The sequence below is a fragment of the Hypanus sabinus genome, chromosome 11, assembly GCF_030144855.1.
Source record: "Hypanus sabinus isolate sHypSab1 chromosome 11, sHypSab1.hap1, whole genome shotgun sequence".
Taxonomy (NCBI): domain Eukaryota; kingdom Metazoa; phylum Chordata; class Chondrichthyes; order Myliobatiformes; family Dasyatidae; genus Hypanus; species Hypanus sabinus.
The window spans coordinates 77,263,499-77,551,856 of record NC_082716.1 but is presented as its reverse complement, the minus strand read 5'-3'; the positions used below and the strand labels follow the sequence as shown (position 1 = coordinate 77,551,856).

General features: G+C 41.4%; 4 protein-coding genes and 1 long non-coding RNA gene across 9 annotated transcripts; 2 read left to right on the top strand and 3 right to left on the bottom strand.

The window, feature by feature from the left end:
• Window positions 1-118,500: 118,500 nt before the first annotated feature.
• On the bottom strand, window positions 118,501-161,293 carry uck2a (uridine-cytidine kinase 2a). Of its 4 annotated transcripts, none has more exons than XM_059984774.1 (8): window positions 161,274-161,293; window positions 143,171-143,330; window positions 142,982-143,078; window positions 139,760-139,902; window positions 136,273-136,370; window positions 128,027-128,080; window positions 123,837-123,885; window positions 118,501-121,316 (listed from the first exon to the last, which is right to left on the bottom strand). In XM_059984774.1, the coding sequence occupies exons 1-8, from the start codon at window positions 161,274-161,276 to the stop codon at window positions 121,180-121,182; spliced, it is 741 nt and encodes a 246-aa protein (XP_059840757.1). In that variant the 5' UTR covers window positions 161,277-161,293; the 3' UTR covers window positions 118,501-121,179. The 4 variants fall into 4 exon arrangements, with proteins under 4 accessions (XP_059840757.1, XP_059840755.1, XP_059840758.1 ...); XM_059984772.1 differs by lacking the exon at window positions 161,274-161,293 and adding an exon at window positions 160,732-161,050; XM_059984775.1 differs by lacking the exon at window positions 161,274-161,293 and adding an exon at window positions 160,459-160,479.
• Window positions 161,294-162,038: 745 nt separating this feature from the next.
• Window positions 162,039-165,692, bottom strand: LOC132402142 (uncharacterized). The gene is made up of 2 exons (XR_009514814.1): window positions 164,972-165,692; window positions 162,039-162,381 (listed from the first exon to the last, which is right to left on the bottom strand). It is a non-coding gene; the product is annotated as an uncharacterized LOC132402142 (long non-coding RNA).
• A 184-nt stretch (window positions 165,693-165,876) lies between these two features.
• Window positions 165,877-195,721, top strand: tmco1 (transmembrane and coiled-coil domains 1). The gene is made up of 7 exons (XM_059984776.1): window positions 165,877-166,058; window positions 170,049-170,126; window positions 172,528-172,587; window positions 175,602-175,648; window positions 177,234-177,301; window positions 192,757-192,901; window positions 195,194-195,721. The coding sequence occupies exons 1-7, from the start codon at window positions 165,989-165,991 to the stop codon at window positions 195,290-195,292; spliced, it is 567 nt and encodes a 188-aa protein (XP_059840759.1). The 5' UTR covers window positions 165,877-165,988; the 3' UTR covers window positions 195,293-195,721.
• A 6,819-nt stretch (window positions 195,722-202,540) lies between these two features.
• Window positions 202,541-241,699, top strand: LOC132402136 (4-trimethylaminobutyraldehyde dehydrogenase-like). Its single transcript, XM_059984760.1, has 11 exons — window positions 202,541-202,930; window positions 214,458-214,603; window positions 225,575-225,704; window positions 228,060-228,194; window positions 230,932-231,128; window positions 232,940-233,080; window positions 235,039-235,227; window positions 237,238-237,325; window positions 239,054-239,195; window positions 240,517-240,629; window positions 240,719-241,699. Exons 1-11 carry the CDS (start codon window positions 202,765-202,767, stop codon window positions 240,811-240,813), a joined length of 1,542 nt encoding a protein of 513 aa, XP_059840743.1. The 5' UTR covers window positions 202,541-202,764; the 3' UTR covers window positions 240,814-241,699.
• A 186-nt stretch (window positions 241,700-241,885) lies between these two features.
• On the bottom strand, window positions 241,886-264,595 carry mgst3a (microsomal glutathione S-transferase 3a). Of its 2 annotated transcripts, none has more exons than XM_059984771.1 (6): window positions 264,488-264,595; window positions 249,814-249,940; window positions 246,911-246,984; window positions 244,711-244,768; window positions 242,561-242,633; window positions 241,886-242,148 (listed from the first exon to the last, which is right to left on the bottom strand). In XM_059984771.1, the coding sequence occupies exons 2-6, from the start codon at window positions 249,928-249,930 to the stop codon at window positions 242,039-242,041; spliced, it is 432 nt and encodes a 143-aa protein (XP_059840754.1). In that variant the 5' UTR covers window positions 249,931-249,940; window positions 264,488-264,595; the 3' UTR covers window positions 241,886-242,038. The 2 variants fall into 2 exon arrangements, with proteins under 2 accessions (XP_059840754.1, XP_059840753.1); XM_059984770.1 differs by lacking the exon at window positions 264,488-264,595 and adding an exon at window positions 250,020-250,253.
• Window positions 264,596-288,358: the final 23,763 nt, after the last annotated feature.

The following is a 288,358-nucleotide window of genomic DNA, read 5'->3' as shown; positions in this document are numbered from 1 at the left end:
TCTCTTCCAATTCACCCACGAGTACCATTAGCAAATAGCAGCAATACAAATCTCGTTAAGGGTTCCTCCACCATTGATATCCTAGGAGTCATTATTGATCAGAAATTCAGCTGGCCAGTCATATAAATATAATGGCTACAAGAGCCGGTCAGGGGCTGGTTATCCTACAATGAATGACTCACCTCTTGAGTCAAATATTTTTTGCCATTACCTATGCACATGATGGAATGCTCTCTTATTGCCTGGATGAGTGCAATGTCAGTAACACTCAAGAATAATCATTCAGGTTGAGTACCCCTCGTCTGAAGTGCTTGGGGCCTGAAGTGTTTCGGATTTAGGATTTCGGAATATGCAATGAGATAGCTTGGGACTGCTATTGCTTCCGACTCTGAACTTAAATGCTACAGGTAAGCAGTCTTCGCCTTACACTTGTTACACGTATGTACCGATACAGTAGTTCAGCAAGATAGACTTTCATCAGCGAAGCTCTTGGCAAACTCATCAACAAATTTCTCTGCTGCTTCGTGTTCAGCAGAGGCTTCATCACCACAAATCTTTGAAATATAATACTCTTTCTTTTCTTAAGTTTCTGCAACCTACGTGCTGAGTATTCACAATTGCCTTCACGTTTCAGCCTTTGCCTGTCTCATAATCAGTATACTGTTAAGTGGCATGTATTCACTCTGACGTTGATGAACCCACTTTTTCAATACACGATCAAGATCTTCATTTGTCACTTTATGCAGTGTTTTCCTTCTTTTTATTAACTTCTGTTCATTACATACTGTATGTGAGGTCACTTCTCAGAACTATCTGTTGTGCACAGAGACCTTGTGGAATTTTTCATTTATGACGTCATGTCAGTGTTGAAAAAAAATCTGGATTTTGGAATTACGTATCAGAATCAGAATCAGACTTTAATCGCCAAGTACCTGTGCACATACAAGGAATTAACTTCCAGTAGATGTTGTCTCTCTGCTCATAACAATAATAATGATAAATATAAATGAAAATATAGATTATACACACAGGTAGTGCAATCCAAGTAATAGTTAGCCGACAGTTAACCGGCAGTTAACTGTTCAGCAAAGTGACCGCAGTAGGGAAAAAACTTCTCCAGTGCCTATTAGTCTTAGTCTGGAGGGATCTGAAGCGCCTACCAGTTCAACCATTATAAGGGGTATTCAACCTGTAGTAATAATAATAATAATAATGAAATCTACCTCAAAGGGTAAAAGAGAGTTGAGGGTAGATGTAGGACCAATAGAAAATGATGCTGGAAGTACTGTAATGAGAGACACAGAGCTGGCAGAGGAACTGAATGCTTATTTTGCATCAGTCTTCACAATGGAAGATGTCTGCAGTATACCGGACATTCAAGAGTGTCAGGGAAGTGAAGTTTGTGCAGTGAAAATTATGACTGAGAAGCTGCTCAGGAAGCTTACTAGTTTGAGGGTGGATAAATCTCCTGGACCTGATGGAATGCACCCTTGGATTCTGAAGGAAGTAGCTGGAGAGATTGTGGAGGCATTAACGATGATCTTTCAAGAATCGATAGATTGTGGCATTGTACTGGATGACTAGAAAATTGCAAATGTTACTCCACTATTCAAGAAGGGTGGGAGGCAGCAGAAAGGAAACTATAGACCTGCTAGCCTGACATCAGTGGCTGGAAAGTTGTTGGTTTGATAGTTAGGGATGAGATAACGGAGTACCTGGAGGCACATGACAAGATTGGCTGAAGCCAACATGGTTCGTTGAAAGGAAAGTCCGGCCTGACAAACCTACTGCAACTTTTTAAGGAAATTACAAGCAGGGTAGACAAAGGAGATGTAGTAGACGTGGTGTACTTGGATTTTCAGAAGGCCTTTGACAAGGTGCTGCATAGGAGGCTGCTTAGCAAAATAAGAGCCTGTGGAATTACAGGGAAGTTATTAGCATGGGTGGAGCATTGGTTGATCAGCAGGAAGCAGAGGGTGGGAATAAAGGGATTCTATTCTGGCTGTGGGTGGTGTTGAGGAAACAGAGAGCCTGCAGAGTGACTGAGATCATTTAGGGGAATGGGCAAAGAAGTGGAAAATGAAATACAATGTTCTAAAATGTGTGGTCATGCACTTTGGTGGAAGAAATAAACAGGCAGACTATTATTAAGATGGAGAGAGAATTCAAAATGCAAAGATGCAAAGGGACTTGGGAGTCCTTGTGCAGGATTCCTAAAGATTAAGTCGGTGGTGAAGAAGGCGAATGTAATGTTGGGATTCATTTCAAAGGTACAGAATATAAGAGCAGGGATGTGATGTTGAGGCTCTATAAGGCACTCAGAAGACCACACTTGGAGTATTGTGTGCAATTTTGTGCTCCTATTTTATATTTTACATTATATTTCTATTACTATTTTATTTTAGAAAGGATACACTGACATTGGAGAGGGTTCAGAGAAGATTCTCGAGAATGATTCCAGGAGTCAAAGGGTTATCGTATGAGGAATGTCTGGCAGCTCTTGGGCTGTATTCCCTGGAGTTCAGGAGAATGAGGGGGGATCTCATAGAAACATTCTGAATGTTAAAAGGCTTGAACAGATTAGATATGGCAAAGTTATTTCCCATGGTAGGGGGTTCTAGGACAAGGGGGCATGACTTCAGGATTGAAGGACGTCCATTTAGAACAGAGATGCGGACAAATTGCTTTAGTCAGAGGGTGGTAAATCTGTGGAATATGTTGCCATAACTGACTGTGGAGGTGGTCATTGGGTGTATTTAAGGCAGAGATAGATAGGTTCTTGATTAGCCAGGGCATCAAAGGGTATGGGGTGAAGGCAGGGGAGTGGAGATGACTGGAAGAATTGCAGCAGCCCATGATTGAATGGCAGAGCAGACTCAATGGGCCGAATGGCCTACTTCTGCTTCTATATCTTCTGGTCTTAAGTGGTAAATGTCATTCACCAAATTCTTGCTTTAAAATACATACTGACAAAAGAATTCATGCCTTACTATAAATACAAGCTTGATCCAGGTTTAGAGTCAGAGTACCACAAATTATATAATGACTGATCTGTTATTACGGACAGCATAATCCATATAACTGTCTGGATACAATAATACAGGGTAAACAAGCAACAACAACTTACTTAATATATAAGCCATTCCAAACACACATAACATACAGAAATTAATAGGTGATAAACACCAGAAATATGCTGAATTATAAGAGGAAATTGAAAGACAGGGTATACATTGTCCTGATAGTCATATCTACAACTGGCATCATCCCAAAGTCACTACACAGTTGCATTGAACAAATAGGGCTACACAGCAACATTTAGGAAAGCCACAATACTAAACACTACTAGAATAATCCAAAAGTTCCTAGCAATGGAGAAATAAGTATGCTTGGCTGTGCCCGCACCGTAGGTTTTACCAATTTGAACTGAGAAAAAATGTTAAAAAATTTTTATAATGATAGTATCTTTATTTATAGAGCACTTTTCATATATACAGTATGATGTAGTTTGAAGTGTTTTACAGTGGGATAAAAGTAAAAACTTGAAAAAGACTATAAAAGAATCAACCATTTAATTTACTGCAACACACACAAAAAGCTGGAGGAACTCAGCGTCTCTGGAAAAGAGGACAGTCATCGTTTCAGGCTGACACCCTTCAGCAGGACTGGAGAAAAAAGATGAGGGGTAGAGTTAAAAAGCTGGGGGGGATGATAGGTGAAACTGGACAGGGGAAGGGTGAAGTAAAGAGCTGAGAAGTTGACTGGTGAAAGAGAAAAGGGGGAGGAGCACTACTGGGAGGTGATGGGCAGGTGAAGAGGTAAGGTGAGAGAGGGAGAAGGGGATGGGGAACGATGAAGGAGGGAGTGGCATTACCGAAAATTCGAGAACATCACCTCCCTCTGGTGCTTCTGCCCCCTTTTCTTTCTTTTGTGCCTTTCTGGCTTCTCCTATCAGAATTCCTCTTCTCCAGCACTAAATCTCTTTCACCAATCAGTTTCCCAGCTCTTTACTTCACCCCTCGCCCTCCTAGTTTCACCTATCATCTCATGTTTCTCCCTCCCCTTCTCTCCCCATCTTTTAACTCTACCTCTCATCTTTTTTTTCTGCAGTCCTGCTGAAGGGTCTCAGTCTGAAACGACGACTGTACTCTTCTCCGTAGATGCTGCCTGGCCTGCTGAGTTCCTCAAGCATTTTGTGTGACTTCCAGCATCTTCAGACTTTCTCTTGTTCGTCTTTTAATTTACTGAGCAGTTTAAGCCACATGGGCTAGATAAGCTAGCCAGCTCAGAGAACTTAAGCTGCGTGCAGCAACAAGAAACTGTTTTTTAACTGTACCGGTAATTTTTTTCTTAGTCTTGGTTCCAGGCATCAAAAAGTACAAAAAAATGATAGTAGTGTCGGACAGAGAGACATCCGAAATCTCACAGATAAAAACTCTTCGTTGAAGTGCTCTCCTTGTTTACAGATGCAACCAACCTGCTGATTGTTTCCCGCAGTTTGTGATTTAGCCAGAGGAGGTGGCTGGCTGGCTAATATCATTCCTTTGTAACAGGGATAATTTTTGTATCTATAGACTGGTGAGCATTGTGTCAATGGTCAGGAAATTATTGGAGAAACTCCCAAGACAGAGAATTTATATGCATTTGGAAAAGCAGGGTTGATCAGGCATAGATTTACGTGGGGAAAATACTGACTCATTAGCATTATTGAGTGCTTTGAGGAGGAAACTCAGATGAAAGCATTGTCCATTTTAACTTAAGTGAGGTACTTGACAAGGTCTTGATGGTTAAGGCATGTGGGATCCAAAATGTGCTGGCTAATTGATCCAAAGTTGGTTTGAGTTTAGAAGGCAGAGGGTGGTGGCAGAAGACTGCTTTACTCGTTGGAAGTCTGTGACCAGTTGTACGTAGCAGGGTTCAGTGCAGGGCCCCTTGTAGTATGTGATGCACATTAACCACTTAGATATCAGTGCAGGAGATATGATCAGAAGGTTTGTGGATGACATAACAAATCAAAAATGAAGATCAGAACAAAATCTGCAGATGCAGGAAACAGTGAAATAAAAACAGAAAATATTAGAAATGTTCAGGTCAGATTGTTCAGGAGGAAACAGAGCTACTACTTTGGGTCAAACACCTTTCATCAGAGCTGAAAAAAAAGTGAAACAAAACTTTATTAAGTTGGTGGCTGGCGTGTCTCTTAACCAGGATGTCCATGGGGATAAGCTGTATACAAAGCTATCTGGTCAATGAATAAATGGCAGCACTGAGAACAAGAGGTAAAAGAATATGGTTACAAAATGCAGAGCACAATGACTTACCCAACAGCTCAGGCTTGTCCTTCATTCCCAGAGGAGAAAAAGGAAAAAGTCGGTAAACAATATCAAAGACTGGTGCAGATAGAAATCAAGTTACCTGAAGTTGTGGTACTCAATGTGAAGACCGAAAGGCATCAATGTGCCCAGATAAAGAAGTAGAGGATCCTCAAGCTCATATTGTACACCATTGTAACAGTGTAGGTCTGAGATCGGCACGTCAGAGTGGGAGTGGGATGGGGTATTAAAATGCCAGGCAACTGGAATCTCAGCATTGTCCCTGCAGACTGAATGGAGGTGCCCTGCAAACCTACTTTTGGTTTCTCAGATATAGAGTAGACAACAGAGTGATGACACAGAATGTAGTCCGCTAGAGATACAAGGAGTGCAAGTGACTCGCAGTGCACCTGGAAAAGCTGTTTAGGTCTCTGGGTGGTGGGGAAGAGAAGTGTTGTATTAAAACCATGAAACACAGGAGTAGAAGTAGGCCATTCACGCTGCTGACCTTGGTCCGCCATGGCTGATCTATATTCCCCCTCAACCCCATTCTCCTGCCTTTTCCCTATAGCCTTTGACACGCTGATTAATCAAGGACCTGCTTTAAATATACCCAATGACCTGGCCTCCACAGTCATAAGTGGCAATGAATTCCACAGGTACACCACCCTCTGGCTAAAAAAAAAGCCTTCTTATCTCTGTTCCAAAGGGATGCCCTTCTATTCTGAGTCTGTGCTGTCTGGTCCTGGACTCAACCAACAGAGGAAACATCCTCTCCATGTCCACTATATGTAGGCCTTTCAGTATTCAATAGGCTTCAATGAGATCCTCTTCATTCTGCTAAACTCCAGTGTGTGCAGGCCCAGAGTCATCAAATGCTCCTCACATTAACCCTTTCATTCCCAGGGTCATTCTCGTGCGCCTCCACTGGGCCCGCTCCAATGCAAGCACATCCCTTCTTAGATAAGGGGCCCAAAACTGCTGACAATATTCGGTGTGGTCTGACAAATGCCTTATAAAGACAGAATAATTTTATCTTGCCTTTGTATTCTAGTCTTCTCAAAATGAATGCTAACATTGCAGTTGTCTTCCTTGCCACTGACTCAATATGCAAGTTAACCTTTAAGGGATCCTTTATGAGGAATCTCAAGTCCATTTGTATTTCTGATTTCTGAATTTGCTCCTTGTTTAGAATAAAGTCCACACCTTTATTCTTTCTGTTAAAGTGCATGAACATGCACTTCTCTCTACTGTACTGCATCTGCCACTTCTTTGTCCATTCTTCTAATCTGTCTAAGTCCTTTTGCAGACTCCTTGCTTCCTCAACACTATCTGCCCCTCCACCTATCCTTGTATCCATCAATCCCATCATCCAAATCATTGACATAACATGAAAAGAAGCTGTCCCAACACTGACCTCTCTGGGACACTACTAGCCACTGGCAGCCAACCAGAAAGGGCCACCTTCATTCCTACTCTTTGCCTTCTGCCAATCTTCTATCCATGCTAGCCTGTAATACCAGGGCTCTCTTCATGTTTAGCAGCCTCATGTGTGGCACTTTGTCAAAGACCTCCTGAAAATCCACGTAAACAACATCTACTGATTTCTTTTGTCTACCCTGTCTGTCATTTCCTCAAAGAATTTCAACAGGTTTATCAAGCAACATTTCCTATCAAGGAAAGCATGCTTACTTTGGCCTATTCTACTACGTGCTTCCAAGTAGGCCTAAATAATGGACTCCAACATCTTTCAAAACACTGAAGTCAGGCCAACTGGCCTATAATTTTCTGTCTTTTGCCTTCCTCCCTTCTTAAAGAGCGAAGTGACATTTGCATGCAGTTGTAAGTATAAGTTCTGTAAGAAGGTAGGATGATCGGTGGGAACAGAAAAATGGACAAGGGAGTCATGAAGAGAAGGGCCATGCAAAATGCTGCAGGGGGAGGACAGAGCAAGGTGTGTTTAGTTGTGGAATTTCTTCAAAAAGGGCAGAAACTGCAGAGAATGGTCTGTTGAATGCTGACATTGGTTGGTAGAAAGGTGAGGAGCAGAGGAATTCTATCTTTGTTCAATTCCAGAGGAACAGAGGTGAGATGCAGTCAAGAGTTTTATTACAAAGGTAGAATGGAAGGCATGGATCAGTAAGAAGAAAAGTATTTCAGAGGCACCTGTACAGAAAGTTACATCACTGCAGCAATAATGTTGGAGACAGAAGAACTTGGAGAATGGAATAAAGTCCTTATAGAGGCAGTGTGAAATGAAGAATAGATGACATAGAGTGGGAGTCAGTAAGCTTCTCGCAACACTTTCAACAAAGAAGCTACAATTGTTCAAGAAGTTACAGTAGCTCACCATCTCCTCCTTCTCAATTAAGAGTAGGCAGTAAATTTTGGTCTAGCCAGTGACACCAAGGCCCTGATAATGAATTTTATAAAGCACTCATACAGTTGCAACACGTGTATTTTCAGAGTGGCAGAAATCCTTATGTGTGCCTATGTAAACATTACAAAATGCTGTAATGTTTGTGTTACTGGACTAAGAGCCAGGGTTTGGAACCATTTATCCAGAGACATGAGTTCAAATCCCACCCTGGTGGCTGTGGAGTTTAAAGTCAAGTAATTAACTTAACCTGGAATTAAAGTTGGACTCAGCAACTGTGGAACAGCTGAGTCATTGAACACAAGACCTATTCACCGCTTCAGCAAGGAAGTTCATTATCTTTCCCTGCTCTGGCTTATGTGTGACTCCAGACCTAGTAATATTGTGGCTAACCTCCTCCGGAACAACAGATGTGGCCAGGGTGCTGGTGGTGGAGGCAGATGTGACAGAGGTGTTTAAGCGGCTCTCATATAGACATAAACATGCATATGCAGGCAACAAAGGGATATGATTCATGTGCAGCCAGAAGGGATTTGGTGTCATTAATTTAATTAATTCAGCACAATATGATGGGCCAAAGATCCTGTTCCTCTGCTGTCTATGTTCTATGTTCTATTGACATCCACACTGAGAATCAATAAATAATGTAAACACCTACACGTTCCTGAATAAGGGTGAGGGGAAAAGAACTAAGGGGATTGCCCTTACCCCTAGTCACCCACTATAGCAATCACTTGAACAACACACACAAAATGGTAGAGGAACCCAGAGGGTCAGGTAACGTCAGGCCAAGACCCTCCATCAGGATTGGAAAGGAAAAGGGCAGAAGCCAGACTTAAAAGGTGGAGTTAGAGGGAGGAGCTCAAGGTGGCAGATAATCGGAGAGTCCACGTGAGGGAGAAGGTAAGTGGGTGGAAGATTACTTGAGTGTGTATACGTCATACAGTTTCCTGGGGTAGAGGAAGAATTTTCAAGGATGAGGAGAAACTCCTTTATTTCTCTTGTGATTCAGATGGACTCTAGGTTCCTTCAGGGGTCCCAAAGCAACAGGATGCTAGAGCCTGAAGAACTTCACAAATCTGCATACCCCCAATGTTACTGCTCTTTATTGTCCCCTCCACTTAAATAGCGAGCATCTGCAATGTCCTGCGAACCACTGTGGGATGCATACTTGGAAATAATGATATAAATTAGCCACTGCTGCTGGGAAAATTCTTGACACCAGATCAAAGATATCATGACCTTTGTTTCCATAGATTGAGCAGATCAGACATGGTCACAGTTGGATCTCTCTTCGATCTGTTGGTTCTGTTGAATTGCTCCCTGCATATTTTTGAGAGTCGGGGTCATGGATAGGCAGTCTTCTCTTCTATTGTGGAGTTTTCTAACAAGCCTGTGCACCTTTTCCTCTTATTCCTGGTCATGTTATACACCATCCAGGACCTGCTCAGAAGCACTCAGCAATGAGGTGCACACTCAGTGCTCGTCTTCACTCCCCACAACAACTGCTACCAGTCACCTTTGCCACTTGGAAACGTCCACGATAATCCGCGACCAAATCCCCAACAGAGCTGGCAGGTGACTGATCACATCCCTCCCCTTTAAGTAACCTGTATCCTCAGAGTGGCCCATCGAGCTTCCCATTCAGAAACTCTTGGACATTTTCACAGGAAGGTTTCAAATGCGCCCTGTAGTCCAACTTCTGTCATCTGCTGATTTTCCATGACTTTTGCATATTAGTCTGTTAAGTGCATGGGTGTGTCAGGCAGAGTTAAGGATGCTGCACAACTCACTTACCCGAAAGGCTTGACGCAAACACTTTAACTCTGTTTATTAATCACATGATCCTGGCAAAGGTTACACGTTTTAATAGAATGTCTAAGCCATGAACCACCATCAGAAATTGCACAGAAATTAAATGGTGCAGGAAACAATGTATTAATGTAGTGTCATGTCAACACTTGATATTTCAAAGTACTTCATAATCAATTACACCTTTGTACAACTTAGAAATGATTGTAATAGGAAGTGCAGCAGTCAAAAAGCTTTACGGGTGTTTATCTCAGGAATGGAATTAATTAAAGAACTTTTCCATCAACTCCCTCACAATGACAAATCTAATGAGTAAACTTTCCCACTTACATTAATCACGTTTAAGGACAGCAAATTTCCTGTGCAAAGAAATTTCAACTAGAACATTATCCATACTCATCCTTTTAAACTCCAATGAGTACAGGCCTTGAGCCAAAAAAATGCTCCTGATACGTCAACCTGGAATCATCCTCATGAACCTCCTCTAGACCATCTCCAATGCTGACACATCTTTACTTAGATGAGGGGCCCAAAGCTGCTCACAATACAAGTGAGGTCTGACCAATACCTTATAAATCATCAGCATTACACCCTTGCTTTTATATTCTTGTCCTCTAGAAATGAATTCTATTTGTATTTCTTACAACTGGATCAAAGTGCAAGTTGACCTTTATAGAATCCTGCATAAGGACTTTCAAGTCCCTTGCACCTCAGGTTTCTGAATTTTCTCCCTGTTTAGAATTCAACAATGCCTTTCTTTCTTCTACCAAAATGCCTGACCATACACTTCCCTGCACTACCAACTGCCACTTCTTTGCCCGTTCTCCCAATCTGTCCAAGTTCTCCTGGAGTGCTTCCTCAACATATCTGCCCATCTATCTGTGTATCATCCAAAACGTGGCCACAAAACCATCAATTCCATCATCCAAATCATTGACAGATAATGTGAAATGAAGCAGTCCCAACACCAACTCCTGTGGAATACCACTAGGCACCAGCAGCTAACCAGAAAAGACCCCCTTTATTCTCTGCCAGTCAGCCAATTTTCTATCCATACTAGTGTCTTTCCTGTAGTATCATAGGCTCTTATCTTGTTTAGCAGCCTACTGTGTGGCACCTTATCAAAGGTCTTCTGAAATTCATCTTGGATGATAAAAGAAGTGATTACAATCCCTTGGGTGTGACTGGAAATCAGTAAAGGTGTCTTTCATTGATGTTATTTGAAAACTTGCTGGAAATGAAGATGTGATCTATGTCAAAATCATTTAATGCAGAAATATTGCCCTTCATACATATTGCTGCCATTGCAAACTCACTTAATGACTAGAAAAAGTTCTGTAAAATTTGAGATGGTTTTCACCAAGCAGTAAAAGCATATACTTCTATCACACAGGAAAATTTTCAGTGATGGCTCCCACTGCTCCTATTATAAGGATGCAATTCTGTCTTTTTATTACTCTTTGGGGCTGATTTTAATTTTTATTATTAGGTGTCGAATGAATAATAGCAAATTAGCATCCTGTTTTATATCCCAGTTCTAATTTTCATTTCTGTTGATGAGCAGAAAGAAACGTGGGAGCTTACTGAGGACAGTCACCTACCTGGCAATGAGTGTTAATGGTTTTAATTATTCTGTAGGTACAGTACGGTAACAGCTCCCTCAAGCTTAATGAGCCTATGCCACCCAATTACACCTTTGCAACCAATTCATGTTACTAAACTGTACGTCCCTGGAATGTGGGAGGAATCTGGAACACCCAGGGGAGTCCCACATGGACAAAGGAAAACATACAAACTCCTGACAGACAAGCATGGAATTGAGCCTGGGTCTGGGTCTCTGGCCCTGTAGTAGTGTTATGCTAGCCACTACACTACTGTGCTCAATGATGGACCACCATCCCGTTACGGCCTATTTGGGAAGAAGCAGTAGTCTTTCAGTTCCACATTAATTTGTCCATTTAAATCTTTCTTGATTAATTGACCTAATGTATTGGAAACAGGTGTTCTCTATTGCCTTTATCCAGCGTTTATTGCATACAAAGATCCCAACTCAGTTACCTCCTAAGCATTCCCACTTTTTGTCCCTTGCCCATTCTCCTGCTCTAATCAGTCACAGCATTGCCTCAAGATGTAAAAGGAAACCAATAAGTTATGGTATTGAATTTGGGTAAGAAAATAACAGCCTCAATCAGTGCATGTTAGTTCAACAAATAACCAATGGAATTTCTCCATGGGCCAGAATAGGATCAAAGGGTGAAAGGTCTCCTTCTTTGTCTTAGGAAGATATGGATGTGAAATAAGGAATTAAAATGTGGCACCATGATTGACATGACCATACCAGTAAAAAACTTAAGTTGTTTTGACCCTTGTGCTGCCTTCAGACCTTGAAAGGTCACTTTGGTTTGTAGATTAGATTCAAAGCATGGTGAATAGGATGATGACAGAAATGCATTGTTCAAGCACAAGTTCCTCCATTGATTCAGCAATATGTTTCACTTCTGTTGTGAGTGATGACTGCTAATTTGGAGCGATAGGTCTCGTCTGGCACCACGTCTCCTAACGCTTGTTGATTGTTTTCAGTGTAATCCTTCGGCAGCCTCCATTTGAATTCAATTCAAAATGCAAACGCTGCAAGTGGCAGTAATGGCAACGTTGACAGACTTGACATCAACTACTCTTTGCAGGTAGGCACCAAACTAGTTCTTGAAGCACTGTTTTCACAACATTAAGCTTCTAGCTGACAAAAAATGTATCACACTTGCACTTCTCCTTGGCATTGCTGAGGTGATTCTGAGAGGGAGAAGCAGAGAGGATGATGAAAAATTATTTGTTTCTTGGCACATAGTCTCGGCAGATGGCCACTCAGGAGGGATGTTTCTTTAGGCAGAGAGCCATAGATTACTGGAATCCTCTACATCGAGAGGGCAGTGCATGTTTAGTTGCTGAGTGAGTTCAAGATTGACAGATGCCTGGATACCAAGGTGATATGGTGATCAAGTGGGAAAAGGGACTTCTGGGGTTGTCCTGGATAGACTGTTGCACACCTGCCTGATCTGCAAAGACAGGTTTATACCCCAGCAGTAAATTCTACTCCAGTGATGGTCCAGTTGGCAGTCCTATTGACTAGGAGATTGCTCCAGTCTTCCAACTGAGTTTGGGATTTTGCAGTACTTGCAGGTATCCTGTCCTTAGGATAACTCTGGGATTTGGAATATCTGCTCTATAGGGCTTCCTACGTTGCTTGGATTGATAGGGGAGCATCTGAATGAAATGTCAGAGAACACATTGCAACAAGACTATCGAAGCACTTTGGGATCTGCATGATGTGATCTGGCGATTGTATTGCCAACGGATCTGATTATGTGCTCGAGGGAAGAGTATGATGGTGGTTAAGTTGGTCACAGACTACTTCTTCTTAGGCAGTCCCCCGTTTTGGAGGATGGCACACTTCCACTAGAGTTCTGTGGGTTCTGATGCAGCTGATGGGGGAAGTGCAGGTTGGGCAGGAAGTGCCTGATAGAGCACTTCCTGCCCGTAACTAATGAGAGGGGTTTGTGTGTTACCATGCTCCTTACACTACCTAAGCTTCTACATGCTCCTAAATCATCACCTCAAGGTTGTTATCAGAATGTTCTTTCCCCACTTCAAGTATTCATGGGCCATGGATTTTCAGGAGTGAAAGTTTTGAGCATCAGCTTGAATAGTGTTCTGTCTTCCGGGTAACCCCCTCCCACATCAGAGTTCAAGCTGAGTTTCAGGAGACTGGTGTTGGGCGTGTGACCGATACTGCCTGCCAGAGGGTGTTGGCTGAGAGAGGCAAGGGCCTCGATGCAGCACTGTTGGACCAGGAAGTGATAGTGAGATTGGTTCACTTTTTCCCAGGGTTCAGGGAAACAAGAACTAGAGGACATCCTGTGGGTTTAGGATTAGAGAGGAAAGATAGAAACCTGGGGGCGGGGGGCTTTCTTTTCACTCAGAGGGTATGGAACAAGCTGTTTGAAGAAGCTGATTGAGGTAGGTACATTTACAATGTTGAATGGGTTCATGCTAGGAAAGGTCCAGAGAGATATGAAACAAGCACACCAGCTTAGATGGGAATTTTTAATCTGGACCAGTCCAACTAAAGGGGCTGTTCCATGCTGTATGACTCTATGAGTATCCTTCCGGTGAATTTGGAGGGTTTTGTGAAGATAGTATTGGTGATAGTTTTCCAGTGCCTTGAGATGCCTTCTATATCTCGGCCTGGTCTCAGAAACATTCAGAAGGACAATGATCACTTCTGAATAAATCATGTCGAAGGGCTTGTTTCCATACTGTATGTCTGTGAATTACACTACATAGGAACAGACCGCTCAGCCCACTGCGTTTATGATCCAACTATCAAGTATGTGTCTGTACTATTCCCATTTACCAGCACTTGGTCCGCATCCTAGTAGGCCTCAATAATTCGAGTATTTGTTCATGTGACTCTTAAATGTTGGAGAGTTCCTGATTCCACCACCTTCTCGGGAAGTGTATTCCGGATCACAGCCCCGCTTGTAATATCCTGTGGTCTATTGATGAGTCATGGTGTACGATGGCTTTCAGCTACATCAAGCTTGCGAACTTGGCAAAACACTTTGACCTCAAAAAGCTTTGATGCTTACAATTGTTATATCTTTTCCAAGCCACTGTGTAATGATCAGTCATGAATCCATCTTAGAAAATCTGTACAGGAAATGATTTGCTTTTAACCCTTGGCTGTCATACACTGTGGTGTAGATTAATAGAGCATAGAACATAAAGGATTCCAGCACTGCATATGGCTTCTGGCCCACAATGTTGTGCTAGCCATTTCGCCTTCTCTAATATCAATCTATCCCCTCCCTCCTCTATCAATATGATCTTTGAGATCATTGTGTCAGGCAATAAACTATACAAAATCCAATCGCTGAATGGAGACAAGATGTGCTTAACAGCAAAGCTCAAGCAATCTGCTTTTCTAGAAATAGACTATCTAAAACTGTCCACTGCAGCAAGTTGTCTAAAGAGGCTACTTCAATAGAATGTTTTACAAACTTCAACAAACAATTTTCAAGAGGGCCACAATTTTGATGTGATTTGAAGGCTTACTTGCTTTAACGACCTGGAGAGCTGTACTGGCTGGGCCTTGTGCTTCGGCTCTTGGTAGGTGAAAGGGTAGAGGCCAGACTTAGAGTGGTCTGCTGGTCCTCCAGGCTTGGACGTTCAGCTCAGGGCTAACAACTCTGACTGTTCAAACAAGATTGCTACAGAAAGACATAGGAGCAGAATTAGGCCATTCAGCCCATCGAGTCTGCTCCACCATTTGATCATGGCTGATTTATTTTCCCTCTCACTCTGTTACCTTCTCCCCATAACTTTTGATGCTCTCGGTAACCAAGGATTTATCAACCTCCGCTTTAAACGTACTCAGTGCAGCCTGAGGCGGTAACTTCCAGTGCCGGGTACAGCGAAGGCTCCCTGAACAATCAACACCCTGAGCCTGTTGCAGGAGACGTGGGCTCAAGAACCATTGGGTCTCTGGGCCGGCTGCTGTGACGGGGCTGGTGTGGGAGACAGGCAGGAGAGGGAAGATCTGGGGTTACTGAAACTTCTGTGTCATAGAGCAATACAGCACTCATGCAGGCTCTTCAGCCCATCTAGGCAATGCTGAGCCCATTGCCACCCAGTTTCCTGTCCCATATAACTTTGGCTGCAGACTGCACTGCAGGTCGTGCGTAATGGGCACCTTGCTTCTGGACGCATCAGGCTGTGTGTAGAGCTGAAGTACGTGCACAATAAGTGTGCTGAGAATCTGTCTGTCTCTGGTGTTGTGAGGGGTGGGCCTGGTCCCATTGCAACATCCAAGCCAGCTGGACTTAACCAGTCTTTCATGGAAAAGTTCTTCCAGGTGAACACCTTGGACCACAAATCCATCAGGCACGGGATACCCTGCAGATGCTGCCGGATAAAGCCTTGATGCTTGCTGTGGGGTGGTTCACAAGCAAACTGTCCAAACTATCTGGGAGAAGGCCTCATGACCAGATCCTGCCAACAAGCACCAAAGTCTCACTCTGCTGGCATTGAGAGAAACCCTACCAGTTACATCCGTCCTGTAAGGTCAGAATGTCACTTTCAACTCACACTGCCTTCTAGTTAGGTGTGGTTAGGTGGAAACAGTCACCCGTCTCTTTGCAGACTGTGGAATTGCTGAGTCGATGTGGAGAAGGATGCAACAGTCTTGTCTGGTTCCTTCTGTGAAACTGCGCAACAGAAGACACTCTGGTCTATTGGCTGTTCCTAGGGGCGCATAGAAAGCCCAACAACAAGTGCTGCTGGACGATTATCAGTATGGTGAAAGATTCGCCCTGGTCTGCCCAAAACTACTTGGTCTTCCAGCATGGTGAGGTGTCTATTAGGACCTGCTGTGGCCTGGCACATTCCAGACTAAGAGAGTACATGCACTGAGGCTTGGCACAGGGAAAGCAAATTTCTGTGAGGAAAAGCCATACTCCGAGTTCCTCCTTCTACTGTGCTGATTCTGGCAAGGAATCCACTCAAACAACATCGGGGTGTATCACCTGAGTGGCAATAGTTCTATATAAAAAGAAATGGTGCTAAGTTTCTTTTTGAAATTGAAAGAGGTATTATGTTATTCTTTATTGCCCTGTTGTCTGCAGAATTTCACTGTCTGCAAAGTGGCCGCTGTACCTTCATTGCAATGCTGAAGTGGCAGACTCAAGGCTACAGTAGCAGTAGGCCCTCAGTCGATCGGAGTCGACCTTGGAGGCTGTGCCTTAACTGTCTATGCAAGCCAGGGCGGTACGATATGAAGAGCAAGCTGTTGTCCACGCAGCAGGCTCCCCCTCTCCATACAGCTGATGAGTCCAAGGGAATAACAGAGACTAAAACAGCTTGGCATCAGCGTCATCGCAGGAGTTGTCAGCCAGCGTTGAACGCAGTGTAGGACTCACTGCCTAAGGGACTCCAGCTCCGGATTTTTTCATGACTGGGTAGAGCTGCAAGGTAGCAGAGGTTTGAGATTAGAGTTTTCTTTCTTCTTGCTGAGATGGTAACCAGGGCCGACCAGCCCCGTCTGTGTGAAATGCCTGGTTTTAGGGCACCAGTAACTTGCATTTGTCCCTTCTCCAGTCAGTAGAAATGCTTCAGCCGGGCTAAGTAGCTAGGCCCCAGGTGAAGCTGGACTTGGTTGTCAGAGGCTATTTGAGATGCACGTTTGAGGTTATGGAAGGTTCAATATAATGCAAGTTATTTCATTCTTTACTAAAAAAAGGAGGGTAGTTGTAATATTTACAGTTTTCTCAAGGATGAAAAGATGCTTTCCTAATCTTATGATCCTACCTTAAGTCTATGAGAAACATGAAATGAAATCCTCTTGTGGGATGATGACACTGACTGAAAAAAATCCAGGATTTGTTCCGATTCTTTTTCATCTTTATCTGATTCATGTTCACTTAATTTGTTCCTTCAGCTTATTGAAAAAAAAATTGCCTGCATTTCCAATTGAAGACAAGTATTGAAATTGTTGTTATTCATTTGCTGAATGTGGAAATTGAAAGAAAAGGTTTAAAGTGGCAGTGAGCAGCTTCTTGAGCAGCTGTTGTCTGTGTTCTGAAAGATTTCCCGCAGAGCTGGGAGAGAAAAAGAACTGCAGATACTGGAAACTGAAACAGCAACTGAAAATGCAGGAAGAACCCAGGCAGTCCTTATGTTCTTGAAGGGAGAAATGGGAGGTGGTGATGTCTACCAACAACCATTGCCACAGACTGGGAGATGATCAAAAGAGAATTTGCAAGGAATCTTGAAAATGCTGTTTGAAACTCTGAGTGTCAGTCAAGCAAGTGGTTTTATGAAACCTGGGTTTGTGCTATATATGTATTTTAAGGGACCTTAGGGAATTAGTCTGAGAGTCATTCATTTGTCCTAATCTTGGAGCCAGAGCCTGTGATCAAGATTATGTGCCATATGAAGAAATATTAGGTTACAAAGAAGGATAACAGTGGCTATATTTCATTAGGAGTCTGAGGAAATCTGGCACGTCACCAAAGGCACCCCCAAATTTCTGCAGGTGTACAGTGGGAATATTCTAACTGGTTGTATCACTGTCTGTTATCGGGCGGGATGGTGGGGGCAGTGCATAGGATCAACAGAAGCTGCAGAAATTTGTGAACTCCGTCAGCTCCATCGGAAGCGCTCGCCTCCCCAGTGTCCAGGACATCTTCAGGGAGTGATTCCTCAAAAAGGCAGCTTCCATCATTAAGGACCCCCATCACCAAGGACGTGCTCTCTTCTCATTGTTACCATCAGGGGAGGAGATACAGGAGCCTGAAGGCACACACTCAATGATTCAGGAACAGCTTCTTCCTCTCTGATATCTGGCTTCTCAATGGATGTTGAACCTCACTTTTTTCCCCTCATTTTGACCCAAAGGGGATAGTACACTCATTTAGGGATTCTGTTTTATTGATATTTCATGTTCTTGTTATTTATTGCTATTTACTTAGATCTGCATTTGCATAGTTCCCAGTTTACAGCTACTAAGTTTGCCTGCAGGAAAAGAATCTCAGAGTTGTATGTGGTGACATGCATGCATTCTGATAATACATTTTACTTTGAATATATATATTTAAAAAGTTAAATTATATATCTATACTAACTGTAATTTACAGTTTTATTATTATGTATCACAATCTACTGCTGTCACATGACAACAAATTTCATAACATATGTCAATGATATTAAACTGATTCTGATTCCAAAGTAGCCCTTCTCATTATAAAACATTTGCTACAAATGTCTTTTTATCACAGGAAATTCTTTGCTTGCTAATAATAAATTTAAGCCTCAGGGCACGCATGCAATTTAGATACATTGTCCCTGCGCTGGTGCCATTACTGGAACCCTGCATGGTCGCAGCCTGAGCTATTGACTGCAAAAGCAGTATGTTAGTCACATAGTCCTCTGCTATGAGTCTGGTATAAAATAACCCAACTTAACACTCACAAATTGCAACAAGTCAACATCAGTGCAAAGACGACAGTTTGCTCAGTGCAATATTGGACAAATAAATCAATGAGAGATTTGAATCCAACCAAATTTAAACCTGGAAATCCAAGTATTAACATCAGTGAATTGCTTCTTGGCCTAGTATTAGCAGGGGTAGCTTAAAAATGGGATATTTTTAAGTAAAGCGGAAAATATATTGGAAATTCGAGTCAATTTAAAAAAACTTTTGGAGTGATGGAGCAACATCATGATGGTAAAAGTTAACACAAGCTAGCAGCCAGAAGTACCCAAAGTTAGATGCAAACAATGTACGGTATCTAAACAAACCTAAAGACGTTGAAATTAATGAATATCTAAAATCAGTAGGTTGCGGAGGCTGGTGATAACATTTAATCAGGAAACAAATGTAAGACCATTAAAGATACTTTGTAAACCATTCAGGATAAAAATGTTTTTCAAGATCAAAAAGAATAGACTAATCAAGCATGACCTTAAAGAATCCTGCACGCAGATTAAAAGTGAAATAAAATGAAAAAGCTTATAGAAATCCTTGCAAGAAGAAAGGAAATGGCCCAACTGGGATCAACAGAAGGAATTGCAGAAACACACATAAAGTTGAACAAAAAGCCAAAGAGAGATCTGGGGAAATAAAAGGATGACGCACAGCATAAGGAACAGCAATACTATAATGAGCAGATGGAAATATGAAAAATGCTAAAAGCACAAAATAATAATGCTCTCTATGATTATCTCCTTTTAGGCCTCAATACAATAGATCGGAGAAATGTTCTTTCCAAAGTAATATATCGAATGTAAAAATAATGGCATCTCTGACGCAGGACCAAAAAATTAAAGTAAATTAAATGTTATTTTAAAATCGTAAGGTGCAGTGGTGGTGCAAGACTGTTCTTGGGTCTGAAGTCCAGCCCCATTCCCAGTACAGGTAGAAGTCAACACAGTGGTGAGCAGATGATTGAGTGCAATCAAGAAAATGAACTGGACATCAGGTTCCCATTGTAGAAAACTTCTTCCTTGTCTAACATGTGACAACATGGGAGTGAGGCCAAACCCCAAGAGGAGCGGGGAGATCACACTAGATATTTGCAATAAAAGCCGCAGGAAAACAAATGAAATAGAATCATTGCACCGTCAGAGGATATTTGCCCAAAGGCAATTCTCCTGAGAACTCCCGATAATCCTGGATGTTATTTCTTTTAAGAGCTGATCCAGTCAGCATCTGAAAGCCCTGGCAGTTGTGCGTCCACCTTCTTTGCAGGAACCAAATTCAGATTATACTCACCCTGTGGAAATAAAATCTTTTCACTGCATTTCTATCCTCAGTCAATTATTTTGAACCTTTGAACCTAATTCCCTTGATGTTTAACACATCTGCTAATGGAAACAGCTTTTCTCTATCCGATCTCCTTACAATTTTTTTGCTTAAATGTGAACAATCCCAGCTTCTTCAGCCTAAGCTTGTAAATGCAATTCCCTACCTTGAAACAGATCATGTAAACTCTTCTGCAGATGCTGTAGGGATTCACATCCTTCATAAAATGTGGTGATTGGAAATGGATGTAATATTATCTCAATAAATAATAGATAAATAAATACTAGTTAAGGCCCATCTGGTATTTATAAAGGTCCTGTACTCTCCCTGTTTTAGTACTACATCTATGAAATTCTAGATCCCATATACTTTAGGAAAGTTTGCAGCTTCCGGGTGAGATTAAGGAACAAGCATGTTCTCTCTTTCTTGATGTAAAGCCGATTGATGTTTGTGCTCTGATCATGTGATTTTAAAAAAATGATTTATATTTTTTTATAACATTACAAGTAGGGCTGGTACTCACAATTCCAGTTTTAACTGGACTCAAGTACCTGAGCTGGGATTTGACAACATGATTTAAAGGGAAAGATTGAATAGGTTGAGACTTTATTCTCTGGAGTGCAGGAGAATGAGGGGAGATCTGTTAGAAGAGGGATTCCCAACCTTTTTCATGCCATGGGTGCTTACCGTTAACTGAGGGGTCTCTGGACCCCAGGTTGGGAATGTTGTAGATGTATACAAAATTATGAGGGGTCTCTTTCCAGCTACCTTATAATTCTCACGGGCTCTGCTGATATTTGCTTCAAATATAGAGAATGGCTGGTACAATGTTGCGGGCATCATTGAGTCGTGGCTGAAAGAGGATCATAGATGGGAGCTTAACATCCAATTGTACTGAAAGGACAGTCAGGTAGGGGAAGGGTGGGTGTGGGTAAAAAATGAAATTAAACACTTTGAAAGACGTGACTCAGGATTGGAAGATGTAGGATCCTTATGGGTAGAGTTAAGAAGATAAAGGGGTAAAAAGACCCTGATGGGAGTTATATACAGGCCTCTGAACAGTAACCAGGATATGGGGTGCAAGTTGCAACAGGAGATAGAAACGGCATGTAAAAAGGACAATGTTACAATACTGAAGGAGGATTTCAATATGCAGATAAATTGAGAAAATTAGGTTGGTGCTGAATCCCAAGTGATGGAATTTGTTGAATGCCTACAAGAGCAGTTTGAGGCTGAGGTCACTAGGGAAAAGGCAATTCTGGTTTGGGTATTGTGTAATGAACCAGTTTTGATTAGGGAGGTTATGGTAAGGGAACCCGTAGGAGACAGGGATCATAATATAATAGAATTCACCCCGCAGTTTGAGGGGGAGAAGATAAAGTCAGATGGATCAGTATTACAGTGGAATAAAGGGAATTACACAGGCACAAGAAAGGAGCTGGCCAAAGTTGATTGGAAGGCATGCTAGTAGAGATGGCAGCAGAGCAGCAGTGGTTGGAATTTCTGGGAGCAATTTGTATGGCGCAGGACATATACATCCAAAAAATGAAGCATTTTAAAGGGAGGATGAGGCTACTACAGCTGACAGAAAGAAGTCAAAGAAAATATAGAAGAAAAAGAGAGGGAATATAATATAGCAAAAATTAGTGGGAAGTAGAGGATTGGGAAGCTCTTAAAACCCACAGAAAGAGATTAAAGATGTCATAAGGAGAGTGAAGAAGAAATATGAAGGTAAGCTAGCCAATAAAATAAAAGAAGATGCCAAACGTTTATTCGGATACATAAATAGTAAACAAGAAGTGGGAGTATATATTGCACCGCTGGGAAATGATGCTAGATAGCTAGTAATGGGAGACAGAAATGGCGGACAAATTTAATAAATACTTTGCATCAGTCTTCACTGTGGAAGACTCTCGCAGTACGCTGGAAATTTGAGATTGTCATGCAGAAGATACGAGTGTTGCTGCAGTTACCGAAGAGACAGTGCTTCAGAAGCTGAAAGGTCTGAAGGTCGATAAGTAACCTGCACGAATGGATTATACCCCAAGGTTCTGAAAGAAGATTATAGAGAGAGTATGGAGGCATTATTAATGATCTTTTAAGAATCACTAGATTCTGGCATGGTTCCAGAGGTCACAAAAACTGGAAATATCACTCTACTGTTTAAGAAGGGAGGGAAGCAGGAGAAAGGAAATTATAGTCTGGTTAACCTGACTTCAGTAGTTGGGAGTCCATTATTAAGAATGATGTTTCGGGGTACTCTGAGGCATATAATAAAATAGCCCACAGTCAGCATGGTTTCCTTAAGAGGAGGTCTTGCCTGACATATTAGTTGGCATTCTTTAAAGAAATAACAAGCAGGATAGGCAAAAGGGAATTGATGTATGCTGCTTTTCCTGATTTTCAGAAGGCCTTAGACAAGGTACCTCTCATGAGGCTGCTAAACAACATAAGAGACCATGGTATTGCCGAAAAGATACTAGCATGGATAGAAGATTGGCTGACAGGCAGGAGGCAAAGAGTGGAAATAAAGGGTGCAGGCTTTCCTGGATAGCTGCTGGAGACTAGTGGTATTCCACAGGGGTTGATGTTGGCACCGCTCATTTTCATGCTATATGTCAATGATTTGGTTGATGGAACTGATGGTTTTCTGGGCAGGTTTGCAGACAATACAAAAATGGCGGGGAGGGGCTGGCAGTGTTGAAGAAACTGGGAGACTGGAGAAAGACTTAGACAGATTGGGAAATAGGTAACCAGGTGGCAGATGGAATATAGTGTAGGGAAGTGCATGGTCATGTACTTTTGTATAGGAATAAACGGGGAGAAAGTTAATAAATCAGAGGTGCAAAGGGGCTTGGAATCCTCATGCAAGATTCCCAGAGGCCACAGCCTGAGAATACAGGGACGTCCATTTACAACAGAGACAGAGGAATCTCTTTAGCCTGGGTTAGTCAATCTGTGAAATTCATTGCTATAAGCAGCTGTGGAGGCTGTCATTGAGAATATTAAAGCAGAGGCTGATAGGTTCTTGATTAGTCAGGGCATCAAAGGTTAGGTAGAAGTCAGGAGAAGGGGATTGAGAGGGTTAATCAATCAGCCACGATGGAATGGTGGAGCGCACTCAATGTGCCAAATGGCCTAAATCTGCTCTTATGTTTCATGGTCTAAACTTTATTTCCTTCTTCATCTTGTTTCACTACTATAACCATATAACCATATAACAATTACAGCACGGAAACAGGCCATCTTGGCCCTTCTAGTCCATGCCGAATGCTTACTCTCACCTAGTCCCACTGACCCGCACTCAGCTCATAACCCTCCATTCCTTTCCTGTCCATATACCTATCCAATTTTACTTTCAATGACAATATTGACCCTACTTCTACCACTTCTGCTGGAAGCTCGTTCCACACAGCTACCACTCTCAGAGTAAAGAAGTTCCCCCCATGTTACCCCTAAACTCTTGCCCCCTAACTCTCAACTCATGTCTTCTTGTTTGAATCTCCCCTATTCCCAATGGAAAAAGCCTATCCATGTCAACTCTATCTATTCCCCTCATAATTTTAAATACCTCTATCAAGTCCCCCCCCCCCCCAACCTTCTACGCTCCAAAGAATAAAGACCTAACTTGTTCAACTTTTCTCTGTAACTCAGGTGCTGAAACCCAGGTAACATTCTAATAAATCTTCTCTGTACTCTCTCTATTTTGTTGACATCTTTCCTATAATTCTGTGACCAGGACTGTACACAATACTCCAAATTTGGCCTCACCAATGCCTTGTACAATTTTAACATTACATCCCAACCTCTATACTCAATGCTCTGATTTATAAAGGCCAGCATAACAAAAGCTTTCTTCACCACCCTATCCACATGAGATTCCACCTTCAGGGAACTATGCACCATTATTCCTAGATTACTCTGTTCTACTGCATTCCTCAATGCCCTACCATTTACCATGTATGTCTTATTTTGATTAGTCCTACCAAAATGTAGCACCTCACACTTATCAGCATAAAACTCCATCTGCCATCTTTCAGCCCACTCTTCTAACTGGCCTAAATCTCTCTGCAAGCTTTGAAAACCTACTTCATTATCCACAACGCCAACTATCTTAGTATCATCTGCACACTTACTAATCTAATTTACCACCCCATCATCCAGATCATTAATGTATATGACAAACAACATTGGACCCAGTACAGATCCCTGAGGCACACCACTAGTCATTGGCCTCCAACCTGACAAACAGTTATCCACCACTACTCTCTGGCATCTCCCATCCAACCACTGGTGAATCCTTTTTACTACTTCAATATTAATACCTAACGATTGAACCTTCCTAACTAACATTCCGTGTGAAACCTTATCAAAGGCCTTACTGGAGTCCGTATAGACAACATGCACTGCTTTACCCTCGTCAACTTTCCTAGTAACCTCTTCAAAAAATTCAATAAGATTTGTCAAACATGACCTTCCACGCACAAATCCATATTGACTGTTCCTAATCAGATCCTGTCTATCCAGATAATTATATATACTATCTCTAAGAATACTTTCCATTAATTTACCCATCACTGATGTCAAACTTACAGGCCTATAATTGCTAGGTTTACTCTTAGAACCTTATTTAAACAATGGAACCACATGAACAATATGCCAATCCTCCGGCACCATTCCAGTTTCTAATGACATTTGAAATATTTCTGTCAGAGCCCCTGCTCTTTCTACACTAACTTCCCTCAAGGTCATAGGGAATATCTGGTCAGGACCTGGAAATTTATCCACTTTTATATTCCTTAAAAGCGCCAGTACTTCCTTCTCTTTAATTATCATAGTTTCCATAACTTCCCTACTTGTTTCCCTTACCTTACACAATTCAATATCCTTCTCCTTAGTGAATACCGAAGAAAAGAAATTGTTCAAAATCTCTCCCATCTCTTTTGGCTCTACACATAGCTGTCCACTCTGATTCTCTAAGTGACCAATTTTATCCCTCACTATCCTTTTGCTATTAATATAACTGTAGAAAACCTTTGGATTTATTTTCACCTTACTTGCCAAAGCAACCGTGTATCTTCTTTTAGCTTTTCTAATTTCTTTCTTAAGATTCTTTTTACATTCTTTATATTCTTCAAGCACCTCATTTACTCCATGCTGCCTATATTTATTGTAGATATCTCTCTTTTTCTGAACCAAGTTTCCAATATCCCTTGAAAACTATGGCTCTCTGAAACTTTTAACCTTTCCTTTCAACCTAATGGGAACATAAAGATGCATTACCCTCAAAATTTCACCTTTAAATGACCTCCATTTCTCTGTTACATACTTCCCATAAAACAAATTGTCCCAATCCACTCCTTCTGAATCCTTTCGCATCTCCTCAAAGTTAGCTTTTCTCCAATCAAAAATCTCAACCTTGGGTCCAGTCCTATCCTTCTCCATAATTGTATTGAAACTAATGGCATTGTGATCACTGGACCCTTCTCACTAATCTTCTCAACCTTGATTCTTTCATTCTACCATCCTTTCCCTGCCTCGATGGGATAAAACTGTCCAGAACACAATGCAATTATTCCCTAAATAGACTCCATATTTGCATTGTTCATTTCCCTCAGTTCATCTGTTCCTAATTTACGCTCCCAAGTTCCTGCTTAATAGCATCGTAATTAGCCCTCACTCAAATAAATACTTTCCTATGTTTTCTGCTCTAACCTTTGTTCAAGGCTGTGACAAAGGTCATAGCATTGTGGCCAGTCTCTGAAATACCCACCCACTGAGATATCTGTCACCTGACTAGGTTTTCTAACCTAGTACTATATACAGTATGGCCTCTCCTTGAGCCAAAGTGAAGTCACCCACGACAACAAGCCTGTTACTTTTGCATCTTCTGATCTGCTTCCAGCTGTCTTTGCTGACTCACTTGTGTCTCCACAGATACTTCCTGACTTTTTGAATGTTTCCAGTATTTTCTGCTTTTATTTAAAATTTGAATGGTTCATCTACTGACTTAAAGTGTTATGGCAAGTGATGCACCATCAATAACTCTGAGACATGGGTTAAGGTAGGCTTTTATTGGCTGGAAGAAAGCACAAGCAGCAAGTGACCACCACACAACATCCTGGAGACTGAGGAAGGGTCTGTGGTTCCAATCGCCTTTATACCGGGGCCTGTGGGAGGAGCCACAGGAGCAGTCAGCGGGGGGGGGGGGGGGGGGGTGTCCAGACAGGTATATGTAGTTACCACAGCAAGATAAACTCTTGGTGGTTAATGTGATAACGAAGTGTTAGGACCCATCACCTCCCATCCTTACAGTGACTTGAAAAGCATTGTAAGCCTCCCTGAAGTGCCTCCACAACCCTTGGGCTTGATCCATCCATGCTCTATCTGAAAGAGGACAAACAAAATCAATCAAAATCAAGCCCATTGCAGTTTCCAAAGATGCATCAACAACACCGGGAACAAATGCTATAGCCTATCCTCTGTTGTGCTGCAGTCTATTACAAAGAAGGGAAAAGAATAAAGAAAATACAGCTTTAAATTGGAGCTTGTCCATCAGAAGGTGAAATCAAGAGTGTCTTCTTTCAAGAAACAGAAATGATAGATAGAGATGTAGCCCATCCTGCTTTTAAGCAGACACTTACTATTTATTAGGTGATATACTTTGGGACAGGATCTGCATTCCTCACCAAAGTGCCACATGCCGACAAATTAAGCTCATACTGTCAATACTGTGGGCAGGTTTCAATCTCTCATTTTGGGAAGAGTCTTCAGGTAATTGCCAGGATGGGTGTGAGATACTCTGATTATGCTACGTTATAGCTGAGCATTTCCACACTGAGACCTCTCGCCTGCTGTCAAGCTGTTCTTTGTTGATCATTTACTTGAACTGAGAGATGCAGAAGGAAGAGAATTGAATGAACTGTCTGCAAAGTGGAGGCTGGGGATTTGTAAAATATGAGACAATTTTGTTGCACTGTCCGCTTCGATTCCAAAGATGAAATTGTAACAATATTGGTCCTTGCTGATGCTGGCACCATAGAGCAGCTAATTCCATTTGACAATGGACTATCATGGGATTAAACTAACCCTGCTCCCTCTGTCAAATGTCCACACCTTACTGATCAGGACAATGGTAATAGGAAGGATTAGCCTGGCATTATGGACCTCTTAACTCAGGGCTATATCTACAGGGTTCCATTGATATTTTAACAGAACTACCACAGAGTTATAAACAGAAGAGATCCTGCAGATGTCGGGAATCCAGAGCAGCACAATGCTGGATGAACTCAGTAGGTCGGGTTACATCTATGTAAATAAATAAACAGTTGATGTTTCAGGACAAGACCCTTCAGAAGGACTAGAAAGGAAGGGGGAAGTTGCCAGAATGAGAAGGTGGGGGAAAGACAAGCTAGAATGTGACAGGTGAAGCCCACTGTGTGGGGGTAGGGGATGGAGTACTTTAAGAAGCTGGGACTACATTTCCTGTGCTACTAGGTATAGGTATGTATCTTATTAAATCATAATGTAAAGAGGAATCACAAAGATGCACCAACAGACTTTCCAAACACATTGTCCAGAAATGGTGCATCTTCCCCAAGTGTTAATAGTTGGCATAACAAGCATTGCAATAATATCCACCTTCATGAACAGGCTCCAAGAAACATCAGATTCAGGTTTTGTATCACTGCCATATGTCATGAAATATGCTGTCTTTGTGGCAGCAGCGCAAAGCACTACATAATAATAGAGAATAAAACATGAGTTACAGATCATAAGGCATAAGAGCAGAATTAGGCGATTTGGCCCATCAAGTCTGCTCTGACATTCAATCATGACTGATCCTTTCTATCTCCCTCCTCAGCCCCACTCCTGGCCTTCTTCCTGTAACCTTTGATGCTGTTGCCAATTAAGGACCTATCAACCTCTGCTTTAAAAACACCTAATGACCTGGGCTCCACAGCCGCCTGTGGTAATGTATTCCACAAATTCACCACCCTCTGCCTAAAGAAATTTCTCCGCATCTCTGATTTAAATGGACGCTCCTCTATCCTGAGGCTGTGCCCTCTTTGTCCTAGACTCCCCCACCACGGGAAACATCCTTTCCACATCTACTCTGTCTTGGCCTTTCAGCATTCAAAAGGTTTTGATGAGATCCCCTTCATCCTTCTAAATTACAGCAAGTACAGGCCCAGAGCCATTCATCGTTCCTCATATGATAACTCTTTCATTCCTGGAATCATCCTTGTGAACCTCCTCCAGTGCCAGCACATCTTTTTTTTCACATGAAGAGATCAAAACTGTTCACAATATTCAAGGTGAGGCCTCACCAGTGCCTCATAAAGCCTCAGCATCACATCCTACTGCTTGTATTCTCGACCTCTTGAGACGAAAACTGACAGTGCATTTGCCTTCCTCACCACTGACACAACCTGCAAGTTAACCTTTCGTGTGTTCTGCACTGGAACTCCCAAGTCCCTTGGTATTTCAGATTTTTGGATTTTCTCCCCATTTAGAAAATAGTCTGCACATTTATTTCTTCTACCAAAGTGCAAGACCATGTATTTTCCTACATAGTATTTCATTTACCACTTTTTTTGCCCATTCTCCTAATCTGTCTAAGTCCTTCTACAGCTTTCCTTTTTCCTTAACACTGCCTGTCTCTCCACTAATCTTTGTATCATCTGCAAACTTAGCAACAAAGTAATCTATTCCATCATCTAAATCATTCATATACAGCATAAAAGGAAGCGATCCCAACACTGACTACTGCAGAACACTACTGCTCACTGACAGCCAACCAGAAAAGGATGCTTTTATTGCCACTCGCTGCCTCTTACCAACCAGCCAATGCTCTAACCATAATACCATGATACCCATGATTCCCGTAATACCATGGCTCTTAACTTGGTAAGCAGCCTTCGTGTGGCACCTTGTCAAAGGCCTTCAGAAAGTCCAAATATGACAGTGATTACATCCCTTTTATCTATCCTACTTGTAATCTCCTCAAAGAATTTCCAAAGGTTTGTCAGGCAAGATTTTCCATTAAAGAAACCATGCTGACTTTGTACTATCTTGTCCTGTGTCACCAAGTACTCCATAACCTTAGCCTTAACAATTGACTCCAACATTTTCCCAACCACTGAGGTCAGGCTAAATTGTCTATAGTTTCCTTTCTGCTGCCTTCCCCCTTTCTTAAAGAGTGAAGTGACATTTGCAATTTTCCAGTCCTCTGGCACCATGCCAGAGTCCAATGATTCTTAAAAGATCATTACTAATGTCTCTGCAATCTCTACTGCTACCTCTTTCAGAACACTAGGGTGTAGTTCATCTGGTCTGGGTGACTTATGTACCTTTAGATCTTTCAGCTTTTTGAGCACCTTCTCCTTTGTAATAATAACTGTACTCTCTTCTCTTCCCTCATGCCCTTCAACATCTGACACACTGCTAGTGTCTTCCACAGAGAAGACTGATGCAAAATACTCTGTCCCCCATTATTATTTCTCTGTCCTCAGTTTCTAGCAGTCCTATATCTACTCTCATCTCTCTTTCATCTCTTATAAATTTGTAAAAGCTTTTACTATTCACTTTAAAATTGTTTGCAAGCTTACTTTCATGTTTCATCTTTTCTCTCCTAATGGTTCTTTTAATTGCTTTCTGTAGGTTTTTAAAAGCTTCTTAATTCTCTATCTTCCCACTAATTTTTGCTTTGTTGTATGCCCTCTCTACGTCAGACTTTACATTCTCCCTATCAAATATCAAGTCGAACTCAACCATATTGTGATCACTGCCTCCTAAGAGTTCCTTTACCTTAAGTTCCCTAATCGCCTCCAGTTCATTATGTAACAGCAATCCAGTTTAGCTGATCCCCTAGTAGACCCAATGACAAACTGCACTAAAAAGCCATCTCTAGGCATTTATGTAAAAGTGCAACAGGATCATACACCTTACTTCTTATTCTCCATGCACTGAGATATAACACTTTGAGTTCTGTACTTGCTACTCTTTTTCTAATGCACTGATTCTCACCCTGCTGGCCGCAAGTTTGTCCTATCTGCCCTTGTCTGCCATTCCTGACAGTCTGACTGCACACTATCTTTGTTTTTCACTAGTAAGTTTATAAAAAATAATAGTTAAATTAAATAAGTAGTGCAAAAATAAAAATAAAGTAAGTAGTGAGGTAATGTTCATGTCCATTCAGAAATCGGATGGCTGAGGGGAAGAAGCTGTTCCTGAATTATTGATTGTTTGCCTTCAGGCTCCTGTACCTCCTTCCTGATGGTAGTAGTGAGAACCTGGCATGTCCTGGGTGATGGGGGTCCGTAATGATGGACGCTGCCTTTCGAGTGATCGCTCCTTGAAGATGTCCTGAATACTATGGACTATCAGATATGTCCATGCATTCCTTGAGGCATGTCATGTGCCTTCTGGATGTGACTGTGTGTGATGTTACAAATAGGATGAGGGATATCTTAATTTGATCTTACAGTGGTTCACTAGTCATTAGTATGGTAGCATGGTGTTGTGTTATGGTCAGGTATTCAGAGGTCTAGATCTGACAATATGCTGAAATCCTACCACAGGAGCTGATAATTTGAAATCAGTTAATGATTCTGGAAGGCTGGGTCGAGCAAATGTGTTAACAGTAATGCCCTGCAGGAAAGGATATCTGGCATTCTTGCCTTACCTGATTCTAGACCAAGAGGTTGGCCTGCTTTAGGGAAAATTTGGGGTGATCATTGAATTTTTGACTGAGTCACTGGTGGCCTAATCCCACCTATGCTGGCAGAGATGTGGATGGCAGCTGTAAGCCTGCCGTCCTTCTTGACCAATCACATTCTGAGGTGCCCAATTGTCTTTAGATTTGACACCACATAATTGGTTGCTCTTAAGCTATTTCTGGACAGTGGTTGACTGATGATGTCATCAACTCATTCAAACGCAAGTACCACAATATTCAGCATTCAAGTATGGGGATGGCTCTGACAGTGTTACACATCATTGATAGTAGAATGACTTAGGGAACCAATCACTGACATGGCTTGTTTGGCAAAATAATATGTGAATGATAATGATATCTTGTCCTTAAATTTGTATTCTTGTTTTTCCCTGGGTTACTCTTGCTATCAGGATCACGCACTCTTTCCCCAATTTCTCTCAAATTTACGGCCATTTTGATTCAAAAACATTTCCGTTTTATTTTGTTAATTTGGGTTTTGTTAAAGTGCTCCTGTAAAGTACTTTATGGGATAACATTCTGAATTGTCATTCACTACCTGGCAATAAAGTCTTATCCTGTTTTTTTTTTCTCTCTGACGGCTCTGCTCGGGGTAGGTGAGAAGGTGAAGAGAGATGGTATCAGAAGGTAAGAGTGAAAGTCGCTGCAGCTTCAAGGGAGAGTAAATGGTAGGTGATTTGCAGGTTGTATCCTCCTACCAGAGGGCACAGAGCACAGAGGGTCACAGCCTGGCAATTCTCTGAGCAGCAATATACAACGACGCATCACTTCTCCAGCAAGGCTGTCACAGAAGTGTTTTATTTCCCACAGCAAATTCGGTGGCCAACAGCTATAACGCTGCCTGCTGCAGTCAAGGTCATCACGTGCCTGAGCCAATTTGTCTCTGACTCCGACCAGGCTTCCAGAGGGAATATCAGTAACAGCAGACAGTCTGCACTCCATGCTTGCGAGGAGCAGGTGACTGACGCCAAACATTTTCTGCATACCTCCCAGTTATGCAGGGCGTTGGCGCAGAGGTCTGCTCTGGTATAAAATTAAAATCAAATCCAAACTCAACCCAACTGAGGCCCAGTTTGAGCCTGGCCACTTACAATGATTTTCATTCCTGACCAGATTTGAACCCATTGTATATAGTTGGGACATTATGGGCTTACCTTGAGAAACCAGGCTCAGTTTCTAGGATATGCTAGTATGTATTTTTTAAAATCGTTGTATCATAGTTTGATGTATATATTTTTTAGAATTGTATTTGCACACTGATTGTCTGCCCTATTTGCTACAGTCTTTCATTGATTCAATTATGGTTATTGGATCTATTGAATACTATATGTCCACAAGAAAATGAATCTCCTGGTTGTATTTGGTGACATATATGTTCTGTGATAATAAATCAACATATACAGGTTTTCTGATGACACCACTGTTATGGGCTGTATCAAAGGTGGTGATGAATCAGCATACAGGAGGGAGATTGAAAATTTGGCTGAATGGTGTCATAATAACAACCTCTCACTCAATGTCAATAAGACAGGGGAACTGATTGTAGACTTTGGGAGAGGGAAGCCAGAGGTCCATGAGCCAGTAATCATCAGAGGGTCAGTAAATTTAAATTCCTGGGTGTCACAATCCGAGAGGACCTGTCCTGGACCCATCATATAAATATAATTAATATAACACAACTACAGCTGTGAAGATCCCTGCCACACCTGAGGACCCTGTGATCTCTGTCTCAGAGGCTGATGTTAGACTGTCTTTAAAGAGAATGAACCCTCGCAAAGCAGAAGGTCCCGATGGAATACCTGGTAAGTTTCTGAAAACCTGTGTCAACCAACTAGCGGGAGTATTCAAGGACATTTTCAACCTCCCATTGCTACGGCAGAAGCTCCCACTTGCTTCAAAAAAGCAACAATTATACCAGTGCCAAAGAAGAATAATGTGGGCTGCCGTAACAACTATCGCCCTGTAGCACTCACACCGACAGTGATGAAATGCTTTGAGTGGTTGGTTATGACTAGACTGAACTCCTGCCTCAGCAAGGACCTACATCCACTGCAATTTGCCTATCGTCACAATAGGTCAATGGCAGATGCAATCTCAATGGCTCTCCACACAGCTTTAGACCACCAGGACAACACAAACACCTACATCAGGATGCTGTTCATTAACTATAACTCAGCATTTAATATCATAATTCCCGCAATACTGATTGAGAAGTTGCAGAACCTGGGCCTCTGTACCTCCCTCTGCAATTGGATCCTCGACTTCCTAACTAGAAGATCACAATCTGTGCGGACTGGTGATAACATATCCTCCTCACTGATGATCAACACTGGCACACCTCAGGGGTGTGTGCTTAGCCCACTGCTCTACTCTCTGTATACAGATGATTGTGTGGCTAGGCAAAGCTCAAATACCATCTATAGATTTGCTGACGATACAACCATTGTTGGTAGAATCTCAGATGGAGACAAGAGGGGGTACAAGAGTGAAATATGCCAACTAGTGGAGTGGTGTCACAGCAACAACTTGGCACTCAAAGTCAGTAAGACAAAAATGCTGATTATGGACTTCAGGAAGGGTAAGATGAAGGAACACATACCAATCCTCATAGGGGGATCAGAAGTGGAGACAGTGAGCAGCTTCAAGTTCCTGGGTGTCAAGATCTCTGAGGATCTAACCTGGTCCCAACATAAAGAAGGCAAGACAGCAGCTATACTTTATTAGGAGTTTGAAGAGATTTGACATGTCAACAAATACACTCAAAAACTTATATAGTTGTACTGTGGAGAGCATTCTGACAGGCTACATCACTGTCTGGTATGGAGGGGCTAGTAACCAGGACTGAAAGAAGCTGCAGGAGGTTGTAAATCTAGTCAGCTCCATCTTGGGCACTAGCCTACAAAGTACCCAGGACATCTTTAGGGAGCGGTGAGTGAGAAAGTCAGCGTCCATTATTAAGGACCTCCAGCACCCAGGGCATGCCCTTTTCTCACTGTTACCATCAGGTAGGAGATACAGAAGCCTGAAAGCACACACTCAGTGATTCAGAAACAGCTTCTTCCCCTCTGCCATTTGATTCCTAAATGGACATTGACTCTTTGGACACTACCTCCCTTTTTTTAATATACAGTATTTCTGTTTTTTGCACATTTAAAAAAAACTATTCAATATACATAATTGATTTACTTGTTTATTTATTATTATGATTTATTTTGTTTATTATTATTATGTTTTTCTCTCTCTGCTATAATATGTATTGCATTGAACTGCTGCTGCTAAGTTAACAAATTTCACGTCACATGCCGGTGATAATAAACCTGATTCTGATTCTGATCATTGCAAAGGAAGCATGACAGCGTCTCCACTTCCTCGGGACTGCAGAAATTTGGCATGTCATCAAAAACCTTGGAAAACTTCTGTCGCTGTGTGCTGGAAAGTGTGCTGACTGGTGTTCCCTGGTATGGGAACACCAATGCCTTTGAGTGAAAAAATCCTACAAATGGTAGTAGATACGGCCAGGTACATCACAGGTAAAACCCTCCCAACCATTGAGCACATTTACATGAAACATTGCCGTAGAAAAGCAGCATCCATCACCAAAGATCCCCACCACCCAGGCTGTGCTCTTTTTTGCTGCTACCATCAGGTAGAAGGTACAAGAGCCTTAGTTCTTGCACCACCAGGTTCAAGTGCAGATACTGCCCCTCAACCATCAGGTTCTTGAACAAAATGGAATAACTACACTCATTCTTCTTCTGGTTTTCCCACAACCAATAGTCTCACATTAAGGACTCTTTATCTTATTATCTCATGCTCGTTATTTATTGCTATTTATTATATTTCCATTTGCACAGTTGGTTGTCCATCGATCCTGCTTACAGTTACTGTTCTATAGATTTGTTAAGTATGCCCACAGGAAAAGAATCTCAGGGCTGTATGTAGTGACATGTATGTAGTGACATGTATGTAGTGACATGTATGTAGTGACATGTATGTAGTGACATGTATGTAGTGACATGTATGTAGTGACATGTATGTAGTGACATGTATGTAGTGACATGTATGTACTCTACAATAAATTTTGCTTTGAACTTCGTACTTTAGCACCTCAGGCCACCTGGGCCCTGTTCTAACTGACCTGTGCCATCCTACAACCTGCTTTGTCTCCATCTGTCTTCACAGATTACATGGGCTCTACTCCTTTTATATACAGATATCAGGCCCTTCGATTTTAAGGCAGTTTTCCTCTGTACTCTTGAACATTGATGAAGAGTTTGATGAGAAGGACTGTCACCTCCACCCTTCGTCAACAGTCTTTTTACAGTAAGAACCTACATCATGAGGACTAATAAATTCCTCAGGAATTCTTGGTGTATTTTGAAAAGAAATTACATTGCAGCAGCAGCCTCCGGCTGTCATATAGTCAAAGGGCCATATAGCATAGAAACAGGTCCTTTGGCTCAATTGATTCTTGCTAATCGAAATTCCCATCTAATCTAATCCCATTTAGCCATAAACACAAAGTACACTGCAGATGCTGGGGTCAAAGCAACATGTACAACAAGCTGGAGGAACTTAGCAGGTCGGGCAGCATCCATGGAAAAGAACAGTCAACCGGGGGCAGGGGCCCTATAAGGAAGGTGGGGGGAGGGTGGGAATGGACCGCTTCGTCAAGCACCTCCGCTCCATCTGCCACAACAGACAGGGTCTCCTGTTTGCCACCCACTTCAACTCTGCTTCACATTCACATTCCGATATGTCCACATATGGCCTCCCCTACTGCCATGATGAGGCCAAACTCAGGTTGGAGGAGCAATACCTCATATACCGTCTGGGTAGTCTCCATCCCCTTGGCATGAACACTGAATTCTCCAACTTCTTGTAATTCCCTCCCCTTCCTTCCCTCATCCCAGTTTCACTCTGCCTCCTCCTCTGGCTGCCTATCACCTCCCTCATGATTCCGCCTCCTTCTACAACCCATAGTGCTTTCCCATTACATTCCTTCTTCACCGTTCCTGCCTATCCCCTCCCTGCTTCCCCTCCCCCACCCCTTCCCTCTTATTGGTTTTTTCACCTGGCACCTACCAGCCTTCTCCTCCCCCCCTCCCCCCACCTTCTTTATAGGGCCCCTGCCCTCTCCCTCTTCAGTCCTGACGAAGGGTCTCGGCCCGAAACATTGACTGTTCTTTTCCACGGATGCTGCCCGGCGTGCTGAGTTCCTCTAGCTTGTTGTATGTGTCCCATTTAGCCATGTTTGGTCCAAATTCCTGAAAACCTTTCCTATCCATATACATGTCCATGTACCTTTTAAATGTGGTTAACGTAGCAGTCATAACCACTTTCTCTGCAGCTCAGTTCATACACAGACCACTTGCTCCTCTGGTTCCTATTACATCTGTCCTGTCTTACCTCAGACTTATGCCCTCTAGTTCTTGATTGCAAACACCAGGAAAAGGACAGTGCGCATTGGTCTCTCAAGGTTTTATATTGGATCAGCCTTCATTCTGCTATGCTCCAATGAAAAAAGTCCCAACCTGCTCAAACTCTCCACATAACTTAATTCCTCAAGTTCCTTGTAAATCTCCTCTGCATTATTTCCATCTTAATAGCATCTTGCCCATAGCAGGGTGACCAAAACTGAACAGAATTTTCCAAATGGCACCTCACCAATGTACATCCTAATCACACAACGAGACATAAGAGAAACCACAGATGCTAGAATAGGGAGCAACAAGCAAGTTCCTGAGTGAACTCAGGCAGCAGCTGTGGAGGGAAATTGACCTTATTTTTCAGGTTTCGACCTTTTGCCTGGACTAACCTGCCCAGTTCCCCCAGTGTCTTGTGCGTTGCCTGAGGCAAATTGCCCTGGTGGTGCTGAGTGTAGCAATCTTTAGAGTTACTTAGTATTGCACCCAGTGTCTGACCACAGGGCTCTCATCCCACTCTGCACCTCTCTGTATCTTGATCTCAGGATGTATTCTTCCCACCATGGCCTGCCCCACGAGACCCTAGACCCACTCTCCACCTCCTTTATATCCTGCACCTGCTTCCTCACAATTCCATGTTATGCCTTCCCTATTCTAGGCCCCTTACACTTCGTAATGGAACTATATGACCCTGCACCCTGCACCAACTGTGTCCCATTCCAATCCCTCCTCCATACTTGCCCCACACCACACCTGCCTTTGCAGTTAACCTGCCTCACACTATGACAGCTGTTACACTCTACAGGAGTAATGGTTCAGAGGGGAAGATTCTCTTCACACAGATGCATTTGGAGTTTGGGTCACACTGCTTGGCAGAGTAGTGGAGGCAAGGATTCTTCCAATATTTAGATGAACTCTTGACTTGCAGGACTTTCTAGGATACAGACAGAGTGCAGGTAAGTGGTGTTAGTCAGATCTGTTTGTCACATGTACATCGAAGCATACAGTAAAAATGCATCAGTTATATCACCACACATTCAGGTGGCAACATAGCCTGCCCACAGCGTTTGGGAGAGCAACACAAGCAGCATCGACCACAACAACAACAAAAGCAGAACAAGACCACAGCAAAACAAACCCATTTCCCCACCCCACCCATACACAGATAGGCCTCTAACCCCAGGATTGGCTGCCTCTAGGCCTCCAGTTCTTGGCTTCGGACTCTCAGACATTGGTCCTCTAACTTTAGACTTCACCGATCCTGGGTTTGACCTTTGATCCTAGTCCCTAGGACTCGCTGAGCATGGGTTTGACTCCCCAGGACGCAACTTCCCACTTGCATGGACATCCAACCCTGGTGACCAAGGCCTTCATAGATCCTTCAGGCCATTACCTCCAGTCTTGTTGACTCGCCGTTTGGACCCTAGGACTCTTGGGCCTTGACATCAAAAACTTCAAATGGACCTCTGACCCCAGTGGCATGCAGGGGTCACCAAAACCTAACACCTACGTTTTTCCAGATGTTTGGGGATTCTCCTTCTTGACATGGCAGCAACCATTCATAAGAAGCAGGAGCAACATAGAATATTTTCACCTTTCAAGGAGAAGACTGTGCACAATATGGATTACCATATCAGTTGCCAGGAACAATGGTGGCTCCTGAAAGTAAGTAAAATGGAATATTTAAGGGATGCATTGTCCTAAATTGCTTTGTGTATTTATATATTCAGACACACAGACAACTCATACACTCATGTGCACACTCTATTACAAGTTCTTCACTTTTATGCACTAACTTAAACCAATGTTCTATATCCTCCAAGTTCTTGGCTATCCCAGCAATCAAAAAAAATGCCAACTTTGAAGGACGGACCAAGGATATTCTTTACAACATACTTTTTATGCTGATAATACATAACACTAAACCCTGAGAGAACAAAAGGCTGCTTTGTATTCACACAATAACCAATCATTTCAATAAAAATAGCCGCAGCATAAAGAATATAACTTTTCTTCCTTACAGACTGCTTGCAGCAATGACTGAACGGATTTGATTTTAATAAAAATCAGCCTGTACCGTGACAAGACTGGTGCTTTGATCTGAGGCTGTCACTTTGAAGCAGTGTTTACAGGGATTAGTTGGTCACTAAATCACAGCTTGAAACTCTCAGGCTATTTTTCTGTTGTGCCCCATGCATCCACTTGCACTGTCCAGCTCCCCTCTTTTGGCATCTAACACAGTCTTTGTTGGCAGTACTACTCCTCACACCCAACATTGTTAATTCACATCTTTCCTCTGCTGGAAAGAGGCTGATATCCCTCAACATAACAACCAGTTGATCAGGTCTTATGTGTACCCTGTCCTCACAGTTCAGAAAACTTCAAATAGATAACGATGAAAGACCAAACCAGGTTCCTCACAGGCTACTTCTGCAGGCAAACCAGCTTCCATTCCTGCACAGATGACAGCCAGGCTTCAGAACTTATTTACACAAGCATCTGAACATACTCAAGAATGAAGGCAGCTTATTTCAGCTGAAGTCTTCTGCACTGGCTTATTCTTTTAATATATCTTGACCTAATTATAAACAAGTTAGAAACAGAAAGGAATCCATGAAGTAACTTTAACTGAGTACTGTGCGGAGGTCTTAGGCACCCTAATTTTTACTATATGGTTTTAGATGACACGGCCTCCACAGAACCCTGAGCTCAATATCATCAAAGCTCTCTGGGATTACCTGGAGGGACAGAGGTAAGCGAGACAGCCAAAGTCTGCAGAAGAACTGTGACTATTTCCACAGATGCTTGGAGCAACTCACCAGCAGATTTTCTTATAAAACTGCACGGCAGTGTACCTAAGAGAATGGATGCAGTTTTAAAGGGTGGTTGCATCAAAGATTGATTAGAATTCATTTTTTTACTGTTTACTGTTCTTTATAGTTTTTTTATATTTAGCAACTTTTCATTTCATTATTTTGAAAGTATCTTCACTTTACAGAATTTTTTCACTTGTACCTATGAGTTTTGCACAGTACTGTATGTGATGATATATAATTCAGCTTATGGATAATAGGTGTGTGTGTGTGTGTGTGTGTGTGTGTGTGTGTGTGTGTGTATGTGTGTGCAACTGTCTTGTGTGTGTATCTGTGGGTGCATGTCTTTATATTTGTACATGTCCATTTGCACATTGGCATCTGTGTGTATTTTTGTATGTATATATGAGTGCAAGCACGTGTGTGTGAAGTGTTCATGTGTGTATGTTTGGATGGATGCATCTATGTGTGTGCGTGTGTGTCTGTGTGCGTACATCAATGCATTGCAGGCCAATGTGGTGTGGGTGCAGAGAGTCAGCTTCCTACATATTGCCAGACATTTCTGCACCATTGTTTTGGTGTTCTTCTCACTTTCAGCCTGCAGCCCTGGCAGGCAGCGATACGAAGGAGAGAGCCAAGTGAGGAAATCTTTCCCTGGTTTTACACAGCCTGTACAAAAGTGTTTCCTCTTTTGTGCACTAATACCATAGAAATAAGGCATCAGGCTAAAGTTCCAGCCGAACCCAGGGGAGGTTTTGTCTCACAGACATTGTAGTGTGGCATTCATAAAGAAAACATCCAGTTGCAGGCAAAGCCCCATTGTCTGGAGGGTATCTTGGGGCAGAGTTAAATCCTGGCAGAAAGATGGACTGCGAATTCCCTGGGTAAAGTTTTGCATAAATCTGTAATCAAACTAATGTCTGTATTCTTTTAGATATACCTGGGGAGATCCTGATGCTTCGATCTGCTAGAGTTTCCAGGATTGCAGTCTGGAGATGCTTCAGTCTCATTGTATAACAGTGGTTCCCAAAGTAGGTGATATCAACCCCCCCCTCCACCAACCCCAAGGGTGATAAAGATAAAGGGGATGGTGATGGGTTGCTTGGTAACTGAGGGATTACGGGCTTAATTTAAGAAATGAATTTCTTATTTTAAGCATTTGATCTTTAGTGCCTCATAATTGACTGCAATAATCACATTATCAACCTATCACTTGCTCACACATCGTTCTCTTAGACTTAGCTTGAAGCACATCATAGTTGTTGAAAAGCAATGTGACACTTCTGTATTCGGCATATCATGAGAAATCTAGACTGAAAAAGTCGTGTTATTTCTGGGCCCTACCCATGCATTTTGCCATTCACTACTATAGTACAGTGTTAACTAATATGATTCACATGCACTAATCATACAGTGATACTGTTCCTGTTTTTTCAAGTGAGGCAATGAAACCACCCAGGCTCCTTGAACATTTGAAGAGAATATATTCTCTCTTGATCCAAAACCCAGATTGGTTAATAAATCCATTCCTGAACACTTGTAATGAGGAATTAACAGGAAGGATGGAGGAAGAACTGATCTCACTATAACGTGTCTTTGAGCTGGTTCAAAACTTGTACCAGGACTTTTGGTTGTAGAATGAAATCTCTGAATGCTAACCTGAACTGTGGAAAAATGTTCTTTCTTGCCTTTCCAACATCATTGTTGGCGGAGCAAATTTCAATGCAGTCACCCATTTTCTTTCAAAGCAACAAAACAGATTGTAACTTACTGAATGTGGGGATCTGAGACTCTTTGTGAGTGACATTCAGCCTGACGTTAAGAAATTGATATCACTGCACCAAGGCCACCCATCTCACTGAAAGGTGAAAAGGCAATGAAATAGTGAATAGTTGGATTACTAATGTACACTCTAAAATTGTTGGAAATTAGTTTTACTGTAATAAAATTAAGAAATAATTTTATTTGTCACTTTAAATAGATTTAAATAATTTTTCCAATTATTTGTCAGTGCTTTGAATTTGCAGATCCAATTTCCTTTCACTGTGTGTTGTAAATCAAAACAATTAATTGTTTTAATGTAAAGGTTGGAAAGGGAGAGGAGGTTGCTAGGGATGTGCCCTGGGAGATAAGGGAGTAGTAACCCAAAAAATATTGGAACTACTGCTATAGAGCATTAACACAAAATTGGAGATAGCTGCTACAAGTGTTAGCGCAGTTGGAATACCAACACCGTCCATCTCCAAATGTGGGAGTTGGGCTAACCGCTGCATTACAAGCTGGAGGCTGACTGGTCCAGAGGGCATCGGAAGCGCTGAAAATATTGGGACACTGAACGTGTCGCGAAGAGGGCCCGTATATAAGAAAAAGGTACAAAACTATTTGCTTCCACTGCTTTCAACTTTAGTGAGTGTGGTGGAGACTGCTATGGTGGAATGGGACTCCTGAGTCACACCAGATGATGAGAGAATCATGGAATCATAGTGAATAGAATCAGGTACTTCAGCCCAGGAGGCCAGTGTGGCTCATCAAGTTAACATCTACATTTTTCCCATTTAGCAGCACGTGGTTCATAGCTTTCCATATCTTGGTGGTTACGTATTCCATCAAAATGATCTCTTAAACTTTTATGAGACTCTTTGTCTCCACCATTCCCTCAGGTAGTGTGCTCCAGATTTCAACTACACTCCAGGTGAAAATATACCTCCTCAGATCCCCTGCAAACTCTTACCCTTTATGGTAAACTTATCAAACCCTCAGGTTTTAGACATATCTGCTATGTGAAAAAGTTTCCTAGTATTTATCCTGTCTATATTCCACATCAGGTCACCCCCACCCTTACCCTCCTCCCATCCCAGAATAACCAGCCTCCTCTACAACAAGAAAAACCCAGCTCAGTTAGTCACTGTTAGACAGAGAGTCGATCGCCAAGACATTGACAAAGGAAACCAAGCTTACCCAGTTACTTGATAGACAGAAAGCTAAACACCAGGGCACTGATCAAGGCTGTTGTATATTTTAATATTTAAATTGACAGGCCTTAACTTTGATGATTTTTCTCAGAGCTTTATTGAGAAAATTAACCATTGGTTAAACATGCTTACAAAACAAGGAATAACTCTTGTTTGTATACGTAGGAAATAGGATGAGGTCCCTTATGCCTTCTCTGCCACTCAGTAAGATATTAGTTTACCTGTTTGGCCTTGGCTGCCCTTTCCTGTTTCCATAACTCCAGACTTATAGACACAATGAGGCAAGGAGGAAAAATTGCCTCTAAAACTTTTAATTACACAGTATTTCATGGTCAATAACTAAACTTTTGAAATACAGTTGTTGGTGTAGATTTTGACTATTTTGCTAGTGCAAACACAGGGAAGATCATGTCAGCTTGACTTACATCACACCGAAATCAATAGAAGTAAAAATGGAGCAGACTATAAAATGAACTGCCTCACTTTCATCTGTGTTTTATTGTCACACAAGATTAGACAACTTCAAAGATTTTGCTCAAGTTTGCAGCATACCTGCGCCAAATTTCAATGGGGCCTCCTCTGACCTTCTACTAAGGTCATACGTTGCAGTTAGGAGAAACTAGACAATATTTTACTTTTAAAGTGGATTTAAATGAAATATTCCATTTAAATAAAAATGTTCTTGCTGTGAAAAGTGACACTGTGCTTCAGGATCTCACGGTGTGGGGGAAAGATCAGAAGCTCTTCCAGTTTGTTCTGCCCCAATGGTCTGAAAACAAAGGCGGTCTTGCCTTTCTAATTATTGGCATAATTGAGTATGGTTACAGAGCTCCCTGCCGACTGCTCCGTAGGGTGTCAGAGAAAAGTGTCCGTAGGTATATCATGCTTATAGGCAATAGAAATGCTTTTGTGTGTCATTGCTGCATTCAGGAGGTAATGTATGGCAGCTTCCTCACTAACTGAACTTCACAAGCAGTGAAGCAGACTGCATGAGAAGTTCAGCAAGAATCCAACGAATCTTTTTGGAAAATTAATATTCTATAGAGCAAATTTTGCTGTGGGTGGCCAGTGTATCTGTGTCTTTGTGTGTGTGTACATTTTGCATATGCTTTGGAGCATGTGTGCATGTGTACGCATATCTTGGGTGCATGTGGACACGTTACTGCTCATGTGATGCACTTACATGCTTTGAATATGAGCTCGTATTTCCTCATGCATACGTGTGTGCACGCATATACATTGTTTCTGTGTGCATACATACAGTTTAAAATAATTTATGTGTGTATATGTGCACATGTTTTCTGCATGTGTAAGTTACTCTGTGTGTATGTTCATGAGTGCATGCATATGCTGCCACTATGTGTGAGCATGTGCATGCTTGTGTGTGTGTATATACCCCTCTGGGGAACTAGCATCTTGTCTCGGGGGAGAAACTTGTGTAATCCTGAGAACCTGAGAGAGATGCTGTCTGGAGCTTAGCTCCTGGTAGGTGGTAAGGCCGGGGTGGGGGGGGGGGGTGGGGGTATCCAGATGAAGTGAGGTCTAACCAATACCTCGGTGGTGGAGCAGGTGGAAGATGGTGGGAAATTAGAGACCCTGGCATCTCAGAACTATGAGGACCACCACAACGGCTGCAGCAGAAGAGGACCCCCATTCGTCTTGGTCTCCATGCCACTGGATTTTGGCCCTTTCCCTGTCAAAGACTATGTAGTGGCTGCTTGTGCATCAGAACCCCCGCCTTAAAAGACCTCTCACACAGGCATTTCTCGTGGTCAGGTAATCTGATTGACCACTTGAACAACACCCTGTGGTGATGACAGGACAGTGAAGTCTGGGGGCTCCCAGCCACAACCTGGCACACAGGCAGCGGGTGTTACATACAGTCGTCTTGCTCTTGAACTGAGGCAGACTGGACCCATGACCAAGCAGCCCTATTCGGGACCCGCTCTGCTCACCCCACATGGGGAAGGGGCTAGAAAAGGTGCCCTAAAAATAGCCTGCCTCCTCACTCCTGCTTGGATTACCACATCCAGTGGGCTCACCAAACTGCGGTCTGAAACAAAAGCATATGAATTTTGGAGCCTGGAATATACGGATACTTATGGACAGTGAAACCAGCGATTGTCCTGAAAGATGTACTGCCATCATCTCAAGAGAGCTGAGAAGGTTCCAAGTTCACCTTGCCACCCTCTCTGAAATGTGATTGACTGAGGAAGGACAATTGGAGAAGGAGAAGGGTGAATGCACCTTTTTCTGGAAATGGACATCAGCAGATTAATCGAGAATCCATGGAGCTGGATACGCCATAAAGAACAGGATCATCAGTCACCTCTCCGAATTGCCAGTTAACATCAATGAACGCCTCATGACCATGCGCTGTAAGCTCATTAACAAACAAATGGCTTCAGCTGTGAGTGCCTACACTCCAACCCTAGACTCACCAGGTGATGTAAAGGAGACCTCCGACAATGACTGAGACTGCATACTATCAGATATTCCCAAGGAAAATGAAGTCATTCTTCTTGGAGACTTCAATGCTAGAGTTGGCAGGGACAGTGACTCCTGGAAAAGCACAATTGGGAAGGAAGGTGTGGCTAACATCGACACAATGGAGTGCTTTTACTCTCCACGTGTGCTGACCATCACCAACACCCTGTTCTGCAGGAGAAATAGGGTGAAAAATTTCACCCCGGTCAAAGACTTGCAGCTTACAAATTATGTCATTGTTCAGAGGAGAGATCACAGAGATGTAAAGAATACAAGAGCCATGATCGGTGCTGATGATGGCTGGACAGACCATTGGCTTATTGGCTCACAAATGACCATCAAAAACAAGCAGAAGAGTCGAGTGCAGAAGAAGCGGATTTGGCCCAGGTTCAACAAGAGCCTAAAAGATACACCGCTGCTCTTCCTTGAAGACTCCCAAAGCAGCATCCACTGGACCACACTGAATACCACCATCCTTGATACTTGTAAAAACATCCTTGGATACAAGACCAGGAAAAACAAAGATTGGTTTGATGACAATAACAATGAAATAGTTGAGCTAAGCAACAACAAAAGAAACATTTCCTGTGCCTAGCAGAAGGACATCAACTGCAAGGCAAAGAGAGAAGCCCACTCCAAAGCTAAGGCTGTAGTCCAGTATTGCGTAAGGGAAATAAAGAATCAGTGATGGACTGAGAGTGACCTAGAAATAGAGCCGCTTGCTGATTCTGGTGCTATCAGGGATTTCTTTATTGCCTCCAAGGCAGAATATGTCCCAAACATCATGGCCCAAACCTCCTCCACTCCAAAGATGGGCAAAGGCTGCTAAAGGACAATGATGCCATCAATTCTCAATGGAAAGAACACTTTTAGGAGTTACTTAATCGTAACACCACTGTTGACATTGAACTCTTCAACCAGCTCCCCCATGCAGGAGGACATGTAAGTCTCCTCGTATCAAAGAGGTACAGACAGCTTGAGGAACAACAAGGCCACTGGGCCTGATGGAATTCCAGCAGAAATCCTCAAGGAAGGTGGCACAGAAGTCTTAAATCATATTCATGACCTCCCTGTCAAGATCTGGGACCAGGAGAAGATTCCACCTGCACTTAGGGATGCCCTGATTGTCACACTCTGCAAAACAGGTGACAAAGCTGACTGCAGGAATTATAGAGGCATCTCCCTCCTTTCTACAACAGGAAAGATACTCACTCAAATTTGATGTGACCGGCTTTCACCTCTGGCAGTAGCTCTCCTGCCTGAGTCTCAGTGTGGCTTCCGTCCAGCCAGAGGAATATCTGAAATGATATTTACAGCATGTCAATTGCAGGTGAAAGCCCAAACAGAATCTTCCACTTTATATGGCCTTCATAGACCTTACAAAAGCATTTGACTCTGTAAATTATGCGGCCTTTTAGCAGGTACTGTCCAAAATTGGATGCCCAGAGAAATACCTCAGGGTCCTGCAACTCTTACACAATAATGTGAGTATAACAGTCATCAGCAACATTGGCTCTGAAATAGCACCTTTTAAGGTTGAGACGAGGGTCACACTGGGGTGCATGATAGCCCCAACTCTGTTTGTCATTTTCATTGCAACCATTCTTCACCTCACAGTCCAAGATCTCCATAAGGGGTTCAGATGGGAGGGGCTCTTTATCCTTAACAGGTTCAAGGAAAAGATGAAGGTGTCAACAACTTTCATCATGGAGCTCCAATATGCAGATGACAGCCCCATCTTGCTCACTCTGAGGAAGATCTGCAGTGCATAGTGGAAGTTTTTTTTCCAGAGCGTATAAGTTCCAGGGATTTGAACTAAACATCAAGTCCTGCACCCACCTGCTCCAGATCAAGCTCCTGAACCTTCAACCATCCAAGCTGACAACACCTCTTTGGAGAACACTGATCATTTCCTATATTTTGACAGCCTTCTTTCTTCAAGAGCCAATTTTGACCTTGAAATAAATTGCAGAAAAGGCTGTGCGAGTGGAGCTTTTGCCAGGCTGAGAAAGAGGGTTTTTGAAGATCGGGATATCAAGACCAACAGTAAGCTTCTGGTTTATATAGCTAGATGGAGCAGAGTTATGGACAACCTACAGTAGGCACATAAAATCCCTAGAATTTTACCTTCAAAGATGCCTCCAAAAGATTCTGTGATTTAATTGGAAGAACAAGCGCACTAACTCCAGCATCCTGGAGGAAGCTAACATTAACTCCGTGACTCAATACCAATTGTGATGGGTCAGCCACATCACCCGTATGCCCGACACCCACCTCCCTGAGCAACTTCTATTCAGCCAACTCAAGGATGCAGAACGCACTCCTGGAAGGCAGAAAAAAGCAGTTCAAGGACAATATCAAGACCTACCTGAGGAAATGCCACATCAACCTGAATGGATGGGAGAAATTAGCACAGGATAGGGAAAGCTGGAGAAGAACTGTCTATGAGGAGACTGCACACCTTCACTGTGCCGCTGAGACTAAGTGGCTTCAACGTTAGGAGAGGCTGGGAAAGGCCTAACCAGCTCCTCAATGAGATACAGCAGCCAACACTGCAATAGGACTTGTGGATCAAGGATCAGCCTCTTCAGTCATCTCAAGACCCACATGACCAGATCAACCACCAGGAGAAGAATCATACTCGATGACCAGTGATCGCTGATGATGATGAAAATGTATGTACAGGTTTCTGTGAGTGTGTGTGCATCTCCATTCATGTAAGCACATTTTTATGAGTGCCTTCATAAATTATCCCTTAAATTATACCTTCTAAAATCTATTATTTCACATATCAAAACAATTGTAAAACGTAAATGGATGTCATAAGCACAAGTGACGGGAAATAGCTACACATCTCACCAACCTCACCAATCTTAGTAAACAAAATGAGCTTTTTTAAAGACGTTGTACTCAGCAGGAGACATCGCAGATTCAATGTCATTTCACACCCCCGTGGAGTCTCACGATTTCAGGATGTTGCTTGGCTTACATCCGTTTTCAAGATCTATCAGAAAATACATTTATAGCAATGTTTTTTCAGCAAATTTGTCTAAACTCTTTCCTTTTGCTTTGCTTGCAAACTTAAACCAAATCCACAGAGTAGATGCAGTCAAATGAAGGGATCTGGCTGACCAGTCCTTCCTTAACAAACATTTTAAAGGAATGAGCAGGAAAAGGCCGCTGGTACAGTGTATTAAGACTGCCTCAGATATTTGTAAACATCAGGGCAAAGCACTTCATTGTCCAAACCCCTTCTACTGTCGAAAGACATGTACAGTACCTTGCAAAATATACACACAAATATATAGCCAGTTTGCCTAAGACTTTTGCACAGTACTGTCTTTGTCAACATGGAGTAGAGAGCGAGTTTGTAAATCTCAGGGGAGCAAAGGATGCTGTGAAGTGGCGCAGGTGCAGACATACGCAGCCCTGAGACACCAGGCAAGGTTATTTGATTTCAAACAATTGGCTTATTGATCCTTAGAGAATATCTCTCTGGTGCTTCCCGTTCCTTCCCCTTCTCCCAACCATGATTCCCCTCTCTTTGCCTCCTTCCCACTCTCAGTCCACAACAGAGGCCCACATCAGAATCATGTTTATCATCACTCACCTACGTCATGAAATTTGAATTTTTTTTCGCAGCAGCAGTACAGTGCAAAACATAAAATTACTACAGTACTATGCAAAGGTCCTAGGCTCCCTAGTTATATATATATATATGCGTGCTTAAGACTTCAGCATAGTACTGTAGTTTTCTGGGAGAGGAGAAAGGAAACCAGACAAAAGCAATAAAACCCAGTAGCACCTACAGCAAAAACTTCTACTCTAAGTCTTAATGTAGCAAATGTTTTAAGGCAGAACCACAATCAAATATGAAATTGATACTAAGATCCATACGAGTCATTTGGTCTGAGATACTGTAGAACAGAATAGTTCATTGTCACATACACCCGGGTGCAATGGAAGTCCTCGCTTGCACGGTTTACAGAATAAGAAGTACGTGTGGCAACAAATACAACAATGAATACAGCGTCAAGTGCGAAACAACAGAATGCTGCGAAGATTGTAGTCATCACAACATGGCAGAGTCAAAAACACGAGAAATTCTGCCGATGCTGGAAATCCAAAGCAACACACACAAAATGCTGGAGGAACTCAGCAGGTCAGACAGTGTCTACGGAGATGAATAAACAGTTTCAGGGCGAGCCCCTTCATCAGTGCTGGAAAGGAAAGGGGGAAGATGCCAGAATAAAAAGGCAGAATCAAGATACAGTTTGAGAGTGAATACCTAGGTCTGGAACAAAGTATCTCTAATAAGGACAATTACATAGAAGCAACTGGTGGCCTCAGGGACAGGTCAGTGGATGGGTAAAGGCAGATGTTTAAACTGTGGTCCATAATGCTCCGTAGGTGTTGATCCCACTTAGGCAGAGAGAGAAGTGATTAAAGATAATAGGGTATATCAAAGGAGGAAAGGGAGGAGGCAAAGAGCTTTTGGTAGGGAATTCCTGAGCATGGAGTCTTGACAGCTTAAACCATGGCCAACAATGGTGGTGGGATTAAAACTGGAGATGTGTAAAAAGCCAGAGCTGAGGAAATGCATGGGTCTTAGCGAGAGAGAACTTTACAGAGACTCTAGCAAGTGCAGAGCTTTAAAAACGTAGAAGAGAATTTTTATAATCAATATGTGGCTTAACTAGAGATTGGTGTAGGATGCTGAGTGCATGAGCAGCAGAGAGTTCTGGATAGTCTCAAGTTTCCAAAACATAGGACTATGGAGGCTCATTCATGAATAGCCATGCTTGGTGGGAATGCTGCCTCAATGAGGGCTTCGCCACTAAATGATCTGAGGATGAGTTGCAATTGGGCAGTGGGACTGAGGTGGAACTGGCAGTGGTGTGAATATGGAATCCATTTTGGGATTAGATATGGTATTAAAGTTATGAATGTTTTGGTTCAGGTTTAACTAGCTACTGGGGATTTCGATGGAGCTGATGAAGGGAATCTGCGACAGGCCAGCAGATAGTGATTCTTACCTACTTGAAGGAAATTTCAGCCCTCCCACTTAGAACAATCTGGCAATTCAAAGGTAGCAGAAAGCTGGAGAATGGTGATGGTAAACTCACTCTGAATATTACTACCATACATACCGAGAATAACATTGATTTTTAGTGGTGTTACTGGGATGAGAAATAGGAAGATCTAAAGAATAGAAACTTGGTAAACACCAAGAGAGGCCATTGATAGTGACCCTCTGAAAATGACTGGATAGGTGAAATTGTAACCTGGAGAGTGCAGCAGGACAAGGGAAAGGCTCTGAAAGGATACAGATCATCTTGGAAGAGCAAGGAGGGATATCCAAGAGATTCTGCAGATGCTGGAAAGCCAGAGCAACGCAACATGCTGGAGGAACTCAACAGGTCAGAAGGCATTTATGGAGGGGAATAAGTAGTCGGCATTTCAGGCTGAGACCCTTCATCATCACTGGAATGGCGGGGGAAGAAGCCAAAATTAACAATTCCCTTTGAACAACTACCCGTGTCAACATCACACAGAAAGTATTGCTTCAAAACTGTGGCAGGTTTGGAGACCAGATTGGGGGAAACACAAGAGTTTCCAGGTGAGACCCACGTGAATTTGGGAGGCTCCGAGTCATGATTAAGAATGGAATAATAATGAGCACGGTTTGAAGGGTAGGCAGTTGTCTCTGCTTTGAGGAAGCTGTATATCAGTGCATTTGAAGGAAGACCAATAATTGAAAAGAGATATAATATGGGGGTAACATGGCGGTGTAGGTCGTAAAGTTGAGTGGTCAGTGAGAATATGGTTGAGGGAGCAGTAAATACATAAGACCATAAGACATAGGAGCAGAATTGGGCTATGTGGCCGATCGAGTCTGCTCTGCCATTCAATCATGGCTGATCCTTTTTTTCTATCTCCTCCTCGACCCCAGTTCCCGGGCTTCTCCCTGTAACCTTTGTTGCCATGTCCAGTCAAGAACCTATCAATCTCTGCCTTAAATACACCCAATGAGCTGGCCTCTACAGCTGTATGTGGCAACAAATCCCACAAATTCCCTCTGGCTAAATAAATTTCTCCACACCTCTGTTTTGAAAGGGCGCCCCTCTATCCTGAGGCTGTGCCCTTTTGTCCTAGACTCTCCCACCATGGGAAACATCCTTTCCACATCTACTCTGTCTAGGCCTTTCAACATTCAAAAAGTTTCAATGAGATTCCCCCCTCATTTTTCTGAATTTCAGCGAAATCAAAGTGAATAAGCAGTGAGTATGAGAGAGAACAAAGAGTCTCGGCCTGAAACGTCGACAGTGCTTCTCCTGATAGATGCTGCCTGGCCTGCTGTGTTCCACCAGCATTTTGCGTGTGTTGCTTGAATTTCCAGCATCTGCAGATTTCCTCATGTTTGCATTTTCAAATTCACTACTGTGAAGCCTCTGGCAGTGATGCCTATGCTGAAGTTTAAATCTTCTCTTCGACGGGAGTTCAGTGAAACCCTCTCTCACTGCTCCACATCTATAATTTCTTCGGCCCTTCATCTTTTTCCTTTTGCCAATCACCTTTCCAGCTCTCAGTTTCACCCCTCCCCCTCCTGTCTTCTCCTATCAATTCGGATTGCCCCCTCCCCCTCTTACTTTCAAATCTCTTACTATCTTTTCTTTCAGTTAGCCCTGATGAAGGGTCTCGGCCTGAAATGTCAACTGTGCTTCTCCCTATAGATGCTGCCTGGTCTGCTGCGTTCCACCAGCACTTTGTGTGTGTTGTTTGGGGAAATGTTACAGTTTTGGTCTGATTAATAAGGGGCAGGAAGGAAAATATTGTAGGTCTCAAGAAATCCATGTGTTCCCCATTGCTGTATTGGAGATGTGGATAGAGGAAACGGTTTGCCATGGGGAAAAGATGCAGCAAGTTACCTCTGCAGTGCAAGCTGATTATAGAAGAGTCAACTACTTTGCAAGTCAGACCAAAACCCAGTGATGACACCCTGATTCTGTATTATCAGGAGGAGTGGATAAAGACGTGGGCACATGGTGAGAAAAGCAGATCTAGAAGAGGAGGGCTGCAGTCCAGAGTGGCACATAATATGTACATACTAATACATTCACAGATAAAGAATTTTATAGGCTTGATTTGTGGTCATCAATTAGATTTATAATCCTGGGGGGAAGAAACAACAATGAAGTCCAAAGGAAAGGTTGGAGAACTTGTGCTGACATAAAGCTGATCTAAATTACATGAAACATCAACAACTTGCATTGAATATTGGAGATGTAATTATTTGGAAATACTGGTAGAGCTTCTAAGCCTTTTGACTGAGATCAAGTGTAGTGTAACAGTAGTAGGCGCTGCCTCACAACTGCCGAGATCTACAATCGAGACTGTGCTGCCAGTGAGGAGTTTGCATGCTGTCCCTGTAGCTACATGTTCTCTTCAGGCGCCCTGGTTGGTGGGTGATGGATCAGTGGGGTGAGGATGAGAATGAAGAGAGAATAAAACGGGAGCAGTGTAGGGTTGATATTATTAGCTGTGTGATGGTGGACATGGAACTGGTATTAGAGCTGGTTTAGTATTGCCACGTGCACCAAAATAAAGTGAACAACTCCCACTGCTGTTCTGCAAGGGGCTTGTATACTCTTCTCGTTTCCTCCGGGTCCTCTGGTTTCCCCACTGTCCAAAGACATACCAGCTGGTAGGTGAATTGGTCATTGTAAATTGTCCTGTGATTAGGCTAGTGTTAACTTGAGGGTTGTTTAGGCAGAAAGTCCCACGCTGTATCTCAATAAATATAAAGAATTTGCCCTGTGTATTGTACATAAAGATCAAATCATGACACACTCCATTGAGATAGAACAAGGTACACAATAACAATGCAGAATAAAGCATAACAGCGACAGAGAAAGTGCAGTGGAGGCCAACAAGGTACAAGATCATAACAAAGTAGATTGTGAGGTCAAAGGTCTGTCTTTCTGATACCAGAGGAAGGAATAGGCAAATGCACTGATCAAATGTAAAATAGGATAAGAGTGACTCATGACCATTAAAGAGGGCTGGAGCAGTTTGTCTATTGGCTTATTTCTGTGCGGTAAGTTCCTGCATTCATAATAGATATACACAAACAGAACATGAGCATTATTTCACCCCAGGGGTTTATAATTCATACCTAACAAATCATCAGCCACCCAGCCTCCTAATACTCTTCCTCAGGTGCTGCCATAAAGCTTTGTTATTACCCACTGAATTTAATTTACAAGCAGTGCTGTTCGCTGATTCAATATGCAGATGGTGTCTGTGACATGCTGCTACTGGGAAGCAGATTTGCAGATTTGGTAAGTGGGATAGAACACACTGATTTGCGAGTAAACACGTTAACTATTTATTTACAAGACAAGCAGTGAAACACTCAGCCAAACGTCTAAGTCAAACGAGTACTTTTCTAAGCCCCTTAAGTTACAAGACCTCGACCCTTCAAGCTGAACTCAGTTACCGATTCTTATCTAAACGGAGTGCCTGAAGTAGAGGACAAAACAGACACTAAACATACACACACACAGGCTAATAGATAACTAGAATGAGGCATGGCCATTGGTGCAACAGCATACCCCCCCCACCTTTTACCATTTCTATTGCACCCTTGTCTACCTGGTCCATGGTGACCCAAAAGGAAAAAGAGACCATGTGATCATCGTGCGCTAGATTTAAACAGCACCACCCTGTGATCTCATCATCTAATTGGAAGGTTGTGGGAGGGGCTGCAATACTCCTTACCCAGACCAGTCTCTGCCTCCATGGGGAGTCACTTTTGATGAACAAGTAAGGTAGGACACTTACTATTACATTCAGCCCCTTGAAAGTCACAACGCCGCAACATTTATCCTATGAAGTCTGGCTGGTGGCATAGTGGCATCAGTGCAGGACTTCAGGGCGAAGGCTCCCGAGTTCGAATCCAGCCGGCTCCCTTGCACGCTTTCCACCCGAGCTGGGTTGAGCGTCGAGCTAGCAACTCGGCTTCGTAAAAACAAGAAAGCCTGCTAAAAAAACACTGTCACAACAGCATCCCGACGACTTCACTCATGTTAAAGGCTTTCTTCCTTTTTCTTCTTGTACAACCTCGTGGATGCCCCACTGTACAACTAGTACCCAGAATTACCAGCTCACCCGTTACTCCCCAGTGTACTACAGTAGTCCACCAGCCTCCCAAATGCCTCAAATACCAACCCCTACCCCCACTCGGGGGGTAGTAGATGCTATAGAACTGACCCCTTACTTCCCTGGTCTTATTTACTGACTGCTGGATATGATCAGCCGGGTGAGTAATGGTTCAGTCTCATTGGGGATGTAGGTGAAGCATTCCTGACTATTCACAACACTGGTTCCACCTTTCTCCATGAACAGGTAGTCTAAGGCCATGACAACCATTCGAAGAGCCATAATTTCAGTCGACTATCACGTCCGTGCATCCTCCATGTGTTTGAGCACTGCCGCCTTCTCATTGGCCAGAGCCTCCATCACAGAACCCATGCGTATGAGTTCCTGGGACAGCCTGACTGTACCAAGCGAGGGAAGGGCTATCATCCAGAACCTTTCAGCCTCAGTGCCAGACCTCTTATTGTGCTGACCCTCATCGGCAGAGTGCTCATTCAGGCTATTAATGTGTAAATGTACGGTACCACATCCCCAAATAGCAGCAGTTGTAGGCCCAACCACATCATATCCAATACACACCGTTTAGTGATCAGGGAGTGCCACCTTCATGACAATATTCGGTGCTGATACAGTCGTCCTAGGATACAGCTCTGTCTTACACTCGCTGTGCCCCACTGACTGATTGGAGCTGTGCTCATCGTACTACCTGCACCAACACTCCTTCCCCTGTCCTGTGGCAGAGTGATAACTCTCGGAGTCGGGACCTGGGATTAGACAAATCATACAAAGGGAAGTGCCAGCCCTTAAAACACTTTTTCCACTGGGGGTGACAAGTATTTTAATGCCATTCTTGCCGTGTTGTCAATCAAATAATACATTTACAATATTACCAAATATTACTAAAACATTGAAAACTACTGCAGTACACTGGGGAGTAACTGGTGAGCTGGTAATTCTGAGTACTAGTTGTACAGTGGGGCATCCACGAGGTTGTACAGTGCAGTGGGGTTTAAATCTAGCATGCAGTGACCGTGCTGTCTCTTTTTCCATCTGTTTAAAAATATTACTAGAGGAAAACACTTCAGCAAAGTGGACTTAGGGGAGGCCTGCCTACAGATGAAAATAGAAGAAGAGTCCGAAGTTTTTCTGACCATGAACACTTACAAAGGGCTTTATTGCTACAATAGGCTTATTTTTGGAATAAAACCTGCACCTCAACTCTGGCAGAAAGCTATGGACCAAGTGCTACAAAGCATTTCAGTGTTACCCGGACGACATTATTGTTACCAGCATGGAAGACAAGGAACATCTCCGAACTCCAAAGTCAGTGTTAACAGATTAGAAGATTATGTGCTCAGAATATGACAAAACAAGTGTGATATTATTTAAACCAAGCACCACTTATTGTGGTCACACCATTGATGCACAAGTATTACACAAGCAGGCTGAGAAATTTCAAGCACTGACGGATGCCGCAAGATCAAAGAACATATCACAGTTGTTGTCCTGTTTAGAATTTGTGAATTACTATAAGAGGTTCCTTCCAAACCTGGCTACCGTGCCCTACCCTTTGAATGCATTACCTCAGGTCGGGAAGAAATGGCAATGGACAAAGCAGTGTGAGGTGGCTTTCCGGAAAGCAAAGGAAATAGTTAGGATGAGGTCAAACACCCATCCAATACAGAGTTAACAAGCACAAAGGTTCAAAGGTTCATTTATTATCAAACTGTACAACTCTGAAATTCTTCTTCTCTGGGTAGCCATGAAAACAAGAAACAAAAGTAAGGGAGGACACTCATCAACCCCAAAATCCCACTCCCAGAACAAAAAAATGAGAAAGATTGAGCAAAAAAACACAGAAAACAAAACACTATAAGTCTGAAAATGTCCAAGTCCACATCCAAAATGCAGAAAGCCTGAGTAACGCTCTCAGGGCACAATGGCAGGCTGTCCCCACTCTGTAGCAGAGTGATCAAAAGGCAGACAGCCAGAGCTCACTCTTTGCACTTGCCTCAATGTTTCAATCTCCCTCATCCTTTAATCAGTGCACAATGGAAGCTTTAATCGGTGAAACTGAGTCAAACTGCCTCGCGGCCCATCCTGCAGGCTGCCCACTTTGAGATTCGCACACACTGTCTCTGTCTCCCAGAATCCTCCTGCAGACTGCAAAGTGCTGAGGCACCCAAACGAAAATCACAGGCTCCAGCAGATCCAGAATCACATCCACGAAGAAAAACAAACATAAAAGACATAAAAGAATTGAAATATGTGGTTTCATGATCTATCCAGAAGATGTCGACCAAAGGAATATTATTTGCAGGCGCCATCTTGACCTCTCCTCAAGTCAGAATTTGCGCACGTGTGCATGCACACACACACACACAACAAAAACACAACACATGCACACACACACACACACACACACACACACACACACACAACAAAAACACAACACATGCACACACACACACACACACACACAACAAAAACACAACACATGCACACACACGTACACACACTCACACACACAACACACACACACTCACACGCATGGACACACACACACACTCACACATACACACACTCACACACATGCACACATGCACACATACACACAACACACACACAACACACAAACACACACACACTCACACACACACAACACACACACTCACGCACACACAAATAAACTCACGCAAGCCACACCTCATGCAACATTTTTCAAACTCAAGCCATTCATGGGGATGTGGATGCAGGGCAAACGACCCCTCCCTCTTCGGCCTGGCTCTGTGCTTTCCCCATGGTATAGTGCAGTTGTAGCACCTCCATCTCATTCTTGGGACTTGCTGTCTCCTGCTCTCTCTGGGTGATCACCATGTGCTGGTGCTTCACAATGACTGCCAGCAGCCAGAAAGCATCCCTGAGGCTCTCCTACCTCTTGGCGAACCCTACCTTATTAAGCACGAACAATACATGGTGCCTGATTTTTACCCTGTTGACATCCAAGTTGTCTGACCAGTCTTCAAGCATCATGTAGTCCGCCAGTAGGTTAGTGGGAGTCCCAAGTTCCGCACTATTGTCAATCCACCCCTGGGACTCAACGAGGCTCACGCGGGGTGGTGGTGGGGGGGGGGGGGTGATTCTCTCTCTTATTCATCTTTTAAAGATCCTCATCTTCTGTTCAATCACCGAATCCTGCTGACTACACCAAACACTACAGAGAAGCAGGTTCATGGCTTTGGTGTATGGGATAAACGACACTGATTGTGAGTAAGCACGTTAACTACTCATTTAGAGGACAAACAGTGAAACACTCAACCAAATATAAGTCAAACAAATACTTATCTAAACCACCTGAGTTACAAGATCACAACACTAAACATTCAATGGCCATTCAAGCTAAACTCAGTTACAGATTCTTAACCTAACTGAGAGCCTGAAGTGGCAGGACCAAACAGACGCTAAACATACACACTGAGTACTGGCAAGTACTGAGCACATGGGCATTCTGTGCTGCAGCATACCCCACACGGCCTACCATTTCTTTGGCACCATCATCGACCTGGTCTATAGTGACCCCACAGCGAAATTGGAGGCTGAATGGTTAAGGCATGAGCTGTGGTGTCATCAGCTGAAAAGAAGATAGTGGGAGGGGCTCTGCATGCTCCTTGCAGGGTTCCAGTCCTCACCTCCCACGGGGGGGAGCGGCTTCGATGAGCAGGTGAGCTGAGACACTACTTCAACACATGCCAGGCAATACGTGCCGGGTCTACTCTGCCTGTGAGCTTGAGCTCTCCCTCATTTGAAAAGTGGCACGATTCACAACGTAACACTCCAGCTTAATTAAACCTTCAAAATTCTGAAAGCCTACCTGGAATCCAATGATACTGCAAGGTATTTAGAATTGTTCAGATCGGTTTCGTTTCATAAATCATGTGGTAGTTTGACATAGCCTCAGGCTCCAGCTACAAACCAATCAGACAAGAGTATATTTGAAACATCATTCTTGACAGATTTTTATTTTAAATAAGAATCACTCCAGTTTTGCTCTTTAGGGACTTGCTTATGTCTGTGCTGGATTAGAATAATGTTTTATCTATAGAATGGGGACAGTGTATTGCAGAGTCATGACAAAGTTCTGAAAATATTGTTCAGTGATTTGGAGGCAGCTTCAAAGTCAAGAAGAGAATGCGGGTGCTGGATTTCTCTACTACTTTGCAGTCAGAGATGCTGCAGAACTGATATTCCCTCAGGGGTGTCTTCAACTGATTGCTCACTGATCCTTGCCAGAGAGTTGTAGGTTCATGTTATATGACTAAATCTGGCTCCTGTGTTATACACAGACTTTAAACAGAATTTGTTTAATTCAGAGTCAGAATCAATATGAGGTTTAAGATCACTGGCATAATTTGTGAAATCTGTTTGTTTTGCAGCAGCAGCACAGTTCAACCCGTAACATAAACTATAAATTACAATAAGAAAAATATATGTAAAAAATAACTTAAGTGATGCAAAAAGTGAGGAGATAAAAATATTGAGATAGTGTACATGATTAGTCACGGTGTGAAAGGCTATGGGGAGAAGGCATAATGCAATGGTGAAACAGTCTTAAAGGGCCAAATGGTCTAATTCTGCTCCTTTTATCTAATGGTTCATTGTCCATTCAGAACTCTGGTGGTGGAGGGGTAGAAGCAGTTGCTAAAATATTGTGTGTGTCTTCACACTTCTGTACCTCCTACTTGATGGTAGCAATGAGAAAAGGCCATGTTCTGGGTGATGGGGTCCTTAATGATGGATGCTGCCTGTTTGAGGAATCATGTTTGAATGTCCTCAATGTTGATGAGGATGCCCTTGTTGGAGCCGGCAGAGGTTGCAGCTTTCTACAGCTTTTTCCAAGTCCTGTGCAGTGGTCCCTCCACACCAGACAGTGATGCAACCAGTTAGAATGCTCTCCACAGTATATCAGTAGAAAATTGCTGGCTGACTTGTGATTGCTTTGATGCGTTGGGCCTAGGATAGGTCTTCAGAGATGTTGACCCCCATGAACTTGAAACTGCTCGCCCTTTCTACTGTAGATCCTTCAATGAGGACTGGTGTGTGTTCCATCAACCTCCCCTTCCAGAAGTCCACAATCAGTTCCTTGGTCTTACTGACATTGTGTCTTCTGTACACTTCCTTATCACCATTTGAAATTATGCCAACAATAGTTGAGTCTTGGCAAATTTATAGATGGTGTTTGAACTGTGCCTAGTCACACAATAGTGTGTGTAGAGAGAGTAGAGCAGTGGGCTAAGCACACATCGTTGAGATGCACACACAAAATGCTGGAGGAACTCAGCAGGCCAGGAAGCATCTATGGAAAAAAGTACAATTGATATTTTGGGCTGAAACTCTTCGGCAGGAGGTGCGCTGGTGTTGATTATCAGTGAGGAGAAGTTATTACCGATTTACAATGATTGTAATCTCCCAATTAAGAAGTCAAGGATCCAGTTGCAGGAGGAGTCACAGAGGCCGAGGTTTTGGAGCTTGTTGATTAGTACTCTGGATATGATGGTGTTGTACGTTGTGTTGTACCGTTTGTAATTAATAAATAGCAAGCCTGGAATCAATCTACGGTATTGCTATTGTTTAGGTAGTCCAAGGCCAAGTGGAGAGCCAGTGAGGTTGCATCCAATGTAGACCTATTGTGGTGATAGGCAAATTACAACAGGTCCAGGTCCTTGCTTTGATAGGAGTTGATTCTGGCCATGACCAATTTTTCAAAGCACATCATCACAGTAGATGTGGTGAGCAATGGTCATTGAGGCAGCTCACCCTGCTCTCCTTGAGCACTGAAAGATTGAAGATATCCTGAAACACTCCCACCAGTTGGTTGGCACAGGTTTTCAGTGCCCTACCAGATACACCATCAGGGCCTGACATCTTGTGAAGGTTCACCCTCTTGAAAGATATTCTGACTTCAGCCTTCGAGACAGAGATCACAGGGTCACCAGATGCTGCAGGCATTTGCACAGGCATTTGCAGATTCATTCTCCCTTGCAAAGCATGCATAAACGGCCTTGAGCTCATCTGGGACCGAAACATCACAACCATTCATGATGTTAGGTTTCACCTTGAAGGAAGTAATGGCCTGCAAGTCTTGCCAGAGCTGACGTACATCCGATTCCATCTCTAACCTTAATCTGAACCATTTTCTCGCCCTTAAAGTACCCTTAGAAATTCAGATTTCATATGCCACCTCTTAACAAGACTAATAGCAAGAGGGGCGGGGGAGTGAGGTGGAATAGTGCTGGTAAAGAAAAATAAATTTTACAAGGGTTTAGGCTGTGCAGTGACATGGAGTGTTAAATATCAAAAGAGCAGATGGAATTAGGATTGAATTGTTTAGATCCTGGCTCAGCTCCTGCGCAAATCAGGATATCATTAGGGGCAGTACTGAATTCCCAATGGGAGCATGAGTGTGAGCAAGACACTGGATAGGAGCATAAGGCCTGGTGTCAGAGCTATCAGGCTGGATAAGGTTCCAGCACAGTCTCAGTATGGTGATTTAGCATTACACGGAAGCATAAGAAGGGGAACAGATGTTTAGTCTGCCTCTCCTATAATAAGTGGAAATTACTACCTCTGAACATTAGTGCAGCTTATATTTACAAAATCAGAATAGCTCCCAGAGCAGATGCACCAAGTGCTGGCTGTGCCCTTGCTCGGTTTGAATTACAATTACAGGGAGCGAGAGAAGTCGCAGAAGCACATTTGCTTATTTTTGGACATGTTGGAGGAAGACTGCTGTTTTGAAAACTATTTAGCTTGCAATTCCTATTTGGCAGGTCTTTGCCCCAGCTGATGAGGCACAGCAGAAGGCTCACAAATGGATAATCAGATAAAGATTGTTTTGTTTAAAAGGAAGATTAGATTCACCTAGATCAGGAGAAACAGGTGTGCCACCTGGATCTTTGAAATGTGTGTGAAGCTTTCATTCATAAATGACAACAATAATTTGCAATTATTTGTCTTTTATTCATCTATGCTAGGTGGCTGTCACTGGGAAGGCTGCCATTATGTGTCCAATCCTAATTTCCCTTGATCTGAGTGACTTACCAGGCAATTGAAAGGGTCATACACATTGATATGGCTTTGGGACTGTCACAAGATACATCAAGGTTAGACAGCACAGACTGAATGAACTTAGAGATGATGCCAGTAAACCATTGTGACGCTCTGTGGGCTGCTTACAGAACTTCTAAATATACCTCTTCTGAATTACTCTCACTGCAATCTGCAGCATGTAATTTCCCTTTGAGCAACATACTTTTAAATTGACTTAATGAAAAATAGATTCTGTGATCTTCTGAAGGACAGTGGACTTAACTAACAAGCAGGTAGGTACTGCACCTTTAAGTGGATGAAGGTTTGTCGCCATGGCTGGAAACGAGGTGGGTGGCAGGGGGGTGGGTTTGGTGGCTGTCCAAGCCAGGCAGAAACACAATGAGATATCTTCTATCCAGCACCTTGCTAACAAATGTGGAGCCGTAGTTGCTGGAGGACAAAATTGAGGACGTGAGTGCTATATCGGAGGAAACGAGAGATTGTTGTATCCTATGTTTCACTGAGACATGGCTAACTTACAATCACATCTGAAGGCTTCTTGATTCACAGGATGAACTGAGCTGCTGATTTGGAATAGGCAAAAGGTGGAGGTGTGTGTTTCATGGTAAGCTCTCAGTGGTGCTCTGGTATAGCAGAGTTTTTTGAACTTGTTTTCCCCCCGACCTTAGCATGTAATGAACAAACGTAGTCTGTTCTATTTAACTATGGAGTTCTCATCCATGATCCTCCCTGGAGTTTACATACAACCAGCAGACAACTATAATCAAGTGTTTGAGATACTGTCTCCAAACAAGAAACAATTCATCCAGATGCATTTCAAATCATAGTCATGGTCTTCAACCAGGCATGCTTGAAGAAAACCTTACCCAATTACCATCAACATTTAGCCTGTAGCACCAGAGATCCCAACACACTAGACCACTGTAATACTAAGATAAGGAATGCCTACCATTCCACGCCTGGACTACATTTTGGGAAGTCTGATCACTTGGCTTTCCTCTCCTACCAGCATACAGGCATAGGCTAAAGAGCAAGACTCCAGAGGTTAGGACAATAAAGGGGTGGTTGTGGGATTGCTTCCAGTGGTGGACTGGGCCATATCAAAGGACTCATCTGTGGGTCTGAGTAAATACACCATGGTTGTCAGGGATTTTATAAAAGCAGTTGTAGATAAGTGTGTCCCCAAAAAATAATTCAAGTCTTCCCCAATGAAAAGACCTGGATGAACCATGAGATCCACAATTTGCAGAGGGCCAAGTCAGAGGCATTCAAGTACGGTGACTAAGAAAATTACAAGAGGTAACAGGATCTTATTACAAGGTTACAAGATCTCAGAAAAGCCATTGCTTGGGTGAAGTGTCAATTCCAGACTAAACTTGAATCAATGAAGGAAGTTCAACAGTTGTGACAGGGCTTGAACGTTATCACCTCTTAAAATCAGGTGACAAAGGCGGCAACAGAGGTTCTCTTCCAGATGAGCTCAATGCCTTGACCCTGCGTTGTGCAGCTGGATCCTGTCAGATCGCTGGCAGGTAGTAAGTGTGGGCTCCCTCACCTCCACCCCTTTGATTCTCAACATGGGAGCCCCTCAGGGCTGTGTACTGTCCCTTCCTTTACTCCCAGTATACCATGACTGTGTCACCACCCACAGCTCTAATCTGCTAATTAATTTAAACACTACATTGATTGGCCTAATCTCAAACAACAACGAGATGGCCTACAGGGAAGAAATCATCTCTCTGACACAATAGTGTCAAGAAAACAACCTCTCCCTCAATGTCACAAAAACAAAGGAGCTGGTTATGGATTACAGGAGGAATGGAGATGGGCTAACCCCTTTTGACATCAATGGATCTGGGATTGAGACAATAAAAAGCTTTAAATTCCTCAGCATCTACTTCACTGAGGACCTCACATGGTCTGTGTACACCGTGTGGTGAAAAAGGCACAACAGTACCTCTTTCACCTCAGACAGTTGAGTAAGTTTAGTATGGGCCCCCAAATCCTAAGAACTTTGTACAGGGACACAATTGAGAGCATCCTGACTGGCTGCATCACTGCCTGCATCACTACATGGGAACTGTACCTCCCTTAATCCCAGGGCTCTGCAGAGAGTGGTGCAGACAGCCCAGCGCATCTGTAGCTGTGAACTTCCCATGATTCAGGACATTTACAAATACCAGTGTGAGAAAATGGCCTGAAGGATCATTAGGGAACCAAGTCATCCCAACTACAATCTATTCCAGCTGCTACCATCCGAGCAATGGTACCGCAGCATAAAAGCCAAAAGGCTCCGAGACAGGTTCTTCCACCAGGCCAACAGCGTGAGTTAATCAGTCTGATGTGACTGTATTTCTATGTTACATTGACTGTTCTATTTATTATAAATTACTATGATTGACTTCTGCCAAGTCAAAGGTGATGATGAATCAGCATAAAAGGAAGATTGAAAACCTAGTTGAGTGTCAACCACTCACTCAGTGTCAGCAAGAACAAAGAGCTGATTATTCACCTCAGGAGGAGGAAACCAAAGGTTTATGGGCTAGTCCTCATCAGTGGATGAAAGGTGAAAAGGGTCAGCAGTTTTAAATTCCTCAGTGTTATCATGTTGGAGGACCTGTCCTGGGCCCAGCACATAAATGCGTCTTGGAACAGGACCCCCTCTCCTACGGCTGGCCCCTGACTGTCCTTGGCTGCTCGGAAAGACAGTGATGGTAATTGTGGATGAGAGTTGGATCCAAGATATCTCTTTCAGGCACCCAACATCTTTCCTCAGGTCCGAGTCCTTCCCAGTCCATGAGGTATTGCCAAACAACCCAAACAGTATGTGAGTCCAAAAGCCTCCTCAGCATGAAGACCTGTTCCCCATCGATAAACCTGTGGGGCTGATGGTGCTGGGACTAAGGGGCTGATGCAGACAGATTTTAACAGAGATATGGAAGGTGGGATTGGTCTTTGGGGTATTGGGGCTACAAGGTGTAAGCCACCGGGTTTACTTTCCTCGGGATTTTGAAGGGTCCAATGAACTTGGGCACCAACTTTCTAAACACTGCCCGGAGTGGACAGCCAGACCTGTTGCCCAAGCTTCAAAGAGGGTCCCTGTCTTTTCTCTTGGTTCGCCTTGGTTTCTGCCTTCTGGGTAGAGGCCAGCAAAATCTCTCTTGCCCTAATCCATTTTTGCCTGCAGCGTTGGACAGATCTTTCGGCACAGGGACTCCAATTTCGGCCCCCTGTTCTGGAAAGAGAGGCAGAGGATAACCAAAATGGCGCTCGAACAGTGATATGCTGTGTGCAGGCTGCTGTAAGGTGTTGTGGGTGATCAAATGGGCACACCACTCATCAGGTCTTTCTGAGGCCCGGCATCTTAGGGTACATTCTAAATCCTGGTTGGTCAAATCCCTGAGGAGATACTTGCTGTTGCCCTAATCTGCTTACAGAACGCCCTCCAGAAAAGTGGTGTGAATTGTGGACCACAATCCGAGACAACGTCCACTGGGAATCCGTGGATCCTGAAGGCCTGGTCCAGGAAAATTTCCGCCATCTTCACTACACATGGTAGCTTCTCCAAGGCAATGAACTTGCAGGTTTTCAAAAATCGATCAACAATTACCATGTTGACAGTCTCCCCCTTGGATGGGGGAAGACCTGTGACAAAGTCCATGCAGATGTGTGCCTAAGGTCTTTCTGGAACAGGTAGGGGGTGAAGGAGCCCTTGAGGTCGGTGCATTGAATGTGGCTTTCCATTTATCACCATCTTTTATATGGACCAGATTGCATGCACTCTGCAGGTCTAGCTTTGTGGGTACTCTCACTCGATGCTCCAAGGAGGCCATATTCATGAGTTGAAGGGGGTAACGATTCATGGCCATTATGCAGCTTAATTCCCTATAATCAATGCATGACTGCAGGCTCCCATCTTTCTTTCGTACAAAGATGAAGCCTGTGCTGACTGGTGATGTGGAGGGCTGAATGTACCCATGGCAAGAAACCTCCTTTATATACCTTTCCATCTGGCTTCTCTCTGGGCCTGAGAGGGCATACAATCGATAAGTACCAGGCTGCACAGTCGTAGAGCCAGTGCGGTGGAAGAGTTAAGGCTTTTCCTTAGCTGAAGACCTCCTCCACGTCCTTGTAGATGGAAGGGATTTCAACTAGTTTAGACATTGCTATCTCCTCTGGACCTTCCTTTGAGGATGACTCCTGAGGATTCTTAGATGGCAGGGGTGATTCGACATATCTCAGAGTCCCCTCCCTAAGCTCACAAAGCTCATTCATAGAAACTGTGGCCAAGTCAGAGACCAAATCCCCATCTGTATCCGCAGGTGACAGCAGTAAGGCATTACAGATGGTCCTTGTAACCCCCACCCTGCCCCCGGGAATAGGCTTCAAGGATCTGCAATAGGTGTCTTTCCTTTCCTCAAGACCTGGAAGATGGATTCCTTGGACTTAGCTGCAAGTCTTCCTGACTGCCCAGGTATCTCCTTGGTCTTTTCCTGAAGTAGAGATTTCCTCTCCCTAGTTCCTGTGGAATCCTGACTCAAACAGTTCTGTAGGGCAGAACCGGCTTGTCTGTCCTTGAGGGCAGGACTAGGTCTCCACAAGGCCTCAGGTTACCTGAGCCTGAAGGCTGCCCCCTTATTGGTTATTGTTCTCAGGAGGTCTGGATGTTGGAACACCATATCGCAAACAAACCCTCTTACGATGACTGGACCAAGCAACGATTCTCCCCTCCCTCCGGTCCACGGGTGGATTATGCAGGGACAGCTAAAAGTACCCAAGGATCAGGGGTATGAGTGGAGAGTCAATAATGTAGAACTAATGTCTTCCATATGATCCCCTATCCTCATCTCCAATTCCAAAGTCTGTTGCTGGATCTGCCAAGAACCCAGCAGGCAGCCATCCAAGGCAATTGCAGGCAAGGACTGGCTCATCTCTCGCAGTGGAATGTTGAGCCGATGGGCAGTTCCAAAGTCCAGAAAATTACCCACTGCCCCAGAGTCCACAAAATCTTTTAGCTGCCTTGGGTTCATTCCCCGGGTGAACCCAGTTTTCAGTACAAAGCCAGAATCCATGGGATTGGGTGTAGTGACTGCTACCATCATGGTCCTCCTGACAATGGGCGGTCTTAGCAGTTTTCCTGATGGTTTCAGCCTGGGATATTCAGCCCATAGGCGACCTGATTCCCTGCAGTAAAAGCAACTACCTTGACTCTGGTGCTGGGACTTCTCTTTGGCAGAGAGTCTAGTGCAACCAATCTACCTGAGCTCGACAGGATCTTGAGCAGGAGATGGGCTGGTCATAGTCTAAGGTTGGGGAGCGGAATGTGGTGGCCCAGGCCAGGGAGCTTCCAGTCAGAAGGAAGGATTCCCTTCCACGCCATAAAGGGATCCGGAACGGCTGGAGCTCATATGCTAATGAGCACTGAACAAGGAAGCTGCAGCAATAACCCTGGTCACTGTCGAATCTCTCTGGGGTTGGAAGATGTATTGGCTCTGCAGAATGATCAACTGGCTCTTCCGAGTGTCTCTGACTTCCTTCCAGCAAATGTTGACAAATGGTTACCTGGAAGTCGTGTATCTCCAGAGTCTGTTGGGAAATCCTCTTGTTGAGTTTGGCCACAGCAGATGAAAGACTTTTATACCTTGCTGGGTCCATACTGGCTCAATCATGCAGTGACTAGAGACCTTGGCAAGGATGGTTTGGACAGAAATGCTAGAGTATCCAAAGCAAGGATCAAGTTACAGTATCAAACTGGATCAAGAACTGAGCACAAAACTAAAACTAGACAATATCATTAGTAGGCTTACAAATGAGCACCAAACCTCAGTTTAGGTACTCTTTAAATACTCAATTCTTGGTGTCCAAAACCTGATTGCCAATTAGCGGGAGCATGCTGAAACCTTAAAGGGGCCACAACAGCTATCCATTCTCAGGAGAGTTAGAGCATCTAAATCCCAGAAGCTGGTGCAGTTGGGGGCGTTTCATAACAAATGGGATAATTTCACTCAACTTCATTTGCCCCATCATTAAAATGATCCTCCAACCTATGGACTCACTTTCAAGGACTCTTCATCTCATTTTCTCGATATCTATTGCTTATTTATTTACTATCATTTATCTCTTTTCGTACTTCCACAGTTTGTTGTCTTTTGCACACTGGTTGAACACCCAATTTGGTGTAGTCTTTCATTGTCTCTATTATGGTTATTAGTCTATTATGGATTTATTGTGTATTCCCACAAGAAAATGAATCTCAGGGTTGTATATGGAGACCTATATGTACTTTGATAATATATTTACTTTGAACTTTGAATGCATTGGCAATGAGGTACTATGGCAAGACAAGGATGTGACTTTTAAAGGACACCTTGATATTGGAGAAATGGTCTGAAGCAGCTAATGAAGCAGCTAATTTTTCTTGCTAAATCACTGATAACATTACTTCACATTACTTCAAGTATTGGGGATGTAGTGCAGTGTCATTATATTTCAAAGGAGTTGGCATAGAAGCAGAACTCAGTGCCGTGTCCTACCCCATGTCTTTTTTTCTTCTTTAAATAACATACATCAAAATTTCTTGTGAACTTATTTCTGATGTTTAACAAATTTGTTTCATGAAGACGTAGAAGCTAGTTGCTGTGGCAACTCCCTACTTTAAATATGTAATGAGATTCTGCAAAACCTTACATCTGAACTGCACTGGCCACTCTCAGAATTTCCCTCATGATGGGTGACGATATGAAAGGTTTTTGGGGACGTAGAGTTTCAGAGTCTCGTGCTGAGAAATTAAGAATCTCACGGAGTGATGTGCCAAATTAGGAGAAGTCAGGTGTTCCCAGGACGGTGAAATTGTAATTATTAGGGAAGATTGGATAAGCTGGGGCTGATTTCTTTGGAGCAGAAGAGGCTCAAAGGAGCCTTGATGGAAGTGTATAAAATCATGGACATCCTGGATAAATTCCTACACTTCAATTAATCAGAGAATGATAGAAAACTTACCACCCAGGAGGCCAATTAAATCTGTGGTGCATGTGCCAGTACTGTTTAAATGTGATGAGGGATGTACCTATTACATTCTCTCAGTAAGTGAGTTCCATTCCTCTCTATCATCTGGGTGAAATATTTTCCCTCATCTCTTTACTATTCTATCATTTGTTTTGAATGTTTCTCACTTTCCTCCTAAGTATGATTGGTCCCTCTTAGTTACTTTGAGCCCTTCACAATGTTCTCCACAATTAAGTCTCCCTGCTAATGTACTGACATAACATATCCAATATTTCCTTGTTGCTTCAATTTTCTCATTCTCAGCACCAACCCATGAGCATCGGAAATCTTCACAACCTAAAAGGTTAACCCTGTTATTTCTCTCATTAGACAGACTACCTCTCCCACTGAGATTTTACCTAGCATTTTCTGTTTAATCATTTCAGATTTCCAGAAGTATTTTGCTTTTTATTCCTTGCAGAGACCAAAATAGAAATCCTAAAACACGGATTCTGTAAAAAAAAATGCACTTTGCAACCTTTCTTTTCATGGTCTTTCTTATTATCAACAACTCAGTGATCGAACCCAACACAGTCAATTTTCCATCCAGCTGCTGCTAAAACTGTAATTGGCAAACTGCAGTGAAATGATTGCAATGGCTAAAGTAGAGATTCACTAGAATGATGTCTGGGGTGAGATGTTTCAATTACAAGAGTAGATTGGACAGACTGGGTTTGCTTTTCTTGGAGCAGAGGACAGGCATTGTGGGAGGACCTGACTGAGGGTGTAGAAAATTATGTGAGGTGTACATAAGTTACAGTAATAGTAAAAACTTTTTTTCATGATAGAGGACTTAAATTAAGGGCTAACTGGTAAAGGTTTAGAGGGGATAAGAGGAAGAGACTTTGAGACAGGGTGATTTAAATCTGGAGTGCACTGCCTGACCCGATGGTGCAAGCAGGTTATTTAAGAAGTTATTTGAATCACCTAGGATTCGAAGGCTACAGGCCAAATGCTGGTGAATAGGATTAGCATAGATTTGTGGACATGAACAGGCTAGGCCAAAGGGCCTGCTTCTGGGTTGTATGAATCTATGATTTATACCAATTTTCATATTAAAATCTTGAACTGGATAGTCTAAAGGAAACATTCTTTCAGGATGATAGACACTATACCCTGCTATAAATTTTGTTCACACAAAATGCCCAAGCTAACATCATAAATCACCTGAGTTTGGGTGGAGAGGGAAATCATATCGGAGAACAAGAGTACAGACAGAATCAATGGCAGATACTAAGTGATGTAACCTTCTGACATCTAATATAACGTAGTAATGAATGTGAGACAGTGATAGTCCCTATTTACTGGAGGAATGCAGACTGACTTGGCCATGGTACATATTTGATATTACTGCAGTTATTTATCCAGCATGCCTTGGATGCAATGAAATAATATATTAGGGATATTGGAGCATTGGTGCTGGGATTTTTTCCACAGCTTAATGCTGGAAGCTTTCCGAAGTATCATCTCATTATTATGTGCCATGTCATTTGACATGGGCAACCATGGTCTCATGACTATGATTGTTTTTGGCAAATATTTTCTACAGAAGTGGTATGCCATTGCCTTCTTCTGGGCAGTGTCTTTACAAGATGGGTGACCCCAGCCAATGTCAATATTCTTCAGAGATTGTCTGCCTGGTGTCAGTGGTCTCATAACCAGGACTTGTGATAAGCACCGACTGCTCATATGACCATCCTCCACCTGTTCCCATGGCTTCACGTGACTCTGATCGGGGAGTTAAGCAGGTGCTGCACCCTCCTCTAGGGTGACCTGCAGCCTGGTGGAGGGAGGGGGCATCTTACACCTCCTTTGATGTAGACATATCAACACCCTGCCAATAGAGAATTCAATAAGAACATCATTGCCTTGCTTCCTTAATTAATTTCCTTGGTTATCTACCAATCATAGTGTTTATTCTCATTAATTCTCAGTGTGAGTGAGGTATCCTGGATCATAAATCGCAATAGATCCTGAAACTGATTCCTTTTACTGTGCAGTGAACTCCAGATTCCAATCACACTCTGTGTCAAAGACCACTTCTACCTGAGCGGATAGTGCGGGTAGGACAGACCACGAGTACCTAAACTTCTCATGAATACCTTATTTGTTACCAATTTTGATCCCTTCACCATGTTTTATTCTTCATACTCTCCTGAAAATGTTAACCCCTGCTGGTGTTTATTTCTATCAGCCTTGCCCCAGGCTGGGTAATTGACTGCAAAAGTCTTTAATCAGACAACTAATCAAAATATGTCTGAATCCTTCTCCAGATTTTCCAATGTGGAAGGCTAAAAATTACAGTGAAAAGAGCAAGTTGAGACTTTGGGACACATGAAGAGTCAAGGAGTCTCGCCTGCCAATATCTTAATAATGATAGCTCTGTTGTACCAATCACTGTTGCCCTTCCCTTTCTTTTCAATTTGAGCACTGGCTTCCCTTTTACATGCCTCAATTAATTTTCCATCTGGGGATTTTGCAGTCTGGATTTTCATCCTTTTATGTGTGATTCTGACTGCCAGTTGCTTTTAGCTATCTTGTTTCAAATTCTAATGTTCCATCTTCTTCTTTAATATGTGAGCTTGCATGGGGAGCAGTGACTGAGCAAACTTCTCATCTGGTGGAGTGGGGGTGGAGGGGCAGGGAGTGAATTTCATTGCATTTTTACATCATTTGACACTTTTCCAAGAGTAGCCTTATACTCTACACTTGCCAGCCAGGCTTAATTTCAGGGCTCGGGGAAAAGGGTGGGGAGGAATAACCTTCACCTTTCTTCCCTCACTAGTGCCGGCTGCAGTGGTGACTTAATCCTTTTCAGAAAGCACTTTGATTTTAATAACAACTTGTCTTTATCAGGCTTCTTTAACTTAGTAACTAAGTCCATCAAAGGGATGTAAAACAAAACAGTGAACCATTTAATATTTGGGTAGACAACCAAAACATTGTTCAAAGGACGAGCTTCTAAGGAGGGCTTTAAAGGCAAAAGGAGATGAGGAGTATTGCGGACGTTTGAGGAGAGAATTCCACCGCTTAGAGCATTGCCACTTAGAGCAAAGGCGGAACAATTAAGATTCAGGATGGTCATGAGGCCATAATAAGAGGATAGTTACTTCAGTGGTTTTCAGGGCTGAAGGATGATACAGAGTGAGGAAGAGGTGTGGCACGACGTGAAGAATGAGAATTTTAAAACTGAGCTTTTGCTTAATCGGGAACTATTCTGTGCCGGCAAACAAAGGTATAATGAGCCATGGGCTGCATTAGGAACAAACGTTTTAGCATCTCAGACTTATGAAGAATAGACCATGGGGGAGGTCTATTGGAATATGGAATAGTGTGGTCTTAATGTAATCTTTAACCCAGCCAATGCACAGACAATTATATTCACTAATGGGATAGATGCTTGTGGGTAGGATCATAAATTATGGTTGAGTTTCCTTTTCCAGCTCAAGTTACATTAACTGTACACCAACGCTACTGCTGCTGTAACTAAGATCACTAGGACAGCAACCACTTGGAACGACAAAGGAGTTCTTGTGGCCTCCATGGTGTCAATTGGGATCTATTCTTTTAGATCAATTTTGCTATGGAGAACTGAAAAACAACACCCTAAAAGCGTTTCTTGGAGAGCTGTATTTCTTTTCAACCCTGAGTCAGAGTCAAGCAGCTTGAAAACAACCTCCTCAGCTTGCAGTCCTGTGGTGAACTACATATACCTGTCTGGACACCCCCCCCCCCCCCCCCCCGCTGACTGCTCCTGTGGCTCCTCCCACAGACCCCTGTATAAAGGCGATTGGGGGCACTGCTCCTCCCTCAGTCTCCAGGATGTTGTGTGATGGTCTCTTGCTGCTGATAATGCTCTCTTCCAGCTAATAAAAGCCTATCTCAACTCACGTCTCCGAGAGTTATTGATGGTGCATCAAGCCCATAAGGACCAGCAAGTGCCCATTGTTTTGGAATTCTAAATCAATGACAAACAGGTTATTTCTGAAAGGTTTGGACATTCATGAGCTGTCAGCTAGTGCAGTTGCTCTTGTTCAGAGATACCTTCCAAAAATTGTGGGAGACGACGTGTAAAATGCATCTGAGGAACGACTAATCTGTTTTCTAGGTTCCCGAATGCTGATGGGCTATTTGAGAGAAGTTTTTGTGAGTTGTTCCTGTATCCTGTCAGTCACAAGTTTAAGCAATGAAGAGTGCTGAGTGAAGGGGGGAAAAAATACATTAAAGGGTTTCCTGTAGCTCATGTGAACAAAAGAATCAATAGTAGAAGAACAGAATAGGGAAGTGAGCACTGCTCCTGAGCCATTGTGCTCGTGTTCTCCATGAGGTCAAACTACAAATCTGATTTTAAGTTTTCCAGTACCACTGGTAGGGAAAAATAATTGGCCAGTCTTTTAGCTTGTCCTTGCTACCCATTTGCCCTAAGCTGGAAGAGCCCACATGAAACTTTTTGAATAAGGCAAGATTACTCATAACTGTCTTTGGACTATTGTGTAGCATATCAACTACCTAGGCTTGTGCAAATAGAGGCCACCAGGGATTGCAATGAAGAACTACCATGTTCCAGAAAGCAACTCCATAGTGAAATTCAGTGGATTCTGGTTAATTGGGCCATCCGTTAATCGGGGAAGCAGCATACCCGGGACAACTCTTAAAGAACAAAAAACTAAGTTAGGAAATATCTGGGATTCCCCTCATTTATTTGGGACACCATGCAGCTTAATTGGGACAAGAAACTGTTGCCAAAGTTTCTAACTATTGTCAGCTGCGTGCACTTGTGTGGCTGTTAAGCACTACTCTGTGCTTAGACCGAACAGTTTTTTTTAAAGTAGTGCCAGCTGAGTTTGTTTGTGTTCAAAAAGCAGTGATTTTTGTCATTGATAGCCGGCACGAAATAAGCATTAAGACAATTTGGAATTGTTTTTCTCACTGCAGTTTCAAGGCTTAGAGATTCCAGAAATGGCCGGAGTTGAAAGTGAAACGATTTCACTATTTCAGCAAGCGAGGAATTATGAAGAATTTGAAGGTATTGTCAATCATCCTGAAGGTTGGAATGCAAATGAAGATTTGGATGATGCAATTTTCGACGTGTTGTATGAAGGCAGTTCACTATCGACACTAGGTGTCTGTGGTGATTTTGCTCATTCAGAGTCAATCAAAAGAACACATCTGCATACACCAGATGAATTCCTAACTAATGGAACTAGAGCTTTATAGTACTGTAGTAGTATTAGTAGTTTTCTAATTTGTCCTGCATTTCATTTAAATGTGTAATTTGTTACTTAGTTAAATGGTAGGTTTTTTAATACATTTTAAACTATTTCCAACAAGCTTCAAGAATTGGTGCAGCCACTTAATTGGGCCAAAATGTAGAGGTCCCGATATGTCTCAATTAAGCAGAATCCTCTGTCTTTACTTTACTCGGAGGTAAAACATGGAACAAGCCCTTCCGGCCCAACAATCTGCACCGCACAGCAAACCATCTATTGAACCCGAGCCTAACCACAGGACAATTTACAATGATCAATTAACCTTCTGACCCAGTATGCCTTTGGGTTGTGGGAGGAAACCGAAGCGCCCGGAGGAAACTCACACTGTCACGGGACGAATGTAAATGCTCCTTATAGACCGGGCTGAAGTTGAATTCCAACCGGAGACACTCCAAGCTGTAATAGTGTCGCGCCAACTGCTAAGCTACTGTGGCATCCTAGGTGGTCAGTACAGACTGAGAGCAGACTTCGTAAAACAGCAGGACCTAAGGATACACATACTTAGTTCCCTGAAACAAGTGACACAATTAGCTAAGTTAGAGAAGAAGGCATGCGGCATGCTTGCCTTCGTCAGTTGGGAGAGTGCACACAAGAGCTGGGATGCCACGTTACAGCTGTATAGGATGCTAGGACTGCACCTGCCAAATAGTGAGAAGATCCAGTCACCATACCATGGATAACATGTGCTTAAGGTAGACGGGGTGCAGAAAAGATTCACAAGACCGACAAGGGAACTGGACAACTTGAATAGTAATAAGAGAATGGTGGATAGCAACACATACAAAATGCTGGCCAGGCATCATCTAGTTGACATTTTGGGCCGAGAACTGGAGAAAAAAAGATGAGGAGTCAAGAGTAAGAAGGTGGGGGGGGGGAGGGGAGGGAGAAACACAAGGTGATAGGTGAAACTGGGAGGGGGAGGAGTGAAGTAAAGAGCTGGGAAGTTGATTGGTGAAAGAGATACCGGGCTGGAGAAGGAGGAATCTGATTGGTAGCCTGGTTCTGCTTTCTCTGAAGCAAAGGAGACTGCGGGATCATCTTACGGGAGTTTATAAAATCATGACAATCATAGATACGATGGATTGTCACAGTCTTTTTGTCAAGGGAGGGAAATCTAGAGGCATAGGGTTAAAGTGAACGGGGAAAGATTTAAAGGGGACAAGAAAAGCAAGTTATCCACAGAGGTTGATGAGTACATGGAATGAGCTGCCTGAGGAAGAGCTAGAGGCAGGTACAATTATAATGTCTCAAAGATATTTGGTCAGGTATATAAATGGATAGGATTGGTGACCTGATGCATTCCAAGCATTGGCTTGACAAAGCAAATCAAGTCGCTTCACTTTTGTGCTTCTCACCTGATCCAGCACTAATGTCTCAGGACATATTAAAGTGGGTGCCTCTCATCTTTTCCTTCTGCTTGGCTTAATGGTTTGTGGTTAACTCTCATCATTTACAGCAAACAAAGTTACCTCTAGATCACATAAGAAGCAATACCCAATGTTTTCGCTCTTCTCACATTAACCCAACCTTCTGGAGAAAGCAACACAAGCCATCAGTTTAATGTCAAGTTTAAGAAGACTGATGCCTATTGTAGTGCTCAGGAATAACAACGCAGATGACATGTTCAGCTTCTGTTGTGCTGGTGACCTGATTGTATTTGCAAAGGTGCAGCAAGGTACAACTAAAAAAGAGGTAGTCTTAAAATTCCTTTCTAAGTTCCCGGATTGTCTTATGTAAACCAAACACTCAGTTTTATTCCTTTTGTTAGCAATCTAAGATAAATGAATCTAGTGCAGACTGAAGTTACGCTTCACTCCTGGTGCCCACTGTGGGTTAGGGCAGGAGCCTTCAACTCTTAACTGTACACCAAGGAAGTTGTTTGTGGTTGTTGAAAGGCATCACTTCAGGAGTTCCTCAGGTATGTGTTATAGAGTAATGGAGCCACACAAGAAATCAGACCTTTCAACCCAGTTCATTTGATTCTCCCCACTTATCCATTAACTTCCCTCCAGATTCCATCACCCAGCTACACAGTAACATCAACTCATGTTGGCCAATTGACCAACCAACCTGCACATCTTTGAGACGTGGGAGGAAACCAGAGCACCCTGGGAAATGACGGCAGTCACAGGAAGAACATACACTCTCCATGCTGTGAGCAACTGAGGTGTGGATTGAACCCAGGTGACTGGAGCAGTGAGGGAGCAGCTCTACTAACTGTGTCACTCTGCCTCTGTGCTCAGTCTTCTTCAGCTGCCTGGTTAATGTCCTTCTCTCCATCTTAAGGATAGAAATGAGGAAGCATTTGGAGTTCCATTTCCCACTCCTCAGAAAATGAAGCAGCCTATGCCTCCACGCGGTTACCAATTGTTTCTAACTTGCATCTGGGCAATATATCATTGGGCAGCTCAATTAACAATATTGGACTGAGCTGCCAAGAAATATCCGTGTCACACAAGAAACGATCATAACCATCTACAGACCAGGAGCTAAATCTAAGTACCTCTCTTAACAGTAATATTCAATAGCATGACTGTTGCAGAACCTTGAACACCTTTTAGATCATAGAAAAAACACTGGAAACTATCAGCAGGTCAGGCAGCATCAGCTGAAAGAAAAACAGAGGCAACATTTCAGGTGAGTTCAAACAAAAGGTTATTGATGTGAAATGGCTCTGTTTATCTTTCCACAGATGATCAAACGAGATTCCAGTGGCCCAATCAAAGGCAGGAGCAGGCCACAGTGACGAGGTTTCTCGCAGGTCGGCAACACTTCTTTAAAAGTACAGAAATGACAAGTGGGTGGCTATTGTTGGGAGTAGGCCCTTGGTGGGAGTAGGAGAGTCAGGCTTTGGCTCAAAAGAGGCGTTGGCTCTGGGTAAGTTTCTGTTAACGTTCCTTTTTTTTCTCTCTTACTGTACCTAGTGTAGTAAATGTCCATTGTGTGTTCTTCATGCTGGATGTTGGAGTCCTGGGACACCCAGAGTGCACCCAGCCACAGCTCTTTGAAGACCATGTTTGGGATCTGGAGCAGCAGCTGGATGACCTTCGGCTTGTATGGGAGAGTGAGGAGATAATCGATCGGAGTTGCTGGGAAATAGTCAGTCCTAAGTTGCAGGAGGTGAGTAGACGGGTGACAGTCAGGAGAAATGAAAAAGTGAGAAGGCAGTTAGAGCAGGGCACCCCTGTGGTCATTCACCTCAATAATAAGTATATTGTTTTGGATATTGTCATGGGGATGACCTCCCAGGGGAATGCCACAGAGATTGGATTACTGGCACTGAGCATGGGTCCATTGTGCAGAAGGGAAAGAGGGAGACGAGTGGAGTGATAGTGATAGTGGACTCAATAGTCAGGGGAACCGACAGGAGATTCTATGGACGTGAATGGGACACCGAATGCCTCCCAGGTGCCAGGGTCAGGGACATCTCAGATCAGGTCCACAGCACTTTGGAGAGGGAGGGAGAGCAGCCAGATGTCAGCCATATTGGTACCAATGACATAGGAAGGAAAAGCAAAGCAGTCATGAAGGAAGAATGGAGAACTAAGTAGAAAGCTGAGAAGCAGGACCTCCAGGGTAGTAATTTCTGGATTGCTACCCGTGCCATGTGCCAGTGAGGGTAGAAACAGGATAATTTGGCAGATAAGCGCATGGCCGAGAAGCTGATGGAGGGAGCAGGGCTTCAGTTCTTGGATCATTGGATCTCTTCTGAGGGAGGTGTGACCTGTTCAGAAGTGACGGGTTGCACCTGAACCTGAGGGGGACCAATAATCTTGCGGGCAGGTTTGTTAGAGCTGTTGGGGAGCATTTAAACTAATTGGGCTGAAGGGTGGGAATCAGAGAGAAAGGATTCGGGATAGGACAGATGGTAAAAAAGCAAAGATAGCGTGCAGTCAGACTGTGAGGAAGGGCAGACAAATGATAGGAGAAATTGCAGCCAGCAGGATGAGTATCAGTGCATTAGGGACTTCAGAATTAAAAAGCTTAGCAAATGCAGTACTCAAAGTGTTATACCTCAATGCACGAAGTATAAAAGATAAGGTGGATGATCTCGTTGCACTATCACAGATTGCCAGGTATGATGTTGTGGCCATCACTGAATTGTGGCTGAAGGGTGGTTATAGTTGGGAGCTGAATGTCCAAGGTTGCACGTTGTATCAGAGGGATAGGAAGGTAGCCAGAGGGGGTGGTGTGGATCTACTGGTAAAGAATGGCATCAAATCTGCAGAAAGATGTGACGTAAAATCGGAAGATGTTAAATCCTTGTGGGTTGAGTTAAGAAACTGCAAGCTAAAAGGACCCTGTTATACACAGGCCTCCCAACAGAAGCTGGGATGTGGACCACAGGTTACACAGGAAATAGAAAAGGTATGTCAAAATGACAATGTTATGATAGTCATAGGAGATTTCAACATGCAAATCAATTAGGAAAATCAGGTTGGTAATGGATCTCAAAAGAATGAGCTTGTTGAACGCCTAGGAGATGGCTTTTTAGAGCAGTTTGTTGTTGAGCCTACTGGGGGATTAGCTATACTGGATTGGGTGTTATTTAATGAACCAGAGCTGATTAGGGAGCTTAAGGTAAAAGAACACTAAGAGGCAGTGATCACAATATGATTAAATTCAACTTGAAATTTGATAGGGAGGAATTAAAGTCTGACATAGCAATATTTCAGTGGAGTAACGGAAATTACAGTGGTGTGAGAGAGGAGCTGGCCAAAGTAGATTGGAAGGAGCTGCTGCAGGGATGACAGCAGAGCAGCAATGGTGTGAGTTTCTGGGAAAAATGTGGAAGGTGCAGGATAGATGTACATATTCCAAAAACAAAGAAATACTCAAATGGCAAAATAGTCACACTGTGGCCGACAAGGGAAGTCAAAGCTAATGTAAAAGCAAAAGAGAGGGCATATGACAACACAAAAATTAGTGGGAAGACGGAAGATTGAGGAGCTTTTAAAAACCAGCAGAGAGCAACTAAAAGGAACATTAGGAGGGAAAAGATGAAATATGGAAGTAAGCTAACAAACAATAATAAAGTGGATAGGTTTTCTCAAGTCTGTTAAAAATAAAAGAGATGAGAGTGGATATAGAACTGCTAGAAAATGAAGTCGGAGAAATAATAACAAGGGCCAAGGAGATGGCAGATGAACTAAATTAGTATTTTACATCACTCTTCTCTGTGGAAGATGCCAGCAGTGGGCCAGATGTTGAAGGATGTGACGGAAGAGAAGTGAATGCAATTACTATTACAAGAGAGAAGGTGCTCAAAAAGTTGAAAGACCGGTGAGTACAAAAGTCACCCAGACCAAATGAACTGCACCCTAGGATTCTGAAAGAGGTAGAGGTAGAGATTGTGGAGGCATTAGATTTTTGCTCTTGCAAAAATCATTAGACTCTGGCATGGTGCCAAAGGGCTGGAAAATTGCAAATGTTACACCACTCTTTAAGAAAGGAGGAAGGCAGCAGAAAGGAAATTATAGAGCAGTTAACCTGACCTTAGTGGTTAGGAAGATTTTGGAGTCAATTGTTATGGATGAGGTTATGGAGTACTTGCTGGCACTGGACAAGATAGGACAACGTTAGCATGGTTTCCTTAAGGGAAAATCTTGCCTGACAAACCTGTTAGAATTCTTTGAGGAGATTACAAGTAGGATAGATAAAAGGGATGCAGTGCATGTTGTATATTTGGACTTTCAGAAGGCCTTTGACAAGGTGTGACAAATGAGGCTGGTTACTGAGTTAAGAGCCCATGGTATTACAGGAAAGTTACTGTCATGGCTAGAGCATTTGCTGATTGCTAGGAAGCAATGAGTGGGAACAAGAGGATCCTTTTCTGATAGGCTACCAGTGACTATTGGTGTTCAGCAGGAGTTGGTGTTGGGACCGCTTCTTTTTATGCTGTATATCAATGATCTAGATGATGGAATTGATGGCTTTGTTACTAAATTTGCAGATGATATGAAGATTGGTGGGGGGGGGGGGCGCGGTCAGGTAGCACTGACAAAACAGAAAGGCTGCAAAAGGACTTAGACAGATTAGGAGAATGGGCAACAAAATGGCAAATGAATACAATGTTGGAAAATACATGGCCATGATCTTTGGTAGAAGATATAAGTGTACAGATAATTTTCTAAATGGGGAAAAAATCCAAAACTCTGAGATGCAAAGGACTTGGGAGTCCTTGTGCAGAACACAATGAAAGGTTAACTTGCAGGTTGAGCTTGTGGTGAGGATATTGGCATTCATGTTAAGAGGTCTAGAATACAAGAACAAGGATGTGATGCTGAGGCTTTATAAGGCACTAGTGAGGCCTTGCCTTGAGAATTTTGAACGATTTTGGGCTCCTCATCGAAGAAAAGATGTGCTGGCATTGGAAAGTGTTCAGAGGAGGTTCACAAGGATGATTCTGGGAATGAAAGGGTTATTATACGAGGAACAGAGCTCTGGCTCTGACCTCGCTGGAATTTAAAAGGATGATAGTGGTGGGTGAGGAGGGATGCTCATTGAAACCTTTTGAATGTTGAAAACATTCTAGACAGAGTCAATGTATAAAGGATGTTTTCCATGGTGGGTAAGTCTAGGCCAAGTGAGCATTACCTCAGCATAGAGGGATATCCATTTAAAATAGAGGTGCGACAAAATTTCTTTAGCCAGAGTGTGGTGAATTTGTGGAATTTATCACCACAAGTAGCTTTGGAGGTCAGGTTGTTGCGTGTATTTAAGGCAGAGGTTGATAGGTTCTTGATTGGACATGGCATCAGAGGTTATGGGGAGAAGGTCAAGGAGTGGAGCTGAGGAGAGGAAAAAAAGGGATCAGCCATGAATGAATAGCAGAGCAGACTCGATGGGCCAAATGGCTTAATTCTGCTCCTATGCCTTATGGTCATATGGTCTTAAGATGGCGCCAGCAACCAGCTCAACTAACAATGACGTCCTGCAAACAGTTCACAAAACTACTTCTTTTAAATATACCCTACTCATAATCTGTGCGCAATTGGAGACTATAATTAGCATTTTTGATAATGTGTGTTTTGGGCCATCTTTGCAACCTGCTGTTTTTGCTGTCTCCATGGGAATTCAGCATGGTAGAGAGCAAGGCTGAGAATGGAATATGCGACCTAATGGTGGAGAAGGAGCCCATGACCGGCTCCATAACTCGCCAATCTGGCCAATTAAAGTGCCATTCAAGATTGAAATCAACGAGGATGAGAATGGAAGGTGAGTGGGTGTTCAGTGCTGTCTGCCTGCCTTTGACCGGTGCTCCTCTCCCTCTCAGTTGCTGCTGCCAGTGGAAGGTGCAGGAGTCTTTGGTCTTGGACAAGGCTTGATCAGTTCGGTCTGTGAATTGGACTCATGGTTAGAAGTCTTTGCAGTCCATGTTATATATGTTTCTGGTTTCTGGTTACACCTTTCGTTATTGCTATTTTGTGTGATTTTGTTCGAGATACTTTGGCACAGAATGGCGTTTGTTCAATGAACAACACAGTGCCGACATGAACTAAACTGAATTGCACTGAACATTCCTAGACTGTTTCAAGGACTTTGAGGTTTGACATTTAATATTCTGTGTGTTATTTGCTTGTTTTTTGCCACAATTTGTCCTTTTGTCCTTTTTTTGTGCCTTGGGTGTTTGACGTTCTCTTGGAGCAGGTTCCATGGTGTTTCTTTATTTCGTTGCTGCCTGTGGGAAACAAATCTCAGGGTTGTATACTACATACACATTTTGAATCTTTGGATCATGTCAAGTCCAATCAACTCAGGCTTTTGGCTATGGGCATAAGTACAATGAGATACAAGTACAATGAAAAACATGTTTGCTGCAACATCGAGGCACGTCCATATAAATATTACACAGAATATAAAAATTATACTTCAATTTTCCATAAAATAATATTCAGTGAAAAGAAAGACGGTGCAAAAGTAAACCTTGGTGCAAAAAGAACTAGGCACAATTGAAGAGAAGGTAAAGATAAGAATTCAAAAGGTACCGGACTTGTATGGTTACAGCATTTTCTGTTTTTGTATTGGTTTCTGCATCCCGCACCTTTTGATTTGATTTTCATCCTGTGATCAACATTGATCAGAAACTTAAACGGACAAGCCATTTAGCCATAGGTTATATATAGGGGAATATTGTAGCTAATTGATTGCTTAAACTTTCATTCCCATCACCAGCAGTACATTACAATGAGCCAATGTCCTGAATTGATTTAGGCCACAAGGTGAAGGTGCTCTACCCTAAACTGTTTGGTAGGAGATTCCAGAATTTGGACCTGGTGACCATGAAGAAGTGATAGGATAGTTACAACTCACAGCAGTAGCTTAATGGATGTGAAGTCCTGTTAGGCGTGGTGTTTATATGAACCTGCTACACTTTTCCTTTGCTGTGGAAGGGAGTGTGTGCTTGGGAGGTGCCTCTGGAGAACCTTGCTGTGTTGCGGTCGTGCATTTGTATCTCTGCCATTGCTTGTTGCTGCAGCTTTGAAATACTACAATTCCTTACTGAACCACACTGGGGGCATACCTTTAACACAGAGCCCTGCTTTGTTCAACATGGTAACCACAACTCAGAAGGCTTCATTACACATTAGATTTGTCAGGGTTGCCTGCATTGTGTAGAAGGAGTAAAAAATGCTATTAACCTCTCTAGATCTAACTAAGATGCTTACTTTATCAACCACTATACTTACTTTATTCAATATTTAATCTCATATTAGAACATACTTTCTGTTGCATTAATATGTAATGTTATTTGGCTATTAGTGTTTTATCAATCATTTCACTGAATGATTCCTTCTTGAAGGATAAAGCACTAGTGATCCTCATCAATATGCCAATATCTCATTACAGCACTGATTTACAGTGAAGATAGCAATGGAGGGAGATCCCAATTTCTCTGGTCTCATTTAGCACCCCTATTATTGATCACTATTGATACTAGGAAGTGAAAATCTATACTTAAGGATGTGACTTCTCTCCTTCTCTTTCACTGCATTGAATGTTTGAGTGTGCCTCCTCCACCATCATGGTGTGCTGGACTATTAGCACATCAAACTTGGTTTGAAGTATTACCATTAATCAATTTCAATCCCTTACAAAATTAGCCATTCAGAATTAAGAATTAGATAACTTATTTGTGAAGAAAATTGCAGGGGAAAGTTTTATTGATGAGGCTCAACATTACAGGGAATTTTGTCCACTTTTCTAATGCAGTGAAAAGATCCTGATTACGTAGCATCTCCGCTTTCCATCAGAAAAAATACAGTACATCACTTGTTAGTATAATCCTATGGATGACACTTCCACCTTTGTGGTTAATATCATCTCAAAGATAGGGACTGATTTCCCTGCTGTGACGTATGGCTTTGCTGCATTTAACCATGGCCATTGACCAGTACTGACACTCTGCAAGCTGGAATGAGTTTTATGCAACTGAAGCAAGTAGGGGTTGGCTAATATTCCAGGATACATCAGCATTTTTCACTCAGATATGTTGTTATATTTTCTCCAGGCAATACATTTTACATAATGGCTTGACTTCAAATAATTTTAAGAAGATATTTTGAAAAGGAGATGAGGTCATAATTTGTACTCAGCTTTAAATATAAAGCAGAATTTAGAAGAATGTGTGTGTGTGTGTGTGTGTGGGGGGGTGTTTATTCACATGGAAATTAGGAATATACACTCAGTGATCACTTTATTAGGTACACATGTGCATTTGTTCATTAATGAAAATATCTAATCAGCCAATCATGTGACAGCAACTCAATGCATAAAAGCATGCAGACATGGTCAGAAGGTTCAGTTGTTGTTCAGACCAAACATCAGAATGGGGAAGAATTGTGATCTAAATGACTTTGACTGTGGAATGATTGTTGGTGCCAGAAGGGGTGATTTGAGTATCTCAGAAACTGCTGATCTCCTGTGATTTTCATGCACAACAGTCTACAGAGTTTACAGAGAATGGTTCGATAAACAAAAAGCATTCAGTGAGGAGCAATTCTGTGGATGAAAACACTTTATTAATAAGCAAGGTTGGTGGAGAATGCCAAGACCTGTTCAAGATGACAGGATGGTGACATTAACTGAAATAACCAAGCTTTACAACAATGGTGTGCAGAAGAGCATCACTGAATGCACAACACTTCGAATCTTGAAGGGAATGGGTTGCAGCAGCAGAAGATCACACAGTGTTCCAAGGTGTACCTAATAAAGTGGCCACTAAGTGCATATTATATTACATTTGCCTTATTTTCAATCAACTTTTAGTAACTCCCAGGAATTCTCCACCTCAGAGAGTTCTTTGGCCCTCTCGAAATATATAAGGTAAGTTTCCGAAAGATCCAATCACAAACAAGAGAAAATCTGCAGATGCTGGTTTTCCAATCACAAATATCTGCACTCCACTCATCAGAAAAAGCAGGATCACCCAGTGGCTACCCATTTTAATTCCACTTACCATTCCCATTCCAACATGCCTGTCCATGGCCTCCTCTGCTGTCATGATGAGGCCACACTCAGGTCGGAGGAGCAACACTTTGTATTATGTCTAGGTAACCTCCAATTTGATGGCATGAACATTGATTTCTCGAATTTCAGGTAATGCCCCCTCCCCCCCTTCAGCATTCCCCATTCCCATTTCCCTCTCTCACATTATCTCCTTACCTGCCTATCACCTCCCTCTGGTGCTCCTCCCCCTTTTCTTTCTCCCATGGCCTTCTGTCATCTCCTATCAGTTTTCCCTTTTCCAGCCCTGTATCTCTTTCACCAATCAACTTCCCAGCTCTTTACTTCACCCCTCCCCCTCCTGGTTTCACCTATCACCTTGTGCTTCATCCTCCCCCTCCTCCCACCTTCTTCCTCTGATTCCTCATCTTCTTTTCCAAGTCCTGATGAAGGGTCTTGACCTGAACCATTGAATGTACTCTTTTTCTATAGATACATTGTTGACTAAACATTCTTTTTTTGTTAAATAATTCATTTCTGGTCACACATAAAAGTAAGTAAATTGTGTACATCATCACACTACCACGTGATATGTCCGTGCTTCACTTAATGTGAACATGGAGACGGACTCTCATTTCAGACTCCCATGTCTTGCTTTGAAAACTTTGAGGTTACAAAACATAATATTGCCATCATGGTACTTTTAAAATGAACCTGAGATAACTACCCACCTGTTGAAATGCATTGAGTCATTCAATCTAAAAAAAAACACAGTGAGGAGAGGTGAGTAAACAGCGCAGCCCAGCTTGTACAGAGGCAGTCGAGTTAAAAAAAAGGCTGAAAACAGAAGAATTCATGGGTTCTTAAAGAATGAGTACCAGGTAATAAACATTATTTAAATAAAGCAGAAATGGCTGAAAACATTTTAGAAATTGATGTGTTTGATTACAGAAAAGATAACTGGAATGTTTATACTGAGCTAACTGAACACTATTTTGAAGTAAATGAAATAGCCAATGAGAAAAAGAAACATTTTTTGCTGAGTGAATATGGCTTAAAGGCATACAGTTTGCTTCAATGTAACTACTCCAACCAAACCATCTGAAATGAGCTTCAACAGGTTGTCAGAGAAAATGTATACAACATACATCCTGAAATTTATGTTTCTCTGTATGCCCCAAAGAATGAATGACAGCTAAACGTTAGAACTCCAAAGCCCTCCCCACCTCCCCCATCCCACACACAAACAGCAATGATCCCCACTACCAGCACCCTCTACCGAGCACTCAAGCATGTAGGCTTGCAGTTCCCCAAAAACTACTCATTCACCTGGTAATTTGACATACCACAGTCTGTCTGTCTGTCTGTCTCTCTCTCTCCCTCTCCCTCTCTCTCTCCCCCCCCCCCCCAATAAGGGGAAAAAAACAACTAACAAACCACCCTGGGCTTCTCTGTGGTGACGACAGGAGAACCAGCATTGTGGTGGTATGATTAGCTGAAACAGCTACAACTGGATTAGTGATTCATTTACTATTTGCATGCCACATCCCCTGCAATGAGGCCAAATGAAAGTGAATTAAGGAAGGTACTGGATGATGCCACAGCAGTGTTCAAGGACGGCATTGGAAAACTCAAACATATCAATGGTAAAATAGTGTTAAATGAAAATGCTGCACCTACGTTTTGCAAAGCCTGTCTGGTTCCTTATACCATCCATGATAAAGTATCCAAAATCTCAAGACAGTGTTAAAAAGATTAGAAGGTTATGGGCTCAGAGCATGCTAAAACAAATGTGAAATCGTTAAACCAAACCTCAATTACTGTGGTCACACTATTGATGCAGAAGGATTACGCAAGTGTGCTGAGAGATATCCAGTAGTGTTGGATGAATGTCACAGTTGTGATGCTTCTTAGGACTTGACAACTACAAGACAGCTTCCTGCCAAAACTAGCTACTGTGCTTTAGCCCTTGTACACATTGCTACAGATCGGGAACAGTAATGGAAAAGCAGGGTGAGGTGGCTTTCAAAAAGGTAAAGGAGGTGGTGACATCGGACACTGGACTCACACATTATGATCCACTTCATCCAGTAAAGCTTGCCGGTGATGCCTCTCCTTATGGTATACAGTAGGTGCAGTCATGTCCCATGTTATGAGTGATGGAAGCAAACACCCCTTCGCCTTTGCATCACGTTATCTTAACCCTGCAGAGCAAAATTATGCTCAGATTGACAAAGAAGCCTTGAGTCTGGTTTGAGGAGTAAAACATTTTAAGCAGTACTTGTATAGGGGAGAGATTACCATTGCTACTGATCATCAACCTCTAGTGCCCATTTTCAGTTCATAGAAGAGGGTTCTAGTGTCGACAGCAGCACAAATACGGAGATGGACCCTGTTTGTTGGAGGACACAATTACAAGACTGAATTCAAAACGATAACTAATCATGGAAATGCTGATTTACCCTTTGAAAAGGAAATACTGGGGACTCCAGTTCCCCAGTTGTCAGCATAAGATGAACTTGTCCTTGTTGGAGGTTGCCTTATGTGGGGATTGAGAATTGTTGTACTCACCAAGCTGAGAGCTAGAGTGTTGGAGGGGCTACAAGCCAGTCATCTGGGCGTGGTTAAAATGAAAACATTGGCGTGAAGCTTCGTCTGGTGCTGGGATAGAGCAGGGTGAACCATCTCCCCATACACTGTACTGGATGCCAGCACGTCCAGAAGGTGCCAGGAGCAGCGCCTCTGCATTCCAGGGAATGGCCTGAAGAATTTGTGTAAATTTTGCCAAATCATTCATTGGCACAAATGTCTTAGTAGTAATGGAAGCAGCTACAAATTGGCCAGAATCATGAAACTCACCCCCCCCCCGCTCCCCCACCTTTTGCCTTCTGCAATTCAGCAGACTGGTCCACCTCAGTGTATTGATAAGCTCTCAGGTATTTCCAACATATCCAGCATGCCCAGAGTGAGTCATGTCTCCATGAAACACAAAACACAGCAATTCCTCATTTCCCTCTGACACAGTAATCTTGCCCTTAGGCCCTTAACCTTGTTCTCCAGTGACTGTACGTTTGCTAACTAGATGCTGGGTTGAGGAAGTTTCACTCCTTGGCATTTCAGCCTGGCTTGGAGTACTCCCCTCCTCCCTTTCTTCTGCCATAGCAATATTCCTTCATCTACTTAAAGATGCCGTACCTGCATGTTTGAGAGGTAAATCCTCCGAGACCTTCAGAAGATCGTGAAATTGCTAGTTCATTAAGGGTTCAAATGTACGTTGCTTGAAGGGCAATTACGGGCTACAGATTGCAGTGAGAGTCATTCGGAAGAGGTATATTTAGAAGTTTTGGAAGCAGCCCACAACACTTCGCCATGATTCACCAGCGCCATCTTGATGACAGTTTTCAAAAATAATCTTGGTACAATTTTCAAAAATAGAAGTTTGCTTTTGAAGCCCGTTATTTATTTTGCAGCATTTTGCATACTATGGGAAGAGGTCATTGCTAATTTTGAAACAGAGATTCAAACAGACTATAATCTGTGAAACAGTAATGAAGACTGCTCAATACTCTTAAACCACTGATGTTTCACTGAAATGATATAATAGGACCTTTTATCTACTTACTTATGACACCTACACTGCACCTTCTCTGTAACACTTTATTCTGCATTCTGTTATCACTTGAACTACCTCAATGCAATGTTGTAATGAAATGCTCAGCACAAATCCATGCAAAACAAATGCTTTCACTGTACTTTGGTAAATGTGATAATAATAAACAAATTCTTTTTGGTTTCCAGTTATTCCCACCACATGCTGCAGGGTGTTCCCACAGCATTTTAAAGATCATTTGTTGCTTGTGTTTACAAGTGCTGTTCTAATCTTTTAAATATACTTCTTAATATACGGCAAATCTTTGTTGATTTTATTGAAGACTCTTTTTGCACTATCCATCACACACACCAAAACATTATTCTCATCCTAAGCCTGTTCATTTCCATTTCCATTTACAGATGGTATTTCTCTCCGTATCCACAAACGTACTTGCAGTTTTTATCCCCTCATCCTAGTCAAGTCTGCAATTAAAAAAAAATCAATGACTGTGCATTTCAATATGGTTTTGTTGTGTGGTGGCTCCCAATACTCTTTCATTTGGCTTAGTCCCTGGGGATCTACCCTGACCATTCACTGCCATAAACTGGGATTTCTTTTCTCTTGTAGCCAATGAGAGAGAGAGAGAGAGAGATAATGAGGACAAAAAGAGACTTGTCATGGAAAAAGATATGGAGAGAGTTTAGAAGTTAAAGAGATTGTCAAGGATCTAAACATAACGTAAGAGAAAATCATGAAAAAGAGGATAGGGAAGCAGACGTGTAGGAGCTTGAAGGGGAGACAAGTGCACGTGTGTGAAAGAGAGAGCGAAAGCGAGAGAGAGAGAAAGAAGAAATGGGAGTGACTGAGGGAGATAGAGGTATCAATGGAAGGCCATGATTTATGAAAAAGAGAGTGACGGACTGTAAAAAGCAAGACAAAAGTACTGGAAGATTGCAGTAACAGAATTAAAAGATCAGAGTGAGAAGGAGATTGGTCTTGAGTAACAGTAGGGGGAAATTACAGCTCTAACAATAACCCTAGACACGTTTCTTGGATATCATCTGCCTCAGGAAATGCACTGACACATAGATGACAAGGTGCTCAGTAGGGACTTCTCACAGATGTCTATATGTAGGATCCAGTGCGTTCACGCAAAGCAGGGCTCAAATTCCCCCACAGACTGAGGACCTATTGACAGTTTAATTCATCTCCCATCCATGCCCTTGGCTGCCTCAGCATGTGGTCATTTTGCTTCAAGCTGCAAAATCAATACTGCATGATTTAGCTAAATTGGGTAAAGCAAGCAATAAAATCATTAATGTCGCTGAAGGAACCACTAATGACGGCAAATGAAGCCCAGCAGTAGTGTTTGTCTGATCATACTCAGGAGAATGAGGGCTAAGAGCCAAAGTGTAAAGATGTCATCCAAGATGAATAGAAAGGATAAGATGAATGAAAAATCTGTGATTAAATAATGCCAAATTTGGACTTCCTTGCATATATTTCTTCATGCATAATAAAGCAGAGCTACTTCAATATTCATGATTCTCTATTTTCATAGAATATGAATAAACCATGAATAGACGATTCTTCCCGGAGTGAAAGATACCATAAACTTGCTTCTATTTTTTGCTGAAAGGAGGTTCACCCGTGATGGAAGAGATAATGAAATCATTAAAAGAGGTGACAGACAAATCAGTGGATATATTTAATCATGCAACATGTAGCACAATTAATATTTTTAAACAGTAATTTTTGATGCTAGGTATGTCAAAATCGCAGAAAGAGAACAAAATGGGAAAACGTGTTGTGCAGCTTGTGAGGATCCTGGACATGTTTTCCAATGTGAATTCCAAACAGGCAGACACAGCCCTTGAAACCTGCAGCAGTCCCTGTACCCTGCCCAACCAGACCTTCCAACAACTAGTATCAGGATTTGAAGGAGGCAGCTGCTTAATCTAGAATTGGGATCTGACATATCTTGATTTTCCAAAGATCTGTGAAGCCCCCCCCCCCTCCTTCTTTTTTGAGCAGAGTGAAAGCACTTCTGCTAAATAAGGAATAAAACTAATAGGTTTTCATGGAAGTTAGAGCTCCACTCCCTCAGTGACTACATTTGCCAATGATTAAACACTCCAGCTTCCTCCCATTCCTTTCAAGGATGTATTTCCAGCTTATCTCCAAGGGAGAGCTGTCACATCTTGCCCATTCCTCTCCCTTCAGACCTAGAACCCCCCAACATCAATTCCACCATCACAGCACCGGAGCTGTGGTTAAGTTACCTGGCCAGTGTTCAAAATGCATGGACTCACAATCCTATCATCTGAATTCAACTCCTACCATATAAGGAGCGGAGTTTGAATTCAGTTCACAATTTGGAAACAATGGGTCTGAATAATGATGACCACATACACACAAAAAATTGCCAGTTTATCTGTGGGTGCATGTCCACAGATCCCTGAAAGTTGCCTCACAGGTAGTCAGGGTAGTTAAGAAAGCTTATGGGCTGTTAGCTTTCATAAGTCGAGGGATAGAGTTTAAGAGTCACGGGGTAATGTTGCAGCTCTATAAAACTCTGGTTAGGCCACACTTGGAGTACTGTGTCCAGTTCTGGTCGCCTCAGTATAGGAAGGATGTGGAAGCATTGTGAAGGGTACAGAGGAGAGTTACCAGGATGTGCCTAGTTTAGAGAGTGCGCATTATGATCAGAGATTAAGAGAGCTAGGACTTTACTCTCTGGAGAGAAGGAGGATGAGAGGAGACATGATAGAGGTGTACAAGATATTAAGAGGAATAGATAGAGTGGGCAGCCAGCACCTCTTCCCCAGGGCACCACTGCTCAATACAAGAGGGCATGGCTTTAAGGTAAGGGGTGGAAAGTTCAAGGGGGATATTAGAAGAAGATTTCTCACTCAGAGAGTGATTGGTGCATGGAATGCACAGCTTGAGTCAGTGGTGGAGGCAGATACACTAGTGAAATTTAAGAGACTACTAGACAGGTATATGGAGGAATTTAAGGTGGAGTGTTATATGGGAGGCAGGATTTAAGGGTCAGCACAGCACAGCACAGCACAGCACAGCACAGCACAGCATTGTGTGCTGTATTGTTCTATGTTCTATGATACAGCAGCTCTGCAGACTGTGCCACTCTGGCGATCCTGAGGGATTAATTATTTTAAAAATGCAGGGTGTAGCCCGCCAGTGTTGGGAGAAAGGCTATCAGAAAGTGTAGACACAAGGGACTGCAGATGCAGGAACCTAGATTAACGCATAAAATGCTGGAGAAGCACTATGAGGAAGTGTAGTTGTTTTGCTAACTCAGCGGCAATAGACCGGGACCTGGGTTGAAATAATATTCTTAAACCTGAATGTTGGCATTTTGAAATGCTTGCTTTTTTCACTGTAGGATTCCTCGTCCCAACAAAATAAGCTACTTCAAGACAGAACTCCAGCCAGGCATGAAGTTCAGATTGAAGACACAAGAGACTGCAGAAGTGGCACACTGAAGCGGAAAGAAAGAAATGAACCTGGAGCAAATCAGCAGGTTCGGCAGCAACGAGGAGGCGAAGGGAGAGTCAGCATTCCAGGTCACAACTGATCCAGGATCTTGAACAGAAACATGGACTATCCCTTTTCCTCCACCAGTTTGTTCTTCTGAAGTACAGAATCATTGGTGAGTCCACATAGGCACCTTTAGTCCCAATACAGCAAATATTACATCAGCCAAACTGGAAGAAAATCATCCACAAGATCCATGACCATCAACTGGCTATAAAGCAGCCTTAACTCTCCCCAGTCTCTACCCATGAAGAACGAGAGGGGCACAAATTCAATTGGGCATCCAGGAAAGTCATGGCACTGTGTGCAAGAAAGTTCCTAGAAACGTGGCTTTCTGCAATTACCCAAGGTAATTTCTAAGGGAGGGACATGTTCGGCACAGCTTCGTGGGCTGAAGAGCCTGTATTGTGCTGTAGGTTTTCTATGTTCATAACTTTTTTTCTTCTTTTTCCAAAAATACTTTATTCAGAAATATTACAAAATAAAGTTATTTACATAGAAAAAAAACATTTGTTAAATCTGAGTCCTTATACAATAAATAAAGTCATTTACAATAATTTATGTGTTGACTCTCTGTTCCTATTCAAATTAAAGATGTTTACAATAAAACATTCATTGACTCTCAAACTTTAGACAAGGATTAAACTTATTTACAATAAAATAAAATTATTAATGATAAACATCCAGGCGTTGACTCTCATTCCTTTGCTGAAGTTCCTTTACGGTCTATACATTTCCAGCCTCACCCTCAGTCCTATTTATAAGCCAATGCAGGCAAAATTCCAGACCACAAAGTGAAGAGTTCGCTACGCAACCAATCAGAGATGAGCCCCCCCCCCCCCCCACGTCACAATTGGGTTTACATAACAACAACCAATCAGCTGATTGGTGAGTATATAAAGGCCAAGCAACCAGAGGATACACCACAAATGAACAGCACACTGATGATGATGTCTCCTTGTAGTGTGACAAAACACTTGCAAATGGATTACCAAGATTAGAGAACAACTCAACCCAACCATCAACCACCCAAGCTACACATTTCCCAAGTTATTTCTATCTTCAGTCTCAGTAAGCTGGGTTAATGTTTATCAGTAAATAGCATTCATAGCATAGAAATACTATTTCACTTAACTGGTTTATGCCAACTTACATGAGCCTTTGTTCCCCTCTTCAATTGCATCTGCCTGTATACCCTCCCACTCCTTCACTTCCATGTTTAGTGAACTTATCCTTCACTGCATCCATGGTAGTTACCCGAACTACAACATATTATGTGAAAGGACGAGTTCCACATTCCAGCCATTTTTTGGGTAAAGATATTCCCAGTTTGGATTGATTAGTTGAATGTCATAAATGTATTGATATATTGAGAGTCACTGCAATTAAAAACTTTCTGGTAATGGATATGTCACAGTGAAACACTGTTGTCATGTTGTTTAGTAATGGTATTTTACAATCAGAGGTTAGATTTGAGCCATGTTCAAACACTTCAAACAATAATCTCTGCTTTCCTTCACTTGTGCTAAAGAGACTCATATTGGCTGCAATGTTATATAATTCTGCACTACCTGTGTTGTGTATGATGCTTCCTTGCATAGCTAGTTCATCTATAATTGTGACAGAGTGCTTTTCTTTGGTTAAAGAGAACCAAACTGGAATTTTCTTCTGCCGCTGGGGCATTGATTGCAGTCCATCTTCTGCAGTAATATCTCTGCTGTTATGACACTTTACTGGATGGAAAATTCCTTTTAGCGTTTAAGATTAAGCAATGCCATTTTCCTTTCTATAAATTGTGGATAAGCCCTGGAAGTCATTTTTGTTACACGTAGGATAAATGCTACTGCTCTAATGATTACAAAAGACAAAAGCAGCAGAAATGAGCGACAGGCAGAATGAACTGACGTCAGTCAAAAAGCTGATTAACCTTCACCTGAATAAAGTCATAGAAGGCTGGTTTTTAAGAGGTTTATTCTTCATGTATTTGTCAAAAATATATCTCAATCCTTGTATTTAAAATGTCTTTATAGCATTTGCAGATTTCCAAGTCAAGTTTTTACTGAATTACACCTTTGCTATCCAACAATCTCTCTCGTGCAGTGAATTGTGGGGCAGTGAGATTGTTGTTAGCAAGGCCAGCATTTATTGCCCTTCACTAATTATCCTTGAGGAAGAGGTGGTGAATCCTTCTGGTGAGGGGATTCTCACAGCGCTGTTGGGTAAGGAATCCTAGCACGTAGCAATGAAAAGGAATGGTGCTATACCTCCAAGATTGGGAGTTGGAGGCCTGGGTAGACACCTGCGTTCAGATGTGCCTGCCACTTTTGTTTTCGTTGGTGATAGATGTCACAAATTAGGAGGTGCTCTCGGAATAGATCAGGTAACTAATTGCAAGGCAACTGCAAATAGCGTGCATTGAAACCTTTGTGTATGTCTACGCACGTGTGTGGTAAGGGAACAAATATTGAGAATGGGAGAACAATGGGAGCCATCATGTTCTGGATGATGTTAATTTTTTTGAGTGCTTTGGGAGCTATCTTCTGGGCCAAGTGGCTAACATTCAACCATTCTGCCGATATGATGGCGGAAAGACTTTGGATTGATTGATTTATCATTTTATTTCCATCTCTCCTTATCTATTTATTTATTTGTTTGTCTGCTTGTTTGTTTGTTTATCTATTTATTCATTAGGGTACAACATGGAATAGGCCCTTCCGGCCCTTTGAGCCAGGCCACCCAGCAATCTCCCAATTTAATCCAAGCCTAATCCTGGGACAATTTACAATGACCTATCAACTGGTACACCTTTGGACTGTGGGAGGAAACCCATGCAGTCACAGGGAGAACATACAAACTCTTTACAGGCAGTGTTGGGAATTCTCAGGAGGTAAGTCACTGGTCACTAACTGCTCTTAAATGGCTGAGCTACTTGATTTTTCAGTTACTGGTGACTCACATCCCCCCCCCCCCCAAGAATGTGAGTGGCTTGTCTGTGGAAATAACATTGCATGTCAAACATAGGTTATCAGACTTCTACTTAACATGGACAATTATTACTGTGGTGCAAATATTTCTTATCACTTTCCAGCCGGTGTCTGCTTTTGCTTTTGCAACAACTCAGGTCGTTGCAAAATTGAATGTTAACCATTGTGTAATCATCAGTGAAGTTTCCCCCTTCTGCCCATGGGATGGAAGGAAGGTCCTTGAGGAGCAGCTGAAGCTGGTTGGAACTAGGACACTGCTCTGAAGGAGACTTGAACTGAAGTATTCACTCTGGAAAAGGGCAATTGTAGGGATGACTTATAACAGACTGAAAAGCTTGAGCATGTAGACATTAAGAAAGAGGATGTGCTGGAGCTTTTGGAAAGTATCAAGTTGGATAAGTCACCAGGACCGGATGAGATGTACCCCAGGCTACTGTGGGAGGCAAGGGAGGAGATTGCTGAGCTTCTGTCAATGATCTTTGTATGATCAATGGATATGGGAGAGGTTCTGGAAGATTGGAGGGTTGCAGATGTTGTTCCCTTACTCAAGAAAGGGAGTAGAGATAGCCCTGGAAAATATAGACCAGCAAGTTTTACTTCAGTAGTTAGCAGGTTGATGGAGAAGATCCTGAGAGGCAGGATTTGTGAACATTTGGAGAGGCATAATATGATTAGGAATAGTCATCATGGCTTTGTGAAAGGCAGGTTGTGCCTTACAAGCTTGAGTTTTTTGAGGATGTGACTAAACACATTGATGAAGGTAGAGCAGTAGATGTAGTGTATATGGATTTCAGCAAGGCATTTGATAAGGTACCTCATACAAGGTTCATTGAGAAAGTAAGGAGGCATGGGATCCAAGGGGACCTTGCTTTGTGGATCCAGAAATGGCTTGCTCATATTCTGCATGGAGGTTGGTGACCAGTGGTGTGCCTCAGGGATCTGTACTGGGACCATTACTCTTTGTGATTTTTATAAATGACCTGGATGAGGAAGTGGAAGGATGGGTTAATAAATTTGCTGATGACACAAAGGTTGGGGGTGTTGTGGATATTGTGGAGGGCAGTCAGAGGTTACAGCAGGACATTAATAGGATGCAAAACTGGGCTGAGAAGTGGCAGATGGAGTTCAACCCAGATAAGTGTGAGGTGGTTCATTTTGGTAGGTCAAATAGGCAGAATACAGTATTAATGGTAAGACTCTTGGCAGTGTGGAAGATCATGGGATCTTAGGGTCCGAGTACATAGGACACTCAAAGCTGCCACGCAGGTTGACTCTGTGGTTAAGAAGGCATATGGTGCATTGGCCTTCATCAATCATGGAATTGAATTTAAGAGCCGAGAGGTAATGTTGCAGTTATATAGGACCCTGGTCAGACCCCACTTGGAGTACTATGCTCAGTTCTGGTCACCTTACTACAGGAAGGATGTGAAAACTATAGAAAAGGTGCAGAAGAGATCTACAAGGATGTTGCCTGGATTGGGGAGCATGCCTTATGAGAATAGGTTGAGTGAACTTGGCCTTTTCTCCTTGGAGTGGCGGAGGATGAGAGGTGACCTGATAGAATGTACAAAATGATGAGAGGCATTGATCGTGTGGATAGTCAGAGGCTTTTTTCCAGGGCTGAAATGGCTAACACGAGAGGACACAGTTTTAAGGCACTTGGAAGTAGGTACAGAGGAGATTTCAGGGGTAAGTTTTTTACACAGTGGTGAGTGCGTGGAATGGGCTGCCGGCAACAGTGGTGGAGGTGGTTACAATAAGGTCTTTTAAGAGACCCTTGGATAGGTACATGGAGCTTAGGAAAATAGAGGACTATGGGTAACCCTAGGTAATTTCTAAATTAAGTTCATGTTTGGCAAGGCATTGTGGGCTGAAGGGCTGTAGATCTTCTATGTTTCTATGATGTCATTAAGTTGTGATATTGACCAACAACTAATATAGGTGAAGAAAGAGGAATTTACTTTTATTTAAACAATTGAACGTCATGTAAAAGCTCTACCCTTAAGATTAGTCAGCTCCAGGCAAGTGGAAAGCACACTAAATTTTGATTAAGCACCTTTTGTGTATTTAATACTTCACTAATACTTGAGTTATTTTGTAAATATATTGTTTGATTAGGCATTCTTTGTTGTTTATATATTGCATGATGGATTGTATGTAAAAGTACGTAAATGGCATGTGTCATTATGCCATCGTGCCATATGTGCACACCTTGCTAAAAGTAAAAACAAACTGCGTACACATTTATCCCGGTCTCCCTGTGTTTTTCTTTCGATTAGTTTTAGGTTTTGGAGTTAAAATGCATAACAGCACATACTTTTTGTAAGCACATATGCCTTACAAGATGGCTGAAATTCACCAATGACATCTTCATTTTGGAGAAATTGCACAACCTTGCTGCATTTTTCATCGTAATGAAACCCAAATCAATATTATTGAGACCAAGAATTCTCAAGCTCTGGGCCATGGGTCAAATTTGACCTGTGCCAAACTCCTCCTGCCATGGCCCACTTTGGAAGGAGAGGTGCTGATCTTCCACCACACGCAAGATCCAAGGAAGTCAGTACACCTGAACGGGTCATCCCACTTAGGGGCCTGACCGCTGAAAGTGGAAGTAAAGGCCATTGTTTTGTTTCGAGTAGAAACTCAATAAGTTGGTCCGCTAGCTGATCTGGGAGGTATCAAGCTGCTGCTTAAGTAGATTATTCAGAAAATTGACATGTTGACTTGGTGTTGGGACTGATCGGGAGTTGAAAATAGATATGTGGAAGAATATGATTGCATTCACCTTGAAGCTGTGGCCATGGTGCGGTCATGTAGCACCAAACTGGGCCTCAGCTTCCTGTGAGATGTCAGTAGGTTGACAAGTTCTTGATTAGCAAGGGCATCAAAGGTAATGGGGTGAAGTCAGGTGAATGAGGTTGAGAGGATAATAAATCACCCACGATGGGATGACAGAACAGACTCGATGGGCCAAATGGACTAATTTTGCTCCTCTGTCTTATGGCCATGGATCTTATCTGTTTTGTAGGCACGGTAGGACTTCGTTGAAGCTACATCCGGCAGTCTTCGCACATCATTTCACATGCACTCAAGCATGAACAAGAATTTCACTCTTGGTGCCACTGGGAAATCGCTGACTGGCTGGGCATCCCTGATGCAGACTGTGCTTCAGTATTGCACAGAACTGGACAGCCGGTTCAGGGTCATGTAATTACTGTCATTTGGGGAAGGCGCCTCCTGAGCTAAGCAGCAGGGGAATAGGACAGCCAGTGGATGTTCAGAGAGTTAATGCAATTGAATGTCATTTTTCCATCCGTACACAGACTTTGTGATTGTAACAAGCTCAGTTTATGCATTGCTCCAGGGTGATTTGTGTGTGGAAATCGCTATCACAGGAAGCAGTAGAGGTGAAAAGCAGAGATGATTTTAAAGGGACAATAGTAGAGAAAGGAATTGAAAGAAACACAGTGATCAATGAAGTGAGATGAGATTAATCTTGTGTATAGTACAGTATAGGCAATTAGGGCCAAATGGCCTGTTTCTGTATGTTAATTTTACGATTCAATTTTTGTTCTCGACAGGCACAGCACTGCCATCTGCTGGTGTGTCCGGTCATTGTCTATTCTGCACTAAACTTAAGTATCCTATTTATTTTAACAGCAATCCTATTTACGTTCTGGGTGGCGGCAAGGTGGAGATACATCTCTGCCAAAGGAGGTGTGAGGAGTTCTTTCCCTCTGCTGGCCTTCATGTCACCCTTGGGCAGGGTGTAGCACCTGCTTAGCCCCCTGAACAGGGTCGCTTGGAGCCATTGGAACAGGTGGTGCATATAATAAATCCTGGTTATACGACCACTGATGCCAGGCAGACAATCTCTGAAGAGTATTGATAATGGCTGGGGTCACCTGTATTTTGAAGACACTGTCCAGAAGAAGGCAACGGCAAACCACTTCTGTATTAAAATTTGCCAAGAACAATCATGGTCATAAGACCATGTTCGCTTACGTCATATGACACGGCACATAATGTTGATGTTAACTAGCAATTTTCCTTGGATAAAATGTTTTTGAAAATACAGAAACCTTCCCCTAAATTTTAGAAAGACAGGAGCCTTTCATTCCCATCACGACCAGTTCTATTGACGGTGCTGCGGTGGACCTGGGCATTTTAGGCCAGTGTACATTTGGAAATCAGTGCTGTGTCTTTAAGACTGTGTTACCAAGGGACAGAACGTAGATAAAAGCTGTCTGCACCTGAAATCAGAAGAATTGCAACCGTGGAGTCATAAGGCTTAGGAGCAGGAATAGGCCATTCGATCCATCGGATCTGCTCTGCCATTCACATGGGTTTCCACTGGTCTCCTCCCACAGTTTAAAGATGCACAGTCAGGGTTCGTAAGTTGTGGGCACGCTATGTTGGTGCTGGAAGCGCTGTGACATTTAGGGGCTGCCCAGCACCATCCTTGTTGATTGGATTTGACACTAACAATGTACTTCACTGCGTGTTTCAATGTACATGTGAGAAATAAAGGTGACCTTTAATTTCGCTAACATCATTTTGTGAAGTGAAGAACAAACAAAAATGAGCTGATTTTCTGCTTGTAGAACTCCATCAGGACGTGGGGAACTCCCCCCAAGCCATTATAGGCAAATATACCTGGTAATCACTCCATTTTCTGGTGGTGCAAAGCTTTTTTTTAACCAGCTGACAGTGCTCACTTCTCCCTAATTTACACTTACCCCAGCCACAAGGATAGCCCCAGTAATCTGGCAATTACAGCAACTGGCAACATGCTTCTGCCCCGTTTGCTGTTGGAATCCACCCTTCAGAACAAATTTCTCATCAGTAGGAGTTGACGTAAATAACCCTGACCTTCCCTGGATTCTCCTCCCAAGTATCGTTGTGCAAAATAAAAGTGTTATTTGTCTATGAAACCACTGAAACCGTGATTGTGGGATGGAGGGAAGTCCCTGCTGACTAAACAGAATAAACCATTGACAATCCTTGGCCATTGGAAGAAGATTGCACCAGTGACCAGCACAACCAAAGGCGATATCCTTCAGACGGTCGTGCAACTACTTCGTTGACTTCTTCTACATCTTCTTTTCCTTTCAAATGTGGTTCTGCTACTGTTGGAACCTGTGATCTACATTTTGGTGATGTGGTGCTTTGCTATCTCCAAGGGGCCCTGGTGAGGTTTTCAGCAAAGTGTGTGGCCTTGAGATGGCTGGAGCCCATGATCGACTCCATCTCTCGCCGATCTCGCTGCGTAAAATGTCGAGGAAGACTGGAATCAGTGAGGGCGAGAGAAGAAGACTGGGGGTGGGGAGAGTTTAGCACTGTCTACCTGCGTGTGCCTAGTGTCTTCTTCTTGCTTGCTGCTCTTGGAGGAAGGAGCTCACATGCGTTGGTCTCTCTCCCTCTCTCCCTCTCACCTGCTACTCCAGGAGGAAGGTGTCTGCATATGAATAGTCTCTCTCCCCTTTTGCTCAATGCTGCCAGAAGATGAAGCTTGAGTCCAGGGTCTTGGACAAGGCTCCAGTGTGGTTTGTGGTTTGGACTCTAGCTCATGTTATGACGTGTTTCTGGTTTCGGGCCGCTCCTTTTTCTGTTGCAATTTTGTGTGATTTTTGTGTGGGTTTGATGTTTTCTTTGAAAGGGTTCCATCGTTTTCTTTGTTTTGTGGCTGTCTGTGGGAAGGCGAATCTCACGGTTGAAAACTGCTTACATACTATGTTAATAAATGTATTTTGATTGTAGTGAAACTGACCCATCTATGTCTTCAACTGGAGTTGGGGCCATCTCCTTTGGCAAGGTGTTATGTAAAGGCACAAGATGGGCTAACAGGTGATAGTGAAAATAGAGGTTTTGACACATCAAACTCATCATTCTTTCTCCTGCTCCCTCTCTCATTACTCAACAACCCTTCTGATGTCCCTGTCCATTGCAGTGCAGCAGACAGTGAATTCAAATTGATCTGGAACATGTCTACATCTGTTTTGAGGAGTACCAGCATGACACATATAGACTGTCCATAATTCAGGGGCATAGAGAGGATCTGCAAATGCAAGGGACAGGGTTTATTCAGCTATAAGAGCAAATGGAAGTCATGTTCATTCAAGTTCAAGTTTATTGTTGACATAGGCATCCATACCCAGAGTATAAATGCAAGGAAATATTACATTTGCAACAGCAGCAAAGTGCAAGGGCAAACATAAGCTAACATGAACTTAAATTAACATAAGCTCTACACTTGCAAAATAAACAACAAAATAGACATGACAAATGTAGAATGAATAGGCCAAGTTAGCAGAAGCGTTTTTCAGGAGGATGGTGGCACTGGGGAAGAAGCTGTTGAGCTTCAGGCTCCTGTACCTGGAGGCAGTATTGAGAAGAGGGCGTGGCCATGTTGCTGGGGTCCTCATCAATGGGTGCCACCTTTCTGAGACATCACTTCTTGTTGATGACCCTGAAGGGGGAGAGAGCTGTATACATGATGGAACTGATAGAAGTGCTTTTGTACGAAAGGGAAATGAGGTACAACTCATTCATTTTGTTGTTGTTCATTCTCAGATGGTGAGGATGCTATCTTTGCACATAGAATATTCAGTACGGCAGCAACAAGCAAGGAATGGACTTGCTTGTATTCTCCATTGAGTAAGGGTTTACCTCGAAGGACCATGAACTGGTCGTTTGCAACAGTCCAGCAGTTTTCAGTTAAAAGGAAAACATAAGAAATCTGGAATTAAATCTGGACACATGCAGCAGGTCAGGCAACATCTGCAGAAAGAGAAGCAGACCCATTAATTCAGGCCAGTGACTTGTCTTCAGAATTCCAATGTTACGTCGTCTGCTGCTAATTCACACACAGACAAATATATCAACTTTAATATTAACTCAAAGACTTGCTTAAAAAAAGAGGGAAGGTAGGAAATGTGGGGAGAAAAGGCAGGGCATGGACTTAGTGAGGATTTTTTGATTTGTGACCTTGTGTTAGGGTCCGGTCTGGAGCCCGCCTTCCGGGTCTTGCTCCGGTCCACGGACTCCGGACTCCGGACTCCGGGCCTTGCAGCCAGCCCTCCTGTCACCTGGAGCCATTGGATCATCTTGGCTTAAGGAGGTACACCTGTCACCTATTAGGGGGCAGGTGTTTATAAGGGGCTCGGGGACTGAGCCTAGTTTGGGGGGTTGTTCTGCTTGCTCCTCTTGTGTGCGCTGTTTGCTTGTTTCTCCCTATTTACTGGTGTATCTTGGTTGTCCTGCTGCTCACCCTGGACCCAGCTCCTGTCTGTTCCCTTGCCTCTGTTGGGTAAGTCAGGCTGTTACCCCTTGGCTGGTTCTGTCCCTCCCTGTCTCTTGCCTCTGTTGGGTAAGCCAGGCTGTCTGCTGTTGCCTGGTGGGGGGGACTTGGTCCCCTTCCTACCCCTCATCTCAGATGGGTTGTGCCCTGTACCTGCCCATGTGTCTGTGCCTTACCCAGGCCTGGGAGGTGGTCCTGCCCATGATGTGGCCTGCCCCAGGGGGATCCTGCTCTGCCTCACCTGAACTCTGAAATCCTGCTCTGCCTGCCTGATGTTGGGGATCCAGCCCTGCCTGCATTACCCCTTACATGCCATGGCATCCCCATCCTGTCCTACCCCTAGTACTTCAGTGCCTGTGTCCTGTGTTTGGGTCTGTTCCATGTCTGCTCATGACACCTTGACTAGAAGCTGCCAAGATTTAGCCCTAAGGATACCTGGAAGGTTCTCCTGGAAGTCTAAGGATCTGTTGTATGAAAATGTGTCTGATGTAAGATAGGTATACAGATTGGAAACCACAGGGATTTGTGTTAAGTGCTGGATTTCAAGGCCAGGGGGAGTTGTCAGAACATTGGACTCTAATGCAAGAGTGTGGTGGATTAAGGTGTAAATTTTTATTTAATGTTATTTTTCTGTAATTTAAGTTTCTTTATGCTTGCTTGTGTATTTGTATAATCACCTGTTGGTACATTTTAGTAGACTGTTAAGTTTCTTTGTAAGCCTGAGATGTCATGGCAGCATAAATCAAAACTGATTTTGTTGTTCATAGATTGTTTCTCTGAGGAAACTCCTTATCCAACCAACTTCAACTTGTTTTCAGTATTACAGGAGAACATGAGGTCTCTGGTCATTTGTTACTTTCCTTTCTTGCTTTACTTTTTGTTACTTCCAAGAAGATACAGCTTGACCTGTACTTTAATAACATCTAGTAAAATGTCTGTAACCATAAGATTTTGTACCTCATCCTTGACTTCCAAAGCACTTTCGGAATGATGTCATCTCCAGATCCAGCAACTTGGCTTTGTTGGCAGGATAGCTGAGAAGATTAGGGACATGGGAGAATCCCAGATAAAGTGGAAAGCTTCAATGCATACATCTAACAGGAGTTGAGACATCCTCCTTACACTCCTGATCACCAAAGCAGCACCTAGTTCTTACTTCAATACACTATGTAAAAAAACGTTGAAGAGAGATGTTAAAACTCATTTTCTATTCTACTCTGTTCTATCCTTTAAGTAAAGTTAATTCATATTCATCAGCTGTGCATAGTTGATTTATTAGGATATGATGAGGTGTAACCTGATTAACTGTGCATGGTATGTTTGACGTTTGGCTGTGCACTCTAGTGATGCTGACCAAGGGAACTCCAGTAAGTGGGAAATTAATAGCCCTACGTATAACAGGAGGAGAATTAATGCCGTGGCCAAATTGGAGAAGAATCCTATTGGGAAAAGGAACAACTGAGCTTCCATTTGTAATGTGTGAGCAGATGACTGTTTTTATCCAAACATGGAATTCCAATTGGATAAGATTAGTGAGGAAATCAGAATCAGAAATTAGTGCAGAAGTCAAAGAAATGTATCATCAGTGCTGAGCCTGATGGAATTGGCTGCTAGATGAAAGGGCACGGGAAGACCTCTAGAGAAAGTCTGAGGTAGGAGAAAACTGGATGAACATTAACAGTCATTTCACAATTCAGAAAGAGAATGTGTTCAGTTACAAAACTAGTTCAATATGGTCTGAAAAAATACAAAGATCAGATATGTGTTTTAACTGAACAAGTGGAAAAGGAAAAGGAGAAATGTGACAAATTACAAAATCAGTGTGACAGAGACAGTAAAAACTCTGAAGAGTAAACTGGTGCAAGAACTGAACTACTGAGAATACAGAGTGTAATTGAATCAAAATGACCTATATAAACTGGAATAGTATGATGGAGCACAGAATTGTCCTCAGATGGGTGATCCTATCACTGATCCTGCCCCTTGGGATAAACCCCCTACACAGGACAATAATCCAAAAAAACACCTCTATCCAAACTCAGGAATTGCAGAATGGATATGACACTGATGCTACAGTGCCCTCTAGTGATCGAAATGATGACAGTAGGATTGGTAGCCAGGGCTGGCCTCTCCAGTGCACTCTACTATAGAGCAAGCAAGTGAAATTGTACAGCAATGGCAATGGATCCAAAGAAAGAAGTGTTTTCTCACCAATCTGCTGAATCTGAGAAAATTATTGGTAAAATGGGACTTTGGGCTAAAAGTTGTTGGTCAGAAGTCAAGGTAGTTAATAGAGACAGGCTTGACCATAAATTTACCTATCTGCTCTACCAATGGTTAAATAGTAGATGATCTTTGTTAATTGCTATATTTGATTTACTCAATATTTTTGCCCTGATGGACCAATATTTTTTGACTAAGAAATCCTGTCTTGGAAATCTACGGGAATTGAAATGGCTCTTGCTAACTGGAAGGAATGTTTTGCCATTGATCCTGGCAAAGTTAATCGCAGGTACAGTATTTTCCCACAATTTGCACGTTGATGGTATACGAACACAGTGTAGCGGTCAGCATGGTGCTGCTGCAGTTCGGGGTGTTTTGAGGTTCAGTTCTATAAGGACACTGTATGTCCTCCCCTTGGAATGCATGGGTTTCCCCCCGGGTGCTCCAGTTTCCTCCTGCAGTTGAAAGACATACTGGGTAGGTTAATTGTTCACTGTAAATTGTCCCTTGATTCAGTCAGCTCAGATCCCGCAACCCACCTATGGGTCATAAGGGTGCTTTCGCACGTCTTGGGCTAGTGAGGCCTGGTGATGACCGTCCCTCTCCAGGCCAGACCACAGCCGATGTCCTTCAGCTTGGTGGCTCAGCCTGATCTCAAACAAGTGGGCATTGCAGTTTTTCAAGGGACTCTTCCACCCCGGCTGGTGACTTCACTGACAAGGTCCTTCACCTCATCGTGCCGTGTTAACACCACCCCGTCACGTCTTTTAGCTGAAGTGGTGTACCAAGGTGTGCCACTTGGAGGTAGAAGCGAGAGATTTAGGAGATGGATGAGGAACGGTGATGCCCGGCCACCCCATGAGGTAGAGTGCAGCTGCCACACATCAAAGGTACTACCTCTATCCAGAGCCCCTACAACCAATTAGGGTTAAGTGGGTTTGTCGGGGGTTACTGGGCTGGGGTGGTTTGAAGGGGTAGACAGGCCTACTCTGATCTATTGCTAAGATAAAATAAAATTCAAATGTGGGATCGTCAGCTTTACTGGCTGAATTAGTTCATGTTCTGTGGCAATGGTTAGTGCTCTGTCGATAAATGTTTCCTTTCAACCCCGTTACATCGGTTAGAATAGGAACAGCAGTCGATGTGTATATCAGTTATCAGGCAGATTGGGTTCTCAGCGAGTTAAGAAATATTCTTTTCAAGGGGACATAATGGAGATCACCTCAATTTGTTGGGAGAACAAAGATTCTCAAAATGACTTTTTTCCAACTTATTTCTGCTTTTTTTTTTTTGGAACCTCAGTTTCGGTTGCATCAATCCTCAGAACAGTCTGAGTTATCTTTTTGGGGCATTTTCATATATTTCCATTCAACAACTTTTTTTAAAAATAAAAGTAAAACCAATGCCAGAATCCTTATCTGAAATAGAAGGCAAGACAGGCTCAGTTAATGCAAATATGCAGATTTTTGCCTAATAGTAGTGTAACACACTGTAAGGTTTCACTGCTAATGTAATGGTTTCTCTGTAACAACAGTGTTTGGGTTATGACTAGAGATGAGGGGGACTTTGGAGTGCACACCATCCAATGAGAGGCATGTTCTTTCTCGTTGATCTGAGAGAAAGGATTTTGCAGTCTATTGTCGGCGAGAGATGAAGAGAGAAGATGCGAGTGGAGAGAGTTGGTAGACCGCCGGACAGAGTGGACGTGGAGAGAGGGTCCGAAATGCTCGGCGGAGGTTGATGGGGAATGAATGGATGGAACTGTGAGCTTCAATGTGCAACAATAGACTGTTTCATGTGAATGGGCCCTTTTTGTTTCTTTACTAACTATAGTCAAATTAAGAATTATAAAGCTTGGCTGTTTAATTGCATATTGTGTACTGTTAGTTATTTTGTGGTTCTAATCTGTAACGGGGAACCCCTCATGCAGCTTCCACCCAAACAAGATTTCGCAAGTTTGGCCAGGCCAAAGGCTGCTTTCCCCTAGATTAAGCTGCTAGCCGATCCTGAGGGTTACAGTAGGAAATAAAAACCCACCAAAATTTTGCCTCGTCATGCTTGACATAAACAAGATATTTCAAATTGATCAAAATCCTTTGCCAAGTGTCCAGCATCAGCTACTCTCCTGTGTGATGGACAACAGAGTAAAATCTATCCATTGTTCACAGTGCATGGAGAAACAACTTTAAAGCCAGATCATTGGCACCCCAACCAGCCAGCGGTTCCCAACCTGGGGACAATGGACCTCTTGGTTAATGGCAGGTGTCCATGGCATAAAAAAGTTGGGAACCCCTACAACCAGCTACCATTGGCACTGCATTAAGAATATTACGGAGGAATATTTAAAATGTGAATATATAGGATATGTGGTGGCATTTTGGTACTTGTATCAATAATGGTATATGCTGTAGAGGGAGAATGATGGTTTTGTTTTATTGGCTTCCCAGTGGGCATCTAATGAACTGTAATTCAAATACATTCAATAATGTCGATAAAATTGTTAAATCTGTGGATTAACATTTGTTGAGGTGAAAGGAATATTGGAAAATTGAAGACAATGAAATTATATCTATATCACTGTGTAATGTAACTTTGATTTTATTGTCAAGTTTGGGTCCTATTACCATCTCCACAGAAAAGTGCTCTCATTCTTCACCCTTGTCACCTGGTCACCTAATAAAAGAAATTTGTCTTCATTTCAGTCCTAATACTTTGTCATCCATGTTCTGGATCCCACAAATTGAGTAAACAGCCTTTTGACATCTTGGCCAGGCTCTCTAAGAATTATATTGGCCAAGAAATCCTGATGAGTGGAAAAATGAGCATTCTAGCAGCATAGACTGCCTGATATCCTGGGGCATATTGATATAATGGTTCTTTAAGGTTGCTACAGACAGGGGTGATAGTGGGAATAAGCTCCCTCTACCTATTAAATCTCCCAATGGTGTGTGTCTCTAATATCCTCTGATAACCAAGTCCAGCTCCTGGCCTTCACACATGACTTAGCTATTAATCCTGGCAGAACTGTTTCTGCTCACAGCTTACTGGTGCCTTAAAACCAGTTGCTTCAGGCAGATGGGGATCCTCCGCCATGGTTGGCAACTCTTCTAGGAGAAGGAAAACTCTGATGCCAAACCTCTGCTGCCTTGCAGCTGTACCCACTCATGGGGAAGGCTTCGGGAGTAACCCCAAGGGGGAATCTGGAGCTGGAATCCCTAAGGAAGTTTATATTCAGCTCAATACTGACACTAACACCCCTGGTACCAAGCTTTACCAGTCTCGACCGTTCCTTTGGAATCGTCAACTGTGAGAGGGGGAGCCTGCTACATGGGCAACAGCTTACTCTCCATGTCATACTGCCCTGGCTTGTGTATTGTGTAGACAGCTGGAATACAACTTCTATGCTGACTCCCACCAACAGAAGGCCTCTATTGATATATTTTTAAAAAAGGTTTTGTGTCTCTTGAAGAATATTAAGATGGGTCAGTCCTCAGGCCCTGATGGGATCTGTTATCCATTTACCAACAGAACTAGGTTAGGAAACTCAACGACACAGCTTTTAATTAAATTTAAGCTCACACTTTATTGTCTCCTCACCAAGAACAATGTAACTATGTTGATCCCATGACAACAACTTAGAACATGAATTCTACCATTCCCTTTGTATGAATACTGACTCAGACCACTTTCCTGATTTATAACTCTGAAACTGGAAACTCCGTTAGCCAGATAATTGATCCTATCTTCTCCCAGCCCCTAGGGTGGGGGTTCTTCCTCACGATGGTGATTCTTCGGAAAATGTTATCACTGATAGCACAATCAAAGTGTCCACTTTTATATTCATTCCTTATCAATTCAAACGTAGCATTCCAGAGTTATTGGATATACGTATATCGCCTGATTGACCCACAACAACTTGTTATTGGCTGTGGTCCAGAACCACAACCAATGTTGTTCCATAGTTTCTGCCACCCCCCCCCCCCCACCCCAACTCCCACCTCTAACCTCATGTCTTTGTTCCTTTCAACTCTGACTGGTTCAAACCAGTCAAACTAGGTGACCCAGACACTGACGAGACTACAGATTGCTTCTCTGGTGGGTCTGCCACTTTGCGTAGTAAATATCTAGTCTGAAAATGGTCTCAGGTTTAGCAGGTCATTAGCTGAAGCCCCTTTCATTCAATTGCTCTGTTTATATTATTTCAAAGCAAGAATCCGTTCAGAGTTCATAAAATGTGGGGTGTGGGGGTGTGGGGAGGAACAAGGACAATTGTTTGGACTACACCAATGTGCTTGATCCATTCAAGTTCAATGTTTTCTTTCATACTTTAAATCCACCATGGCCAACAGGATCTACCCTAGATTATTGAGAGAGTCAAGAAACACAAATGATGGGGCTTTATCAGAGATCTTTGTATCCTCTTCAGTCAAAGGCATGGTGCCAGGGAACAAGAAAGTCACCAGTATTGTTCCTTTGCTTAAAAAGGGCAGTACAGAAAATATAGGCCAATGAACCTTGCATCATTATTGAAAAAGATTCTTAGGGATAGGATTGATTCATATCTGCCAAAGCATTAATTTATTAAGAATAGTCAGCATAGCTTTGTGTGGGGGAGGAGGTGATGAATGAGGCCAGGGCAGTGGATGTCATATACATAGACTAGTAAGCAAGTTGACAAGGTCCCTCACGGTAGACTGATCCAAGGTTAAGGCACATGGGATCCTTGGTAGTTTGGAATCAAAAACCTGGCTTGACCATAGATGATAGAAGATATTGGTGGAGGGGGTGTTATAATGACTGAAGGTCTGTGAACAATGGTATACCACAGCGATCAGTGCCTGAACTCTGTTGTTTATGATATACAGTAGATGTAGGTGGATAGATTGGTAAGTCAGATGGCACAGAAACGAGTGGATAGTGAGAAAGGTACAGCATGATTTAGGCCAGTTGGAAACATGGGGGGGGGGTGAAATGGCATATGGAATTTAATCTGGAAAACCGTGACGCTTTGCTCTTTGGGAAGTCAGACATAAGCAGTAAATGGCAGGTATTTTAGGACCATTAATGTACATAGGGATCTTGGGGTACAAACTAATGGGTCTGTGAAAGCGGGAACACAAGAAAATAGAGTGGTAAAGAAGATGTACAGTATACTCATCTTCATCGATGAGGACACAGGAAAAATTGTGACGTCTGTTCAGGGGATACTTGTGCGGAGTCCTGCGTAGGTACATTCAAATGAGACAGGGAAAGGATGGTAGTGTACAGGAACCATGGTGCACAAAGGCTGCTGTAAATCTAGTCAAGAAGAAAAGAAAATCTTACAGAAGGTTCAGAAAACTAGGTAATGATAGAGATCTAGAGGATTATAAGGCTAGCAGGAAGGAGCTTAAGAAAGAAATTGGAAGAGCCAGAAGGGGCCATGAGAAGGCCTTGGCAGGCAGGATTAAGGAAAACCCCAAGGTGTTCTACAAGTATGTGAAGAGCAAGAGGATAAGACGTGAGAGAATAGGACCGATCAAGTGTGACAGTGGAAAAGTGTGTTTAGAACTGGAAGAGATAGCAGAGGTACTTAATGAGAACTTTGCTTCAGTATTCACTATGGAAAAGGATCTTGGTGATTGTAGGGATGACTTACAGCAGACTGAAAAGTTTGAGCATGTAGATATTAAGAAAGAGGATCTGCAGGAGCTTTTGGAAAGCATCACATTGGATAAGTCACCAGGACCAGACGGGATGTACCCCATCTACTGTGGGGTGCGAGAGAGGAGATTGCTGAGCCTCTGGTGATGATCTTTGCATCATCAATGAGGACGGGAGGGGTTCCAGAGGATTGGAGGATTGCAGATGTTGTTCCATTATTCAAGAAAGGGAGTAGAGATAGCCCAGGAAATTATAGACCAGTGAGTCTTACTTGAGTGGTTGATAAGTTGATGGAGAAGATCCTGAGAGGCAGGATTTATGAACATTTGGAGAGGCATAATATGATTAGGAATAGTCAGCATAGCTTTGGCAAAGGCAGGTCATGCCTTACGAGCCTGACTGAATTTTTTGAGGATGTGACTAAACACATTGATGAAGGAAGAGCAGTAGATGTAGTGTATATGGATTTCAGCAAGGCATTTGACAAGGTACCCCATGCAAGTCTTATTGAGAAAGAAAGAAGGCATGGGATCCAAGGGGACATTGCTTTGTGGATCCAGAACTGGCTTGCCCACAGAAGGCAAAGAGTGATTGTGGACAGGTCATATTCTGCATGGAGGTCGGTGACCAGTGGTGTGCCTCAGGGATCTGTTCTGGGACCCATACTCTTAGTGATTTTTATAAATGACCTGAATGAAGAAGTGGAGGGATGGGTTAGTAAGTTTGCTGATGACACAAATGTGGGAGGTGTTGTGGATAGTGTGGAGGGCTGTCAGAGGTTACAGTGGGACATTGATAGGATGCAAAACTGGGCTGAGAAGTGGCAGATGGAGTTCAACCCAGATAAGAGTGAGGTGGTTCATTTTGGTAGGTCAAATATGATAGCAGAGTATAGTATAATGGTAAGACTCTTGACAGTGTGGAGGATCAGAGGGATCTTGGGGTCCGAGTCCATAAGACACTTAAAATTGCTGCACAGGTAGACTCTGTGGTTAAGAAAATATACAGTGTATTGGCCTTCATCAATCGAGGATTGAGTTTAGGAACCGAGAGGTAATATGGCAGCTATATAGGACCCTGATCAGACCCCACTTGGAGTACTGTACTCAGTTCTGGTCACCTCACTATAGGAAGGATGTGGAAACCATAGAAAGAGTGCAGAGGAGACTTACAAGGATGTTGTCTGGATTGGGGAGCATGCCTTATGAGAATAAGTTGAGCGAAAACGGCCTTTTCTCCTTGGAGTGACGGAGGATGAGTGGTGACCTGATAGAGGTATATAAGATGATGAGAGGCATTGATCATGTGGATAGTCAGAGGCTTTTTCCCAGGGCTGAAATGGCTAGCACAAGAGGACACAGTTTTATGGTGCTTGGAAGTAGGTACAAAGGAGATGTCAGGGGTAAGTTTTTTACACAGAGAGTGGTGAGTGTGTGGAATGGGCTGTTTGCGACAGTGGTGAAGGCAGATACGAGAGGGTCTTTTAAGATACTAAGGGAGAGGTACATGAAACTCAGAAAAATAAAGGGCTATGGGTAATCCTAGGTAACTTTTAAGGTAAGGATGTGTTTGGCACAGCTTTGTGGGCCAAAGGGCCTGTATAGTGCTATAGGTTTTCTATGTTTTTATGTATGTTGGTTAGGCCACTTTTGAGGTATTGTGTACAGTTCTAGACACTGCATTACTGGAATGACGTGCTGTATTTGGAGAGATGGGTAGATAGTCAAAGTATTTTTCCAAGGGGAGAAAATGTCAAATGCTCAAGGGCATAGAGATAAGATGAGAGGGGGAAGGTTTAAAAGAGATTTATGAGACACGTCTTTCCTCCGGGAGCTGTAGGAACACACTGACAAGGAGGTGGTGGAAGCAAATACAAGAACATCATTTAAGAGGCACTTGGGCTGGCACAGGAACAGGCAGGGAGTTCAGTTATATAGACCATGTGCAGGTACATTGGCATCATGGTTGGCACAGGTATTATGAGGTAAAAGGTCCATTCCTTTTGCCATGCACCCAGTACAAAGGGCCTCATCAGGTATGATGAGCCTTGTACACCTCTCTGCAACTGTAACCCCTCATCACAGAGGAAGTACTCTGGCGATTAGTTTAAGGGTGGGGAAAGTCTAGGTAGTATGAGCAGGGTTCTGCAGGGAGAGAAAGGGTGGGGGTTCAGAGGTGAGATAAGTTGGGATGGGGGAATTATCAGGGCAGAGGCAGCCCCAGACTCGGAGATGATCAGGTGGGCTTGATGACTGTGGCACAGCTTTGTAGAGGGATGGCCCCAAAGATCAATGAAAAGTTGAAGAAGTACAGGGGTTCCCAACTTTTTTTATACCACGGACCGATACCATTAGGCAAGGGGTTTGTGAACTCCAGGATGGGAACTTCTGAAAGAAAATGGGCTTCCTGGCAACACCCCGTTAAGGAACAATCCCTAGAACTAATGTTGAATGATGGTATGATCGTCCATTGAATGAGGCCTTTGAGAATAATGGAAATGTTCCCAAGCAATGTCAAAATGAAAATTGTAAATGATCTGATGTCACTCTATTTGCCTTGCATTGAGAATCATTGGGCCTGGTTCGGAATTTGATAAATGCACCATTGGCACACAAAGCACCTGATCAAATTTCTCAATTATATTTAAAAACATATGCAACAATATAGATATGGCACGATGCAATAACAATTCTAGGTCCATATAATTCAGTACAATCATTCAATTTTTTGACACTTTGAGACATGGATATTGTACATGCTCCCCATCATAGGGAAAACCTTACTTCGGGTATCAGATTGGGAAATGCCCCATTGGCAAGTGTATCTTCCCGAAGCAAGAAAATCAAAATAGTATGCAGTGCTCCCAGATGCAAATTAACCAAAGCTATGTATAATCACAGGAAGCCATCTTCAAACTTCTTCTCTTAACGGGTTAACTTACCATGAACCTTACTAATTTCGCTCTCCTGCTGTGAATATCCTTCTCATTTTGAACATTTGTTCAGCTGTCAGTATCTGCAGAGCAGTGACTCATCTTAGTGAGTAGACTGGCAGATGTACAATGCCTCTACAGTAAATGTAAATAGGTTTGATACTGGAAAAAGGATTAAATATTTCAATGTAGCATTTTTTTCTTCTCTGCTGATGGGTTTTAACCATATGAATTAAATGCACTGCACTTATGATTTTCTGGCATATGATAATGTTTCCTCAAATGAAATTGCTTGTTAAGATGTAAGTTTCTTCATGAACCATGTAATTTCACAGCAGGTGTCTGATTTCAGTATGTAATTGCACAAAAACTCCTAATTTCAACCATTTTAAACTCAGTCCTAAAGTTGAGAATAATCTTCTCAGATGGGTTGATCTACTTCAATTAATGACGACAGAAACATTTTACAGCAGTGGCATCTTGCTGCTGCTTTTGATAGGTGATTTCACAGAAATGACGCTGGCACTTTAGTGTGCTCTGATCTCCCTGCAAGACTTCCCTATTCAGTGTTTGGAAGATTTCCAGTTCAAGGTTTTATGATAATGCTTGTCTGTTGGAACATATTCAGATAACAAACCTTACACTTCAAAAACATTGAAAAATGCCTATAGTCATGTTGTCTTGCTGAAAGAGAATGATAAACAGAATGATGTCTTACAAGAGAGGCAGAAATCAAAAATGGTCGCTATGTTAATTGTTACTGTTTTATTTTAGTAATCTTTCTGATCTGATAATCTTATAGCAAGTATATAAAAAAAAGACCTTAATGATGTCTTGCAAAGAACACCTGCCTGGCATAAACCAAGCAAGCTCCCAAGTGCGTTGTTTTTCTAGGCCTGCAGTGATCCTCTGAAGACCAGATGCATTTTTCTCTTGAAAGTCCACTCTTAAATGTCTGAAGGAGCCTTGTAAGATTTTCCGCAGTGACATACACGAAGAAATACTGTAAGATACAAATTGACAACTTGGACTTATGCAGGTCTTCAATGATTTAGATCCATGGTTCTCAAACCTTTTTGGGGTTTCTGCCCCCTTGGCTCCCAGACCACATCCCTAGTGCACCCCCCCCCCTTTCTGGCCATTACATAAATAGTATAAAGTAATTTGATTTACGATGCACGGAGAAAGAAAATAATAACTGCAAATTCAGAGCAGTGATAAACCATTGCAAAAGTTATTGTAATCTATTTAAAGCTACAGAAATTATTTCTTTATTTAATTACAGTAAAAACTATTTTCATCAACAATTTTAGTGTGTAGATTTGTAGTCCAGCTATTCATTACTTCATTGCTTTTTCACCTTACAATTTGGTGAACAGGCCTGGTGCACTGATTTCAACTTCTCAATATCAGGCTGAATGTCACTCAGAAGGAATCTCAGATCCCCATGTTCAGTAATTTTCAATGTTTCATTGCTTTAAAAGAAGTTCAGCAACTGCACACAAAGCATGCTCCTTTAAATTTAATGTTGGAAAGGCAATAATGAACATCTTGATCTTTTTCGACAGTACAGAATAGCGTTCAGAGATTTCTTTCTGCAACCAGATGTCTTCATATGATTTTTTTGAAACTTGGCTTCAGCTCAGTCATTTTGTAGCAAGATGACTTCTTTCTCCATCCTTCCTGTCATTCCCTCATTACAGGTGTTAAGGAATGGATTTACTGACCAATCTGGAATTTAGATTGAAAGAAGATCCTTGAATCTCTGACGTCTTCATGCAGCTCACCCAGATAGGCACAGTACACTTGAAGATCATCATCTATCTCTTCCAACTCAGGGAGGCCCAGAAATTGGGAAAGATAGTGATGGACAATGTTGTGCTTAAATAGACTTAACTTGGACAGAAATGTGGAGATGAATGATTTGACTTTGATAAGATTCACATAATTTCCTTGCAGTTTAAGAATGATTTCATTCAATATTGCAAATAATTCTGACAAATATACAATGTCATGCCTAATATTAATTCCACTTCCCATTCCTATTCCAACATGTCAATCCATGGCCTCCTCTACTGCTGTGATGAGGCCACACTCAGGTTGGAAGAGCAACACCTTATATTCCATCTGGGTAGCCACTAACCTGATGGGATGAACTTTGATTTCTCCAGAAATTTCTTCCAGTAATGGCCCCTCTCCTTTGCCATTCCCCATTCCTATTACCCTCTCTCATCTTCTTACCTATTCATCACCTCCTCTGGTGCTCCTCCCCCTTTTCTTTCTTCCACGGCCTTCTGTCCTCGCCTATCAGATTCCTACTCTCCAGCCCTGCACGTCTTTGACCAATCAAGTCCCCAGCTCCTTACTTCACCTATCACCTTGTGTTTCTTCCTCCCTACCCCCACTTTCTTACTCTGACTCCTCATCTTTTTTTCTCCTGCCCTGATGAAGGGTCTCAGCCCCAAAAGTCGACTGTACTCTTTTCCATAGAGGCTGCCTGACCTACTGAGTTCCTCCAGCATTTTGTGTGTGTTGCCCAATATTCTTGAGTTTCATTACTGAATGAAGCATTCAAGTCTTCAAAGAATTTTATCACAGTTTCAAAAAGCACACGAGTGTCTCAGGCAATTTCCTATTGAGAGCCACCTGACTTCTGTGTTCAAACTGTTCATTATCCTCAATACAAAGTTCTCAAAATAGTCTAGAATTGAAAGCATGAGGCTTGATTTTATTTACCACTGATAACAGTATTTAATAAATTTTTGTAACAAGGTATTGTTTGTGAATCATACAGGAAATGATACAGTAAATATAAAAGGTACAGCTTTTTTCAGTAAAGTAATAACCCCATAGTGGAGTCCTGTCATTGATGGTGTCCCATCTGTTGCACATGGAAGAATGTTAGTGAACGGAATGACCTTTTCTTCGAAGAATTGCTCAACAAGCCAAAATATGTATTCCCCTTCATATCTGTTTCTAGTCCCCTTCCAAATAACAACTCTTGAACCACTCCTTTCACCTTTTATGAATTGAATATAACCAAGAAGCAAAGACTCATTGCCTGGCAAAGTTGTCTGATCCAACTGCAGAACAAATTATGTTGTTTTGAGTATGTTGCACATTGTGTCTTTCACATTTTTAGGCATTTCACTTATTTCTCTCTGAACAGAGTTGTCATTGAGCAGAATCGCTTTAATTATTTGGTCCGGTGACTAATGTAAAACAGTACTCAGAACCTCCCTTACTGCTGGCAGAATCAGTTCTTCCCCTATTGTATGCGGCTTTGAATTGTAGTATGAAGCATGCAAATTGTCACTGGCATGTTGTGAGGTGCTGACAAAGTTATTGAAGTGTTTTCCATTTCTTCAAGTTTTCACAAAGTGACTCAAAATAAGCCAAATTCTTGTTTGTTTTATTGGTCTATTGCCCCCACTTTACAGTGAGCTAAATAACTTTGCAAAATTCAGTAAAGATAGAAGTTTTCTTCAGGGTCCTTAATGAAATCTCTTACTTGTGAAACTGCAGGAAGTTAAGTAAAATATGTATTAAATTCAATACAGAAAATTCAGTGCATGCCTGAATATACTAATACTATCGATTAATCTCACAACCAGTGTTAACCGAGTTAATACACGTAGACAGCACTCCATAACTATGTAGTGTATACAAGAGTAAACTTGTGCTGCAATGATAAGCTTAAGCATAATACATCTACTGTTCACCAATATTAACAAAAACTTAAAGCCTCACAGACGTTGCTGTTTTAATGGCAGATAAAGATTGAGGATGTGTACTGTATTCCCACTGTGTGCTCCAGATTGAATCAAAACTAACCCGCAAAGGAAATGACAAAATGACATCTTACTAGAAGGTGATGCTCATACAAGATGAACTGTGCTTCTAGAGACCAGAACAATTGGAGTATGTTCACTCCACATGTTGAAGGGCCTGGACCATTTCATTGCCGCATTTGTAAAAAAAAACCTTTTCACATAACCAACTCCTAGGCTGCTGTTGGTTGCTTGGTACTGGTATAAATCCATATTTCAGATACTGTCTACATATTTTCGTTTGGTCAGCTTCTGCCATTTTTGTTTTGGATTAATAACCACGGTCAATTGCCTGTTCAAGTCCAACCCTAATCAATAAAGGGGAATATTATGACTTCATCATAACTCAAGCTGATCTAATTCTCTGCCTGAAGGTACATAAAGTGGGGCAGCCATATTTCAGTTGGGCCATGGACTAGAGAAATGTGGTCAAGACCATTCCAAAGGGCAGATTCTGAACTTTACCCCACTGAATGCCATACCCTAATTCACAGAAATCGTGTCAATGTGTGATTAGAGTATGGAAACTAAACTAACTAACATTGTACCACAGTATTGAATGATAGTAATGCATGGCCTGGGCCCAGAAATGACATGATTTCTTTAGTCTAGATTGCTCATGACATGCCAAATACAGGAGTGTCATATTTCTTTTCAACTGTAAAGTGCTTCATGCAGTCTAATAGAACGGTGTGTCAGCAGGAGATGAGGCGATTATGTTATCATTGTAATCAATTATGAAGCACTGAGGATCAAATGCTTGTAAGTAATTCAGTTCTTCAATTAAGCCTGTAACCCCTCAGCTGCCCCCCTTGCTACTGAGCACCCCCACCACCCCATTTATCTTTATCACTCCTTTAGAAACTCCAACCCTCCCTGGGGTGGGCAATATCATCCACTTTAGGAGCCACTGCTTGACATCTAAAAAATCATTTAATGGCAAATTGACTAAGATCACAAATGGACTTCACATTTAAGACAACAGCTATCTTCATTATAGTGCTTTTAACTTGGTAAAATGCCCTAAGATACACCATCAAAAGTAGGTGAGTAGAACATAATAGGCAAATATACCAGGGACATTTAAGAGACTCTTAGATAGGCACAAGGCTATGGAAAAATGGATAGCCATGTGGGAGGGTAGGGTTAGATTGACCTTAGATAGCTTAATGGGTCAGCATAAACATCGTGGCTGAGGGGCTGCACTTTTCTACACTCTGTGGCCACTTTATTAGGTACCCCCTGTACCTAATATAATGCCGATTGAGTGTACGTTCATGATCTTCTGCTGTAGCCCATCCACTTCAAAGCTGAACATGTTGTGCATTCAGAAATGCTCTTCTCCACACCAGTTGGGTGGTTATTTGAGTTACTGTCACCTTGAGCCATTCTCCTCTGACCTGTCTCATTAACAAGGTATTTTCATCAACAGAACTGTTCTTGCTTATTACATGCACCACTCTCTAGGGCAGGGGTTCCCACCATTTTTATGCCATAGAGTCTTACCATTCACTGAGGGGGCCGTGGGCCCCAGGTTGCGAACCCCTGCTCCAGACAGCTGAGCATGAAAATCCCACATCAGCAGATTCAGATCACTCTGTCTGGCACCAACAATCATTCCACGGGAAAAGTTACTTACATCGCATTTCTTCCCCATTGTGATATTTGGTCTGAGCAACAGCTGAACCTCATGGCCATTTCTGCATGCATTGAGTGACTGCCACATGACTGAAGCAGATAGTTACTCAACCAGAGCAGGCATACTAAAAGTGGCCACTGAGTTTATGTTCTAATTTAATCCTGCAAATTTAGGGTAGTTTGAGGGTAGATGATCAGAAGCTTAATCGGAACGGAAAGCCTAAAAAGAGGAAGAAAAGGTGAAGATGATTGTAGAGAGAATTCTGGAGATTCAATATATGTCAGCAAGAGGTGATGGGTAAAGGGGCTTGGGATAGAGGCAGTAGTGATTTGGTTAACATGGGAATAACAATTGCGAAGTGTGTCACTTTGTTGGAAACACTCTCAGACGCTACAGCTACCTCGCACATTCAGAAACAAGTTTTTTGTATAGTAAGCTCTGTTTGGATGTTCATTAAGTATTGGATTTTGTTTTAGATACCACACTGCAAGAGGGACTTAGTGACCTACAGGTTGGATGGAGTTATATTCCCTTGAGAGTCATTGAACCAAACAGGGCAGGCAAGGACACGATTCAATCACGCTCTTAATAACGGAATCACTCTGCAGGCTCAGAGAACTGAATAGACTACTTTAATTCCAGCTGCATATCCTTAGCAACAACACTGCAGAGTCCATGCAGACATATTGAAATGCCAGTTCAAATTGTGCTAGGAAGTCCCTTACCCCATTGTGCTCACACCTCTACTGTATCAATTGTCTTCAGACATGACTTTTCTAGGAATTACTGCTTTGCTGATAAGTGGGTCTCATTCCCGACTGCTTTAGATAGTAACTTTTTTTTTTGACATAGCTATCTGTGAGCAGGGTGATCAAGCTTACAAAATATTATCGAACATTTTGGGTGCAACAATTTTACATTTGAAGCAGCCTTGCATTTATCAGTTGCTTTAACTATCCAAAATGAATGTTCAAAGCTGAATGAATTATTTGTGGAAAAACACATGCAGTGTGAAGCAAATGAGCAGCTCAGATCTGTAAATTACCTTTTACAGATCGAGGAAAACAGAAGTGATATTTTCCTAAACTTGTAAATCTTTCCACCTGCTCACCGAAGTTCCCATGGAAATGAAACCTTTGACCTCACTGTGATTGCATCTTTAACACCTGCTGATAGAACAGGAAAAATGTAAAGAAGGGAAGTCAATAATAATTACCTGGAAGTAATGAAAATGTCTTAAACCCATTTCATCTGTTAAATATTGTAAGCTTTCTTATGTTTAACTTGGCAAAATGTAGGAATCCAAAACAAAATTGCTGGTGGTATCAATTAAGGACATATACAACACTTACTCACTTTTCTTTGAAAATATCAAAAGGTTTTCTTTGAAACAAGCTTCTTGTTGACAACAGAATCTATTAATGCATGTAAGTGATAAGGTAATATGTTCAGGTTAAAAATGACATTCAAAATTCATTTACTATATAAAATTCATATTTTATTCAAGCTTAGTGAGTCATTCCTTCAGTTTTTCACACTGTGGTTGGAGACTAACATACAGTACATGGAAAAACTATGTGGGTGTGAAACAAAAAGTAAAATTCAACTTTTCCTGCAACAAAAAGTTACCTGCATCGTTACAAAAGCAAGAAAGGACCATTTTGGTCAAACAGAACAGCAGGCTAATAAATTTCTTTTTCAAGTTTAAATCTCCTTTACAGTAGTAGCAGATGTAACCAGAAGATGCACAATATTTTGCAAGCAGACCAAAACAATATAAAATTCGTCCATCAAACAGAAAATTTGACAAAATATGATCGTACTGGTCCTTAGTAATGCACAGTAAAAGAATTACCAACTTTCCAGTTTTAGGCTTTTGCATCAGCCATCATCAATACTTGCATTAACAGTAGACTGTACACTGCTGGCTTTCCCTAGTTAGTAACTTGTAAATACCATGCAGGGTTGGTATCCAATGCTACTTAAATTCCTCCAATCCCCCCTCAAAAAAAAACACTCCAGAAGAGGCTTAATGCAACTCATGTGTATTAAATAAACCAAAATGCAGCTCTGCAAAAAAAAAGTGCTGCTTTATCCTGGAACAGGTTACATAAAGTTTTAAAATGGATCAAAGCAGGACATGCATTGCAGCTTTTTTTTTAAAGAAAAGCTATTTTACAGCAATCCAGTTAAATGATTGAGTTTAAAATGAATACTGGTATGAAAAGAAGCTTTAAACACTATAAAGTAAATAAGCAAAGTCAGATGTACAATCGGGATTAAATTAGAAAATCAATCAGCATCTAAGTAAAAAGATTTGCATTGGGTGCAACCTTTCATCAGAACCAGGAATTGGAAACAGCAATAAATGGATTTAGTAGACAAATGACAGACAGATCACATGGAAAACAAGTAATTTTGCATCAGCTTCTTTATTTGATGGCCTTAACAGAAGCAACTTTCTCCCAGTTTTGATGGGAAGTCTTCACCTGAAATTGTAATCTGAAAAGTGGTCTAGGAATTTTCTCATGCTTGGACATACAAAGTAGTTAAGAAAAATGAAGAGAAACATAAACCCTGAGGTGTAGGACTAGTGGGAAACACCTTAAATGTTTACAAACAAAGACTACCATCAGGATATTGAGCTAAATTACAGGCTTAAAAGACCTACATTTTACAATGGGGGGGGGGGGGGGGGAGAATAAATGTGGTCCAGCAGGTGGAGCAGGGATAAATTGAAGAAACTCCAAGACTTTTCCCAGAAGTGTTGCTTGTTTAACATTTTAAAGCTGAGCTCACTAAGAATTCCAACATCCTTCCCACTTGGTCATGCAAGTTCTACAAGTCCAACTCCATCTTTTTTCAGAGGGTCTATAATTTATGTAAAAAAAATCATCCTCTGGCACATCAGGTTAGAAGATAAAGCCATTCAGTGCAATGAAATACAGTACAGTGGATTCTGGTTAATTGGGACACATTGGGACCAGTATATTTTGGCCCAATTAAGCTGCTGCCCCAATTAGCTAGTTTCATAAAAGTAGCTAAAAAGGTATAAAAAGACTGACTGCCAGTTAAAGAGTAAAAAATTATGTATTTAAATGAAATACAGAACAAATTAGAACACTACCAATAATACTACAGTACTTTTAAAGGTGTATTAGTTTATCGATGAAGGAATTAATCCGGTGTTCTTTTGAATGACTGTATATGAACAAAATCAGCACAGACATCCAGTACAGATAATGGACTGCCTGTATACAATGCTTTCAATGATTGCATCTGCCAAATCTTCATTTTTATTGTAACATTCAAGATGATTGTTGATACCATCAAGTCCTTCATGGTTTCTAACCTGAAGTAGTGAAATTATTTTATTTTCACTTTCAGCCATTTCTGGCATCTCCTAGCCCAAACGCTTGAAGCAACAGTGAGCAAAACAGCTCTGAATTGTTTTGCTGCTTATTTTTCCAGTAACAATCAGTGACAAAAATCTCTGCTTTTTGAACACAAACACATGCAACTGGCACCAGTTAAAAATTGTTCACTCTAAGCATGGTGTAGTGTTTAATGGACACACAAGTGCACACGACTGATGTCGGTTAGAAATTGTTCAGCAACAATTGCAATTAAGTGGCACAGTGTCTCAAGTAAATTAAGGGAAAGGGAATCCCAGCTATTTTCTCTATTAGTTTTGTCCTTTTAGAGTTTCCCAAATAAGCGGCTGGCCCAATTAATTGGAATCCACTGCATTAATATGCTGCACAGGCATTAATACCTGGCATTATTTGTAACATTGAAATTGTTCCCAGTATATTTCTCAAATCAAAGCTAACCTATAAAAGGACAATATTTGTCTTATTATATATATTTCCATCTAAACACAGACATCCTTTGTTGGATTACAATTCTTTGATAAAAGTCAATTGATTGAGCATGAACATTTAAGAACTCAAAAGGCAGGATGTCACTCTTAAGTTACACAACAAACAAAATAAAATTGGCAAATTAAATACTTTAGGAAAAATTCCATTTTGGTGGCAGAAGTTTGCTTTGAACAATGCTTTAAAACCTTGGCAGCTTTCCCTTTTCCCCAAACAGTAAATGGTAAGGTCATGCTAAACTTCATGGCACGATTTCACTCTCCTCAATCTTCAGTCAGTGTGGCCTGCTATTGGAATCAGAAGAGTCCCTCTTGCATGGTGGGCTATATCCATTCAAACAGCCATTTTGGCGCTTGCTCAGTCCACCGTTGAGAAGGTCTTGAATGTGTTGCACTATCAAATTTATGGCAACTGGCATGAAGAAGAAAGACAAGAATTATTTCAGCAGATTAAACAAATACATGTGACTATATTTAACAGACTTTAAAAGACTTCTTATGCCAGCACTCCCCATTCCCACAGATTCACCTTGCTAGGAAAAACTTTAAATAAATAGTTTTCCAATTTGCATTTCTCTTTAAAATATAATTTATGTTTTAATATTTCAGGATCAGTGGCTAAATTACTACTGGTCGCTGCAATTTGACATTGAGTCTATAATTAAGTAACAACAACAACCATGTAATGAAAGTCAAGTCACATGGACAGGTAATATAAGCAATCATTTTCACAGCACAGATTCTAACAATTATTCAGAAACATTTCCATCCAAAATACAGCATTTATATTCATCAAGTTGTAGAATTTCTAGCAGGGTAGACTCAAGGTTATAGCTTGTCTGCCAAGTTACCTTTTGCACTGTGCCAATTTCAATGCATGCAACAGACCAAAACAAGTTCTTTATTAGTTTACTGATATCCTCAAAAATCATTCCCTTACTATACACAAAGAATGAAGGCAATTGGAAGAGATTTCAACAGAAGCATCAATATATTTTTACTTTACTGTTCCTCAATATAACATTTCTAAACTTATCCCTTTTTTTTCATTTGTTACATTTCTACCTGCAGGCACAATTCCATAATAGATCGGTGTATAAAATGAATATCTGTAGTAAGATACCCCTTTTGCTCAATTCCCTGATTGTGTTTTACTGAATCAAATTAACTGCACACAGACAAGTGATGCATGTCAGTTCTTTAAGACATCTAATTTCAGAAGTTTATCACCTCATTACCATAGATACCTTTATTCAAAAGCATTGCTTCACAATTAAGTTAGCTGAAACATCAAATCAGTCAAGTTATTTGCCAGAAGCAGTTACAAGTCCCACAGCATTCAGCTCTTGAAATGTAGCAGGGTGAAGCAGTCCAGAATCAGAATCAGGTTTATTATCACCGGCAGGTGTCATGAAATTTGTTAACTTAGCAGCAGCAGTTCAATGTAATGCATAGTATAGAAGAAAAAAATAATAATACTAAATAAATAAGTAAATCAATTACAGTATACATATATTGAATAAATAAAAATCGTGCAAAAACAGAAATAATATAATAAAAAGGTGAGGTAGTGTTCAATGTCCATTTAGGAATAGGATGGCAGAGGGGAAGAAGCTGTTTCTGAATCACTGAGTGTGTGCCCTCAGGCTTCTGTACCTCCCACCTGATGGTAACAGTGAAGAAAGGGCATGCCCTGGGTGCTGGGGGCCCTTAATAATGGACACTGCCCTTCTGAGACACCGCTCCCTAAAGAAGCCCTGGGTACTTTGTAGGCTGGTACCCAAGATGGAGCTGACTAAATTTACAATCCTCTGCAGTTTCTTCCAGTCCTATGCAGTAGCCCCCCCGCCACCACCCCAACCTCCATACCAGACAGTGATGCAGCCTGTCAGAATGCTCTCCACGGTACATCTATAGAAGTTTTTGAGTGTATTTGTTGACATACCAAATCTCTCCAAACTCCTAATGAAGTATAGTTGCTGTCTTGCCTTCTTTATAACTGCATCGATATTTTGTAACCAGGTTAGGTCCTCGGGGACTTAACCAGCAGTTTGACAGCTACCTCTTCCAGTTGGACGGCTGCAGTTTAGGGTGCTGGACTGAGCTATTCCAGCGGGCTGCTGAAGCTTGTTTTGTTTTATGCATTGCTAGTTTATATACACTTGCTCAGGTGAAAAGCTTGGAGATGAAAGAACGGCCATTGCAACAGAATCCTCTGCTCTTTGTGCAAAGATTGCCAGGTCACAATTGTACATGCAATTTGATAGTGACTTTCAGGATTAAAATTAATCAACAATTTAGCACTAGCGATGACAAGGTCTTGTAAAAGGATGCCTACTCCTTCAATTATTCTGACAGAGTAGATGGCCGATCAAGAGATCAAGTAGAATCAAAGTATGAATGTGTCACAGATTTCAGGTCAGATGCTAAGATTAAAATAAAGTTATCCCATTAACCGAGTTCTCACAGAACATAAAGATTAGCTCCAAAGCACAGATTCTGATTTTTATTGGCATATTAGCATCAAGGGTATTGAAGTTAAATTCAATTCCATAAAGTGCAAATACAGAATTAATTTAACATTGTTAAAAAACTGTTGTTTCTGATTTCTAATAATAGGTCACTCATTGGACCTGCATTGGAGAGAGGATATGGGGGCATATCCATCCTTTCATTATTATCAATGATCATCTAAGACTTTGTCAAGGAAGTTCTCGTTTGATGCAGTTGTGACTAAACACACTTAAGATTTTTAAGAGAGCCTTTTGCAGTGCAGGCAATAAGCCAATGTGGATGTGTCAGGGGAAAATTAAAACATTTAATGCCAGTTGGCCAATCTCTTCCAAGGTCATCTATAAAACCAAAGTAGGATGCTAGCAGCAGAGGAATTATTGAAAAACTTAATTAAAAAAAGCAAAGAGAAATTTCATACCCAAGTTTTCTGCTCCTCTTGGAATGATAACATCTGCATATTTCTTGGTCTGTTTGAAGAAGCACATTTGGTACATCAGATAAATGATGATGATTTAACATGTGCATCCACAATAGATGAAGCAAGAGTAGATTAGCAAGGTCACTGTTATTACGCCAAGGCCATAAAGAAGAAACTAGTAAAACAGACATGAAGCTTTAGCCATTCATCTTGCATGACTTGTACTACTCAGTGAAGCAATTTATCAAATGATACGAGATACCTTAGCCATTCTATTTGCCAGGTACATTTAAAATTGATGCAATACAGTGACTATACTTGAGTATGCTCAATGTAAAATAATATCTTTCAAAATTTCTTTAGCAAGTATCATTTACAAGATGACTTAACATTTTTAACTTACTACATGAACTGCAGCATTTATGCTTACTGTTGCTTGAACCAAGGCATCTTTAAATGCAAATGTCATGATAAAGCTGCACAGACGTTTACATTTTACAATTACATAGAATTTACGGCACAGAAAGCTACTATTCTATTCAGTCAGTCAGTCTATTCCAGCATCTTGCTTCATGGAAGCCTTTTTTCTCTCTGTACATGTGAACAGTATCAGGATATTCCTCATATTTTGCTGGCCTGCCTGAATGCTGTTAGGTACTGTATCTGCTTTGCCATTCAATATGATCATGGTGATATGTATCTTAACATACATTCTTATATCCCCAGCTTCCCTTAATTTCTGAAAATCTTGGTCTTGAAGTTGGTCAGTGACCTAACCAATGCTGGGTAAATTATTCAAAAAAGTCACTACCCTCTAGCAGAAGAAATTTCCCCTCATCTGTCTAGGAAAGCAGGCTCTTTACCTTGAGATTTGGTTCTAATCACCCCAGCCAGGGAAAAGATCAATGCCCATTACCTTATTTGTTAAGAATTCTGACGTGAACAGCTTGCATTCTTCTAAGCTTAAGATAGCACAGGCCCGGTCTCTATAACTGTTACTTTAATAAAGGGAAACTCACTACCCAGAAGCCTTCACTGCACGCCCATCACAAGCACATCCTTTCTTTTTCACGGTTGTTCAGATGCTGTCTTATCCAGGCTTCATATAGTTGTAGCCTGACATTTCTACTCCTATAGTTAGTCCTTCTCAATAAAGGCCCACAAACTAGTTGAGATCTTCTAAGTAGGCTTTCAATAATTTGTGAATGAAATCTCCAAGTGCTTATGGACATTAAAACCTTTCGTACTCCCACCAATGGAAAAAGTGAATTTTTTTTTTACTTAAATGGATGAACTTTTATTTTTCTAGATTATGTATTTGCCTACTCATTTAACCTGTCTACATATCCCTCTGAAGCCATTCCACATCCTCTTTACAGGCCACACTGCCACCCAGCTCTGCATCACTGTTAAACCTGATTTCCCTCGGGATCAATAATGTCTGTCTGTCTGATGTAGGTGGAGCTCAGGAAGGTGGATGGCATCTATGGCGACTCCTTTGCTTGCATCCACACAAACAGCTCTATTTCCATCTTTAATATCCCTATTTTTCCCTTTCAGGGTTCTTTTGAAGACCCTGACCCAGAGTTAAATGCTGACTATGGTTCTTTGCGGGAATGGGGTTTCACAATTGGCTGTAGTTGTTCAGCACACCAAAGACTTGGCCCGAGAGCCTGGCTCAGATTCGGAAGCCTGGAACGGGCAGATCGAGAGTCGGTGTCACGACAGGAGACTTGTGTGTTGCTAGGGGAGTTGGGTTACCTGTGACTGTGTGCCTGGAGATCCGGGATCTTTAGGCACAGAGCTCAAAAAAAGCAACGTAATGGAAAAAGTCCAGTGTAAACCAGCGAGTTGTTTGTAATGCCTCCCTGCTCGCTGGGAAAATGGAGACACCTCTTCCTCCCTTATTAAGGAGAGAGAGAACTTGTGGTATGTCAAATACTGGGTGAAACACAAAGTCTTTGGGGTAACTGCAAGTCTGTGTCTTTGCTATTGCTTTGCTCACACTTCAGCGCTTGGTGGTAGGTGCCGATGCTTTTTTTTGGCAGTGGGGGGGAGGGGGGTTGTTGGTCGCTGCCGCTTATGTGCGGGAGGGGGTAGCTGGGGGAGACTCCGGAGTTCTAACATTTAACTGTCGTTCATTCTTCAGGGCTCTCTGTTTTTGTGGATGGTTGTGAAGAAAAATCATTTCAGGGTGTATCTTGTATACATTTCTCTGAGAATTTATAGATTGTTAACAAATAGCATTCCAACACAAATAAGCTATGCACCCCAATGATCAAAGCTTCCCAGCCCAAGATAGACTTGTTCATTCCTGTTTCCCTTCCATTATCCAAACCTCAGTGCATATCGGAACATTACCCCAATACCATGTGCTCTCATTGTTTTTCACAATTTTGTCTGTGGCACATTATCAAAGATCTTCTCAAGGTCCAAATAAACCACATCCACTAGTTATTCCTTATCCATTTTGAACAATTAAAAAAACATTTGACAACTTTGTCACACATCATTTACCTTTCATGAACTCACATCAACTTTTGAGTTTCACCTTGGAATAGCGGGAGCGAGAACCATTGAAAAGAGCAAGTCTCGTCGTTTGTAAGATGCACTTGGCCGAGTAAAAAGTAGTGAGGTATAAGTGATATTAAGTGGGGGGACTGAAGCATTGGCAAAAGGAGGCAGTGGACAAGGACCTGAAGGCCAGTTTGAATCGGCCGTTGTGTGAGTGGACCAGTATAGGAGTATCAGTCTGTGCCTTCAGCAAGGAGGTATAGATGAGTAACAGGCAACAACAGGCAAACTCAAAAAAACTCAAAAAAAAATTACAGCTAATTAAATAAAGAAGGGATGCAGGATCAGGTGAGATTCATTGTAGTTGCATGATGTAGGAGCTGACGGACCCCATTGGGCATGCCACAGATCCTAAGGAGATGCTGGCATGGGCCAATAAAAAGAAGGTAGTCTTAAGCCGAGCAGCCATTGTGCGAATGGGCCAGTGTTAGAGTGGGGAGCTCAGACTTTGGTGAGGAGAGGCAAAGACTATAGGTAGAATTTCTCATTTAATTTTTCTTTCTTTCTTAGAGCATTGGGGATGCCAAGCAGGAAACCTGCAGTGTCCAAGATGACTACACCTGCAAGGAGTGCATCCAGCTGCAGCTTCTTTCAGACCTTGCTGAAGAATTAGAAGCGGAACTGGTTTTGAACTCTGGATCATTCGGGAGGCTGAGAACACACAGCCAGGTAGTGCAGGACAGGACTACCAGGAGGATGAAAGGGAACAGGCAGCCAGTGCAAAATACCCCTGTGAATGTTCCCCTTAACCACAGATATACCACTTTGGATACTCTTGGAAGGGGATGGTGGTGGTGGTGGATTAACCTCGCAGAGGAAAACCACAGCGGTCAGCTCTTTGGCACAGTGTCTACCACTGTGGCTTAGAATGAAAGGGAGGTGAAGAGGAGTCTAACAGTCATAGGGGATTCCATAGTTAGAGGAGCAGGCAGGAATTTTGTGGATGTGGAAGAGACACCTAAATGGCACGTTACCTCCCAGGCGCCAGGGTCAGAGATGTCTCAGATCGGATGCACAGTATTCTAAAGGGGGAAACTGAGCAACTGGAAGTCGTGGAACATAATAGTATTAATGACATGGGCATGAAAAGGGAGAAGGTCCTGAAGAGAATATAGGGAGTTAGGTAGAAAGACGAAAAGTTGGACCACCAGAGTCATAATCCCTGGATTGTTGCCTGTGTGACATGCTAGTGAGGGGAAGGATGATTTTGCAGAAGAATATGTAGCTGAGGAATTGGTGCAGGGGGCAGGGTTTCGGATTCTGGATCATTGGGATCTCTTCTGGGGAAGGGGTTGCTTGTCCAAAAAGGATAGTTTACACCGAATCTGAGGGTGAGCAATATCTTTGAATGCAAGTTCACTAGAACTGTTGGGGAGGATTTACAGTAACTTGGCAGGGGGTGGGAACCAGAGTGATAAGACTGAAGACGGGCAGTTGGTATCCATCTAGATGCAGCATGTAGTGAGACTGTGAGGAAGAACAGGCAGTTGATAGGGCAAACTTGCAGCCAATAGGATGACAAGGTGTAACAGGGGTTCAATTTAAGAAGGGTGATAAATTCCAGACTGGAGGTGTTGTATTTGAGTGCATGCAGTTTACAAAATAAGGTAGATGACCTTGTAATGCTCTTGGAGATTGGCAGGTGTGATGTGGGTATCACAGAGTCGTGGCTGAAAAAGAAGATCATAATTGGAAGCTTAGCATCCAAGGATAAACATTGTATCAAAAGGACAAGCAGGTATGCAGGGGGCTGGGGTGGCTCTATTGGTAAAAAGTGAAATCAAATCCTTAGAAAGTGGAGACATAGAATAGGAAGATGTAGAATTGTTGTGAGTGGAGTTAAGAAACTACAAGGGTAAAAAGATCCTGCTGGGAGTTATATACAGGCCTCTGAACAGCAGCCAGGATGTGGGCTATAAATTACAACAGGAGATAGAAAAGGCAATGTTACTAAAGTCATGGGGGATTTCAACATGCAGGTAAATTGCAGAAAATCACGTTGATGCTGGATCCCAAGAGATGGAATTTGTAGAATGCCTACTAGATGGCTTTTTAAGAGCAGCTGTGGTTAAGCCCACTAGGGGAAAAAGCAATTCTGGATTGTGTGTTTTGTAATGAACCATTTTTGATTAGGGAGTTAAGGTACAGAAGCCCTTGGGAGGTAGTGATCATAATATGATAGAATTCAGCCTGCAGTTTGAGAGGTAAAAGAAAAAGTCATGTGGATCTGTATTGCAATACAGTGAGGGAATTAGAGGCATGAGAGAGGAGCCAAAGCTGATTGGAAGGGGATACTAGCAGGGACGATGGCAGAACAGCAATGGCTGGAGTTTCTGGGAGCAATCTGGAACCTGCTGTATAGATACATCTCAACCAAGAAGTATTCTAAAGGGAGAATGATGCATTCATGGCTGACAAGGGAAGTCAAAGGAAAAGAGAAGTCATATAATATAGCACAAATTAATAGGAAGTTAGAGGATTGGGAAGCTTTTAAAAATCAACAGAAGACAACTAAAAAAGGCCTTAAGGAGAGAACAGGCAATATGAAGGTAAGCTAACCAATAACAAAAAAAAAGCAAAATGTTTTCTTTCGATATACAAAGAATAAAAGAGAGATGAGAGTGAATATTGGACCGCTGGAAAATTATGCTCGAGAGGTTGTAATGGGGGGTGGGGGGAGGCAGAAGGGGAAAAACAAAATCAAAGAAATAGCGGTTCAAAGTTAAGTAAAATAGTTATTAAATCTTCACTGTGGAAGACACAAGTAGTATGCCAGAAATTCGAAAGTGGTCAAGGGGCAGAAGTGAGTGTAGTTGCTATTCCTAAGGAGAAGGTGCTTAAGCCACCTGGACCAGATGGACTACACCTTGGGGTTAGAAAAAGGGGTAACTGAAGAGATTGTGGAGGCATCTTTCAAGTTACAATAGATTCTGGCATGGTTCTGGAGGAAGCATTGCAAATGTTGCTCCACTCTTTAAAGAGGGAGGTAGAAGAAAGGAAATTATAGCTCACTTAGCCCGACTTCAGTGATTGGGAAGATGTTGAAGGGGTCTATTATTAAGGAAGAGGTTTTCGGGTACTTGGATACATGATAAAATAGGCCAAAGTCAACACTGTTTCCCTCAAGGGAAATCTTGCCTGACAAATCTGTTGGAATTATTTGAGGAAATAACAACCAGGACAAAGAAAGGAGAGCCAGTCGATACTGTATACTTAGATTTATAGAAGGCCTTTGACAAAGTGTCATGCATGAGCTGCTCAACAAAAGCTCATGGCATTATGGGAAAGATACTGGCATGGATAGAAGACTGGCAGGAGACAAAGAATGGGAATAAAGAGGGACTTTGCTGGTTGACTAGCAGCAACTAGTGATGCTCCCCAGGGGTAGGGGTTGGTACTGTTTATTTTCACATATATACATGATTTTGATGATGGAATTGTTAGCTTTTGTCCATGTTTATAGAAGATACAAATACAGGTGGAGGGGCAGGTAGTGTTGAGGAAGAAGGGAGTGGGTATAAAGAGGGTCCTTTCTGGTTGGCTACCGATGACTAGCAGTGTTCTGTAGGGGTTGGTGTTGGGACTGCATTTTTCATGTTATATGTCAATAATTTTGATGACAGAATAAATGGATTTGTGGCCATGTTTACAGATAATATGAAGATAGGTGGAAGGCCAAGTAGAACTGAGGAAGAAGGGAGTTTGTGAAAGGACCCAGATAGATTATGAGAATGGGCAATGGGCAGATGGAATATAGTGTAGGAAATTATATGGTCATGTACTTTGGTAGGAGGAAAAAAGGCATGGACTATTTTTGAAATGAGGTGAAAATGAAAAAAAAATCAGAGGTGCAAAGGGACTCGGGAATCCACATGTCCAATTCCCTTAAGGTTAAGTCAGTGGAATAGATGGGAAATGCAATGTTAGCTCTCATTTCAAGGGGACTAGAATATAAAAGCAAAGATACAATGCTGAGGCTTTATAAGGCAATGGTCAGTCTACACTTGGAGTATTGTGAGTAGTTTTGGACTCCTTATCTAAGAAAAGATGTGCTGATGTTGGGGAGGGTCTAGAGTAGGATCACAATAATTATTCCGGGGTTAATGTACACACGAGGAGCGTATGATAACTCTGGGCCTGTACTCGCTGGAGCTTAGAAGAATGGGGGGGGGGGGGGGGATCTCATTCAAACCTATCAAATATTGAAAGGTCTAGATCCAATGGATATGGAGGAGGTTTCCTATAGTAAGGGATTCTAGGACTAGAGGGCATAGCCTCAGAATTGACAGACCTCTATTTCAAATAGAGATGAGGAGGAATTTCTTTTACCAAAGGGTAGTAAATCTGTGGAATTACCTGCCACAGATGGCTGTGAAGGCCAAGCCACTGGGTCTATTGAACATGGAGTTTGACAGGTTCTTGATTAGCGAAGTTGTCAAAGGTTATGGGGAGAAAACAGGAGAATGGAGTGGAGAGGGATAATAAAATCAGCCAATATGGAATGACTGAGTAGTCTCGATGGGCTGAATGGCCTAATTCTGCTCCTATGTCTTTTGATCTTATTGCGGTCCTGGATATCCATATTTACAGCAAGTGTTGGCTGCTCGATGAACTCATGGTCTAACCTGACCTGGAAATGGAGCTTAAAACACAAGAGTTACCTTGACACTGTTTCAGAGGGCAGTCACTCATTGGATTAACTCCAAGTTCAGACTGTGGTCAGGGGGAAGAGGGTGTGACTGATTGAGGAAGATACGAGGATCTGAGTGGTCGTGATGGAGAAGCCTCAGCCAGTGAGCTTTTCCAGCAGGTCTGAGATTGTGGCTTGTGATGAGGATTGCAAGTGGGTGAGCGACTGAACTATGGCATCATGTGTCAGGAAGCCATTCAAAAAGGGGGAGAGAAGTATAGCTGTAAATGGGGATCGAAAATAGGAATATATACAATTCTCTGTTCCGAGGGCTGTGTTGTTTGCCTGATGCCCAGGTCCAAGACATCTCATTAGGAATTTGGCATGGGAGAGAAAAGTTCAGTTGTCATGGTCCATGTGGATATCAATGTCAGAAGAAGAACAAGGAAAGAGGTTCTTTTGCAGGAATTTGAACAGCTAGGGACTAAATTAAAATTAAGATTAAGATCAAAAAATATATAACCTCTGGATTGTTACCTGAGCCACGTGCCAATTGGCACAGGGTTAATAATATCAGCGAGCCAGGCATGTGGCTTAAAGATTGGTGTGGGAGATGGGTTTGAACTTGTGAGATATTGACACCAATACTGAGGAAGGAGGGAACTGTTCTGATGGGATGAGCTCCACCAGAGCTTCACTGGGACTAGGAGCCTGGTACATGGCATAACTAGGGCTGTGGATAGGGCTTTACACTATATAGTAGTGTGGTAGGTTCAACAGCTTAAAAGGTGAGGATAATGTAAAAGGGAAGGAGAGTGCAGGAGAGGCCTCCAGAATAAACAGCAAGGTATAGAGTTTATAAAGGGATAAAAATTAACTTCAGGCAACACCTAAACAAAATTGAGAAGACTACTTTGTCTTATGCATAGACTGTATTATGTATATTATTTCATAAATTCTATTGTATTTCTTCATTTTCCTGTAAATGCCTGCAAGAAAATGAATCTGAAGGTAGTATATGCCAGCACAAGTACTATAATATACATATTTTTTTAAACCTTACTTTTCCTTTATCAATCCCTTAATTCTTCTTCACTAAATCCTGAAATCTTCACAATCTCTAGGCTTCACGATGAAATCTGCAAATGCTGGAAATTCAAGCAATGTACACAAAATGCTGGTGGAACGCAGCAGGCCAGGCAGCATCTATAGGGAGAAGCGCTGACGATGTCCATGTTCCAAGCCTATATGGGTATCTGTCCCCCTCTTTTCCTTTGCTACATCGACAACTGCAATGGCGCTGCCTCCTGCACGCATGCTGAGCTCGTTGACTTCATTAACTTTGCCTCCAACTTTCACTCTGCCCTCAAATTTACCTGGTCTACTTCTGACACCTCCTTCCTCTTTCATGATCTTTCTGTCTCCATCTGTGGAGACGGCCTATCTACTGATATCTACTATAAGCCTACAGACTCTCACAGCTACCTGGACTATTCTTCTTCCCACCCTGTCTCTTGCATAAATGCTATCCCCTTCTCCCAATTCCTCCGTCTCTGCTGCATCTGCTCTCAGGATGAGGCTTTTCATTCCAGGATGAAGATGTCCACCTTTTTTAAACAAACGGGCTTCCCTTCTTCCACCATCAACTCTGCTCTCAAACGCATCTCTCCCATTTCCTGCACATCTACCCTCACCCCATCTGTCCACCACCCCAGTAGGGATAGGGTCCCCCTTGTCCTCACCTACCACCCCACCAGCCTCCAGATCCAACGTATAATTCTCCGTAACTTCCGCCATCTCATCTTGCTCTCCCTCCCTCTTTCTGCTTTCTGCAGGGATCGTTCGCTACGCGACTCCCTTGTCCATTCATTCCCCACCCCCCCCCCCCCCAAATCTTCCCACCGATCTCCCTCCTGGCACTTATCCTTGCAAGCAGAACAAGTGCTACACCTGCCCTTACACTTCCTCCCTCACCACCATTCAGGGCCCCAGATAGTCCTTCCAAGTAAGGTCACACTTCACCTGTGAGTCGGCTGGTGTGGTATACTGCGTCCGGTGTGGCCTTTTATGTATTGGTGAGACCCGACGCAGACTGGGAGACCGTTTCGCTGAACACCTATGCGCTGTCTGCCAGAGAAAGCAGGATCTCCCAATGGCTACACATTTTAATTCCACATCCCATTCCCATTCTGATATGTCTATCCATGGCCTCCTCTACTGTCAAGATGAAGCCACTCTCAGGTTGGAGGAACACCACCTTATATACCGGCTGGGTAGCCTCCAACCTGATGGCATGAACATTGAGTTCTCTAACTTCTGTTAATGCCCCTCCTCCCCTTCTTACCCCATCCCTGATATATTCAGTTTTTTTTGTTATTTTTCCCACCTTTTTTTTCTCCTCTTTCTGCCCATCACTCTGCCTGTTCTCCATCTCCCTCTGGTGCTTCCCTCCCCTTTCCTTTCTCCCTAGGCCTCCCATCCCGTGATCCTTTCCTTTCTCCAGCTTTGTATCCCTTTTGCCAATCACCATTCTGGCTCTCAGCTTCAGCCCACCCCCTCTGGTCTTCTCTTATCATTTCACATTTTCTCCTCCCCCTCCTACTTTCAAATCTTCCTTTCATTTAGTCCTGACGAAGGGTCTCGGCCCGATACGTCGACAGTGCTTCTCCCTATAGATGCTGCCTGGCCTGCTATGTTCCACCAGCATTTTGTGTGTTGCTTCAATCTCTAGGCTCGCTGTTTTATTTGTTGGCAACGTTCTGTCTTTTGACTTCTTTTCAAAGACATGGCAGGACCACATTTCTATTTATTTTGCCCTTAATAAATAAACCTGCATGTAATATATTTTTTAATTCTTTTAAACTTGGCCATAGCTTGTTTACCATACTTTTTCTGTAGTGTTTCACTTCACAATAATTAACTGATGCCTCACAGGTTTAAGATTCCAGTTTCAGATTGAACAAAAATCACTTTAATTTTTTTTATAAACATAAAATTATATCATATTATAATCCCACGTCCTTGGAAGTCCCTTACTCAGAACAATCAAACCCTTTCTCATTACACAATAGTAGATCAAAATAGCCTGCTCCCTTGTCAGTTTCTCAATAAAACAGTCTAAACAACTATCTTCACCCATCATGTCAACTCATTCACCATGTTTTTTGGTAAAGTTGGTTTGCCAGAATTATGTAAATTAAAGTGTCCATGTTTATTATTTTACCTTTGTTACATCCTACATTACTATTTTTGTTCAAAGGCCTTTATACACGATTCCACCAGTTCCCTCCAAAATGATTCTAATTCATTTCTGATATTGATTACTCCTACTGCCTTTAAACCTTTCTTTAAAATTGGGCTATTCCACATCATTTTCAACTTTTCCTCATGTCTATAAGTTTATGGAATACTTGATTTCAACTCGATCACTGAGAACACAGAGGCTGTCTACAAGAGGGGTCAGAGCCGTCTCTACTTCCTGAGGAGACTGAGGTCCTTTAACATCTGCTGGACGATGCTGAGAATGTTCTACGATGCTGTGGTGGGCAGTGCTATCATGTTTGCTGTTGTTTGCTGGGGCAGCAGGCTGAGGGTAGCAGACACCAACAGAATCAACAAACTCATTTGTAAGGCCAGTGATGTTGTGGGGGTGGAACTGGACTCTCTGACGGTGGTGTCTGAAAAGAGGATGCTGTCCAAGTTGCATTGCATCTTGGACAATGTCTCCCATCCACTCCATGATGTACTGGTTAGGCACAGTACATTCAGCCAGAGACTCATTCCACTGAGATGTAACACTGAGCGTCATAGGAAGTCATTCCTACCTGTGGCCATCAAACTTTACAACTCCTCCCTCAGAGTGTCAGACATCCTGAGCCAATAGGCTGGTCCTGGACTTATTCCCACTTGGAATAATTTACTTATTATTATTTAATTATTTATGGTTTTATATTGCTATATTTCTACACTATTCTTGGTTGGTGTGACTGTAACGAAACCCAATTTCCCTCGGGATCAATAAAGTATGTCTATCTGTCACTTTGCAACCTTGTTTCCACAGTCGCTAAGAGAACATTTTCCATATTCCTATAAAGAATGGGTGCTGTATGAGGCAGTCAACATACTGCAAACAAAATTAATCAAGTAAAGCTTCATAAATATAATTACCAATAAAAAAAAAGATTTCTGGAGTTTAAAATTTAAACGCAAGAAAGCAAATGTACCTGATTTGTGAAAGTATTTCATTATTGGAAAAATTTTAAAAGAAGAATCCAATTACCAACAGGTACAAGATTTGAAGCTCCTTGGATGAATGAAAATCATTTAAGAATGGGAAGTTTATTTGAGTCAAGATTAATATTGAAAAATTTAAATGGTCTAAGCCTTGTAGCTTTCCTAAGAAATTTCTGGGGTAGGAAATGTATATAGTGTTTATTGTTATGAAAGAAAAAAAAGAGAATTAGACAGGTCAGTTGAAGTCAGTACTAAAAAAATTATTAAAACCATCGAAATCTCTCAAGGACGGCAACTTTCAAAATAAGGCTATTTTAACTTTGCATCAAAGATGATACGAAAAGCTGCGTCTGCATTAATGTACTGAATTTTGGAAACTCAACTGTTTTGATCAAGATTTAATGATGAAGTAGTGAACAGGATTCCAAATCTTGGGGAAGCAAATTTAGAACTTGAGAAAAAGTGCTGGATGTTATAAAGTTATGGCCATGGTAATAGAATGACAAGATCCTTCCCAGTCCCTCTCCCAGGAGAATAGCTATAGAACAGTTGCCAACAGAACAATTCCTCTCTGTGATAACATAATTGGTCTAGCACTCTCAGATTGTGGAGTCTCTGAAATGGTCCTGGTGAGACTGATATTTTTGTTATATTTCAGAATGAGTTGAAGAAAATTTTCTTTACCCAGAAAGTAATGAACCTTTGGAATACTCTGTTTAAGAGGAGGATTACTTTTTGAGTACATTCCTAACAGGTCAATAGGCTTTACGATATCAAAGGAGACAAGGAGTATGGTGTTAGTAGAAGTCTCAATGTAAAAGATTAATCAACACTTATTAGTTATTGAAGCAGACATGAGAGGCTAAATGGTCTGCCCTTGCTCCTATTTCTTATGATTATATGTTCTCAAGTAACTTAGTTCACCAAGTAACTTCATATATTTCCTTTTATTTAATTTCCAAGATGATTGCATGGTAGTTGTACAATTGTTATACTTACAGGGAGGCAGAATTCTTCAAAAGCTGGCTTGACAAATGTTATGTACTGTGTTAAAACTTGTTCTAGGTCCCGCTGCCTTTCACTGATGTCCCTTAATACTGAAAACAAGCAGGAGGTACAAAGTGAATATTCAGAGAAATCATTCAAAAATAATTTCTTCTTACCTCTAGTTCTACCTTTCTCATCCCGTTTTACTTCCTTCAAGTGTGAATATCTCCAAATATTTCATTATTTCTCATTCAAGAACAAACATCATTTACTGAAATTACTGCACACCAGTTAAAAATGCAGAGATCCATTATTCTTCGGATTTTAAAAAGGAAATTAATTGCCTAACAGGCTGTTGATTATATAAAATGCTACTGAATGACAGGTAACACTGGATAAAACAAACTTTTGAGTTTTATGCATCCAAATCCTAGAAGTCTTCCATTAAAGATTCAGTGGCAACTTAAGAGACATGGAAGAGGTATTGACAACAGACTAGCCAGTAATATAAAGCAGAATATTACTGAAATGTTGTTTCATTTTTTAACTGCATTGCAGTTGTAGTTTCTAAATGACAATAAACCAAAATTCAATTCAATTCAATACCAAAAGTTTTTTCGGTTATATAAAGAGAAAAAAGGGAGGTGAGAGTTGATACTGGACCACTGAAATTTGCTGGTGAGGTGGTAACGGAGGATAAAGAAATGGCAGATGAACTTAATGAGTACTTTACATCTGTCTTCACTGTGGAAGACGCTAGCAGTGTGCCAGAGTTCTGTGAGTGTCAGGGAGCAGGAGTGAGGGCCATTGTTGTTACAAAGGAAGAAGTGCAAGGCAAGCTCAAAGGTCTTAAGGTGGGTAAGTCACCTGGGCCAGATGGGCTACATCCTGAGAGATATTGCTGAAGAGATAATGGATGCATTGGTCATGATCTTTCAAGAATCATTTGATTCTGGCATGGTCCCAGAGGACTGGAAGATTGCAAATGTCATCCTACTCTTTAAGAAGGGAGAAAGGCAAAACAAAGGAAATTATAGACCAGTTAGCCTAACCTTGGTAGTTGGGAAAGTATTGGAGTCTATTATTAAGAATGAGATTTTGAGGTACTTGGAGACTAATGAAAAAAATAAGTCAAAGTCAGCATAGATTCCATAAAGGGAAAATTTGCCTGACTAATCTGTTAGAATTCTTTGAGGAAGTAGTGAACAGGGTGGACAAAAAGAGGCAGTGGGGCAGTGGATTTTATTTACTTGGGAGTTTCAGAAGGCATTTGATAAGCACACTTGTGGATGCTTAACGAGATAAAATCGAACGACGTTACAGGAAAGATACAGGCATGGATGGCAGATGCCGAATGCATGGATACTGAATGTTGAAAGGACTAGATAGGGTGGATGTGGAGAGGACGTTTCCTATGGTGGGAGTATCTGGAACTAGAAGGAACAGCCTCAAAATTTAAAACAGAAGTAAGGAGGAATTATTTTAGCCAGAGAGTAGCGAATCTGTGGAATGCTCTGCCATAGACTGTGGTACAGGCCAAGTCCTTGAGAATATTTAAGGCAGAAGTTGATAGTTTCCTGATTGGTCAGGGCATCAAAGGATATAGTGAGAAGGCAGGTGCATGGGGTTGAGAGGAATGGTGGAGCAGACTCGTTGGGCTGAATGGCACAATTCTGCTCCTGTGGAGAACTCTCTACAATCAGAATTTCCATTGTTTCTTTATGAATCCTCAGGGCAAATGAACGAGATCCATTTTATAAATAACACATTTTCTTTGCATCCTGTGGCACAGCCAAGACTATTCCGTATTAGGGCCTGATCCATAATTTCTGGTATCAGTCTAATACTCCTGAACTTTGTCCACCCACCTTCATGGAAGGCAGATGGTAAAGTAGAACTTTTGAATGGGCCAAGTGAAAGATGGCCAAGGGCCCAAACTGAGCCGAGTCCAGACAATGGGTTCAAGTAACTTGGTGCTCTCTCTTCCAGAGTCCTGCTCACGAATGGTCATCATAGATCTGTCTACTGATATTATCACTGACTTTTCAGAAATCAAATATAGTCGGCCCTCCTTATCCACAGGGGACTGGTTCCGAAACCTCCCCCCCTCCCCCCGTGGATACCAAAAAACGCGGGTGCTCAAGTCCCTTATTTAATCTGTCTCAGTGCAGTGGTCTTTGGGACCTAGCGGAACTCCGGACTTTATTTAACATGTTCAGTGCAGTGGACATTAGGACCCGGCAGTGAAGCTCTGAATCCACGGTGTTTCTGTTCACGAAAATAATCGCGATCATGATTGAAAATAAGGTGGAAGTAATAAAGCGATCGGAAAGAGGTGAAACACCATCGGTCATTGGAAAAGCGTTAGGCTACAGTCGGTCAATGACTGGAACAATTTTAAAGGATAAAGTGAGAAAGGCCCTGCCCCGATGAAAGCTACAATTATTACTAAGCAACGCAGTGGTTTAATTATTGAAATACATATATTTCTTAAGTGTTCTATATGCATAGAAAGGTAAAATATATACTATACACTAAGAAAAACGGTTGACTAACTGACGCTAAATACAGGTGTCCCCCATTTTTCGAATGTTCACTTTACGACAACTCGCTGTTATGAATGACCTACATTAGTACCCGTATTCGCTTTTACAAAAAAAAGATGCCCGCTTTATACATGTGCTTACCCCAAGACAGACTACAATGACCGCAAAACCTTGTGCGGGCAGTTGTTTGTGCATGCGTGTACATGCATACATGCTGATTTTTTTCCCCCAAATCGACTTTGGCTCGCTGTCTTCCCGATTTTGATAAGTGAAACTACACCGTACATACAATATTTCTACTTTATATAGGGTGTATATTTATCATACCTTTCCTGCTTTTACTATATGTTAGTGTTTTTGGTATGATTTGGTAGGTTAATTTTTGGGTCTGTGAACGCTCAAAAATTTTTCCCATATAAATTAATGGTAGTTGCTTCTTTGCTTTACGACATTTTGGTTTACAAACGGTTTCATAGGAACGCTCTACCTTCGGATTGTGGGGGAAACCTGTAATACCATATGTACCTGTTCTGACTTCAAATCCGACTTAAAGACGGACTTAGGAATGGAACTCATTCATAACCCGGGGACTGCCTGTACTTTTAAGTTATTTCTAGATTACTTATAATACCAAATACAATGTAAATGCTATGTAAATAGTTGTTATACTGTATTGTTTAGGGAACAATGACAAGAAAAAATAGTCTGTATATGCTCAAACAATGAGTACTGGAGGGAGAACTTCTGGGTTTTCCTGATCTACCGTTGGTTGAATCCGTGCATGCGGAACCTGCGGATAAGGAGGCCGACTGTACATTTTATTTGAGATCAAATCATCAATTGTGGTCCTCTGAAAAGGGATGAACTTTGATCCTTTTTTGTTTTGGGAAATCAAATTTATACAGACATCATAAAAACAAACCACATCACAATAGTTTCTACCTGCCCTGTACCTCTGCGTGACAGTCTGGTGTCCGCATCAGTGTCCACGAACAGCTTCATCTGAAACATGTCCCGGATATCCTGCATGTAAAAGGCCAAGATACCTTCAAATAGCACCACATCTGCTGGGTAGACAGTCACTGTTTCAGATTTTCTGGAAAGCAAACAGAAATAAATAATCGGAACATGGAAACTGGAAAGTGCTAACAAGTAATTCCATTGATTGAAAAAAGATGCATTTTAAATCTCTCCTTTATCTTGCCCCTCTTTGCATTCATATTTGTACAAACTTCTTTCTTGGTTGTAGCTCAGAACACGAAGTGCATTAAGTTTCAATTGCTTTGGCCTCCTACTTTATTGTGTCCAGAAAAGCACGTCTCTGCTACTCCAAATACAATATTTCTTCCAACCGAGATAGCAGCATTACCCAAACCCAAAACATGGTCTGAGTGTAGTTACAACAAGCCTAGCAACCTGATGATGGATTTTCTATAGCTATTAATGACACAATTCAGTTTTGCACACAGATTAATGACATTACAAATTGAACAGTTTAAGACTAAAGTTGAACACATTGCCATGTTAGAAACAGAGACGGAAAAGCAACTTCAACTTCCTTAAGCACAGGAAGTAAAAAGACACAATTCAACATAAACTTAACTTTAAAAATCCCCAACACTATCTATGACAACACTTGACAAATTCTGAACAGAAAATTTTGGTCACAGTGACCCAAATTGGTGATGACCTGAAAATTCCATTCCAGCCATTTAAAAATAAAAAGCAGAGTGCAGCAAAATCTAATCCAGAGGAAGAAGAACAATCCATCCCGAAGGCGGAGAAAAGTTACCAAAACCCAAATCCAAAATCTAAACCCAGATGGAAGAAGATGCCGTGCAAGAAGAGATAAAGCTGAGGGGGGAGTCGGGGGGAATTGGATATAGTAAAAAAGATTGATTTGTAGAAGCTTGATGAACAAGCTTGCTTCTAAGCTCAGAAATAAATGAAAAAAAAATTCTTCCTCTGTCCAAGAAGCTAGACATCGCATAGAATCACTTGATCTTTATTCTGGCTATTTCAGCATAGGTTTTCACTTAGATATGGTGTTACACCGCACAGAAGCAGATCTTTAGCCCAACATGTCTTAAGCCACCCTTGCAGCTCTCTAAACTAATCCTATGTACGGCCATTGATCTGTGCCAAGTCTGCACATTTTTCACTTTGCCCAGTCCATTTACAGTCACTCCGTGGCTGATTACCATTGCACAATCCTTGTTTAGTTGTCCCTTTGCTTCGTCCATCCTTGCAGTAGGTTCACCCTATACAGTCCACCGGGTCACCACCCTCTTAGGTCCGCTTGAGCGCCACCTACCTTCTGCCTTCTGTGTCAACTTGAGCTCCAGCCTGCCATCTTCCTTTCAGGCCACCCTAAGCAACACTCTAACCTCCCCTTTTCAAATCCACTTGAGCTCCATCCTGCCTCCTCCCTTTCACGTCTGCTTCAGGTCCACTGTCAGTTTGTCATTTCCACTAAGAAGCATCCTCCTACTTGGTGTGCTGGCTCATCAGCCTGAACTTATTGAAACTGAGATTAAACTTAACAAGTGTCCTAACTGGTCATTTCAATTGGGCAAGGCTAACCCCAAATCAAACTGTCATTTGGCCTTCATAGAAGACTGCAGATAAATCACACATGGAAGCTCAGGGAAAACATTAATGTTAACTCGTGCCCAGCACTCCAGACCATGACTATTCAAAGGGAGCCAAAATGAACAAACAGGAATGCATACTGCACCTTCAACTATTTGGTAAAAGAAAATGTGTACTATTTTTAACATCCTTGTGACGTTTAACACACAAGACAGTACAATCATTTCCATTTCTTAAACTCTTTTGGCCTAGACAGCCTAAATTTTTACACAACATCTGATTATTTTGATTTGCATTTTTATAGCATTTTCAATGCAGCAAATGTCCCAGTGGACTTTAAATGAACTTCCAGACAAATTCAACAATGAGTCATGAAGAGACAGAAGAGTTGACCAAAATTTTGCTCGAAGAAAGTGGTATGGGGAGCATCTTCAAAGTGGGGTGGCAAGCTTCAGCAAAGGAGTCGGAGCCATGACCATGACATGATTAGCAATGGTAGAGCACAGATGGAGAAAGAGAATGGATAAACCCATTCTGAAATTTTATAACTTAGGTTATTAGACTGGGAACCAATATAAATTAGGGGATATATAGGTCATGAGTAAAAGGGACACAGTGCCAACTGAGTTAGAGACCACAGAGGTTTAGTTTGAGCTTAGGCCTGCAAGAATACAGGGATAGTATGTACAGAGGTCACAAAGATATGGGATTTAGCTTTTCTGAAGTAAATGATGGCATGGAAGATACAAGATAGACTGAATGGAGTTATAGAATGAATGGGGTTAGATATATGAAAACATACACACTTTTGATGATCAAAAGGACTGGAAGCTCAATTCAAAATAAACAAGTTGTGAACAATCTTCTTCACGTTAACCAGGTCTTAGTTGTTGGCAAGGGAAGAGAGTTTACCAGGGCACTGAACAATTTGGGATTACCATAGACTGTCTAATCACCAACCAGGAAGTTTTGCTAAGAATACCAGAACACTACAATGTCATGAAAAAACAAATACGTGGAAAAACAAACTCAAGGAGGAAACAATTACACCCTTCCAGCCATGCTGTGGAACCACATTTTTGCAGCATTTTGCAGTCAAAAGATCAACTCAGTCAAAAATCCTTGATTTTCAGTGCACTGCTGAAGAAATGCTGCAGCAAGGTGCATTTTCAAATACAACATTAAATCAGCACAGCATAATTTTCACAAAACTATTCAAAAAGGATGGCAGTTGACCTAGTATCTTGACCAACATTCATCCCTCAGAACAGGTGAGCTAATCATTGTTTGAGATATTCTAGTTTGACACTTCCTACACAACTGTGGCTACATTTAAAAAAAAAATTTAAACTATAAAGCCAAAGCTGTAATTCTTAAAAAAATGTTGCACTTTCATACAGATCATTAAATTTAGCACATATCAGGCATCAATTTCTGGATCTTGCTGCTCTGCAAGTATGAACTATTTATTGCATTGTCCACCCATGACATGTTTATCAATTCCAAAGTCCAGCTGAGGTGTGTGCATTTTTCATTGATGGAAAAAGTAAAAAAAAATTCTATAAAAAGCAATTTACATTTACCTGGAGTGGGAAACAAAGTCATATACAGGAATCTCAACTATTTTTCCTCCAATAATATCTCTCAGGGTATTGAATATCAATTCATTATCAAAGGCATCTGCAAGCAAAAAAAATAAAATAACTGCAGTTCCAGTAGATTAGAAATCAAAACTATGCTTTCAATTGAAAACTTATTTATGATTTACATACCTGGGTGATCAAAGTTAAACTGACCCTTCATTGCTTTTCCTTTCTGTTCAGGCGTCAGGACTCTATAAAAGCTGTCTTGGCTCACGATAACCACCTGGCGTTTGTGATGGTCGATCTCATTTTGACCAAGTAACTGGACTATTTTCGTACAAACTGAAGACTACCTCAGAGAGAGAAAAAATGTGATACATAAGCTGTGATTTCTATATTGGGGCCTTCCCTAAAATCCTTGGTATTGAACTGCACTCAGACCAGAGTTAAATTTGGAATTAAACCAATGGTGTTTATTTATCTGATGTAGTTTTTAAAATAAAAATTTGTTACAATATTCAAGTAAATTATACTGAAATTATGCAAAATTTAAAAGCTTTTACATGGAGTTTTGACTTATCAGGTTTGTGAACATTTGGAAATATTTTTCAAAGAGTCGCTTGCTTCAAAAAGCTATTATTTCAGAAATTTTCAGAATGGAGATTTTCTGTTGCATTTCCTGGAACAAATTCACATGATAGAAAAATTACCAAGCACTATGGTGAACTAATCTTAGTATTTTCCACTTTAGTACAAGTAAAAGCTATCAATCATACACAGCAAAAACCACTAGAATTAATTTTTCTTTCATTTTCTGGACTCATTTTGCATCTTAGGCAGAGTGGAGTCATTATCAACAATAGACTTAACAGTACAAGGCCTATCACTGCTGAAACACAGTTATGTCTATTAAAAGTTAAGCAATTTTGTCTTTTTATTTTTGAAAGAAATGCGACTGAACAATTTGCAGTCACTGTGATTTCAATACAGTGAATGCGTAGTATTTTCCCATCAGTCATTGACAGGCACTTGGCACCCTTCCATCAGAATTTGATTTATTACATGTCATGTAATTTGCTGTCATGCCACAGTGCAAAGTCATTCAGTACTGGAGTGCCTATGACTTTTGCACTGTACTGTACTTGTCAACATGAAGCGCTGCAGGAGGGGCGTGGAACTGGCAGCAGAGGAGTTCTAGGGGTGAGGTGTGGTGTGGGTGCAGACAAGATTATTTGAACAATTGGTTTATTGATCATTACAGAATGTTCTTTCGTGCTTCTTGCTCCCTCCCTCCCTTTTCCCAACCATGATTCCCCTCTCCCAGTCTCCTTCCCACTCTCAATCCACAATAGAGATCTAATCAGAATCAGATTTATCATCATTCTGATATGTCATGAATTTTTTTGTGGCAGCTGTAGAGTGCAATACATAAAATTACTACAGGACCGTGTAAAAGTCCAGGCACTCTAGGTATGAATATTTGTGTCCATAGATTATAAAGAGAATATAAACTTGCCCATTTATTCAAAATTTAAGGATGATTTAATTTATGTTTATTACTGTTTTTAAGAGACAGTAATTAGTATGGGAGAAGGTGGGGAATGACTGATTAGACCATTAAGACCTAACACCACAAGATATAGGAATAGAATTAGGCCATTTGGTCCATAGAGTCTGCTCCACCATTTCAGCATGACTGATCCATTTCCTTCTCAGTCCCAATCTCCTGCCTACTCTCCGTAACCATTCATGCCCTGACTAATCAAGAGTCTATCAACCTCTGTCTTAAATATACCCAATGACTTGGCATCCACAGCCACCTGTGGCAACAAATTCCACAGATTCACCACTCTCTGGCTGAAGAAATTCCTCATCTCTGTTCTAAACGGATATCGCTCTATTCTGAGGCCGTGTCCTCTGGTCTTAGGCTCCCCCACTATAGGAAACGTCCTCTACACATCCATGCTATCGAGGACTTGCACCATTTGATGAGTTTCAATGAGATCACCCCCCGCCCCCCCACTAATCTTCTAAATTCCAGAGAGTACAGGCCCAGAGCCATCAAATGTTCTGCATAAATCAACTCTTTCAATCTTGGAATTATTATTGTGAACCTCCTCTGAACCCTCTCCAATACCAGCACAACTTTTCTTAGATAAAGTGCCCCAAAACTTCACAATAGTCCAAGTGAAGCTGCACATTAAGCCTCAACATTACATCCTTGTTTTTATATTCTGGGTCCTCTCAAAATGAATGCTAACACTGCATTTCCCTCCTTACCACAGATTCAACTTGCAGAGTAGAGAATCCTGCATGAGGCCTCCCAAGTACCGTTGCATCTCAGATTTTTAAATTTTCTCCACATTTACAAAATAGTCTACGCTTTTATTTTTTCCACCGAAGTGTATGACCATATATTTCCCAAGTCTGTATTCCATTTACCTCTTCTTTGCCTATTCCCCAATCTGTCCAAGTCCTTCTGCAGCCTCTCTGCTTCCTCAACACTAGCTGTCCCTCCACCTATCTTTGAATCATCTGCAAACTTGGCCACAAAGCCAACAATTCTGTTATCCAAATTATTGACATACAAGGTAAAACAAATCAGTCCCAACACAGACCCATGGAACACCCCTAGTTACCAGAGCTAACCAGTAAAGGCTCCCTTTATTCCCACTCTTTGCCTCCTACCAATCAGCCAATGCTCTATCCATGCCAGCATCCTACCTATAAATGCATGGCTCTTAACTTGTTATGCAGACTTGTCAAAGGTCTTCAAAAACCCAAGTACAGAACATTCACCGATTCTCCTCTGACTTTCTTGCTTGTTATTTCTTGAAAGCATTCCAACAGATTTGTCAGGTGAGATATTCCCACGAGGAAACAATGCTGACTATGTGTAGACCATGTGGTCCAGGTGATTTATCTACCCTCAGACTTTTCCGTTTCCCAAGCACCTTTTCCCTAGTAATGGCAACTTCACTCACTTCTGCCCCCTGACACTCTTGAACTTCTGGCATGTCTTCCACAGTGAAGACTGATGCAAAAGTACTTATTCAGTTCATCCACCATTTCCTTGTCCCCCATTACTACCTCTCCAGCATCATATTCCAGTATCTACTCTTGACCCTCTTTTATACTTTATATCACAAGAAACTTTTGCTAACTTCTTTAATATTATTGGCTAGCTTACATTCGTATTCTATCTTTGCCCTTATTATGACTTGTTATTTCTGCTGGTTTTTAAAGCTTCCTAATCCTCTAACTTCCCATTAATTTTTGCTCTATTACAGTATATGCCCACTCCTTGGCTTTTATGTTGGCTTTGACTTCCCTTGGCAGCTATGGTTGCATCATCCTGCAACTTTTGAGTTGTTCCCATAAACTCCAGCAATTGCTATTCTGTCGTCATCTCTGCTAGTGTCTCCTACCTATCAACACTGGCCAGCTCTTCTCTCATGCCTCTGTAATTGACTTTACTCCATAGTAATACTTAAATATCTGACTTTAGCTTCTCCTTTTCAAATTGCAGGGTGAATTCTATCATATTATGATCACTGCTCCCCAAAGGTTTCTTTATCTTAAGCTCGCTAATCAATTCCAGTTCATTGCACAACACCCAGTCCAGAAGACCTGATCCCTTAGTGGGTTCAACCACAAAGTGTTCTTAAAAAGCCTCCTTGTAGGCATTCTACAAATTTACAAATTCCCCTTCTTGGGATCGAGCACCAACCTGGCTCTCCCAATATACCTACATATCGAAACCAACCTCTTCCCCCCATGACTATTATAACATTTTTGGGCTTTTTGACATGTATTTTCTAACACCCATTGTAATTCAAAGCCCGCATCTTTGCTACTTTTCAAAGGCCTGCATACAACTCTCATTAGGGTCTTTCTGATCGCATGTCACCTCTCTCCAAAGATTTGATTTCATTTTTTCTCCTTCTCTATGACTTTCCACATACAGCTACACCATTTTAATAAATCTCAACACAAGTTGTCTTTTGCATGAAAACTCCAATTTTTCCATTTTAATAACAATATACAAGGCCCTTCCATACAAAAAAATTCATTAAATTGGCTGATGTTTGAAACAGGGATTAAACCAAAAAAAAAGGAACAAAAATGGGATCTGTGTAGCTCTTGATGAGATCATGCTCAATTTAGTGCTGCAATCAGCATTTTCTCTTCAGAGAGGCATCAGATCTGAAAGCAAAACGTATTGTGGCCAAGAGTGCACAGAATGGCTGCTATAGAGCACAGGGCACAGTAGAAATGAGGAAAAGGGCTTCACAACTTACAAAGCATAATACTTGAGTCCTGGTGCACAAGATAGTGATCAGGAGGGATACCCAGTGCAAAATAGGGATGGGCTGAGGAGTGGGCAATAAGGTGTTGGTGCAGGGCAGCATTTTGGCAGGCATTAGAAGTAGCTGGCAGGATGTGACTGGGATAATACCAACCAGGAAATAGAATTCCTCATTTATAGAGGTCATTTGTCACAAGTCATTCAGTGATCTTACAAGTTAAGGCCAATGTGAATATTAATGTCCCACCCTTGCCTACATTATTCTCTGTCCTTACCACACATAACACTCCCACAGAGAGGTCAAGCTGCCAAAGTAGCAATAACGAACAATGTTTTTCACCAACTCCATTTGGACAGTAAAAGTGGGTCAGACAGCTCTTGTAATTGTAGTCTGCACCAGACAGAGATGACCAACTAGTAATGAAAGTCAAGAGGGGTCCCCAGGCCATAAACCAGCTCAACATCAGAAACTATTGGCAGGATAACACCCAGCACTATCAATTTAAAGTGACATAAGGGTCTGCAGATGCAAGAATCTGGAGCAAGAGAAAGCAAACTGCTGGAGGAACTCAGCAGATCAGGCAACATTTGTGAAGGCTAAGATATCGTCAAGGTTTTATGCCAAGATCCTGCAACGGAATTGTTTGCAGAGGGGCAGTGGACAGTATAAAGATATTAAATTTATGGCAATCGCTTCAATCAACTGTATGCATCACCGTTCCCAACTCCCTCTGCAACCTCATAGGCAGCATACTTTCATTGGCAACTCCCTCATCCCACCATCCAATTTCCATCACCCAAGGAAAGCTCTGCTCTTTCCATTAAACCTTGGCATAGTCAAGAGGCCAGCAACAGATACTCATGGATCAAAGTTATATATGCACACCGAAGAAAACGGGAACATCTTCCACTGAAACAATGATAGAAATGATAGAAACAATTCTATCTAATAAAGAAATATTCAGTCGCACATACAAGGGTGATAAATGGAAAAACACAAGGTATTAAAACACAGACTCAAAAACTTATGGTTCTGATTTTTGTTTTGTTTTGCAACAAAGTTCTGAACATAACAAGACTAATCCTATGTGACAAATAACATTCTTCCCTTTTCAAAGATGAGTCATACTGGAGTGGTACCTGCCGGCATTGCAGCAGTCCAGCCCAATCCCGATCAGACCACAAGATATATGGCTCAATATGCTCCTTCAGCCCTTCAAGTCGGCTCCATCATGGCTTATTTATTATCCCCCTTAACTCCATTCTCCCGCCTTCTCCCGGTAACCTATCACTAATCAAGAACCTATCAACCTCCGCTTTAATGACTTGGCCTCCATAGCCATCTGTGGCAATGAACTCCACAGATTCAACACCCTCTGGCTAAAGAATTTCTTCCTCATTTCTGTTCTAAATAGATGCCTCTCTATTCTGAAATTGTACTCACTTGTCCTGGACTCCTCCACTATAGGAAAATCATCTCCACATCCACCCCCTATAAGCCTTTCAATACAGTATTCAATAGGTTTCAATGAGGCACCCCCCCCCCCCCCCCCGTCCAAATGCTGTAAACTCCAACAAGTGCAGGACAAGAGGCATCAAATGCACCTCATAATTAAACTCTTTCGTGCCTGGAATAATTCTTGTGAATCACCTCTGGACCCTCCCCCATTCCAGGACAGCTTTTCTCAGATAAGGGGTCCAAAACTGTACACCACACTCAAAATGCAGTCTGACCAATGCTTTATATAGCCTCAGCATAATATCCTTGCTTTTATATTCTGGTCCTTTCAAAATTAATGCTAAAATTGCATTTGCCTTCCTTACAACTGACTCAACTTACAAGTAAATCTTTAGGGAATCCTGCACAAGGACTTTCAAGTCCCTTTGCACCTCTGATTTCAAAATATTTTCCCCATTTACAATACAATCTACGCCTTTATTCATTCTATCAAAGTGCACGACCATACACTTGCCTGCACTGTATTCCATCGGCCACTGTATTGCCGATTCTCCCTATTTAAGTTCTCTGCTTCCTCAGCATGACCTGCCCCTCTACCTGTCTGTGCATTGTCTGCAAACCTGGCCACAAAGTTATCAATCCCATCAGTAAAATCATTTACATATAATATGAAAATGTGGTCCCAACCCCAACCCCTGAGGAACACCACAAGCCAACCAGAAAGGTCCCCTTTACTTCCACTGTGACTCGAGAGTCGATCTTATTTTATTTAGCGATACAGTGCTGAATAGGCCCTTCCGTCCCTTCAGGCTAAGCCACCCCAGCAACCCCAATTTAACCATAACCGAATCACAGATTGACCAATTAACCTTAACAATCGACTCCAACATCTTCTCAACCACTGAAGTCAGGCTAAGTGGGCTATCTTCTGCCTCCCTTCCTTCTTAATTTGTGGAGTGACATTTGCAACTTTCCACACCTCCAGAAACATTTCAGAATTTGGTGTTTCTTGAAAGATCGTTACTAATGCTTCCACAGTCTCTTCAGCCAGCTTTTTCAGAACCCTGGGGTGTAGTCCATCTGGTCCAGATGACTTATCTACCTTCATACCTTTCTGCTTCCTGAGCACCTTCTCCTTAATATTAACGCCGACACTCACTTCTGGCCCCTGACACTCTCACATTTCTGGCATTCTGCTACTGACAAGTGAAGGCTGATGCAAAATACTTATCAAGTTATTCTGTTGTTTCTTTGTCTCCCCCCCCCCCCCCCCATTACTACCTCTCCAGTGTCATTTTCCAGTTGTCTGATAGCTACTCCCACCTCTCTTTTACTCTTTAGATCTGGAAAAACAACTCTTGGTATCCTCTAATATTATTGGCAAGCTTAACTTCATATTTCATTTGTTCTCTCCTTACAGCTTTTTAGTTGCCTTCTGTTGATCTTTAAAAACTTCCCAATTCTCTAATTTACTACTATTTTATCTGCCCCCTTTTTCTTTTATGCTTCTTTGAATTCCCTTGTCAGCTACAAATGTGTCATTCTCCTTTTAGAATACATCTTCTTGGTTGGGATGTATCTATACTGCATCTGCTGACTTACTCCCAGAAACTCCAGCCTCTGCTCTTCTGCGCCATCCCCACTAGTGTCCCCTTCCAATCAAGTTTGCCCACCTCCCCTCTCGTGCCTCTGTAATTCCCTTTACTCCACTGTAATACTGACACATCTGACTTTACCTTTTCCCTCTCAAACTGCAGGGTTAATTCTTTCATATTATTATCACTGGTTCCCAAGGGTTCTTTTACTTTAAACTCCCTAATCACAACAACCAATCCAGAACTGCTTTTCCACTAGTGGGCTCAACCACAAGCTGCTCTAAAAAAAGACATCTGTAGGCATTCTACAAATTCCCTCTCTCAGGATCCAACACCAACCTGATTTTCCCAATCTACCAGCATAATGGAATTCTCTGTGACTATCATAATTTTGCTCTTTTTCCATGCCTTTTCCATCTCCTGTTGTAATCTTTAGCCCACATACTGGCTACTGTTCAGAGGCCTGTATACAACTCCCATCAGAGTCTTCTTACCCTTGTAGTTTTTTTTAAACTCTACCCACAAAGTTTCTACATTTTTTGATCCGATGTCACCTCTTTCAAGGATTTGATTTTTTTTAAAAAAACACAGCCACCCCACCCCCTCTGTCCATCCTTTTGCCACAATGTGTATCCTTGTATGTTAACTTCCCAACTATGACCTTCTTTCAGCAACAACTCGTAATGCCCAGTCATTCATGCCTGCCATTCTCTAACTGTGCTACAAGATCTACAATATTCTGTTTATTGTGTGCATTCAAATATACCTTCAGCCCTGTATTCATCACCCTTTTTGACTTTGTTTCCTCGTTACACATCAACTCATCCCACTAATTGCAATTTTGCCCTACCATCTGCCCGTCCTTCCTCAGAGTCTCACTATACACCATATCAACTTGTATACCAACTGCCGCATTCTCAGCCTTATCACTCCAATTCCAAATTAGTTTAAATCCTCCCCAACAGTTCTAGCAAACCTGCCTCCAAGAACATTGCCTCTCCCCCCCACCCCTTACATTCAGGTGTAACCTGTTCTTTTTGTACAGGTTACATCTTTCCCAGAAGGGACCTAAATGACCCAGAAGTCTGAAATTCCATCCCCTGCATCAATTCCTCAGCACCGCATTCACCTGCCAAATCATCATATTCTTACCCTCACTGGCATGTGGCACAGGTAGCAATCCAGAATTACTACCCTGGAGGTCCTGCTTTCCAGCTTTCTACCCAAATCTCTATATTCTATAATCAGGACCCTGTGCTACTAATGGCTTGCTGTAGTACATCATTAGGGCAACTGTTGAATCAGCATTTCACCACTACATGATGGATAAAGCACTCCATTGTCTTTTAACAGCTTGGACTGTGAAAGATGCTCGAGTAGTCCGTAGGGTGGTTTATGACTTGCAGTCAGCAAATATTCCCTTGAACTAATGATAAAAGTAAAGCACAGAAATGTCTTCCTAGTTTACTGGAATTGTTTAACACCAGTCATACAGGAGCTCAATGATATCAATTAGGGACAAAGCTTATTGCAGGACTACTAATGATAACTGGGTACCTGTTGCTCGGAACACTATAAACAGGACTCAGATACTGACACTACTTCGTCCAGAAAAAGTTTGCTAGTGCCTTCCATTCCAACTTAAAATTACTTCTGCAAACAACTGCTAATTAAACCAAATTTTGAGGTCATTTTGTTTCAACAATTTCAAATGAGTCTGCTACTGTAGCTTTCACCTCTGAAGCACTTGTTCCACCTTTGGCTTACACTGTCATCAAGCTGTTGTAGTTGCTGAAAATATATTCAAATATAAGCAGAAACTATGTGCTGGCTTCTCGCACTTAACCTATTGTAATAGTCTTCCATATCTTGACTGCAGAATTTTTCTATTCAAAATGAGGAAATTGGATTTCACAATTAATCTTCGAGAATTTATAACAGCAGGAAAAACTGAATAAACAGAAGGTCTACAGTATTCTCCACAGAAAGATACTCTAGCAGACACGCTGAGGCAAATAACCTGGCTTCTGACCTGAAAATTCTGTCTAATGTATAGATGCAAAAATATGGGGTTGTGATTTGAAGGCATTGTTACAGACATGCTGCTTGAATAGGCTGCAAATGGGAAGATAATGGCAAATTAAGAAATTAAATTGGGTACTGGGCAGTCAATTGTCAAAAGGTTCAGGAATAGTCAAGACTAATTGGCTTATTCTTGTTAGCTAAATGGGAGTTTAATGTCCAAGGATACAAATTGTATCAGAAGGACAGGCAGGAAGGAGGGGGAGGGGGAGGCATTGCTCTGTTGGTAAAAAATTGAAATCAAATCATTAGAAAGAGGTGACATAGGGTTAGAAGGTATTGAATCATTGTGGATAGAGCTAAGGAACTGCAAAGGTACAGACGCTGGTGGGAGTTGTATACCGACCCCCAAACAGTAGTAATGATGTTGCCTACAAATTACAATGGGAGATAGAAAATGCAGTTAATGTTACAACGGGGGAATTCAATATGCAGAGATTGGGAAAATCAGGTTGGTGCTGGATTCCAGGAGGGGGAATTTCTAGAGTGCCTATGAGATAGCTTCTGATAGCTTTTGTGGATGAGCCCACTAGGGGATCAGCTATTCTGGATTGGGTGTTGTGCAATGAACCTGAATTAGAGAGCTTAAGGTAAAAGAACCCTTATGGGCAAGTGATCATAAAATGATCGAATCACCCTGAATTTTGAGAGGGAGAAACTGAAGTCAGATCTATCAGTATTCCAGTAGAGTAAAAGGAAATTGCAGATATGAAAGGAGTTGACCAGAATTGATTGGAAAAGAACACTGGCAGGAATAATGGCAGAGCAACAATGGCTGGAATTTCTAGAAGCAATTCGGAAGACACAGGATATAAACATCCCAAAGAGGAAGAAGTATTCTAAAGGAAAATGACAAAACGGTGGTTAACAAAAGAAATCAAAGCTAATAGAAAAGTGAAAGAGAGGGCATATAATTGAGCAAAAATTAGTGGGAAGTTAGAAGATTTGGAAGCCTTTAAGAACCATCAGAAGGCAACTAAAAAGTCATTAAAGGTAAAGAAAGTAAGCTAGCCAATAAAGACACCAAAAGTTTTTTTCAGATACATAAAGTGCAAAATAGAGGTGAGAGTGGATATTGGACCACTGGAAAATGATGCTGGAGAGGTAGTAATAGGGGACAAAAAAAAATGGCAGACGAACTTAGTAAGTATTTTGCATCAGTCTTCACTGATGAAGACACTAGCAGTATGATCGAAGTTCCAGGTACAGGGATTATGAAGTGTGTGAAGTTACCATAACTGGATTGTAGTAGCATGAGTGGTGAATTTTCAAGAATCAATTGATTCTGGCATGGCTCCAGGGGACTGGAAAATTGCAAATGTCACTCCACTCTTCAAGAAGGGAGAGAGGCAGAAGAAATGAAATTATGGGCTAATTAGCCTGACTTCATCTGTTGGGAAGATGTTGGAGTCCATTGTTAAGTATGAGGTTTTGGGTTACTTGGAGGCACATGATAAAATAGGTCATAGTCAGCATGGCTTCCTCAAGGGAAAATCTTGCCTGACAAATCTGTTGGAATTATTTAAAGAAATAACAAGCAGGATAGACAATGGAGAATCAGCTGATGTTGTGCCCTTAGATTTTTAGAAGGCCTTTGACATGATGCCACACATGAGGCTGCTTAACAAGCTACATGCCAATGGTATTTCAGGAAAGATTCTAGCATAGATAATGCAGTGGCTGATTGGCACCATGCAAAGTAGGAATAAAGGGAGCCTTTTCCGGTTGGCTGCTGGAGACTAGTGGAGTTCCACAGGGGCCTGTGTTGGGACCAATTGTTTTTAAGTTATTTGTCAATGATTTGGGTGATGGAATCTATAGCTTTAGTGCAAAGTTTGGCAGATGATATGAAGACTGGTCAGGTAGTTTTGAGAAGTAGAGAGGCTACAGAAGGACTTAGACAAATTAGGAGAATGGGCAAGAAATGGCAGATGGAATACAGTGTAGGCAAGTGTATAGTCATGTAATTTGGTAGATGTAAGGGTTGGCACTTTTCTAAATGGAAAATAGAAAATTCAAAGAACTGAGACGCGAAGGGACTTGGAAGTCCTTGTGCAGGATTCCCTAAAGGTTGATTTGCAGGTTGAGTCTGGTGAGGAAGGCAAATACAATGTCAGCATTCATTTCAAGATGACTAGAATTTAAAAGCAAGGATGTAATGTTGAGAATTTATAAAGCACTGGTGAGGCTTCACTTGGAGTATTGTAAGCAGTTTTGGGGCCCTTATCTTAGAAACGATGTGCTGAAACTAGAGAGGGTTTAAAAGGAGGTTCACAAAAATGATTCCAGGATTGAATGGCTTGTCATATGAAGAGCGTTCGCTGGCTCTGGGCCTATAGTCATTGGAATTAAGAATGAGGGGTGGCCTCATTGAAGCCTATCGAATGGTGAAAGGCCTTGAGAGACCAGAAGCTTTCAGTGTTGGGAGAGTTTAAGAGCAGAGGTCACAGCCTCAGAAAAGAGGGGATGAGGAGGTACTTCTTTAGTCAGAGTGGTGAATCTGTGGAATTATTTCCCCACAAACAGCCATAGAGGCCATGTCTTTATGTATATTTAAGGCAGAAGTTGATAGATTCTTGATTAGCCAGGGCATGAAGGGGGATTGGAGCCGAGAGGAAAAATGGATCAGCCACGATGAAATGGTGGAGCAGACTCAATGGACCAAAAGGCCTAATTCTGCTCCTATATCTTATGAATCTCAATCTAGTCAAAGAAGGACCACTTCCTCTTCAGCACATATTTCACTATTAGGCACACGTGCCCCTGCCATTTATCTGCTACAGCTCTGCACAGAACAGATCTATGCACGGAAGACAATTTTTTTTTTATAAAAAGAGCCAGAAACAGAACATGGTGCACATTAATAATTACTGAATATTAAATGTTTACAGGAAAGTGCCAGATATTTCAAACTGCTTGAAGAATACAATGAAAACATTCTTAAATGCCATTGCATGTATTCACATCATTTATCCCCAAGTGCATGATTGTCCGAAAATACCTCCCAATACACATTATGTTAAAAACCCTAATGCATGACCCAAAATTATTTTAGGACTTAAAGTGCCACAATTTAAAGCTAGAAGTCTTCAGTTGGTTGTGAAGGGATTTAAAGATATGCAATAGAATCAGCAGGATTTAGTGCATTTAATTTTTTCCAGCATCTGGGAATCTTATAAATATTGATAGTATTGCCCTGTTCCAATTTCAAATGGACAAGGTCAAATACTTAAAAACAAAAAAAGTCAATGCAGAAAAAAAAATCCAAGGCTAAGATGCAAAATATTTAAAAATACAGAGTTACTGGTAAACTGGTAGAATGCATAACTCCTAAAAGTATGTCAGCTGATTTTATAAATACTTCTTTTAAAAACTTCTTTGTGCCATGGACAAAGAATTAAAAAGAAACCTTAATGTTTGCACAAGGCACACATTTTCGAATTAGCCAAACCCCTAACTAAACTATGTTAGATGTGTTAAAACACTGACATTTATCCAACAAAACGTAGAAAACTGCTCAGCTTGTCCTGTTCATAAAAAGGCAAGGCAAATCTAACCTATCGTAGCTAATTACTATCCATTACACTCTCAGTCATCACCAAAATGGTGGAAGGTGCATTAAAGAGCATCAATTAGCATTTACCAAAGAAAGCTCAGTTTGGGATTTGCCAAAAACACTCAGCTTCAGACTTCATGACAGCCTTGGTCTAAACGAGAATCAGAACTGAAAACCAGAAATGAGGGTGTTTGACACAAAGGGAACAGCCGACTGAATTCCAACATTAAGGAACTTCAAAAGCTGAAAGCAATGGGCAAAGAGAAAACACTCTAATGGCTGGAGCCATCCCATGACCAAAGGAAGATGGTTATTATTGTTGGAGGCAAATAATCCAAGCTTAAGGACATCACTACAGGTGTTCCTCAGGGCAGTCTCGTAGGTCCAACAATATTTAATTGTTTCATCAACGACCTTTCTTCTGGTCATAAGGTCAAAAGTGGGGATCTATAATGATGATGTACTATTTTCCACTCCACTTGCAACTTCCTGAAAAATGAAGCAATTCATGCCCACATGTCTAGACATGGACACTATTCAGGCATGAGCTGACCTTCTAACCATCCACCCAATATTCAATGGTACTAATCATTGCCCAAGTCACCATTGACCATAAACTCTCCCACACTAATATTGTGCCTACAAGAACAGGTCAAAGACTGGGCATTCTCTGATAAGCAACTCAATATCCACATAGTGTGGCAGGAATGGTATATTTCAAGTTAGGATCACATTTCTCCTAATCTATGATCTATAGTGAAATTAAGGAATCCAAGATCTGCCAATTTGAAGGCTAATGACACAAGCTTCATTCACTGAACAGCTAAAGCTTGGAATTCTTTAAGAACACAGATGGAGAACATATAAAAGGGATAATGACAAAGCATCATACAAACTGAACATGCCAGAAATACAGATAGAAGGCAGATACCAAAGGCAAGGTAAGAGGCAGATAATACAGGGAGGAAAAAATCTTTCAAGCCTATGACATGAGATAATAAAACATACCACATTGTGGCAGAATAGATTATTCCGCTAAGTATCCAGTTTAGGTCTGGCTAGATCATTGATTTAGACAAGTCGTTGACAATATCAGATGTAAAAGGTCATTCCTTTAGCTCAACAGTTCTGGGTTGGTTCCTAATAATTTGCTAAAAAACTAGGTTTGTAAATGTTAATTGATTGAACATTCTGCAACACTGCTTTATACTACCCTCACCTTTCATATTATGTAGTGCTATTGTTTTAATTTTGATCAGAAGTCTGTTTGCAATTAAAGAAACATCTATTAAAGTTAAAAAGGATTAAAAAAAATAAAGTTAGTGGTCAATGATCACATCCTGAAACACTTCAAATACTCACAAACAGCAGTACTGTCATTTATTAGGGTCATAACTCTTCTCGGATTAAGTTTACAGACACAAAATCTAGTTCAGAGAAGAACTGTAAAGATCAGGCTGCATCTGCAGAGAGTAGAAGATAATGAAATTTGAAAAAAAAAAGACATGGATCCTTTGCCAAGGGTAGGGACTACATTAGAAACATTACCTGGATGTTTTCCCCTGACTACTTCAACTGAACCAGCATTTGCAACTTTAATCACCAAATTAGAAATAGTGCTTTGACACATGACAGCCCAATGAGATGAATGAGTGTGAGTAACATAAACAACATTACTGAAAAAAAAAGGGATGCAATGAAAGCTGGCAGGACACCTTCAATGAGCGGTGCCTCAAAAAGGCAACGTCCATCATTAAGGATCCCCATCACCCAGGTCATACGTCATACTGCTTTCATCAGGTCAGAGGTACAGAAGCCTGAAGGAACACACTCAACAATTCAGGAACAGCTCCTTCCCCTCTGCCATGAACACTACCTCACTGATTTTTAATTACCTTTTTGCACTACTTACTGATTGTAACTTTACTGTAATTCACGTTTTTTCTATTATGTATTTCATTGTACTGCTGCCGCAAAGACAGTGAATTTCGCGACATATGCCGGCGACATTAAAGCTGATTCAATCAGTGTATCTTTCTAGGCAAGATATTTTTGTAACTTGACCTCCAGTGAGCCAAACTGTCAACTGCCAGACAGAACAGTCAGCAGATCGGTGAAGTACAGGATGCTGAACTGACCAATCTACCTATTGCAGCTAATACATACTGGCTATACAGCCAAGACAATTATATTGCAGCATTCAGCATAATGCAGTATAGCATTAAGCAAGACACAATTGTGTCTGAGTGGCAAGGATGTGCTGCAAAATTATTTTATACTAATCCAATTCTTAGACAATTTCAGCTTCAAGTAACAAATTACATACAGACAAGTATAAACACTAACTTACACTCCACAGAACTGTCACAGCTATTACAGAACAGTAAATAGGATCCAGTGACCACATATTATTAGAATTGTAGAAATTCTATAAAACCAATTTAAAGGGAGTTAGAAATTGCTAAAACTACACATTCAGAAAGGGAAACAAAAATATGTTAATAAGTATGCTGCATATTTCTGTATCTCCTAAACATCCTAACTGCCTATCACTACTAAGGTCAAAAACAAGCCAATGACAATACCATAATCTGCAAGTTCCCCTCCAACATCTACCCCATGGTCGCTGGATCTAAAATTCTGGAACAATTCATCTAACAGCACTGTAGGACCACTTTTAACCACACTTCTTGCAACAGTCCTTGTAAGGTGGTGGTGAACTAGTCACTGGCAATTTAGTATAGATAATACCTAATTAGTTAGAATGCAACATAATTTAGGGGTATAGATAAAGTGAATGCAAGCTGGCCGTTTCCATTGAGATTGGGTGAAACTAGAACTAGAGGTCATAGGTTAAGTGTGAAATATTTAAAGAGAGCATGAGGGAAACTTTTTCACTCCGAATGGTGTGAGTTGCCAGCAGAATTGGTGGAAGGGGGTTCGATGCATCATTTCAGGAAGTTTGAATAAGTACATGGATGAAAAGGGTATGGAGGGCTATGGTCCAGGGGCTGATCGATGGAAATATGCAGAATAAGACTGGCACGCACTATATAGACTGAAGGACCTATTTTCTGCTGTAGTGCTCTGACTATGACCAACATCATTCACATTTCAAGAGCAAGTTCAGTTCATACCAGCTATGAATTTAATCTTTTAATCGGTTTGAAAAGTCATTTTTAAGCATATTCCATACTATTAAGTAACAAGGTCAAAAGCATCAGCAGGAATGCGCTTTTCTTGTACATAGATATCTTGACAATTTCCCCCCCGTTATAATCCATGCAGAGATTATATAAGTTACCGCTTAATGTTGGCGAATGTGATGCGAAACTTTAGCAATAATTTATTTATCAAGCAATAAACTAGAAGCCTAATTTTAAATCCTAATTTCAAGAGCCCTTTTTGCCTCTGGTGCAGGCAAACACTATTTTGCTTTGGGCAAAATTAGTTTCTGCGCCTCACAATGAATATTATGAATACATTATCACATAAATGAATACAGGGAATAAATATTCCAGTCGCTAATCAATGGCTTAATTTAACTTATTCCAATATTTTAAGAATGCAACACAATGCGTTTTCCTTTGGGAACACCTTTGCTTTAGATAGGACAGGGAGTCCCAAAATTGTCTACGGCACCAAAAAAGGTTGAGAACCCCAGTTTTAAAGGGAGTACAAGTAACAATGAAACGGTCCAAACTGAGCTTAGCTAGTTTTACGCGTCAAGTTATTCGGTCTAGCTGGACTCCTCGGTATTTCTCTTAAAGTAAATAATCGGGCACTACTTTTACGATAAAATTAACTACACGAAGTATTTCTAGTCGTAGAAACATCCTGGTTTAGAAAGAAGCTGGCGCTTCTTTTAAGCCGCTCGGAAATTAAGTTTGTGACTCACCTTGAAGAAATTCTAAAACACACCCAATGGGAATTTAACACATGGCGGGAAGACCGGACACAACGTATAAGCGTGGAGGACAAGGAAATAAATGTAATGCTTCTGGGACAAAACAAAAAGCGCCAAAAACATTCGACAATAATTCAAACAACTGTAGCATTTTCCATATTGATTTTAGATGTCCAAAATCTATATTTTTCTTTTCGCTTTTTGATTTGTTCTGGGTTCAGATTTGAAGCAACAAAGTTCAAATGTGATTTCCTGTCTCTCTTAATCCCCTCCTCCTCAGCACCCCCTCGCACATTTATAACTCAGCAGCATATAATAAGCACGAAAGGCATTTATCCGCAACAGAATGCACCCAATACTCCGCTTCCATCCCGACAATTCCTCCCGTGAAATCACAGTGTGATATGCCACATTTTAAAAACGCGTTGGTCTCGAAATTCCCATAAAGACAAAGGATGCGGATGCAGTAACTGCAGAGGGTTGGACCAGCTTCCCCCTATGCTTCAGACTTCGGTTTTCCTAAGCCCCCGCCACGGGTGGCTAAAACACAGATTTATAATACACTTAACCATTGATAGAAATCACTGTAATCCCTGCTGCATCAAACAATACAACTCTTATCGGCGCGTCATCGTAACGAGGCGAGAGAATCTGCACCCATTCCCCCTCTGCTCGGTTTACTCTATAATGCCACTGTAAATTATACAAGGAGTAGAGAACCTAGCAGCGAGGGCAAACAGCTGGAAGCTTGGAGTAACCAACCACCCAGTGCCGCCGCCGCCGCCGCTTTAACTCGCGCACCAATCGCTGCTGAAACGCGTCAATCGGAAACATAAGCATACTTTCCCGCTGGCGGTGCCCCCTCCAACCCCAATTAGAAAGGGTTTGCGAGTCTGGACCGTCTGATCGCTGTCTCCTGCCATGATGCACACCAGTTCTTGAGGATTCCCCTTCCCCCCACCACCTTTTCGAATCCGGTTTAGTCTGGCCCCAATGAAAAAGGGCTATCTTGACTGGAATTTCTCAAGCATTTCTGAAGAATACCCGAATCTATAACACTATACTTTGCTGCAAATGCCCCGATATATTTCCTAAAATGAGCCAAGCCACTGATTCAGACAATCGCCATTCTCATGAACACTGCCTAGGCTGTCTAACTTTATACTGAAAGACGGGGGCGGAGCTGCGTCTGAGCAATGAGAAACCAGCCATTCATAGTTCATATTATTCGGAAGAACCAATCAACGATACCTAAAGTAGCGAGTCATATACACAAAAACCTCTGTCATGTTTAAAAATACATCTGTAAAAATATTTATTTCATAACTTCAGAAAAATCTCAAAGTGGCCATAAAGTTAACTATTTATTGTAAATGTTACTGACCATAGTTTAGCTCGAAATCTCTTCATTCCATAATTAGGTTCCAATAAAATGCTATAAAATACTTAAAAAGTGAAAACAACACACACAAAATGCTGGTGGAACACAGCAGGCTGGGCAGCATCTATAGGGAGAAGCGCTGTCGACGTTTCGGGCCAAGACCCATTGTCAGGACAGAAAAGTGAATATATTGCTTTCTCCAGTATTCACTGGTGCAGTAAGTCCAGTGTCGCATATAAACCATTAAATACAAGTGGATTGTAAAACTGATGTACCTTGGATTCTGGAACAACCTGCTATATGGCCTAATTTTCTGTAACCTATCCAAAATATATAACAGAACTTGTGACAATGGCAATAAACTTGACTTAATTTCACCTCAGTTCAACCAAAACATAATTTTCTACTTTGCACTTTGTACAGTAGTGTGGTTGGTGAAATTACTTTGATAATTTGCAAGCGATTTTATTTACGCAATAACTGGGCTTAGTGCAGAATTTGATCATCTATATGGCTTTCTTAATCTTCTCAGAATTAATAAATTATCTAGTATGAGTTTGAATATGTCCTTGCCATAGCTTACAAAGCAGGCATGATACGGAACTCAATAAAGAAAAAGTTTAAGAAAAAAAATATAGTAATAGTATTGAGGATGATTGAAGATGTAAATAGACCCAATAGAAAATCCAATATATTGTCCTTCTGAACCTTATATATACACACAGTATAGACAAACTCAAGCTTATTTTCTTAAGAACAAAACCGAACTAGAACAAAAAGAATCAATTTTATTGCAAAGTGAATAAAATGGTCAAATGTTGCTGTACTCTAGTGATAGTGATTCAGCTTTACTGGTTGGTCCAAGAACCAAATAGTTGGAAAGAAGTAGCTGTTCTTGAACCTGGCATGTAGGTGTTCAGGCTTCTGCACCTGCTGCATAACGGTAGCTGCAAGGAATGCATGACTCAGATGATGGGGATCTTTGATGTTGCCTTTTTGAGTCATTGCCTCATTTAGATACTGCTGATGGTGAGGAAGACAGTGCTTGTGACATATTGACCAGAGTGTATTCTTCTCTGAAGCTTCTTACATTTGAATTGCTGTATCAGGCCTAATGCAAACAATTAGGATACTTTCAATAGTACATCTAAAGAAGTTTATAGAGTATTCAATGATATGCCAAATATCATTATCCTTCTAAGAAAGTGAAGACATTGTTGTGCCTTCTTTATAAATGCATATATATGCTAGTACAAAAAAAATAAACATCACTAGTGGTGGTGTAATATATTTAAAATATTTATTTCAGTATATATATTTTGCAACGTATATCAATGCGACCTATATAATTTGACCACCCTGAAATTAAGCTCTCAGAAATTTTAAAGTCTGCAGAGAAGGTGGGCATTTTATCTTGTGCTTCTGTTCAAACATATTAACTGGCAAGCAAATCACCTCTTAGGACAAAATTATGTCCAAATATAAAGTGCTTGCATTTTTACCATAGAAAAGAAAGATTGACTTTTGTCATTTATTGCCAGCATTTAGGGCTGTTTTTCATTATGCTGTCAAAAAACCCATATTGATCTGGTACTTTCAGTGATGATGCAAACTCATTTCTTTGTAAAACAAAGGGAATCGGTCTAATTTGGCCCAACATCTTTGCTCATATGTTAAAAGCTTGAATTTATCAAAATAATACAACCAATCTTGGGCTCCTTATTTTAGACAGGATATACTGACATCAGAGAGGGTTCAGAGAAGATTCACGAGAATGATATCAGGAATGAAAGGGCTACCTTATGAGGAATGTCTGGCAGCTCTTGGGCTGTATTCCCTGGAGTTCAGAAGAATGAGGAGGGAATCTCATAGGAACATTCCAAAAGTTAAAAGGCCAGAACAGATTAGATATGGCAAAATTATTTCCCATGGTAGGGGAGTCTAGGACAAGAGGGCATAGCTTCAGGATTGAAGGATGTCCATTTAGAACAGAGATGCCGAGAAATTACTTTAGTCAGAGGGTGGAAAATCTGTGGAATTTGTTGCCACGAGAGGCTGTGGAGGCTGAGTCATTGGGTATATTTAAGGCAGAGATAGATAGGTGCTTGATTAGCCAGGGCATAAAAGGGTATAGGGAGAAGGCAGGGGAGTGGGTATGAATTAGATCAGCCCATGATTGAATGACAGAGCAGACTTGATCGGCTGAATGGCCTACTTCCGCTCCTATATCTTATGGTCTTATCTTCAATTTTTCTTGGCAGTATCATCTGGCAACTGTTAGGTTTGTCCCCGACTCATAAGAGTTCTGCAATTCAGGATGGCTAAGGACATTGCTTCATTAAAACATCAGTAACAGGAAGAGGTCATTCAGATCCTCCAGCCTATCCTGTCGTCAATTACATCATGGCTAATTAACTATGAAGTTCCATAATCAGCAGTACAATGGCCTCATGCATGGCACCATGACAAAAAAGGATTCATACAATGTGCCGCTTTCAATTTCAAAAGATACCGTTGTGTGTAATCAGAACAAAAATGAATAGCTTATGAGGAGAAAGTTGGAAGAAAAATAACCTTAGATTATGTTTATGTTCCATCTCTTCACATTCATACACAAAGCAGGAGGCAGAGGTTCAACCAGTAGGTTGAGCAGTAGAGGAGAAAAATAATCTTTACAATCAAGCCACTGATCCCATGAACTTGTAACTCCTATCACTTTGTGAAGGAAATAATGGAAAAAAAATCGAAAGTATTGTTCAAGTAGTTTACTAAACATCTGGATAAGCAACAAATGCTTTTGTGACGCTCATGCTTGTGATAATACCTAATTAAATGTCAATTTACTAACAGATGAAATGTTTATTTTGTGGGTGGTCTCAGTATATGTGAAATGCTGACAGTACACAGAAAGTATATAATGGCAAGGATGCCCACTAAGTACATACATATTGCACTCAGCAAACGTTCAACATGGCGTCAACTACATTGCAGTATAAGACAGAGAACACAAGTCATATCGTAATAGATTTGTACACTACAATACTGGATCAGTGGGTAAAAATTCCTCTGGTGACTCCAAACAAAACATCATGTGCAACAGCCTATTAAATGGAAATATCCTATTTCTTCCTAAATGTGCACGAGAATGATTAGTGCATGAATGTCAAAATTCTAAAGTGGTGTACAAAGGGCTCTGTTTAGAAGCTGTGGTGAAGAGATGGGAGGATAATTTTGTCATTATGTTGTTCTTGGCATAGCAATGCATAAAATGGGGAAACGTAACTACCCTAGTTAAAAAAACATGATCTTCAATGAACAAAATGAAGTCACAGCTTATATGACAAAACCTTGTGCTTAGGGGGATTTGAAAGCAAAAGTTCACCTGAGAATTTTGAGGCAAATCTAGCGAGTTAAGTACTGTACCGTGAATTATTTAGTGTTAAATGAAACACTATTATATAAACTTACTTAATGAAATCATTCTCAACTAGTAAATACAATTAAATGAATGCAATCTTTATTATGTAGGAAATATGTATTCTCAGAAAGTTTTCTATACATAATTTAAGATATGCTTATTACAGGAACATAGTAACACATAAATAACAGCCAAAATACATTGATAAATTGATTTTAATCTAACTAGAAATAAATTCTGATAAACAACTGACCATTGCCCTTGTTCAAGTATGGACACGTACCTTACAGTCTGAAGATTTTCATCAGCACTCCTTGTTTTTTTAAACATAGTGTTCTGTACCTAAATTTCTGAAAAACACGCGCCTAGTTATTTTTTTCCGCCCTCTGTGGGACAAAAGCTTGATCAGAGAGCCATTACACATGTTGCTCAATTCCCTCATACTATCTTGGCGTTCAAGACTTCAGTTTTGATGTTAAAGGACTACCTCGTGAATTTTTGTAACTCTATTACAGTACTTAACTGGCTAGAATTGCCCCAAAAGTGAACTTTTGATTTCAAATTCCCCTAACCACGAGGCTTCGGTATATGACTTGTGACTTCATTCTGTTCGGAGGATCATGAGTTTTTTGACTAGGGTAGTTATGCTTTTAAATTTAAATGCTGCTCGTTCACTGGACATTACAGTACTCATTCAAGTCCCCCCCCCCCCCCATACCACTTTGATTCATGGAAATCAAGCAGCAGAACGCAGGGATTTTTTTAAAATGATGTGTGTAGTGGCGATAATGGAGAGAAACAATCGCAGTTTTACTCCCCATAGGCCGAGTGATCTTCACAGAAATCAAACACCCATTATTGACGCTTGCTACACAGCAAAGAGTAAAGGAAGGGGCCATCATACGGTCTGAATCATCAACTGTTATGCCGCCTTCTCTAACGCTCCCTACCCTGCTGAATATTTGCAGTAACAGTTCCTATTGAAATAAGCCAAATATCCCAACAACTACCTAACACCGCCATTTTATCCAAACAGGGAATAATGGCTGACCCGCGTGCGCCGTCCCGCGCACGTTAACGTCCACCAAAAACAAGCTGGTTAAAATAATTTTCAGATATCCATAGGAATACAGGGGTTCGTAGTGCATACAGAAGAATAAAACAAAGTAGTTAAACCGGACAATAGTTTACGCCCTTCCTCCCATGAGCCACCGCGGCGCGGGCCCGTTGCCGGCATCGCTGCGTCTGACCCGGGTTTTGTCCTTGCACCCGAGTGACCGGTTCACCGTCCGCGGCCACCATGAGCACGATGTGCGCTGACACCATCCTGATCGTCTTCATCTCGGTCTGCACCGCGCTCCTGGCGGAAGGTGAGTGGCCTTCGTGCTGGCGACCAGCGCTGTCTGTAATGGGGGAGCGGAGCGGAGAGCGGCTGAATGCTCTCAGGTGTTGTGCGGAAACTTGAAATATTTGTAATGCAGTAAATGTTTTTCCTACTTATGCGCAAATTCAGAGGTTTTCGAAGTCTATGGAACAGCTGGACATATTTATCAAAGAAGGGAATTTCTGGTTTGGGCATTTCAAGAGGTCATCATAGAAAAAATGAATAAATAAAGTTAATGACCATTTATTGGAACAAAAGGAGAGGTTTGGAAATCAAATGTTTTTAATAATGGATAGGAGTGGGAGAGGATAACCCAAGCAATGTTGTGCCACTGACAAGGAAACCAAGAGAATCTTTAATAATCCGTTATTTAAATTTGTTTAAATGGGTAAATAAATAAACACAATGGAGGCAAGTCTGTTGCCTCGACTTGAGGACCTGAGTTATTAGGAAAGGTTGAATAGTTTAGGATTTTCCCCCCTGAAGCATAAGAGAATGAGGGGAGATTTGATAGAGGTATACAAAATTATGAGGGGTATAGATAGGGTAAATGCAAGCAGGTTTTTTTCCACTGAAGTTGGATGAGACTAGACCTAAAGGTCATAGGTTAAGGAGAATATGTTTAGGAACTTCTTCACCCAGTGTGATTATGGAATGAGCTGCTGGTGGAAATGGTGACTATGTATTTGATTGCAACATTTAAGAGAAGCTTGGATATGGATAGGAGAGGTATGGCGGGCTATGGTCTAGGTCAGGGGTCGGCAACCCGCGGCTCCGGAGCCACATGCAGCTCTTTTACCTCAGTGTTGCTGCTCCCTGTTGCTTTGGGAAATAATTGGTCAGTATTTAATTAAAATGTATTTTATGTTAGTTTGTTAGTTCTTGAAATGTAATTCTAAATTTGAAGATTATGGTGATCTTGTACAATCTAAATAAGACGTTGTGGCGACCCATTTCCTGGCACATTGGAACCGGCTCACAATTAGCCAGCGTTCAGGCTAAGGGAGATAGCCTACGGGGGTTTGTGAGTACTTGTCTTTTGCAGCATCCGCGCCCATGGGGGCCAGGTTGAGGGAGGCTTAAAAGCAAGGCTGTTTAGTTCGAATAAAGTTATTCGACTGCAGTTTACTGACTGCGTGAGCACACCGCTACAACGTGTTTTTATCGCTATTAATATACGTCACCACTGCCAATACCTGACACCCGTCAGTGCGCGATTTCTTTAATTTTTCGATCCAAGGTAGGCCAACTATGGAGAATTCTAAAAAAAGAAAAGTGACTGAAGAAAACAGAATGTTTAATGATACGTGGACGGATTCATTTGCTTTCACTGTTGACGAGACTGGTTTACCGGAATGCTTAATATGCAATGAGAAACTAGCAAACAACAAAAAGTCAAATGTTGCAAGGCATTTCCAGAATAAACACGCAGCCTTTGCTCAAAAATATCCGGATGGAGATGAGAGAAAAAAAGCCGTTTCGGAACTGATGCGGAAGGTTGATCTGAGCAAAAATCATTTCAAGCAATGGACGAAGTCCGGAAAACCAACGACATACACTAGTTATATTGCCGCTCAGGAAATAGTCAGGCACGGGAAGCAGTTTACAGATGGTGAATATATAAAAGAATCTTTCATTAAGATTTCAGAACATCTATTCACGGACTTTAAAAACAAGAGTGAAATTGTGCAGAAAATCAGGGATATGCCCCTCTCTGCAAAGACTGTCAAAGACAGAACCATAAAAATGGCTGAAGACATCACAAGACAGCAAATTAAAGACATCAATTCAGCTGTGGCCTACTCGATTGCCTGTGACGAGTCTAAAGACAAAGGTGATATTGAACAAATAGCGTTGTTCTGCCGGTATGTAAACTCTGCCGGGCCACAGGAAGAACTGATTGAGTTGATACCTCTAAAAGACCAAACACGGGGGGAGGACATCTGTGAGGCTGTCTTGAATTGTTTAAGAGCCAAAGGAATAAAGACTACCCACCTGGTGTCAGTAGCTACTGATGGGGCACCGAATATGACGGGAACGCACAAGGGAATTGTGGCTTTACTGCAGAAGTCGCTGGACAGAAAGCTGCTGATTTTTCACTGCATCTTGCACCAAGAGGCACTGTGCGCTCAAACATTTCCTCCGGAATGCACAGAAGTAATGGATGTTGTCATTCAGATTGTCAATAAAATAATGGCAAAAAGTTTAAATCACCGTCAATTCCGTTAGTTACTGGACGAGCTGGAAAGCGCATATTCTGATCTCCTGCTGCACAACAAAGTCCGGTGGCTGTCCAGAGGGGAGGTGCTGAAACGCTTTGTCGCGTGTCTGGAAGAAGTGAAAACTTTCCTGGGCAGCAAAGGGCTGGAAAAGCTACACTTCATGGTAGACATGACAGCGCACCTGAACACGCTGAACACAGCTCTTCAGGGGAAAGGACGTACAGCCCTACACATGATGAAGGATGTTTTGGCATTCGAGCGCAAGTTGACAGTGCTTTCCAGAGATTGACAGAAAGGCACTTTGTCTCACTTCCCCAATTTGAGAGAGTTCAAACAAGGTCACGACATGATAAATTCGGAGTATTTACATTCTGCAATCATCGCAATGCAAACATCGTTTGGGAAACGCTTCTGTGAGTTCAGAGAGGAAAAAAAACACATTATCCTTCCCGGTCACTCCCCTAAGCATTGATTCATCTCTACTGAATACGACTGCATTGGCAGGTGTGAGTAAACCTGATCTTGAGATGGAACTGGCCGACATAGCCGACGAAGACATATGGGTGTCCAAGTTTAGACGCTTGACAGCAGACCTTGAAGATGTTGCCCGTCAGAAGGCCGTTCTTGCTCAGAAACACAAATGGAGTGATATTTAAAACCTCCTCAAACCGGACAAACTTCTGTTTGAAACATAGAATGCTATCCCCGACATTTATGTAAACATTAAAACGTATGCGCTTGGAGTCCTGTGGATCTTTGGATCCACATATGCATGTGAGCAGGTGTTCTCCAACATGAACTTTTATTAAAAACAAACATCGCGCACGCCTCACAGATGACAGCTTGCGATCCAGTGTAAAGATGAAGGTGACGTCATACAGCCCTAATGTGCAGACGCTGTGCGCTGAGGTCCAGGAGCAGAAATCCAATTAACCAAGTATGATAAATATTTTAATTGCCTATTGTTTTACGTATATTCATATTTTTTCATTGTTCATTGAAATAGTCCTTTTATTTTTCAGGTTGACAGCTGGCTGACGTTATTTTTGGTTTGCTGCTGGCGGAAAATTTAAGTTCAGCGTTTTTCATAAATACAAGATGGACTCAAATAGACATTGAGTATTTTACTTAAAAGTAACCTTCAACCCAACGTCTTTTTTTCGGAGTTCAAAATGTTTTTGTTGCATGCAGAAATGTAATTTCGTTTTCTCTGCAGGAGTTCATCAATTTCATAAATGCAACACATTATAGTTTGTTTATACATAGCATAAAGGCAAAAATACGTTGTATGCAGTGTTATTTCATTTTAAATGTCAAACGGGTTTTGCAGCTCCCAGTGTTTTCTTTTCTGTGGGAAACGGGTCCAAGTGGCTCTTTCAGTGGTAAAGGTTGCTGACCCCTGGTCTAGGTATAGGTCAGTGGGATTAGCCGGAATTACAGTTTGGCATGGACTACAAGAGGGCCTATCTCCATGCTGTAGTTTTCTAAGACTCCAAGAGGGGAATTTCAGTGCTTTGTGACTCTGCATGATATCAGAGCTATTCACTGAACCCTCGGAAAAACTTTAAAAGCCGGGTGAATCAGTAGCCTTTGCCTGGTCCCTGAACCACAATAGTTGCTTTTATGTAACAGTATAAGTTACTCTTACATATTGTTGGCTCTTCAGTTTAATAACTGTGGCATTTTTGAATTGTCTTTGATGTACCCTGTAGAGGAAGAAAAAAATAAAACATGTGTTCACCTTTTATTTACAGGCATCACGTGGGTGCTGGTGTACAGAACTGACAAATACAAACGGCTAAAAGCTGAAGTGGAAAAACAGAGCAAGAAGTGTAAGTATTAAACAATAAAAAATAGAAAATGCTGGGAATATACAGCAGGTTAAGCAGCATAGATACGAGAAAGAGAATAACTTCTTAATTGAGGTGATTCTTCAATCAGATGCTTTTATTTGGAGTTAGGAAAAGTTAGAAATAAAAATGTTTTAAATTGCAGATGAGTGGGTAGAGAGAGCAAAAGTCTAATTAAATAACTCAGAGATTGTGATGCAGTAACGGTGGTCTGAAAGAGATGGTGAAGGCTTGTCAATTGTAATTGATCGGTTTGAAAAATGATACAAGTAGGTGCTGGAGGAGGCTGCAGATGCTGGAACCTGGAGCTACAAGCGATGATCTGAGGAGAAATGTGGGTCAAGCAACATCTATGGGAAGTTGTCAATGTTCTGGGTCGAATCCTGGCATCAGAATTTATTGGAGACGAAAGATAGAGGGGAGGAAAAAATTACTGGAAATTGGAAATAAAAGATAATGCTGGAAATATCCAGCAAATTAAGTAGATGGTCAAGGGAAAATAAATTAATATTCTAGATTTATGCTCTGTCATCAGAACTAGCCAGTTCAAAATCAGCTGTGCTGCGCTTAACTACATTTTTATAAATGTATATGTATATGTTTTTTGCAGGAAATGATAGATTCATCATTTCCTGTTTTTGCAGGAAATGATAGATTCATCATTTCCTGTATCTCATACCTAATGTTACTTCCCAGTTTTTCTTCCTGAAGCCTAGTTGGTAATCTTTGCTCTGTGTCACCCTGATAGCATTGCTGAGCATTGGATATTCAGTGCTGTTGTGTTTGTAGGTACAAGCAGGTACGTTTAATGCTGGGCACTTTGCAACAGCTAATGTACAATGTGCTAACTGTTTTGTTCAACTAATTTCATCATAGCATCACTCTACATGAGGGCTGACGAGTAAAATTCTAAGTGCTTATATCATATTTAATGTTTAGTTAAATGTTTAATGTTCAGTATTTAGTTAATTCTGCAGTTATATGTGGTCTAGCATACTTTGTTAAAATGAATCTGTAAAGTCGGTTTAAGAAGTAAAAATTTTTCAGCCATCCATTCACACTAAGCCTATACAATCCCATTCTATTCTCTCTATGTTTCTGTTAACATTTCACATGACCTTCCTCCCCTCCCCCCCACCCCAGTTCCTCAGGGTCAGAATTGAACAGCCAGGGTCTTTGAAAGTTGGAGGCAGCAGTCCTTCTAGCTGTGCAACCCTAGTTCTTGGTATTTTTTATTCTGAGAAAGTGGCACCAGGATGTCTTGAATTACTGCCCTCTATGTTACTCTATGTAGTGCCAGAAGTGGCATCACTAGTGGTGTCACTTGAAGTATCACTGTTTTTAAAGGCTTCTGAGGAACTTGGAAGCTGATAGTTTTCTCACGCCATTGTTGGTCCAGGCATTCTCTGGATGGTAATATTCATGAGAGAAATGCTGCTGAAATGAATTGCCACAGTTCATCCCATAAATTATTCACAGCTGCAATGCACTGCTAATTCAAGGCATATTCATTAACAGGGGTACCCATCAAATAAACTATTAAAATGTAAAATTCTCAGGTAAAACGCAGTTTGCTTAAATCATGCATGATAGAGACTTTAAATAGTGAAGATATGACATAAACACTTGACCTCACAATTTACCTGATCATTGCACCTAATGGTCTACATGCTCTGCACTTTGTATGTACCAATGCATTTTGCATTTAGCTATTGTTTTTCCCTTGTACTACCTTAGAGTACTTGTGTTCTGAAATGATTTTTATACACGTTCCCCCCCCCCCCCCCCACACCTATAAGGAGTTTGTACGTTCTCCCCATGACTGAATGGGTTTCTTCCAGGTGCTCCGGTTTCCCCTCACGGTCCAAAGACGTACTGGTCAGTAAGTTAATTGGTCATTGTAAATAGTCCAGTGATGAGGCTAGGATTAAATCGACGATTGCAAGGTGGCGTGGTGCAATGGGCTGGAAGGATCTACTCCACCCTATGTCTTGATCAATAAATAAATGCCTTGCAAAACAAAGTTTTTCTCTGTATCTTGGTGCATGTGACAATAATAAACCAACTAATAATAAAACCAAATAATAACAAGTTTTCAATCTCAGCCTTGCTTTTGTAGGTATATTGTTGAAATGGTGAATTTAATTCCATTCTTACTCAGAGCAATCCTAAAATTAATGGTGAAGGAGTTAATAACATGTTTCTTTGTAAGTTTTAGGAAATTGACTTTTTAATTTTGTATTTGTGCAATATGAATATTATCTTGTCAATTAACGCTGCATGGATATTAGTATTAAATAGGAACATAATGGGGGTAGTTTGTTGTCCACTTAATTCAATTTCTGGTGATTATGATTTGTTTTATTATTTTCTTTCTCAACAGTAGAAAAGAAGAAAGAATCTATTACAGAATCTGCAGGGAGGCAACAAAAGAAAAAAATAGGTAATTATCAGCACAGTATCTCAAGGTGATAGTTTCACTTTTAAAGAATTTTCTTACAATTCAAAATATGAGAAATTTCACAAACAAAGAAAATTAGTTTGTCTTCTTACTATTCTGTGAGTGACTGTTCCTCCAGATTGTTTTCAGTGGGGTTGTACAGCAGGCAGTTTCTATCCTAAATTGGAGGATATCAGTGCTGTGCTGTAAGGTGTTGTGCATTTTAGAGATGCTCTTCTTCACACCACTGTTGTAACACATGGTTATTTGAGTTATGGTTGCCTTCCTGTCAACTTGAATCAATGTGGCCATTTCTCTGCAGATCTCTCTCGTTAACAAGGCATTTCACCCATGGAACTTGTTGTGTATGTGGCCTGGTTACACAACTATGCTATTAGTAAAAACGCTGGAGACAGAAACTAAGTTTCATGGTTCTTTTACTGGTAGAGTCCGAACCTGACACACACGTACAGATCAATATGCGCTTAATGGCGCATGCGACGACATGTTACTAAAACATAAAGTAGTCCCTTATTATAATGTAGGCTATACAGTACACTCCTCCCCTTTTATTTTAATAGTGTATCAACTTTTTTTTTGCTGGGCACTATGCTAAACAAATATGTTTACTAGCTTTGCATATGTAGCCCTGTTTGCCACAGTTTCTGCATTCTTTGTCTTTAAACCAACAGTCCTCAGGATCATGTGACATTGTTCCTACAATGGTAACATTTCTTTCCTTCATTTCTGTTCACTGACATTATATTTGTAGCATATTCCAGAAATTTTTGTTGTATCTCCAAAGCACCCCATGCTGCTGTTTCCAAGGATTTTGCAATGTTCAGTGCCTTCTCTAATGTAAGGTCTTTTTCACACAGGAGCTTCTGTGTGGTTTCACAGTGCATGCCACACAATAACCTGTCCCTCAATGCATCTGATAGACCTGCTCCAAATTGACAATTTTCTGATAATTTGCACAATTCAGCACAATATTCAGAAATGCTTTCATTTTTGCTCTGATTCTGTTTGTGAAATTTAAATCTTTCAGCAATGACCAGTGGTTTGGGGTTTAAATGCTGTTGGAGATTGTCTACATTATTTGCTTGAATGTTTTGTCAGCTGGCTTTTCAGGGGTTAACAAGCTCTGTAGCCGCCCTTATGTTTTTACTCATGTAACACTGAGTCCACACTAGACCAGATAATTTTGAAAATGCTGGTTTCATGTAAAATCGATAGGCATCCACACTATGCGTTTTAAAAAATATCTCTATCCGCATTGAAACAGTGATTACGGCGAATCTCCTCCTCCTGCGCATGCGCAGGACACATCTACTGAAAACAAGCGACATGTTTGGTGTCGAATCTTGCCATAAAAGTGCGGGTTTGTGTAGTTACAGACTAGAAAAGCTTAAAACGATGGACAGCTGTTAGCTTTCGCACAGGAGAACTTAAAAGTTAAAAAAAAAACAAATACTGGAGCATATAGAGGCAACTGACAGGGAGTTCACAGACAGATTGACCTGGCTGACAACGAACATTGAAAAACTGACTAATTCTGTTGCATTAATAAAGCACCTTGTTAAATGTATAAAACATGTCTGCATCAGTGTTATCTTATATTTCCATACAATGTTGCGTTAGGCTGTTACACATCTATTGTCAGAGAAGTTCTTGCATAAATAGGTAAACCACCTTCATACGAGCAAGGACAGAAAACAGGGCAAAGTGAGTATACTTATTTATTCAGTAAGTTATGGGTCAAAGTATTTGGTGAGTACATTTCTAACTCTTCTGGCGTCAGTTTTGTTGCTGTTTGTTCTGAAATTGTTAGGTTGCGTTCAAGAAAACAATGAAATAGCGCGCTGCTGTCTGACAGCGTTTTCAGAAGTCTCTGAAGTCTGGTTACTCCATCCACACTGATCCGGCCAATCTGGCGTTTTCAAAAATACACACTTTGGAGAGCGTTTCTGAAAAGCTCCAGTTTCGGGGGATGAAAAAGCCATTTTATTGTGGACAAAGGGTAATAACGAAGAGAAAAAGCTTCGGTTACGGATTTATCCGGCGTAGTGTGGACATAGCCTCAGTAAGATGCTGGCTTTCTTTTCATTATTAACACAGTTAGCATCACAATATAACTCCACTCATTCAATGTAAGTTACCCAGTTTTCAATACTTCTATCGAATGCTCATCTGATCACCATCTTTGTTATGTTAATTTAGCCCCATTTTTCCCTGTTTTCTTTTTTTTAGCTAGCTCCTTGCAGTCACTGCACGTTCCACTTGATTCGTGTGTACTTTTTGCTAGCGCCACAAGGGCACTCTGTCTAGATGCCATGTTGCTCCTTTTCATCTCCCTTCTCTCTCTTCTCCGAGTGTTGTTATCAACTAAAACACGGCGTTCCGATAAGATGTAGGTTCATAATTCTCATCACCAATTTGTTGTGTACATGGCCTGGTTACACAGCTATGTTATTAATAAGAATGTTGGAGACGGGAACAAAGTTTCATAGTTCTTTTGCTGGTAGAGTCCGAACTTGACACACATGTACAGATCAATATGCACCTAATAGCGCATGCAACGATGTATTACTAAAACATAAAGTAGTCCCTTATTATAATGTAGGCTATACGGTACAGAACTGTTGCCCACTGGATGCTTTCTTTTGTTTTTCCACACCATTCTTTGTAAACTTGAGAGACTTTTACATGTGAAATCCCAAGAGATCTGCCATTTCTGAGATACTGTATCACCCAGTCTGTCATCAACAATCATTTCACAGTCAAAGTCACTTAGATCACATTTCTTTACCATTCTCATCTTTGGTCTGAACAACAAATGAATCTTTTGACCATGTCTGCAGGCTGTTATGCATTGAGTTTCTGTCACATGATTGGCTGATTACATATTTGCATTAATGAGCAGGTGTTCCTACTGAAGTGGCCATTGGGTGTAATAGACAAAATGGAAATATGCAGGAATTTATATATGACCCTATCCTTTTTGATATTATTTTCAGAAAGACAAGAAGAAAAACTAAAAAATAATAATCGGGATCTTTCCATGGTAAGTTCATTTCACTTTCAAATGACAACATACAGATTATGTTGGTTCATAGAAAATGTAACCATTTCATTTTGGAGAATATCCATCTGCACAATCTGCTAATTATACATTTTGTTTGTTTAATTGTGCTTTATTAACACTGGAAACTGTAACAATGAATCGTAATGAAAGAAATACAGCAAGGACTCTTTGAGATTATATTCCATGTTGTAATTTAAACAGAAGCATTTTCCATATAAAAGTTGTAGGGCCCATATGTCCAAAGATAAATTGGCGCATATTTTTCCCAATATATGCCCTATTTGTGACAGATGTAATGCAGAAGTGGCTACTCTAACCCATATGTTTTGGGCATGTGTAAGTTTAAATAATTTGTGGAGGGATGTATTTAGAATATTATCTAAAGCAGGGGTGTCAAACTCATTTTAGGTCACGGGCCGGATTGGGCAAAATGCAGCTTCATGCGGGCCGGATCAGTCGGGCGCGTGCGAACGCAGCTTTCATTGCCTCCGTTTTTTCAGCCTGTTCTCATGTGTCTCAGTCTCTGCTATAACTACAAAGTGTTTCACTTCACAAATTCCGTTTCTTATGAAGAAGACTGCTGAGCAAGCATTATTTTTATGATTGGTATTAACTTACAATCATAGACTTCATATCGCCGGGCCATTAATAATTAAAATAATAGATCTATCTAAAATGATCTCGTGGGCCGGATATAATTGTATGCCGGGCCGGATATGGCCCGCGGGCCTTGAGTTTGACACCTATGCTCTAAAGTTATAGATATGGATGTTCAACCTAATCCACACAGCAATTTTTGGGATTTTTCCAGAGGAAGCAAGCAAAGTGTCTGCTCCGCCCAACATGTGATAGCTTTTTCAACTTTACCGGCTAGGGGAGCTATTTTGTTACACTGGAAAGAATCTAACTCACCTACTGTTTTCTATTGGCTCTCCTCCATTATGTCATGTCTAAGCTTGGAGAAAATTAGAAGCTGGACATTTGATACATCCTTTGATTTTGAACAAGTCAATATTTTCACATGATTTAATGTACCTTTATTTATTTATTTTTCTTTATTCCCTTTGGAGAATATCCTTATCCATGAAGGTTCGGAGATGACTGGAAGGATGTATTTTTTTTCCTCTTTTTTTTAAGTTTATCCTCAATTGGACTGCCCAATCTTTCTTTTTCTTTTTTCTTTTTTTCTTTTGCTTTTTTTGTTTCAGTTTAGTTAGTGGGGTTTTTCTTTCTCTATCGATAAAATTTCTAATCTTTTTTTATGATTGCTATGAGGAGTTGTAGTTTCCTTTTGACCATTGTATATATAACAGCATAATATTTACTTATTTGATTTTGACATTATATACTTTCTGTTTTTATTATTGCTGTTTATATGTCTTTTATATTATCTACTTGTTAAACTCCTCTTTTAATTTGTATATTCTTTATTTGAAAATCAATAAAAAAAAGATTTTAAAAATGTTGTAATTAATCTAATCAGCATGGAATCAGTCTCCAAACTAATATATAGTTCTTTAGAAATTACTTAATTATTTGTTAATAATTTTCATGCTTTTGTTAGGTCCGAATGAAGTCGATGTTTGCTATTGGATTCTGTTTCACTGCTTTAATGGGCATGTTTAATTCTATGTGAGTATTCCCAAAGCAAATTCCTGCTTTTGAGTTGGTAATCTTTTGTAGTTAAACAAATTGTTACAAATCTGTTTAAGAATCAGGAAACTGATTTTTATTTGTGTATTTTTCAGAATAGACAGCCTTGGCATTGCAGAATTTTATAATAGATAACTGTTGAAGTCAGTTTCTGCTTTACTCTTTATGTTACTCAATACTACCTTTGCAAAGTTAACTTTAGTACTCTAGGTAGCAAAATATCAGTTGATATCACTTTGCCTTGATTTGATAATTTCGTAGACAATTTGTCGACATATGATATTCACTAAACTTCAGATGAGAGATTTCATTTATTCTATTAATATGTAATCATTTTATTAAAAGTACAGTGGACTCCAGTTAATTGAGGCACAACAGGACCAGTACATTTTGGCCCAATTAAGTGACTGCCCCAATAGGCTGAATTTTCATGGAAATAGTAAAAAGGTATTAAAAAAGATGTACTACTGTTTAACTGAGTAATAATTAATGTATTTAAATGAAACGCAGAACAAATTGGAAGACTACCAATACCTCTACAGTATGATAGAATTGTGTATTAGTTCCTAATGGTCATCAGTGGAGGAAATCACCTGCCGTGTAAAGGACAATATCAGCACAGACACCTAGTGCAGATAATGGACTGCCTTGAAACAATGCTTTAGACAATTGCATCCTCCAAATTTTCATTTTCATTGTAACATTCAATGTTAACACCTTCAATTTATTTGTAATTCCTAACTTGCTGAAGTAATGAAATCATTTCACTTTCACTCTCGGCTGTTTCTGGCATCTCCAAGCCTGAATGCTTGAAACAGTGGTGAACAAAACAGTTCTGAATTGTCTGACCGTTCATTCTCACCAACTACCAGTGACAAAAATCACTGCTTTTTGAACATAAGCACATGCAACTTATGCTATTTAAAAACTGTACACTCTGTATAGTGTCTAATGGCCATGCAACTTCACGTGACTGATGCTAGTTAGAAACTGTTTGGTGACAGTCTCCTGTCCCATTTAAGTGGCACAGTATCCCAAGTAAACAAAAGGTATACTGGCTACTTTCCTGATTTAATTTTTGTTTTTTAAGAACTGACTCAAATAAACAGCTGCCCTGATTAACCAATTGCCCAATTAAGTGGAATCTACTGTGTTCAAAATGATTGCTGCTGCTATTGGATTTATAAATGAGATTATGTTGTTATTGCTGAAAACACAAAGAATATATGCAGGCATCTGGAGTTATTGGTTTGCTTGTAGTACCCAGTGATACAGATTTATATGGACAGCAAAACCACAGGTATTTTAAGCATCTGACTTTCAATTGCTGCAATGGCTAGTTTACAAACGTCTTTCAAATAATTATTGTGTCAGTTATGTAAGTACAGAATCAGTTATATTAAAGCAGTCTCAGCAACTGAGTCAGCTTCAGTGACATGTTTCAAATTTTCATTTCATCTTGCATGAGTTTGCAAAATTGAAAGGTGAGACAACCCTGATGATCATTGAATTTTTTCCAGTGATTTTCCTCTATTTGCGTACTTATTCCTGGAGCTTTTGTGGCTTTAGTCCTTTCCTTTTTCATTAAATGCTGGATCATTGGGAAATAATTCTTATGATCTTGAAATGGTCCTCATTTAATATAGTATGCTTTATTACCTAAAGCCATTCTGTGTCAAACAGCCAAATATTTTACAATAGAATTCTCAAATGGAAAATATTTGACTACCTCTGCAACCTGTGTAATATGGTGCAGGTTGTAAATTTCTACATGCCAATCATGTTTTGTTAATCATTGTACATCGTGGGAGGCATCCATTGGTCAGGGTCAACCATGGATGTTGTATCCTAGCTGTCTAGATACGCAAGCCAGGTCAGTGAACTATAGAGAACAAGCTGTTGCCCATGTAGCTTGCTCCACCTCTCCATGTATCTGACGAGCCCAAAGGAACCATTTAGACTGATACAGATTAGCACGAGTGGTGTCACAGGAGTTGCCAGTCAATGTTGGAACTCAACATAGGACTGCCTTAGGGACTCCTGTTCTGATTTTTCCCTTGGGGTTTACTCACAAAGGTTTCCCCATGAGCGGGTACAGTCACAAGGCAGTGGATGTTTGAGATCAGAGTGTTCCTTCTCCTAGATGAGCTGCCGACCAAGGCTGATGAGCCCCATCTGCCCAAAACAAGGTGTAGGTAACCCATCTTTACCCCTACTCCCTTCAGTAGAACCCATTCCATCGGGCTTAGTAGCTAAGCTACATTTGATGGCCAGGAGCTGGACTTAGTTGTCAGGGTATTTGAGGTGCATGCCATTGGGAGCAATTACCAGCCTCCTCCCCTGGCTAAACAACTTTAAGTATATAGTAAATAATAGATGTTACATTTAGCTCCTGCTTTTAGTTCACCAATCCATGAAGGTTCTCCCACAGATGTAAAGGTGTAACTCACATTTATGAGCAGGAAGAAATTTAGATTGTTGTGATATTTTGAACGTGGGCTGCTGCTAAAAGTACTGATAAGTGGAAATCAGTAAATGATTCCATATCAAATTGTGTACAACAGCTTGTATGATTTAGCTTGGCTTTTAACATGAAACCCTGTTAACATGAAATAGTTGTTGCATTTAAGAACATTGTTTCATATCAGAAATTTCTGAAGTTTTCTGTTAGTGACCTTGAACTTTTAACTTTTGCCATTCCTAAGAGAGCAGCTATTGCAATAACTGAAACAAGAGATTCTAGTAATAGAAATGGAAATTGCTTGGTAAGGAAATTATGATAAAACTTCAAGGTCAAGTTCACTTATGAAGGATCTTTGACCTAAATCTTTAAGTGTTTCTCTTTTCATAGATGCCGCCTGACATGCTGAGTATTTTTAAGCATATTCTGTTTTTATTTCAGGTTTTCTTTGTCTAGTTTTGACATTTAATGCCATATACTATTGTTCTCCTGCACCATAATTTTTCAATGGGGCACTTTTGAACAGAAACCCATCTGGGTCAGGCATATAAGTATCAAGGCTCCAAGAGCTGATCAGAGGCTGATAACCCTGCAGTGAGTGAAATGCCTCCTCATATCCCTTTCACCATCTACACAGCACAAATCAAAAGAGTGATGGAATACTTTCCACTTGTGCAGAGAGTTGAAGATAGATTGAGTGAGAACGGGTTTGGCAGACAGAGTATAACATTGGTAAATGCAAGGTCATCCACTTTGGAAGGAAATGTAGAAGATTAGGCTATTATTTAAATGAATGCAATGTGCTATTATGCAGCAGGACTTGGTACACACATTTATTAAGTTGGCTTGCAGGTGCAGTAGGTTGTTCGACACCCAAACTCAAGTTCCAATAAATGTGTCTTTTTGAATGCAAAATCAACTTTGCAGAGGCAGCTCAGAGCTATGAAAGACCAGTGATGGACGAACAGGGCCAAGGAGTTACAAGCCTTCGCTGACTGTAATCACTCAAGAAGTTTCTATGAAGCAATCAAGGTTGTGTATGGTCCATCAAAACAAGGCATCTCACAACTCCTGAGCATGGACAGTATATCCATCTTCACATCCATCAGAGCACATGAAAGGATGGCAAGAACACTTCCACAAGCTGCTGAATAGACCAGGAACCATCACCGAAGAAGCACTGGGCAGAGCACACCCTCGACCCATACTGTTTGAGCTAGATGCTCCCCCTACTCTTCACGAGGTCATCAAACAGCTAAAACCCAACAAAGCACTAGGGTCTGACGGTATCGCAGCCGAGATCTACCAGTACGGTGGTAACACACTGACATCATGCCTGCACCAACTGTTCACAAAGTTGTGGGGAGCTGCAGAACTACCACAAGACTTCAAAGACACATCAATCGTGACCATCTACAAGAACAAAGGAGACGAGAGACTGCAACAATTACCGTGGCATCTCTCTTCTGTCAGTTGCTGGAAAATGCCTCGCGAAGGTCATCCTTAGACGCATGGTGTCCAACATCAGTGACAACATCCTTTCAAAAGCTATTGTGGTTTTCGAACAGGCCGTAGTACAGTGGACATGATCTTCTCACTGAGGCAGCTCCAAGAGAAATATGCTGAGCAGCAGAGAAGTCTCTATGTCACATTTGTTGATCTAACCAAAGTGTTTGACGCTGTTGGCAGAGGTGTGCTACCAAAATTCGGTTGCCCCCCCCACCATGCCTAACCAGCATCATTCGTCAGTTCCGTGAAGGCATGGAAGGTTGTATCAACATGTGTGGAGAGTTGTCAGACCTATTTCCCATCAGCACGGTGTAAAACAGGGTTGTGTTTTGGCTCCTGCTCTGTTTGCACTGTTCTTCAGGATGCCACATCAGACCTGAAATCAGGGGTCTTCCTACAAACGAAGGTTGATGGCGGCTCCTCAACCTCGCAAGGCTGAGAGCAAAAACAAAAGTCAGGGACATTGTGGCGCATGAGCTACAGTTTGCTGATGACTGTGCACTGGTTGCCCACTCTCTCGAAGACTTACAGGAGATCGCCAGTGCAGACAAAAGCCTCAGACTGACAATCAGCCTGAAAAAGACGGAAGTTTTGTACTAACCGGCTCCTGGCTTAAGCTACAAAGAACCAACTGTCCTCATTGATGATACTTGTCTCAATGCTAGTTTCTACCTGGGCAGCATAATAGCAACCTTGGCTTCTCTAGATGTAGAGATTGAGTCAAGAACCAGAAAAGCCTGCTTTGCCTTTGGTCAGCTGAAAGATCGAGTTTGGTCACAGAACATCAGGTTGGCCACCAAGTGCAAGGTATACAGGGCCATTGTCATATCAGCCTTGCTATACGGATGTGAGATGTGGTGCCCATATCAGAGTCACTTACGCCAGCTTGACCAACTGCAGCAGTGTCACCTACGTTGATGAAGATCACCTGGTGAGACAAGGTCTCTCGAGCCAGAATGCCAGCAGTTTCAACCTTGGCGATGTCAGCCCAACTGCGCTGGGCAGGACATGTTGTCGGAATGCCCGACAGAAGACTGCCCAAGGACATCTTGTACGGCCAACTGTCCAGTGGTATCTGAAAACGAGGAGGCCAGCGACTATGGTACAAGGATGTTCTGCACAGGAGCCTCAAGAAAGCTGACACTGTCCCATCAACATGGGAGGATCTGGCTCAAGATTGCTCACAGTGGAGGGACGCCATTAAAAAAGGTGTGGACGCTGCTGTGAACAAGCTCAAAGAAACAACAGAGGAAAGGCATAGGGAGCGCCACAACGGAGCTTCTGCCCCTGCTGCCCCTCCAGGCCTCACCTGCCAAGTATGTGGCAAGCAGTGCCTGTCAAGGATCAGCCTGTACAGCCACTCCAGGACGCACATATCAAACCCCACTAACTGACTGAAAGGAACCATCATCAATTAAAACCAGCATATAAAGTGGAGATCCTATTGGATGGATAGCCAGAGAGAGAGAGAGAGAGCAGTAGGTTGTTAAGAAGGCAAATGAAATGTTGGCCTTGTTTGCTAAAGGGATTGAATTTCAAATCAGGAGGTTATGCTGCAGCTCTTCAGGGTACTGGTGAGGTTGCACATAGACTGCTGCGTGCAGTTCTGGTCTCCTTTCTCAAGAATAAAAAGGGATCGTACAGAAACATAAAATAATGAAAGGCATAGATAAGATAGAGGCAGAAAAGTTTACACTGCTACGTGAGAGTAGAACTAGAGGACTTGGCCTCAATATTTGGAGGAATACTTTGAGGACTGAGATTAGGAGGAACTACTTTTTCTAGAGAGTGAATCTGTTAAATTCTCTGCCCAGGGAAGCAGTAGAGTCTACCTCATCGAATATATTTAATACACACTTAGATAGATTTTTGCATATTAGGGGAATTGAGATATATGAGGAAAAGGCAGGTAAGGTGGAGCTGAGTCTGTGACTAGATCAGCCATGATCTTATTGAGTGATGGTGCAAGGTTAACAGACAAGTGGCATGCTTCTGCTTAAGTTCTTATGTTGTATGGATGATAGCAGCAGCAGGAATTCTCAAGAAGTTCAACTCTATTTTGTAAAACTCAAATCTGACTGGCATCATTACTCAAGCTAAACATTCATTCCCTCTGCAGTAGTTACGTGTGTGCATCTTCAACTTGTCCTTTCTTCTCTGAGAGTATTTCCAAAGACATGGTATTTACTTTCAAGAAGGACAAGAAAAGCAAATGATTGGGACAAAACTGATTGCAGGTTCCCCTCCAATTTGCATATTCTGCTGACTTGGAAGTATATTGTCTTTTTTCCCATACCACTGGTACTGATACTTACGTGACCGGTGTAGTTGAGTTTCTTGCTTAAGGTGTCCCTGCAGGATACTTATGGTGAGATGATAGCAGTCTTGGAACTTCCAACGTAATAGCACTCTACCTTCACCAGAAGCACTGTAAGTGATTGATGACAGCAGCTAATCTCCACTTTATATGCTGCTTTTAATTGTGTCCAGATTACAAAAAATCTGGACATAATCTGAGTGTGGTCATGAACCAGAGCATCAGTAGTATCTTTATTTGATAAGCTTTAGAGAAATAAACATTTAGAGTGAGAAATGGCACAGAATTGGGACTTTCCCTAAACTGATTGTATGGAACGATAGGGTATATTTATAGTATGTTTCTTTTATTTGCTTTCTCTTTGGAGGTTGATTTGACTTTGTTTGATTTCCTATGTGATTATTTCATTTTTAGTCAAAGCTTGACGATCATTAATATGAAATGACACTACCCACTCATCTGAGATTGGATATTTTCATGAGAGGACTTGACAAACTTTTGTCAAGTTTGAGATTGGATTCTCTTTGAATTTAATCTCAACATCCTATTTTAATAAGGGATTGTGAATTCAAACTCTTACACATAATGTTAACTTTAGAAAAATAATATTTCTTGTACCTTGTAAAACTTTATTTTTGTAAATTTCATTTGTATTATACAATTGGCTTTCTTTATTCCCTTTCCTTTGCAATACTTTCACTCCTTTCTTTGCTTCCCTGTATTTTTGTAAAGTACAAGAAATAAGGACAAGAATTTACGTAAGGAAAAATGAAGTTGATTTTTTTTTACTTTTACATTTTTTCAATACTTGATAGGTCTTCTCAAGTGTTTCTTCTTTGTAGCATCAAATAAGCTCTCATCCACGTGTTGATTCTTCATGTGGCATGCTTTTGTTGTCATTGATTATATTTTCATGGGATAAATAGAATGGAACTAGCTGGCTTGCTCAGTGGTTTTCAGTTTATTTGATCACCATTGCTAGAAATTTTGAATGATCTTGTTTTCTCTTCCTGTCTTTTTGTGAACTCAGGGACATGGAAAAGTAGATCAGTTAACATCAAGTAAGTTAGAATGAGGAACTCTGCAACTTCAGTCAGTGGTTCAAAACATCTTCCATTCTGAGCCACATTGTAGATCTTCCTTTGTTCTCCATAACAAACAATGCCCGTGTAATGTTTTGATATCAGCTGATTAATTAGTTGCCTGTTGTTCATATATGTCAGGATTTCCAAATATTTACAATAATTAAGTATTAGTTCCTTTGAATGAATGACATGACATGTGAGAACAATAATGAATCCCTTGTGAAAGGTGCATTGTTTGACTGTGAATTTTCGAAGTAGTTAATGCTTCAGGACAAATGACTTAAGAATAATTAGATTTTATTGCTATTATTTTTATTGTAGTATATTTGGGCTCAGATGATACAGGATCTGGGCTCCAGCTGGAGCACGGTAACAAGAAGTGTTCAACTGCATGTGCTAACCTGATCCGAATGAATCAACTCTCCATAACTGAGTCCTTCCTTAATGCATAATGGGCATTTGGTGGTGGCTTCTGATAACCTGCTTACAAAGGCTTTTGAATTACTTTATATGTCTGTAATAATCATGGCTATTTCAAATAGCCGTAAAAAATTAAATATAAAGTTCTAAACATCCAGTTGGGAACATCCTAGAAGTCCCAAAAGTTAGAAACAATCTGCTAACCATTTTACAGCCAGTGACCTCATTCAAATGAATGGAATCATATTGTGGCTGCAGTGAAGTTGGTAGATATACACTTGGTACAGAGGAGAAGACTAGATGTGTTGACATCTGACCTCTAGTTTATTTCTGACTTTCAAAATTCAATGAACAGGAGTTGACTAGAAAGGTTGACATATAGCTGACAGTTTTCTACAGAACCACCAGATGATCTGGCCCTTTATGCAACAGTTTTTCTGAGTATGTGTGAAGTGTATCCATAGGTTCCTTCATGTTTTTGCCACAGCTATACAATTTTCAAAAACTATTTTTAATGTGTTAGTATGTTTTGAATAAGTTTGAGTGGAGAATGGTTTCTCTTTCTCTCCAAAACTGAGTTTAATAGTAACACTAATTCATTCCAGTCACAATTCTAAACTAGGTACTTCCAGTTGAATTCAATGCCAATGTATCTGACATACCGTAAATTCCGGACTATAAGCCGCTACTTTTTTCCCACGCTTTGAACACTGCGGCCTATACTACGGTGCAGCTAATGCATGTTATTTTTTTCATGCCGTCAAAAACATTTTGCCTCGTAACAGTAGACCAATAAAATTGATGAGTAGTTCACAGAGGTCCAATGAAATTGTACGATAAATCAAGCGCACTTTCACAATTAAATTATTGTAAATCAGTCATTTGTACTCACCCTCATCAACATGGAAAACACTCGAAGAAAAGCATATAATGCAGCTTTTAAGTTAAAGGCGATCAATCTGGCGGTTGAAGAAGGAAATCGAGCTGCTGCACATAATCTTGGCATAAATGAATCGATGGTGAGACGGTGGAGATGCCAGCGTGAAGAACTGAGTCAATGCAAAAAGACGACAAAAGCTTTCAGAGGTAATCATAGCAGATGGCCCGAACTTGAAAACTTTCTTGAAGACTGGGTTAACACACAGAGAGCAGGCGGCCGCGGTGTTTCCACCGTGCAGATCAGACTGAAGGCTAAAGCAATCGCCACCAAAATGAAAATTGAAGATTTTAGAGGTGGGCCATCGTGGTGTTTTAGATTTATGAGACGAAAAGGCCTGTCCGTCAGGGTACGCACGACTCTGTGTCAGCAGCTCCCTCCCGACCACGAGGAAAATCTTGCTAACTTCCGCACATTCACTCAAACAAAGATAGCGGAGAATTCCATCGGGCCAGATGATATCATAAATATGGATGAAGTACCTTTGACGTTTGACCTGCCTCTCACTCGGACTGTTAATAAAAAAAGGTGACTCGTCCATCACACTGAAAACAAGTGGTCATGAGAGAACGCATTTTACTTGTGTTCTGAGCTGCACAGCATCCGGACTAAAGCTTCCACCGATGGTGATTTTTAAGCGCCTGACAATGAAAGTTCAGTGAAAGCTGCCATCAAGAGTACAAACTCAATTCCAGCTGTGATTCTTGGGGGCACCACGAAGTATTTGCAGCCACTGGACATCAGCGTGAACCGGGCATTTAAAGTGGCGCTGCGCATTGAGTGGGAGGCCTGGATGACAAGCGGCGAGAAATCCTTTACCAAAACAGGACGCATGCGAAGAGGATCTTTAACTCAAGTCTGCCAGTGGATCCTAAATGCGTGGAGCCGTGTCACAACATCCACCATCACCAACGGGTTTCGAAAGGCTGGACTGCTGCGTGATGAAGAGGACCGCATGCGCTCAAGTGAGAGCGACAACGAGGAGACTGAAGTGAGTGATGAGATCCTGAGGTTGTTCAATTCGGACACTGAAGGACTTTGATGGTTTTAGTGCGCAGGAGGAAGATGAAGAAGGCGATCAATAACTTTTCCTGGTAGGCTGCAGTATATATATATTTTTAACCAGTCGTTAGGAGATATTGGAATGTTGTTCGTGCACTGTTCAGTAAAAAAGTATACGCAACGTAATTTGTGTGTTACCGATACGTATGTATATTTTAAAGTAGCTGTGTTACAGGCACTGTTCGAAAAAAAGCATTTGCAATATGTATTTGTTTATGTTACCATATGGATTTAATTAAAAGTTAAAAAATCCTCACGTGTAATATCTTTCTGTGTAAGTATCTCATATTACAACGTGGGACACCTGCGGCTTAAAATCCGGTGTGGCCTGTACAAGTACAAAATTGATTTTCTTTCTAAAATTAGAGCGTGCAGCTTTTAATCAGGTGCGCTCTGTAGTCAGGAATATACGGTACTTTGAGGTTCAGAATCTTTCATCTTGCTTATGTTTAAGCCCCTTCCATTGTAACGTAGATATCAACTGTTGTCAAATATTCAGAGTTACTTGTGATTTAAAGGACACTGCTGACATGTAAACAAGGCTGATCCAAAACTTGACTATAGGGCATTTAGATTCCACAATATATGCTTAAAAGTAGCACAAAATGTAAGCTTAAGGTTCAAAGTAAATTTATTACCGAAGTAGGTACTGTTTATGTTACCATTTACCACCTTGAGATTCATTTACTTGCAGCCATTTACAGGGAAAAAAAAGATATGTGCAGTTTTTCCTAAAATTCTACCATAAACAGACTGACAAACAACTAAAAGAAGACACTGCAAATAAAATACAGAGAACATGAGTTGTAAAGAGTTCTTGAAAGAGAGTCTGTGTCTTGTAGATTCAGTTCAGAATAATGGTGAGTTAAATTATCCACCGGTTCAGGAGCCTGATAAATGTAGAGTAATAAATGTTTCTGGACCTAGTGGTGTGGGACCTAAGCTTTGTATGCTCCTGCCCAATGTAGTAGCAAGAAGAGGGTATTACCTGGATGATGATGTATGCTGCTTTCTTGTGGTCACCTTTGCAATACTTCAGTGCAGGTCCCAGGATAGATCTTATGATATTTTAATACTAAGCAATTTGAAGCTACTGACCCTATCCACCTCTTTTCCCTTAATCATTGACCTATGGTTTCTTCCTCCTGTATTCGATAATCACCACTTTGGTTTCACTGATGCTGAGCAAGAGGTGGTTGCTGTGCAGAGAGGTGGTTGTTGTGGCACCAACCAGATTTTCAGACACCCTCCTGTGTGCCAATTCATTATCACCTTTGGTTTGTTCCGAATTCAGCCTGGTCTCATTGATAAACGTAGTGGTTGTGTTTTATCATTTCTTTTAAGGGCCCAAACACTTGACCTGAAATGTCCACTCTTTTTCACACTTTAGATGCTGCCTGACATGATTTCAACTTGTATTTCTCGCAACTGTGTTGTTTTTTCGCTTTTAGAAGATGTTGAATGTTATAATTTTTCCAGGAGGGATTAAATTGGCATTAGCCATTCACACAAGATGTTTTAGTGTTTTGAAAAGAGACGCACTCATTTTTTAAAATTACTCATTCATTCAAGGGATGTGGGCTTCATAAGCTGAACTATCCTGTAGACCGGGGGTCGGCAACCTGCGGCTCCCGAGCCATTTGTGGCTCTTTCACCTCTGTGCTGCGGCTCCCTGTGGCTTTGGGAAATAATTGGTCAGTATTTAATTAAAATGTATTTTATGTTAGTTTGTTAGCTTTTGAAATGGAATTCTAAATTTGAAGATTATGGTGATCTTGTACAATCTAAGTGTGGCGACACATTTCCTCACAATTAGCCAGCATTCCGGCTAAGGGAGATAGCCTACGGGGGTTTGTGAGTACGCGTCTTTTGCAGCATCTGCGTCCATGGGGGCTGGGTTGAGGGAGGCTTAAAAGCAAGGCTGTTTAGTTCGAATAAAGTTATTCGACTGCAGTTTACTGACTGCGTGAGCACACCGCTACAACGTGTTTTTATCGCTATTAATATACGTCACCACTGCCAATACCTGACACCCGCCAGTGCGCGATTTCTTTAATTTTTCGATCCAAGGTAAGCCAACTATGGAGAATTCTAAAAAAAGAAAAGTGACTGAAGAAAACACAACGTTTAATGATACGTGGACAGATTCATTTGCTTTCACTGTTGACGAGACTGGTTTACCGGTATGCTTAATATGCAATGAGAAACTAGCAAACAACAAAAAGTCAAATGTCGCAAGGCATTTCCAGAATAAACACGCAGCCTTTGCTCAAAAATATCCGGATGGAGATGAGAGAAAAAAAGCCGTTTCGGAACTGATGTGGAAGGTTGATCTGAGCAAAAATCATTTCCAGAAATGGATGAAGTCTGGAAAATCAACGACATACGCCAGTTATATTGCCGCTCAGGAAATAGTCAGGCACGGGAAGCAGTTTACAGATGGTGAATATATAAAAGAATCTTTCATTAAGATTTCAGAACATCTATTCACGGACTTTAAAAACAAGAGTGAAATTGTGCAGAAAATCAGGGATATGCCCCTCTCTGCAAAGACTGTCAAAGACAGAACCATAAAAATGGCAGAAGACATCACAAGACAGCAAATTAAAGACATCAATTCAGCTGTGGCCTACTCGATTGCCTGTGACGAGTCTAAAGACAAAGGTGATATTGAACAAATAGCGTTGTTCTGCCGGTATGTAAACTCTGCCGGGCCACAGGAAGAACTGATTGAGTTGATACCTCTAAAAGACCAAACACGGGGGGAGGACATCAGTGAGGCTGTCTTGAATTGTTTAAGAGCCAAAGGAATAAAGACCACCCATCTGGTGTCAGTAGCTACTGATGGGGGCACCGAATATGACGGGAACGCACAAGGGAATGGTGGCTTTACTGCAGAAGTCGCTGGACAGAAAGCTGATGACTTTTCACTGCATCTTGCACCAAGAGGCACTGTGCGCTCAAACATTTCCTCCGGAATGCACAGAAGTAATGGATGTTGTCATTCAGATTGTCAATAAAATAATGGCAAAAAGTTTAAATCACCGTCAATTCCGTTTGTTACTGGACGAGCTGGAAATTGCATATTCTGATCTCCTGCTGCACAACAAAGTATGATGGTTGTCCAGGGGGGAGGTGCTGAAACGCTTTGTCGCGTGTCTGGAAGAAGTGAAAACTTTCCTGGGCAGCAAAGGGCTCAACTTTCCTGAGCTGGAACAGCCAGAGTGGCTGGAAAAGCTACACTTCATGGTAGACATGACAGCGCACCTGAACACGCTGAACACAGCTCTTCAACGGGGTAAGGACGTACAGCCCTGCACATGTTGGAGGATGTTTTGGCATTCGAGCGCAAGTTGACGTTGCTTGCCAGAGATTTACAGAAAGGCACATTGTCTCACTTCCCCAATTTGAGAGAGTTCAAACAAGGTCACGACATGATAAATTCGGAGTATTTACATTCTGCAATCATCGCAATGCAAACATCGTTTGGGAAACGCTTCTGTGAGTTCAGAGAGGAAAAAAACACATTATCCTTCCCGGTCACTCCCCTAAGCATCGATCCATCCCTACTAAATACGACTGCATTGTCAGGTGTGAGTCAACCTGAACAAGTATGATAAATATTTTAATTGCCTATTATTTTACGTATATTCATATGTTTTCATTGTTCAGTGAAATAGTCCTTTTATTTTTCAGGTTGACAGCTGGCTGACGTTATTTTTGGTTTGCTGCTGGCGGCAAATTTAAGTTTGGCGTTTTTCATAAATACAAGAAGGACTCAAATAGACGTTGAGTATTTTACTTAAAAGTAACCTTCAACCCAACGTCTTTTTTTCGGAGTTCAAAATGTTTTTGTTGCATGCAGAAATGTAATTTCATTTTCTCTGCAGGAGTTCATCAATTTCATAAATGCAACACATTATAGTTTGTTTATACATAGCATAAAGGCAAAACAAAACGTTGTATGCAGTGATATTTCATTTTAAATGTCAAGCGGGTTTTGCGGCTCCCAGTGTTTTCTTTTCTGTGGGAAACGGGTCCAAGTGGCTCTTTCAGTGGTAAAGGTTGCTGACCCCTGCTGTAGACCATAAATATACAAACAGAATTAGGCCATTTGGCCCATTAAGTCTGCTCAATGCTTCCAACTTGGCTGATTCATTATATCTCTCAACCCCATTCTCCTGCCTTCTCTCTGTAACCTTTGATGCCCTTACTAATCAAGAACCTAATCAACCTATGTTTTAAATATACCCAAGGATTTGGCCTCTATAGCCATCTATGGCAATGAATTCTGTAGATCATTACCCTCTGGCTAAAAAAAATTTTTTCATCTCTGTTTTTAAGGAGGCATCCCTCTATCCCAAGGCTGTGCTCTCTGGTTCTAGATTCCCACACTACAGGAAACGTCTTCTCCATGTCCACTTTATTCCTTTCAATATTCGATAGATTTCAGTGAGATTCACGCTCTTCGTTCTTCTAAACTCCAGTGAGTATAGGCTCAGAGCCAACAAACACTCCTCGTACATTAACCTTTTCATTCCCAGGATCATTCTCATGAACCTACGCTGAGCCTCTCCAAAGCCAACACATCCTTTCTCAGATAAGGGACCCAAAGCTGCTCACAATATTGCAAGTGTGGTCTGATTGTAATTCCCCTTAAGATGCTGATGAGCTGCCTGCTGGTACCCTGAGGTATAGTTATACCTACAATGCTTTTAGGGAAGGCAGTTCAGGATTTTGACCCATTGCTGATGAAGGAATGGTGAGGTCAGGATAGTGTGTCCCTTAAAGGCAACTTCCATGTGGTAGTGTCCCCATACTTTTACTGCCCTTGTCCTTCTAGCTGGTAAAGATTGTAGATTTGGAAAATGCTGCCTAAGAAATCTTGGTGAGTTGCTGCAGTGCTTCCCGTGGATGGTACAAACTGCTGCTCCTGTGTGTTGGTGGTAGTGGAGTGAATGAATGATTATGAGTGAGGTACCTATCAAATGGGCTGCTATGTCCTGTGTGGTGTCTTTGAAGGTGAAATCTTCTTAGCAAGTGGAGAGTATTCCATCACACACTTCATGTCAATTGTGTGCTTGGTGTACAAGCTTTGGGAAATTAGGAAGTGTGTTACTCACTGTAGGATTTTTGCCTCTCACCTGCTCTTGTAACAACATTGTAAATGTGGGTGCTCCAGTTCATATTCCAGGCACCATATTCTTGTTTTATACACCTTTAACTTTTAGTTTTATGGGTGTCTTAATGTTTTTAATGGTTTTATTGGTATGAATGTCTTCTTCGTAGTAACAGTATAATTCTCTTGTATTTTCTCAGTCATAATGTTCTTCATTCTTCTTAATATAAGTTGTTTTATTTTATATGCATAATAACAATGAAACTTAAGTAATTATAAGTAATCATTGAAAATTTCTGATTTATCAAGTCTATGCTCTGGTGTTGTGGTTTAAGTATGACTGATTAAATCGCTTAATATTTGCTTTCTATCATTTTTAGATTCATAAGCTGACAAATATTATACTAATACATACTGGGTCTTTGATTATCTTTACTATTTTATGTGCACTAACCTTCACGTGCCTAGTCATGAAGTTATGAACTTTTTATTACCATATGTAAATTCTAGTTGTTTTCTTCTAGATTTGATGGCCGAGTGGTTGCAAAACTCCCATTTGTTCCATTGTCATACATCCAAGGATTATCCCATCGCAACCTCCTTGGAGAAGATTACACGGACTGTTCTTTCATCTTTTTGTACATTTTATGCACAATGTCAATTCGACAGGTAAGCATTGTTGACTTCAGGAATAGAAAATACAGATTAGAAATGAAACAAAATGTGGGAATTAAAGTCAATATGTAGACAGCACTGGTCCGCCAGATGCAACAGGAAAGTAAATTCTAATTGGGTATCAATCTGTAAACACACAGTTCACATAATAATTGATTTTTAATAGTTATTTCAGCATTTGAGAGCTAATATTTAGTGTAATAAAATTCTAGCTGTAGAAGAAACTGTAATGCCTTTGTAATTTGGATTTTACTTTCATTTAATATCAACTTAAATGTCATACTAATGACATCTTGGTACACTCCTGTTCTGATATGATTTGCACAACATGGTAATTCGTGTAAGGGATGGCCATTTTAAAATCAACACATTTCTCTTGAGTTTATATAACTTGAATTGTTAAAATTATACTTCACTCCTTAATTTTGACAGCATCCAGCCATCATTCACCTGCCACAATCTTCCAACTCCACCACTGTTCATGTCTGCAACCTGGTACTACATACTTGCTTTTCTCAGTCCACCGATTGCCTTGGAATCCTTTCTTACCAGTCCCCTCCTTGTCTTTATGGTGGTCATCTTACCACTTCACTCACTATCCTGTTGCAGGGTTTTGGCCTGAAACTCCAACTATTCCTTTCCACCCACAAATGCTGCATGACCTGTTGGGTTCCTCCAACAGAATGCTTATTGAACTAAAATTTCCCCATCTTTGTGTGTATTAATTCAGTCTTTCTTTGATAATATTTAAAAGTTTCTTGTTTTGCAGATAGAACTAAATTTATTTTTTTGTCATACAAAAATATTATTTTAAAAGAAAATATTTGCAATTTTAAAACATCTTTCCCAAGTCTAGAATATCTTAAAGTGGTTTACACTCAATGAACTGCCTTTTGAAGCATTGCCATTGTAGGGAAATGACACCCAATTTGCACATAGCTAGATACCATGAGAAGCAGTACAATGAGTCTGCATTTAATTATATTTATTGAGGAACGATATTGACTCGAAAATGAGACAGAACTTCCCTGCTTTTCTAAATATAGTGGTGGAATAATTTGCATTCAGCTAGAGAGGCACCTGAAGCCATGATTTGGCACTTTTTCTGTAAAAGCTGCAATGTTGCATCAATCCTGTAAAACATGACATAGCAATTTATAGTTTTGTGCTAAAGCCTTTGAAGTGGAACTTGAAACCTTTTGGCACAAGACAAGGATGCTGCCAACTGAACTACTACTGACAAACAGTTAGTTTGCAAGCCCTTGGTTATTAGGATATGTTGTTAAGATGAGTACAGATGTAAAAAATTTTTGAAGTATTGTACACTTTATAGTATGTTTGCAAAGCCAACATGATTGATACTGTATATTAGCAAAATATTCAAATATCATTTAGTAACTTATAATTAAAAATGGATACAATTGGAGTAAATCAGAAGGGCCAACGGTCTTTGAGGGTTGTTGAAACTGGACAGAACATGTATTAAAACTGGAATGAAGCAAGGCCCCTGCACAAGCATGACATGCAAATTCATGAAGCTGTGCGGTAGTGTAGCAATTAGCAAACGCTGCTATAGCACCAGTGACCCAAGGTTCAATTCTGCCACTGTCTGCAAGGCATTTATATATTTATCAGTTGACTGTGAGTATCCATTTCTGTTGCTTCCCACATTTCAAAGATTTACAGATGAGTAGGTTAATTGGTCATATTGGGCAGTATGGGTTTGTTTGGTGGGAAGGGCCTGTTAATGTACTCTACTTCTAAATAAAAATAAACAGCATAGATTTAATATAATTAGTAGATTAAGAGAGGAAATGACCTTTTCTGATGTGTAAGAGTGGTATGAATAAGAGCTCACCCTTAAAAGGTCAAATGTCAAAACCTTATTTAAGTGGTATCTTGTATACTTGGAGCATTTTAACTTGAGGTAACAGTATAGAAAGGAGGAATGAAGTTGGGTAGCTTTTTATTTTGGACCAGCTTAAACATAATGGGCCAAATGGTTTCCACTGGTGCTGTTAGTTTTTTCATTATGCTGCTATACTCGTTTAACATAGTATATAAAAATGTTTGTGCCTCTTTAATGAAATATCTTTAATTGGGTGTATCTACATTTCTAGGGAATCATTTTCACCATTAGTCTGCATAATTTTCTGAGGCCAAAGTTAAGAAAGATTCAAGCATTTGCATTGTCTTTAAGTATAATTGCTTTCATTGTTTAAATTATAGGATCTAATTATATTCAAGATATACTTGTGATTTAAAGTTTTCCTTTCTGCTTCTCAGAATATTCAGAAACTACTGGGTCTGGCTCCATCCCGTGCAGCAACCAAACAGGCTGGAGGGTTCCTGGGACCACCTCCTCAAACTAGCAAATTCTCATGATGGAACTGTAAAATAGTATTGAGCATCAAATGTCAGCTGCTAAGCCTCTCCACAGCTAAAGAGTCAATTTAAATTCTTCCTCTTTCCATCAGTAAGTGAAATATCTCTTGGATGCCGGTATGTTGAAAGGCTTTTGTGTAAAATGTAAATGAAATATGATGGTTCTGGAAACAAAATAAGATACATATATGATTTGCAGTTTAAAGTTTGTTCACATTGTTAAACAGTCTGTGCTGAAGGCAGGTAAAACATGAAGGTTTTTCCAAAGTATGAAGGTTATTCCTGATGTTTGCATCCTGTTTACATCAGGAGTGTGATGTACACATTGAACAAAACCATGTTTTATCTGAAACAATATTTTTTAATGCATGGACCTATAAAATGCAAGATTATTTTGTGTCAGCAATGAATAAAAATATTAATTTAAAATTCTAGTTGTGGACAGTTTTTTATTATCATAATATTAAAAGAATAAAGCTAATTTTGCCTTCACATTACAGTTTGCAATGGAACTGAGCTGTTGGAAAGGTAACGAATGTCCAAAAGCCAAAAGAGATGGAAATTTAGTGTGGGAGCAATACAGGCAGTATTGAGAAACAAGTGTTTTTCAAATTGTTATAGAGCTGATGAACACTTGCTGTAGTAAATTTAATATTTTTCCAGCTTCACATACAGTACTAAGAGGCTGAGCATAACATAAGTCAGCTGCAAACTTGGTATTAATTTTAATTACATAATGCATCTGAAATCTTCAGAAAAAGCTAGCCAGTATAGCTGTCTCTTAGTGTACATCGAAGAAAGTACACATATTATTAAATTATGTATACTATATACAACATTGAGATTTTTCTCCTTACAGGTAGCCACAAAACAAAGAAATCCAATAGAATCCATTTAAAAAGATCATCAAACACCCAATGTAGAAAAAAGAACAAATCGTGCAAACAATAAGAAATAATTTAGTAACATTTTACAAAGGTGAGTTCATACCCACAAAGTCAATCATCAATGCAGCCAGTCCAGGAGCTCATTAGTTGCAGGTCACAGCACAAAGACAAATAAACCTTTCGGAATGGACGTGGCACAGTGGTTACTTCTTTTAAGGTGTTGAAGCCTCTGCAATTTTAATGGGAATGCTCCAAGGACCTGCTTTACTTGATGGGCTAGTTGACTTTCTGCTGCGTCATTGTATATAAAAAAAAATGAGGAATTCAGATTCAGATTCAGTTTATTGTCATTTAGAAACCACAAGTGCAATGCAGTTCAAAAATGAGACAACATTCCCCCAGAATGATATCACAAAAGCATATGAAAAAACAGACTACACCAGAAAATCCACATAATGTTTGGCAATCCCCAATCCAGAGTCCGGAGAGGCTGCTGCATATTAATATTGCGCTACCGTCTAGCGCGTTCCCCGGAAAGGAGCTCCAAATCCACGAGACAAAAACTGAAGCTACAAGACCTGCACAAAACCACATAATTACAACATATAGTTACAACAGTGCAAACGATAGCATAGTTGATAAAAAAAAATAGACTATGGGCACAGTAAAAATAGTCCAAGATGTTAAAGGACTGTAAGTTCAAGAGAAATCACCACAGTTTCCACAAGTCCCCAGGGTCCTGACAGAATTGCCATCCCACGCCGGCGGCAGAAGGGAATACCCTCACTATGGACTTCCAAGGCGCCGCCTGACTCAGCCTCGCAGACGCAGCACACACTGAAAGCGACCTGAGTCCGTCGAAAGGACTCCAAGCTCCAACCTCTGCCGAGCGTATTAAGACGGCCCCGCCAACAGCCATCGGTAACACGACCCCGAGGACTGGGGGCCTGTTCTTCCCAGCAGAGTCCCAGACCTCACAGCAGCAGCAGCAGCAACGAAGAAGGCCTTCCTGGAATTTCCCGATGTTTCTCCGTGCTTCCACGTCTGTTTTCAATTGATTATGATTGCATATGGCACCCCACTTCACAAATAATAGATAATCAGTTCTGGAGTGGCCGCTGCAAGCTGCGTCGTGCCACCATCTTGGATCTTAAAGGAATGAGAAGCACCCTGCTACTGTTTACATCTAATAGTATGTCACATTCTTGGCACAGGCTCCTTATCTTTTCAGCTGGGGACTAATACATGAAGATTTAAAGGAGAATGCTTTGAGAGCTAGCACAGAAAGAATCTGTGGAATGACATCCTGTAGTAATGAAATTATGAAGTTAATTTTAAAATTATACGTCTGCATATTTGTGACAGTAAAAGATCTGAAGGTATTACTTAAAAAAATTCTCTTAATTTCTTTACACACCATTGTTAATTATATCGTTTGTGGACTATACTGTCTGTCTCGACAACTTTTAGGAAAATAGCTCATCAATATTCAAAGTACATTTGTTATCAAATACTGGATACAACCTTGAGATATGTCCTCTTGCAGGTGGCCACAAACAAGAAACACAATAGAATCCATTGAAAAAAAACCCACACAACAAAGACCTTCAAACAAGCAATGTGCAAAAAAAAAAGAACAAATCATGCAAACAATTAAAAAGTAAATAAGTAACACACAGAAGATTAACTACAGAGTCCCTGAAAGTGAGTGCACAACCAGTTCAGTGCTGAGTCAAGTAAAGCTGGTCTAGGAGCCTAATGGCTGCGTGCCATAGCCACGGAGTCAGTCCAGTGCTGAATGAGTAAATCTCGCAAAGCAGTGAGCTGAACACCAGTTTGTCCTTAATGCCTTGATCAAATCATGCAAACAATAAAAAAAAGTTTACAAAAACACATGGAACATGAACTACAGAGTTCCCATAAGTGAGATTACAAAGTGTAATATTAAAATACATTGGAATATCTTGTGCATGACTACTGTGTTTTTTGCTGAAAATTTTTGTTAAAGATATTACTTAAATCCAAGTTAATTGTATACACTGTTACTTTAAAGTTTACACTTCATGTGCAAATAGTTCCTATCATCCTTCAATTATACTGTTAATTTAGTGGTATTGCTGGTTTAGCAGGTAATTAAGATAAATTTCATTTAAAGTCCTGGAGTGGAACACACCATGTTAGCTATTTTTTCCCTCAGAGTTCATACAGGTCATATACTGCACCCTTTGCTTACAGAGGTGATGACACAACAATTGCATTTTCCCACATTCTCCTCAGATTTCCTACCCAGCCTCCACCTGATGTTCTACCATTCACCTGCACGCTGGGAGTAGTTTATCATGCCTATTTGAGCTACCAGCTTTTGTGTTTTTGGAATGTGGGAGGAAGCCTAAGTCATTGCAGAATGAGCAAACTCCATACAGACAGCATCAGAAGCGAAGACTGAACTCACATGTTCAAGTTAAAAGACTGCAGCTCTACTAGCAGTGCTACACTGATACCCAAATTGCTGTTCATTTTTATAATTTAGTTCTTAAGAAACACAAAGTAGTAGTGGTTAGCACAATACTTTGCAGTGCCTGAGATCAATGGTAAGGATTCAATTGCTGCTGCTGTCTGTCAGGAGTTTGTACGTTTTCTGCTTTCCTCCCACGTCCCAAATTTGTACCGATTAGGCTTAGTAAGTTGTGGCTACGTTATGTTGGTGCCAGAAGCATAGCGACACTTGTGAGCTGCCCTCAACAAATTCTCAGACTGTTGGTCATTGATGCAAATGACACGATATGTGGATTTCACAATATGTTTTACATACATGTGACAAATAGCTTATCTTTAGCCAAATACTACCACATTCTGAATCATTTCAAAGTATACTGGAGATATTCTCACATATACACAACATAATAGTTCTGATTTTGCATTTACATAGTATAGGCTCAGATTGAGCATATTTTGCCCCTACATTCTAAAGCAGAAAAGCTTAACATGGGCATATAGAAAGTGCAATTCAGCTATTGAAGAATCAAAACGCATTTATGCTGTCACAGCCTCATCAAAACCTTTTTGTTTTCTTATTTAACTGAGAGGCTTGAAGAAGCTAGTAGGTCTAATTGTTAGAGGGACATTAGTCAGCCTGTCAAAATTGGCAATGATTGTGCTGATGAGTAACTATTCCATGCATCATACTGTAGCTCTTTCTGAATGGGACTCAGTTTGCATTTAATGTTCAAAGCTATTAAATAATTGAAATGAGTGGAAAGGAGTAGATTGTCTAGTGGACTGGATCTCTTAAAATAATTTAAGATATAGTTTTCTATAATCCAGTATGTAATAATGTAAGAAATAACTTTTTAGTGTAAAGTGAATTATTTGTTTATACTGTATATCTGTAGTGGAACAGCGATCTTCATGGGTATAATTCCTGAGGTTCCCAAACCAACAGCACATGTTGGTCTTGCTGGCAACCCACACAGCTCATGTGAATAAAAGAGAAAACAGCATCTACTTCCATCATATGTTCCAAGTTTTCCTACAGATGCAAACTGCAGCAGTAATTTGAATAAAGAGGAAAATCTCAGTAATGTCTTTTACAACACACATTCGATTTTAAATGTAATTGATTTACTTCCATGGTATACTATTAAAAGTACTCATATCACACATCAGTGTAATTTTAAAATTTCTGAATCAGAACTGCTTTCTTGAACTAACCCATATCTCCTGCATTTTTCCACATTATATTGTATCTGTCATATTCTTAACCATTTACTTGTCTTTATTCTCTCTGATAGACAGGATTTATGAACATTTGTTGATATATGATTAGGAATAGCAGCATGGCTTTGTCAAAGGCAGGTTGTGCCTTATGAACCTGATTCATGTTTTTGAGGATGAAAGTAGGGCGGTAGATGTGTATATGGATTTCAGCAAGGCATTTGATAAGGTATCCCATGCAAGGCTTATTGAGCAAGTAAGGAGGCATGGGATCCAAGGGAACCTTGCTTTGTGGATCCAGAATTGGCTTGCCCACAGAAGGCAACGAGTGGTTGTAGTTGGGTCATATTCTACATGAAGGCTGGTGACCAGTGGTGTGCCTCAGTGATCCATTCTGGGACCCCTACTCTTCGTGCTTTTTATAAATGACCTGGATAAGAAAATGGAGGGTGGGTTAGTAAATTTGCTGATGACTCAAAGGTTGGGGTTGTTGTGGATAGTGTGGAGGGCTGTCAGAAGTTACAGTGGGACATAGATAAGATGCAAAACTGGGCTAAAAGATGGCAGAAGGAGTTCAAGCCAGATAAGTGTGAGGTGGTTCATTTTGGTAGGTCAAATATGATGGCAGAATATAGTCTTCTGCCATCATAGTATATGATAGTATAATCATAGTATAGTAAGACTCTTGCCAGTGTGGAAGCTCAGAGCGATCTTGTGGTCAGAGTCCATAGGACACTCAAAGCTGCTGCGCAGGTTGACGCTGTGGTTAACTGGCCTTCATCAATCGTGGGATTGAGTTTAGGAGCCGAGAGAGAATGTTGCAGCAATATAGGACCCTGGTTAGACCCCACTTGGAGTACTGTGCTCAGTTCTGGTCGCCTCACTACAGGAAGGATGTGGAAGTCATTGGAAGGGTGCAGAGGAGATTTACAAGGATGTTACTTGGATTGGGGAGCATGCCTTATGAGAATAGATTGAGTGAACTTGGCCTTTTCTCCTTGGAGCGATGGAGGATAAGAGGTGACCTGATAGAGGTGTATAAGATGATGAAAGACATTGATCATGTGGACAGTCAGAGGCCTTTTCCCAGGGCTAAAATGGCTAGAACAGGAGGGCACAGATTTAAGGTACTTGGAAGTGGGTTCAAAGGAGATGTCAGGGGTAAGTTTTTCATGCAGAGTGGTGAGTGTGTGGAATGGGCTGCCAGTGATGGTGGTGGAGGCAGATACAATAGGGTCTTTTAAGAGACTTCTGGATAGGTATATGAAGCTTAGAAAAATAGAGGGCTATGGGTAACCCTAGGTAATTTCTAAAGTAAGGACATGTGTGGCACAGCTTTGTGGGCCAAAGGGCCGGTATTGTGCTGTAGGATTTCTACGTTTCTATCCTTCTCACACCCCACCTTTGTATTATAAGCTGTCTTACATATATTACTCTTGATCCAGGTTATTGAATGATATTGTGAACATTTGAAGTCCAGCAGCACCAGACAAGCACAACCTCCCTACCTAAAAAGTCTAATTGTTGTTTTATCTTTTAGTTCATTTATTAATTCCTCCGATATGCCAACCCTTTATACTGTGTGCCCTAATTTTGCTTATAGCTCCTTATTTTGTAGTTTATCTAAGGAATTATTTGGATTCTGAAAATCCAAATAAACCACATAATTTGTTTCACCATTGTCTATTTTGCTAGTCGCAACAAATAAAAATCATAACAGACTTGTTAGCCTTGAATTTCAACATGGACCCATGATAACACTGCCCAATACATTTATTATTTTTCACATGCCTGTTACAACTTTCTTATTAACAGCATTCCTCCCCCCAATCAGGCTATCTATACTTACCTTTTTTTCACTGTCCCTTTGAAGAAATAGGGTTGCATTTGCCATCTTTCAATCTATGGGAAATGTATTAAAATCATCAGAAAAATAAAGACTGGAATCTGGAGCAAAAACAAACTGGGAGGAGCTTGTGAGCAGAATCTGTAGAGAAACTGTATGTGCTCTCTGAGATATAGGGTTAAGAATGAAAAGTGGAGAATGTAGGAGCTGGTATGAAGAATAGAGGAGGGTGAGAGGAGGCGGTAGGTGATAGGTAGACAGAGAAGAGATATGAGGTGATATGAGATACGAGGCAGATAGAGCCAGGTGGAGAAAGGGGGTGTCATTAAAACTCTGATGCAGGTAATCAAATCCCAAGGGCTCGTCCTGCAGACCAATTAATTTCTACTTTTTTAATTCTATTACTATTTTCTTTGATTTCCTTATTCACGCCAGACCTACAGTTTCCCACTGTTGGAGGTGAAATATTTTATTTCTCTCCCATTCCTTATTCCGCATGATCTCCCATCTTGGTCAGTGAGGGACTCGCATATACTTAATTAATATTTTCTCTGTTATATATAGCCTTTGAAGTTCTCTCGGTCTGTCTTTGTTTCCCTTTACCCTACTGGTATTGTAGTTAACCTTTACCCTTTTCATTATTTTGATGAATCATGAAGTTTTCCCAGTCCTAGTTTTACACAAGCAACTTTGCGTACCTAGCTCCCTTTCCAATGGGATGGGCTCCAAGCTTGATTGGCAGGTGCATTACTCAATCAGCTTCACGCTACAACTTTGTCAGTATACGCCCCTTGCTCCGGGTTCCTCCAATTAGAGCAAGAAACGGCTGTGCAGCTGTCGTTCGAAGGTTGTTACAAAGTTCTTTTATTACAGTTACTCGGTTGCATTCTTTAACGAAGAGTCTGCTTGCTCCCCTTACACATTTTGAAACAAAGAAAATACGGCAGATTCTGCTGCAGAAGTTTTTACTTTTTGCAAACTGCCCTGCCATTCCTGCCGGCATTGCTGGGCCCAGCAAGGCCTCGATGGAAATCTTACGCACTCGGCTGATTCCACTTTCTCTGCTCCGTGCCGCCTCCACGGGGGCGTTTCAGATCAAGGAACCGTTCAACTACCGACACGGAGGCCGGGTGCAGCCGTGTGCAGGCGGAGGGGACAGCAAGCGGGAGCAAGTGCATGAGCCCGCCACAGGTACAGTGGTTTGATGTGGAGTGAAGGTATTGCCTGTAGCCACCACGACTGGTATTATGACTGTTAAACGTAGGAATTAGGAACAGGAATAGACCATGCATTATGAGGAAAGATAGAATAGGTTAGGACTTTATTCCTTGGGACGTAGAAAACTGATTGAGGTATCCAAAATCATGAAAGGTAAGTGCGAGCAGGCTTTTTCCATTGAGGTTGGGTGGGACTACAGCTAACGGTCATGGATTCGACAGACAGACATACTTTATTGATCCCGAGGGAAATTGGGTTTCGTTACAGCCGCACCAACCAAGAGTAGTGAAGAAATATAGCAATATAAAACCATAAATAATTAAATAATATTAAGTTAATCATGCCAAGTGGAAAAATAAGTCCAGGACCAGCCTATTGACACAGGATGTCTGACACTCCGAGGGAGGAGTTGTAAAGTTTGATGGCCACAGGCAGGAATGACTTCCTATGACGCTCAGTGTTGCATCTCGGTGGAATGAGTCTCTGGCTGAATGTACTCCTGTGCCTAACCAGTACATTATGGAGTGGATGGGAGTCGTTGTTCAAGATGGCATGCAACTTGGACAGCATCCTCTTTTCAGACTCTTTTAAGGGTGAAAAGTGAAAAGTTTAAGGGGAACATGAGGGGAAACATCGTCACTCAGGAACATCTTCACTCTTGAGAATATGGAATGAGCTGCCAGTGCATGTGAGCTGGATTTCAATGTTTAAGAGAAGTTTGGACAGGTACATGGATGATAGGGGCTTGAAGGGCTATGGTCGCGGTGGAGGTCGATGGGAGCAGGCAGCTTAAATGAGATGGGCCGAAGAGCCTGTTTCTGTGTGTACTTTTCTGTGACTCTATTGGGTGAGAAGTGGAGATGAAATTCACGGAGTGGGAGGCTCCGGGTATCCTGCTGCGCTGAGCTGATTCCAAAACTGCATTTTTTTAAAATCAGACAAACCCAGCTAGAGCAGTTTGTATGCCAAGCCGTGATGTATAGAATACTTCCTATGGTGCATCCGCAAAAACCGGTGAAGGTGGACCGAAATGAATTTCTTGACAATAGTGCCTTTGTCATTGGATCAAGACAGTCTAATCCTTGAATATATTTAATGATCAAAATAAATTTATTATCAAAGTATGTATATGTCACCATATACTACCTTGAGATTCATTTAGAGTCAAAGAACACAAACAGGCATTTCGGCCCATTGGCCCGTACCAAACATTCCCATATCCTATGATCCTAGCCCTCCATTCTTCTCACAGGAAAACACAGAAATACAATGGAAAATCAATGGAAAATTATATGCAACCCACTCACCAGCTAATACACCAACTTGGCTCATTATAAAGCAAGTACATTTACCTATTTTCAACTTTATCAAACAATTAACAGAGAAGGAGAAAGAAATATAAAGGGGGCGATTACAGTTAAACAAGTCTAAATGTGCACATAAACCTTGGACCTCATTTCTGTAGCATCAGGGAGTAGCTTTACTCATGGCGCTGAATTCTCCTCACGAACCACAGGTCTAACATCCCTTCTTTCTATCCTCCACCTTGTTAAGCAATCCTTGCGATCGGGTCTTGCCTTCGGATTGGAAACTCCAGGCATTTTCCCTGGTGCTTTTCTCTTTGCGCCTCCCGCAACAAGACCCAAACCAGAGTACTGTCCTTCAGAAAAAAACTTCCTGTCCAGCTCTCGAGTATGTTCCATGCCATCCCACTCCTGATTGGCTGACACAGCATTCCTAAATTGGACAACATAGCTCTTTATCTTTAGCCAGAGCCAAAACACTCTTACTAGTGGGTCACGCTGCTTTTGCAGAAAACTGCTAAAATAAAATACAAAGAACTAATGTTCAAAAGAAGACAAGTTGTGCAAATAAAGTAAGTAAATAAATAATACTGAGAACAAGAGTTGTGAGGTCTTTGAAAGTGAGTCCATAGTTGTGGAATCAGATCAGTGTTTTGAGTTGAGTGAAGCTATCCATGCTGGTTCAGGAGCCTGATGATTGAAGGGTGTTAATTGTCCCTGACCTGGTGGTGTGGGTCCTAGGGTTCCTGTACCTCCGTCCCAATGGCAACAGCGAGAGGCGAGTGTGGGCTGGGTGATGGGGTACCTGTTGTGGCACTCCTTGTAGATGTGTTCAGTGGTGGGGAGGGATGGGCCTGTGATGGGCTTGGCTGTATCCACCACTTGTACCCTCCTTTGTACCCTCTCTAGATTCAGCACATCCTTTTTAAGATAAGGGGCCCAAAACTGCTCCTTAAATCCTTGCTTTTTTATTCTAGTCCTCTTGACATGAATGCTAACTATGCACTTGCCTTCCTCACCATAGAGCCAACTTACAAATTAATCTTTAGGGAATCCTGCACAAGGGCTCCCAAGTCTCTTTGCATCTCAGCTTTTTGTATTTTCTCTCCATTTAGAAAATAGTCAACCCTTTCATTTCTTCTCCCAAAGTGCATGACCATACACTTGCTGACCTGTATTCCATCTACCATTTCTTTGCCCATTCTGCGTGCGTTGTACTCATATCTCCCAAAGGGGATGGGTGATGATGTGAATATGGAGTTTCCCAGGAAATTAGAGACAATAAGAGAACAACAGTAATCATGGGTGACTTTAACTTTTACATAGATTGGGCTAGCCCAAGTTAGTAATAATGCAGGCAAATGGGACTTGCTAAGATAGGCATCATGGTTGGCACGGACCAGGGCCTGTCTCTGTGCTGTAAAACTCTGTGACTTTGTGATTAGTGTAAATACATGCTGGATGGTCAGCGTGGACCTTATGGACTCAGGAGCTTGTTTCAGTCAATGGAGGTTACTTGAGCAAGCAAGAGTCGACTAGAGATTAATTAGTGATAGGCATGCTGTATATTTCTAGGATCTCCTGGGATTCTCTTTTACAGCTATCTCATATCCAACTTTTGCCTTCTGATTTCCCTCTTGAAAACTCCTCTGTCCCTTGTACTTGTGGAATTCACTTGACACCAGCTTCCTCTGCCTTTTTCCTGTCTTCCTTTTTCCTGACCAGGCCTCAATATACCTTGTGAACCAGGGTTGCCTAATCTTGCCAGCCTTGCTCTTCACTCTGACAGGAATATACTGGCCTTGAACTCTTCCTATCTCACTTTTAAAAACCTCCTATTTGTCAGATAAACAAACTCTCCCAATCTACCTTTGCAAGTTCCTGTCTACAGTCATTAAAGTTTAGCTTGCCACAATATAGGATTTTAACTTGTGGATTAGTGTTATACTATTTTTCCATAACTATTCAAAAACTAATTGTATCATTGTCACTGATCGCAACATACTCCTTCACTGACACTTCCGCCTCATTTCACTGCTGTCCTCTCTCTAGCAGAGCCATCTACATACTACTTAAGAAAACTTTCCTGTACCTAATGTATTCTGCCATATCTAATCACTTTCCACTATGACATTCCTAGTCACTATTAGGGAAGTTAAAATCACCTACTGTTACAATCCACAGCTATCTTGGATCTCCCTACATATTTGCTCCTCTAATTTCCACTGACTGCTGCAGGCCTATTGTACAATCCCATCAAAGTGAACACCTCCACTTTATTTCTGAGTTTCAGCCTTGTAGTGTCACTGGACACTCCTCCCAGGAATACGCTCTCTCTGTGTTGCCGTGGTGCTGTCCCGAATCAAAAATGCAACACTCTCCTTCTCTCGTATCTCCAGCTTGGCAGCAGCTGTAATCCAGAGCACTGAGGTGGCAGTCCTGCCCTCTCCCTCAACCAGATTTCTGTTATGGCTGTAACATCCCAGTCCCATGCCATGAGTTCATCTGCCTTGCCTGTTCAGATTTCTTGCATAAAAGTAAATGTTTAGCCAGCAGACCTTGCCTGTTTCCTGTTGTGCACCTGCCCGATCTTACTTACGAACTTCCCCCTTTCCCATCCATTTCTCTCAGATTCAACCATTCAGCTACACACTAGCAGCTATTTACACTTCCCAATTAGTTTGCTAAATGACACATCTTTGGCACATGGAAAGAAACTGCATCACTCAAAGGAAACTCGTACACTCAGAGAGTGCATTGTTAACTCCACCCAAAAGGCTCCTGAGACCGGGGTGAAGTCTGGGTTTCTAGTGCTGTGGTCGCTGCACTGGTGAATTATCTGAAGCAACACACGCTGGAGGAACTTGACAGGTTGGGCAGCATCTACGGAAATTAACAGACAGTTGACGTTTTGGGCTGGGATCTTGCTTCAGGACTGAGAAAGGAGGGGGAAGATGCCAGAATAAAAAGGTGGGAGGGAAGGAGGTATAGCTGGAAGGTGATGGGTGGGTGGGAAAGGTCAAGGGCTGGAGAAGAAGGAATCTGATTGGAGAGGGGAGTGGACCATAGGAGAAGAGGACCTGGGGGGAGAGGGGCATGGAGAAGTACTGTGCAATGTGCTCTGTGTTTGCATTCAGATTACACTGGATTTCCCTACTTGCGATGCAGCTTTGTAGCTTTGGAAGCAGGTACGGCTTCTGAAAGATGCCTGCAGTGCAGCAGTAAAGGAGTGGAACTGCCTTTGCTTGTGAAGTTGCTGGGATTAGTTGGTGCAGAAACTTGCTTGTAAAACTGGGAAAATTTGCTCATTGAAACACTGGATGGAAGCAATTTGTGCTGGATTGACTCAGACCACCATCCTCCTGAGGCTGAGGTAGGCTCTGCCCCAGAGTCACAGGTGTTCAGAATGCGAGAGCAAACCTTCGTGATGATACCGCAAAGCAGTTGCCAGTGCAGCCATTGTAACATGCTTTGCCTAGCAGCATGGAGTTTATAAGAGTTGTTCCTCAATGCCACGTGGAAACCTTGCCATTTCTTTAGCATTTTTCTGTCTGTTTTTTCACGAGGCCGAGTTGCTAGCTCAGCGCTCAACCCAGCACAGATGGAAAGCATGAAAGGAGCCAGCTGGATTCGAACCGGAGATCACTCACCTCGAAGTCTGGTGCAGATGCCACTGCATTACCTGCCAGCTAGTTTAGCAGTAGTCTTGTACTAAGCGCAGTGGATTGAAGCAGGTTGTGCTCTGGTTTCTTTTGAAACATGCAGACATTAAAAAATATATTCCTATAGTGCTTTTACTGTTTACTTCAGGTGTTCACTCAAATGTACTGTTGAGGCTTATTTCTCTCCTTTGCCTTCTTTCCTACATCCCAGCAATTCTACACAGTTATCTCAACTAAACAGCAATGATCAAGTAATCTGATTTTGTGTTGTTGATTAAGGGGCTGGGGTACCAGGAGAAATTTCCCCATTAGTTCTTCAGAATGGTGCAATAATGAAATTCTTGCCTCCACCTGGGAGAGCAGACACTTTGTCGACTCACTCAAAGGTTGATACCTTTAACAAAGATGCTCTCCCCAATGTTGAATCTCCAATCCAATTTGGTTTCCGCCCAGTCCGAAATTATGTAATTACTGTAAATCCAAAGTTTAAATTGTTGTAAAGTTGTTCCTGGTACTGATCGTTGTCGGATCCTATATATCATCTTATGTCAATGTGAATACTGACCTTTTTCCCCTTATTTTAATATCTTTCTCACTCATTCCCTGACCCTGCATGCTTTAACCTTATTTAGTGAAGAGTAAGCAGAAAATACAAATTTAGAAAGGAACTGGGGGAGTGTTAGATATTTTTGAGGGGTTTAAAGAAATGGTGTGAAGGCAGGATCCATAATTGTTTACAAAAGGGAAAATATGAATATTTGACAAAATTTAAAGGCATGAAAAGAGAACAAGTGGGTAACCCTTCAGGTACCTAACACAAAAGGACATGGTGTTCTCATCATTAAGTTCAATTTCAGATATAAAAATAGAAAATGCTGGAAGCACTCAGTAAGGCTGGAAAGTGTCTGTGGAAAGAGAAATGGATTTAATGTTTCAAACCATGACTCATTGAAAGGACTTGTTGAAGGGTCTAACACCTGAAATCGTGACTCTTGGTTTTTGAATTGAATTGACTTCATTGACTTTATTTCTTACATCCTTCACATACCTGAAGAGTAAAAATCTTTACATTACGTCTCCATCTAAATGTGCAATGTGCAATCATAGTGATTTATAATAAATAGAACAATCAACGTAGTATGGAGTACACTCAAATCAGCGTGAGTTCATCAGTCTTGATGGCCTGGTGGAAGAAGCTGTCCCAGAGCCTGTTATTCCTGGCTTTTATGCTGTGGTACAGCTTCCCGGATGGTAACAGCTGGAATAGATTGTGGTTGGGATGGCTTGGGTCCCCAGTGATCCTTCGGGCTCTTTTTACACACCTGTCCTTGGAAATGTCCTGAATCATGGGAAGTTCACAACTACAGATGCGCTGGGCTGTCCGCACCACTCCCTGCAGAGTCCTGCGATTAAGGGAGGTACAGTTCCCATACCAGGCAGTGATGCAGCCAGTCAGGATGCTCTCAATTGTGCCCCTGTAGAAAGTTTTTGGGATTTGGGGGCCCATACCAAGCTTCCTCAACCATCTGAGGTGATAGGAGTTCTGTTGTGCCTTTTTCACCACACAGCTGGTGTGTACAGACCACGTGAGGTCCTCGGTAATTGGATGCCAAGGAACTTAAAGCTGTTTACCCTCTCAACCCCAGATCCATTGATGTCAATAAGGGTTAGTCGATCTCCGTTCCTCCTGTAATCCACAACCAGCTCCTTTGTTTTTGTGACATTGAGGGAGGGGTTGTTTTCTTGACACCACTGTGTCAGAGAGATGATTTCTTCCTTGTAGGCCACTTTGTTATTGTTTGAGATAAAGCCAATCAATGTAGTGTTGTCGGCAAATTTAATTAGTAGATAGAGCTGGCAGTGACGATACAGTCATGGGTATACAGGGATTAAGGGAGGGAGTTTAGTACACAGCCCTGAAGGGCTCCTGTGTTGAGAGTCAGAGGGCTGGAGGTGAGGGAACCCACTCTTACAATCTACTGGCTATCTGACAGCAAGTCCAGGATCCAGCTGCACAAAGCAGGGTCAAAGCCACGGTCGAGCCTGGATGGAACTATGCTGTTGAATGCTGAACTGTAGTCCAAGATTTTCACTTAAGCATCCTTCTTCTTCAGTTGTGTAAGGACGGTATGTAGAGCAGTGGCTATTGTCTGTTGATCATTTGTGTCGGTCGGTGAATTGTAGGGGGTCCATTAGGGTGATAGCAAACTGCAGATGTAATCCTTGACCAGCCTCTCAAAGCATTTGCTTATTATTGAGGTGAGCGTGACAGGACACCAGTCATTAAGGCATGTTACCTTGCTCTTTTTTGGTACAGGGATAATGGTGGATAATTTATAGCAGGAGCTCACTCTACATTGAGAGAGGGAGAGATTAAAGATGTCAGTAAACACACCTGCCAGTTGTGCTGCTCACATCCTAAGTACTCACCCTGGGATGCCATCTGGTCCCGCAGCCTTGCGACTGTCCACTCGTTGGAAGCATCTGCGTAACTCAGCCTCAGAGATGACCGGGTTGCAAGCTGTAGCGGTGGTTTTCCTCGGAGGCTCAGAGTTAGCGACATCGAACTGAGCATAAAGGCAATTGAGCTCATCTGGGAGAGACCGCGATGTTGGCGGCACCACTACGTTTGGCTTTGAAGTCTGCGATGGTATGCAGCCCTTGCCACAAGTCACGTGTGCTATTTGTTGTGAATCTTGACTTAATCTGCTCCCTACATTGTTGTTCTGCAGCCTCCATGCCTGATGTCTAGTCGTAGAGAAATGCAGCACAGAAGCAGGCCCTTCTGCCCATCTAGTTCCTGCCAAAACCATTTAAACTGCCAACTCCCATTAACCTGCATCGGGACCATAGCCCTCCATATCTCTACTATCCATGTACCTATCCAAACTTCGCTTAAATGTTGAAATTGAGCTCGCATGCACCATTTGTGCTGGCAGGATGTTCCACACTCTCACGACCCTTTGAGTGACGAAGGTTCTCCTCATGTTCCCCTTAAACTTTTCACCTTTCACCCATAACCCATGACTTCTGATTGTAGTCCCATCCAACCTCAGTGGAAAAAGACTGCTTGCATTTATGCTATGCCACTCATAATTTTGTATACCTCTATCAAATCTCCTCTTAATCTTCTACAGTCTAAGGATTTAAGTTTTAGTCTATTTAAGCTTTCCTTATAACTCAGGACCTCCAGACCCAGCAAGAATGTAAATTTTCTCTGCACTCTCTCAAAGTTATTTATATCTTTCCTGTAGGTATGTGACCAAAACTGCACACTATTCTTCAAATTAGGCCTCACCAATGTCTTGTGTTGAAGTTGTATACCATCCCATTTCCCGTACTCAAAACATTGATATATGAAGGACAATGTGCCAAAAGCTTTCTTTATGACCCTATCTGCCTGTGACGGCACTTTCAACAAATTATGGACTGACTTTCTCAGATCCCTTTGTTCTACGACACTCCTTGGAGCCCTACCGTTAACTGTGTAAGACTTACCCTGGTAAGTCCTACCAAAGTGCAACACCTTCCACTTGTCTCCATTAAATTCCATTTGCTGTTTTTCAGACCATTTTACCATTTGGTCCAGATCCTGCTGCAAGCACTGATAATCTTCCTCGCTGTCCACTACACCCCTAATTTTGGTGTCATCCACAAATTTGCTGATTCTGTTAATCACTGTCTGCTGAGTGTTTCTAGTATCTTCACTTTTTATTTCTGATTTCAAACCTTTTTTTGTATGGATTTTCATTAGGTATACATTGTTCCTTTTGTAGCTCTAAGCTTCTGCATTGTGTTTGGTTTTGTATGTGTTTTAAGCCAGCTAATGTTTGTAACAGCTGCTCAGTGCCCCCTGTCAACTGGCACCCAGACTCTGGTGACTATGCAGATGCTTCTGGTCATGCTGGTAGCTTATATACAGTATTCTGTTGCATAAGATAGCAGGTGGGGTCACTGCCTGCAAGAACCTTTATGAATTACTCATATTGTTAAACATGGAATAGAAATGCAAGTTGTCATTTTGCCAATTTATTTCTCATCAAATCCGGCACATCCCCGATGACTAACCAACTTCTATAGGTGCTCCATAGAGAGCATTGTATCCAGATGCATCAGAGCTTGGTATGGGAGCTCCTGCCTCTGTGGGAACTCCTCTGTCCAAGACTGCAGGTAATCGCAGAGAGCCCAGTCAGTCCATCATGGAAACCAGCCTCCCCTCCACTGACTCCATCTACACTTCCTGCTGCCTCAGGAAAGCAGCCAAAATAACCAGACTCCTCCCACCCCCACCCCAGTAATTTTCCCCTCTTCATTCTCCTATTGGGCAGAAGATACAAAATGTTGAGAACATGTACCATCAGCCTCAAGGACATCTTGTATTGCACTTTTATAAGACCATTGAACCGACGTCTTTTATGTTATAGATGAACTCCCGATTTCCTAATCTCCCTTGTGGTCCTTGCACTGTACTTTCTCTGTAGCTATAACATAATATTCTGAATTCTGTGTATTGTTTTTCTTTTTATACTACCTCAATGCAGCTGTGGATGGCATGTTAACGAAAGCTTCTCACTGTACCTTGGTACACATGACAATGATAAACCAAATACCAGTTATGGGTTCATCAAGCTGAGATGAGTTGGCCCCATTATCAAAACTTTCCCTAGTTAAAGATTTATTTCTTCATTGTGACAGCATGGAAGATAGATAGGTGTTGTAACATCCTTACAGATTGGTGAGTCTTGCATCACTTGTATGTAAATAATCGGAAAAACGGAGAGGAAGAGTTTATCTAGACTTGGACAGACAGCGATAAATCAAAAATATTTTAGAGTGGCTTTGTTAAAGGGTCATACTGTCTAATGAATTTGATTAAAATTTTCAAAACAGCATTTAAATATATTTATGAAGTGACGGCCCAGATTGGAGGTGAAAGCCAGTTTTGCTCGCTCTCTGCAATGTTGACCGTTCTTTCCAGGGTGCTGGAGCCTTTTGCTGCAGTTGCTCCCAGGTACAATCCGTTGCTAGGTCAGTTTAAATGTAGACTGAAAAGACAGGGTGTAGGGGTCCAAGGTGAGAGCTGATTTTGCTCACTCTCTGTGATGGGCACTCCTCTCTCCATGGTGCAGAGGCTAAGCAGACCGCCTCAGCTGCTGTGCTGTGTGCTCGTTAATGTGTTGAACTGATAAGACCATAAGATATAGGAACAGGATTAGGCCATTTGGCCCATCGAGTCTGCTTCCCCCATTTCATCTATTTTTCCTCAGCCCCAATCTCCTGCCTTCTCTCCGTATACCTTCATGCCCTGACCAATCAAGAATCTATCAGTCTCTGCCTTAAATGTACATAGAAACTTGCTGAAGAGATTCTTTCTCATCTCCATTCCAAAGGGATACCCCTCTATTTTGAGGCTATGTCCTCTGGTCTTAGACACTCCCTCCATAGGAAACCACATCCATTCAATCAAGACCTTTCACCATTCGAAAGGTTTCATTGAGGTCACTTCTCAGTCTTCTAAATTCTAGTGAATACAGGCCCAGAGCCATCAAACGCTCTTCATGTGACAAGCCATTTCATCTTGGAATCATTTTTGTGAACCTCCTTTGAACCCTCTCCAGTTTCAGCACAACCTTTCGAAGATAACGGGCCCAAAAATGCACACAGTAGTTAAGCCAGGCTTTGGGTCTGCTCTGGAGTTCTGATCTGAGAACTGATCAATTTTGTTCTGAATGTTGTTGCTGGCTTCAGTTGTTTGCATGATTTGTGTTTTATTTTCTTTCTTTTGCACGTCAGGTGTTGGTCCTTTATTATTATTATTTTTTAATTGGATTCTTTTAGGTTTCTTGTTTTGTGGCTGCCTGTAGGTAAACAAGTCTCAAGGTTGTATAATTTAAACATTCTTTGATAATAAATGTACTTTGAATTTTTGAATCTAGAATCATTGAATATAGTGCTTGGTAGCAATTGTCTTTCTGAAATTACATTTATAGATAAATTACCTGTACAGCTCTTCCAATGTGTCGGGGAGATATTCCAACTTGCTCTTTTACTGTCATATGATAACCTTTCCAATCAGAAATATGTGAGTTTTGTGTAATTTGAACTAGGGAGGCTTCAGTCAAATACTATGATCCTATACTCACAAACTTCTGAGGAGGATGTTTTGGTTTGGATGAAAGTGAAATGCTAGGACAAATGGTTGATGTTTTAAGCAAATGGCTGCTCATCAGAAGTATTCTGAAGCAAAGTTCTTGGCCTGAAATATTGACTTTGGCTTTCTCTCTATAGCTGCTCCCCAACCTGCTTGCTTTTCCTCTTTTATTTAAGATTATGAACATTTTGCAGCAGCTGCTTTTCCAAAAGATTCAGCCTTCACAATTCAGGCTATCAATCGAAAGTGGAATATTCCTAAACTGTGTGTGTTCTAAGTAAGCCAGTTGATTTAGTAATTGAGCAAATTCTAAGAATTTGAATATTTCACCACTAGAGGCTTTCCCTCCATGATTTGTGTTGTTTTCTTTTTTTTTACTGTAGGTCGTGTGATATGTGACTTCGTTTGTTCAGGGGAACAGGAGGTTGATCTGGCGGTGCAGAGCGCCAGGGAAGCATACACAGCTTGGAGTCAACTCTCAGGGTTAGAGAGAAGTCGCATCTTACTAGAAGCTGCAAGACTCATAAGGGTATGAGAAATGTATTAATGAACGTGTTTGGATTTGTATAGCTATGTCAAGACAATGTTGGAAAATAGTTCTAAGAGGATATGGTCAGTCAAAATCTCACACCACATCATTAGCATGAGTCACTCAAAAAAGTAGATAAAAATTACAGAGCAGAGAGATGGGCCCTCAGCGTTCTGAGTCTGGGCCCACTAACATCAACTATTGACTGACATTAATGATCCTACATTAATCCTACACTAATTCCATTTTATTCTCCCTAAGCTCTCACCAATTGCTCCCAGATTCTACCACTCACCTACGTACTAGGGGCAATTTATAGTAGCCGATACCATCTCCCCTGCAGTTGCCTGTGGAATGTGCAGGAAACGGGAACACCTGGAGGAGTCGCACATGGTCACAGGTGGAATGTGCAAACAGCACCAGCGGCCGGTCTCGATGTCTGAGGCAACAGATCTGCCATCTGCCACTGTGTCATGCAAACTGGTATAGCAAGTGCTTTAAAGAAGGGTCACGATAGAGAGTGTGAGTGTGTTAAGGTGGCCATTTTAGAGTTTGGTGCGTGATGCAGAGGAGCTGAGGGTTGAAGGTTCAGAAGCTGGTGAAGATCAGATGGAACAAAGCTTTGTGGGGAAAAAGTGGCACCCTGATGGAAATGTTTAAAGTGAGGTTTTTGCTGGACTGGGAGCCAAAGCTGCACAGGAAGCATCTGGAGGGCCCTGGGTCTTGGTTGAGCTCAGAGCAATATCCTTGATAGACAAGTTCATGAAGAGTAACGGCTGAGAGGCTGGCCAAGAGCAAAATAGTCACGGCAAAAGCATTGATAATGGAAGATAAATTGTTGATGCTGTCAATGGACAATTTTAATGTGTTATATATGCAAAAAATAAACAAATTGAGAATGTTGCCTACAAGAATTACTGAGCAGAAACCAAGTACTTTAGAAAATGCGAGTATCCCCATTTGTGGTAAATAACATAATATCATAAGATATAGGAACAGAGTTAGGCCATTTAACCCATCGAGTCTAATCTGCCATTTCATCATGGCTGATCCAAATTTCCATTCAGCCTCAATTTCCTGCCTTCTCCCCATATCCCATCATGCCCTGACCAATCAAGAATCTATCAACCTGTGCCTTAAATGTACATAAAGACATGGCCTCCACAGCTGCCTGTGGTGAAGAATTTTCCAAAGATTCACCACTTTCTGTCTAAAGAAATTGCTCTTCACCTCTGTTCTAAAAGGATGCCACTCTATTCTGAGGCTGTGTCCTCTGGTCTTAGACTGTCACACCATAAGAAATATCCTCTCCACACCCACTCTATGGAGGCCTTTCACCATTCCATAAGATATCGGAGCAGAATTAAGGCCATTTGGCCTGTCAAATCTGCTCCGTCATTCAATCATGTCGGATCCTGTTTTGTCCCCCCTCCTCAGCCCCACTCCTGGCCTTCTTCCTGTAACCTTTGGTGCCATGTCTAATCAAGAACCTATCAATCTCTGCCTTAAATATGCCCAATGACCTGGCCTCCACTGTTGCCTGTGGTAATAAATTTCACAAATTCACCACCCTCTGACTAAAGAACTTTCTCCACATCTCTGTTTCAAATGGACACCCCCCTATCCTGAGGCTGTGCCCTCTTGTCCTAGATGTCACCCACCATGGGAAACATCCTTTCCATGTCTACTCTGTTTAGGCCTTTCAGCATTTGAAAGGTTTCAATGAGATCCCTCTTCATCCTTCTAAATTCCAGCGGGTACAGATCCAGAGCTATCAAACGTTAATCGTATGATAACCCTTTCATTCCTGGAATCACCCTTGTGAACCTCCTTGGGACCTCTCCAATGCCAGCACATCTTTTCTTAGATAAAGAGCCCAGAACTGATCACAATACTCACGATGAGGCCTCACCAGTGTTTTATAAAAGCCTCAGCATCGCATCCTTGCTCTCGTATTCTAGACATCTTGAAATGAATGCCAACATCACATTTGCCTTCCTCACCAGCAATTCTGCCTGCAAGTTAACCTTTAGGTAGTTCTGCACAAGTCCCAAGTCCCTTTGCAACTCAAATTTTTGGATGTTCTCCCCATTTAGAAAATAGTCTGCATATTTATCTCTACAACCAAAGTGCGTGGCAATGCATTTTCCAACATTGTATTTTATTTGCCACTTCCTTGCCCGTTCTCCTACTCTGTCTAAGTCCTTCTGCACTCTACCTGTTTCCTCAAGACTAGCTACCTATTTAAATTAATCAGCCTATTTAAATTGATCTCCATAGGCTAATTGCAAATTGGAACATGAAAGTACATTTTATTATCGGAGTGTGTGTGTGTGTGTATATATATATATATTTTATCACCCCATACAACCCTGAGATTCATTATCCTGTGGGCATACTCAATAAATCCATTGAATGGTTACTAGAACAGGATCAATGAAAGATCAATTAGAGTGCAGAAGACAACAAACTGTGCAAATGCAGATATAAATAAATAGCAATAAATAATGAGAACATGAAATAATAGATAAAATGTCCTTAAAGTGAGATCATTAGTGGTGGGAATATCTCAATGGATGTAGTTAACCCCTTTGTTCAAGAGCCTGATGGTTGAGGGGTAGTAACTGTACTTGAACCTAGTGGTACAAATCCTGAGGCACCTGTACCTTCTACCTGATGGCAACAGTGAGAAAAGAGCATGGCCTGGGTAGTGAGGATCTCTGATGCTGGATGCTGCATTTCATGTGGATGTACTCAAGTGTTTGGGTGGGCTTTACTCATGATGTACGGGGCCGAATCCACTACCTTTTGTAGGATTTTCAAATTTTGCTTTGAGATTTTGTCTTGTAAAAAGCATAATACCTGTTGAGCTGCTGTGTGGTAATGTTGGTTGGAACACTGGGTCTGAAGTGTGAAGTGGATGATTGATTGATGGATAAGTTTTGTCATGTTAGACATCTCCAAAAATTTTGTTTTGCATTTTCTACTCCGGTGCTGAGCGTCAGCCCAAGATATCAACAGTTCTTCTTCTCCACAGATGCTACTCGGCCCAGAGTTCAACAGTAGGTTGATTGTTGCTCCAGATCCCAGCATCTGCAGTCTCTTGTGTCTCCAGTGTGTATATCATTGTTGCTTCTAGGAAAGGTTTAAGTTAGTTTCATCCGCTAAAGTCAGGCGGTTTTTCTGCCGAGAATGTGGTGCTGGGATAACATTTTCAACTGTTGGAGATTACACTGGCAGTGTGTTTTCTGCCTGAAGGGTCTCTGACGTGTTGGAGGCTGGACACACAGATTGACTGTCTTGTCTTTATGTCCAGGATATATGTAAGGCTGTGGAGCAGAAGCAAATGTTGCTCTTGAGTGGACTTGCTAAATATGTGCTGCCTTTCCTAGTTTCTGATGTTGGCCGAGTGTAGTACCGGGCCATCTTTGTCTCGTCTTGTCCATACTGCACCAACTGCCGCCACTGGGCTATAAATGTGCAGGAACAGTGTGTGGTTAAGTGCCTTGCTCAAGGACACACACGCTGCCTCGGCTGAGGTTTGAACTAACGACCTTCAGATTGCCAGCCCAAAGCCTTAACCACTTGGCCACTCGCCAGCAGTTCTTTGTGAACTGTTGGTGGTAATTTGATACAATTGATTAACTCTAGTGTGGACTGGAATTAGCCTGAACTGAGATAGGAATATGATTTTCCTACCCTAAGTGGCATTTGGAAATGGTTGGCATTTTCAAGCTTTGATTTCTATATTTTTATTAATAATGACCAATTATAGCCCAGTTATGGTAAGGGGATAATGAAGTTGGGAAGGGTGCAGGAAATATTCAGGGTGTCAGATGGATGGTTGGTCTTTCTTCTAGGATAGGGGGATCTAAAATTAGGGAAATAAGTTGTGGAGAAGATTTAAAAGGATTTTTTCCACACAGGGTAATGGATATAAGGAACAAGCTGCCAGAGGAAATGGTAGCAATGGGTACAATTACAATGTTTAAAAGACAGCTACCTAGACAGCAAAGTCTAGAGGGCTATAGGCCAAACACAGACGAGCAGGTCAAGCATGGATGGATATCTTGGTTGTGTTACGTATTCAGGCAACAATAAATATATGAGTTAGGCAAGGGTTTATATAACAAATAACATGTTTATTAAACACTGAAAACAAACCCCCCAAAAGTAAACAAACACCAACGTAACCGGAAATCAGCTGCTGTGCGGCAGCTTACACAGTTCTTAAAGCAATGAAGCTTAAACAGTTCTTAAAGCGATGTTGCAAAAACAGTTCTTTAAAGTAGTATTGCCACAAGTTCAAAATGCTCACAGTCCATTTAAGGGAGGGACTTTTTAAGATGATTTAAATTCTCTTTCACGTTGCTTTGCTTCAGTCCCCGAAGTCGAACTTTTCCCACGAAGAATTTACGAAACAAAACAGCTTACAGGCACTGACCTTTCCTTTATCACACTGTCCTCAATCTTTTCTGCTATCCCGCAGAGATTAACATGAGAACAGTCAACGAATTCCTTCCGAATAAGGATTAAACAAGGTCAAACCCGTTTCACCGTCGAAATAGATTCTCCTCGATCTTTAACTCCCGAACTCCGATCTTCACTCTCCACTGATTCTCAGCTAGCAGTATTGTAAAGAAATTGCTGGCAATGACCTTTTAAACTTTAGGCATTAGATAAAACTTCATCTTTCAACTAAACTGCGTCATCACATTAAATCACACAGTGGCATGAAGTCAACATGGCAAATCCAGCCACGAACTGCCCCTCCTCACAGGGAGGGGTCCTCCTTTTATACCCTGTTTAAAAAAAAAACTGTCACATGATCTCTACTGGCAGGAAAATGACCACTCCACCATCACAAGACCATTACCTCAAGTCCAGTATAGTTTCAACCCCAGTCACATGACAAGGGTACCACTGTCACGTGTCACAAGTATGTAACAGTTGGCATTGGTGAGTTGGGCCGAAGGGCCTTTTTCACTACTTTATAACTCTATGACTCTATTTTTACAAATGATGGGACTGGAGTGTCAATCTGTGGACTCTTGGTTCAGTCTTCTGAATTACGGGTCCTAGAGAAGACAGTCTAACTGCACTATGGCACTTGTGAATCCAACTGTGACCATGGCTAAGATCGGCTGATTCAGGGTAGACTGTGAGGTTAAATGCTGAGTTGGTCTACAGTTCACGTTAAATAGTGTCTTTATCCGCAAGTTGTTAGTGCAAATCATAACGTGGTTTTGCTGTAGTGTCAATAATAGCTGCAAAATTCAAATAGAGTTTGTTTCCAAAGTTCCCTATGTACAATTTGCTGTCTGTTTCCTATTTATGAAGAATCTCACCTATTTATGTGAACACTGAAATAAAAACAGAAAAGGCTAGAAAATAGAATGGGGTTGGGCAGCAGCCTTGGAGAAGGAAATGGAGTTAATTTTAGTTTGATGACCTTTCATTAGGAATAGGAAAGGTTAGATATCAAAGATGGTTCAAAGCAACACACACACAACGATGGAGGAACTCAGCAGGTCAGGCAGCATCTATGGAAAAGAATAAGCTGTCAATATTTCAGGCTGAGACCCTTCTTCAGGACTGAGAAGGAGGGGAGAAGATACCTGAATAAAAAAAATAGTCGGGGTGGGGAAAGCGGTTAGCTTGGAAGGTGATCGTTGAAACCAGGTGGGTGGGAAAGTTCCCCTCCCCCCACCCTTTTATTCTCCCTTCCTGAAGAAGGGTTTCGTTCCAAAACGTCGACGCTTTTCCATATTTGCTGCCTGGCCTGCTGAGTTCCTCCAGCATTTTGTCTGTTGCTTTGGATTTCCAGCATCTTCAGACTTTCTCGTGTTACAGGTGGTTTAAATTGCAGAAAAGCAAGAAGGCTGGAGGGAATGTTTGTGATAGAGTGGAGATCAAGGGAAACTGAAGAGGGCAATGAAGGCTTGTCATAACTGATAATCTCTTTGGAGTTGTAGGTAGAAAAATATGAATGAGCATAAAGAAGAGAGAAGGAAAACAATGCTGGATCTCTAGGGTACAGAATACTGTAATCATTGGAAATAGAAAATGAAAGACAATGCTGGAAAGACCCAGCAGCTTGGCCAGCATCTCTGGAGAAGGGAAAACCTGGAATAGTGTTCAAAAACTTGTGATCATTTGTCAAAATTGGTCGGTTCTGATACAAACTAGAAAGCCTGGTTATCTGAAATTGTAGCATTCCACATTATCCTTTCAGTTTTTCCAACCTCGACAGTTTTTTTCACTTTTTAAAAAGTTCAATCCTTCATCCTTGACTCACCCAATATCCTTTACCGAATGTAAAGCCACAACAAACTGTCACCACACAATCAGAATAAAATATGCAAATACCTGAATTTACATGTGCCAGGCTTGGAACACAGGCAAAAATGTGGAGTTGAGGCCGAGATTCTTTAAATAATGGAGAAGGTATGATGAGCTGGATGGCCTCCTGTTATTTCATGTGTTGAAGTAGAGGGGTAGAGAGTTTTGAACAGACTTTTTTGCTCTTTTCTTCATTTCCCTCAAGCCAGAGGCACAGGTTTGGTGTCCCAAGGCTTTCTTGTAGCTGGTATTTTAGTCTCTGAGGAGATGAGTATTGCACAATGCTTGTTGAGGGGACCAGAGCTGAGCTTCCTTCTGTTTCCTCAAATTGAGATTTCCGAGCTGGTTGCTGGGAAGGGATGAGAGTTGACCCTCAGATGTACCAGTAGTTCCCTTCCCTTCAACCCATTCAGTGCTTGTGCCAACCTAATGACTACTGAAGTACAGGTAGTCCCTGAGTTACGAACGTCCGACTTACGAACAACTTGCACTTATGAACCGAGGAAGGAGAACGCTGTCCGCCATTTTAAGTAGTTGCTGTTGATACTGTGTTGAGTGTTTAACTTTGTATTTGGCTTAAATTTTTCTTAGCAAGATTCACCCTTACCACCCCCCCCCCCACCCCATTTTTCGGTCGACTGGTGGCACAGTGAGATCAGTGCCGAGCTCGAGAACAGAGGGTCCCGAGTTTGATCCAGTGACAGGCCACTCCCGAGCGCACTGTTGATGTCGAGCTCGCAACTCAAACTCATTAAAAAAAACACTGCCACCTCCAGTTTAAATTCCCCCACAGAATATTGTGGAGGATCAAATACCCAAACCCGGCATAGCCCCTACTTGTCCCATTTAACCTGTCTCAGTGCGGTGGACTTTGGGACCCGGAGAATTCAGTGCGGTGGTCCTTAGGACCCAGTGGAGCTCGGGACTCACCGCCCACAGTGTTTCTGTTCCGTTGACGGGAAACGATCACAATTGAAAATAAAGCGGAAATAATAAAGCGTTTGGAAAGAGGTGAGATGTCATTGGTCTTTGGAAAAGCTTTAGGCTACGTTCAGTCAATGATCAGAACAATTTTAAAGGATAAGTGAGAAAAGGCCCTGCCCCGATGAAAGCTACAATTATTACTAAGCAACGCAGTAGTTTAATTATTGGAATACATATGTTTCTTAAGTGTTTTATATGCATAGAAAGGTAAAATATATACTGTATACTAAGACAAATGTTTGACTAACTGATGCTAAATAATACCGGATGTACTTGTTCTGACTTGCGTACAAATTCGACTTAAAGACGGACTCAGGAACGTAACACAATCGTAACCCGGGGACTGCCTGTATTGCAGTGCTTGTAACCACTGTGCATTATTGTAGATTAACAAAAACTACTTGTGTTCTTTCTCATCATTTCATTTGTATTTTCCTTGTGAATGTTGTGAATCATGTAAAGTGCCTGTGATGCTGTTTTTCATTTCACCTTGTGCATATGAAAATTAACTCACCTTGACTAGTTACATGGACCATTGTGGGAGCCTAGTCTTTCCTCCTTACTTACAATCATTTGATAAATGTCTTAATCTGGGTCTTTTGGGATTAAGTGATCTGTAAACAATCAGGGAATATGATGATGTTTATTCAGTAGCTGACAGCAAATCCTATGCTGTAATAGAACTGGAACTACAGCTGTGATTTAAAAAAAATATTTTTATATTTACGAGGGACAGGGTTCCTCTTGTCCTCACCTACCACCCCACCAGCCTTCACATCCAGCACACAATTCTCCCAAACTTCCGCCGCCTCCAACGGGATCCCACTGCCAAGCACCTCTTTCCTCCCCCTCCCCACTTTCTACTTTCCGCAGGGGTCGCAACCTACGTGACTCCCGTCTCCATTCATCCTTCCCACTGATCTCCCTCCTGGCGCTTAAGCTTACAAGCAAACAAGTGCTACACCTGCCCCTACACCTCCTCCCTCACTGCCATCCAGGGCCGTAAACAGTCCTTCCAGGTGAGGTGACACTTCACCTGTGAATCTGTTGGGGTCATTTACTGTGTTCAGTGCTCCCAGTGTGGCCTCCTGTATATCGGTGAGACCCGACGTAGATTGGGAAACCGTTTTGCCTAGCATCTACGTTCTGTCTGTCAGAACAAGTGGGATCTCCCAGTGACCTCCCATTTTAATTCCTCTTCCCATTCCCATCCTGATATGTCAATCCATGGCCTCCTTCACTGTCGTAATGAGGCTACACTGAGGTTGGAGGAACAATAACTTGTATTCCATTTGGGTAGCCTCCAACCTGATGGCATGAACATTGATTTCTCTAACTTCTGGTAACGCCACCCAACCCCACCCCTCTCCATTTCCCATCCCCTTTTCCCTCTCTCGCCTCATCTCCTTGCCCACCCATCACCTCCCTCTGGTGCTCCCTCCCCATTTTCTTTCTTCCATGGCCTTCTGTCTCTTTCACTAATCAACGTCCCAGCTCTTTACTTCATCCCTCCCCCCCCCCCCCCACCCTTTTAAATCTACTCTTTTGCTTTTCTTCTCCAGTCCTGTCAAAAGTTTTCGGCCTGAAAGGTTGACTGTACTTTTTACCGTAGATGCTGCCTGGCCTGCTGAGTTCCTCCAGCACTCTGTGTTGATTAGTTATATTGTTGTGCAATGCAGAACTCCGTTGTTACCCAGATCCGTTTCAGGACAAAATTTTTCCATTTTTTCTGTATTTGCTCTTTGTTAAGATCGTCCAGTTTGCTTTGTGTTTCTACTCACTCAAATATTCCAAAAGACGTCGTGAAGTTTGTGTGTACTCCCTGTGGCTCCATGCATCTCCGGCTGCTTAAGTGAGCTCTTATACCGCTGAAGACAAGTGGGTGGGTTATTTGGTGACGATGGGAGAGCCAGGAGTGGGTGAAGATATGAGAAAGGATAGTTTATTGGAAAGTGGCAATGCTCTGGGAGCTGACGTGGCTCTATAGAGTGATTTCCTCTTTATGTTGCTGGTTATTTAAATAGGAGAAGTGTCTTGCTGTGATTTCCTACTAATAGCCATATTGTCACACCCTGTGCACAGATTGTCTCAGTCCTTTCTGTTGGGGATTAGTACATGAAGACTTGGAGGAGAAGCAATTAATCTTTCAGGCAAGCAAAACAAAAGAATCCAGCCAACAGCTTGTGAACATATTTTTCTGGCTGTAGTCCATGGTCCTGTAAATAAGGTATTAGTCTGAAGAGGAAATAACCCAAGAGGGATGTGTCATTTGTTTCTAAGTAACGTCACCATGGTTACAGAAGTGTGGGTGAACAATTGAATTCTATGACATTTGGAAGATTTCATTGATTGTCAGGTGGAGTTCAAGGAATTGGAATTCCCAACTGCTTGTCAGTGTGGCTATGATGTTTAAAACCAGTTGTTCTTGGGCAGTTGTTTTTGTAAAATACAGTGAAAATAGTATATCCCAGTGGAGGTGGCACATACACAGAACCTTTGTTTAAGAAGGATGTCCTCACCAGAATGCTGTTTTTACCATTTAATAATAAATGTTCTCTCACCACCTACATCCATCACACAAACTGACTACTCCCCGTAATAACAAAAACACCCACAAAGACAAGCCAGGCTGATGCAAGGTGCCAACTAATTTACATCTGTGGTGAGAAGCTGATATCCCTGGCTCCCACATGAAATATTAAATGTCTGATTTCCTGGTTAATGCTTACTTGATCTGTCACATTTTTCTAATTTGTTCTGGGTGCCTTGTATTGGCATTCTTACTCTTTATAAACCCATTTTCTGTTGGAATCTGACCCAGCTGATATTAGGTGCGTATAGTATAGAGGACTTTTAGTATGAACCCTTTTACTTTGTCTTAGTGACCTAAAGCTACTATTCTGAACAAGGCACTGCCCCGAAGAAGAGAAAATGAGTTCTCCCTATTGCTTTTGCGGAATGTTTGTACCTCGACCATTATGACTAAATTAAATAATCTGATCATTACGACAAAGATTTTGTTGGAAGTGTGATATGTGTAATGAGGCTGCCATGCATTCTTATAATGGTGATCATAATTTAAAAATATACCTTGTGGGCTTTGAAACATTTTAAGTAGGATGTGACTAGTGGGTCTGAACTTGATGGTAGCTGAAGTGTAGTACTTGACCTGGCTGGTTACTTTATCTGCTTGTCTCCGTTCTTGATTGCCACGTCTCCTAAACCAACGTTGAGGTTGTTATATTTCAAGTGAAGATTAAGAATGAAGAAATTATAAGTGCTTTCAGTTGTGTTTTGATTGGATGTGGTCAGATTATAATTTTGCCTCCAAGCAAATGTCTAATCTCAAATTATGAAAAGTGCAATACATGTTCTTGTCTTTGTTCTAGTTCTATTTATCTTATAGGCTTGTTTTGAAAAGGCTGAAAAAAAACTCCTGTGAGCATTGTGAGGGTAAGTGAGGAGGAAGTTATTGAAATTTTCTTAATTTTCCCCTAACAGCTAGTACTAGATGATATTGTGGGGGATGTGGAGGGAATTGTAATAGAATAGGGAAAGGGCATTAAAACTTAAATGTAACAAGGTATTAAAAGAAAATGGCTCTTCTGTGCAAACAACTGAAATGCTTGTTTCTTCTTGAAACAGGAACAAAGGGAAGATATTGCGATTGTAGAATCCATCAACACCGGAAAGCCCATAACCGAGTCCAGGACTGACGTAGACACAGCATGGCAGGCTGTGGAATATTTTGCTGGCATTGCTGGAACACTAGCTGGTAAGAACGAGAATGAAGCCTTGATTTTTATCAGCATACAACAAAGGCTGGAGGAGCTCAGTGAGGGAATAAACAGTTGACACTTTGGACCGAGGCGCTTCATCAGGACTGGAAAGGAAGGAGGCAGTGGTCAGCATTTTCAACAACTGTGTTTGATAAAAGTGAAAATAACTGTACAAAGCCTTGGTGGGACTCAGTCAGGTTTTCAAATTTCAGTCTCTAGTGTTGGCAGCTGTGGTCTCGACCAGTGGAATTTCCATTCCATTCAAAGCTGTGTCTCGGGCACCCTCACCTCCTTAATAACTGCTTGAAACAGAAGAGCAAAAGGACCTAGAGCAGGGGAATACCATATGGCTTCTGAGCCTGGATTCAGTCAAATCATAGCAAATCTGATTTTGGTGTCAGCTTCACTCTCTGTAGGCCTTGATTCCCCCTTCTGGTCCTAAAACACATCTGCCTCAGTCTTGAGTATTTTCAGTGATTCATTCTCTTGGAGCCACACTTGAACCACACTTGGAGTATTTTGTGCAATTCGGGTCACCCCATTTATAGGAAGGAAGTGGAGAGGATGCTGAAGTGGTTTTCCGAGCTGTCATTTGGACTAGATGGTATGAGCTATAAAGAGAGATTGAGTCCTAGAGTGTCAGGCTGAAAGAAGACCTGATTTCTATTTTATTTTAATTAGGCGAGGCATAGATAGGGAAGATGAACCTTTTCCTCAGAGTAGGAACGTTAAAAAACCAGACGATATGTTTTTAAGGTTAGAGGGGGATTTTTTAAAAAATATATATGTATAATGGATACATGGAATAGGTTTCTGGATTAGAAGTGGAACCAGGCAGTTTGTTGGGGATTAAGAAGCTTTAGGTAGACACATGAACATGAAGGAAATGTAATGATTCAGATGATACATGGGAGGAAGACATTTTGTATAAACTGGCATCAAGGTTGGCTCAACGTGTGGACAGAATCTTCCATCCATCGCTATACTTTTCCTTGTTCTATGTTCTCCATAGCTTTCCACATGATTCTCAGAGAGGAGAAATTCTTCCTATTCATTCTTAGCTGGGAACTCTGTTCTGGAATGATATTCCCTAGTTCAGTATTCCCACAGGAGGGCAAACTTTCTCAGAGCAAACTATCCTACCAAGATCACATCTCCTCCTTCTACCGAGGTTTTGGCCATCTTGTGTTATATTTGCGCTGAATTATGTGAAACCCCATGGAGTATTTTAACGTATTAAAGTTTTTAGATAATGGCAAGCTGTTTTTCTTCATTTAATTTCTTGACAGCATTGAATTGTTTTCTATTATTTCTGCTCATCCTATTTGTTCATGAAGTAACCTTATTTGATCACAGTATGACACCAAACATTTCATTCTACCAGTGCCCCAAATCCTCCTTTGACTTGGTTGAAATGAGTTAAGACATTGTTGAGGAAGACTCCTGGTTTTGAGGGAAGTGATAAGGCCAGTGCAGGCCCACAGTGAGCAGGTGATACTTGAGATGTTCCGAAGCTTCACCGACTCTGCTTCTGGCCTGCTCCAGTTAGAACAACTTGAGCTTCTCAGAAGATGAGGCTCTGTTTTGAGCAGTCACGTACCAGGGGTTTCCCAGAATTGATGAAGAGATCAGTTTTCTCAAGGAAGGATTGTGAATATCCTTAAACCATTGTCTAACTCTTCCAGGAAGTCACTTGCATTCATGGAGCCAGAGCAGAACACTTGTCTCGAGGGCCTGGGACAAACGTTGGCTGAGAGTAATCAGAGATATGATAGTCTGTTAATCCTGTCAATGGATTTGGAGGATTTTTGGGAGAGACATTGATGGTATTTATGCCTGCAGTGGGTAATTTCCAAGACGGGTTGTTGCTGCCTGGTACATCATGAACATAGTGGCAGGTCTTGTGTCTTTGTTGTTGAACACATTTTTCCATGATAGGGTGTTAAAACAAAGTGGTGTAATAATGGCATTAGATTTTATGGTTACATTAGTCTGTTTGCATGAAATAGAGAATAAATGCTGAAACCTTTTCACCTGTTGAAAAATAAATGGGAGAACTTCAAAAAATGTGATTTAAATGGCAATGATAGCTACCTAGACCACCTTGCTTAGGTAAAGACATGCTGAATTTCTGACTGCGTAAGTGACCGATCACCAGTCTTTTAAGAAAGTTTATTCATTCTGTATTAATGTTATTCTCAACCTGGATCCTGTTCTCAAAGCTGGAAAATTGACCATGAAATCGCTCGTATGAATTGCTGGCTGGAATTAATGTTGCATTTGTTCTTCTGGAATAATCATCTGTTTCCCAGGACTTGTGCTAAGTATCTTCCCTTCATTCCTGAGCACAGGCCAGCACATTCAGCTGTCTGGAGGATCATTTGCTTACACCAGAAGGGAGCCCCTGGGTGTGTGCGTGGGGATTGGGGCCTGGAATTACCCGTTTCAAATTGCCTGCTGGAAGTCAGCCCCAGCGCTGGCTTGTGGTGAGTGCGTCCATTATCTTCCTTTTTAGTAAACTCATTCTCAACGGTTATCTCACATCTGATCCATGGGAAATTCCTGAGGAAGTTGTAGAGTTAGACAGCACAGAACCAGGTCCATCGACATAATCGGTCTATACTGCCCAAGGAGGCTACTTGATCTAGCCCCATGTTACTTTAAACTTTTCCAATCCATGTACCTATCCAAACATCTTTTAAACATTGTGATTGTCCCTGTCTCTACTACCTCGTTCCACCCTCTTACTGTGAAAACATCCCTCCTCAGGCCCCCTTGAAATTCCCTCCCCCATCTTAAAACTACGCACTTTAGAGACCCTATTCTGATTAAAAGGCATGATTATTCACCTTATCTGTTCTTCTCATGATTTTATATACCAGAGGATTAATCCTTGGTCTGTAACGCTACAAGGAAAAAAGGCCCCAGTCTATCCAGTCTCTTTTTAGTCAGAGAAATTTTCCAGATCACATATTTGGCATCATGGTTGCTCTTCAGTTACTTGCCCAGCCTTTCAGCTGCAGAGGTTCACTTAATTGCTAATTCCCTGGCACAGGCTTCTGATGAGAGGTTAACATAGAAACAGAAAACCTACAGCACAATACAGGCCCTTTGGCCCACAAAGTTGTGCTGAACGTGTCCCTGCCTTAGAAATTACTAGGCTTACCCACAGCCCTCTTATTTTTCTAAGCTCCATGTACCCATCCTAAAGTCTCTAAAAAGACCCTATCGTATCCGTCTCCACCATTTTATTTAACGTTCAGGGATTTCTTTGCAAAGTGTTGTTGAATGATAAAGACAAGAAGCAGGAGGAGGAATACATCAATCAGCCCCTTGAGCATGATCTGCATTTCAGTAGATCATTTCTGATCTGGTTTATCCTCAACACCATTTTCAACTCTCTCCATGTATCTCTTTTAGCTTCAGTGTCTGTTGTCTCTACCTTGTATATATTTAATGACTCCATCTCCATGGCTCTCGCGGAGAAGACTCCCATAGAGTTGCAAGTCTCTGAGAGGAGAATTTTTCTCTAGTCTTCCTCTGAGATGGGTAGCCCCAGATTCAGAAACCCCCATTTTGAGCAACAGCCAGCTTGTCGATTCCCCTCAGAATCTTGTATGTTTCAGTAATTCATCACACTCCAGCGAACTTCCTCCCTCATGGCCAAGAATACTTCCTACATTAATACATTTATTCCAGGAGTCAACATTAGAGATAGAAATACTCAGAACAGCATTGTGCGGCGGCAGTCTTAATATTTATTTGTCTAAGTAATGATGTATCTTCCAAAGATGCTATTTTTTTGTAATGCATCATTTAAGTCTTTTCCCTTCACAATTACCAGTATTTGACAGATTATTTCATAATAGCAGATAAGTGTATCCTGTGTCATGCAGTTACAAATGAGTACTCCAGGTAATGACTGTTTTTCAAGTTGACACTGTGTTTTGGTTTTATATCTGGATGTTGCATCCACATGGATTTAACATAGCACAGTACAGGCCTTTCAGCCCATGATGTTGTGTGAGCCTTTAACCTCTTCCAAGACCAATCTAACCCTTTCTAACTGTGTCACGTACCCTGTGACCGGGTTAAAGAACCAGCAGAAATGGAAAACACTGGAGTCTGGTGTTGCTATAAACTAATAGTGTTTATTAGTAAACTAAGCAATACAGTACAATAAAATGCAAATATATGGAACAGGTTAGCAATGATATATACAGAAGTGTGGAAATAGGAACCAGAAACCAGGCTCTTTCGAAGCTAGGGGTAAATGGGTACAGTCTTACAATATGATGCAGTGTTCAGTTCGGTTCAGGTCGAGGTAGTTGTTTGAGTATCGTTGGAGGGAGAGAGTGAGAGGAGCTGCGGTTGCCGTCGATCTTCCTGTTGTGGTCATCGACTGTGACCATACCACGTACGACCGTTCTTCAGTGGTGGACCTGTCACCCAGGCAAGGGTGGACACACAAACAGATCCCCACCGGTCGCACCTTTACACACTGTGAGCCACTGATTGATTTCCCCGAATCGATCCTCCGAAACCCCCACCTTCATGTGGGTGCACAAAGCTCGTTCAATGTCCTGTGGTGTGTGTGTCTCTCTCTCTGTGTCGCATTTGTGCTGCACGCCTCCCCCTCTCTCTCTCAATAGCAGCATGACCAGAGTCCAAAAGCCAGTCTCATTCTCCCGACATTTTAAAGTGATTGTCCACAGAAACTATGAACCCTAGGGGTACATAACATCTCACATAGCCCTCCATTCTTCTTTCAACCATGCTTCCAATTGTGGAGAATGTCTGAAAAGCGGAACTGGTTCTCATCTGTTACCCTAGGGATGGTACATATATATGTAGTTTTGGGAGAAAGGGACATTGACTGCAAATTCCAAATTCCTATCCTATCTAATATGAAAGGTTGTGATTTTTTTCCCCCCAATCTAAGAGTTTCTTAAAAGTCCCTAATGTATCTGCTGCAGTTGTCACCTTTGGCAGTGCATTCCAGTCTTTGTGTAAAAGTACGCTATCTCTGACAATCCACTATAATCACCTTAAAATTATGCCCTCTGGTGTTAGGCATTTCCACTCTGGGGAAAAAGGCGCTGGTGGTTCTCTCTGTCTATGCCTTTTATCATCATATACAGGGAAGTGGAAAGAAATGCCGTCTAATGCTTCAGAGGCAAAGAAATCTAAAAGTATTCTGGAACTTCTGTCTGTTGAAACCAGGAAATGCCATGGTTTTCAAGCCTTCGCCCCTGACCCCGCTGACTGCGGTGATGCTGGCTGAGATCTACACTCAAGCTGGAGTGCCGAATGGCCTGTTCAACGTAGTCCAAGGAGCAGTGGAAACCGGAAACCTCCTCTGTAGGCACGAGGGTGTGGCCAAAGTCTCTTTTACTGGTAGTGTGCCAACTGGGATCAAGGTAAAAGCTGATTGTGGTTATTGTGTGTAAACCAGTGAATTTCTGTGCAATGGTTTGACGCAGCTGTTACTTTAAACTAATGGTCCATCCAAAATAAGGCCCCTGTGTCTGTAAGGCAGCGTACCGCCGAACACTGGCCCATCAGGCTTGGGGCCATGATCTTGATCAGGACAACCAAGTCTTGAGAATTGATGGTGGAGCGATGGTGAACAGAAGCGGAGCACAGCTTTTAACCTTCACTTTAAGAGAGGTGCCAGTACAGGCTGTCCCCAGGTTATGAGCGTCTGACTCGTGGACAACCCTACATACAAATGTGTTTCCATGATATTAAATTCAGAAATCTGAGTTACATAAACTTGTTTCTTTCTCTATTTTTAGTAATTGTTCTTTCAGATCAGTCTTGTGTGCTTTTGACGATATTCATTACAATATTGAGGAGTGTGTTTATCATATGGAGGTATTTTTGTGTAGCTTTCACCTTCTGGAGAGAAACTACTTAAGACCATAAGATGTAGGAGCAGAATTAGACCATCTGGCCCATCGAGTCTGCTCCATCATTCAATCAAGGCCTATCCTTTATTCTATCTCCTCCTCAACCCCAGTTCTCGGCCTTCTCCCCGTATCCTTTGATGCCATGTCCTATCAAGAACCTATCAATCTCTCAAAATGCTGGTGGAACACAGCAGGCCAGGCAGTATCTATAGGGAGAAGCACTGTCAATGTTTCGGGCCAAGACCCATCGTCAGGACGAAGTTCCTTGTGACGTCCTGACGAAGGGTCTCAGCCAGAAACGTCGACAGTGCTTCTCCCTATAGATGCTGCCTGGCCTGCTGCGTTCCACCAGCATTTTGTGTGTGTTGCTTGAATTTCCAGCATCTGCAGATTTCCTCGTGTTTGCTACCATCTCTGCCTTAAATACACCCAAAAACCTGGCCTCCACAGCTGCATATGGCAACAAATTCCACAAATTCACCACCCTTTGGCTAAAGAAATTTCTTCACATCTCTGTTTTGAAAGGGCGCCCCTCTATTCTGAGGCTGGCAGCACCCTCCTGTCCTAGACTCCCCCACCATGGGAAACATCCTTTCCACATCTACTCTGTCTAGGCCTTTCAATATTTGAAAGGTTTCAATGAGATCGCCCATCATCCCTCTGAATTCCAGTGAGTACAGACCCAGAGCTATCAAACGTTCCTCATATGATAACTCTTTCATTCCTGGAATCATCCTTGTGAACCTCCTCTGAACCCTCTCCAATGCCAGCACATCTTTTCTAAGATGAGGGGCCCAAAACCTAAAATAAAAAAAACTCAAGTGGGTTTCAGTCTTGTATTAGGCGTCAGTCCATAAAGTCTTTCCGCTAAGCATGGTTACATCAGTTTACTCAGTGCATGGCTACACTAGAATTGGCAGTCAGGAAGTCAGCCACAATGGTGACACTTTTTAAAGAAGGCAGAACTTACTGGGCATTTTAGCCAGTGTTGTTTGTTCCGTTAGTTATACCAGGCAAAAATTCCCAAATTCTGCAGTTTGTGGCATTCCAAGTCAAGTAAAAGTAAATGGGGTCACTGTGTTTCAGAATAACTAGTTGTAACTTAAGTATTTTTGAACCATCTCTCGTCACAATCTATCACCATGTAAATGCTGTTCACAAATGTTTAATACACAAGGAACACTAACACAATTGGATGTTATTCTCATGTAAATTTCTGAAATAAGATTTAGACAAAGAATACCTTGTTAAGAAATCTTGAAGTCAGAGAGATGTACACAGGACTGAACAAATATTCTTTTTCTCTGCTACACCTCTAGATTATGGAAGCAGCAGCAAAAAGTATCAAGCATGTCACCCTGGAGCTGGGTGGGAAATCTCCGCTCATTATTTTCTCTGACTGTGACTTGGAGAATGCTGTGAAAGGTGCTTTGCTGGCTAATTTTTTGAGTCAGGGAGAGGTAGGTAAAATAAGGTGTCTTTTTTCATAGTACAGCACAGTGCATCCCCTTCGGCCCACAATGTTGTGCCAGCTTTTTAACCTACTACCAAAATCAATCTAACCCTTCCCTCCTACGTAGCCAATGATCCTTCATTTCTCCTTCATCCATCTGCCTTGCTATCTTTCCTTATCAGAGAATATTCTCCTAAATGTTTAGACACACAGTTCACCTACGCAGATTAATTAGCAAAATCTCCAGTTATTGACACAGTCACTTAAATGTAAAGGAATAATTCTCATTCTAAATACTTGAGATGCCGACTGTGTGACTGACCTGCCCTTAGCATGCATCAGTGTCCATTCCCTGTCCCTCAGCAACACACACAAGATAATGACATTGCACATCTCAATGTAGGCAGGCACTGATGCTGCCTTCAATGCACCAGAACAGCCTTTGGCTATCTAAGGAAAAGAAGTATTTGAAGAGAAAGGATTTGAACCAGGCAAAGAGCTCATTGCCTACTGTTTGCAGTGATGCCGTAGTCTTCTGAAATAGAAATGTACTGACACCAACACTTAAAGTGAAAAATCTTCCAAATCCACTGGCAGGATTAACAAACGAACAAGCAATCAGCTAGGCCGACATCCCCCCTGATGGCAGTCAGCCACCTTTGGTGAGCAGGCTGTGTCATTTATGTGCCCGTCCCCGACTTGCAGAAAAAGACACTCCCATGACAACAAAAAAATGAGGTGAACAAAAGAAAATATTTTAAAAGAATTTTTTTCACAAACTTGAAAATCTTTTAACATGTCCTGGGAAATATTGGTCTGTGGTCTCTGTAAATGGAGAAAAGCATCCGGGAAAACATTGAGAACATTAGGTTCATTGGGCACAAAGAAACCCAGGATAAATGGCAGAAAAATCACAACACTTCCCAAACATCCCACCTACCCCATTTGGCACCAGCTGCCTCATCTGTGGCAGAATCTACAGAGCTTGTAATGACCTCATCAGCCACCTTGTAAGTAGCAGAGCTGGAGTTGAGGGCAAGTTGGCTGAACACCAAATGATGCATTAAAACAATTGCATTGGAGCTCAGTCCAGACATTAATTGATATAAACCAGCTCGTGTAAAATCAGGCCTTAATTTTTACAGGATCGTTACACCTGGCCGAGTCTGTTTATCCCTGCGCACAGTAGCAACTGAACATGGAATCTTGCTGTATTGCTACATATTTAGTCAGTATTCAGAAGAAACCCTCATTGTTCATCTGCAAAACAGATGAGATGCACAGCATTTCAATTTCAAAAATAGCTTCCATTTGACGCTGGGTTTTCTAACTCTGTTTATTCAATGGTTTAATTATCTTTTGTGCATCTCTTGATTTTTTTCTAATGTAGTGTTCAACATCTTGATATAAAAGAAAGAAATTTTCATCCACCTATGGTACCCCTTATTGCACACAGTAAACAGTGGCTGCATTTGCACAAAATTCTATTTGGTGTTTTGAATTTCCTTGTACAATTGCATTTAGAAAATGAAAGTCTATTTCAGTATCTTCTATAAAAAGGCTTCAAGTCAACAGAAAAGGGAGGCGAGGAAAAGGTTTTATCATGAATGATCAAGGTTGGAAATGCCTTACCAGATTTAATAGGGGTCAGATTTACCAGATTCCATAGTAGTGTTCAGTGGGAAGCTGGATTAGTATCTGAGAGAAATTTTGCAGGGTTATATGAAGAGGGTGTTTGAGATGGACCAACTGGATTGCACCTGCATAGAGCTGGTACACATATGATGCGTTTAAGGAGCTCCTGTAATATTGATCTGCAATACTGCTTCCTCCGTATACGACAGGTTTTCTACTGTTGTGGAGGTTGAAGTTGAGAGTTTCTGGCCGAGATGAGAATGTATAGACTGAATCGTTGCTGGCAGTTAGCTTTATTTCTATGAAATTGTATTGTAATCTTCCTTTCAGGTGTGCAGCAATGGCACCAGGGTGTTTGTACAGAAAGACATACTGACACCATTTTTGGAGAAAGTACTGGCAAAGACAAAAACAATAAAACTCGGAGATCCCCTGCTTGAAGATACTCGAATGGGAGCACTCATTAGTCGGCCTCACCTGGATCGAGTGTTGTCCTACATCAAGCAGGCCAAGGAGCAGGTAAACAAGCATTTTTGTTGCACTGTATTGGCAGTTGTAATTGTTTCAATCTGCCCTGCACACTGCTTGGTTCAAAGGTTAGAAGTGTGGGCAGGGACTCTGAAACAAAGTGATTCTCTACAGTGGATAATTTTGACTTGTTTTGATTCAGACTTCTCACAGATTGTCTCTAGGACTCCTTTTTGTATTATGCACCCAATGGATTTGGCTTAAAAATTTCAGCAATTGCTGTTAATTATTTAACTCATTGTAGAGGAACATGGGCTTGGTATCTCTGCTGCCTCCGGAAATAAGATACAGATAGAGAGATAGCCCAGGAAATTATAGACCAGTGAGTCTTATTTCAGTGGTTGGTAAGTTGATGGAAAAGAATCTGAGAGGAAGGATTTATGAACATTTGGAGAATATGATCAGGAAGTCAGCAGGCTGTGCCTTACAAGCCTGATTGAATTTTTTGAGGATGTGACTAAACACATTGATGAAGGTAGAGAAGTAGATGTAGTGTATATAGATTTCAGCAAGACATTTGATAAGGTACCCCATGCAAGGCTTATTGAGAAAGTAAGGAGGTATGGGATCCAAGGGGACATTGCTATGGATCCAGAATTGGCTTGCTCAGAGAAGGCAAAGAGTGGTTGTATATGGGTCATGTTCTGCATGGAGGTTGGTGACCAGTGGTGTGCCTCAGAGATCTGTTCTGGGATCCCTTCTCTTCTTGATTTTTATAAATGACCTGGATGAGGAAGTGGAGGGATGGGTTAGTAAATTTGCTGATGACACAAAGGATGGGGTGTTGTGGATAGTGTGGAGGGCTGTCAGAGGTTACAATGGGACATCAATAGGATGCAAAACTGAGCTGAAAAGTGGCGGGTAGAGTTCAACCCAGATAAGTGTGAGGTGGTTCATTTTGGTAGGTCAAATATAATGGCAGAATATAGTATTAAAGGTAACTCTTGGCAGTGTGGAGGTTCAGAGGGATCTTGGGGTCCGAGTCCATAGAACTCTCAAAGCTGCTGCGCAGGTTGACTCTGTGTTTAAGAAGGCATACGGTGCATTGGCCTTCATCAACCATGGGATTGAGTTTAAGAGCCGAGAGGTAATGTTGCAGCTATACAGGACCCTGGTCAGACCCCACTTGGAGTACTGTGCTCAGTTCTGGTCACCTCACTACAGGAAGGATGTGGAAACTATAGAAAAATGCAGAGAAGATTTGCAATGATGTTGCCTGGATTGGGGAGCACGCCTTATGAGAACAGGTTGAGTGAACTTGGCCTTTTCTTCTTGGAGTGGCAGAGGATGAGAGGTGACCTGATAGAGGTGTATAAGATGAGAGGCTTTGATCGTGTGGATAGTCAGAAGCTTTTTCCCAGAGCTGAAATGGCTAGAACGAGAGGGCACAGTTTTAAGGTGCTTGGAAGTAGGTACAGAGGAGAGAGTTTTTACGCAGAGTGCTGAGTGCGTGGAGTGGGCAGCCGGTGACGGTGGTGGAAGCGTATGTGATAGGGTCTTTTAAGAAACTCCTGGATGGGTACATGAGGCTTAGGAAAATAGAGGGCTATGGGTAACCCTCAGTAATTTCTAATAAGTACATGTTAGGCACAGCATTATGGGCCGAAGGGCTAGTACCATGCTGTAGGTTTTCTATGTTTCTATGTTTTTTTGTATTTGCAGTTTGTTGTCAAGTTGGGAGGTCTTTCATTCTATTATAGTTATTCTATAGATTTGTTGAGTATACCTAAGAAAGTGAATGGTGACACATGTACTTTGATAAAAATTTACTTTGAACTTTGCTCCTTTAAATATCCGTCTGGAAATTAGAGAACCTGTTGGCATTCACCTGATGGGTGAATTTTTTGGTTCATGGGCATCTCCTGGAAATATTTTGTAAACTATGGTTCTGTGGTACTCTCTTATGCATAAACTGTGATGTACACTTGTAAGGATTGCTCTTGACTTTGAATGACACTGGTTGGTTGGTGAATGATAATCTTCTTAACCTTTTGTTTGCAGGGTGCTAACGTTTTGTGTGGTGGTGACTTGTTTGTTCCTGATGATCCAAAGCTGAAAGATGGATATTTCATGAAGCCGTGTATTTTAGGTATTGCAGTCTAATTCTATTAATAGACTTGAAATGTAACTTAAAAGGTAAGATGTGAGTGAAACAAGGTATAGGCAGATTAAGTAAGTGGACAAAAAAGGTGCATAATATATGAATAAGTATAGGGGTGTATTTCTTTTTAAATGGCAAAGAACTCTTAAATATTAGAGTTTGGATTTTCTAGTCTATGTATTACTGCCCACTGGTGTTCAGGGCAGCAATGAAGGTCCTCCATCTTTGGTGGTGTTTGGGGCTTCCTTCATGTCAGTAACTTCCTCTTGGTTTTCAGTACCGTCAGTTACACGATCCCAGAGACTCAGGGATACTGTTACACTCAGAAGTAGAAGAATTCTTCATTGCTGTTTCCGTAACAATTTTGTTTGACCAGTCAGGGTTGTTTATGCAGAGTGAGCAATGTTGAAGGCAAATGCTATGTTGGTCTTTATTGACTCAGAATTATTATAAGAGTAAGGAAGTTGATGAGGCTGGAATAGCTTATTACTTAAAGTAGAATAAATCTGTGATTAATTTCCTCGACAAGGACGTTAGTGTCTGAGGAGGGTCCTGTTACATTGTGTGAACATTACAGTAGAGTGATGCTATTGCAGATCAGTGCATTCTGGAGTTGAGTTCAATTCTGATGCCATTCTGTGAGGGGTCTCTATGTCCTCCCATGGAGTGTATGAGTTTTCCCCGGGTGCTCCGGTTTCTTCAAGTCTAAGGACATACTTACTGGCCATTGTAAATTGTCCCATGATTAGCTTAGGGTTAATTGGGGGTTGTGGGGCAGTGTGACTCCACACTGTAATGCTAACCATATAAATAAATTACAGTGAATTGGAGCTGGTGTCTTTAAAACATAGAGGATTCTGTAGGGTTTTGACCTGGTAGGCATTGTCATTGTCTCAGGTAGGAGACCCCCAAAACTGGTCAACATAGCTTGGGATAGCTGCTCAACAATTTGTGGTTACAGTGAAGAGTTTTTTTATAGAGGGTTGTTAATTTTTAAAGCTGTTTTTTTTTTTGGTCACATTACCTTGGGAATAAGGATGACCTGGTTCCACTCTAGTTTTGTAGAACTGCTGGGGTTTACATGGATCTAGGGTGAGGGCACATGATGAGGCCTGTGAGGTGGTGTATCCGTCCTGCCATTTCTGCTGGACCTCAGTGTGCCATTGAGGCACTGACTCAGTTTTTCCATAACATCCCAAATAAGCAGTCTGACTCAGTCTTATCAATGGGGAAGTTGCATTTTTCTCTACGAAGCTTTGAGCATGTTCTTGAATCATTTCCTCTATCTGCTTGGTAATCTTTTACTATTACACCAGTTTGAGGTCTTTGTTTTTTTCAATCTTTGGCCAAGATCTACAGTTAAATGAGGAGATTAGAAACAATCTGTTGTGCATGACCCTCTTGCAGCAAGAAATACCATCCCCCTGAAATTTAAAGGATTAATTTAGAGCCTAAGTGAATCCTTCGATGAGTTATTAACAATGTGACAAGCTGGCAGTTAAAGAGTTCTGTCTTTCCACAGTTAATGAAGTCTTACTCTAAATCAGGGATTCCCAACCCTTTTTATGCCATGGAACCTTACCATTAACCAAAAGGTCAGTGGACCCCAGGTTGGGAGTCCCTGCTCCAAATAAAGATACACAGCTATCTTTTTACTTACTTAGGAAATAACTCCAACCTGTGCCACTCATCATCTATATCTACGTGTGTTTGCAGGAGACTGTAGAGATGAGATGACATGTGTTAAGGAGGAGATATTTGGACCTGTTATGTCAATACTGCTATTTCATACCGAGGAGGAGGTTATAGAGAGAGCAAATAACACGAAACTTGGTTTGGCAGCTGGCGTATTCACCAGGTATAGAGATGCTTTTTCTTTGAACACTTAGATCATTCAGTTAAGTTTATTTTGAACTAGACTGCCTGTTCTTTCCTGAAATGCCCTTGGCAGGAAGTGTGGGACAGAGCTGTGTCCCTGGGATGGCAAGAGCTTTCCAGACAGAATTCCTAGTGTATACCACCAAGGGAGCTGCTACATGACTGGTTGTAGCAGTCCTCCGACAGTAAGCCTTCATGTTGTTTACAGCAGGTTGAATTTTTAGCTTGGGTCAGATGGGACATAAGATCAGTACCAACACCTTTAAACCTTTAAACATTATTGACTCCAGCAAAATAGGATGTGTGGTGATTTGTCACTGTACTCCCTTAAGAAATTACTGAGTTGCAAGGCGTCCACGGCAGAGCTTTGATTGGATATAACTCAGCCCAAGCTCTTCAAGGTTCAGATAACTAGCTGTAGTGTCCCCCATGTATGTACTGGTGTTGTATTTATCTGGGGCCCCCCAGGCTCAGTTTCGAGAGCTCTGACTGGAAGGACAGCAGCTGTAGTGGACACCTCCCCTTTAACTTTACTGCCAGGGTTACCCAGGTTGTGCCCCTGGCCTGTCTCTTCCCCCCTCACTATCCTGGCTCTGGAGTCATCACTACAGCGAAGTCAAACAGCCCCATTCTATCTCATCATTAAATAGCCTGTCCCAGCCAAGGGACTGTTTCTGTCCATGGCTGACCCAAACCAAAACCCATCATTTTTCCTCATCAGTTCAGATTACAGTCCACACTTGTAGGAATATCACATAGAATGCTCCAGAAGCTCAGCAGGTCAGGCAGCATCTATGGAAGGGAATAAGCAGTCAACGTTTCGGGACAACAAGAATCTCGGCCTGAAAAGTCAACTGTTTATTCTGCTGAGTCCCTCCAGCATTTGGAGTGTGTTGCTCTGGATTTCCAGCATCAGCAAAATCCCTTTCATTGGAGGAATATATCATTACTACAAATGTAAGATATAGTGGTCAGATTATTGTATTTGGGTCTCACCCAGTGTTGGTGCTCTACTTGCACTATCCAGTTAGAGGTACTGGACATGCAAAAACAAATATATCCTGCCTGGTATGCTCAGTGCCTAAGCAAGAGGAACTGTAGCTGCCATGTAGCACATGTTCCATAGTCCCGAGGGTACAGTGAGGAGGAGGGATGCCTCTACAGTGTATTTGGCTCTAAGATATAGGCTGGACAAGCATCGAAGTAAGGAATTGTAAGGTTATTTTGCATTTGATTGGACAGTTGTGGGAACGTGTTCAATTTTGTTGAGAGTTTTTGCAGCCGACCCTGTTTTCCCACAGAGATTTGACTCGCGCTCATCGAATGGCAGCTGCTTTGGAAGCAGGAACATGTTTCATAAACAACTACAATGTCAGCCCAATTGAGATGCCTTTTGGAGGATATAAAATGTCAGGTATGGAGCATTTTTGCTTTTCTGGAAACACTTGTTTACACAACAGACTTTTGGCCTACCGAAAGGTAATTCGAATTCTCTTGTTGCAGGATTTGGGAAGGAGAATGGAATAGCAACAATCGAATATTATACACAGCTAAAGAGTGTGTATGTGGAAATGGGAGAGCCAGAATGTCCATTCTAAGCTGCTACATTCTTGTCTCTTCCTAAATTCAATCTGTTTCTAATGGTATAAAACAATTCAAGCTAATGAAAAGTTAATTGCCAAATGACATTTCAGCTCTGCTCTTGTTTTGCAGTTAAATAGTTCAAACTGGGTTTTGTTCAGTTTGTTATTTGGATCCACTAAAACTTTGCATCCCACAACATTTACTAATAATTTCTTAAGATTGATTAATCCATTTTTATGTATTTTAACTATTACTCATCTACATTAAGACATTGAACAAACTCTGCTTAAATTCTAAAACCAGCAGAAGTACTGACATCACCCTTGCACTGCCTTGGGCTGTTTGGTCGCTTGATAAGCCATGGACAACTATAGTAAAGTGGGAAATCTTTGAAATATTAGCATTGTGATAGTAAGCAAGTGCAGACGCCACTCATGTGTTACAGAAGAAGTCAAGAGGGCATGATAAAATTGTAGGAGACGTCAGGCCGCAAGATCCTCAAAGTGATATCCGGCTCAGGATTCCCTTGTGAACTTTCTAGTTGTCTCATGGTGTTAAGGCTTCGACTAACTTGTAATTCTTCAGTACTTCTGCTGTGGAATCTTATTGGGCCTAAACTTGTACAGGATCAACAATGCGGAAACTGAAATCACAACTAGTACAGGCCCTCCCCACGCATCCAACTGATGTATACCTTATACATGCAAACAGCTGTTTGGGGGAAATATCAGGATGATCTTGATGGGTGGGAGCTGAACTAGTGGCCACATTTCCAACTTGTGAACACTTTGCATTACAAACCGTTCTCTCAGGTCTGGAAACTTGGGAGAACCTGTACTAACAAATTAAAGACAATTGTGTAACTAATTTGAATAAAATGGTGAATTAATTGTTTCTGAATTATGTTATTGATAACTCTTTAAGCACAGGGAATTAGTTCAGTTGGCTGTCATTAATTTATGCCTTACTACCCCTTTGACCATTACATCATGCAAGGTGAGGAAGCTAAGAGCATGTGGTTAATGTCTTGGGACAAGAATCCAGAAAACTGGTTTCATACGGAGTAATTAATAAAACAACCATATGGTAACTTCATTCGCTCTTTATAAAAGGTTCAATATACAAACATTAGAAGCAAGTGGATTGCTGTGAAGAGTTAATATAGTTGGAACTATACGTTCTGCAAATCAAGTATTCACCTTTCACGGGTTTATTCAGGATTAATATCTGCCACAAATCCTAGTGTGGGTGACGAAATCCCAGCTGACGAAACCCAAATGATATCGAAACCCCCATCAGTCCCAGGAGAGCCACCGAACTAAATCCACCACGAATTCTCTTGCTAGGATCTACATGAAGGAAAGAAGAGATTAAATGTTAAATAGCTGAAGCCATTACTTTGGTGAAATATTTTCTGAAGTCCAGTACAAACAAGTTACTTTTGCCTAATGTTAAGTTGGAGTACAACTTTGAATGGATTCTGTAGCTTTGGCTTAATATTATAGCCAGGCCCAAGGAAAGATAAGATCAACTTGCCATCTATCTGAATTTGACACTCATTTGAATTTGTTTACAGTTTAAAAATGTGAAATCTTTCATGAAGTAGTGATTTATTAAAAAATACCACTCATTACTACAAAACCAGAATAAGCAAGATCTTATCTTGTCCTCAGACCTCAAAGTTCTATGATTTTTAAAAATCTTTAATCACGTTGAAACAAAGCAGTTTATTTTACAAAGTGTTTATGTTAAAGCACTCACCCCCAGTGTAATAGCCATATGCATAAAAAACTCTTCCAATTATCCAAATTCCTCCAAGTGCACTAGCTAGGTGCTGAAAACAAAAGGTACTGTTATTATGGCACACTTGGTAGGACTTGTGGCAGTCTAGAATTAAATTAAGGCCAACACAATATAATACCATATGTGCTTATTTGACTGTAGGCTTTCAATCACTTTCTGTAAGATTTTCTAGAGATGTTTTATGGGGGGGGGGGGGTGGAGAGAAGAGAAATTGGGAGATCTATGCCAAGTGGCTCCTGGTGTCTTCCAAGATTTTTTTTTAAAGCCAGAAGCCATGTTCTGCTTTTGGTGGACTCTTGCAAGAAGGAAATTGGTTTTTGCATTATCAGTATGGATATGTATTTAGGAGCTATCACTTGGTTTAAAATTAAATTCAATTTTTACATCTATTACCTTAAAAGTTCCACAATAACCAATTGTGTGAAGCTTTTAAAATGTATTAGGGAAGAAGGCATTAAATTTAAAAACATACCATAACAAATTAAATTGATTTCAAAGGCAAATTCAGCTGCTATTTTGTTCAAATGATAAATTTCAAAACCAGTACAACAAATGTTAATTTATTTGATTTAAAAGTATGAATGAACTTTTGAATCCTCAAACTAAAGGTAATTTAATTTGAAGAATAATTTGAGTCTGGACAAACTTGTCCAATGATGGTAAATGCAATTTAAAGATTGACGTGGGAACATCCATAAGAAACTCAAATGGTGTAAAAGTAGTTTAAACCAATTGAAAAGATTAAAAATAATGGTTTGAATAGCTTTGTTCACTCAAATTCATAGTTAAACATCACTACTTCCTGTACTAGCGTAGAGCAGCAATTGATGTGGATACACTTTAGTCACTGAGATGAGAGTGGAACTTCAGAATCTATTCAGGAAAAATTTCGGCAAATAAGTCTGCAGAGGAGGAAGGATTGGAAAACTCTTGGATGTAACAGCCCTCAAGGGAATATTTTCCCCAATGAATAGATCTGACAAGTAGCAATCCTCATCTTATATATGCTGTGATATTTTTGAAAAAGTCAGTTTTTGTGAGTGAATTGCAACTTGCAAATGTGTTTTGCACCATCATTTCATCATTTTCTGGATGCAAAGGCCTTGACTGAGACAATGTTAGAATCCACTTTCAACATCAGGCATTTTATGTCAATCTAAAGTATGCTTTAATCTTAAGTGCCTTATTGCATTCCTAATAAAATGTGAGCGAGATCGTTGGCACCAGGTACGTCAGCGAAGGGAATGAGTCATAATAGGAATAAATAATGTCTTCTTCTGTAATTCCTACCCACTACACAACATCCCTTTTCTTTCACTTAAAAATGGGAAAGGGGATGCACCATTGTATTAGGCAAGTGACTTTATAACCACAGGGCCAGATCTAGCCTGATTAATAGATTGAAAATGGCTTAAATGCAGTCAAGGCTTCAGGAGTTCATCCAGCTCCCTTCAATGTGGTGACTGATACCAACTCCCAACAGTTAGACATGGAGATTCAGAACACTCCGTCAATTAGTCTTTTGGGATAATTATTTTTCTTCAGTTCTTTGGTAATTCAACTACATAACTTAAATCTGCAACCCTATTTATCACCTTATGTACAAAAGGAAATAAATCATGCCTGAGCCGCAGTTCTAGAGACAATTTAAATCTTCCCTCAGTTTCCCCAACTTTCAAAGAAAACCAGCTCCACATTTCAACAATTAATGGAAGGGCATTCAAGCCCCAGCTGGTTAAGGAATAGAGTCAAGCCTGCAAGGAGGCCTTCGTGTGTTGTTCAGACTTTGAGGGAGTATTATGTCTCCTGTCTGATGCTAACACTAGATTAGATAATCGAGTCGTCAACCTCTTTTCATGCTGACAAGCTCAAGTCTTTTAGCATGCTTACAGTGTTAAAGGAGTGATTGTCAATTTAAAAGTGAACTTAAATTCTCCCAGTTACAAAAGATTAAGATCTAAATGACAACAGAAAGGAAATAGTTATTTAATAGAGCTTAAATCTTAACAGCTACATTTTCAACAATACTAGTAACTGCAAACTCATTATGTTTATAATTAAACAGGGCATTTGCACAAGCTTCAGTCAAAATGTTAAACATTACTTACTGGGTACCGAATTCCACCAGTTGCCAAAAAGAAGAGGAATGGTGGATAAGTCTCTAATCTAAAACAGATTTTAAAAACTCATTTTAGACTTTGGTTACAAATAAAAGAATTATTTTTAGGCAATGATAGCAATCAGGAACAAGATGGACTGCCTTGTAATCTGGCACTTTCCCTCCTCCCGACACTTTCCGCAGGGATCGCTCCCCACTGATCACCCTCCTGGTACTTATCCTTGCAAGCAGAACAAGAGCCACATCTGCCCTATTCCTCCCTCACTATATTCGGGGCCCCAGTCCTTCAGGTGAGGTGACTTCACCTGAGTCTATTGGGATCATCTACTGTGTTTGGTGCTCCCAGTGTGACTTCCTGTATATTGGTAGCACATGACACAGATTGGGAGACTGCCTTTCCGAGCCCCAAGACAGAAAACGCGGGATCACCCAGTGACCACCATTTCAATTCTATTTCTCATTCCAATATGCCAGTCCATGCCCTCCTCTACTGCCACAATGAGACCACACTCAGGATAGAGAAGCAATGCTTTATTTTCCGTCTGGGTAGCCTGCAGCCTGATGGCATGAACATTGATCTCTTGAACTTCTAGTAATTGCCCTCCCCCCATCTTACCTGCCCATCACCTCCCTCTGGTGCTCCCCCCTCTCCCTTTCTTCATGGCCTTCTGTCCTCTCCTGTCAGATTCCCCCTTCTCCAACCCTTTACCTCTTTCACCCATCAGATTCCCAGCTCTTTACTTCACCCCCCTCCCTCTTCTGGTTTCACCTATCCTCTACCTTGTACTACTTCTTCCTCTTGCCTCATCTTCTTCCTCTGACTTACTTTTCCCCAGTCCTGATGAAGGGTCTCAGCCCGAAACATTGACTGTTTAACTCTTTTCCATATTTGTTGCCTGGCCCGCTGAGTTCCTGCAGCCTTTTGTGTACATTGTGTTGACTTCCAGCATCTGCAGGTCTTCTCGTTTGTGATATTACTTTGCTGTTCAGCTTGGCCCCAGATATAGATTTTCACCTCATGCAGTTGGGCAAGGTCATGTTCCACTCCCAAGCACCACGTTATCCGATAGAACCCTCACTGACTGACTGAAAAGTGATTGGTTCAAACCATTAACAGCCTCTGATGAGTATTTCACCCCTGAAACCTTAATCATTTGGGAATAATAACCCTTTCCCCCCCCCCTCCATCCTCAAATTCCCAGATGTCAAAGGGTAAAATGCTACCCCTCAAATGTTCTTACACTTAAGAGTTCTAGATAAATGTAACTAAAAGTGTATTGTTACTACAAGACAGTCTGTACCCCTAGTTTGACAGAATTGTGGTCCACAAGAACAAGTTACTTGAATTATAAACGAGATTCTGCAGATATTGGAAATCCCAGGCAACGCACACAAAATGCTGGAGGAACTCGGGTTAGGGAGGAATAAACAGTTGGTATTTTGGGCCAGAGTCCTTTATCGGGACTAGAAAGGAAGGGGAGTGAAGCCAGGATAGGGTGGTGGGGGGAGGAAAAGGAGTAAAAGCTGGAGGTGATGGGTGAGGGCACTGATGAATTTAGAAGCTGGGAGGTGCTGGGTGGACAAAGTAAAGGCCTGGAGGAGGAAGGAGCTGATTGGAGAGGATTGTGGAACATAAGAGGAGGGGGCACCAGAGGAAAGTGATGGGCAGATGAGAAGGGCAAGTGGGGAGCTAGAATAGGGAATGGGAACAGAAGGGGGTAAGTTAGCGAAATCAATGTTCATGCCATACAGGAGGCCATGGATGGACATGTCGGAATGGGAAGGGGAACTGAAGTGGGTGGCCACCAGGAAATCCCACATTTGTGGCAGGTAGACCAGAGGTGCTTGATAAAGCAGTGCCCGAATCTACATCGAGTCTCACTGATGTAGAGGCCACACTGGATACGATAGGATACGGTAGACGATCATGACAGACCCTAGGAGGTCTGTTTGGGGCCCTGAATGGTAGTGAGGGAGGAGATGTCGAGGCAGGTACAGCACTTGAATTAAACCTATTATGAATTTAAAAGTGATTAAAAGACCAGAATTTGAAATCAGAAGGCCAATTCTATAATTTACCTTTGTCATTATTTGAACTGAACAGGAATCACATTTTTTTTCAAAATAATTTTGGTGGAATATAATGCAAATTATTGTCAATGAATAAATAAGTTTTTGATACCACTTACGTATTTTGGTGAGCACGTTGAATACAGTTGAACATGTGTCCATCCTCTGAATTATCACTGTACATTATAGGGTACTGGAGATATTAAAGAGAATTACAAATGATTAGAAACTGATAATCCTGTTGCAATCTTTGTGTGTGCAGGATTATCTAGTCTAAGTGATTAAAGACAGTCTGGAGCTCATCAGACCTAGACCTGGGGATCTAAACCACACCTGTAACATGGGTTGCAACATCTATTGCATTTAGATGTAACACTCACACAGCTTACGTTTTTAAACTGGGAACATCAAAATTATTTTCAAATGGGATGTCACATGGCCTGCAGAAATGTGCTGAGTGGGCAACATACTTCTCTTGTGCATCTGGACAGCAGATCGTAAATAGGATCTATTGGACTATTGTACTCAAACAAATTGCCAAGGCCACATTATCACAAAATCATTAACTTACGTATCCTGTAACTGGATCACTTACCAGCAAAGATAGAGAGGTCCATTGAAGTCTGATGGCACTATTTTCAAACGTTTTTATTTATAAAGGGGCACAAAAGTAAGGTTAATATAAACATTCAGATAATGCGGGTATAGTAATAATTATCATTAAGAAATGAGCTCTACTGTTGTCTAGGGGATAATATATTGTCCGTTGGAAATATAAAAGTCACTCAGAAGTCTGCAGGCTTCAGCCTTTTGGGAATCGCTGGGTTTCATGTGTTGCGACAGAGAGAGAGAGAGATTGGTGAGAAAAGGAAAAACTTGCCCGGATCTTTATGAAGCAACTCCGTTGAATCAGGGGAGCATTGGTTCCCCATTGTTAGTTCGAAGTCCTTTTCGGTGTTATCAGCCACCCGCTCCCCAGGCAAAGGAGAAACGGAACGCACGTGGCTTTCTTCAAAATGGCTTCCCTCTACGACGGGATCGCTATCGTGTCTTCTTGGTGTATCTGAAGAGGTTTGCCCCCCCCCCCAGACCCTCCTTTATACTTCCTCACGGGGTCGCAGGTGTCAATCAGGTTGGGATGATGCAATCTCTCTCTCTCTCTCAACCAACCCACTTTGCCCGAGGGCTTTACACGTGGTCTCCATGAGACAATAGTTAATGTCGCCTTATTCTGCATCCGGGTGGAACGTGGTATTCGGCACGTCTCTCTCTCTCCCATTTCCTGTGTCTATTCAGCATGTCTCTCTCTCTCTCTCCCACTTCCTGGGTCTACTGACCCCCCCCCCCCCCCCCAACTAGTGCTCTTGCGATTCTCACAAAGGAGGGGGCTGGGATCATAACATAACAAACTAGAAAACCTGGACAACCCATAGCATTAATCAAGTGTGCCACTCAGGTGAGGATAAGGGAATCATATCAGCTGAGTAACAATCTTCACATTGTTGACACCTGTTGTATACAGCAAGGGAAGATTTAACTCAAAATAAATGGCAAATCTTGCAGGTGACATCATCCCACATTTTGAACCTCTTATCATTTCTGTCTGCTTTACAAAAAATGTTAAATGTTAAATTCTTTAAAATGACTCACTGCAAATCACAAATTGGTAGCAGCTTCACTGGGCCTACGGTAGTGGACATCTTTACCACCAGTAATAATGAACACATTCAAACCACTATTAACAATTCATTCTTGTGCCCAGTAATCCGGAAGCAACAATAAAAATCCACAAAACCTTAATAAATATATAAAGTTTGAAGTTTTCACTTCCAAATCTCCAGATTCCAAGTTTAAACTCTAAAGCATACCATTTTCCCATAAAACTCAGAGACATGCTCTCTGCTCCACAGGGACTGATAGTTGTGAGCATCCTTGAAAAATCAGCAAAATTCCTGCAATTGCTCTCAACATTTCCAACTTGGGGAAGAAATAGACCTCATGTGACACTGTTGTTCATTGGGCTGAATCGCCGAAAAGTGCAATGTTAGCAAGGCAGACTAGAGCATCAGCTGGTAACAAGAACAGAGTCAAAGACCAGCTGTTCCTGAAAGCTCAGTGAAGGACACTGAGTCTTGGAGCTTTCCAATGTGAAGGAGGTGTCCATGACTGAATTCCGTAGACTGGCACATTCCAAGGGTTGGGACTACATGCTGAGGGATGCATTGATGTGGCAACAGCCAGAGTTTGAGGCCCTGATGCCAGTGCGCAGTTGGGGAGTGGGGGGGAGAAGAAAAGGGAGGGATGGTGTATATGTAGTTACCCACAAGCACTGTATATGAAGGATTTCACATTGATGTAAAGTAAATGAAATGGTGTATATTGCAAATGGTGACATATAAACATTCTAATAAATATTTGAAACTATAAGGGATAATTTTGAAAATCTGCACTTTTGGGGTGCCATTTAAGGACAGGACTAGTAGGGTTATTACTGTCATGTGGGGTCAGTACACCAGTCACTGATTTTGAAATCTGATGGAAAGGGAGACAACATTCTGCTTATTCCTGCCTTGTTTCTTTTAAGAAGTTGCCATCTCATTTAACTTGTCGATTACTAGAGGTAGATTTAAACAAAGAGTTCTTCAACATGAGGACAGTAACAGTTTGCAATTACATGTTGCTGACTCCGTGTCACACATTGTTCTGAAAATAGCATCCCAACACAAAAATGGAACCAGCGCTGAATTTACTTTGGAGCGGAGGCCAGGAGAGAGGACTGCGATAAGGAAATGAGTAACTGGCCAAACATACAAACAGCACAGTTAATAGGCAAATTATGAATGGCACAACTCCAGCAATTTCCACAAGTTAAGCAAGGTTATGTAAGTGTTGTAAATTCCCTGGATCCTGACATCTTAATGATTGTTTGCAATAGATGAAAACAATTAGGTACATAACTGGCTCATCTTAAGAGTGGCCCAGTGGTTGAAGGCACGCATCGGCCTTTCTGGCATGAACTTACTTCCACGTTGTACTTCTTACGAGCAGCTGCGACTTTATAAGCGAGGAAGGAGACCATGGCAAAGCTGGCCGCACCGGTCAGCACCACGCACCCATATTCTTTCGATAGCACCACCATCTTTTGGGTTCTAAAAGCATAGAAAAATGTAGAAGTAGTGAATTTGTTCCTGTGATGAATATAATGAAACAGAACAGTTTCTTACTTACACCCTAGCAGTAGCCACAGCCTCAAGTCTTTTTGCACCCTCTTCCATCTCCTCACCAATTCCTCCCTTGAATTTCCCAGAACCTCCAGAGAGATACGGTCTTTCTGCATCCAAATTCTGAGTTACATTTCCTTCCTAAAACGGTGACTACAGGCAAGCGCCTAGAGAATGGGACAAGTACTCATTCTTCTTTCCCCAAGAAATGACTGTCCGCAACAGTCAGTGAGAAGCAAAGGAGGAGCAGTTTGGGGAAGTAGTTAAGAAAGGAACCACATTCTATTAAGTTAATATAGATGAATTATTAAAACATATCACCATGTAACAAGAAATGCAATTGAGAACCTGGAGTGTGTATCACTCAGGTCAATCAACAATTTAGGAAGAGCTGACAAAACCCATAACTAGAAAGCAAATTATGTGTATGTCTGTGTGTTACACACCTGATGTAATGATTAACTGTGTGATCACTCCAGATACACCTGCTTACCAGACCAAAATTGCAACACTGCATGCACAAAATCTCAACCCACAGGAAAAGGGATCTCCCAGCAAAATGTACCGTTTTGCTTACAAACTCAAGTTGCAGCTTACAAAGAAAAAAAATCACAAATTGCTTCACATACTTATTTCTGATACACACTGGCCATAAAAGTAGACAGCCTGCATTAGCATGTTTGAGTGTAAGCCAATGTTTAACTACCAAGTTGTCATTAAAGTTATGAGGCAACCTTCGACCTGGTTGTGAAGTTTACATTGCACACTGATATTATCAGGAAATGCTAAAGTGCAGACAGCAGCTTAAAATATAATAGAGCACAGAGGAAGAAAAATCTCCTTAAAAACAGACCAGATTTATGAAACACACATCAAATCATTTGTAAATTAGGTAGATTTCTAAAGTTTATATATGGTTGTTGAACTGGCAACCTGCTTCTCAATTTACAGATCACACCACTGTGATCAATCCTTTACCTCCCCCACTCTTGTCTTCTCCGACAACTCCACTTCATAGGGGAGTGAAGAAAACTTCTGAAAACTCTTCCAGAAGTTACAAACAACAGCAATGGGTGCTGTGGATGAAACTGAAGTCATAACTGACAACTGACAACTTAGGCTCAGAGCCAGGATTGGATGTTAGTTATCACACACAGTTTAGTACCCAAGGCAGAAAATGGAAAAGCACCATTTTGATATTATACAGCTACAGCACAAATAGCCATCACTTGTACTGTCATCAGAATCTTCAGCTTTTCTTATGAAACCCCAAACTTAACCAGACTCTGTAAAAGCAATAAGTATTTATGCTGATCCTGCTGATTATCCCTAATAATAGTGAGCTCACTTGCTAATCAGACACTCTCTCTGCAAATAGCTTACTAATTCTTACTTGGATTGATTAGCAACCACCTTTGGATCCTCTGTTTGTGGAAGCAGTTTCTATGAAACCATCCAAATCTTAACTACTTCGATCAGGTCACAGCTGGAGTACTATGTACAGGTCTGGTTTGCACTGATTGCACTGAGTGTAGAGAAGATTCGCTACGATATAGTGTTTCACTTGAAGAAAATGAACAGAATAGACCTGAATTGGGCCACACGGTAGCATAGTGGCAGCGTAACACTTTACAGTGCCAGTGACTGGGGTTCAATTCCCGCTGCCGTCTGTAAGGAGCTTGAACGCTCTCCCCGTGACCACGTCGTCTCCTCTGGGTGCTCAGCTCTCCTCCCACATTCCAAAGAAGTACGGGTTAGTAAGTTGTGGGCATGCTATGTTGGTGCAGGAAGCATGGAGACACTTGCAAGCTGCCCCCAGCGTAGTCTCAGACAGGTCGTTAATGCAAAATAATGCGTTTCACTATGTTTCGATGTATACATAACCAATAAAGCTAATCTTTCAAAAGAGTAGACTGGGTTTATTTGCCTTGGAGCAAAATATGGTGACCGGAACTGTCCTTAGTATTCCAGCTGGGACCTAGCCAACTTTTATGAAGTAGTACCATAACCACCCTGTTCTTCTATGCTATGCCCTGACTAATAAAGGCAATCATCCCACATGCCCATTTCATCACCTTACCCAGGTGAGCTGCCACCTTCAGGGATCTTTGGACTTGTACGCCAATGAACCTCCGTTTTCAGTTCTCCCAGGTCCATCCGTTCATTGCATCTGCCCTACCCTGCAAGCTTATGTATTACATCCAATATGCATAACTAAATTGTTAATGCACAATAACAGACAGGGTCCCGGCACCGATGTCTAGACTCTCTCACTGACAACAGGCTTCCAATCACAAAACAACTCTCCATCAATCCTGCCTCCTGTTACCAGTCCTACATAGGGTCCCACTTGCCCTGGGTCCTATGGGCAACTATTTGGACTGGTCTCCCATGTAGATCGGATCATCTACACCACCCTCATAGATACATTTTGTTACTTCTTAAAATATATCTAATAGGTCAGGCAAGATCTCCTTCAAATAAAACCATTCTGACTAACTCATTAAACCTGCTTTTCACGCGTAGATTATTTCTGCATCTCAAATATTTTCTATTAGCGTTCCTACTATTGATGTGAAACTCACTGCCATTTAGTTATCTCCACTGCCCTTCTTCAATAAAGATACCACATTTGCTGTTCTTCACTTATCTGGTATCTCAACTGGGGCCAGCGAAGATTTAAAATCTCCTGTCAGGGTCCTAGTAATCATCTCCCCTGCCAACCACAACAGTGTGGGAAGCATCTCATCAGTGCCTGCAGACTTAAGCTGTCTGAAACACAGAACACTGGAGAAAACTCAGCACGTGCTCCAGTTTCTTCCAAAAGACGCGTGGGTTAGTAGGTTGATTAGGCACATGGGTGTTATTGGACAGTTCAGGCTCATCGGGCCAGAAGGACCTGCTACTGTGCTTAATCTCAAAATAAAAATAAAATAGAAAATAAAATCTGCAGTCACTTGCACCCTCAGCACTTTATTTCATCTGGGAATGCTGCACCCTTCTGAAATCACCATTGAATTACTTGAATTTCAGAATGGGCATTGATCCCATGAACACTACCTCACTACTTTTTAATTTTTTATCTTTTCCACTACCTATATATATTTAAATATTTACTGTAATTCACATTTCTTCCTGTTGTTATATATTCCATCGTACTGCTTCCGCAAAGCTAAATTTCACGACATATGCTGGTGATATTAGACTTGATTCTGATTCAGATAACTTCAATTCTCATTCTGTATCAGCCATCCGTGAGACAAGCTCAGTTTGCCTTTCCCCCGCCTCCCTCTGGGCGTGAAGCACCTGTCCAGCCTGACTTGTTGGGCCTGTCTTTCTGCTCTGCATTTCACAACTCCCGAGTTCTTTTGTCTATGTTCTAATTGTATAATCACCCCCCATGATGCACCATCAATAACTCACTCTGAGACGTAAAGGTGAGATATCGGCTTTTATTGACTGGAAGAAGGAACCAGCAGTGAGTGACCATCATACTACATCCTGGAGACTGAGAGGCCGGGCTCAGGCTTCAATCGCCTTTATACAGGGGTCTGTGGGAGGAGCCACAGGAGCAGTCAGCAGGGGGCGTGTCCAGACAGGTATATGTAGTTCACCACACCCCATTCACCTGATTACCCCTTTATAACTTATACCTGAGATCACTTTGAGGCACCCCTCCTCCTTCCACTCCCTTCCTGCAGCTTAACAAGCTTCTTGTCTTCCAAGTTCTAATGGAGCCCAGAATGTTGACTTGGCCTCCCATCTTACTCATACAGTCTGAACTGATTCAGAATTAGCTTTCCTTATCTGGGATCTGTTGTGAGATGTTTTGTGGCAATATACAACACATAATAAATTAAAAAGACTAAGTTACAATAATACACAAAAAAAAAGGTATTGTGCAAAAAGATTAAAATAGTGAGGTTTTCTTCATGGACCATTGAGAAACCAGATGGGAGGTTTCTGCTGAGTATTTCCAGCATTTTTCCTGTTTGCTTTAGATTTCCCAGCATATGTGGATTTTTCCCACATTATCCCTTGGCATAAAGAGTTCCTTAAACTTCTTCCTTAAACTTATATGTTGGAGAGCATGGGAAGAAAGTAGCCAAGCAGCAAATCAGACAGGAGAACAGGTTTTGGAAGAGCCCATGATTTATTTTGCAGCAAGGGCAATGGGAAGATTGCAACAGTAATGACCTGAAGTAATAGGCCCGTGGATCAGCACCCAAGGAGCTAACTGATGAGCCTTCTTCAGGACTGGAAAGGGAGGGGGTAGATGCCAGAATAAAAAGGTGGAGGTGAAGGAAGATAGCTTCTAGTAACGAGAGGAGACAAGTCACAGGCACACTTGCTCAATTTGACTTTGTCTTTACAGGAGTTTAGATCTACAGGAGGAGATTTCATTGAGCAATACACACAAACTGCAGGAGAAACTCAGCAAATCAAGCAACATCTATTGAGAGGAATAACCAGTCAACGTTTTGGGCTGAGACCTTTAATCAAGACTGGAAAGGAAGAGGTAGAAGACAGAATAAGGTGGTTGGGGCAGGTGTTGCCTGCATTCCAGAATGCTACTTCCCCTGGCCAGGGTTTTCTATAACCAGGGGTCACTCTCAGGGTATGGAGAAAGACATCCAGGACAAATATCTTCACTTTGGGGAAGCAGAATTCTCTGCCATGGGGTTGTGAATGCTGCCTCTGAATATATTTAAGGAGATAGGTAGATTTCCAAAACATTAATAGGTATCAGAGGTATGAGGAGAGCAGAAATACAGTTTTGAGAAAATCAGCCATTATCACGTCAAATGGTGAAGCAGTCTCGAAGTGTTCAATGGTCTTTCCTGCTCTTATTTGTCTACATAGGGCAGTGGTGAGACTACACCACAACTGCATTACACTAAATCTAAGTCTATGTCTAAAGATTTAAGTCTTTTTGTGGGATCGGTATTTATTAAACACCCCAATTGCCTCTAACTGCAGATGAACTCAACACTTGCAATTTACCTGAAGGTATTTCCAAGTGTGGTTGGAAAGGGAGTCCCAGCAATGGAGGAGGAGATATTTAGTTCCAAGCAGGCCAATGTGTGATTGGAGGCTACCCCACAGGTGCACCTGCTGCCCTTGTGGGACAATACATTTCATGAATGGTACACAGAGGATATGGTGTGCCAGTAGAGGAGAAAGGTAATGCCTTGGGTGGTGTTTGGGGTGACAAGCAGGATACCTCGCCCTGGATGGCATTGAATGTTGCTGAGCTACACTCATCCACCACACTCCTACCTTGTGTCTTACGAACAGTGGAACTGCTTTGAGCCCTCAGGATCACGTCCTGGGAGGAAGAAAAATTCTGTGAAGGGTGACCGAGTTAACTGGGCCTGTGTTGCACTTAGGTTATGATAATATGTGGTTAAACACATAATATTCTCTTTAGGCTGGATATGGACAACATGACATTGCCTTTTCCCTGGTTATTAACCAGAAATAAAAGGCTCACTATTTCAGAAAACAGGGGTCCAGTCACTTAAAAAAAATCTCATCTTGATCTTAAGTTTGAAAATAAAAACCATTTTGCAAATCTCTATCAAATACTCCCCAAGCAGCACTGCATGGAATCTGCAGGGAAAAAAACGAAAGGATATTGTGGGAAGGAATGGGTGGAGAGAGTTGCAAAGGTAAAAGCTCAGCTCCAGTTATTTGGAAAGCACAAAGGGCTATATGGCCTACTCCTACTTCTTATTTTCAAAGTTCATCAGTCTTATCAATTCTAACATTATTTAACATGCCCTGGTAGTTAATGGATCAGAAGAAAACAATAAAATGTCAGGTGACCTGAAGTGAGAAAGGGAAGGCTTGGAACACCAATGAAACACTATGATTGGGCACTAGTGGGGAGGTGGGCATGTCTAGGAGGCAATGCATGGATATGATACACTAATGCAACTACCTCAGTAGAAGTAAAGAGCCAGGGAACGTGCAGAATCTGCCTGGTTTCTGGACAGAGCTGGTGGTCACCATAAATCTCAGAACCAAACATGGACTCCAGGGTGGAGGAGATAAATTTCTAGATGTGAATCAGACTGATGCTGAAACTAGACTGGGGGGGATAAAGATATGGCAAACTAGGACCAGCCATTTTAAAACTATATGAAATGAATAGCAGATTAGAGCACAGCAGCTCACCCAAGTGTGGAACCCTTGCAGGGAGAGGATTCTGGACATCTCTAGGAAAACTACTGGATTGGGACCATTTACTGCAGTCTGATCTGCTATGATCCGATTCAGATTTAAAGCAACTAACCCAATTTGCAATAATGAAAATGTATGCAACCTCAGGTGGGCAAGATTGATTACAGCTTCAACTCCGCAGTTAGCTTTTAATTGGTGCTAAAACACAGCAGAGCCTATGCAAGAGTAGGGTCTGAACATCAGCAAGCAAAGATACAAGAGGCACTAGGAATATTATAACACTGGAGTTAATTTTTAAAAAAATCACTTAACTCCAATGGTTAAACTTTAACCACTCTCTTGAAATGATCTGAAAGATAATTTTAAAAAGCAGTATCATTGATGGGGTTAAAATATACAGTTTAAACATTGTACTTTCACCTTTTAGGGCAATTTAGAGCAATTAGGAGAGCTAATGTTTGCTAGCAATTCCCAAATATCAGTCAGCAATAATTAAAATGAAATGGCTGTCAAATCAGGTGTTATTTAGCCATTGCTTCCACCTCGGCCTATTTTTTAAAAAAATTATTTATTAATTTTTTTTAGAAAATTACAGAGAATAAATGTGATGATAAAATAGTAAGAAAGAGAAAAATAATATTAATCCTCCCCCCCTCCCCTTAGCCCTAACCCTTATCTAAAGAAAGAAAAAAAGAAAGAAAGAAGAGAAAGATTGCCTGGATATCGGAGGATCCCCACATGCTCCATAGAGTTCAAAATAATTTTAATATTTATTTTTACTTTCCCCAATTACTTTATAATTTTATCTTCAAAGGACCTATGTTTTGTATCCTATCTTTTGTAGGTATGAGAGCCAAATTTTCAAAAATATATCATATCCATTTCTTAGATTGTATGTAATTTTTTCAAGTGGAATACAACTATGTATTTCATTATTCCAACGATCCATAGTTAAATATAAATCAGATTTCCAAGTAACTGCGATAACTTTTTTGGCTACTGCAATGCAATTTTTAAAAGTTTTTTCTGATACTTATTCAATTTAAGTTTCGGTATTGTCCCTTCAATATCTACTAATAAAAATAATATTTGACTATGTGGGAGTTGTACTCCAGTAATTTGTTCCAATAAAAGGCTTATTTACGAGAAAAGCTGGGTCAGACAATGTTGATACCAAAACCTAGTGAAATAGAAATATTAATTCAAAAAGGAAAAATTAAAAAATTTACATCTTATATGTACAATTTGATTCAAAAACAGACAATTAAATCAGGAAATTGATGGAAAATGCTGGTCAAGATTATGTTCTGAGTACGATAAGTACAATAAATATTTGACAGATTAGTACAATATAATTTTTTACATCAATTATTATAACACCACAGAAAATAAATAGATTAAATTCAAATATGTCTGACCAATGTTTTCAATGTAATCAAGAAATTGGTACTTTTTTACATTCTACTTGGTCTTGTTTTAAAATTCAACCATTTTGGATAAATCTCGGCCTATTTTCAAATTAAAAACTCTTCCATGTCATTGCTATTCTTACACTTGGCCACCCCAATGTATCTGTCTCCCATGTTCTATAATCCCCAGTGATTCAAACCTCTGTTGGCTGATTGGTAACTCAAACCAGCTCTGAGTCATCATCACTTCAGCCTTGTTAGGTAGCACAACCATTTTGAAATGATCACCCTCATTGTTAACTTCTTCCAAGCTAGTCTTCTTTCCTAGTCTCTAACCTCCAAATCTCTGCCAATCCCTTGCCTCCATCCCCTTCAAACTTGATCAGTTCCTTTCTGCTGTCAAAATAGTCTCCCCCTCTCTTCTTCACATTGCTCTGCAAAAATGGTCCATTAAGAGCAAACGTCTGCCCATTATGCAGTTTAGTATCAAGTTCTGTTTGATGATAATTTGGCACATCTAAAATCACTTTTACTAGAATTCTATAGATAAATTGTGGATGGACAGCTGAACCTTTTGGACACAAAAACAGCCTGTACAATCTGGAGTGCAGTGAGGGCACTGAGGAGAAAACATGAGGATGGGATGATGCAGCATAATGGAGAGGAAACCTGATTAGGACAAAGCAACTCGGCTACCAAAGCATTTCAGTGAATGAAGGAAAGCTGAATAGCTTCAAGTTTGAAAATACTTTTGTAAGTGTAAAGAACTGGAGAATATATTTTTGAGACAAACCCAACAGACGCAAGATCAAAAGACATTGTGTAGGATGAGAGGAACAAGAGGGAGGATTGAGAGGTCTCCTTAAATAACCTACACAAGTCAGAAAGGTCAGGTATGTACAGTACTGTGCAAAAGTCCAAAGCACATACAGTATATATAGCTAGAGGGCCTAAGACTTCTGCACAGTACAGTAGTAATTTTATGAATTGCACTGTTACCTGCCACAAAAATAAATTTCATGATAAACCTGATTCTGGTATGGGTCTTTATTGTGGACTGAAATTGGGAAGGGGACCGATAGAGGGGAAATCATGGTTGTGGGAAAGGGGAAAGGGTGAGGGGAGGGAAAAGGAAGCACCAGAGCGACATTCTGTAATGATCAATAAACCAATCGTTTGCAATCAAATGACCCGCTTGGTGTCTCAGGGCTGGGGCTGGGTGTGTGCACATCTGCGCTGCCACACTTCCTGCTCCTGGAGCCCCCTCTCTGCCACCTGTCACACACCCCTCCCTCGGCACTCCACCCTCACCATTCCTAACATCCTTCGCTCCAGCAGATTTACAAACTTGCACTCTGCTCCATGGTGACAAATACAGTACAGGTGTCCACCCCCCCCACCCCCCACAAAGGTACAGCATTCCTATGAAACCTTTCTTATACCAAAATGGTGTAAAGTGAAGAACCATTAATTTATATGGGAAAAATTTTCATAAAAGTGAAAATCCTCTTTGTAATGCGATAACAGGTTACTAATGTAGGTCTTTTGTAAAAGCGAAGGGACATCTGTACTGTGCAAAAGTCTTAAGCATCTTGGCTATATAAATGTGCCCAAGACCTTTACACAGTACTGAATAGGGAGTTTCAACAGATCGTGGATGAGAAGGCCAATTTTAAGAAGAGCTGAATTATGAAGGTGTCAGAAGAAAACAAGGATGAGACCAAAACATCAATAAATTTAAATCTCTGGAAGTAAACAGATTTATTAACAGTTCCAATAACATGCTGTTAAACCAGATAAGCCAAAACTGTTAGGAATACTCAATAGGTTAGACAGCATTAATGGAGGGTAAAATATCACCATTAAGTGTCATTAGAACAAATGAAAAACACTCAACTGGAATCATTATTTATTTCCCCCTCCACAGATGTCGCCCCTTTCCAGCATTTCACTGTTTTTACTTCAGCTTTCAACACCTGCAGTATTTTGCTTTCCGAGTTAGAGACAGATAACACAGAAACAGGCCTTTGGCTCACTACCCATCAAACACCCAGCACAACCAGCTAAATACAATGCCACTTTCCTTCTGCGAGCATAATCAATATCAACTTACCTCTTGCAAGGTTAAATTACCAGTCTTTAAAGATTTCAGATGAGTGGTTATCCAAAGAGATCTAGGAGTCTTTGTTCATCAGTCAGTGAAGAAGGCTAATAGAATGTTGGCCTTTATTACAAAGGGAATTGAGTACAAGAGCAAGGAAATCCTTTTGCATTTGTACAGGGCCCTGATGAGACCACACCTGGAGTATTGTGTACAGTTTTGGACTCCAGGGTTAAGGAAGGACATCCTGGCTGTAGAGAAAGTGCAGCGTAGGTTCACGAGGTTAATTCCTGGGATGTTCGGACTGTCTTACGCAGAGAGGTTAGAGAGACTGGGCTTGTACACACTGGAATTAAGGAGATTGAGAGGGGATCTGATTGCAACTTATAAAATTATTAAGGGATTGGACAAGATAGAGGCAGGAAATATGTTCCAGATGCTGGGAGAGTCCAGTACCAGAGGGCATGGTTTGAGAATAAGGGGTAGGTCATTTAGGACAGAGTTAAGGAAAAACTTCTTCTCCCAGAGAATTGTAGGGGTCTGGAATGCACTGCCTCGGAAGGCAGTGGAGGCCAATAGTCTGGATGCTTTCAAGAAGGAGCTAGATAAGTATCTTATGGATAGGGGAATCAAGGATATGGGGACAAGGCAGGAATTGGGTATTGATAGTAGATAATCAGCCATGATATCAGAACGGCAGTGCAGGCTCGAAGGGCCGAATGGTCTACTTCTGCACCTATTGTCTAAAGTATCAGTGACTCTGCAACTCATAGGAGATAGATAGGACTACCTTGAGCCGAGCTTTCATTATGGACCCAGTAACTGACTCAAGACTCCCGAATGACACACTTTGACACACATGGAGATTGGGTGGAGCTTTATATTTGTATAAACCTTGCACCAGTTTGACATCACTGATCACAACGTCTCGTTGCCATGACAGGATTGTTTATTAGTATCTTATTTCCATTTCCAGTTTTAGCCTTTGTTATTAACCAGCCTGTACCACCCAGTTTCCCTGCAACTGTACCACATACCATTTCATCTTTGCTATTTCCACCCTATCAGAGACTTCCCCTTCCTGTTCTCTCCACCCCTCCCTTCTTCCCAGCTCTGACTAAAGGTGATCAACATAAAATGCCCCAGAGATGCTGTCTGTCTTGTCGAATATTTTCAGTGTGTTTTTTTTTAAATGCTGGAGTCTCCTGACATCTAGAATTAACCAAGCAACACACACAAAATGTTGGAGGAACCCAGCATAGATGCTACCTGGCCTGCTGAGTTCCTCCAGCATGTTCGATGTCACTCGGATTTCCAGCATCTGCAGATTTTCTCTTGTGTCTAGAATGAACCAATTGTGATGTATCAGACATTGGGAGAGGCTTAACACAGTGGTTCTCAACATGTGGTCCATTGTCCCTTTGGTTAATGGTAGGCATCCATGGCAGAAAATAAAAGGTTGGGAAACCTTGGCTTAACAGAACGTGGCTTCTTTTCCAAGACCAGAAGGGAGGGAAATTAAACTGATGAATTTTAAAATTATGCATAGGCTTGGTAAATTCTAGGAAAGTACAACAGTATGTCAGCAGTGGCCCAATTAGTAAAACTGCTGCCTCACAGAACCAGGGATCCAGGTTTGATCCTGACCTCAGGAGCTGGCTGCGTGAAGTTTGTACTTTCTCCCTGTAACTGCATGGGCTTTCTCTGTATGGTCTAGCTTCTTCCCACATCCCAAAGACTTGTGGGATGGTAAGTTGGGAAATTACCCCTGGTATTTAAGTGACTGATAGAATCTGGGGTAGTTGGTGAGAATGTAGGGACAACAAAATCTTGAATTAATGAACAATTCATGAGAAGGGGGCATGGATGATGCTTTTGGTTGGCCCCAAGACCTGTTCCTGTACTGTATCTCTCAATGAGATTGCTACATCATGGGAGAAATCAAGGCAAATAGCACAAACACTGTAGGGGGAGGAGGGAGGGAAATTATGAACAAGAAGAAATAAAGGCAAGAGAAGGCCAAGTGGCATCTCAATCCAGCTCCATCATTGTAAGATATGAGTGAACTTCAACAATTTACTACCCATTCCTCATGCTCAATCTATCATCCTAAGTTTCAAATGAATACAAACAGGCTTACAGTCAGTGAATTCTAAAGATTCACAATGCTCGTGCGGAGAAATGCTCCCTTACCGCGGTCCTAAAACACCAATCCAAACCCGAGACAGGCTCCTGCCAGTGGAAACAAGTTTGCAACATCTATCCTGGAGGCTCACATGATTCAGTGAGATTAAATCCATTTTACTTGATCCTTTCTTATTACTTTCATACCAGTAATCAAACTCAGGGAACGTTTGCTTTTCAGGTGACTAAATAGAGAAATTGGGAAAGATCAGGAATGCATTCTTCCCGTACCTGGCTGCAACATCTTAAAAACAGACGTTACAACACAGCAGTCAGGACAGTCTGTAAAGCGTTCGAAATCGGAACTCAAGTTCAGCCCTGAAGCTGACACAAATCTAAACTCCGCAAAGCATCCGTCCACAAGTCCGTGTGTGCATTTGTGCCAGATGGACAGCTTGCGTCTCAGTGCCAGACCAATGCAGTTAAAGCCAGCTCAGATTGCGGGAGCAGAGGAACAGTGCCACTGCAGCTACTTCAGAGGCAAATTTCTCAACAGATACTTGGAGTTTTAAACTTCATCTGTCTTCAGAATTGGGAAAAAAAAGATAAAAAGGAAATATCCCCGTTCTGGTAAAGAGTCCTGACCTGGAACATTAGTTCTGCTTCCCTTTCCACTGATGCTGCCTGACCTATTGAGTGTTTCTAATCTTTATTGTTTTCACACCCCCCAATAGTAGTTTTATGGGACACAAGACAATACTGTTGGCATCAGCAAACGTAACTGTGCCTCATCATCTAAACGCACTGAATCAGAATGCAAATACTACAACTGAAGCTGTAGCTTTTCCTTGTGAAATCAGAAATAACATCTCCACCTTGCTGATAATCAACATTGGTGCACTTCAAGGATGTGTCCTTGGCCAACTGCTCTAATCTCTCTACGTCCATGACTGTGTGACCAGGCATAGCTCAAACGCCATCTATATATTTGTTGATGACACAATTATTGTTGGCAAAATTTCAGATGGTGATGAGAAGATGTACAGGAGTGAGATAGATCAACTAGTTGAGTGGTGTCGCACTAATAACCTTGCACTCAACATCAGGCAGACTGATTGTGGTCTTCAGAAAAGGTACGACAAGGGAACTCACTCTAGTCCTCAGAGGGACCAGAAGTGGAAAGAAAGCAATTTCAAGTTTCTGGGTGTCAGCACCTGAGGATCTAATCCTGAGCCCAACATACCAATGCAGTTGCAAAGGCAGCACAAGAGTGGTTATATGTTATTAGGAGTTTGAGGGGGATTTGGTATGTCACAAATTTCTATAGATGTACCATGGAGAGCATTCTAACTGGCTGCATCACCGTCTTGAGTGTGAGTGTGTGGCAGAGGATTTAGAAGCTGCAGAAAGCTGCCAACTCAGTCAGCTCCATCACAGGCCTCCCTATCATCCGGACATCTTAATGAATGCTGTCTCAAAAAGGCAGCATCCATTAAGGACCATTACCCAGGACACTACCATCAGACATGAGTAACAGGTGCCAGAAGGCAGACACTCAGCAATTCAGGAACAGCTTCTTCCCCTCTGCCATTGAATTTCTAAATTGATATTGAACCCATGAACACTACCTCACTACTTTTTATATACATACACACAATAATTCTATTATTATGTATTGCAATGTACTGCCGCCACATAGCAACAAATTTCACGTCATATGAAACCTAATTCTGACCCTCCAACACAAACTGCATTCTCTGCTCGCCTCTCATTGTTACACCTTGCCAATCCCAAAATGTATCCATTTGTTCTAACTTCCTGCTTATTATCTGTTAACTAATTCTGCATTGTTGCATACATCTCCAATCCCACCGAGTCTTCCACAACCTCTTGTAAGACTTCTTTCTCCGTGCCTTACGAAGATCCGAAATACACCATTAAAAGAGAGTTTCACCTCATTCGCCCAGTGGTCACAACCTCCAGGCACACAAAGACAAATAGGAGAGAGTTCTGATGTACAGCAGTCCCGATGTAGGGTCTCCACCCGAAAGGTGGCCGTTTATTCACCTCCTTAGATGCCTCCTGACCTGCTGAGTTCCTCTAGTATTTTGTGTGTTGCTTTGAATTTCCAGCATCTACAAAACCCTTTGTGTTTCTAGTGTATATAACGCTCAGCAGTTAACAAGAGGGTGCTGCAGTACCCCAGTGTCAGACAACGGCTGGGGCTGTTAAGTGTTTAAAAACTCGCAGTATTCACCGCTACACAAACTGTTCTGTTGCCGCAAGAAGAGACAGTGTGTATGTTCTGGAATAATGCATCATTATTATCCCAGGGTGACTGACAAAGCCTGGGAGTCACAACTCCATATTGCGTGCACCAGGAATAGAAACTACCTGAGATTTATCAGGCAAAAGCATTATTTTCCGATTACTATCAAACTCACCATTTAATTTTAGACAGAAGTCTGACGATTACCAATCGGGATTACAAACATGTATAAATTTGTTTCACGCTAACCAGTATTTCCATTCAGTTTCACCCACTCTGGCCTCACCCTTTAGCCCTAAAAGAATCTGCCTTCTATTTGAAACAATGAAAGCCGATTGTTAGTTATCAATACCCCTTTTCCCCCAGATTGAAAGAAAAGCACGTACCTAATATCTGTCCTTCGCCTTGACTTTGCTGGCTGTCTCTCGCACACAACAGCCGGCCCAGAGGAAGTCACGGTTATAAGGCAGGGCGGGCACGGCCCACTGCGGAGGAATAGTCTGAAAAAGCGGAGAGAGAAGCACTTCAACGCAGGAACACGGATTTTAGTTTTGCAGGGGTTCAAGTTACATTCTCAGGGACGGGACGAGTCGACAGCTCTCTTTACAATTTTTTTTAAAATTGGATTGCGGTTCACTTTCTCGAACACTTATACTTAGCGAGGTGATTTCAGATAATGCGAGCCCGGCCACAACTCCGTAGCAAAACAGATCACAATCCAGCATTGAAAATCCACCCTGGAATTTAGTAAGCTTTGAGAGTCTCCCGTGCATTTCGCATTGTTCTCTTTCAATATGTGCGGTATCTCTTTAAAATCCTGCCTCTCGTTTGATTAAGTGGGGAAATTTAAGGCGGGGTACGGAAGCTGAAAATATTTTATATCCAAATATCACTTCTTGTTTCTTTACCCCACAACCACCCACCTTCAGCCTGCAAACCTTGGGGCGCTGGGATCTCACCAGTCTTCCATCACTGCACACAAAATGCCGCAGGAACTCAGCGGGGAAGCTGCCGGAGGGTCTCGGCTCGAAATGTCGACTATAGTCTTTTTCTGCCGATGCTGTCTGGCCTGCTGAATTCCTCCGGCATTTTGATGTGTGTTGCTTGGATTACCAGCATCCGCAGATTTTCTCTTGTTTGTTATCTCCCATCGCCACCTTGTCTGAAATTTATTTGTTGCGGCTTTGCGTTTGTGAAGGCGGTAGCTGAGATGGTCGGTCAATTGGCTACTATAAGTCATCCCTTAGTGTAGAATAATAACAGAAATGGGAGTTGCTGGGCATGTGTGAGAGACAATGAGTGGGGGATACAGGACAGGAGAATGGAATTACTCTACTGGAAGAAGAAAAGGCTTGGTATTTCGTCAATAAGTACAGATAACGGGTTTCAGCATCAGATAGCTTCAGGGATAGCACGGACATTTGCAAAGTAAAGCACTATTACAAAATATCAAACCACTTTTAGACTTCACCCTGCAAAGTCGCTGTGATACTTTATTACAAAAGGCACTCTATTGTTTCTGAGTAAAACAGCGTTCCATCCAGACGAGTGTGAGGATGTAAAATGCAACAGCGAATGGCAGGGCCATTATAAGCACATACAGAGGGATCTTCATAGCTTCCGGAAAGTACCCACACGAGCAGGTAGGGTGATAAAGAAGGTACAGTGTATGTCATACTCGCCTTCTTTGGCTGGGAGTTGTGTATAAATGTTGGGAAGTCCTGCCGCATCAGTAAAACTTCAAACAGGCCACATTTGGAGTATTGCATGCAATACCAGTCATCACACGACAGGAAAGATGTGGAGACTTTGAAGGGGGTCACCAGGAAGTTGCCTGAGTTGGAACGCATTAGCTATAAGGACAAATTTAGATTGATTTAGAGCATCAGAAACTGCGAGGCAACCAGACAGACATATATAAAATTATGAGAGGCATAAATAGTGTAGGTAAAGTCTTTTTCCTGGAAATGCCAAATCGGATGAATGTAAGAGGAGGAAAGTTTAGATGAGATTTATAAGGCAATAAGTGGATACAATAGCGATGTTTAAAAGATATTTAGACAGTCACGCGAACTTGAACCAGAAGGGAATAGACGGACAGACTACGTGCAGAAATATGGGATTAGTTAAGATTGACGTCATGGTAGGAAGAGGTGCAGTGGGCAAAGTCAGAGAAATTTTTTTTTTGTCCCTGTTCATTCTCAGTAATAACTAGTTCATGATTGGAGGTGTGTCTATCATAACATCTTAGATTATTTTAAAATTATACTTGTTTTACTGGTTTAAAGATGGGTCTGACTGAATGCTTCTACTTTAAAAAAACCTTAAGGGTATATCTCTCTTATTAATGGATTATGAAAACTTCTTATTTAAAGTGCCTTGAAAGAGATGGGATGCCAGGTACACAATATTAACAAAAGCAAGTTTATCCATTTGAGTCTTAGATACCTCTTCACACAACGATGATTAAAAAATATAAAATCCCATCAAGTAAGAGCATCTGTAAGAAAATATTAGTGCTTTTAGTGCCTACATTTCTGGTAACTGCGATATATTCATTAATCAGAGTTCTGGTGGTCAGAGTTTAATACTGACATTTTTAATGTCAAAGGAAAATAAAACATTAAGATTAAATATTAATAATTTGACCTTTTCACTGCTAATTTATAAATGATGTCCTTGTTGTTATTCAAAGTTCAAAGTAAAGTTAATATCGAAGTACATATCTGTCACCATATACAACCTGAGATTCATTTTCTTGCAGGCATACTCAATAATTCTCCTGAATAATAACTATAACAGAATCAATGAACAGGACCTAGTGGATTTTTAAAAAACAACTCCAATTTAGCTTTAAAGACGACCTCGTTCTTCCTAGTAGTTTCCCTTCAACTTCAGAATGATTTATTTCTAACCACTCCCAAATTTACTTTTCTGTTACACATTCAAGTTATGAATGTCTTACCATGTTCATTAACAATGATTCACCAGTCTATGTGGTAAGAATGAAACACCTTTAAGCTGCACAGAATAAGCTAAAAATAAATGGCCACAGTTTCAGTATAGTACCCATGCTCACTGAGCATTGAAATTGATAAAGTCAGGATAAAATTCTCTTACAGTTTAGCAACCATGGAATTGTTTGTTATAGTATTCTGGTTTGACACGTTTGCAGCAGTTTCCCTGCCCTTATCTACAATAAGTATCCAATACTTCCAAAGGTTGGCATCTATAGAATGTAACATTGGAGTTTGAAATGATATTTGGCACTGATTCAAGATTCTTTTACAGGATTTACAGTGATTCCCTCCTTAAATGCCTCTGGATCTAATTGATAAGTTTCAAACTTTTTTCTTGTTCTCAGTTGTGTGCATGTGGTGGGAGGGAGAGTTCTGTGTGTATAAAGGGATATGTGGATGCCTCTTCCCTTAAAAAAATATCAGCCCAAGAAAAAGTATAATGTGAATAAGTATGTGGGCTGTTTGATGTCATGGCCAAGAAAGCTCCCCAATACCTCTACTTCCTCAAGACTAAAGAAATTCCAAATGTCCCCATTGTTGGCATGTGGCCTAGTGGGCAAGGCATCCGACTAGTAACCTGAAGGTCACTGATTCGAGCCTCAGCTGAGGCAGCGTGTTTGTGTCCTTGAGCAAGGCACTTAACAACACTTTGCTCTGCGACGACCCGGGGGCCAAGCTGTATGGGTCCTAGTGCCCTTCCCTTGGACAACATCAGTGGCATGGAGAAGGGAAGGCTTGCAGCTTGGGCAACTGCCGGTCTCCCATACAACCCTACCCAGGCCTGCACCCTGGAAACCTTCCAAGGCGCAAATTCATGGTCTCACGAGACTAACAGATGCCTATAAATGTCCCCATTGACTTCCACCAAATTTTTATAATGTATTCCATCTGGATACATAATTGCTTGGACTGGCAATAGTTCTGCATGTGAAAAAATAAACTACAGAGAGTTGTGAACACAGCTTAGCATATCAAGGAAACCAACCTCCCCTTCATAGACTCTGTTCTTATATGTTCCGGCCTCAGTAATGCAGCCAGCTGAAACCCCTAAGGATCCTGGGCATTCTCTTTTCCCTTCTCCCATGGGGCAGAAGATACAAAAGCCTGAAACACATCCCAGCCTGGAAAGAATGGTTAAAGAGGAGTGACTCGGCCTGTTGGAAGGAAAGAGAGGCTGCAGAAACTCTAAAGAATGGTTGAACTTACACATTACCATAAATGCACAAGAGTCATGAGTCAAAAGAAGGTTTGTATTCAGTTTCAGAGATAGAAAGAGTAACTTCAGACAGATTCAAACAAAATAATTATTATACATTGGAGCATCTGGAGACAAGGACAGAAGTGAAGCTTCGAGGAAATTTGACAGGGAAAGGATAAAGACAGAGTGTTTTGTATCTCATGCTTCTCATACTTATTTTTACCTTTTCTAAATTAGATGCTGGAATGTCCTCCTACCTTATGCAGAACTTGAACTTTGAATGCTCCATCCACAGTGGCATGAGAAGTGATCAGGTTGTAAATTGTTCCTGGTATTCCAGTGATCCTATAGGCTCTTGTAGTTACTAGTCCACCTCACTTAACAACATAAACTTTATGGGAGTAAATGTTCTGGCAGAATCAAATCCTTGCTGCACAAGGCACAACTTCTATGTCCTTAATACCAGTATCTAGAAATATTTTGGTGAAATACTTGGACTGGTACCCAATGCCCACAGTATCAGGATTGGTAAAATCAATTCTAGTTTTTTTAGGTTTGATTGATTGAATAATTTTACGGCTATTAATAGCTGGAGATAATATAAATATATTTCCAATATGTTTTGTTAGGCTCATAAGAACAGAGAAGAAGCATATCAGCCCCTTGTATCAGCTCAGCCTTCAGAAGATCTTGGTCATCTTATGTTAAGTTAATTTATCTGAATTTATTTTATGTTGACTTATGTTTGTAATGTACTGTGCTGCTGCTGCTCTGAATATGCTAATTACATTTATGCCCTATGTATTTATGCCTATAACATGAATAAACTTGAACTTGATCCTTTATCTCAGCTCCAGATTACCTTAATATCTGTGAGTCTATTGATTGCTACCTCAACAACACTACCTTCAAATGGCGACAAGGAGGCGTACAGCAGTGGCATAAAATGGCTGGTTGAGTGGTATCACAACAACAAACTTGCACTCAACGGCTGTAAGACCAAGGAGTTTATTTTGGATTTCAGGAAGGAGAAGTCGGAAGAACACACACCAGTCATCATCGGGGGATCCGCAGTGGAAAGGCTGAGCAGTTTCAAATTCCTATGGGTCAAACTATCAGAGAATCTATTGTGGGCCAAACTTACTGATGCAATCACAAAGAAGGCATGCCAGCAGCTATATCCATTAGGAGTTTGAGGAGATTTGGTATGTCAAAGGCTCTAGCAAATTTCTGTAGACGTACCACAGATGCCTGACTGGTTGCACCATTGCCTGGTGTAGAGGCTCCAATGCACAGGGTCAAAAGAAGCTACAGGTGGTCTCAGACTCAGCCAGCTCAATCCTGGGCACATGTCTCCACCATTGCCAACATCTTCAAATGATAGTGCCTCAAAAAGGCATCCTCTGTCATTAAGGATCCTCACCATTCAGGAAGTGCCCTCTTCTCACTACTACCATCAGGGAGAGAGTACAGGAGCTTGAAACCACACACTCAACAGCTTCTTCCCCTCTGCCATCAGATTTTTGAAAGGTCCTCTTTCGTTTTATTCCTTTTTGAAATTGATAGTAACTGCGAGTCTTGCACAGTACTGCTGCCACAAAACAACAAATTTCATGACATATGTTCATGATAATAAACGTGATTCTCATTCTGAATGCAACTGAGCATTTGTTGCCCACTTGGCCAGAAGATTACAGACAGTCATGACCTTTCCGTGAAAAAATTTCTAATAACCTTGCTATCATTTCTTTAATAACTGAATCTAATATTTTCCATATTGTTGATGTCAGGCCACTTATTGGTCATTATTTTCTTTCACCCTCCTGTGATAAATAGAAGGATTACATTTCCTATCTTCTAATATATGAGAACTGTTCCAGGATCTTTGTGAATTTGGAAGCTAATAACCAATGCATCCACTTTGTCCACTTAGCCTTTTATTTATATTTTGGGTGAAGGGGAGGCATTTATTGTCCATCCCCAAGGAGCCAACGGTTCTTCTTCCACAACACTTTCAGGTCAGGAGTTCCAGGATATGAACCCGGAAATGATAAAGGAAGAGCGATTCATTTTCAAGTCAGGATAGTGTGCAGCTTGGAGAAGACTCTGCAGGCGGTGGCATTCCCATGCATCTGCTGCCCTCGTCCTTCTTGTCCGCAGAGTTTCTGGATTTGAGGGGTGCTGCCAAGTTAGCCTGAGTGATATGGCATTTCACTTAGCAGTCCTTACACACTGCAGCCGCTGTGTACCGGTCCTGGAAAGAATGAATCTTTAAGGATAGGGTGCTAGTCAAACAGGATTTGTCCTAGATGCTGTCCAGTTTCTAAGTGCAGGATTTCCAATCATGCTCCTGAGTTGTGAGCGAAAAGACACAACTCAGAAGTGAGGCACTCATCATCAAATAAGAATTCGCTACCTGCAGGAATGAGATTCCATCCTTTCAATTGTTCAGTTGTTGCTTAAAAGATGAATATTGTCAGTCTTCGACAATTCTTATGCTTCTAAAACTTCTTAAACCACTCAATCACAGAGCGATTATGACTGTGATGTTTTCTCATAGGGTCAACAGTGAAGTGGTGCAAATTGTTTAACAGTAGGTAATAGTTTGGAATCTGTGATATCTTTCTTCCCTGACACAGTTTGTCAGCCAGCTTATGGACTAGTAACTTATTTTTGGTGGATGATTGGCAAATAAAGGAGAAAACTTAAAATCAGGGCAGTGAAGAGAATGTAAGGAGTGTCTTTGTCAAAAAATACAGTTACAAACTCAGTGAATATGGATCAACACATGTTGTGGACAAGGGCTGCGGAGGGAGGATAGAAAATCAAATGAGAGGCGATGGAAACTTGCACGATGTTGAGACATTTATTTTGAAGACTGTTCATGTTTTGTGAACAGAGATATTTTTGAAACTATAAGCAGCTTAGTGCCTGTCCATTTCTTAGGAACATGCTAAGATTATGGTGTATATACCATCTAAATATAAGCTTTTGTTATGTGTTTGAACACTTGAATGTGTAGAAACATACCATCTGTAGTGTTGCATAGCAGTAGTGAGGTAATCTTTTAAATAGACTGAGGACAGATTGATTCACTCTCTTTGCATCTGGCAGATCAGATGTAAAAATTCTCTTTATTCGGGTTAAACAGAGTAAAGGTACATTATTTCTCTCTTTAACCTAAGTCATTATATATCCTCCTAGTTCTAAGAGTGCTGTATTTTATTTGGGTTGTTTTGTGATATCAAGTCATCTTACTTTTTAGTCTGAAGGTATGATGGATATCACATAGAAGCACGGCGGGGGAGGGGGGTCTTTTTGCCAAACTCAACTTTATAACACAGCGGCTAATACTTCCAGGGTTCAAGGAGTTGTTATTGAGTAAACTAAACTTACAACCAATATTCTTTGGTCAGCTTCTTGACACAAACAAGAACCTGTCTTCAGTTTAATGTAAATTGCTGGTAGTAGTAAGCCTGACAGCTTGGCAAGCAAACACCACTGTCTAAGCAGCATGGAGCTGGCTGCTCAGGAGATGAAGTTTTGTTAATTGGGCTTACATCAAACCAGACAGCATTGGCTTAGTTATTTGGTTCAAGGAAGTTTGTAGACCAGACTGATACTATCACCTAACACATCAAATAGTGGATCTATCAACGCTTGGGAGATTTGCGTCCTCAAAGAGTCAGCCTTCATAGCATTAATTTTAGTCGTCTGGGATCTTTGTCCCCTGAAGCTTTTAGACCATTTGTGTGAAATTGTATGTAAAAAAAAAGCATGTGCATATGAAATCACAAAGTAGCAAAATATAGTATAAATGTAAGAGAGCAGTCATGATTGTTAGGAATGGTCAAGGAACAAGAAGAATGACAGAAAGATGGGGGTGACTTGAATCTATTCCACTGCCTTCAATTTCTGTGATGGATGACTTGTTCATCTGCAACTTGCTGGTATATCTTTTTAGCATAGGAATTGTACCTAAGTTTTGGAAATGCCATGTGTTTAAGACTTTTTAATTTGGAAATAGTTTATAAGATAGACAATCTCTTTGTTTTAAATGTGCTCTAAGAATTTAAAGTGCACTTTAAGAATTTTATTTAAATTTAAACATGTATCACTAAAATAAATAAACTATATTTAAAGTATTTTGTTGGATGGAAGTATCTCCTCCTCGGTGGTAAGGGGGGTGGTACCCTCTTCTCAAACAGTGGGCATTGGCAGCTAAGTTTGCTAGATATACCTATATATACTGGGCCTTTGGAAAGGTTAGTTCTCAACAAATTTATCAAAAACAAAATGTCCAAACACTCTGAGAATCATTTCATTATTCAGTGCATAAAAATGAGGAAAAAATGCTTGTTTGGCACATTACACAGATGCCACCTTTATGAATCATGGAAAGTGTGCCTTTTAGTAACCAAGAAAAACAATATCACAAATAATAGTATAACATTTCACAATAAACATACTCTACCATTCTTGAGATCTGTATGAAAGTGGCTGGTGGCTTGCTTTCTCAATTCTTGTCTTCATGTGGGACCTTGGACAATAAGAACAATACATACTGTATACATTGAAGTAACAACTTTCACAATAACAATGTGCGAGTTCAGTACTTTGCACGGCATTCTTGAGCTCTCTGAGACTTAAATGTTTTTTTTTAAATTCTGCATAGAAGTGCCGGCATTTACAGTGAATTCTAGCACAACCTGCTTTTCAATAATATCTGGCAGCCAGCATTGCCCAGAAAACTGACAGGAACTCTCCCATTTACGTTTCAGATAGTTCCCAATCCTGTCCCGGACATTAGTATGTGGGATTGATACGAGGCCTCATCTAAATTAAATGCCGCAAGATTCCCTTCAAATTTTCATCTGATTGATTTTTGATATTTACTATTAAATCTGCTTACACTTTATCAAACACTAAATTGAAGGACTGGAAGTTGCCACATGATAGTGATTGTCCATGTCTTGCTTATGGTCCTATTGCCTGTTGATTTAAAACCTTTCTACTTCCCACTATGTCTCCGCTTACCACTCTGAATCTACCTCGAACCACAACTCCTCCCTGCCACCCTAACCCACCTCCACCTGCTTCTTTCTTTCACCCTCTTTTTCTGGGTCTGTGCAGAGGCTGCCCGACTCACTGAGCTCCTTCAGTGGTTTGTTTGTTTTTGCTCCAGATTACAGCATCTGCAGTCTGCCTACCTTAAAACTATGCCCTTTGGTTATTGAACATCTTGTCAGCAATTACAATGTCTCCTTATTTACTCTTCAAAATCTTTCAAGAAGTTAGAGCAACCGCCTCATTTATTGATTACTATTTGCAAAATCCTGGCGATTGCAAATGGCCATAAAACGTACCTACATTGAAATCACGTCTACATATTTCTTTTCTCCAGTGAAATCAGGCGTCTGAAGAGGTGTGAGCCAAAGGTTGTGGTTGGAAAGGTAGTGATTCAGTCCAGTACATCACGAGTTAAGCTCTCCCAACCATTGAGCACATCTACATGAAATGCTGTCATTGGAAAGCAGTGTCCATCTTCAGAGATCCCCACCACCCAGCCCTGCTCTCTTCTTGCTGGTGCCATCAGGTAAAAGGTTCAAGAGCATCCGGACTCGCACTACCAAGTTCCAGAACAGTTACTACCCCTCAACCATCAGGCTGTCGAACAGAAGGGGATAATTATGTTCACTTGCCAATCTATTGTGATGTTTCCGCAAACAATGATCTCACCTTAAGGGCTCTTTATCTCATTGTCTCATGTTCTCATTATTTATTGCTATTTATTTATATTTGCACTTGCACAGTTTGTTGTCTTCTGCACTCTGGTTGATCTTTCATTGATCCTGTTATAGTTCTCATTCTATGAATTTGCTGAGTATGCCCTCAAGAAAATGAATTTCAGGGTTGTATATGGTAACATATATGTACTTTGATAATAAATTTTTCTTTGAACTTTAATCCTTCAGCAGGAATTACTGACAGTAGGTAAGCCCTTTGGTACAATGGTCAGCATTCATTCCTAAACTGTTCAACTGGTCACTATGTGATTAAGCTGTGAAGAATGCTGCTTTGTAGGTCTACATCACAGCTTTACTTGTGTCAGGAAACAAAGCTGTTGGCCAGAAAGAACAACAGTCTACAGATCAGTGAATTCAAATGAAAACAGACAATTACCTTTGTTCTGGCCACGAGGGAGGAGATAGAGACCGAGGAGAGGAGAACTGGGTGCATTATATATGTAGAGGATGAAGATGGCCAGGAAAAGTAAACTTTAAAGTTACCCAACCCCATGAGTGCACAGGCAGCAGAAGTGGTTAGCCACCCCGAACATTTCCTCCCCAGATCAGTCATACATGCTGATAATATGCACATTTGCGATAGCCCCACAGAACATTTGCCTCTTTGGGAAGAAAGAGGGTTTGTTTCTGCTGATGGAAAGCTCTTCCAATCTGCTGCCCTGTTTGAAGAAGCAAAGGAAAGAATATGGAGTCATAAAGGTGAAAGCCCACTTAAAATCATCCCCTGAGGGGAAAAGGAGCCTGAATTAGTGAAGGAAGGTGCTTCAAATGGGCAGGAATGGTAGCTGCAAGCTGGGGAGATGAGAAGGCAGAAGGAACAACAAAAGGGCTTTGGACTAATTTGCAGATATATTATGTTAAGGTTATGGATTTAACCAAGGAGCAAAGGAAAGATAAACAATATAAAAGTCATTAGAAGGAGCAGGGTCAGAAACGTACACAGAGTACAAAGGTGTACATGTTAAAGGTGGAATAGTCCTCTATGAAGGGAAGTTCGTGGTTTCAGAGGGAGGAAGAAATCGGATGATCCATTGGTACCATGATTTATGGCGACACCAGGGAGCCAACAGTACCCTGGGAAAGAAAAGGAGATATGTCAGTGGACTAGGATGAAGAATTGTTTGATCTGTGCACAATATGATTCTGATAAGAATGTAAAGAAAGGAGCCCTCTGACATACCAGACCAGTGGAAGGGCCTTGGACTAATTTGCAGATATATTATGTTAGACCTTTGTCACCCACCCCTGGAGGGTACAAATATATTTTTGTGGTGGTAGATGCTTTAACCAAGTGGGTGGAAGCTTTTCCGACTATGACAAACACAACCAACTTTATAAATCTTATTAGAAAGGATCTTCACTCAATGGGGGTTACTTCAAGTCAGAATCAGGTTTATTATCAGTGGCATATGATGTGAAATTTGTTGACTTAGTAGCAGTAGTTCAACGCAATACATAATCTAGAAGAGAGAAAAAATAAAATAATAATAATGAATAAACAAGTAAATCAATTACAGTATAGGTATATTGAATAGATTTAAAAATGTGCAAAAGTCAGAAATACTGTATACTAAAAAAAGTGAGGTAGTGTCCAAGGGTTCAATGTCCATTTAGGAATCGGAGGGCAGAGGGGAAGAAGCTGTTCCTGAATCACTGAGTGTGTGCCTTCAGGCTTCTGTACCTCCTACCTGATGGCAGCAATGAGAAAAGGGTATGCCCTGGGTGCTGGAGGTCCTTAATAATGGACGCTGCCTTTCTAAGGCACTGCTCCCTGAAGGTGTCCTGGGTACTTTGTCGGCTAGTACCCAAGATGGAGCTGACTAGATTTACAACCCTTTGCAGTTTCTTCGAGTCCTATGCAGTAGCACCCCCTCCCCCCCTCTCCACATACCAGACAGTGATGCAGCCTGTCAGAATGCTTGCCATGGTACAATTATAGAAGTTTTTTGAGTATATTTATTGACATGCCAAATCTCTTCACACTCCTAATGAAATATAGCCACTGTCTTGCCTTCTTAATAACCACATCAATATGTTAGGACAAGGTTAGATCCTCAGAGATCTTGACACCCAGTAACTTGAAACTGCTCACTCTCTCCACTTCTCATCCCTCTATGAGGATTGTTCCCTTCATCTTCTCCTTCTTGGTCCACAATCAGCTCTTTTGTCTTATTGACATTGAGTGCCAGGTTGTTGCTGTGGCACCACTCAACTAATTGACATATCTCACTCCTGTATGTCTTTTCATCACCACCTGAGAATCTACCAACAATTGTTGTATCGTCAGCAGATTTACAGATGGTATTTGAGCTATACCTAGCCACATGGTCATGCGTATATAGAGAGAAGAGTAGTGGGATAAGTACACACCCCACTGAGGTGGGCCAGTGTTGATCATCAGCGAGGATGAGATATTATCACCAATCCGTACAGATTGTGGTCTTCTGGTTAGGAAGTTGAGGATCCAATTGCAGAGGGAGGTACAGAGGTCCAGTTTCTGCAACTTCTCAATCAGGATTGTGGGAACGATGGTATAGAATCGGATCAAGACACACATTATACAGCCCAGATAATGCAAGATGTCATAGCCCTTTTAGGGATCGGGTAGAGATTTAATATGCCCTATAGACCGCAGTCTATTGGAATTGTGGAAAGAGTGAACCGAACATTAAAAAATTTGATGGCCAAAATGGTGCAACAACATGGAACAACTGGGTAGATAGTTTTGCCTTATGTACTGATTATAATAAGGAATACAGTGATATCATCAATGGGTTACACTCCTTATAAACCCATAATTGGAAGAGACAGAGAGGGCTGGGTGAGTTGTTAGGATTAGATTTGCCAGAACCTGAATTAGATGGGAATGTGTCAGAAAAGTGGGTACAATGATTGGTAGAGATAGTGAAAGAGGTCAGTTATGTGGCAGCCCATCAACTACAAAAGGCAAGGCAATAGACTAAGGCCTACTTTGACTCAAAAGTCAGTCCCAGGAATTAAGTCCAGGAAAAAGTGATGATTAGAATACACTAATCCACCTTATTTTTAAATCCATGGTTTGCAGGGTCCTATGAAATTATAGACAAAGCAAGTCTGTCGGTATACAGGGTACTGACTTCTCCAGAAAAAAGCAGATGGTACTACATCACCCAGTTGAAGATAGTGGTGGGGAAACTGGAATGTTGTCATTGTCGGCACATAACAATTGATGTAGATGATGGTCCCATCTTTGGAGACTTGACAACCGATGAACGTGGTAAGCCTGATTTGGAAGATTTGAGATTGGAACAGCTTTTCCAAGTAGATGGTGACAGATTTGACCTTTTCCATTCTGTCATTCTGAGAATCAGTGGAGTTGTATCAAGAAAAGAAAAAAAAAACATGTTGGTTCCTGCCTCCCCTATTATGAAATGAAATTGGTTGGGGGGCAAAAAGATGGATGGCTTGAGTCCAAAGACAATTGGGAGTCTGGATTGGATGAGCTAGAAATCAAGTAGCAAATATGGACTTAAAATGATTTATGATTGTAACTTGAAACTGGAAATAAGAGCAGAAATTATACTTTGTTACAGGTTTAATTTAACATGATGAGAATAATGTAAAATTGACTACCCCACAACCTCAATTAACTGAAACTATACCAGAATACAAATGTAATAAGTCCCAACATAACACAAGGTTGTCAGTGTTAGGAAGTTCAGAGGAATTTGTCATTTTGGTACCAGGATACCAGCAAGTGCTGGTTATTTTTAATCTAACTGAAATAGTGGTGCCTGAATGATGCTCATCTACAATGGCATAGTTTTTTAATCATTTTCTTGGGAGACAACTGAGCAGGAGTGAGATTAAGTCAGTCAAAAATAGAAAGAAGTGAGGACTATTGGAATGAGTGGAAGTATGTTATGCATCAAGATTTGCAATGGTCAATACTTTAGATACAGCAGAATTAAGAAGCCCAATATAGTCTCTCCAGCAGAAGATATTGGGTATGGCTGGAGAAAATTATTGGGATCAGATACAGACTCAAATTGGTCCGAGTGCATCATAGGTATCTCTGGATTCAATTAAATTTCTAAAGCCCCTCAAGATACCGTAAATCTGATAATTGACCGCATAGACCTCATATCTGAGGGAAAGCATAAGTCTGAGATCTCTGCTACATATCTTAGCAGAGATAATTGAGCAACTAGTTGGTTGCTTGCCATGATTGGCACAACTTTATTTCTTCTTGATGAACATCAAATACCAATTTGTGTATCAGATGATCAACTAAAACAAGGGGTTAGGGAAGGTGCCCTTGTGTTATATAAGAATTCTTACATGAACCAATAAAGTACTGGGTACATGTGATTACAGTAAAGGAAGGTTTTATTTCAGCATGGTATTTCATTATCACCAACCCGGAAATAATTTAAATCACTCTTTGAAAAGAGTTCACCATGTGGGCAAATATCATGAGGAGACTTGGATATTCTTAAGTAATCTACCAACACCTGCGGTTGTTATGACTGTTACTGGGAAATGGATAGATTTATCAAGATATCATAAAAAGGGACTACCCATTGGGTTTGTCCAGAACAGATGATAAGACGGGAACTTCTGAATAGTGGTTTCAGTACTTATGAGAATTGTTCATTGACTATTCTGCCTGTAAATGAGTTTTTCCTTACAATATGCATTGGTGGGACAGAAATATTGTAGCAAAAGCAACAGGGGATGGAAATAGAGTCCCTTGGAAAGTCATAATGTTGCAGTTGGAGCATGACTTTAGATTTGCCTATTGGAGGACAAGCTTTGACTCAGCCACCAATAAATACAGTAACATAGGAGAACATACCAGTCCAACAAACTGATAAGGATTGATATCTATGAGACTATGTTACCAAGATGCCACCAATACCTCATTTGAATCCAGATTTGACACATGTTGTGGAGGAGGCAAAGGAGATAATCCATTAATGGTCTAAATATACAGAAGTTATTGAGACATTTTGCTAATGCAAATGAAATATTGAGTAACTCAGACTCTTTGGAAAAGTTTTGGAATTTTGGATCAAATGTTCAAATGCATCCCTGGCTGACTTTGAGGATTGTATTGTATGCTGCAGTAATTTTATGTACACTGATAGTGGTATTGTTCAATGTGGATCACCTTAGAAGATGGAATTCTGAACTTGTGCAAAAGGAAGAGGATGATGGTTTTGTAATACAGAGAACATGATTGTCTGTAGACAGAGTGTATGAATTCAGTAAGTAATTGGTACCTTTATCTTTGTGATGCATGTGTCACACAATTCCTGGGGGTTCATAGCAGTTCTGTGAGTAGTAAAGAGAACAGAGGAGGATATTGATCCTAAAAAAAATACCTCTGGATCAAGAGGAGAGAGATTTAGCCTAAAAGGACTAAAGAATGTGAATGAAAGTGGAAGCAGACAAACCAATTTCCTTTGTTCTTGCCATGAGGGAGGAGATAGAGGCTACCATTTTATGAAGTGACAGTGATCTCCATTTTGTGAGTCAGTCACTTGGTTTGATCAATATTTTAAAGAAGACACAATAATACCCAAGGCAATCTGCTGAACTAGAGATAATTTCCAAATAAGACGTTATTGGAAAGGTGTTCTTTGGTTGGATATAGCATGCAGGTTTTTGACTGTTGGGATCTGTATCAATTCTGCAAGATTCAATCTGGTTGTTGATTGAGAACAAAGAGCCATAAATTGCTGATTGTCACTTGCTGGGAAGAGGGCAATAAATGGATGCTGGCTTGGAGCAGAGCCAATAAAGAAGTGTTAAAGCTCAGACATATGATCTACAGCCAATGGCACTGTAAAGCAATATTTGAATTGGCGAGGAATGAGTATAAAGGCCAAAGTCTTCACATACAAAGCAGCAATGACTTAGTAGGAGGTTCACCATCGTGGATTAGAGGTACCCCATGGACATGTGGAGATTTGAAATGGGACTACGAGGAACATGTGGCCAGCAGCAGAAACTCCGTTTTAACTAGTATAATATTTTTGGTTCTTTGACTGTGCACACAGGGACTTGGCTGTGCAAGTTCACTTGTTCTTCCATTGAGACGATAAAGGTACTTGTCAGTAATTACAGATTCACTCTGTTCCTCCCTCATCATTATTAGAAGGGGTGATTCTTGTAACAAAGCTAACATTTTCTTTTTGAAAATGATGATTCAACACAATTTCTCTGCAGAAATATACACACAGAAAAAGAAGATATATTGGGAAATTAATGGAATTGTAGAGATGATGCCTTTGACCTTGGATAGCTTTTGCGACTCCCTGTGATTTTGCCAAAAGGACACTGCGCCATGGGAGATGCTGCCTTTAATGAGATGTTAAAGTGAGTTTTATTTACCCCTCTCATGGACTTAAAGATCTCAGATTCTGTTTGAAAGGACAGGTTGTTTCTCCCCGGTGTCCTAGTTAGTATTGATCCTCAACAAACAACATTAAAAATAGTCTTGAAGAAGAATCTTGAGGAAGAAATTCAAAAAGCTAAAAGAAGATACGAGGTTGCTTTGGCGAGTAAGGTGAAAGTAAATCCAAAGGGTTTCTACAGTTATATTAATAGCAAAGGGTTAGTGAGAGATAAAATTGGTCCCTTAGAAAATCAGAGTGGACAGCTAAGTGTGGAGCCAAAAGAGATGGGGGAGATTTTGAACTATTTCCTTTCTTCAGTATTTACTAAGGAGAAGGATATTGAATTGTGTAAGGTAAGGGAAACAAGTAGGGTAGTTATGGAAACTATGATGATTAAAGAAGAGGAAGTACTGGCGCTTTTAAAGAGTATAAAAGTGGATAAGTCTCCGGATCCTGACAGGATATTTCCTAGGACCTTGAGGGAATTTAATGTAGAAATAGCAGGGGCACTGACAGAAATATTTCAAATGTCATTAGAAACGGGGATGGTGCCGAAGGATTGGCGTATTGCTCATGTGGTTCCATTGTTTAAAAAGGGTTCTAAGAGTAAACCTAGCAATTATTGGCCTGAAGTTGGACGTCGGTGGTGGGTAAATTATGGAAAGTATTCTTAGAGATGGTATATATAACTATCTGGATAGACAGGGTCTGTTTAGGAACAGACAACATGGATGTGTGCGTGGAAGGTCATGTTTGACAAATCTTATTGAATTTTTTGAAGAGGTTACAAGGGAAGTTGATGAGGGTAAAGCAGTGGATGTTGTCTATATGGACTTCAGTAAGGCCTTTGACAAGGTTCCACATGGAAAGTTAGTTAGGAAGGTTCAATCGTTAGGTACTAATAGTGAAATAGTAGAATGGATTCAACAGTGGCTGGATAGAAGATGCCAGAGAGTAGTGGTGGATAACTGTTTCTCAGGTTAGAGGCCGGTGACTAGTGGTGTGCCTCAGGGATCTGTATTGGGTCCACTATTGTTTGTTATATACATTAATGATCTGGATGATGGGGTGGTAAATTGGATTAGTAAGTATGCAGATGATACTAAGATAGGTGGTGTTGTGGATAATGAAGTAAGTTTTCAAAACTTGCAGAAAGATTTAGGCCAGTTAGAAGAGTGGGCTGAAAGATGGCAGATGGAGTTTAATGCTGATAAATGTGAGGTGCTACATTTTGGTAGGAATAATCCAAATAGGACATACATGGTAAATGGTAGGGCATTGAAGAATGCAGTAGAACAGCGTGATCTAGGAATAATGGTGCATAGTTCCCTGAAGGTGGAATCTCATGTGGATAGGGTGGTGAAGAAAGCTTTTGGTATGCTGGCCTTTATAAATCAGAGCATTGAGTATAGGAGTTGGGATGTAATGTTAAAATTGTACAAGGCATTGGTGAGGCCAAATTTGGAGTATTGTGTACAGTTCTGGTCACCGAATTATAGGAAAGATGTCAATAAAATAGAGAGAGTACAGAGGAGATTTACTAGAATGTTACCTGGGTTTTAGCACCTAAGTTACAGAGAAAGGTTGAACAAGTTAGGTCTTTATTCTTTGGAGTGTAGAAGGTTGAGGGGGAACTTGATAGATGTATTTAAAATTATGAGGGGAATAGATAGAGTTGAAATGGATAGGCATTTTCCATTGAGAGTAGGGGAGATTCAAACAAGAGGACATGAGTTGAGAGTTAGGGGGCAAAAGTTTAGGGGTAACACGAGGGGGAACTTCTCAGAGAGTGGTAGCTATGTGGAATGAGCTTCCAGTAGAAGTGGTAGAGGCAGGTTTGATATTGTCATTAAAAAAAAAATTGGATAGGTATATGGACAGGAAAGGAATGGAGGGTTATGGGCTGAGTGCAGTTCGGTGAGACTAGGTGAGAGTAAGTGTTCAGCACGGACTAGAAGGGCCAAGATGGCCTGTTTCCATGCTGTAATTGTTATATGGTTATATGGTTATGAGTTTTGGCCCAAAATGTCAACTGTTTGTTCATTTTCATAGATGCTGCCTGACCTGCTGAGTTCCTCCAGCATTTTGTGTGTGTTGCATTAAGAATGGTTTTGTATTTATTTTCAAACTACTGTTTGTGGGAGTCTGATGTAAATTGTTCCTCTTCTTCCTCCATACCAATAGTGACTGCAGTTGAAAAGTACCTCGATGGTTGTAAAGATTTTGTACTGAGGTTGTGAAAACACAATACAAATGCAAGCCTTGCTTCTTCAAGAAAAAAACATTCTTTATATCTTTTTTTTGCCTGTGCGAGTTTTCTTTCTCTCATTTGCATATTTTCCATTGTTGCCAAGACAACAGAAACAAAATAAAATTTGTCTCAGTTCAAATGTTTATGTGCCTAACTTGCTTATTAAAAGATATCTTGCACTGCCTGGTCTTTACCACTAAGTGGCAACAAATTCCATAAAACAACACTTCTCTGCAAAAGGAGCCATTTTCAGAAGGTTGTTCATGAGTTGTGTTATTCCCTGGTGTTTTTTTCCAAAAAGTTCGATCTCGGGATTGGTAAAAACTGATCAAATTATTGGAAATATTTGCTCTTCCTCATTTGCCCTGTGCTTGATCACACACCTCAGAATCTAACTGTTCACTTTGCACAGATGTCCCCCTACTGAGTAATTCCACTGACCTTTTTTTATTTCAGAATTTTAGCAATTGGAGAATGATAATTTGCTCCCAGGCTGTGTAAAAATCGAGCTTTGGTCTTTGGCCTGGCTTTCAAAGGTGATTCTTCTAGGAGCACTGAGCAGGAAAAGGGAAGATTGCCAGTAAATTGTGGAAGTGGACTCGGGCTGCAATAGAAGCTGGTAGGTGCTATGTGAAATCCAATGAGGAGGAGGCAATAGGGAGATGGAACCAGGTGAAGGGAGGCAATTGGAAAGGTGAACAAAAAGAGGAGAAAACCAGGTAAGTGTGCGTGTGCGGAGAGCACCAGGGCTGTGGGTTCCCTGAAGATGAAGCTCTAGAGCGGTAAGCTAAACGAGCAGAACATGAGACACTGTTTCTTCCAGATTGTGTTCGGCCTCTCCGTAGTAAGGATGGACCCGTCAGTTGGAGGGTTAACTTGACATGCAAATGAAGCTCAGTCTTATGTTCTGTAACTCCAAAACATAAAAAATAATTCAAAGGAAAAGAAGGGGGCTGGGAATACAAGTCTAACTTTGTCTTTACTTTTAGTGACACGTACATGGATTATGTGGCAGTGTAATGACGTACTCTATTTACATCCTTTTACAAATAACCCATAATGCATTATGTAAACAATAATGAATGCTTAATCAAACAATACATTTAGAATATTACTCAAACATTACTGATATATTCAATACACAACATTCAAGATGGGCAGTTGCACTGCAAAATGGTTGCTTAATCAAATCCTGGTTTTACCTGTTTAGAGGAGGTCATATTGTTTGGACCAACTGATGTAGACTAGACAGAAAAGGTAAAGGTGAACCTCTGTCTTGCTTGGAAGGGCTGATTACGTTCATGAACAGTGGTGAGGGAAGAGGACAAGGGGCAGGTGTCACAGTTTCAGAGGAAGTTGCCAGGGATGGGGTGGCGGGGGGCTGTGGAAGTAATGAGTGAACCAGGGGATCATGAAGAAAATGGTTCTGAAGAAAGCTGAAGGGGGTGGGGGTTATGTTACTGATGGTGGGATCATGTTAGAGTTTGCAGAAAGGTAGGAGGACGGTGCATTGGATGTGGAAACAGGTGGGATGAGAGGTGAGCACCAGGGAAGAGCGCCCATCGCTGTTCTGTCTAGGGAGATGAAGGTGAGAGCAGGCATGGAGGGAATGCTTGTGGGAGCTCCGTCAACTATGGCAAAGGAAATGCCACATTTCCTGAAGCAGAACACTGCAGAATGCCTCGGCCTGAGATCAGATACAGCTGAGAAACTGAGAAAAAGGAGGCAGGGTAGGAGGAGGTATAGTCAAGGTAGCTGTGGGAGACAATGGGTTTATAGTGGGTTTTCAGTAGCAAGTCTGCACATCCTTGAGTGTGTTGGTTGTTTTGCAATAGATGCATTTCACTCCATGTTTTTATGTGCATGTGGTAAACAATTCTGAATCTGAGATGGAGATGCAGGAATTTAGAAACTGAAGTGTAGTGTCAGAAATTGTCCAGGCAAATTTGAAGACAGAGGGGAAGTTAATAGAAAAGGCGACAACATTGAAGAATTCTGCATGACTTCGGGAGATAGTAGCAAAGCTGTCACTGGTGTTGTGGATGAAGGGTTGGAGGAGTGGTGATGGGAGGAGGAGTGAGATATTGGAATAAGCTTGGAACAAGGACTGTTCCCGACAGTTAACAAAATGCAGGCGTAGTCAGGATCCACATGGGAGCCCACAGATACACTTTAATTTGGCAAAATACAGAGGAATTGGAAGAGAAACTTAACAATTTAAGATAACTCACAGTTGAAGCACACTCACCTGTCCACTGTTTTCTTTTGTTCAGCTTCCTCATCCCCTCCCCCTGGGTTCCATCTGACTATTATCCCCTCCCTCTCCACCTGGTTCCACTTATCACCCCCCACCTCGTACCACTGGCAATCAATCAATCAATCCTCTTCACTGCCATCCCTCTCAATTCAGTGGCTTGACCTGAAATGCTAACTTACGTCTTTTGTCTCTGCAGATGCAGCTTGTCTTACCTAGTCCTTCTAGTGTCTGTTTCTTTAAATACCCGGATTTCAGCATCTGCTTTCTCCTTTTGTCTTCACCTTTCCCTAAAGGATGCTTTTGAGCTTGCAAATTTGGGGAGGATGAAGAGTCGGGGAAACCTTACTGCAGAGCACTGCCAGTCTGAGAGAGGAATAGAGGCGTGGATTGTGAGGATGCTGATAAAATGAGATTTTTCTTTTACCTTCAGCACTGAAGCAAGCAAATTAATGAATCTCATTACTGCAGGAGCTTCAAATGAACTTTGTTTTGTTAATTGGTAAGTAAATAAAGAACAGAATGTGGTGTGGGATGATGTGATACAGATAGCAGGGACAATATTAAAAAAATACACATTCAATCAGGCTGAAAAAAAGAGGGATTTTGCCACAGAAGGATACACTTACTATCATTAACTTGTCTGTTGGTAGTAAAAGCAAAATCATGATAATCATAGTATCAATCCTTTTCTCAGTTCGCTACCTGCTATGTTCTCTTCTGGCCTTTGCAGTTTTCCCTTTTGTTCCAATATAGCAACAAGAGGACACTTCATCTATTTTGAGAGCTAATTCGTGGATGATTAATTTAAAATTGGCACTTATGAACCGCACAACTGGAGGGTGGAGTTGATGCCATTATGGGGGTGTGTGGTTATTGGGATGAAATGGATTTTCAGATGATGAGGTCATTTGGCTGGCCAACAATGGCATACCAAGTGACTCATTTTTCACCATGTTCAAGTTTTAGAAGGAGGTGTGGTGTGATGAGACAGGCTGCCTCTTTCCCTGTATTGTGCTCTGAGACCAATTCCACTCCTTCTCAAGGTAATGCTGACCTCTAGCACATTTCCTTTAGAGTGACAGAAAACTACAGCACAGAAACAGGACCTTTGGCCCATCTATTCCATGATGAACCATTTACACTGCCTAGTGCAATCAATTGGCCCCTGGACCATAGCCGTCTCATCCATGTAGCTATCCAAACATTTTTTAAATGTTGAAATTGAACCAGCATCTACCACTTGCTCTGGCAGCTTGTTCAACACTCCCAGTGTCCTCTAAGTCACCTTTCACCCTTAACCCATGACCTCAGTGGAAAAAGCTGCTTGCATTTACACTACCTACACTCCTCATAATTTTGTATACCTCTATCAAATCTCCCCTCGACCTTCTACATTCTAGGGAATAAAGTTGTAACCTATTCAATCTTTCCTTAATACTGTCTTCTAGTTCTGGCAACCTCCTTATAAATTTTCTCTGTACTCTTTCAATCTTATTTGCATCTTTCTTGTAGGTAGGTGATCAAAATAGCACACAAAACTCCAAATTAGGTCTTACCAATGTCTTGTACAACTTCAACATAACATTCCAACTCCTGTACTCAATACTTCTATCTCTGAATGGCAATGTGCCAAAAGCTTTCTTTACGACCCTATCTACCTGTGATGCCACTTTCAATAAATTTTGGACCTACTGTAAATTCCCAGATCTCTCTGTTTTACCGTATTCCTCAGTACTCTAATGCTCACTGTGTAAGACCAACCCTGGTTGGTCCTACCGAAGTGCAAAACCTCGCAGTTGTCTACATTAACTTCCACCTGCCATTGTTCAGCCCATTTTCCCAGCTAGCCCAGATCCCGCTGCAAGCTTTGATAGTCATCACACCCCAAATCATGGTGCCATCTGCAAGTTTGCTGATCCAGATAACCATGAAACACTCTGGTCCCGTCGGCTGCATAGGTACAGGGAATTCAATCTCCAGCCCCATCAAACGTGCGAGATTGAGATGCGAGCCCATCCCAAAACACCCTGTTTGTGTGGATGCGTTACAAATAACTGCCACAAATTAACAGATAGTACACCAGAATTAAAAGATTTAGCTTTATAATTCTTAATTTGACTAAAGGGTTAGTAAAGAAAGAACAAAAAAAAAGAAAAGGGTCCATTTGAATGAAACAGTCTAACGTGCACAAACTGGAGCTCACCTTCACCGATCCTCCTTCGATCGCACCCTGGGCTTCGTCGAATCATGGCCCCCCTCCGCATTGTGTACAACCTCTTCACTCTGGTGTCTTCTCTCTTCATTTCTCTCTAACAGAAGCCCCAAGTCCAACCTTAGTGTCCCTCACCAGAGAAACCTCCCCTTAATCCGGCCATCCTAATTGGATAGCACACAATTCTCCTAACTCTTGTCTTCAACAGTAACCCAAACAAGCAGCTTGCACAGAACAGCACCAAGTGAAATACAGAACAGCATAACAGTAAAAAATATGACCAGGGCATTACGCTCTCCCCCCACAAAAATAGTCATGTCCTCATGTCTTTGAAATTATTTGACATCCTATCATTAATAACACTATTTTCAAAGAAATTTCATATGTCAGAACTTCCAATCCATTTATAAATGGTTGTGACATATCTCACTAGGGGAATGGCCATAGCACTCTGTTCCCCTGGTGCTACATAGGCCAATCTATCTGGGGGTCTCCTGATTCTTTGAGACCTCCTTACCCCTTCATCTACTTCTTCAGGTTCCGACACTCCTTGGGACTCTTCTGGTCTACGTGGCGAGGTCTCCCCTGGTCTATCACTCGTGCCCTCCTGCAACTCGGAACCCTCTGCCACTTGGCTGAGCTCAGCTTCATGGTCCCGCTGAAACCCAGCCTGTCCACAGACAGTCCCCCCGATTTCTCTACCTCCGCGTGAGAAGGGTTGGGAATCTCTTCCTCAATCAGTGGGGATTTAGCAAAAGGCAGCATGTACCACACCCTCATTTCCTCATACTCCGACTCCATATCCTATCCAGAGGCGGGGGTCGTCTAATCTTTCCTGCTCATGGTCCTTCAGTCTCTCCGCGTCACCATAGAGTCCTCTTACTAGGTGTAGGCTCCGGGCCGGGCTCTGGATCAACCCGCACCTACTGTTCCAGAGGTAGAAGGTAGTTCTGATGGAGAAGCTCGATCTGCCCTTTCCCATTCTCTGGTTTCACCCAGAGAACAGGTACATTTGGTATCTGACTCTCCACCACATAGGGCATAGCTGCCCAGCAGTCAGCCAACTTATGCTTTCCAGGTAGCCCTAAATTCCTTACGAGGACACGGTCTCCCAGCCTGTGTTGGGAGA

Bases quoted from the DNA above. Each gene is read 5' to 3' on its own strand.
- mgst3a (XM_059984770.1), bottom strand. From the start codon at position 250,066: ATGGAAGAGGGTGCAAAAAGACTTGAGGCTGTGGCTACTGCTAGGGT. The intron at 244,769-246,910 runs GTAAGTGGTATC...AATCTGTTTTAG, and splicing joins CAACGTGCTCACCAAAATAC to ATTAGAGACTTATCCACCAT. The intron at 242,149-242,560 runs GTGAGTGCTTTA...TCCTTCATGTAG, and splicing joins ATATGGCTATTACACTGGGG to ATCCTAGCAAGAGAATTCGT.
- uck2a (XM_059984772.1), bottom strand. From the start codon at position 160,812: ATGGCAGGAGACAGCGATCAGACGGTCCAGACTCGCAAACCCTTTCTA. The intron at 136,371-139,759 runs GTACAGGGCAGG...GCTTGTTTTCAG, and splicing joins CACCAGACTGTCACGCAGAG to TATTAAGGGACATCAGTGAA. The intron at 128,081-136,272 runs GTAAGTATAACA...CTTCTTTTTCAG, and splicing joins TTGAAGAATTCTGCCTCCCT to CCACGACTCTGTGATACCCA.
- LOC132402136 (XM_059984760.1), top strand. From the start codon at position 202,765: ATGGAAATCTTACGCACTCGGCTGATTCCACTTTCTCTGCTCCGTGCC. The intron at 228,195-230,931 runs GTGAGTGCGTCC...TGTTGAAACCAG, and splicing joins AGCCCCAGCGCTGGCTTGTG to GAAATGCCATGGTTTTCAAG. The intron at 231,129-232,939 runs GTAAAAGCTGAT...CTACACCTCTAG, and splicing joins GTGTGCCAACTGGGATCAAG to ATTATGGAAGCAGCAGCAAA.
- tmco1 (XM_059984776.1), top strand. From the start codon at position 165,989: ATGAGCACGATGTGCGCTGACACCATCCTGATCGTCTTCATCTCGGTC. The intron at 170,127-172,527 runs GTAAGTATTAAA...CTTTCTCAACAG, and splicing joins GGAAAAACAGAGCAAGAAGT to TAGAAAAGAAGAAAGAATCT. The intron at 192,902-195,193 runs GTAAGCATTGTT...TCTGCTTCTCAG, and splicing joins GCACAATGTCAATTCGACAG to AATATTCAGAAACTACTGGG.